General features: G+C 43.1%; 3 protein-coding genes across 4 annotated transcripts; 1 reads left to right on the forward strand and 2 right to left on the reverse strand.

Annotated features, from left to right (window-relative positions):
* Nucleotides 1-591: 591 nt before the first annotated feature.
* On the forward strand, nucleotides 592-147,722 carry LOC137284627 (speract receptor-like). 2 transcript variants are annotated; one of them, XM_067816518.1, is made up of 21 exons: nucleotides 592-1,023; nucleotides 77,116-77,298; nucleotides 85,334-85,454; nucleotides 87,635-87,781; nucleotides 88,398-88,579; nucleotides 90,965-91,100; nucleotides 98,117-98,271; nucleotides 98,480-98,585; nucleotides 109,213-109,291; nucleotides 111,842-111,950; nucleotides 119,451-119,624; nucleotides 120,076-120,180; nucleotides 120,879-120,950; nucleotides 122,013-122,175; nucleotides 124,179-124,328; nucleotides 125,472-125,652; nucleotides 126,632-126,772; nucleotides 133,028-133,151; nucleotides 137,678-138,014; nucleotides 138,996-139,087; nucleotides 145,343-147,722. In XM_067816518.1, exons 1-21 carry the CDS (start codon nucleotides 592-594, stop codon nucleotides 145,817-145,819), a joined length of 3,666 nt encoding a protein of 1,221 aa, XP_067672619.1. In that variant the 3' UTR covers nucleotides 145,820-147,722. The 2 variants fall into 2 exon arrangements, with proteins under 2 accessions (XP_067672619.1, XP_067672620.1); XM_067816519.1 differs by lacking the exon at nucleotides 124,179-124,328.
* A 6,691-nt stretch (nucleotides 147,723-154,413) lies between these two features.
* Nucleotides 154,414-155,703, reverse strand: LOC137283262 (uro-adherence factor A-like). The gene has a single exon (XM_067814691.1). It carries the CDS (start codon nucleotides 155,701-155,703, stop codon nucleotides 154,414-154,416), a length of 1,290 nt encoding a protein of 429 aa, XP_067670792.1.
* A 41,490-nt stretch (nucleotides 155,704-197,193) lies between these two features.
* On the reverse strand, nucleotides 197,194-230,235 carry LOC137284144 (transmembrane protein 180-like). Its single transcript, XM_067815831.1, has 5 exons — nucleotides 230,124-230,235; nucleotides 224,822-225,714; nucleotides 222,446-222,600; nucleotides 198,310-198,393; nucleotides 197,194-197,909 (listed from the first exon to the last, which is right to left on the reverse strand). Exons 2-5 carry the CDS (start codon nucleotides 225,701-225,703, stop codon nucleotides 197,627-197,629), a joined length of 1,404 nt encoding a protein of 467 aa, XP_067671932.1. The 5' UTR covers nucleotides 225,704-225,714; nucleotides 230,124-230,235; the 3' UTR covers nucleotides 197,194-197,626.
* Nucleotides 230,236-288,358: the final 58,123 nt, after the last annotated feature.

Raw genomic sequence — 288,358 nt, forward strand, 5'->3', positions numbered from 1 at the left:
CCATTTCAACAATTAGGCACCAGGGATCCGAGAAAGCAAGCGTAGGTAACTTAATTCAGCATTCACAGTCATCAATGACCTCAGCAGTACTTGCCCATGCTGATTAGTGGGAAACAGGACCCGATCAAGAAAATACTACATATTGCTAGCACGTGACTCCAGAGTGTACAACACAATGATGAGTAAGGTACACTAAGGAGAAGAGTTGACGAGCATCAACTGGTTGTTAGTAAATATCTCACGGTTAATTTCACACGATCTATCCCACAAGCCTGAAGATGTACACCCTTCCTGCTTCTCTCTCTTTTCTATTGTCAAAGGGTAGGAAGATCCGTTATTACCAGTTATTACTTATGCTATATAAATGTCAACAAGAGCACACAACATGGGTATCCCACTTACCAGTTACAGAGAGGGCGTCTCTCTCCCTCCCTACCAGACTGAACTGAAGGAAGCGTGCATTGCCAGCAGTCAGCACAGAGCACTGGCTGTACCATCGATCGGCGTCGAAGGCCGTACTAGCGGAGAGCGCCTGGGTAGACACTCGCTCAGTTGGCTGACTCCCTCTCAACAGTCCTTGCACTCCCAGGAATGCTGGTACACCAACGGACCAGGTTGGTCTGCAGGGCTTGGAGGTTCGGCCTCCACCACGTGGCCCCGTTCCTATTGTGTGTCAACTTCATCGTTGGAATACTACCTGTGAACGCCAAAAATATCATAAAGATTGGCTACCTGACTGGGTCGGAACCCCCACAGGATTCTTTCGTGTTGTACAAGCGGCCTGGCAGCTTCATATCGGGAGCCTTAACTTATGCCATTGAGGAAGTGAACAACGACTCATCAATTCTTCCCAACTATACACTGGATTATGTTATTGCCGAAACACATGGGAATGAGAGAAAGAGCATCGAGGAAACTGTTTTATTACGGGAGAAGAATATTTCTGTGTATCTCGGCCCTCAGGAAACGTGTGTCCACGAGGGCAGAATAGCGGCGGCTTTCAATTTACCCATGATATCTTACGTGAGTATACTAGTTACTACTTCATTTTCCCTTCTTACTGATAGCTGTGACTACGCTGTGCTCACATCATGTGTACGTTAATACACATTACTGACTAACCTGGATTCATATCCTCTGAAAGTTTATGCACATTGCTGTTATCATACAGGCGCTAGTTATGTTTGTTATTGTCTGATATATAACACGAGATTTGAGCCTGCAGGAGCCTAGTCATGTTTGACTTTGTTACACGAGATTTGAGCCTGCAGGAGCCTAGTCATGTTTGATTTTGTTACACGAGATTTGAGCCTGTAGGTGGCTAGTCATGTTTGACATTGTGACGCGAGACTGAGCATACAGGAGACTAGCCGCTTCCGAATGCAAGATTCCAGTCCAGAGGACGCATATTTGCAGTTTTACCCACTTACATAAAGGCTGTCTGGGTATATAAGTGTCCTCGAGGGAACAATAAGCGTCCGTAAAACTGAATTTCAAAAGAAAACTTGCTGCCCTAAACATTCTTCTGCTGGCAACGTCAGTGCACTAGCTCAAGGATGAATAATTATGTTTCAAACACGAGAGCGTTATATTGCCCATTCACTTTTCTTCAAGGCATGACCACATTGCATTTCATCAAATCAGTTGCACTGTCTGCAAACAAGGCTGACTCTTACTAACTTACTCTCTTTGTACACGAGCTCTAACTTTATTTCCAGTAACTGTCAGTGATCCAGTTGAACAGAGCCCCGCCATTATTCTAGTTAAACTTCTAAATGCCAACAGCTGAGGATAATATGGAGAGCCTGACTGGAGAGAAAGTTCAGTCGAATTAAGCGTAATGCGCTATACTATCACAGCCACTAATAGTTGTGTATGACAAATTGTGACCACCAGCCTCCTATCGACTACAGCGACGGAGACATGCCTGACATTTCACGGTGCCATATTTACCACTTGTACGTCTATATAAAACTCCCACTTAATTCAAGTTGAATATTAAACTAGTTGACATGTGGTTGAAGAGAGCAGTCATGGACCCCGTGAATATATATCTCACGCCGTCCCCTGCTGCAAGATGTTGATATTGAACTGATCGTCATGTGATGATAAGATTCCAATATACTATTGTGCTGCACAACACACAAATCTGATATTGTCGGTGTTACCATCGATCCTGATCCTTGTGTGTTTATATGGTCACTTAGGCCACACCAGCTGTCGCGTCTCTAAACCCAGCCACAATAAGGGTTCTTCACAGCGACTAACTGCACCTCGGAGCTGGTATGTGATTATCGTCTGTGACAAACCATATCAGTACTGTGACGTCCGTGGATGACACGACTCATTAGAAGTGTAAACTTAGTCGACTCATTAGGAGTGTAAAGCCAGCTGACTCATTAGAACTGTGAATATACTTTTGGCTCATTAGAACTGTAAATATGGTTGACTCATTACAACTGCAAATATTTGTTTATCTTTGTTTGTATTTACGTTTCCATTTCCCTATTGATGTTTACATGTACACATATAAGAATGCGTACAAAATATTGAACATAGTGTATATGAATTGAAGCTGTTGCAGGTTTGACTGTGTCTTTTGACATGCAAGGCATAAATCATTTTATATCACATATGTATTGTCTGAAATTTACAATACTTACAATATTTAAATATTTAGTCCATAGTAAGTCTAAAAATAATGTGTGGACCAAAATGCACAGAATTTGGGCGGATCATTATTTGTAAAATCAATACTTTTTCAAATCTGATGATATCTTAACATTTCTTTTTGAATACATATATTTTCCCCTTTTCTGTTCATAATGTAGATATTTTATTTCACCATTAAAAGCTGGTATTTATGGAGATTATTACACCAGCAAGAGAGTCATACACCTTATACGAAACGAGTTGAACATTTGCGCGAGTTTCGGAGAAGTCATCTTACATACTTGCTCGAGCATAATAATGTCTTTACTGTCACTTTTTTAAATGTACATTTGTGCAGTAAAATACGGCAAGCATATGTGGTGGCCTGCTTCATTCACGTCACGTTCACATGTTCAAAGACGTAGCATACGACGAAATATCACTGGTTGATAGGCAAAAGGCATTAGAAACAAGGGTTGATTGGCAAATGGCACTAGAAACAATGGTTGATAGGCAAAAGGCATTAGAAACAATGGTTGATAGGCAGAGTCATTAGAAACAATGGTTGATATGCAAATGCCACTAGAAATAATGGTTGACAGGCTAAAGGCACTAGAAACAATTGTTGATAGGCAAATGGCTCTAGAAACAGTGGTTGATAGGCACTGATTTTATTTCACCATATTAGTGACAAAATGGGTTATTATTCTTTCCCTTGAGTCCAAAAATATTACTTCCTAGGGGTAAATTAATGTATCATTCAGCTTTTATAGCCATTTAGCCATCTAGCTACACTTTGCTTGAATGTGTAAAATCACAACACAATGTATAACAGTGTCAGGCGCCTGTTTACAACAGCTACACAGAGGTGAGTCAATGCATCCAATCTTTAGCAAATAGTTAGAACAGTAAATATTGTTGATTCATTACAACCGTATATATTTTTGGCTTATAACACCTGTGAATATTACAGAATCATTACAACTGTAAATATTGTTAGCTCATAGCAACTGTAAATGGTATTAACAAACGCAAACAATCTTACTTCATGAGAAGTGTAGATGAAGTTGCCTCATGAGAACTGTAGATGATGTTGCCTCATGAGAAATGTAGATGATGTTGCCTCATGAGAACTGTAGATGATGTTGCCTCATGAGAACTGTAGATGATGTTGTCTCATGAGAACTGTAGATGATGTTGTCTCATGAGAACTGTAGATGATGTTGCCTCATCAGAACTGTAGATGATGTTGTCTCATGAGAACTGTAGATAATGTTGCCTCATGAGAACTGTAGATAATGTTGCCTCATCAGAACTGTAAATAATGTTGTCTCAAGAGCACTGTTGATGATGTTGTCTCATGAGAACTGTAGATGATGTTGCCTCATGAGAACTATAGATACTGTTGTCTCATGAGAACTGTAGATGATGTTGCCTCATGAGAACTTTAGATGATGTTGCCTCATGAGAACTGTAGATGATGTCTCATGAGAACTGTAGATGATGTTGTCTCATGAGAACTGTAGATGATGTTGTCTCATGAGCACTGTTGATGATGTTGCCTCATGAGAACTGTAGATAATGTTGTCTCATGAGAACTGTCAATAACGTTGCCTCATGAGAACTGTAGATAATATTGTCTCATGAGAACTGTCAATAACGTTGCCTCGTGAGAACTGTAGATGATGTTGTCTCATGAGAACTGTAGATGATGTTGCCTCATGAGAACTGTAGATAATGTTGCCTCATGAGAACTGTAGATGATGTTGTCTCATAAGAACTGTAGATAATGTTGTCTCATGAGCACTGTTGATGATGTTGCCTCATGAGAACTGTAGATAATGTTGTCTCAAGAGCACTGTTGATGATGTTGTCTCATGAGAACTGTAGATGATGTTGCCTCATGAGAACTGTAGATGATGTTGTCTCATGAGAACTGTAGATGATGTTGTCTCATGAGAACTGTAGATAATATTGTCTCATGAGAACTGTCAATAACGTTGCCTTGTGAGAACTGTAGATAATGTTGTCTCATGAGAACTGTCAATAACGTTGCCTCGTGAGAACTGTAGATAATGTTGCCTCATTACAATTCTCAATGATGTTGTCTGTAAATATTTTCGTCAAGGTGAATAATTAGGAACCTCAAATGATTTTTGACTTTGAAATCTAGCGGCCAGTTATATGAATTGTGTTATGTGAACTGAACGTGTTTGGATGCAGGGGGCTTCTCAGTAAGTCGTTACTATGTGATAGTGTTGTGAGAACAACTCTCAACATGGTCAAACACGTGATTGTTGAATGTGATGTACCGTAGGCCAGTTCATGTTGATTGAGATGTACTATATGTTTGTTCTAATGAAATGAGTTGTATTGAAGGTCTGTTCTCGTTGAATGAGGTGTGGTGTGGGTCTGTTCGTGTTGACTGAGCTTTATTATATATCTACTCTAGTTGAATGAGATGTACTGTAGGTCTGTTCGCGTTGATTGAGATATACTACATGTCTCTAGTTGAATGAGATGTACTGTAGGTCTGTTCGCGTTGATTGAGATATACTACATGTCTCTAGTTGAATGAGATGTACTGTAGGTCTGTTCGCGTTGATTGAGATATACTACATGTCTCTAGTTGAATGAGATGTACTGTGGCTCCGTTCATGTTGAATAAGATGCACTGTGGGTCTGCTGTTGTTGAATGAGATGTACTGTAGGTGTGTACATGTTGACTGAGATGTACTGAACGTCCGATCTTATTGAATGAAAATGGCAAGACGAGCTAACCTCTTCACTACCTCTGGAGGAGGTCACAGTATATATATTTAGCTGATGGTTGTCACGTTGTTACATTTGCCTTGCGGGTGTCACACTGTACAAGTAAAGTGCGTTTGACTCAAAAGCGGACCGATGAATCGCAATCTAACTCGAAAACTGATAAACAGAAAATACTCAATGAAACGCTGGTCAGAACTAAAACACAATACCAACTATGTGAGTATTTTGCAGAATTTTTATCTTAAACATAAAAAAGTGCACAAATGCAGACAAAGTTTTTGATTCATTGCTGTGCTGTCTCCGTGCTGTGCTGACCTGTGCTGACTGACCCTTTCTCTGCACTCCTCCCTCGTAACAAATAGTGAACTGGGTCAATATTTTTTGATAGTTTGTTAAACAACATTTTTTATTTTTGGGACAAAAATTCTGCATAAAACTCACAGAGTTACAACACAAAACATTATAAATATAACACACGATACAAACAACACAGGATGAATCACACGATACAACACAATACAGGGTATAACAGAACAGAACATGCACAAAACGCGAAAACAAGATACAACACAGCACAAGACAGGGACACAAGATGCAACATAATGCAAGACACGGAAATAAGACACAACACAATACAAGAAACAAGACACAGTACAACACAATGTACAGACACAAGATACAACAAAACAAAAGACATGTATGTTCCGACTGTGATGCATGCTGAAGCGCCTCCAGTAGTAAAGTGACGCTAGTGCATGCTACACGTCCAGTGCTGACGCTGACGCATGCACCACTCTATGAATGGGTGATTTACGACTTGCAGTAAAGAAAAGTTTTTGATCGTTGTGTTCACATCCAGCCCAGCCCAGATTTCAATTACGCACTGTAATGCAGCCAACTGAAAGCGATCTTTCGACCGATGGCAGATTGGAAATGGAATGTGGTATCGTTCAGGTGACGGACAGATGGTGTCAGTTGATATAAGAACGTTTGACGACACAGTTGATGCGCCACAATGAACAGTTAACACAGTTGATAAACTCAAAACAGCGATATTCCGGAAGAGACATTGTAGTGCCCCCGTACTAAAGCACAGAAGTGATATAGTCACTCCTTCCTACCTTGTGACGTGGCAGTGGACAGTATTTAAAACAGAAACTATGGCTGCAGCAATAAAATCACGTGTTTTCAACTAGCAGCAAAACTGGTGAAGACTCCGAAGCAGGCCGAGGAGGGAAATCCGGGTGAAAACATTGTTCTTTTCACAATCGTTAGGTTTAGCATGAGAGTGAAATACCCCGACAAGGTTCTCCCCCAAAATAGTAGCATACATTACCCAGTATTACATTCCTGACAACAAATCGCAGTTACGATACTATGTTAATCTGGTTACAAACAATGTCATCGCATATACCATTATAATACATTCAGTTTCGAAACATTATAGTTCCATAGTGGAATTATTGTGATAGATTCACTCTCATGGCGTGGCAGTTCTATTGCATTACAGCGGTATCCAACTACTTCTACATTACGGGGATAAGTTCGTTCATTCTTTCCAGGACCGGTACGTTACTGGGAGAAAATCCATGTGTGTCCAAGTACCGATGCAGTATAGTGATAATAAAAAAAACCCAAAGGTTGTTATATTTTCAAAAGTATATTGTAAGAAGAAATACTTTCACGTTAATTGGTACATTTTTGACATCTGTGTCTGTATATCTGCAATTATTGAATATCCGTATCTTGGTGTACTTTTCACAGGTAATGGTAGGTTTGTTGGGACAATCAAACACCCTTCTGTACAAGCTAATAAGGCAATGCTTGTTATCTTCAAAAGCATTCGTCAACTTGATTTCGCCAATTGAAACTGTTTGATAATCTTGTTAAACCAATCCTGCACTTTGGCACCTAAGTGTTGGGGTTTGAAAATGTTGCCAACATCGAACATGTCCATCTTAAATTTTGTAAATATATTTTGAAAGTGAAACAGTCAACTCCAGATTTTATGATATACGTTGAATTAGGTAGATACCCCGTCAGTACATCCGTTAAAGTCAGAATAATATCAAACTCGGCCAAAATGTTAATTTTAATGACAAATTAAATACTATCTTTTATCATGTCATGTACAATCTATAGTCTTCAAGTGCTGATTATAAATTTCCGTTGTTGTCAAGTGTCACGCGTGTCATCCACGATACGGGATTGTAATATATTTGGTTCAGCCAGTCTGTACCTAGCATTGTTTGGGCTAAAAATAATGTACAGTTGACTCTAATTGACCAGTTTAAGCAGTTACGGTGGCGCTTCGACTCATCGAAGGGTTATTACTATGTAATGAATAAGGATTCTTTATTTTTAGAACCTTATTTGTCACAACTACCTGATTACCATAGACACTGGTTAACTAAATTTAGAACTTCAAACCACAGATTGCCCAGTGAAACAGGACGTTGGTACGTCATCGAACGATGCCATAAAACGTGCCACCTGTGTGATAAGTTCACTCCTATTGCGCGCGAGTACTGTGATAAGTTCATTCCTACTGCGTGCGAGTACTGTGATAAGCCCACTCCTGCTGCGGGCCAGTACTGTGATTATTCCACTCCTATGACGTGCCAGTACTGTGATTGGTTGATTTCTATGCAGTGTTATTAACGCTGATATAACTGTATGATGCATGTAGATGGTAGGGTTAACCCTAACCCTAACCCTGATATAACTGTATGATGCATGTAGATGGCGGGTTAACCCTAACCCTAACGCTGATATAACTGTATGATGCATGTAGAGGGTTAACCCTAACCCTAACGCTGATATAACTGTATGATGCATGTAGATGGTAGGGTTGACCCTAACCCTAACGCTGATATAACTGTATGATGCATGTAGATGGTAGGGTTAACCCTAATCCTAACGCTGATATAACTGTATGATGCATGTAGATGGTAGGGTTAACCCTAATCCTAACGCTGATATAACTGTATGATGCATGTAGATGGTAGGGTTAACCCTAACCCTAACCCTGATATAACTGTATGATGCATGTAGATGGTAGGGTTAACACTAACCCTAACGCTGATATAACTGTATGATGCATGTAGATGGTAGGGTTAACCCTAACCCTAACCCTATTTGTCTGCAGACTAATGACCTGTACGTATATGCACATAACGCTGCCGACTGACTACGGATGTCGATGGAACACTGATAAGTTGGGACGTCCAACAGATTGCACATGCGTGCAGATAGTTTCAAAATTGTCGTGTACTGCACTGTTACAGTAGTGGAGATAATTCTTATCATATGAATGTCTGCAACATTTCGTCTGCAACACCGAGGCGTGTCATGCCACTGGGCTCCACACCCCGATAACGACATCGTCTACATTATATTGTAGAGCAGTCACGGCATGTAATCCCATGTCACAAAGATCACATATACCATGAGTCCATAAAAATGAATGTCCAGCTTGTCTCAGATACTGTTATGCTACTTCTGTTTAATACCTATCACGCGTTCCACTCGTATGAACGGAATTAGATAATGCTTAAATTTCGCAAGTAGTTAATCATGAGGTGGAATCATGTTTAGATGCAACCTGAATGACGTCCATGTTGCCGTGTAACTGACTGTCCGGAATCAGGTGTTACAAACACAGATGCACTAACTGACAGTCACAGTCATAAAATCACAGATGATTGGTTAACGCGACTGGTACATGCCATGCTACCGGAGTAGCACTCTGGTCTCTGTCTAGACCCTGACTGTAAGTGGCATGCGTCCGTGTCAATTACTCACCTCAAAGATCTGCTAGAGCAAAGGTGATGTACACGTATATCATAATATAATAGACCTGGAACGTGCAGATCAAAGCTGATTTGTACCACAATTTAATAGACCTGTGACATGCAGATCAAAATTGATTTATGTTTGCAATATACAACCGCCTGGCACCTTGTAAGACCTCAAGGGTGATATCACCGCAGCTTAAACAGTACACCTTACCTTCACCTACATCCTCCTACATATCACGTCGGTGTGCCATTATATCTTTGTCGTGACACGTCGGAGGAAATTACTTTCCTGAGGGGAATGACAAAACGTCAAAAGTCGGATGGAAGAAATTGAAAAAGGAAAAACATCTAAATGATCCTTAATTCCTTCAAGGCAAACTTAGAGATTTAGACAGAAAGGAATGATAGTGAGGCAAGAAAGATAAATTAATGAAACAATAAATTTACAAGCGAGTGCACCCAATGGCTCTCACGAGAACGAACCCAGCAAAGAAAAATGAAAAGATTTTGAAACTGTTGTGGTCTACACTCGTCAGCTGGAACCCCGAGGAACCGTGTACATGATAGAACAGTGTCACCAGTGTTTCATGACGTCATACTTCAAACTGTAATTAGAAACTCCAAACCTAACACATAACAAGAGAGTGATGTTATTCGAAACCTGCAATGGAAACTTTCCGTTTGTGTCAAAACACACACTATCACTTCTGTTTCATTTCTGTCATGGACACAACGGATGGTCTGGTTTGGTTGAGTAATACCTCTCGAATAGATAAGTGAGTTGACAGATCCTAAAAACTTTGGCCCTGTAACGTGTCAGTATACACATATCTACTGGATGTTTTACAGAGCTGTATAACCATACTGCTCTTCTGATGACACTGCTTATATAGAACAGAAAGGGATGTAGGGATTGCAAGGTCAGTTGTTGGTTAAACGTTACACCTTCAGACTTAGTACCGTTACCTTTAAGTGTTTACGTAGACGAAAGGAAAGCTGATGATTGTTCCACATGGAACAGTGTTGAGGTCATTGGAAAGTGTTGGCCTCTCCGAGTGACTACCACTTGTATTCAAGGTACTGACTTCAGGTCCCATTGCTGTTAGAAGAGGAACATTTCTGAACGATTTAGCCTAACCTTTTGCTTTTGTCTTCAGCCCAATGCAAAGAAGACGGTTCTCACACAGGGCCTCCTCAGCACAGATCCCATGCATATCTTTTCACCTAATATATATGGCTGATATTTAACGTATTGCCATGAGAGATGCCACGTTTAAAATCTCCTTGTCGTGTTGTTTTCCAACGACATTGACGTGTCCTTTGGGCTCAACAAATGCTGCACTCCTGAGCTACAAAGTGGAAAGATAGAGGAAAGAGGATCAGTCAGTGTACTTGGGGAGGGGTTATTGACTAGCTTGTATAAGGACAAACCTGTGTGTATTAAAGGATGCACGTTAGAGACAAATCCCAGAATGACATCTAAACATAGGACAGAATACAAATGAAGAGAATGTGGGGTTCAGAACAGAACGCAATAAGTCAAACCGGCCCTCCCGCTTCCTGTTGGTCTTGGTGAGTCAATGAAAGAGGAAACTGCGGGTACTGGTACCATCGCAACGAAGGCTCATATATGCACGAACCCTCGACCTTCTTCCAGTCCTCTATATTTATCAGTTACGACGGAATGCCACTGGTCAGACGTCAAAGTTGTTCAGGACAGAAATTCATTGTGCCCTTGTTGCAGTCATATACTGTTGCGATCTGGGATTTACCCTCTACGATAATAAGAATAAAAGGCTGCGGGCATGAGGTGAACTCGTTTATTCCCCGGCCGGTAGATATCTGTTGATATCACTGGACATCCCTGTGGTTGACAGGGGAGTGTTGTAACAGGCAATCCACCCGTCGATAGTACAGGATTATTGATACATTGTAAGTAGAGTGTTCAGTATCTGGTTTTGCTGTGGACAACAGAAAGAAAGAATAACTTGCTTGCCCTATGACCCTGTAATGGAATGATCCCAAACAATCAGAGCATTAAACACATAACATACTACTTGCTGACAAATACTCATTGTGAACACAATGAACGTCTGTTGACCCAAAACAACGCAGATGTATTATACATTTTGATAAAAATAACGCAACACATGAAGTTAGTATAAATGCCTTTATTTCAACCTATTACAATGTTTTTCTAATCTAATGATGCATGATGAAAAAAAGTCAGTCTATAGTTTTTCGAAAAGAGCCGAGGACGTAGTCCACAATCGGTGTCAGTGATATTGATGCTATTGATGATAGTTCGGTACTGATAGACACAAATAAATGTCAACCAAGCATACAGCAACGGCTCGGTACTTCAAAGGAATGTTTTCGGAAAACTGCTGCCAAAACGTGTAAATGTGCATCACAGTGTAAATATATAGTTATTGTAATGAATTTAACGTGACTGGCACAGACAATAATCAAGCGACATGGTGGCGTAGTTCTTTCATTTTGTTAGCCAAGCTTGCGTGGCCATACACAGCTGCAGACGTATTCAGCAAACCTACATCTGTGGCTACAATAAAATTGTTTATATCCTTGAATTTCCTATCCATGTGAAATTGTCCGGCACAAACTGGTGTCAGGGGTTTGGTGAGAAACCAATCTGCTGACAATCTGTGGACAGTCGCGGAGCTGCAGCGTTAGGGAGTGTACGTATACGCATCCTTCGAACAAGGTGCTGTGGATTGGAACAGGCAGCGCTTAATGGGAGATGTCCCATTCCCTGTCGGGGCCGTGTGTAACAAGGACAAAAGTAGGGAGCTGTAAATTAGACTGCACATGCACCATCATTTGCTATCGTTATTATTTTTAATCGGTAAAACTGACATGCGTGGGAACCGCATATATAAGCCAACAAAGTGCTCCTTGCGCTCATTAGCGTAATAATCCGAGCAATAGGAAAAACAAAAAAATAAAAAGAGGATTGAAAGACACTGTAGTGGATAATTCATATAATCCCACATATCGACCGGTGTGTATGCAAGCGACACAGTTTATGAAAGCCAGAAGACACAATCGCTGGCACCCAGTTATTGTCTCTCATAAACTCTGAGTGAAACATCACTGACATAGCTGTGACGATTTGCAGTATTTGATCAATAGGTCGAGCTAAATTGTTTGTAATATCTGGGTGAGGATTTCTGACGAAGACTTTTATTTTTCACATATGATTGAGACACGTGGCAAAGCTTCTAATAAAGTGTTTTTCCTTAAACATACACAATCAGACAGATATTCAGAAATACTATTCATTCATATTTGCATTGAATTACAGAAGATCTAACAACGATGTATTTTAGTTTTGTGAAATTTCAGGTCAAATTACCCCTTTGGTGATATATCGGGGAATAAATTCCTGTGCTGAGTTAAGAGAAAATCAATCAGCTAGAACCAGTTTAATGCTTGCCATGATTTATGAATAGTGTATCTGAACAGATCACAGTCTGACATGGATGCGTCAGTAAACCTTCCAGAGATCATATCAGAACAAATCAGGTTCTGCTGTAGAATACCCTCAATATCAGTCATACGTCAGGTGTGGCTGTAGAATACCCTCAATATCAGTCATACGTCAGGTGTGGCTGTAGAATACCCTTAGTGTCAGTCTTCCATGAGGTGTGGCTTTAGAATACCGTCAGTATCAGTCTTCCATGAGGTGTGGCTTTAGAATACCGTCAGTATCAGTCTTCCATCAGGTATTTTTGTAGAATACCCTCAGTATCAGTCTTCCATCATCTACTGTGGAATATCCATATTTCAGGTTGGTGTGTATGTATAAAGTGGTATATATAAAAGGTTGTTGTCACCTGCTCAGGATCTGGAGTTGCCTTACAACGCTGGCCATGATGCGTTGTATCGGAAACTGAGCTCTCCAGTTTTGTTATTTCTTTGGGAGTAACTTAAGTGCACAGTGTTTCAAGCTACACCCTCACTCAATCACTGCACACAACCCGGTAAATGAATTAATTTGCCGTGTGTGATCATTCCTTGGGACAGTAAATAGGTCTCCACCGACTAGGTCTCCACCGACTAGGTCTCCACTGACTAGGTCTCCACCGACTAGGCACCGACTAGGTCTCCACTGACTAGGTCTCCACCGACTATAACAAACCAGTGTGCATTTTTTGTGAGAATCTGTGTCGCGTGTGTGTGGCGTAGGTCATGAAGAGAAACTAGACCTACACACCTGCATGACTAGCGGCGCTCAGACCTCTGTCCCCACCCAGGGTCCCAACTTTACCCACCCAACCATTCAGGTTGTGTACCAGGCTACAGGCTTGCCAGAATGTTACAGCTACATGCACTGTACATAGAATGTTCCGTCGATCAATATAGTTATTTCATCATAGATGTTTAATGAAGTCGTGTAGTATTCATACAAGTAGCAGCTAATCAGGCCACCACGTGTCCCCCGGGAGCAGTCAGGTCATACAACATGCACAGATCGGAAACTGGGTTACTGGTTAAATGTACGAACGCCCAGCGCATTAACTGAACGGGTGAATAAAACCAGTTTCCCACCATTAAAGCTAACTCGGTTGTAGAAATACACCGTATCCCTTTCTCCCACTAAACACTAAAATGATTTGTATCTAAATTTGAAGACAAATCTACCCTTTTACATGTAAGGCCTGGAGAGAGTTGTGTCGTGACGAGTGTCCCTCTCAAGAGACCGGCCCTGCAGCTAATGGGTTCAGAGGGAATTTGACTGTAATTTGACTGGTCTAATGATGATGGGATAACACTTCATAAAGGTAGAACATCTCTGCCATGACATATATCCATCAAAAGCGACTACTGATCAAATTTACCTAAGAGGTTTTTTGAAGATGGATTCATGAGGCTAGCCATAATTGAATACCTGACGCTTATGTGAGATCAGCGAAGGTCTAGGCAGGGGATATATTGCCTGCACTTCGTCTCCATCCCTCTGACATAACTAGATCTAGGCAGGGGATATATTGCCTGCACTTCGTCTCCATCCCTCTGACATAACTAGATCTAGGCAGGGGATATACTGCCTGCACTTCGTCTCCATCCCTCTGACATAACTAGATCTAGGCAGGGGATATACTGATTGTACTTTGTCTCCATCCCTCTGACATAACTAGATCTAGGCAGGGGATATACTGATTGTACTTAGTCTCCATCCCTCTGACATAACTAGATCTAGGCAGGGGATTTATTGCCTGCACTTCGTCTCCATCCCTCTGACATAACTAGATCTAGGCAGGGGATATATTGCCTGCACTTCGTCTCCATCCCTCTGACATAACTAGATCTAGGCAGGGGATATACTGCCTGCACTTCGTCTCCATCCCTCTGACATAACTAGATCTAGGCAGGGGATATACTGATTGTACTTTGTCTCCATCCCTCTGACATAACTAGATCTAGGCAGGGGATATACTGATTGTACTTTGTCTCCATCCCTCTGACATAACTAGATCTAGGCAGGGGATATACTGATTGTACTTCGTCTCCATCCCTCTGACATAACTAGATCTAGGCAGGGGATATATTGCCTGCACTTCGTCTCCATCCCTCTGACATAACTAGATCTAGGCAGGGGATATATTGCCTGCACTTCGTCTCCATCCCTTTGACATAACTAGATCTAGGCAGGGGATATATTGCCTTCACTTCGTCTCCATCCCTCTGACATAACTAGATCTAGGCAGGGGATATACTGATTGTACTTTGTCTCCATCCCTCTGACATAACTAGATCTAGGCAGGGGATATACTGATTGTACTTTGTCTCCATCCCTCTGACATAACTAGATCTAGGCAGGGGATATATTGCCTGCACTTCGTCTCCATCCCTCTGACATAACTAGATCTAGGCAGGGGATATATTGCCTGCACTTCGTCTCCATCCCTCTGACATAACTAGATCTAGGCAGGGGATATATTGCCTGCACTTCGTCTCCATCCCTCTGACATAACTAGATCTAGGCAGGGGATATACTGCCTGCACCTCGTCTCCATCCCTCTGACATAACTAGATCTAGGCAGGGGATATACTGATTGTACTTTGTCTCCATCCCTCTGACATAACTAGATCTAGGCAGGGGATATACTGATTGTACTTTGTCTCCATCCCTCTGACATAACTAGATCTAGGCAGGGGATATATTGCCTGCACTTCGTCTCCATCCCTCTGACATAACTAGATCTAGGCAGGGGATATATTGCCTTCACTTCGTCTCCATCCCTCTGACATAACTAGATCTAGGCAGGGGATATACTGATTGTACTTTGTCTCCATCCCTCTGACATAACTAGATCTAGGCAGGGGATATATTGCCTGCACTTCGTCTCCATCCCTCTGACATAACTAGATCTAGGCAGGGGATATACTGATTGTACTTCGTCTCCATCCCTCTGACATAACTAGATCTAGGCAGGGGATATACTGATTGTACTTTGTCTCCATCTCTCTGACACAACTAGATCTAGGCAAGACATATGCATTATCTGTGCTTCTTGCCTCTGAACCTCAGTTGGTCGATGGAACTGCCAACTGGCCAACAACCTACCATCATAACATTTCCCCTCCCTCAAAGCCAGCATCGCCATGATTTCCTGGAGAAGATATCACTAACGATGTCATAGGCGATTTTCTGCGACACTTTCGAGATGCCTTCTTCCGCAGCCCCGTGTACTCGGCGTTATTGAGAGCTCTCTCAGCCTGTTGCGAGCAGATCTGTCGGTAGCTGTTACCCTCTCTGGAAAAGGAGGAAAAGGTGCTTGTTTATGCTTCACAATTGATAGACTCGAGACTAGTTGCGCCTTACGGGGTTATATGAAAGTGGGCAGAAAACGGTGAACGGCGCGACTCGGGCTTCTGGCGGTGTCCTTCTTATACCAAAGCGGAAGAGCTGTAAGGGCATTCAACACCAAGGTAAAATAATTGTCCCCGTTAGATTGCCCTCGTGCCCCAGATTAGCATTGCAGCTGTTTGCTTTCTTAACAAAGTATCTGTGAAAGAGACTGTGATGACTCACGGAGTTGGCATGTATCTGGCCAAATCAGGAATCTTCCTGCTACAAGAACGTGGCACCAGGGAGTGCATGTTAAAGTGTACCCAGTCGCTCTACAATTTCCTCATGATCAAACCAATCGTTTAACCACAGGTGCTTCTAAGGAATTACCACTGTTCTCATATATAAATGACTCCATGTCTTACTGATTGACAGCATGCATCTTGTCCACACGGAACTGATGCAACATGTCCCGCCGGTCGTCAGGAGTTGGCGGGAGCAATGGATACACGGGACTTGTAGAAGGGATGGGTACAGGGGGTGGGCACAGTTTCATAACCTCATTAGATGGACTGTATCGATGGAGTTGGTTGCTAGATGTCTTCAACATTCACACCTCCGAGGGTTTTATATATTCTCTTCTACCCCAGACAATGGAGGACCTTGATCCATTAGGGTCAGCAACTCTCCCGCGGTAGAAATGACGGTATCATTTGTATAATGTTTCTCTTCTAATGAATGTGCGAAGAACTCTGACTGTGCCAAATCTGATGAATATAGTATGGATATGGTGAATATGCCTAGTAAACGACAGTTGTACATAGAGAGAGGACGGCAATGACCCAGACGCTGTGTGCATGCGACGTATAACCTTCACCTGCTGTTACATAAGCATATTCTTGGCCATTAGTGCAACCTTCAGGGAGGACGTCCACCAGTATATCTTGCCATCTGATGAAACAGACTGTGCCTTCATAGGAGGGTAATACTTTGACGGCGTTGTTTAGAATCGTGATCATGAACACTCATCCCCGGTTGCAAATCGCTCTACAAGTTCCGAAGGGTCTGCTTACAAACGACGCCAATACCCACGGGAGACGATGAACCTCTAGTGCCCAGCGCGCTGAAACATTCGCCATGCACAGTTCATTACTCAGGATGTTCACAACTCTCAACAGAGAATATTAAGTTCCTTTCATACCAACAGTTGCTGGCTGGTTGTGTATTTGGTACCAGTGTACATGCCCAGTGTTGTCGTGTGCAACGTAAAACAATCACCCCTCGTAACGCAGATGAAACGGGTTGCTATCGGCGTGGTCTGCATCCTGCGGAGATTGCGTTCTGCGTGTGTTAGTTATAAATGTGCTTTAATGTTCAAGATCACATCAATACCTAATGAAGATATGAGGAGAGAGGAAATCCTTTACGGAAATCATCTCGGAATTCAGGTAATTACAGTCGGCGATGGTCAGATGAACTGCCCCAATTGAAGCCCAACAATGCTCTTTAATCAGCTCGATGCAATAACTTCCTTATTACTTCACTAGGAATACGCTGCCGCCCACAGTCCGTGCATTGCACGGTTGTTTAACGTACGGCCAGCTGAGACTGGAAATGTGACAAATGCTCTGGCATTTTCTATGTTGTATCAGACAATTGCGACGGTGTCCACAGCGCCGATGATGATTGGTACATGTGTAACAAATGACCATAAAGGTTGCATAATATCGTCCTGATATACTGGTCATCTAATACGAGTGTTGTCAACCGTGACAATATCTACATACTTTGGAGTCGAATGACACCACTGACAGTGATGGTATCTACATACCTTGGTGTCACCACTGACACTACTGTGTCGTACGTTACGGTATAGAACAACTCAGTACATCTCAGTATGAAAACAACTATGTACTAGATGGAAGCTGTACTGATGTTTGGGTTGCGGGACTGTAGCCAAGATGGAAGCTGTACTGATAGTTGCGTTGTGTGAATGAGAACAAGATGGAAGCTATACTAATAGTCTTGTTGCGGGACCTTAGCCACGATGGAAACTATACTGATGTTTGGGTTGCGGGACTGTAGCCAAGATGGAAGCTGTACTGATGGTTGGGTTGCGTGATTGAAGCCAAGATGGAAGTTGTACTAATGGTCTTGTTGCGGGACTGTAGCCAAGATGGAAGTTGTACTGATGGTTGGGTTGCGTGATTGAAGCCAAGATGGAAGTTGTACTAATGGTCTTGTTGCGGGACTGTAGCCAAGATGGAAGTTGTACTGATGGTTGGGTTGCGTGATTGAAGCCAAGATGGAAGTTGTACTAATGGTCTTGTTGCGGGACTGTAGCCACGATGGAAACTATACTGATGTTTCGGTTGCGGGCCTGTAGCCAAGATGGAAGCTGTACTGATGGTCTTGTTGCGTGATTGAAGCCAAGATGGAAGTTGTACTAATGGTCTTGTTGCGGGACTGTAGCCAAGATGGAAGCTGTACTGATAGTTGGGTTGCGTGATTGAAGCCAAGATGGAAGTTGTACTAATGGTTGGGTTGCGGGACTGTAGCCAAGATGGAAACTATACTGATGTTTGGGTTGCGGGACTGAAGCCAAGATGGAAGCTGTACTGATAGTTGGGTTGCGTGATTGAAGCCAAGATGGAAGCTGTACTAATGGTCTTGTTGCGGGACTGTAGCCAAGATGGAAGCTGTACTGATGGTTGGGTTGCGGGACTGAAGCCAAGATGGAAGCTGTACTGATAGTTGGGTTCCGTGATTGAAGCCAAGATGGAAGTTGTACTAATGGTCTTGTTGCGGGACCTTAGCCACGATGGAAACTATACTGATGTTTGGGTTGCGGGACTGAAGCCAAGATGGAAGTTGTACTAATGGTTGGGTTGCGGGACTGTAGCCAAGATGGAAGCTGTACTGATAGTTGGGTTGCGTGATTGAAGCCAAGATGGAAGTTGTACTAATGGTCTTGTTGCGGGACTGTAGCCAAGATGGAAGCTGTACTGATGGTTGGGTTGCGGGATGGAAGCCAAGATGGAAGCTGTACTGATGGTTGGGTTGCGGGACTGAAGCCAAGATGGAAGCTGTACTGATAGTTGGGTTGCGTGATTGAAGCCAAGATGGAAGTTGTACTAATGGTTGGGTTGCGGGACTGTAGCCAAGATGGAAGCTGCACTGACGGTTGCGTTGCGTGATTGAAGCCAAGATGGAAGTTGTACTAATGGTTGGGTTGCGGGACTGTAGCCAAGATGGAAGCTGTACTGATAGTTGGGTTCCGTGATTGAAGCCAAGATGGAAGTTGCACTAATGGTTGGGTTGCGGGACTGTAGCCAAGATGGAAACTACACTGATGTTTGGGTTGCGGGACTGAAGCCAAGATGGAAGCTGTACTGATGGTTGGGTTGCGCGATTGAAGCCAAGATGGAAGTTGTACTAATGGTCTTGTTGCGGGACTGTAGCCAAGATGGAAGTTGTACTGATGGTTGGGTTGCGTGAATGAAGCCAAGATGGAAGTTGTACTAATGGTCTTGTTGCGGGACTGTAGCCAAGATGGAAACTATACTGATGTTTGGGTTGCGGGCCTGTAGCCAAGATGGAAGCTGTACTGATGGTCTTGTTGCGTGATTGAAGCCAAGATGGAAGTTGTACTAATGGTCTTGTTGCGGGACTGTAGCCAAGATGGAAGCTGTACTGATAGTTGGGTTCCGTGATTGAAGCCAAGATGGAAGTTGTACTAATGGTTGGGTTGCGGGACTGTAGCCAAGATGGAAAGTATACTGATGTTTGGGTTGCGGGACTGAAGCCAAGATGGAAGCTGTACTGATAGTTGGGTTGCGTGATTGAAGCCAAGATGGAAGTTGTACTAATGGTCTTGTTGCGGGACTGTAGCCAAGATGGAAGCTGTACTGATGGTTGGGTTGCGTGATTGAAGCCAAGATGGAAGTTGTACTAATGGTCTTGTTGCGGGACTGTAGCCAAGATGGAAGCTGTACTGATGGTTGGGTTGCGTGATTGAAGCCAAGATGGAAGTTGTACTTATGGTCTTGTTGCGGGACTATAGCCAAGATGGAAACTACAATGATGTTTGGGTTCCGGGACTGAAGCCAAGATGGAAGCTGTACTGACAGTTGGGTTGCGTGATTGAAGCCAAGATGGAAGTTGTAGAAATGGTCTTGTTGCGGGACTGTAGCCAAGATGGAAGCTGTACTGATGGTCTTGTTGCGGGACTGTAGCCAAGATGGAAGTTGTACTGATGGTTGGGTTGCGTGATTGAAGCCAAGATGGAAGTTGTACTAATGGTCTTGTTGCGGGACTGTAGCCAAGATGGAAGTTGTACTGATGGTTGGGTTGCGTGAATGAAGCCAAGATGGAAGTTGTACTAATGGTCTTGTTGCGGGACTGTAGCCAAGATGGAAACTATACTGATGTTTGGGTTGCGGGCCTGTAGCCAAGATGGAAACTGTACTGATGGTCTTGTTGCGTGATTGAAGCCAAGATGGAAGTTGTACTAATGGTCTTGTTGCGGGACTGTAGCCAAGATGGAAGCTGTACTGATAGTTGGGTTCCGTGATTGAAGCCAAGATGGAAGTTGTACTAATGGTTGGGTTGCGGGACTGTAGCCAAGATGGAAAGTATACTGATGTTTGGGTTGCGGGACTGAAGCCAAGATGGAAGCTGTACTGATAGTTGGGTTGCGTGATTGAAGCCAAGATGGAAGTTGTACTAATGGTCTTGTTGCGGGACTGTAGCCAAGATGGAAGCTCTACTGATGGTTGGGTTGCGTGATTGAAGCCAAGATGGAAGTTGTACTAATGGTCTTGTTGCGGGACTGTAGCCAAGATGGAAGCTGTACTGATGGTTGGGTTGCGTGATTGAAGCCAAGATGGAAGTTGTACTTATGGTCTTGTTGCGGGACTATAGCCAAGATGGAAACTACAATGATGTTTGGGTTCCGGGACTGAAGCCAAGATGGAAGCTGTACTGACAGTTGGGTTGCGTGATTGAAGCCAAGATGGAAGTTGTAGAAATGGTCTTGTTGCGGGACTGTAGCCAAGATGGAAGCTGTACTGATGGTCTTGTTGCGGGACTGTAGCCAAGATGGAAGTTGTACTGATGGTTGGGTTGCGTGATTGAAGCCAAGATGGAACTTGTACTAATAGTTGGGTTGCGGGACTGTAGCCAAGATGGAAGCTGTACTGATAGTTGGGTTGCGTGATTGAAGCCAAGATGGAAGTTGTACTAATGGTCTTGTTGCGGGACTGTAGCCAAGATGGAAGCTGTACTGATGGTTGGGTTGCGTGATTGAAGCCAAGATGGAAGTTGTACTAGTGGTCTTGTTGCGGGACTATAGCCAAGATGGAAACTATACTGATGTTTGGGTTGCGGGACTGAAGCCAAGATGGAAGCTGTACTGATAGTTGGGTTGCGTGATTGAAGCCAAGATTGAAGTTGTACTAATGGTTGGGTTGCGGGACTGTAGCCAAGATGGAAGCTGTACTGATGGTCTTGTTGCGGGACTGTAGCCAAGATGGAAGGTGTACTGATAGTTGGGTTGCGTGATTGAAGCCAAGATGGAAGTTGTACTAATGGTTGGGTTGCGTGATTGAAGCCAAGATGGAAGTTGTACTGATAGTTGAGTTGCGTGATTGAAGCCAAGATGGAAGTTGTACTGATAGTTGGGTTGCGTGATTGAAGCCAAGATGGAAGTTGTACTAATGGTTGGGTTGCGGGACTGTAGCCAAGATGGAAACTATAGTGATGTTTGGGTTGCGGGACTGAAGCCAAGATGGACGTTGTACTGATAGTTGGGTTGCGTGATTGAAGCCAAGATTGAAGTTGTACTAATGGTTGGGTTGCGGGACTGTAGCCAAGATGGAAGTTGTACTGATGGTTGGGTTGCGTGATTGAAGCCAAGATGGAAGTTGTACTAATGGTTGGGTTGCGGGACTGTAGCCAAGATGGAAGCTGTACTGATGGTCTTGTTGCGGGACTGTAGCCAAGATGGAAGGTGTACTGATAGTTGGGTTGCGTGATTGAAGCCAAGATGGAAGTTGTACTGATGGTTGGGTTGCGTGATTGAAGCCAAGATGGAAGTTGTACTAATGGTTGGGTTGCGTGATTGAAGCCAAGATGGAAGTTGTACTGATAGTTGAGTTGCGTGATTGAAGCCAAGATGGAAGTTGTACTGATAGTTGGGTTGCGTGATTGAAGCCAAGATGGAAGTTGTACTAATGGTTGGGTTGCGGGACTGTAGCCAAAATGGAAACTATAGTGATGTTTGGGTTGCGGGACTGAAGCCAAGATGGAAGTTGTACTGATAGTTGAGTTGCGTGATTGAAGCCAAGATGGAAGTTGTACTGATAGTTGGGTTGCGTGATTGAAGCCAAGATGGAAGCTGTACTAATGGTTGGGTTGCGGGACTGTAGCCAAGATGGAAGTTGTACTGATGGTTGGGTTGCGTGATTGAAGCCAAGATGGAAGTTGTACTAATGGTTGGGTTGCGGGACTGTAGCCAAGATGGAAGCTGTACTGATAGTTGGGTTGCGTGATTGAAGCCAAGATGGAAGTTGTACTAATGGTTGGGTTGCGGGACTGTAGCCAAGATGGAAGCTGTACTGATGTTTGGGTTGCGGGACTGAAGCCAAGATGGAAGCTGTACTGATAGTTTGGTTGCGTGATTGAAGCCAAGATGGAAGTTGTACTAATGGTCTTGTTGCGGAACTGTAGCCAAGATGAAAACTATACTGATGTTTGGGTTGCGGGACTGAAGCCAAGATGGAAGCTGTACTGATAGTTGGGTTGCGTGATTGAAGCCAAGATGGAAGTTGTACTAATGGTCTTGTTGCGGGACTGTAGCCAAAATGGAAGCTGTACTGATGGTTGGGTTGCGTGATTGAAGCCAAGATGGAAGCTGTACTGATGGTCTTGTTGCGGGACCGTAGCCAAGATGGAATTTGTACTAATGGTTGGGTTGCGTGATTGAAGCTAAGATGGAAGTTGTACTAATGGTTGGGTTGCGGGACTGTAGCTAAGATGGAAGCTGTACTGATAGTTGGGTTGCGTGATTGAAGCCAAGATGGAAGTTGTACTAATGGTTGGGTTGCGGGACTGTAGCCAAGGTGGAAGCTGTACTAATAGTTGGGTTCCGTGATTGAAGCCAAGATGGAAGTTGCACTCATGGTTGGGTTGCGGGACTGTAGCCAAGATGGAAACTATACTGATGTTTGGGTTGCGGGACTGAAGCCAAGATGGAAGCTGTACTGATAGTTGGGTTGCGTGATTAAAGCCAAGATGAAAGTTGTACTAATGGTCTTGTTGCGGGACTGTAGCCAAGATGGAAGCTGTACTGATGTTTGGGTTGCGTGATTGAAGCCAAGATGGAAGCTGTACTGATGGTTGGGTTGCGTGATTGAAGCCAAGATGGAGTTGTACTAATGGTCTTGTTGAGGGACTATAGCCAAGATGGAAACTACACTGATGTTTGGGTTCCGGGACTGAAGCCAAGATGGAAGCTGTACTGATAGTTGGGTTGCGTGATTGAAGCCAAGATGGAAGCTGTACAAATGGTCTTGTTGCACGACTGTAGCCAAGATGGAAGCTGTACTGATGGTCTTGTTGCGGGACTGTAGCCAAGATGGCAGTTGTACTGATGGTTGGGTTGCGTGATTGAAGCCAAGATGGAAGTTGTACTAATGGTTGGGTTGCGTGATTGAAGCCAAGATGGAAGTTGTACTGATAGTTGAGTTGCGTGATTGAAGCCAAGATGGAAGTTGTACTGATAGTTGGGTTGCGTGATTGAAGCCAAGATGGAAGCTGTACTGATGGTTGGGTTGCGTGATTGAAGCCAAGATGGAGTTGTACTAATGGTCTTGTTGAGGGACTATAGCCAAGATGGAAACTACACTGATGTTTGGGTTCCGGGACTGAAGCCAAGATGGAAGCTGTACTGATAGTTGGGTTGCGTGATTGAAGCCAAGATGGAAGATGTACAAATGGTCTTGTTGCAGGACTGTAGCCAAGATGGAAGCTGTACTGATGGTCTTGTTGCGGGACTGTAGCCAAGATGGCAGTTGTACTGATGGTTGGGTTGCGTGATTGAAGCCAAGATGGAAGTTGTACTAATGGTTGGGTTGCGTGATTGAAGCCAAGATGGAAGTTGTACTGATAGTTGAGTTGCGTGATTGAAGCCAAGATGGAAGTTGTACTGATAGTTGGGTTGCGTGATTGAAGCCAAGATGGAATTTGTACTAATGGTTGGGTTGCGGGACTGTAGCCAAGATGGAAGCTGTACTGATAGTTGGGTTGCGTGATTGAAGCCAAGATGGAAGTTGTACTAACGGTTGGGTTGCGGGACTGTAGCCAAGATGGAAGCTGTACTGATGTTTGGGTTGCGGGACTGAAGCCAAGATGGAAGCTGTACTGATAGTTTGGTTGCGTGATTGAAGCCAAGATGGAAGTTGTACTAATGGTCTTGTTGCGGAACTGTAGCCAAGATGGAAACTATACTGATGTTTGGGTTGCGGGACTGAAGCCAAGATGGAAGCTGTACTGATAGTTGGGTTGCGTGATTGAAGCCAAGATGGAAGTTGTACTAATGGTCTTGTTGCGGGACTGTAGCCAAAATGGAAGCTGTACTGATGGTTGGGTTGCGTGATTGAAGCCAAGATGGAAGCTGTACTGATGGTCTTGTTGCTTGACCGTAGCCAAGATGGAATTTGTACTAATGGTTGGGTTGCGTGATTGAAGCTAAGATGGAAGTTGTACTAATGGTTGGGTTGCGGGACTGTAGCTAAGATGGAAGCTGTACTGATAGTTGGGTTGCGTGATTGAAGCCAAGATGGAAGTTGTACTAATGGTTGGGTTGCGGGACTGTAGCCAAGGTGGAAGCTGTACTAATAGTTGGGTTCCGTGATTGAAGCCAAGATGGAAGTTGCACTCATGGTTGGGTTGCGGGACTGTAGCCAAGATGGAAACTATACTGATGTTTGGGTTGCGGGACTGAAGCCAAGATGGAAGCTGTACTGATAGTTGGGTTGCGTGATTATAGCCAAGATGAAAGTTGTACTAATGGTCTTGTTGCGGGACTGTAGCCAAGATGGAAGCTGTACTGATGTTTGGGTTGCGTGATTGAAGCCAAGATGGAAGTTGTACTAATGGTCTTGTTGCGGGATTGAAGCCAAGATGGAAGCTGTACTGATGGTTGTGTTGCGTGATTGAAGCCAAGATGGAGTTGTACTAATGGTCTTGTTGAGGGACTATAGCCAAGATGGAAACTACACTGATGTTTGGGTTCCGGGACTGAAGCCAAGATGGAAGCTGTACTGATAGTTGGGTTGCGTGATTGAAGCCAAGATGGAAGCTGTACAAATGGTCTTGTTGCAGGACTGTAGCCAAGATGGAAGCTGTACTGATGGTCTTGTTGCGGGACTGTAGCCAAGATGGCAGTTGTACTGATGGTTGGTTTGCGTGATTGAAGCCAAGATGGAAGTTGTACTAATAGTTGGGTTGCGGGATTCTAGCCAAGATGGAAGCTGTATTGATGGTTGGGTTGCGTGATTGAAGCCAAGATGGAAGTTGTACTAATGGTCTTGTTGCGGGACTGTAGCCAAGATGGAAGCTGTACTGATGGTTGGGTTGCGTGATTGAAGCCAAGATGGAAGCTGTACTAATGGTCTTGTTGCGGGACTATAGCCAAGATGGAAACTATACTGATGTTTGGGTTGCGGGACTGAAGCCAAGATGGAAGCTGTACTGATAGTTGGGTTGCGTGATTGAAGCCAAGATGGAAGTTGTACTAATGGTTGGGTTGCGTGATTAAAGCCAAGATGAAAGTTGTACTAATGGTCTTGTTGCGGGACTGTAGCCAAGATGGAAGCTGTACTGATGTTTGGGTTGCGTGATTGAAGCCAAGATGGAAGTTGTACTAATGGTCTTGTTGCGGGATTGAAGCCAAGATGGAAGCTGTACTGATGGTTGGGTTGCGTGATTGAAGCCAAGATGGAGTTGTACTAATGGTCTTGTTGAGGGACTATAGCCAAGATGGAAACTACACTGATGTTTGGGTTCCGGGACTGAAGCCAAGATGGAAGCTGTACTGATAGTTGGGTTGCGTGATTGAAGCCAAGATGGAAGCTGTACAAATGGTCTTGTTGCAGGACTGTAGCCAAGATGGAAGCTGTACTGATGGTCTTGTTGCGGGACTGTAGCCAAGATGGCAGTTGTACTGATGGTTGGGTTGCGTGATTGAAGCCAAGATGGAAGTTGTACTAATAGTTGGGTTGCGGGATTCTAGCCAAGATGGAAGCTGTATTGATGGTTGGGTTGCGTGATTGAAGCCAAGATGGAAGTTGTACTAATGGTCTTGTTGCGGGACTGTAGCCAAGATGGAAGCTGTACTGATGGTTGGGTTGCGTGATTGAAGCCAAGATGGAAGCTGTACTAATGGTCTTGTTGCGGGACTATAGCCAAGATGGAAACTATACTGATGTTTGGGTTGCGGGACTGAAGCCAAGATGGAAGCTGTACTGATAGTTGGGTTGCGTGATTGAAGCCAAGATGGAAGTTGTACTAATGGTTGGGTTGCGTGACTGTAGCCAAGATGGAAGCTGTACTGATGGTCTTGTTGCGGGACTGTAGCCAAGATGGAAGCTGTACTGATAGTTGGGTTGCGTGATTGAAGCCAAGATGGAAGTTGTACTGATGGTTGGGTTGCGTGATTGAAGCTAAGATGGAAGTTGTACTAATGGTTGGGTTGCGTGATTGAAGCCAAGATGGAAGTTGTACAGATAGTTGGGTTGCGTGATTGAAGCCAAGATGGAAGTTGTACTGATAGTTGGGTTGCGTGATTGAAGCCAAGATGGAAGTTGTACTAATGGTCTTGTTGCGTGACTATAGCCAAGATGGAAACTATACTGATGTTTGGGTTGCGGGACTGAAGCCAAGATGGAAGGTGAACTGATAGTTGGGTTGCGTGATTGAAGCCAAGATTGAAGTTGTACTAATGGTCTTGTTGCGGGACTGTAGCCAAGATGGAAGCTGTAGTGATGGTCTTGTTGCGGGACTGTAGCCAAGATGGAAGGTGTACTGATAGTTGGGTTGCGTGATTGAAGCCAAGATGGAAGTTGTACTGATGGTTGGGTTGCGTGATTGAAGCCAAGATGGAAGTTGTACTAATGGTTGGGTTGCGTGATTGAAGCCAAGATGGAAGTTGTACTAATGGTTGGGTTGCGGGACTGTAGCCAAGGTGGAAGCTGTACTAATCGTTGGGTTCCGTGATTGAAGCCAAGATGGAAGTTGCACTCATGGTTGGGTTGCGGGACTGTAGCCAAGATGGAAACTATACTGATGTTTGGGTTGCGGGACTGAAGCCAAGATGGAAGCTGTACTGATAGTTGGGTTGCGTGATTGAAGCCAAGATGAAAGTTGTACTAATGGTCTTGTTGCGGGACTGTAGCCAAGATGGAAGCTGTACTGATGTTTGGGTTGCGTGATTGAAGCCAAGATGGAAGTTGTACTAATGGTCTTGTTGCGGGATTGAAGCCAAGATGGAAGCTGTACTGATGGTTGGGTTGCGTGATTGAAGCCAAGATGGAGTTATACTAATGGTCTTGTTGAGGGACTATAGCCAAGATGGAAACTACACTGATGTTTGGGTTGCGGGACTGAAGCCAAGATGGAAGCTGTACTGATAGTTGGGTTGCGTGATTGAAGCCAAGATGGAAGTTGTACTAATGGTTGGGTTGCGGGACTGTAGCCAAGATGGAAGCTGTACTGATGGTCTTGTTGCGGGACTGTAGCCAAGATGGAAGCTGTACTGATAGTTGGGTTGCGTGATTGAAGCCAAGATGGAAGTTGTACTGATAGTTGGGTTGCGTGATTGAAGCTAAGATGGAAGTTGTACTAATGGTTGGGTTGCGTGATTGAAGCCAAGATGGAAGTTGTACAGATAGTTGGGTTGCGTGATTGAAGCCAAGATGGAAGTTGTACTGATAGTTGGGTTGCGTGATTGAAGCCAAGATGGAAGTTGTACTAATGGTCTTGTTGCGTGACTATAGCCAAGATGGAAACTATACTGATGTTTGGGTTGCGGGACTGAAGCCAAGATGGAAGGTGAACTGATAGTTGGGTTGCGTGATTGAAGCCAAGATTGAAGTTGTACTAATGGTCTTGTTGCGGGACTGTAGCCAAGATGGAAGCTGTAGTGATGGTCTTGTTGCGGGACTGTAGCCAAGATGGAAGGTGTACTGATAGTTGGGTTGCGTGATTGAAGCCAAGATGGAAGTTGTACTGATGGTTGGGTTGCGTGATTGAAGCCAAGATGGAAGTTGTACTAATGGTTGGGTTGCGTGATTGAAGCCAAGATGGAAGTTGTACTAATGGTTGGGTTGCGGGACTGTAGCCAAGGTGGAAGCTGTACTAATCGTTGGGTTCCGTGATTGAAGCCAAGATGGAAGTTGCACTCATGGTTGGGTTGCGGGACTGTAGCCAAGATGGAAACTATACTGATGTTTGGGTTGCGGGACTGAAGCCAAGATGGAAGCTGTACTGATAGTTGGGTTGCGTGATTGAAGCCAAGATGAAAGTTGTACTAATGGTCTTGTTGCGGGACTGTAGCCAAGATGGAAGCTGTACTGATGTTTGGGTTGCGTGATTGAAGCCAAGATGGAAGTTGTACTAATGGTCTTGTTGCGGGATTGAAGCCAAGATGGAAGCTGTACTGATGGTTGGGTTGCGTGATTGAAGCCAAGATGGAGTTATACTAATGGTCTTGTTGAGGGACTATAGCCAAGATGGAAACTACACTGATGTTTGGGTTCCGGGACTGAAGCCAAGATGGAAGCTGTACTGATAGTTGGGTTGCGTGATTGAAGCCAAGATGGAAGCTGTACAAATGGTCTTGTTGCAGGACTGTAGCCAAGATGGAAGCTGTACTGATGGTCTTGTTGCGGGACTGTAGCCAAGATGGCAGTTGTACTGATGGTTGGGTTGCGTGATTGAAGCCAAGATGGAAGTTGTACTAATAGTTGGGTTGCGGCATTCTAGCCAAGATGGAAGCTGTATTGATGGTTGGGTTGCGTGATTGAAGCCAAGATGGAAGTTGTACTAATGGTCTTGTTGCGGGACTGTAGCCAAGATGGAAGCTGTACTGATGGTTGGGTTGCGTGATTGAAGCCAAGATGGAAGCTGTACTAATGGTCTTGTTGCGGGACTATAGCCAAGATGGAAACTATACTGATGTTTGGGTTGCGGGACTGAAGCCAAGATGGAAGCTGTACTGATAGTTGGGTTGCGTGATTGAAGCCAAGATGGAAGTTGTACTAATGGTCTTGTTGCGGGACTGTAGCCAAGATGGCAGTTGTACTGATGGTTGGGTTGCGTGATTGAAGCCAAGATGGAAGTTGTACTAATGGTTGGGTTGCGTGATTGAAGCCAAGATGGAAGTTGTACTGATAGTTGAGTTGCGTGATTGAAGCCAAGATGGAAGTTGTACTGATAGTTGGGTTGCGTGATTGAAGCCAAGATGGAATTTGTACTAATGGTTGGGTTGCGGGACTGTAGCCAAGATGGAAGCTGTACTGATAGTTGGGTTGCGTGATTGAAGCCAAGATGGAAGTTGTACTAACGGTTGGGTTGCGGGACTGTAGCCAAGATGGAAGCTGTACTGATGTTTGGGTTGCGGGACTGAAGCCAAGATGGAAGCTGTACTGATAGTTTGGTTGCGTGATTGAAGCCAAGATGGAAGTTGTACTAATGGTCTTGTTGCGGAACTGTAGCCAAGATGGAAACTATACTGATGTTTGGGTTGCGGGACTGAAGCCAAGATGGAAGCTGTACTGATAGTTGGGTTGCGTGATTGAAGCCAAGATGGAAGTTGTACTAATGGTCTTGTTGCGGGACTGTAGCCAAAATGGAAGCTGTACTGATGGTTGGGTTGCGTGATTGAAGCCAAGATGGAAGCTGTACTGATGGTCTTGTTGCGGGACCGTAGCCAAGATGGAATTTGTACTAATGGTTGGGTTGCGTGATTGAAGCTAAGATGGAAGTTGTACTAATGGTTGGGTTGCGGGACTGTAGCTAAGATGGAAGCTGTACTGATAGTTGGGTTGCGTGATTGAAGCCAAGATGGAAGTTGTACTAATGGTTGGGTTGCGGGACTGTAGCCAAGGTGGAAGCTGTACTAATAGTTGGGTTCCGTGATTGAAGCCAAGATGGAAGTTGCACTCATGGTTGGGTTGCGGGACTGTAGCCAAGATGGAAACTATACTGATGTTTGGGTTGCGGGACTGAAGCCAAGATGGAAGCTGTACTGATAGTTGGGTTGCGTGATTATAGCCAAGATGAAAGTTGTACTAATGGTCTTGTTGCGGGACAGTAGCCAAGATGGAAGCTGTACTGATGTTTGGGTTGCGTGATTGAAGCCAAGATGGAAGTTGTACTAATGGTCTTGTTGCGGGATTGAAGCCAAGATGGAAGCTGTACTGATGGTTGTGTTGCGTGATTGAAGCCAAGATGGAGTTGTACTAATGGTCTTGTTGAGGGACTATAGCCAAGATGGAAACTACACTGATGTTTGGGTTCCGGGACTGAAGCCAAGATGGAAGCTGTACTGATAGTTGGGTTGCGTGATTGAAGCCAAGATGGAAGCTGTACAAATGGTCTTGTTGCAGGACTGTAGCCAAGATGGAAGCTGTACTGATGGTCTTGTTGCGGGACTGTAGCCAAGATGGCAGTTGTACTGATGGTTGGTTTGCGTGATTGAAGCCAAGATGGAAGTTGTACTAATAGTTGGGTTGCGGGATTCTAGCCAAGATGGAAGCTGTATTGATGGTTGGGTTGCGTGATTGAAGCCAAGATGGAAGTTGTACTAATGGTCTTGTTGCGGGACTGTAGCCAAGATGGAAGCTGTACTGATGGTTGGGTTGCGTGATTGAAGCCAAGATGGAAGCTGTACTAATGGTCTTGTTGCGGGACTATAGCCAAGATGGAAACTATACTGATGTTTGGGTTGCGGGACTGAAGCCAAGATGGAAGCTGTACTGATAGTTGGGTTGCGTGATTGAAGCCAAGATGGAAGTTGTACTAATGGTTGGGTTGCGTGATTAAAGCCAAGATGAAAGTTGTACTAATGGTCTTGTTGCGGGACTGTAGCCAAGATGGAAGCTGTACTGATGTTTGGGTTGCGTGATTGAAGCCAAGATGGAAGTTGTACTAATGGTCTTGTTGCGGGATTGAAGCCAAGATGGAAGCTGTACTGATGGTTGGGTTGCGTGATTGAAGCCAAGATGGAGTTGTACTAATGGTCTTGTTGAGGGACTATAGCCAAGATGGAAACTACACTGATGTTTGGGTTCCGGGACTGAAGCCAAGATGGAAGCTGTACTGATAGTTGGGTTGCGTGATTGAAGCCAAGATGGAAGCTGTACAAATGGTCTTGTTGCAGGACTGTAGCCAAGATGGAAGCTGTACTGATGGTCTTGTTGCGGGACTGTAGCCAAGATGGCAGTTGTACTGATGGTTGGGTTGCGTGATTGAAGCCAAGATGGAAGTTGTACTAATAGTTGGGTTGCGGGATTCTAGCCAAGATGGAAGCTGTATTGATGGTTGGGTTGCGTGATTGAAGCCAAGATGGAAGTTGTACTAATGGTCTTGTTGCGGGACTGTAGCCAAGATGGAAGCTGTACTGATGGTTGGGTTGCGTGATTGAAGCCAAGATGGAAGCTGTACTAATGGTCTTGTTGCGGGACTATAGCCAAGATGGAAACTATACTGATGTTTGGGTTGCGGGACTGAAGCCAAGATGGAAGCTGTACTGATAGTTGGGTTGCGTGATTGAAGCCAAGATGGAAGTTGTACTAATGGTTGGGTTGCGTGACTGTAGCCAAGATGGAAGCTGTACTGATGGTCTTGTTGCGGGACTGTAGCCAAGATGGAAGCTGTACTGATAGTTGGGTTGCGTGATTGAAGCCAAGATGGAAGTTGTACTGATGGTTGGGTTGCGTGATTGAAGCTAAGATGGAAGTTGTACTAATGGTTGGGTTGCGTGATTGAAGCCAAGATGGAAGTTGTACAGATAGTTGGGTTGCGTGATTGAAGCCAAGATGGAAGTTGTACTGATAGTTGGGTTGCGTGATTGAAGCCAAGATGGAAGTTGTACTAATGGTCTTGTTGCGTGACTATAGCCAAGATGGAAACTATACTGATGTTTGGGTTGCGGGACTGAAGCCAAGATGGAAGGTGAACTGATAGTTGGGTTGCGTGATTGAAGCCAAGATTGAAGTTGTACTAATGGTCTTGTTGCGGGACTGTAGCCAAGATGGAAGCTGTAGTGATGGTCTTGTTGCGGGACTGTAGCCAAGATGGAAGGTGTACTGATAGTTGGGTTGCGTGATTGAAGCCAAGATGGAAGTTGTACTGATGGTTGGGTTGCGTGATTGAAGCCAAGATGGAAGTTGTACTAATGGTTGGGTTGCGTGATTGAAGCCAAGATGGAAGTTGTACTAATGGTTGGGTTGCGGGACTGTAGCCAAGGTGGAAGCTGTACTAATCGTTGGGTTCCGTGATTGAAGCCAAGATGGAAGTTGCACTCATGGTTGGGTTGCGGGACTGTAGCCAAGATGGAAACTATACTGATGTTTGGGTTGCGGGACTGAAGCCAAGATGGAAGCTGTACTGATAGTTGGGTTGCGTGATTGAAGCCAAGATGAAAGTTGTACTAATGGTCTTGTTGCGGGACTGTAGCCAAGATGGAAGCTGTACTGATGTTTGGGTTGCGTGATTGAAGCCAAGATGGAAGTTGTACTAATGGTCTTGTTGCGGGATTGAAGCCAAGATGGAAGCTGTACTGATGGTTGGGTTGCGTGATTGAAGCCAAGATGGAGTTATACTAATGGTCTTGTTGAGGGACTATAGCCAAGATGGAAACTACACTGATGTTTGGGTTGCGGGACTGAAGCCAAGATGGAAGCTGTACTGATAGTTGGGTTGCGTGATTGAAGCCAAGATGGAAGTTGTACTAATGGTTGGGTTGCGGGACTGTAGCCAAGATGGAAGCTGTACTGATGGTCTTGTTGCGGGACTGTAGCCAAGATGGAAGCTGTACTGATAGTTGGGTTGCGTGATTGAAGCCAAGATGGAAGTTGTACTGATAGTTGGGTTGCGTGATTGAAGCTAAGATGGAAGTTGTACTAATGGTTGGGTTGCGTGATTGAAGCCAAGATGGAAGTTGTACAGATAGTTGGGTTGCGTGATTGAAGCCAAGATGGAAGTTGTACTGATAGTTGGGTTGCGTGATTGAAGCCAAGATGGAAGTTGTACTAATGGTCTTGTTGCGTGACTATAGCCAAGATGGAAACTATACTGATGTTTGGGTTGCGGGACTGAAGCCAAGATGGAAGGTGAACTGATAGTTGGGTTGCGTGATTGAAGCCAAGATTGAAGTTGTACTAATGGTCTTGTTGCGGGACTGTAGCCAAGATGGAAGCTGTAGTGATGGTCTTGTTGCGGGACTGTAGCCAAGATGGAAGGTGTACTGATAGTTGGGTTGCGTGATTGAAGCCAAGATGGAAGTTGTACTGATGGTTGGGTTGCGTGATTGAAGCCAAGATGGAAGTTGTACTAATGGTTGGGTTGCGTGATTGAAGCCAAGATGGAAGTTGTACTAATGGTTGGGTTGCGGGACTGTAGCCAAGGTGGAAGCTGTACTAATCGTTGGGTTCCGTGATTGAAGCCAAGATGGAAGTTGCACTCATGGTTGGGTTGCGGGACTGTAGCCAAGATGGAAACTATACTGATGTTTGGGTTGCGGGACTGAAGCCAAGATGGAAGCTGTACTGATAGTTGGGTTGCGTGATTGAAGCCAAGATGAAAGTTGTACTAATGGTCTTGTTGCGGGACTGTAGCCAAGATGGAAGCTGTACTGATGTTTGGGTTGCGTGATTGAAGCCAAGATGGAAGTTGTACTAATGGTCTTGTTGCGGGATTGAAGCCAAGATGGAAGCTGTACTGATGGTTGGGTTGCGTGATTGAAGCCAAGATGGAGTTATACTAATGGTCTTGTTGAGGGACTATAGCCAAGATGGAAACTACACTGATGTTTGGGTTCCGGGACTGAAGCCAAGATGGAAGCTGTACTGATAGTTGGGTTGCGTGATTGAAGCCAAGATGGAAGCTGTACAAATGGTCTTGTTGCAGGACTGTAGCCAAGATGGAAGCTGTACTGATGGTCTTGTTGCGGGACTGTAGCCAAGATGGCAGTTGTACTGATGGTTGGGTTGCGTGATTGAAGCCAAGATGGAAGTTGTACTAATAGTTGGGTTGCGGCATTCTAGCCAAGATGGAAGCTGTATTGATGGTTGGGTTGCGTGATTGAAGCCAAGATGGAAGTTGTACTAATGGTCTTGTTGCGGGACTGTAGCCAAGATGGAAGCTGTACTGATGGTTGGGTTGCGTGATTGAAGCCAAGATGGAAGCTGTACTAATGGTCTTGTTGCGGGACTATAGCCAAGATGGAAACTATACTGATGTTTGGGTTGCGGGACTGAAGCCAAGATGGAAGCTGTACTGATAGTTGGGTTGCGTGATTGAAGCCAAGATGGAAGTTGTACTAATGGTTGGGTTGCGGGACTGTAGCCAAGATGGAAGCTGTACTGATGGTCTTGTTGCGGGACTGTAGCCAAGATGGAAGCTGTACTGATAGTTGGGTTGCGTGATTGAAGCCAAGATGAAAGTTGTACTAATGGTCTTGTTGCGGGACTGTAGCCAAGATGGAAGCTGTACTGATGTTTGGGTTGCGTGATTGAAGCCAAGATGGAAGTTGTACTAATGGTCTTGTTGCGGGATTGAAGCCAAGATGGAAGCTGTACTGATGGTTGGGTTGCGTGATTGAAGCCAAGATGGAGTTATACTAATGGTCTTGTTGAGGGACTATAGCCAAGATGGAAACTACACTGATGTTTGGGTTCCGGGACTGAAGCCAAGATGGAAGCTGTACTGATAGTTGGGTTGCGTGATTGAAGCCAAGATGGAAGCTGTACAAATGGTCTTGTTGCAGGACTGTAGCCAAGATGGAAGCTGTACTGATGGTCTTGTTGCGGGACTGTAGCCAAGATGGCAGTTGTACTGATGGTTGGGTTGCGTGATTGAAGCCAAGATGGAAGTTGTACTAATAGTTGGGTTGCGGCATTCTAGCCAAGATGGAAGCTGTATTGATGGTTGGGTTGCGTGATTGAAGCCAAGATGGAAGTTGTACTAATGGTCTTGTTGCGGGACTGTAGCCAAGATGGAAGCTGTACTGATGGTTGGGTTGCGTGATTGAAGCCAAGATGGAAGCTGTACTAATGGTCTTGTTGCGGGACTATAGCCAAGATGGAAACTATACTGATGTTTGGGTTGCGGGACTGAAGCCAAGATGGAAGCTGTACTGATAGTTGGGTTGCGTGATTGAAGCCAAGATGGAAGTTGTACTAATGGTTGGGTTGCGGGACTGTAGCCAAGATGGAAGCTGTACTGATGGTCTTGTTGCGGGACTGTAGCCAAGATGGAAGCTGTACTGATAGTTGGGTTGCGTGATTGAAGCCAAGATGGAAGTTGTACTGATGGTTGGGTTGCGTGATTGAAGCTAAGATGGAAGTTGTACTAATGGTTGGGTTGCGTGATTGAAGCCAAGATGGAAGTTGTACAGATAGTTGGGTTGCGTGATTGAAGCCAAGATGGAAGTTGTACTGATAGTTGGGTTGCGTGATTGAAGCCAAGATGGAAGTTGTACTAATGGTCTTGTTGCGTGACTATAGCCAAGATGGAAACTATACTGATGTTTGGGTTGCGGGACTGAAGCCAAGATGGAAGGTGAACTGATAGTTGGGTTGCGTGATTGAAGCCAAGATTGAAGTTGTACTAATGGTCTTGTTGCGGGACTGTAGCCAAGATGGAAGCTGTAGTGATGGTCTTGTTGCGGGACTGTAGCCAAGATGGAAGGTGTACTGATAGTTGGGTTGCGTGATTGAAGCCAAGATGGAAGTTGTACTGATGGTTGGGTTGCGTGATTGAAGCCAAGATGGAAGTTGTACTAATGGTTGGGTTGCGTGATTGAAGCCAAGATGGAAGTTGTACTGATAGTTGGGTTGCGTGATTGAAGCCAAGATGGAAGTTGTACTAATGGTTGGGTTGCGGGACTGTAGCCAAGATGGAAACTATAGTGATGTTTGGGTTGCGGGACTGAAGCCAAGATGGACGTTGTACTGATAGTTGGGTTGCGTGATTGAAGCCAAGATGGAAGCTGTACTAATGGTTGGGTTGCGGGACTGTAGCCAAGATGGAAGTTGTACTGATGGTTGGGTTGCGTGATTGAAGCCAAGATGGAAGTTGTACTAATGGTTGGGTTGCGGGACTGTAGCCAAGATGGAAGCTGTACTGATAGTTGGGTTGCGTGATTGAAGCCAAGATGGAAGTTGTACTAATGGTTGGGTTGCGGGACTGTAGCCAAGATGGAAGCTGTACTGATGTTTGGGTTGCGGGACTGAAGCCAAGATGGAAGCTGTACTGATAGTTTGGTTGCGTGATTGAAGCCAAGATGGAAGTTGTACTAATGGTCTTGTTGCGGAAGTGTAGCCAAGATGGAAACTATACTGATGTTTGGGTTGCGGGACTGAAGCCAAGATGGAAGCTGTACTGATAGTTGGGTTGCGTGATTAAAGCCAAGATGGAAGTTGTACTAATGGTCTTGTTGCGGAACTGTAGCCAAAATGGAAGCTGTACTGATGGTTGGGTTGCGTGATTGAAGCCAAGATTTAAGCTGTACTGATGGTCTTGTTGCGGGACCGTAGCCAAGATGGAATTTGTACTGATGGTTGGGTTGCGTGATTGAAGCTAAGATGGAAGTTGTACTAATGGTTGGGTTGCGGGACTGTAGCCAAGATGGAAGCTGTACTGATGGTCTTGTTGCGGGACTGTAGCCAAGATGGAAGGTGAACTGATAGTTGGGTTGCGGGACTGAAGCCAAGATGGAAGTTGTACTGATGGTTGGGTTGCGTGATTGAAGCTAAGATGGAAGTTGTACTAATGGTTGGGTTGCGGGACTGTAGCCAAGGTGGAAGCTGTACTAATCGTTGGGTTCCGTGATTGAAGCCAAGATGGAAGTTGCACTCATGGTTGGGTTGCGGGACTGTAGCCAAGATGGAAACTATACTGATGTTTGGGTTGCGGGACTGAAGCCAAGATGGAAGCTGTACTGATAGTTGGGTTGCGTGATTGAAGCCAAGATGAAAGTTGTACTAATGGTCTTGTTGCGGGACTGTAGCCAAGATGGAAGCTGTACTGATGTTTGGGTTGCGTGATTGAAGCCAAGATGGAAGTTGTACTAATGGTCTTGTTGCGGGATTGAAGCCAAGATGGAAGCTGTACTGATGGTTGGGTTGCGTGATTGAAGCCAAGATGGAGTTATACTAATGGTCTTGTTGAGGGACTATAGCCAAGATGGAAACTACACTGATGTTTGGGTTCCGGGACTGAAGCCAAGATGGAAGCTGTACTGATAGTTGGGTTGCGTGATTGAAGCCAAGATGAAAGCTGTACAAATGGTCTTGTTGCAGGACTGTAGCCAAGATGGAAGCTGTACTGATGGTCTTGTTGCGGGACTGTAGCCAAGATGGCAGTTGTACTGATGGTTGGGTTGCGTGATTGAAGCCAAGATGGAAGTTGTACTAATAGTTGGGTTGCGGCATTCTAGCCAAGATGGAAGCTGTATTGATGGTTGGGTTGCGTGATTGAAGCCAAGATGGAAGTTGTACTAATGGTCTTGTTGCGGGACTGTAGCCAAGATGGAAGCTGTGCTGATGGTTGGGTTGCGTGATTGAAGCCAAGATGGAAGCTGTACTAATGGTCTTGTTGCGGGACTATAGCCAAGATGGAAACTATACTGATGTTTGGGTTGCGGGACTGAAGCCAAGATGGAAGCTGTACTGATAGTTGGGTTGCGTGATTGAAGCCAAGATGGAAGTTGTACTAATGGTTGGGTTGCGGGACTGTAGCCAAGATGGAAGCTGTACTGATGGTCTTGTTGCGGGACTGTAGCCAAGATGGAAACTGTACTGATAGTTGGGTTGCGTGATTGAAGCCAAGATGGAAGTTGTACTGATGGTTGGGTTGCGTGATTGAAGCTAAGATGGAAGTTGTACTAATGGTTGGGTTGCGTGATTGAAGCCAAGATGGAAGTTGTACAGATAGTTGGGTTGCGTGATTGAAGCCAAGATGGAAGTTGTACTGATAGTTGGGTTGCGTGATTGAAGCCAAGATGGAAGTTGTACTAATGGTCTTGTTGCGTGACTATAGCCAAGATGGAAACTATACTGATGTTTGGGTTGCGGGACTGAAGCCAAGATGGAAGGTGAACTGATAGTTGGGTTGCGTGATTGAAGCCAAGATTGAAGTTGTACTAATGGTCTTGTTGCGGGACTGTAGCCAAGATGGAAGCTATAGTGATGGTCTTGTTGCGGGACTGTAGCCAAGATGGAAGGTGTACTGATAGTTGGGTTGCGTGATTGAAGCCAAGATGGAAGTTGTACTGATGGTTGGGTTGCGTGATTGAAGCCAAGATGGAAGTTGTACTAATGGTTGGGTTGCGTGATTGAAGCCAAGATGGAAGTTGTACTGATAGTTGGGTTGCGTGATTGAAGCCAAGATGGAAGTTGTACTAATGGTTGGGTTGCGGGACTGTAGCCAAGATGGAAACTATAGTGATGTTTGGGTTGCGGGACTGAAGCCAAGATGGACGTTGTACTGATAGTTGGGTTGCGTGATTGAAGCCAAGATGGAAGCTGTACTAATGGTTGGGTTGCGGGACTGTAGCCAAGATGGAAGTTGTACTGATGGTTGGGTTGCGTGATTGAAGCCAAGATGGAAGTTGTACTAATGGTTGGGTTGCGGGACTGTAGCCAAGATGGAAGCTGTACTGATAGTTGGGTTGCGTGATTGAAGCCAAGATGGAAGTTGTACTAATGGTTGGGTTGCGGGACTGTAGCCAAGATGGAAGCTGTACTGATGTTTGGGTTGCGGGACTGAAGCCAAGATGGAAGCTGTACTGATAGTTTGGTTGCGTGATTGAAGCCAAGATGGAAGTTGTACTAATGGTCTTGTTGCGGAAGTGTAGCCAAGATGGAAACTATACTGATGTTTGGGTTGCGGGACTGAAGCCAAGATGGAAGCTGTACTGATAGTTGGGTTGCGTGATTAAAGCCAAGATGGAAGTTGTACTAATGGTCTTGTTGCGGGACTGTAGCCAAAATGGAAGCTGTACTGATGGTTGGGTTGCGTGATTGAAGCCAAGATTTAAGCTGTACTGATGGTCTTGTTGCGGGACCGTAGCCAAGATGGAATTTGTACTGATGGTTGGGTTGCGTGATTGAAGCTAAGATGGAAGTTGTACTAATGGTTGGGTTGCGGGACTGTAGCCAAGATGGAAGCTGTACTGATGGTCTTGTTGCGGGACTGTAGCTAAGGTGGAAGGTGAACTGATAGTTGGGTTGCGGGACTGAAGCCAAGATGGAAGTTGTACTGATGGTTGGGTTGCGTGATTGAAGCTAAGATGGAAGTTGTACTAATGGTTGGGTTGCGTGATTGAAGCCAAGATGGAAGTTGTACAGATAGTTGGGTTGCGTGATTGAAGCCAAGATGGAAGTTGTACTGATAGTTGGGTTGCGTGATTGAAGCCAAGATGGAAGTTGTACTAATGGTCTTGTTGCGGGACTATAGCCAAGATGGAAGCTATACTGATGTTTGGGTTGCGGGACTGAAGCCAAGATGGAAGCTGTACTGATAGTTGGGTTGCGTGATTGAAGCCAAGATTGAAGTTGTACTAATGGTCTTGTTGCGGGACAGTAGCCAAGATGGAAGCTGTAGTGATGGTCTTGTTGCGGGACTGTAGCCAAGATGGAAGGTGTACTGATAGTTGGGTTGCGTGATTGAAGCCAAGATGGAAGTTGTACTGATGGTTGGGTTGCGTGATTGAAGCCAAGATGGAAGTTGTACTAATGGTTGGGTTGCGTGATTGAAGCCAAGATGGAAGTTGTACTGATAGTTGGGTTGCGTGATTGAAGCCAAGATGGAAGTTGTACTAATGGTTGGGTTGCGGGACTGTAGCCAAGATGGAAACTATAGTGATGTTTGGGTTGCGGGACTGAAGCCAAGATGGACGTTGTACTGATAGTTGGGTTGCGTGATTGAAGCCAAGATGGAAGCTGTACTAATGGTTGGGTTGCGGGACTGTAGCCAAGATGGAAGTTGTACTGATGGTTGGGTTGCGTGATTGAAGCCAAGATGGAAGTTGTACTAATGGTTGGGTTGCGGGACTGTAGCCAAGATGGAGGCTGTACTGATAGTTGGGTTGCGTGATTGAAGCCAAGATGGAAGTTGTACTAATGGTTGGGTTGCGGGACTGTAGCCAAGATGGAAGCTGTACTGATGTTTGGGTTGCGGGACTGAAGCCAAGATGGATGCTGTACTGATAGTTTGGTTGCGTGATTGAAGCCAAGATGGAAGTTGTACTAATGGTCTTGTTGCGGAACTGTAGCCAAGATGGAAACTATACTGATGTTTGGGTTGCGGGACTGAAGCCAAGATGGAAGCTGTACTGATAGTTGGGTTGCGTGATTGAAGCCAAGATGGAAGTTGTACTAATGGTCTTGTTGCTGGACTGTAGCCAAAATGGAAGCTGTACTGATGGTTGGGTTGCGTGATTGAAGCCAAGATGGAAGCTGTACTGATGGTCTTGTTGCGGGACCGTAGCCAAGATGGAATTTGTACTGATGGTTGGGTTGCGTGATTGAAGCTAAGATGGAAGTTGTACTAATGGTTGGGTTGCGGGACTGTAGCCAAGATGGAAGCTGTACTGATAGTTGGGTTGCGTGATTGAAGCCAAGATGGAAGTTGTACTGATGGTCTTGTTGTGGGACTGTAGCCAAGATGGAAGCTGTACTGATGGTTGGGTTGCGTGATTGAAGTCAAGATGGAAGTTGTACTAATGGTTGGGTTGCGGGACTGTAGCCAAGATGGAAGCTGTACTGATAGTTGGGTTGCGTGATTGAAGCCAAGATGGAAGTTGTACTAATGGTTGGGTTGCGGGACTATAGCCAAGATGGAAGCTGTACTGATAGTTGGGTTGCGTGATTGAAGCCAAGATGGAAGTTGTACTAATGGTTGGGTTGCGGGACTATAGCCAAGATGGAAACTATACTGATGTTTGGGTTGCGGGACTGAAGCCAAGATGGAAGCTGTACTGATAGTTGGGTTGCGTGATTGAAGCCAAGATGGAAGTTGTACTAATGGTTGGGTTGCGGGACTGTAGCCAAGATGGAAGCTGTACTGATGGTCTTGTTGCGGGACTGTAGCCAAGATGGAAGCTGTACTGATAGTTGGGTTGCGTGATTGAAGCCAAGATGGAAGTTGTACTGATGGTTGGGTTGCGTGATTGAAGCTAAGATGGAAGTTGTACTAATGGTTGGGTTGCGTGATTGAAGCCAAGATGGAAGTTGTACAGATAGTAGGGTTGCGTGACTGAAGCCAAGATGGAAGTTGTACTGATAGTTGGGTTGCGTGATTGAAGCCAAGATGGAAGTTGTACTAATGGTCTTGTTGCGTGACTATAGCCAAGATGGAAACTATACTGATGTTTGGGTTGCGGGACTGAAGCCAAGATGGAAGGTGAACTGATAGTTGGGTTGCGTGATTGAAGCCAAGATTGAAGTTGTACTAATGGTCTTGTTGCGGGACTGTAGCCAAGATGGAAGCTGTAGTGATGGTCTTGTTGCGGGACTGTAGCCAAGATGGAAGGTGTACTGATAGTTGGGTTGCGTGATTGAAGCCAAGATGGAAGTTGTACTGATGGTTGGGTTGCGTGATTGAAGCCAAAATGGAAGTTGTACTAATGGTTGGGTTGCGTGATTGAAGCCAAGATGGAAGTTGTACTGATAGTTGGGTTGCGTGATTGAAGCCAAGATGGAAGTTGTACTAATGGTTGGGTTGCGGGACTGTAGCCAAGATGGAAACTATAGTGATGTTTGGGTTGCGGGACTGAAGCCAAGATGGACGTTGTACTGATAGTTGGGTTGCGTGATTGAAGCCAAGATGGAAGCTGTACTAATGGTTGGGTTGCGGGACTGTAGGCAAGATGGAAGTTGTACTGATGGTTGGGTTGCGTGATTGAAGCCAAGATGGAAGTTGTACTAATGGTTGGGTTGCGGGACTGTAGCCAAGATGGAAGCTGTACTGATAGTTGGGTTGCGTGATTGAAGCCAAGATGGAAGTTGTACTAATGGTTGGGTTGCGGGACTGTAGCCAAGATGGAAGCTGTACTGATGTTTGGGTTGCGGGACTGAAACCAAGATGGAAGCTGTACTGATAGTTTGGTTGCATGATTGAAGCCAAGATGGAAGTTGTACTAATGGTCTTGTTGCGGAAGTGTAGCCAAGATGGAAACTATACTGATGTTTGGGTTGCGGGACTGAAGCCAAGATGGAAGCTGTACTGATAGTTGGGTTGCGTGATTGAAGCCAAGATGGAAGTTGTACTAATGGTCTTGTTGCTGGACTGTAGCCAAAATGGAAGCTGTACTGATGGTTGGGTTGCGTGATTGAAGCCAAGATGGAAGCTGTACTGATGGTCTTGTTGCGGGACCGTAGCCAAGATGGAATTTGTACTGATGGTTGGGTTGCGTGATTGAAGCTAAGATGGAAGTTGTACTAATGGTTGGGTTGCGGGACTGTAGCCAAGATGGAAGCTGTACTGATGGTCTTGTTGCGGGACTGTAGCCAAGATGGAAGGTGAACTGATAGTTGGGTTGCGGGACTGAAGCCAAGATGGAAGTTGTACTGATGGTTGGGTTGCGTGATTGAAGCTAAGATGGAAGTTGTACTAATGGTTGGGTTGCGTGATTGAAGCCAAGATGGAAGTTGTACAGATAGTTGGGTTGCGTGATTGAAGCCAAGATGGAAGTTGTACTGATAGTTGGGTTGCGTGATTGAAGCCAAGATGGAAGTTGTACTAATGGTCTTGTTGCGGGACTATAGCCAAGATGGAAGCTATACTGATGTTTGGGTTGCGGGACTGAAGCCAAGATGGAAGCTGTACTGATAGTTGGGTTGCGTGATTGAAGCCAAGATGGAAGTTGTACTAATGGTCTTGTTGCGGGACTGTAGCCAAGATGGAAGCTGTACTGATGGTCTTGTTGCGGGACTGTAGCCAAGATGGAAGGTGTACTGATAGTTGGGTTGCGTGATTGAAGCCAAGATGGAAGTTGTACTGATGGTTGGGTTGCGTGATTGAAGCCAAAATGGAAGTTGTACTAATGGTTGGGTTGCGTGATTGAAGCCAAGATGGAAGTTGTACTGATAGTTGGGTTGCGTGATTGAAGCCAAGATGGAAGTTGTACTAATGGTTGGGTTGCGGGACTGTAGCCAAGATGGAAACTATAGTGATGTTTGGGTTGCGGGACTGAAGCCAAGATGGACGTTGTACTGATAGTTGGGTTGCGTGATTGAAGCCAAGATGGAAGCTGTACTAATGGTTGGGTTGCGGGACTGTAGGCAAGATGGAAGTTGTACTGATGGTTGGGTTGCGTGATTGAAGCCAAGATGGAAGTTGTACTAATGGTTGGGTTGCGGGACTGTAGCCAAGATGGAAGCTGTACTGATAGTTGGGTTGCGTGATTGAAGCCAAGATGGAAGTTGTACTAATGGTTGGGTTGCGGGACTGTAGCCAAGATGGAAGCTGTACTGATGTTTGGGTTGCGGGACTGAAACCAAGATGGAAGCTGTACTGATAGTTTGGTTGCATGATTGAAGCCAAGATGGAAGTTGTACTAATGGTCTTGTTGCGGAAGTGTAGCCAAGATGGAAACTATACTGATGTTTGGGTTGCGGGACTGAAGCCAAGATGGAAGCTGTACTGATAGTTGGGTTGCGTGATTGAAGCCAAGATGGAAGTTGTACTAATGGTCTTGTTGCTGGACTGTAGCCAAAATGGAAGCTGTACTGATGGTTGGGTTGCGTGATTGAAGCCAAGATGGAAGCTGTACTGATGGTCTTGTTGCGGGACCGTAGCCAAGATGGAATTTGTACTGATGGTTGGGTTGCGTGATTGAAGCTAAGATGGAAGTTGTACTAATGGTTGGGTTGCGGGACTGTAGCCAAGATGGAAGCTGTACTGATGGTCTTGTTGCGGGACTGTAGCCAAGATGGAAGGTGAACTGATAGTTGGGTTGCGGGACTGAAGCCAAGATGGAAGTTGTACTGATGGTTGGGTTGCGTGATTGAAGCTAAGATGGAAGTTGTACTAATGGTTGGGTTGCGTGATTGAAGCCAAGATGGAAGTTGTACAGATAGTTGGGTTGCGTGATTGAAGCCAAGATGGAAGTTGTACTGATAGTTGGGTTGCGTGATTGAAGCCAAGATGGAAGTTGTACTAATGGTCTTGTTGCGGGACTATAGCCAAGATGGAAGCTATACTGATGTTTGGGTTGCGGGACTGAAGCCAAGATGGAAGCTGTACTGATAGTTGGGTTGCGTGATTGAAGCCAAGATGGAAGTTGTACTAATGGTCTTGTTGCGGGACTGTAGCCAAGATGGAAGCTGTACTGATGGTCTTGTTGCGGGACTGTAGCCAAGATGGAAGGTGTACTGATAGTTGGGTTGCGTGATTGAAGCCAAGATGGAAGTTGTACTGATGGTTGGGTTGCGTGATTGAAGCCAAGATGGAAGTTGTACTAATGGTTGGGTTGCGTGATTGAAGCCAAGATGGAAGTTGTACTGATAGTTGGGTTGCGTGATTGAAGCCAAGATGGAAGTTGTACTAATGGTTGGGTTGCGGGACTGTAGCCAAGATGGAAACTATAGTGATGTTTGGGTTGCGGGACTGAAGCCAAGATGGACGTTGTACTGATAGTTGGGTTGCGTGATTGAAGCCAAGATGGAAGCTGTACTAATGGTTGGGTTGCGGGACTGTAGCCAAGATGGAAGTTGTACTGATGGTTGGGTTGCGTGATTGAAGCCAAGATGGAAGTTGTACTAATGGTTGGGTTGCGGGACTGTAGCCAAGATGGAAGCTGTACTGATAGTTGGGTTGCGTGATTGAAGCCAAGATGGAAGTTGTACTAATGGTTGGGTTGCGGGACTGTAGCCAAGATGGAAGCTGTACTGATGTTTGGGTTGCGGGACTGAAGCCAAGATGGAAGCTGTACTGATAGTTTGGTTGCATGATTGAAGCCAAGATGGAAGTTGTACTAATGGTCTTGTTGCGGAAGTGTAGCCAAGATGGAAACTATACTGATGTTTGGGTTGCGGGACTGAAGCCAAGATGGAAGCTGTACTGATAGTTGGGTTGCGTGATTGAAGCCAAGATGGAAGTTGTACTAATGGTCTTGTTGCTGGACTGTAGCCAAAATGGAAGCTGTACTGATGGTTGGGTTGCGTGATTGAAGCCAAGATGGAAGCTGTACTGATGGTCTTGTTGCGGGACCGTAGCCAAGATGGAATTTGTACTGATGGTTGGGTTGCGTGATTGAAGCTAAGATGGAAGTTGTACTAATGGTTGGGTTGCGGGACTGTAGCCAAGATGGAAGCTGTACTGATGGTCTTGTTGCGGGACTGTAGCCAAGATGGAAGGTGAACTGATAGTTGGGTTGCGGGACTGAAGCCAAGATGGAAGTTGTACTGATGGTTGGGTTGCGTGATTGAAGCTAAGATGGAAGTTGTACTAATGGTTGGGTTGCGTGATTGAAGCCAAGATGGAAGTTGTACAGATAGTTGGGTTGCGTGATTGAAGCCAAGATGGAAGTTGTACTGATAGTTGGGTTGCGTGATTGAAGCCAAGATGGAAGTTGTACTAATGGTCTTGTTGCGGGACTATAGCCAAGATGGAAGCTATACTGATGTTTGGGTTGCGGGACTGAAGCCAAGATGGAAGCTGTACTGATAGTTGGGTTGCGTGATTGAAGCCAAGATGGAAGTTGTACTAATGGTCTTGTTGCGGGACTGTAGCCAAGATGGAAGCTGTACTGATGGTCTTGTTGCGGGACTGTAGCCAAGATGGAAGGTGTACTGATAGTTGGGTTGCGTGATTGAAGCCAAGATGGAAGTTGTACTGATGGTTGGGTTGCGTGATTGAAGCCAAGATGGAAGTTGTACTAATGGTTGGGTTGCGTGATTGAAGCCAAGATGGAAGTTGTACTGATAGTTGGGTTGCGTGATTGAAGCCAAGATGGAAGTTGTACTAATGGTTGGGTTGCGGGACTGTAGCCAAGATGGAAACTATAGTGATGTTTGGGTTGCGGGACTGAAGCCAAGATGGACGTTGTACTGATAGTTGGGTTGCGTGATTGAAGCCAAGATGGAAGCTGTACTAATGGTTGGGTTGCGGGACTGTAGCCAAGATGGAAGTTGTACTGATGGTTGGGTTGCGTGATTGAAGCCAAGATGGAAGCTGTACTAATGGTTGGGTTGCGGGACTGTAGCCAAGATGGAAGTTGTACTGATGGTTGGGTTGCGTGATTGAAGCCAAGATGGAAGTTGTACTAATGGTTGGGTTGCGGGACTATAGCCAAGATGGAAACTATACTGATGTTTGGGTTGCGGGACTGAAGCCAAGATGGAAGCTGTACTGATAGTTGGGTTGCGTGATTGAAGCCAAGATGGAAGTTGTACTAATGGTTGGGTTGCGGGACTGTAGCCAAGATGGAAGCTGTACTGATGGTCTTGTTGCGGGACTGTAGCCAAGATGGAAGCTGTACTGATAGTTGGGTTGCGTGATTGAAGCCAAGATGGAAGTTGTACTGATGGTTGGGTTGCGTGATTGAAGCTAAGATGGAAGTTGTACTAATGGTTGGGTTGCGTGATTGAAGCCAAGATGGAAGTTGTACAGATAGTAGGGTTGCGTGACTGAAGCCAAGATGGAAGTTGTACTGATAGTTGGGTTGCGTGATTGAAGCCAAGATGGAAGTTGTACTAATGGTCTTGTTGCGTGACTATAGCCAAGATGGAAACTATACTGATGTTTGGGTTGCGGGACTGAAGCCAAGATGGAAGGTGAACTGATAGTTGGGTTGCGTGATTGAAGCCAAGATTGAAGTTGTACTAATGGTCTTGTTGCGGGACTGTAGCCAAGATGGAAGCTGTAGTGATGGTCTTGTTGCGGGACTGTAGCCAAGATGGAAGGTGTACTGATAGTTGGGTTGCGTGATTGAAGCCAAGATGGAAGTTGTACTGATGGTTGGGTTGCGTGATTGAAGCCAAGATGGAAGTTGTACTAATGGTTGGGTTGCGTGATTGAAGCCAAGATGGAAGTTGTACTGATAGTTGGGTTGCGTGATTGAAGCCAAGATGGAAGTTGTACTAATGGTTGGGTTGCGGGACTGTAGCCAAGATGGAAACTATAGTGATGTTTGGGTTGCGGGACTGAAGCCAAGATGGACGTTGTACTGATAGTTGGGTTGCGTGATTGAAGCCAAGATGGAAGCTGTACTAATGGTTGGGTTGCGGGACTGTAGCCAAGATGGAAGTTGTACTGATGGTTGGGTTGCGTGATTGAAGCCAAGATGGAAGTTGTACTAATGGTTGGGTTGCGGGACTGTAGCCAAGATGGAAGCTGTACTGATAGTTGGGTTGCGTGATTGAAGCCAAGATGGAAGTTGTACTAATGGTTGGGTTGCGGGACTGTAGCCAAGATGGAAGCTGTACTGATGTTTGGGTTGCGGGACTGAAACCAAGATGGAAGCTGTACTGATAGTTTGGTTGCATGATTGAAGCCAAGATGGAAGTTGTACTAATGGTCTTGTTGCGGAAGTGTAGCCAAGATGGAAACTATACTGATGTTTGGGTTGCGGGACTGAAGCCAAGATGGAAGCTGTACTGATAGTTGGGTTGCGTGATTGAAGCCAAGATGGAAGTTGTACTAATGGTCTTGTTGCTGGACTGTAGCCAAAATGGAAGCTGTACTGATGGTTGGGTTGCGTGATTGAAGCCAAGATGGAAGCTGTACTGATGGTCTTGTTGCGGGACCGTAGCCAAGATGGAATTTGTACTGATGGTTGGGTTGCGTGATTGAAGCTAAGATGGAAGTTGTACTAATGGTTGGGTTGCGGGACTGTAGCCAAGATGGAAGCTGTACTGATGGTCTTGTTGCGGGACTGTAGCCAAGATGGAAGGTGAACTGATAGTTGGGTTGCGGGACTGAAGCCAAGATGGAAGTTGTACTGATGGTTGGGTTGCGTGATTGAAGCTAAGATGGAAGTTGTACTAATGGTTGGGTTGCGTGATTGAAGCCAAGATGGAAGTTGTACAGATAGTTGGGTTGCGTGATTGAAGCCAAGATGGAAGTTGTACTGATAGTTGGGTTGCGTGATTGAAGCCAAGATGGAAGTTGTACTAATGGTCTTGTTGCGGGACTATAGCCAAGATGGAAGCTATACTGATGTTTGGGTTGCGGGACTGAAGCCAAGATGGAAGCTGTACTGATAGTTGGGTTGCGTGATTGAAGCCAAGATGGAAGTTGTACTAATGGTCTTGTTGCGGGACTGTAGCCAAGATGGAAGCTGTACTGATGGTCTTGTTGCGGGACTGTAGCCAAGATGGAAGGTGTACTGATAGTTGGGTTGCGTGATTGAAGCCAAGATGGAAGTTGTACTGATGGTTGGGTTGCGTGATTGAAGCCAAGATGGAAGTTGTACTAATGGTTGGGTTGCGTGATTGAAGCCAAGATGGAAGTTGTACTGATAGTTGGGTTGCGTGATTGAAGCCAAGATGGAAGTTGTACTAATGGTTGGGTTGCGGGACTGTAGCCAAGATGGAAACTATAGTGATGTTTGGGTTGCGGGACTGAAGCCAAGATGGACGTTGTACTGATAGTTGGGTTGCGTGATTGAAGCCAAGATGGAAGCTGTACTAATGGTTGGGTTGCGGGACTGTAGCCAAGATGGAAGTTGTACTGATGGTTGGGTTGCGTGATTGAAGCCAAGATGGAAGTTGTACTAATGGTTGGGTTGCGGGACTGTAGCCAAGATGGAAGCTGTACTGATAGTTGGGTTGCGTGATTGAAGCCAAGATGGAAGTTGTACTAATGGTTGGGTTGCGGGACTGTAGCCAAGATGGAAGCTGTACTGATGTTTGGGTTGCGGGACTGAAGCCAAGATGGAAGCTGTACTGATAGTTTGGTTGCATGATTGAAGCCAAGATGGAAGTTGTACTAATGGTCTTGTTGCGGAAGTGTAGCCAAGATGGAAACTATACTGATGTTTGGGTTGCGGGACTGAAGCCAAGATGGAAGCTGTACTGATAGTTGGGTTGCGTGATTGAAGCCAAGATGGAAGTTGTACTAATGGTCTTGTTGCTGGACTGTAGCCAAAATGGAAGCTGTACTGATGGTTGGGTTGCGTGATTGAAGCCAAGATGGAAGCTGTACTGATGGTCTTGTTGCGGGACCGTAGCCAAGATGGAATTTGTACTGATGGTTGGGTTGCGTGATTGAAGCTAAGATGGAAGTTGTACTAATGGTTGGGTTGCGGGACTGTAGCCAAGATGGAAGCTGTACTGATGGTCTTGTTGCGGGACTGTAGCCAAGATGGAAGGTGAACTGATAGTTGGGTTGCGGGACTGAAGCCAAGATGGAAGTTGTACTGATGGTTGGGTTGCGTGATTGAAGCTAAGATGGAAGTTGTACTAATGGTTGGGTTGCGTGATTGAAGCCAAGATGGAAGTTGTACAGATAGTTGGGTTGCGTGATTGAAGCCAAGATGGAAGTTGTACTGATAGTTGGGTTGCGTGATTGAAGCCAAGATGGAAGTTGTACTAATGGTCTTGTTGCGGGACTATAGCCAAGATGGAAGCTATACTGATGTTTGGGTTGCGGGACTGAAGCCAAGATGGAAGCTGTACTGATAGTTGGGTTGCGTGATTGAAGCCAAGATGGAAGTTGTACTAATGGTCTTGTTGCGGGACTGTAGCCAAGATGGAAGCTGTACTGATGGTCTTGTTGCGGGACTGTAGCCAAGATGGAAGGTGTACTGATAGTTGGGTTGCGTGATTGAAGCCAAGATGGAAGTTGTACTGATGGTTGGGTTGCGTGATTGAAGCCAAGATGGAAGTTGTACTAATGGTTGGGTTGCGTGATTGAAGCCAAGATGGAAGTTGTACTGATAGTTGGGTTGCGTGATTGAAGCCAAGATGGAAGTTGTACTAATGGTTGGGTTGCGGGACTGTAGCCAAGATGGAAACTATAGTGATGTTTGGGTTGCGGGACTGAAGCCAAGATGGACGTTGTACTGATAGTTGGGTTGCGTGATTGAAGCCAAGATGGAAGCTGTACTAATGGTTGGGTTGCGGGACTGTAGCCAAGATGGAAGTTGTACTGATGGTTGGGTTGCGTGATTGAAGCCAAGATGGAAGTTGTACTAATGGTTGGGTTGCGGGACTGTAGCCAAGATGGAGGCTGTACTGATAGTTGGGTTGCGTGATTGAAGCCAAGATGGAAGTTGTACTAATGGTTGGGTTGCGGGACTGTAGCCAAGATGGAAGCTGTACTGATGTTTGGGTTGCGGGACTGAAGCCAAGATGGAAGCTGTACTGATAGTTTGGTTGCGTGATTGAAGCCAAGATGGAAGTTGTACTAATGGTCTTGTTGCGGAACTGTAGCCAAGATGGAAACTATACTGATGTTTGGGTTGCGGGACTGAAGCCAAGATGGAAGCTGTACTGATAGTTGGGTTGCGTGATTGAAGCCAAGATGGAAGTTGTACTAATGGTCTTGTTGCGGGACTGTAGCCAAAATGGAGGCTGTACTGATGGTTGGGTTGCGTGATTGAAGCCAAGATGGAAGCTGTACTGATGGTCTTGTTGCGGGACCGTAGCCAAGATGGAATTTGTACTGATGGTTGGGTTGCGTGATTGAAGCTAAGATGGAAGTTGTACTAATGGTTGGGTTGCGGGACTGTAGCCAAGATGGAAGCTGTACTGATAGTTGGGTTGCGTGATTGAAGCCAAGATGGAAGTTGTACTGATGGTCTTGTTGTGGGACTGTAGCCAAGATGGAAGCTGTTCTGATGGTTGGGTTGCGGGACTGTAGCCAACATGTAAGTTGTACTAATGGTCTTGTTGCGGGACTGAACCCAAGATGGAAGCTGTACTGATAGTTGGGTTGCGTGATTGAAGCCAAGATGGAAGTTGTACTAATGGTCTTGTTGCGGGACTGTAGCCAAGATGGAAGCTGTACTGATAGTTGGGTTGCGTGATTGAAGTCAAGATGGAAGTTGTACTAATGGTTGGGTTGCGGGACTGTAGCCAAGATGGAAGCTGCACTGATAGTTTGGTTGCGTGATTGAAGTCAAGATGGAAGTTGTACTAATGGTCTTGTTGCGGGACTGTAGCCAAGATGGAAGCTGTACTGATGTTTGGGTTGCGGGACTGTAGCCAAGATTTAAGCTGTACTGATGGTTGGGTTGCGTGATTGAAGCCAAGATGGAAGTTGTACTGATGGTTTTGTTACGGGACTGTAGCCAAGATGGAAGCTGTACTGATAGTTGGGTTGCGGGACCGTAGCCAAGATGGAATTTGTACTGATGGTTGGGTTGCGTGATTGAAGCCAAGATGGAAGTTGTACTAATGGTCTTGTTGCGGGACTGTAGCCAAGATGGAAGCTGTACTGATGTTTGGGTCGCGGGACTGTAGCCAAGATGGAAGCTGTACTGATAGTTGGGTTGCGTGATTGAAGCCAAGATGGAAGTTGTACTGATAGTTGGGTTGCGTGATTGAAGCCAAGATGCAAGTTGTACTAATGGTCTTGTTGCGGGACTGTAGCCAAGATGGAAGCTGTACTGATAGTTGGGTTGCGTGATTGAAGCCAAGATGGAAGTTGTACTAATGGTTGGGTTGCGGGACTGTAGCCAAGATGGAAGCTGTACTGATGTTTGGGTTGCGGGACTGTAGCCAAGATGGAAGCTGTACTGATGTTTGGGTTGCGGGACTGTAGCCAAGATGGAAGCTGTACTGATAGTTGGGTTGCGTGATTGAAGCCAAGATGGAAGTTGTACTGATAGTTGGGTTGCGTGATTGAAGCCAAGATGGAAGTTGCACTAATGTTTGGGTTGCGGGACTGTAGCCAAGATGGAAGCTGTACTGATAGTTGGGTTGCGTGATTGAAGCCAACATGGAAGTTGTACTAATGGTCTTGTTGCGGGACTGTAGCCAAGATGGAAGCTTTACTGATGTTTGGGTTGCGGGACTGTAGCCAAGATGGAAGCTGTACTGATAGTTGGGTTGCGTGATTGAAGCCAAGATGGAAGTTGTACTAATGGTCTTGTTGCGGGACTGTAGCCAAGATGGAAGCTGTACTGATAGTTGGGTTGCGTGATTGAAGCCAAGATGGAAGTTGTACTGATGGTTGGGTTGCGTGATTGAAGCCAAGATGGAAGTTGTACTGATGGTCTTGTTGCGGGACTGTAGCCACTATGGAAGCTGTACTGATAGTAGGGTTGCGTGATTGAAGCCAAGATGGAAGTTGTACTAATGGTTGGGTTGCGGGACTGTAGCCAAGATGGAAGCTGTACTGATAGTTGGGTTGCGTGATTGAAGCCAAGATGGAAGTTGTACTAATGGTCTTGTTGCGGGACTGTAGCCAGGATGGAAGCTGTACTGATGTTTGGGTTGTGGGACTGTAGCCAAGATGGAAGTTGTACTGATAGTTGTGTTGCGGGACTGTAGCCAAGATGGAAGCTGTACTGATGGTTGGGTTGCGTGATTGAAGCCAAGATGGAAGTTGTACTAATGGTTGGGTTGCGGGACTGTAGCCAAGATGGAAGCTGTACTGATAGTTGGGTTGCGTGATTGAAGCCAAGATGGAAGTTGTACTAATGGTCTTGTTGCGGGACTGTAGCCAAGATGGATGCTGTACTGATGGTTGGGTTGCGTGATTGAAGCCAAGATGGAAGTTGTACTATTGGTCTTGTTGCGGGACTGTAGCCAAGATGGAAGCTGTACTGATGGTTGGGTTGCGTGATTGAAGCCAAGATGGAAGTTGTACTGATAGTTGGGTTGCGGGACTGTAGCCAAGATTTAAGCTGTACTGATGGTTGGGTTGCGTGATTGAAGCCAAGATGGAAGCTGTACTGATGTTTGGGTTGCGGGACTGTTGCCAAGATGGAAGCTGTACCGATGTTTGGGTTGCGGGACTGTAGCCAAGATGGAAGCTGTACTGATGGTTGGGTTGCGTGATTGAAGCCAAGATGGAAATTGTACTGATGGTCTTGTTGCGGGACTGTAGCCAAGATGGAAGCTGTACTGATGGTTCAGTTTAAGTAAACTTATCCTCAATACGTTTCGGTACACTCTAGTATTGAGTTTAACAAAACCTAGTAGAAGGTCGCGTCAGGAGCGACCAATGACAGTCCAATTAAACACAAGACGGTTAAATAGATTTAACCAATCGCACAACGGCTACTATTTAGGGATCGGAGGGATTTACAAAATGTTCAGGTCACAGACACAGATCACTCCACAAACAAAACTCTGCATATAACACAGTTGTTTGATCTGCAGTATATACGCTTTGGGGTTTCTGTTGACATGGGTACCATTACCTAATATTTCCGCAAGACAACATCCTTGAATATGTGCGAATTTGGTAAGCTGTGTTCTGATTGGTCAGTCTCAAAGGTTACCTGACGCGACCTCCTGTAAGGTTTTGTTAGACTCAGTAGTTGAGTGTAACGAAAAGTACTGAGGATAAGTTTACTTAGACTGACAGATAGTTGTGTTGTGGGACTGTAGCTTAGATGGAAGCTGTACTGATAGTTGGGTTGCGTGACTGAAGCCAAGATGGAAGCTTCGTGATGGCTGTGTTGGGTGACTGTAGCCAAGATGGAAACTGTGCCTGTACTAATGGTTCGATTGCGAAGCGGAATCAAGATGGAAACTGTACTGATAGTTGTGTTGCGGGACTGTAGCCAAGAAGTTGAACTGATGGTTGTGTTGCGAGTCTCCAGCACACTGCAGCTGCCACCCGACTGTCGCCTAAGATCGATGCATCTTTCTCAGCTGCAGCAAAAACTGGAGTTATGTAATCTCCAGGGAGGTGGTGAATCACAAATGCTTGTTCCATGACAGATACCCCATCACAAAATGATGCAAGCTCTTTGATTAAATTTGCATGTATTGTTTCCTTCAGCTCTCTATATTGCCCCAGATGATGAGGAATTATAGTTGAGGAGAATATTCTTCCACAGCAATTTGTCATGGCCGTCTTTCGAGATGGCATGTGGTAATCATTATTAATATAATGGTAATTATTCCTACTTCGTTAAATATTCCATTGATCAGATTTACTTCATCCGTCTTCCGTGTCCTCGGTCATTCACACTCTTATGTCTCCATGAGTGTTGACTCACACCATTGTCCCCCATTATATACCACTTGTACCTTCTCGACAGTTAATGTGCCTTCCGTTAGACACCTCTTGTATCTTCTCCATGGTTAATGTGTCCTCCGTCATACACCACACGTATCATGGTTAATGTGTCCTCCGTTATACAAGACTTGTATCTTCTACACACTTAATATGTCCTCAGTTACACACCACTTGTATCATGGTTAATGTGTCCTCCGTTACACACCACTTGTATCTTCTACAGAGTTCATGTGTCCTCCGTTATACACCACTTGTATCTTCTATAGAGTTCATGTGTCCTCCGTTACACACCACTTATCTTCTACAGAGTTCATGTGTCCTCCGTTACACACTTGGATCTTCTACAGAGTTCATGCGTCCTCCGTTATACACCACTTGTATCTTCTACAGAGTTCATGTGTCCTGCGTTAGACATCACTTGTATCTTCTACACAGTTATTGTGTCCTCCGTTATACACCACTTGTATCTTCTACACAGTTATTGTGTCCTCCGTTATACACCACTTTTATCATTGGTAATGTGCCTGCCATGGTTAATGTGTCCTCCAATATATACCACTTGTATCTTCTCCATGGTTAATGTGTCCTCCAATATATACCACTTGTATCTTCTCCATGGTTAATGTGTCCTCCAATATATACCACGTGTATCTTCTCCATGGTTAATGTGTCCACAGCTATATACCACTTGTACATTTTCCATGGTTAATGTGTCCTCCGTGCGACTCCTCGTTGACGCAACGTCAAGTTTGTCCTCAAATTACGTGTCAAATGTGTCCCCAGTTTACGTGTTTCCACGGCAATATTGGATGCCAGATTATATATTTACGCAGAGTAAATTGAATTTGTGTTAGGTAGGGATAAAGACTGTGCTCTTTACACATCGTTGTGCGGAGACGGTCCACTTCGATCTTTTGCAGATTTGTGAGGAAATTACAGCTGGCACTCTCGATGATATTGTGGAATCGGTATTATTCCTGGAAAGGTTTATGTCATCAATACTCTAATACCATCGGACGGACTCTGTCCGTTAATCCTAAGCTAGTGACAAAAGAAGCGCGTATCTTGAGTAGATGATTCAGCAGCTCTGGACAGGTAATGACCCATCACCCATACAGACACATAGTCTGCCTACCGAAAACACTAGTACATCTATATATTTTCTTTTGAAACCGGATATACTATTAATGTGAAATATAGTTGCGTGGGTCTTTGGGGTTTCACTCGATCTGGTCTATCTTTTCATTTTTCAGGGCAACAGATCACTGTATTATCGGTTTTCTAGCGATTGGAGGAAACACACAAGTCCTTGGGTAAATCCTGGGAAATCCTTTAAGAACTTGGTGTTAACAGCATCGACCGTATCGTTTCTCTTGAAAACAGTATGTGAATATCTGAGCATAGTATTCAGATTAATGTCAGTACGAAGATAGCAGCTGTAGTTCTCATAATGCATGAAAAAGAAATGTTTAATATTCAATATATTGTGCCTGTAGTTCCAGTACATCATCAAAGTCTCGTTACAGAGAAAGGACTGCAATCTGTGAGGAACCACGAGAGTATAGCTAGCCAACGGATAACACATGCATGCATCATTTCCTGTCCAAAATCTAACTGGTAAACATTTCGTCACATGTTTACAGTATCATTGAAGCATTAAAACTGTGAAAAAAACTTTGTTGTCGGGAAAACCTTGTGGCATCGTTTATTCTATGCCTGTCTGAAAAACGGCTTGATTTTCAATACATGCTCCCCAAAATACTCAAACGTTGTTATTCGGGGTGTTTTTCGTTCCCGTCGCGAAACCAGAGAGTCACTGTGGAGATAGCACCTACAGACCGACCACGCCAGGAACCGACAGGAACGAGGATCCATGGGTTTATCAGAAAACTTGAACAACCTGTGACCAAAATAGTTCAATGTTGGTTCGGGACCTGCTTTTCCGATTTTAGAGATCATGTGGGTCCATATTCAACTTGGGTAGGTGATCTGAGGTAACAGAAGCAGAGGAGCTCTGAACATGCCTCGAGCTAACACTGGCAAACTTGGGGGAGTGTATTAGTCGAGTATTGTTGGCAGATCGAGAAGTACAATAGTGGCTCCTGTCTTCTGGAACGTTTCTTGTCCTTGAAGTGCTCCTTTGTGACAGACACTAGTCCAGTTTGACTCAGTTTCCTTCTCCACACAGATGGCGTATACAGTTAAATGTACAATGCGTCAATCACGTGGGTAGTATATACAATGTAGTAATGTCCTTCAAGTGGGTAGTATATGCAGTGTACTATATGTCCTTCAAGTGGGTAGTATATACAATGTACTATATGTCCTTCAAGTGGGTAGTATATACAATGTACTATATGTCCTTCAAGCAGGTAGTATACACGATGTACTCTATGTCCTTCAATTGGGTAGTGTATACGATGTATTATATGTACCTCAAGTAGGTAGTATATACGATGTACTATATGTTCTTCAAGTAGGTAGTATATACGATGTATTATATGTCCTTCAAGTAGGTAGTATATACAATGCAGTATATGTCCTTCAAGTGGACAGTATATACAGTGTACTATATGTTCTTCAAGTGGGTAGTATATACAATGAACTATATGTCCTTCAAGTGGGTAGTATATACGATGTACTATATGTTCTTCAAGTAGGTAGTATATACGATGTACTATATGTTCTTCAAGCACGTAGTATATACGATGTACTATGAGTCCTTCAAGTGGGTAGTATATACGATGTATTATATGGCCTTCAAGTAGATAGTATATACAATGTACTATATGTTCTTCAAGTAGGTAGTATATACGATGTACTATATGTTCTTCAAGTGGCTAGTATATACGATGGACTATATGTTCTTCAAGCGGGTAGTATATAAGATGTATTATATGTCCTTCAAGTAGGTAGTATATACAATGCAGTATATGTCCTTCAAGTGGACAGTATATACAGTGTACTATACGTTCTTTAAGTGGGTAGTATATGCAATGTACTATATGTTCTTCAAGTAGGTAGTATATACAATGTACTATATGTACTTCAAGCACGTAGTATATACGATGTACTATGTGTCCTTCAAGTGGGTAGTATATACGATGTATTATAAGACCTTCAAGTAGATAGTATATACAATGTACTCTATGTCCTTCAAGTAGGTAGTATGCACGATGTATTCTATGTCCTTCAAGTGGGTAGTGTATACGATGGACTATATGTACCTCAAGTAGGTAGTATATACAATGTACTATATGTACTTCAAGTTGGTAGTATGTGCAGTGTACTACATATTTGCTGATGGCCTCATTCCTTGTCTTTTCGTTTGGATTGATGTGCGTCAGACAGTGGAGAATATGTACATCGGGTGACTCGCGTCAAGTGAGTGTTTTCCATCAGGCTGCTGTTATATATGTGATATGATCACATATATGGGAATGTCTGTACCGGAAGTATTATCTAAGTTACAGCATGTACTGACAGCCAGCTCTATTTATCAGTTCTAACAGCCGTTCAATGTTAGATCATACATAGATTAGTCTGGTAGTGAAGTGTTTTTGTTACAGTTTTGGATTTCTGAATGAAATATTTTCGCATGTACATGGCAAGAAGCTTTACTTAGACTGAAGTTGATGGTAGTGCCCCTTCCCGGAGAATTCGGCATTACTGTCCACTTTGAGTGTATCCAAGAATTTCATGACATAAATGAACAGTACCAGCATGTCTCCAGTATCAGCATCAGTGAGGTACATCAAACCGTACATTTGACAAAGTCATAACCACTTGACATATTCATGAAAAGTACTTTACCATTCTAGCCGATATTCATGACTTTGTCTACTTGTTGCAATTTGTATATTCCTTAGAATGACTGTATTCATATTTCCCTAGACAGTTTCGTCATTGGAAACAGGAAACCCTTTCTCTTCGAGTGTATGTCATTATTATCTGAATTGTGACCAGGGCATTCATCTTACAGTGTTTCTCTATGGTAAATACAGGCATTAAGGAGAAGGCGTGTCAGCTGGCCCACGCTACTGAAGCCTACAGTCTGCCAGACATGTAGATCTCCTGCCTCCTCCTGGATCAGCCAAACTCCCAGTAACTGCTAGTTGGAGACAGCAAGGAGAGCGGAATCCTCGCATGTCATACAAGGAAAAGGCACCTCTTCATATCCTGCCTTGCACTCGGCAGTACAGGATCTAACAGTGACTGACGGACAAGGAGCCAGTATACAGTGTCTGAAAGGAGTTTTCTGATCAAACTGTAGTGGACTACGATCTTACAGCGGCATTAAGCACCACTAGAAGCAGCATCAACACGCGCATATTATATCGGGGCAGTAAGGGCAGTCGTTAATACCCGCTGTCACCTTGGTGCCACCCGACATGACTCGACAGTACCGGGTGCATATCGCTCCATTTGTCGATTACAGTGTTTTCGCACAAGGATCATGTCAGGGATGACACTTTCTTCTCCAGTGATCAGAATCTCAGAGCTGACACCGTCGTTACGAAGGACGTCACGTTGTATTTAAGTGTAAGCGAAAGGCATCTGAATGTGTGTTGTCCCTGGAGGCAGTGCGGCTGGCGGTACACGACTAATTCCATCATGCTCGATGGCGCTTGTCCCTGCCGATAGCGTGCACTTCATTCATTATCTGTACAGGGGAGGGACAACGTGGCCAACGCAAGGGCAGTAATCGAATGTCGGACACACGCCTCGGATCCTCATCATGTTACCAACACTTTGTCACATAAATGGTCATCCGGTAACAACATAACTAGAACTGCTCCATAGCACAACCAGAGCCCGGTAATAACAGAACTGGAACTACTCTACAACACAACCAGAGCCCGGTAATAACAGAACTGGAACTACTCTACAACACAACCAGAGCCCGGTAATAACAGAACTGGAACTACTCTACAACACAACCAGAGCCCGGTAATAACAGAACTGGAACTACTCTACAACACAACCAGAGCCCGGTAATAACAGAACTGGAACTACTCTACAACTCAACTAGAGCCCGGTAATAACACAAGTATAAATGCTCCATAGCACAACCAGAGCCTAGATGTAACACCACTAGAACTGCACAACAACACTTGCCAAAACATGAAACATGAGAAAACTTGATGTGAATTACGCACAGTAACATTCTGAACGTGAATGGAGAGGATAATGGAATCAGAGACTAGCTCTTTCCAAACGCTTTTGCATCATAATTGCTGTGGTTCTTTCCACGTTATATTAGAAACCAAAACACTAAACCAAAAGTTAGAAGTTCGCCATGAATATATTACAATGTTTGTTCTCGAAGCATACCGTTTTTGTTACTAGCCTATGTTTTAAAATGGAAACTCTCGCTCCGTTATCAAATGGCTGCGTTATAACCCGGCTCACTGCGTGCAGGCACAGCCTTGGAGACATGAATGCTAGCGCTGAGAGGCAGAGGTTGATATAACCAGTCACCCCAACCTTCCGATAACGTGATGAGCATACTGTTTCCGTCTGAAGGCGGATATAAACGACCGATATCGAAGATATGCTATCATCTACTTGTGCATTACACAGGTTTACATCTATAAAGAGACTATTTATCAATGCCTTCACATGCAACATAAGCTCAGTTAGTGCTGCGTACTCTGTATTGTAGATAATGCTGCACGTGCAGATAGACGCTATAAGGCTCACATTAAAACATATTGTGTAACAATGTTCCCGGTTTATTGCATTGTGCAGTGAGGGTAATGCTGTGCTATATTTAGACCTTTGCTATATTTAGACAGAGCTCTGGAAGACACTGCAGTGTACTACAATCCAATGTGCCTTTCAGTTTGGTCGACGAAGACGTTGTTGTTTCTTTTTAGTAACCAAAGACGGTCGGATTCCTGTTTAGCCGACAAAGACGGTGTTGTTTCTGTTGAGCCGACAAACACGATGTTGTGCTATTCCTGTTTGGCCGAATAAGACGATCGGATTCCTGGTTGATCGGCACAGACGGTATGGTTCTCTCATTTGTCCTGTAAGGACTCTTTGTGCTCGTTTGGCCGGCAAGGGAGTCTGGTTACTGTATTGTCGATAATGACAGTACATAGGTCTACTGACCTGTGACTGTATGTTTGGTTTGATAGCAGCGACAAACCGATAAGTTACTCGCATACCGACAGCCAGTAAGTTGTCATCGATTCTCCCCCAAGGCCGTGAGGTCGGGGGAGAAATCTATACTATTAGCCACGACTAAATTGGTGCCCCTTTATCCTACTTAGAAATGTACACGAGAATAATCGTGTAACTATCATCCCTCTCACAATTTGATTGAGTGTTAGGAGAACTGTTATTTTCTCCTCACAAACTAGTAGTGTATTTTCATTGAGCGGATTTATCGGGTTTAGAGGGCGATCTTCCTGTATGATATTACGTTCATCCTTGAACCCGAGTTGCCGGTGTGGGGATGGAGCAATTTCTCAGTTGAAAGTAAAAAGTGTTATTATGTAATTTATCACATTCAACTCACACCCTTGGGACAAGGTGCTGGACTGTGGTCTTACACGGAGGGGGAGCGAGTATTGATTGAATAAAGAATAGTATATAGGACGCTTTACGTGTTGAAGCCACCTGCTACAGTGGCATAAATACTGTGATTATAACGTCCATCTCTCTCCACCGCGCCACTTTAACGGTAGGTCGCTTCCCCCAATCCATCTACTGATTTGTAGTGTTTTCAATCATGTACTGGTATCTGTCTGTATATTTTTGTCATCTAACACGATACATGGAATAAGTATGTTATATCAAGTACCGGTGTATGCACAAATCTATAACATGCCACGTAAAATAGGAGTGATAGGACACGAACTGCTTTATCATACATCTGCACATTATGCAATGGTGTATTGTATACGTATCTTACCTCACACATAAATGTCCCTGGCTGAACGCTCTTTTATTCTTTTCAGTGTCTCCCATGTACAAGCGAGGTGCATTTCACGTACACCGCGCTGCCAATAACATTTCATTCGGTGCTTCGTGGTAGTTACGTTTTTATCTCGAATAACATTAAATGACACATGATACACGGAAATTACCGATGTTTTCCGAAGGGAAATCGATTGAAGGGAGATAATCTCCTGTGTCGTCCGCAAAATCTATCGATGGTTACGAAAACATTTGACTCTCTTTCCAATAAATTAATTTCGAAAAACTGTTCAGATGTAGTGCGTGAGTGTTAAGAAGGGGAATTACATCGCGTCGACTTTACTAGACCTACGGGAAAAAGCAGCAAGATGCAAGATTCGAATCTTGTACACTGTTCTACAGCTTGGTAAACAAGGTATCACCATTCCCAAGCTAACACTGCCTCAGCTGGGAAGCACTAAACTATTCCCTAAACCCAGTGAATGACAGAGCAGAGGCTAGTTGGTGTACCTGTTGCTCTACGGCATTACATCACCGACCTACCCAGACGTACAGCTGTATATCACCGACCTACCCAGACGTACAGCTGTATACCACCGCCTTACCCAGACGTACAGCTGTATATCACCGCCTTACCCAGACGTACAGCTGTATATCACTGCCTTACCCAGACGTACAGCTGTATATCACCGCCTTACCCAGACGTACAGCTGTATATCACCGCCTTACCCAGACGTACAGCTGTATATCACCGACCTACTCAGACGTACAGCTGTATATCACTGCCTTACCCAGACCTACAGCTGTATATCACCGACTTACCCAGACGTACAGCTGTATATCACCGCCTTACCCAGACGTACAGCTGTACATCACCGACCTACTCAGACCTACAGCTGTATATCACTGCCTTACCCAGACCTACAGCTGTATATCACCGACTTACCCAGACGTACAGCTGTATATCACCGCCTTACCCAGACGTACAGCTGTACATCACCGACCCACTCAGACCTACAGCTGTATATCACTGCCTTACCCAGACCTACAGCTGTATATCACCGCCTTACCCAGACGTACAGCTGTATATCACTGCCTTACCCAGACGTACAGCTGTATATCACCGACCTACCCAGACGTACAGCTGTATATCACCACCTTACCCAGACGTACAGCTGTATATCACCGCCTTAACCAGACGTACAGCTGTATATCACTGCCTTACCCAGACGTACAGCTGTATATCACTGCCTTACCCAGACGTACAGCTGTATATCACTGCCTTACCCAGACCTACAGCTGTATATATTACCGCCTTACCCAGACGTACAGCTGTATATCACTGCCTTACCCAGACCTACAGCTGTATATCACCGACCTACCCAGACGTACGGCTGTATATCACTGCCTTACCCAGACGTACAGCTGTATATCACCGACCTACCCAGACGTACAGCTGTATATCACCGCCTTACCCAGACCTACAACTGTATATCACCGACCTACCCAGACGTACAGCTGTATATCACTGCCTTACCCAGACGTACAGCTGTATATCACCGACCTACCCAGACGTACAGCTGTATATCACCGCCTTACCCAGACGTACAGCTGTAGATCACCGACCTACCCAGACGTACAGCTGTATATCACCGACCTACCCAGACGTACAGCTGTAGATCACCGCCTTACCCAGACGTACAGCTGTATATCACTGCCTTACCCAGACGTACAGCTGTATATCACCGACCTACCCAGACGTACAGCTGTACATCACCGACCTACCCAGACGTACAGCTGTATATCACCGCCTTACCCAGACGTACAGCTGTATATCACTGCCTTACCCAGACGTACAGCTGTATATCACCGACCTACCCAGACGTACAGCTGTACATCACCGACCTACCCAGACGTACAGCTGTATATCACCGACCTACCCAGACGTACAGCTGTATATCACCGCCTTACCCAGACCTACAACTGTATATCACCGCCTTACCCAGACGTACAGCTGTATATCACTGCCTTACCCAGACCTACAGCTGTATATCACCGACCTACCCAGACGTACAGCTGTATATCACCGCCTTACCCAGACGTACAGCTGTAGATCACCGACCTACCCAGACGTACAGCTGTATATCACTGCCTTACCCAGACGTACAGCTGTATATCACCGACCTACCCAGACGTACAGCTGTAGATCACCGCCTTACCCAGACGTACAGCTGTATATCACTGCCTTACCCAGACGTACAGCTGTATATCACCGACCTACCCAGACGTACAGCTGTACATCACCGACCTACCCAGACGTACAGCTGTATATCACCGCCTTACCCAGACGTACAGCTGTATATCACTGCCTTACCCAGACGTACAGCTGTATATCACCGACCTACCCAGACGTACAGCTGTACATCACCGACCTACCCAGACGTACAGCTGTATATCACCGACCTACCCAGACGTACAGCTGTAGATCACCGCCTTACCCGGACCTTCAACTGTACATCACCGACTTAACCAGACCTACAGCTGTACATCACCGCCTTAATCAGACCTACAGCTGTAGATCACCGCCTTACCCAGACCTACAGCTGTATATCACAGCTTTACCCAGACCTACAGCTGTACATCACCGACCTACGCAGACCTACAGCTGTACATCACCGCCTTACCCACGTACAGCTGTAGATCACTGCCTTACCCAGACCTACAGATGTACATCACCGCCTTAACCAGACCTACAGCTGTACATCACCGCCTTAACCAGACCTACAGCTGTACATCACTGCCCTACCCAGACATTCAAATGTACATCACCGCCCTACCCAGACCTGTAGTTTTACGTCACTGCCCTATGGCCTTCAGCTGCAAGATGTTAACGAATGTAACTGAAGGCCACTTTCCACAATATTTCCAGGTGAATGTAAGATTGTCACACGTCAACCCTGGTAGGCTTGGAACACAGACTTGACGGGAGGAGGTGCTTGTATACACCATATAGCTGCCTCTGCAGTAATGTTGACCCGAGGATGCAAGTGACCATCATCAAGCAGCATTAATGTCTCGCCAGGGATATTCCAACAAGGATACATGTATGTTAGTACCGGTCACATGGTACAAGTATGGTAATGGGGAGGGAGTCACGGACCTCTGTTATCTGTCTCAGTCACACTTTTCAGTTCTGTACCAACATGGGGAGGGCCGGGCGGTACGTGGAACAGTCTGTCCCACTGGTAATTACACAAAGCCTTCTCTCATCGGGAAGGATGTCAATGGTCGTCCTCAGGAATATTTTCACATTGCTGATAACGATGTAATTAACGCGGTCGTTCACAGGCTAGCGACTGTCGGAATAAAATACTTGTTCTCTATAACTAATTATTACCCGTGAAGGTTCCGTTTCAATTTACTGCTTCGGATAAATGGCACATTTTCACGATTGCCTGTACAGGACATATAAAGAATTCCTCAAATCGCGTACACAGTGCAAGGTTTTAGTTTCTTATATTCCAAGAGACCCGACATTCGTGATGTAATGCGTGTTTCTTTTTCAGCTGAGCATAAATCTATCGTTACCGGCCATATCAGAAATGATTTAATTTAATTTTTACCATTCACTGAATATGTTTCTAAAGACTAGGTAATACCTTAAATTCAGCAGTAGATGAGTGTGCGTTATATGTGTTGTCTACCTGAACTCGTAGTTCAGTTTATATAAATGACAACACTAGGACACAGTGGACACTCAAAATCCCATCCGTATCTCCCAATGAACAATAGCCTACGTCTCACAGACCACAATGCTTATCTCCACACAATGCTTATCTCCCCGTGAACAGCATGTCCCACAGAACACAATGTTTATCTCCACACAATGCTTATCTCCCAATGAAACAGCACGTCCCACAGAACACAATGCTTATCTCCCAATGAAACAGCACGTCCCACAGAACACAATGCTTATCTCCTCGTGAAACAGCACGTCCCACAGGACACGGCATTCAGTACGTGTTACTTGTCTCCCGTTGATGAGCAGAAGGTGGAGTTGGCCTTCAGGATCCTTACTTGTCTCCCAATGAGGAACAGATGTGTGATTTCGTCAGGTGAATACACAGTGTGTGTCCATATTATCACTTTGCCCGTCTGCATGATCTGGCATTGGGGTGATCTTGTGATTACACCTGCGTTATCTCACTGCACCAAATGACTACATTGTGTCAATGCATTTTGTAGCTTGTGTAGTTAAGGCAGTGTGGTGGACTCCGCCAGTCTGCCTGAGTTGATAATTTTGCTGTACTGAGATATATCTGCATGACCCGCACTGCATTCCCCTGGTGGGACAAGTGTACATGTGAAGGACCACACGTCGTGTACTATAAGGAACTACCCCGACAAGAACTGACAGAAAAAGAAAATTGTAGGGAGAGTGAAAAAAGAGTTTCATCGACAGCATTAAGTTGAAAAATCTTAGGTTTTTTTCTATGTGAGTGAATACAGGAAAAAAACAAACTGGTATAAATTATATATTTGACGTCTGTTTATTGTGATCGATTTCTCGCGGAGCCCTGTGTCCCTGGTGTACAAAGATGGCCATCTTGATCCGTGTGGGAAGCCTTCTAGGAGACGTACACAAAGAAAATCCAACTCAGTGATAGAGGCAACGTGTTGAGATGTGCAACGATGTGGTTTAATTCAGCTAAACAATAGCTTCTGGTTTCATGAACGTAACGCAGGTCAGTTGCCAAGTGAATATACCTTTTGGGGTTCTCGCGTCTGTTTTGTAATTCCTTCTGAGTGAATGGAGGGTGTATTCTTCAGGGATCCATCGCCTCATGACTGCTGACTGGTCCCAGTATATTATTGATACAATACGGACCTTATACGCCGAACGGCATAAAACTATAGCCACACATAATTAGAGAAGGCCGCGTGAACACCCCTACTTTGGTAAAGTGAAAGCCTTCCCGCACCTCTTGGTGGTGTGCTTGAACATAACTCCAAGCTTCTGCAGCTACTCGCTTACTCAATCTCAGGACACCATGCCGTCACTTGATATATTGATTAAGCGTGTATCAGACAAGTTTACAAAGTTAATGAAATGTAATATGAAATAGTATTTCGCCATCTAAATGACGAGCGGGTGATTTGAGAGATCCCAGCGGGTCCTACCTTCTGACTGAACTAGCCATATCATATCTACTTTTGCCAATCTTGGATCGTCAGTTATATATGAAAGTAGCATAGAAAATAAAAGTTTTTAGAACAGGAAATAGCTGCCATTACTGCTACTGAAGTAGACCGTGTTGTCGTACCTGCTGCTGGCGGGACTAAGGGACGCTGTCATTACAGCTGGTTACAACGCTGTTCTATATTCAGTGCTTCTTCAAGGGAATCATGTCCAAATTGCCCGCTCGGACCATCCGGAGGCCAATAAACAGAACATTGTCTGGAGGCTGACTTACGTCCGTCAGTTTCATTGGCTGGTGTCTTACAATAAAACACGGCAAGCTTTGCCACATGGACTGAACGTGGCGGAGGGCTAGCGGTAAAAGCGCTCGCTCGTCACGCCGAAGGCCTGGTTTCGAGTTCCCTGGTTTCCCTACGGTGGTAGAAATAGCGGGGTGTAAACACTACATTCGCAGTCCTGCCTGGAACTCAGGAACACAACGCGACCTACACCTATTGATATATACCTGTGAGATATCACTGAGTGTTGAGATGACATATACCTGTTGATGTAAGATATCCTGAGTGTTGAGATGACATATACCTGTTGATGTAATATATCACTGAGTGTTGAGATGACATATACCTGTTGATGTAAGATATCCTGAGTGTTGAGATGACATATACCTGTTGATGTAAGATATCCTGAGTGTTGAGATGACATATACCTGTTGATGTAAGATATCCTGAGTGTTGAGATGACATATACCTGTTGATGTAAGATATCACTGAGTGTTGAGATGACATATACCTGTTGATGTAAGATATCCTGAGTGTTGAGATGACATATACCTGTTGATGTAAGATATCACTGAGTGTTGAGATGACATATACCTGTTGATGTAAGATATCACTGAGTGTTGAGATGACATATACCTGTTGATGTAAGATATCACTGAGTGTTGAGATGACATATACCTGTTGATGTAAGATATCACTGAGTGTTGAGATGACATATACCTGTTGATGTAAGATATCCTGAGTGTTGAGATGACACATACCTGTTGATGTAAGATATCACTGAGTGTTGAGATGACATATACCTGTTGATGTAAGATATCACTGAGTGTTGAGATGACATATACCTGTTGATGTAAGATATCACTGAGTGTTGAGATGACATATACCTGTTGATGTAAGATATCACTGAGTGTTGAGATGACATATACCTGTTGATGTAAGATATCTTGAGTGTTGAGATGACATATACCTGTTGATGTAAGATATCACTGAGTGTTGAGATGACATATACCTGTTGATGTAAGATATCACTGAGTGTTGAGATGACATATACCTGTTGATGTAAGATATCCTGAGTGTTGAGATGACACATACCTGTTGATGTAAGATATCACTGAGTGTTGAGATGACACATACCTGTTGATGTAAGATATCCTGAGTGTTGAGATGACACATACCTGTTGATGTAAGATATCACTGAGTGTCGAGATGACCTGTTGATGTTACTGTTGATGTACCCCTCAAAACGTGTTCACTACCAAGCTTAGACCAGATGTAAAGTTGAGATGAGGTATCCTTGATGTATTGACGTGTCTACTCATATATGCGTCCACTACGAAGCCGAGACTAAATATAAATGGGGTATCCTTGATGTGGAGACTAAATATAAATTTGAGATGGGGTATCCTTGATGTGGAGACTAAATATATATTTGAGATGGGGTATCCTTGATGTGGAGACTAAACATAAATTTGAGATGGGGTATCTTTGATGTGGAGACTAAACATAAATTTGAGATGGGGTATCCTTGATGTGGAGACTAAATATATATTTGAGATGGGGTATCCTTGATGTGGAGACTAAATATATATTTGAGATGGGGTATCCTTGATGTGGAGACTAAATATATATTTGAGATGGGGTATCCTTGATGTGGAGACTGTCAAGATCACAGATGATTTCGTTTATATAATTAGTTTATGGTACTGTAAATAGATGTAGTATGGTATTGTTAGAGTGTGTTATATATTGTTGGGAGTTGTTGTTAGATTATGTTCGGTAATACTATGGGAACAGGGTTATGTTCAGGGAAGCGTGACCAGGTATGGCCAGAGAGCTGGGGTGTTAATTTGTAAACAATAGAGAGGTGTTGAGTAGCTTGGGTATGGGAGGTCAATATAAATAGTGAGGAAGGGTAGTAATCTGCACAGTCAGCCAGAATCACCACTGTGTTCACTTGTATGGGTTCAACTTTTGTATGGGATTGCATCTCACGCTGGCTGGCGTAAGTTTTTATTATCATTATTACTTTTGTATTTATTGATTGAGTAGATGTAGCAAGAAATTGTTTTACTGATGTAGTATTTCTAGATATATGTGCATATTGTAACACTATATAGCCACAAAGCCATTCAAAATTTGAATGTTATCGTTCCACAAAAACTGTTCCACTTTCAAATATGTAAATCGGAGTAAAGTACATGCATAAAGTATAAGACATTGACACATGTCTTACTGAGTAACTGTAGTTACTTATATTGTATTGTAGTGTCCCGGAACTGGCCGGTTATCCTTAAAGTAAGGAGAGGGGTATTATCTCCGCCTGTAAGGAGACAGACAAGAGTCTTCCCTGTTGTACAAGGAGCATGTATCTCCTAGTAATGTGAGATGTGGATGGCACAGCCATCAACCATTACACAGGCCCCTTAAACTCCGTGAGGGAAACCATCGCCTGGGTGTGAGGGATACCACACAAATACCATGACGTCACCAAGTGGAACCACAGTGCACTGACATTCTGATTACATTGTAAAGAGAAAGTGTTCTCTCTGAGTGGCTAATTCCTTTATTGTTATTTAGTTCAATTGTTTAGTTTCTGATTGGGATTATATGTAATCATTATCTATATTAGTGAGGGTATTAGGATTTTAGTGTAGTTAGTAGTAGTAGTAGTAGTATTAGAACTTTAGCAATATAAGTGGTAGACAGAACTGTATATGTAGCTAGGTTAGGTAATTAGATTAGTTAGTTGTATTTGCACCTGTAGAATTAGTTTAGTATAGGTATTGGGGTTACTTATATCTTAAGGGGAGGAATAAAGTTTTGCAAAACAAACTATTCTTCTGTTGTGGTTACTTTGGTATGTGACATTTTGGTGGCAGCGGTGGGATAATTAGATTATTTGTCACTATCAAAGGGAACCCTAGTTGTGTTCTGTAGCGCATTTGATGTAGCGTTGTTGATTGTATATCGCTGCAGAATCTTTGTGTCCATAAAGAAGGGTTAGAACATACGGCACCACTTCTGCGTCCTTGAATGTATGATTTGGAATTCAAGGGTGGAGGGTGTATTGTGGTTATTGGTCAGTTAAGGCCATTGGTTCGTCGTGAACATTTTGAACATTGGGATATATGGGAAATCACCTCCGGTTTTATTCTTGGTAGGATCCCTATTTATTCCAGACAGTTTGACTTTTTGTGTACCCTGCTTTGCCCTCATACAGACAATTATGGACATTGACAAACTTATCAAACTGGGTCAGAGTTTAGGGTATGAGAAAGATGATTTGAGAGTGTTTGTGAAAGAGCAAATGGAGTTGGAGAATGAGAAAGAAAAGGACAGGCTCGAACGGGAGGAAAGAGCTAGGGAGCGGGAGATTAAAAAGTTAGAACTGGAGGAAAGAAAGGAGAAAGAAAGGTTAGAATGGGAACGAGAGAGAGAACGATTAGAATTGGAGAAAGAAAAGTGTAAAATACAGTCAAATGAAAGAATAGAACTAGCCAAGTTAGAAAAGAGTGCGGCAGGAAATCAAGAAGGGCAGGTAGGAGAGAATAGATCGGCAGCCATTCCCAAGATGCCTAAAATGCCTCCATTTGACGACCACAATGACAATATTGATGCATATCTGCAAAGGTTTGAACGTGTAGCTACAGCGCAAGGCTGGGACCCGTCCCATTGGGCAGCTTACCTGTGTACTCTGCTGAAAGGTAAGGCTTTAGAAGTATACTCCCGGTTAAATGCCTTTGAGGCTGAAAATTACAATGCAGTTAAAACTGCATTACTTAAACGCTATGAAATGACTGAGGATGGATTCCATCAGAAATTTAGGACTGCTAAAACTGAAACAGGTGAGATTTTCACACAATTTGTAGTTAGAATTGAGAACTATTTCAACAGATGGATTGAACTAAGTGGTACACAAAAGACGTTCGAAGGTGTGAGAGATTTGCTGCTGCGTGAACAGATTTTGAATGTGACTGGAAGGGATCTGGGTATATTCTTGAGAGAGAGAAAGCCAAAAGACGCGATGGAAATGGCTAGACTAGCAGAGCAATTTATAGAAGCTAGAGGTACGAGTCATGGAAGATACAATAGACCAGTTATTCCAGGTCAAACTGACAAGCAGGTTTCCAAAGGGAAAATAGTCGAGGGTAGCGCATCAGGTAAACATGGTACTTGTTCCAAACAATTTGTTCCTATTAAGGAAAGGACATGTTACAACTGCAATCAAACTGGGCATTTGGCAGCACAGTGCAAGAAACCCAAGTTTAAAGTGGCAAGTATCCAGGTGAGTGAAGACAACACAAACATGTCTCTAATACATCCAGATAACACAAAAGTAGAGCCCTGCATACATGAAGTTCTAGATGGTGATGCAGCAACTTCAGAGGAGGTTACTAAAGCAGATGTAGCCTCAGGGAGTGTGCTTACCAAAGATCACCGCATGCCATTTTATCAGGGAAAGGTAAACGACACTCCAGTAGATGTGCTTAGAGACACGGGATGTAACGGTGTAATAGTGAGGAGGTCAATGGTAAAAGATGCATGTTTGACTTCAGAAACACAATCTTGTAAATTAGCAGATAGCAGGATCTTGACACTTCCGGTAGCATGGATTACTGTAAATACGCCCTTTTACACGGGTATGGTGAGAGCAGCATGTATGGACACACCAATCTGTGACTTAATATTAGGCAATATTCCCGGAGTTAGAGAGCCAGGAGATCCAGACTTGATGTGGGATAAGCAGGACATTAAAACAGTAGGTGCTGTAGAGACAAGGAGCCAGAGAAGAGTACGCCAAGTAGGCATGGAACCCTTGAAGACATTGGAACCTGTTGGGTTGAGACTGAGTCGAGGTGAGTTCGTATCCCTACAACATCAGGATTCAAGTCTGAACAAAATAAGAAAATTAGTGGAAGAAGGTAAGATTAGGGAGACCCGACATAGTACTTCCTCTTACTTTGTGGAGAATGATATGCTGTATAGGAAGCATACTTCCAATAAAATGGACAATGGTAAACAAGTTGTACAGGCAGTAGTACCGGTTGGATTGCGCACACAGGTAATGAAGGTATGTCATGAAGCACTGATGGGTGGACATCTTGGAATCAAGAAGACTCTAGATAGGGTAATCTCACAGTTTTATTGGCCAGGAGTAATTGGTGATGTCAGAAGACATGTTCAGTCTTGTGATATTTGTCAACGTACCATGCCGAAGGGAAAGGTAAGGAAAATACCACTGGGACAAATGCCATTAATTGAAGTGCCATTTGAGAGGGTAGCTGTTGATTTGATTGGTCCATTGTATCCTGTCACAGACAAGGGTAATAGGTATATACTGACGGTGGTTGATTATGCAACACGATACCCAGAAGCAGTAGCTTTACCCAGAGTAGAGACGGAATATGTTGCCGAAGCTCTGTTCGAGATATTCAGTAGGGTTGGTATCCCCAAGGAGATATTAACAGACATGGGAGCCCAGTTCACGTCAGGCGTGATGAAGGAGGTAAGTAGACTATTGTCCATACATCAGCTTACTACTTCCCCTTATCATCCAATGTGCAATGGCCTAGTGGAGAAGTTCAATGGAACCTTGAAGACGATGCTGAAACGGATGTGTGCAGAACGACCAAATGACTGGGACAGGTATGTACCTGCTTTGTTATTTGCTTACCGAGAGGTACCTCAAGAGAGTTTGGGTTTTGCCCCATTTGAACTCTTATATGGACGCACTGTGAGAGGACCAGTACAGATTCTGAGGGAAATCTGGACAAGAGATATACCAAATCCAGAGGTAAGAACCACATATGAGTATGTGCTAGATCTTCAAAACCGTCTTGAGGAGACTATTCACGTAGCACAGCAAGAACTTCAAAAGAAAGCATGTAAATACAAAAAGTTCTTTGATGTGAAGTCCAAGCCAAGAAAAATGAAGGTTGGTGATAAAGTATTAATTCTGTTGCCCACTGATTCAAACAAACTGTTGCTGCAGTGGAAAGGGCCATATGAAATACTGGATACCTTTGGCATTGGCAATTACAGAATACAGGTTGGTAACAAGATTAAAACCTATCATGCCAATCTACTGAAAAGGTACATTGAGAGAGAGGAGGTCAAGGACACAGCTGTATGTGACGTCAGCATAGCTCAACTTGTGCATGTCAGTGCTGGTCTGGTGGATGTCAAGGCTGAAGAGGTGAGTATGTTAGACATAGCTTCACCTTCTTTAGTTTCTAAGGAAACGTATCAGGATGTAGACATTTCTGAAGATTTGACAGAGGAGCAACAAAATGATGTGAAGGAGCTCATAAGTGAATTCAAAGATGTACTGAGTGATTTACCAGGGAAGGTAGATTGTATGGAATATAAGATCAAGCTGACATGTAATGAGCCTATACGATCCAAGCCCTATCCACTTCCTCATCATATGAGAGATGTTGTAGCTAAGGAGATACAGCTAATGTTAGACATGGGGGTGATAGAACCTTCTCAGTCACCATATGCATCCCCCATTGTACTTGTGAAGAAGCCTGACTCGACTTACAGATTTTGTACCGATTTTCGCAAACTGAATCAGGTGACCGTATTTGATGCCGAACCAATTCCATTAGCTGATTCCATCTTTGCACGGTTACGGAACTGTAAATATCTTACCAAAATTGATGTAAGCAAAGCATATTGGCAGATTCCAATGGAAGAGAGTAGCAAAGAACTGACAGCATTTATAACTCCTGATGGATTATACCAATGGAAGGTGATGCCATTTGGAGTAGTTAATGCACCTGCAGTATTTTCCCGACTGATGAGACAAGTATTGCACAACATACCAAATACAGACAACTTCATAGACGACATCATAGAAGGAACTGAGAACTGGTCACACCACATGGTAAGTCTGAGAGCAATATTTACGAAGTTAAGACAATTCCATCTTACAGCTCGACCTTCAAAGGTAAAAGTGGGATATAAACATCTGGACTTTTTAGGGCACAAGGTGGGTAGTGGTCTAATTCGACCAGAAGGTAAGAATGTAGAAAAGATCCTAAATGTGGAGCGACCTCAAACCAAGAAACAAGTGAGAGCGTTGTTGGGACTGACCGGGTACTACCGGAAATTTATCCCAAACTATGCAGCCATAGCAGTTCCGCTAACTGATCTCACAAAGAAAGGAAAGCCAAACAAGGTAATATGGACAGAAAGCCAGGAATTAGCTTTCACTACGTTAAGAACCCATATGTCAAGTTTTCCTATCTTGAAACTACCCGACTTGAAGAAACCATTCTTGGTAAGAACAGACGCTTCTGACGTTGGAATCGGAGCTGTACTGCTACAAGAACAGGAAGGTGAGCGATTTCCAATATTGTTTGTGAGTCGGAAGTTAGTAGATCGTGAGAGAGCGTATTCTACAATAGAAAAAGAGTGTTTGGCTATTGTGTGGGCAATACAGAAGTTAGAAAGATATCTGTATGGGAGAGAATTTATTTTGGAGACTGACCATCAGCCCTTAATATGGATGACCAAGGCAAAAATGACCAATGGACGAGTGATGAGGTGGGCCCTGACTTTGCAACCCTACAGATTTCTAATTCGTGCAATCAAAGGAAGTGAGAATGTTGGGGCTGATTTCTTGAGCCGGTGTTCACCCTAGTCATACTATGTGTATGGCAGTGTGTAAATAATGTACTCTCTGCATATCCAGATTATTTGTCAGCAGTTATTTCTTATGTATTACTGTGCTATTGTACATTTAGACAATTGTGTTTTATGATATTTATGCATTAAAACAAACTTAAATGTGATCTTGAGTGTAATATATAATTGTACTTGTGTACAATTACTTGAAGAGGGGAGTGATGTCAAGATCACAGATGATTTCGTTTATATAATTAGTTTATGGTACTGTAAATAGATGTAGTATGGTATTGTTAGAGTGTGTTATATATTGTTGGGAGTTGTTGTTAGATTATGTTCGGTAATACTATGGGAACAGGGTTATGTTCAGGGAAGCGTGACCAGGTATGGCCAGAGAGCTGGGGTGTTAATTTGTAAACAATAGAGAGGTGTTGAGTAGCTTGGGTATGGGAGGTCAATATAAATAGTGAGGAAGGGTAGTAATCTGCACAGTCAGCCAGAATCACCACTGTGTTCACTTGTATGGGTTCAACTTTTGTATGGGATTGCATCTCACGCTGGCTGGCGTAAGTTTTTATTATCATTATTACTTTTGTATTTATTGATTGAGTAGATGTAGCAAGAAATTGTTTTACTGATGTAGTATTTCTAGATATATGTGCATATTGTAACACTATATAGCCACAAAGCCATTCAAAATTTGAATGTTATCGTTCCACAAAAACTGTTCCACTTTCAAATATGTAAATCGGAGTAAAGTACATGCATAAAGTATAAGACATTGACACATGTCTTACTGAGTAACTGTAGTTACTTATATTGTATTGTAGTGTCCCGGAACTGGCCGGTTATCCTTAAAGTAAGGAGAGGGGTATTATCTCCGCCTGTAAGGAGACAGACAAGAGTCTTCCCTGTTGTACAAGGAGCATGTATCTCCTAGTAATGTGAGATGTGGATGGCACAGCCATCAACCATTACACAGGCCCCTTAAACTCCGTGAGGGAAACCATCGCCTGGGTGTGAGGGATACCACACAAATACCATGACGTCACCAAGTGGAACCACAGTGCACTGACATTCTGATTACATTGTAAAGAGAAAGTGTTCTCTCTGAGTGGCTAATTCCTTTATTGTTATTTAGTTCAATTGTTTAGTTTCTGATTGGGATTATATGTAATCATTATCTATATTAGTGAGGGTATTAGGATTTTAGTGTAGTTAGTAGTAGTAGTAGTATTATTAGAACTTTAGCAATATAAGTGGTAGACAGAACTGTATATGTAGCTAGGTTAGGTAATTAGATTAGTTAGTTGTATTTGCACCTGTAGAATTAGTTTAGTATAGGTATTGGGGTTACTTATATCTTAAGGGGAGGAATAAAGTTTTGCAAAACAAACTATTCTTCTGTTGTGGTTACTTTGGTATGTGACAGAGACTAAATATATATTTGAGATGTGGTATCCTTGATGTGGAGACTAAATATATATTTGAGATGTGGTATCTTTGATGTGGAGACTAAATATATATTTGAGATGTGGTATCCTTGATGTAATGATGATTCCACTAACATGTACTAGTATACGAGGGGATATCAAAAAACAGTGAGTCTAACTATCTTTTCGATGTCCAATGCTCGTAAACTTTCCATTGATTGTGAAGGGATCTTCAGCACAGCCTCATCCAGCATTTCTCATATGTGGGTAATGTGCACGGTTCGCGAGATATGAGTCATCACAACATATTGAGGTATAATATTTCTAAATAATTTCAGAAAATGAAAACTATATGTCATTTGGTACCTCTTGGATAATGGAATGTCCTCAAATAGTATCATCTAATATATGTCCAGAATAAAACTGAATGTATTCCCGTCATAATTACCAGCCAAAGATTTGGATTGCTTACACTAGATTTAGACAGGGTCTGTTTTAAGGACACCTCCACTTTGATCTTTCACAAACATTGTGTCCAGATAATCAAGCTGGCACTGTTTACAGTATATTGGGAGCTGACACTTGTGTGGCTATTCAGTATTTAGCTTAAACCCTTGGCATCATGTAGAAATAGTGAAAACATTAGAATCAGTTATGTCCTTATGATGAAGTCATCTGGAAGTGGGTAGGTAGTGTCTCCAAAACAAACGCCTTCAGTAAACACGAAGGGGGTGGTGGTGTGGAAAGGAGGAGTCACTTTGGCAAGCGATTGTACTTTCAAATTGCTTTTTTATGCACTTCTACCTACCTCAAACACACCAAATCTTCCTTGCATTATTCTCTCGAATGTATTCACTTCCAAACTGAGACCAGAAGTTGAGATGAGGTATGATGCGTCTACTAATATGTGTCCACTACCATATTGAGACCTGAAAAGAAAGTGAAAATGGGTATCCTTGATGTACCTTGCTGTGTCTACTAACATGTATGTCCACTACTAAGCTGAGGCCAGATATATAACTGAGATGTATCAACGAACATACGTGTCAGTGTCACTGCACTACTCCCCACCCTAAACACACAAACATTCATGTGTGTTTCATTGCTCAAACTGGTCTTGTAATTTCCTTTCGCCATGTTCTCACCTCAGCTGTTTGCTCTGTTCCAGTACTGTGCGCAGACAGAGGTGAGCAACAAGCTGGAGTACCCAACCTTTGCCAGGACCAAGCCTACAGATTCCCAGATTTCCAAGAGTCTTGTGTCTATCCTGAAGCTATTCAACTGGAACAAAGTGACCTTTCTCCACAGTAATAGGACGTCCTACGTCGATACGGCGGATACCATATGCAAGGTAGCAGTTCATGGTGAACATACTTCGAGTAGTACATTCAGTATGCACCAACATGGGATCGACAACAACTGGAGCGGATGGTCGATGTAGAGCAATTTGATGGTGTGGAGCGGATGAAGAATAGATGGATGGTGTTGATGGGATTGGTCCAGTGGAGTGGATGTGAAGTGAATGGTGGTGAGAGGCGTATGTACAGAGGATGGGTTGTGCTGAATTGACGGTAGGTGTGGTGTGGATGAGTGGTGTGGAGTGGATTGGTTGGGTGGTGCTGAATGTGCAACTGATTGGTGGTGTGAAGCGGATGGGTGGCCTCAAAGTGGATGGATAGGAGTGTTGAAGGGAATGGATAGGTGGTGATGAATGTGCAAATGATTGGTGGTATGGAGCGGATGGATGGTGTCAAAATGAAGGGTGATGTGGAATGGATGAATGGATGGTGCTGAGTGGAGATGATTGATGGGTTATGTTCAGTGGAGAGGATGAATGGGTGGTGTTGAGTGGAGACGATGGATGGGTGGTGTTGAGTGGAGACGATGGATGGGTGATGTTGAGTTGAGAGAATAGATGGGTGATGTTAAGTGGAGAGGATGGAGGGCCGGTGTTGAGTGGATGGGTTCTGCGGAGAGGACAGATGGTGGCGTTGAGTGGGACGGATGGTTGTGTAGAGTAGATGGATGGTTGGTGTTGATTGGAGTAGATGATAATGCTTGTTATGAGTGTAGAAGAGTCAGGGTAAAAGAGTATCTGTTCAGCAAAATCAAAGACATCATCTTTTGGGAAATTATCAATATATATCAAATAATGTCCCGTTTTGGTTTCCTGTTAATGCGCCCAAGAAAGAGTGGTTCTGTTGGCAGAATGTGGGTTTAGAGATAGGGCTGCGAGATCCTATGTCTGTTTGCCGTGCGCGGGCCTCCAGATCGTGTCTTAACATAGCTGTGATGAAGCGACACTATTAGGCCTAATGCGAAAGGTTCATGTTTGGACGGCAAAAACAACAGATACCTTGGTATAGAAATAATTTGATTTAGTCACTGGGGGCCCATCTCGCTCATACTTGACTAACAGTCACTCATACCGTTCTCCACGGTAAATGACACTGTAATTGTCCATTAGAGCAAGATATTGTTGGAAGTGTGTTGTATCGACGTCTAACCTCTTTGTCACGACGAAGGAAGTCGCAGCAGAAGGCGTTCTGCCCAGAAGCAGCCCCCACCCACCCGGGATAATGGCGTTAGTGATATATAGAGAGAGAAAGAATGAGAGGGAGGGGTAATAACGCGGCCCCTTATACCATTCGTTAAGGCTATTGGCGTATAACGTGGCGGAGTGTGATCCACGAACCTCTGCATGTTAACGAGCTGCATCTGGCGCTATTACAGACACATTATCGACACTGGCAGTTGGGGAATAATCTATTTCTGATTATAAATTCCGTATTATTCAGTTTAGGTGACGGAGACAACTATTTTTTGTGATAGGATATTAATGTTGTTTCGCTCCTCTGTTCTGACATGGGGAAATATTTCGCAGCGCAAACTCCGCATCCCGTCGTTATACAGAGCTGTAGTGCTGGTGTAGTCACGTGACAGTCCTCACGCAATACAAGGCACACAAAGACTTACTTTTCCTTGTGAAATACGATTGAGGACATTAATTTACAAGCACATTACATGACATGGTATTGTTCAGTCTCTGTAGGGTCTCACGGAGCGCAAACAGCTCACGTCCCCATTACAAATCCATCTTCATACATGTGAGGGACAGATAGACACAGAACAACCTCCAGCGTAATAACTATACATCTCGGGTAATACCTGTACATTTCGGGTAATAACTGTATATCTCGCGTAATACCTGTACATTTCGGATAATAACTGTATATCACGCGTAATACCTGTACATTTCGGGTAATAACTGTATATCTCGCGTAATACCTGTACATTTCGGGTAATAACTATACATCTCGGGTAATACCTGTACATCTCGGGTAATAACTGTATATCCCGCGTAATACCTGTACATTTCGGGTAATAACTGTATATCTCGCGTAATACCTGTACATTTCGGGTAATAACTGTATATCCCGCGTAATACCTGTACATTTCGGGTAATAACTGTATATCTCGCGTAATACCTGTACATTTCGGGTAATAACTATACATCTCGGGTAATACCTGCACATCTCGGGTAATAGCTGTATATCCCGCGTAATACCTGTACATTTCGGGTAATAACTGTATATCTCGCGTAATACCTGTACATTTCGGGTAATAACTGTATATCTCGCGTAATACCTGTACATTTCGGGTAATAACTATACATCTCGGGTAATACCTGTACATTTCGGGTAATAACTGTATATCCCGCGTAATACCTGTACATTTCGGGTAATAACTGTATATCTCGCGTGATAACCGTACATCTCGAGTAATAGCTGTACATCTCGCGTAATAACTGAACGTCTCGCGTAATAGCTGTACATCTCGGGTAATAGCTGTACATCTCGCGTAATAACTGTACATTTCGGGTAATAACTGTATATCTCGGGTATTAGCTGTATATCGGGTAATAACTGTACATCTCGGATAATAACTGTACATTTCAAATAGTAACTGTACGTCTCGCGTGTCGGTCTCGTGCAATAGCTGTATGACCTGCCAGGTAATCACCTGCCATGTCAATGTTAAAGTGCCTGGTCACTGGAGGCATCTGACCTCTCAGACCGCCAGTCACCTGCCCCTGATCCTCCGACCCCGCGACGTAGCATTAACCAATACCTTGGTTAAAAAAAACAGTGCATAGTTGTCTGTTGAGGCTAGAGAAATGCTAAATTATTCAATACATGTTGCAATTCATTGTCATATCGATTAAATTCCAAACTTGCGGCAGTAATTTATGATCATGTGAGAGACGGTAGTCTGATACCCTCACCGAGACCAGTAAGTCCGTGTTACAGTATAGGAGGTACGGCAGTTGTAGCGTTACAATCGATTGCTGAAACGGGGCCCGGGGGTAAATCGTGGATATAGACTGGATGAGAAGGAAAGGGGGTAGGGATAGGGGGTGAATGGAGAGTGGAGACGGTACTTCAGGTGTGGTACCCAGAGTTTGGGTTGCGAAGATAAAAATAAGGCAACTAGGCACTGAAGAAAGTTGTCTTGGTCCACAGTGTGTCCGTGTTCCACGTCCCCCCGACCGATCACACACAATAATATAAGCGCCATTATCAGTGTCTCGTAGTAATGACCGGTACTTTCGACCCCACGTACTGGCCGTACACGGTATAATCACAGGGCACTCTCGCGATCATTAACTCTCGTGTCTTAATTACAAGTGTTGTCTTCATTATAAACTATAACAAACATCTCAGTGACCTAACTCGCGCGGCAGTATAGTAGTACAGTTAGCTGTTTACCTGCCTGTCATAAACTGGCTCCCCCTATCTAGTAGACAGTCATCTACTGGCTCCCCCTATCTAGTAGGGAGTCATCTACTGGCTCCCCTGTCTAGAAGGTAGTCATCTACTGGGTCTCCCTATCTAGTAGGCAGTCATCTACTGGCTCCGCCTATCTAGTAGACAGTCATCTACTGGCTCCCCCCGTCTTGTAAGCAGTCATCTACTGGCTCCCCCTGTCTAGTAGACAGTCATCTACTGGCTCCCCCTGTCGTGTAAGCAGTCATCTACTGGCTCCCCCTATCTAGTAGGCAGTCATCTACTGGCTCCCCCTATCTAGTAGGCAGTCATCTACTGGCTCCCCCTATCTAGTAGGCAGTCAACTACTGCCCCCCCCCCTGTCTAGTAGACAGTCATCTACTGCTTCCCGCTGTCGTGTAAGTAATAATCTACTGGCTCCCCCTATCTAGTAGACAGTCATCTACTGGCTCCCCCTATCTAGTAGGCAGTCATCTACTGGTCCCCCCGTCTTGTAAGCAGTCATCTACTGGCTACCCCTATCTAGTAGGCAGTCATCCACTTGCTCCCCCTATCTAGTAGACAGTCATCTACTGGTTCCCCCTGTCTAGTAGACAGTCATCTACTGGCTCCCCCTATCATGTAAGCAATAATCTACTGGTTCTCCCGGTCTAGGAAGCATTCATCTACTGACTCCCCTATCTAGTAGGCAGTCATCTACTGGGTCCCCCTATCTAGTAGGCATTCATCTACTGGGTCCCCCAATCTAGTATTCAGTCATCCACTTGCTCCCCCTATCTAGTAGACAGTCATCTACTGGCTCCCCCTATCTAGTAGGCAGTCATCTACTGGCTCCCCCTGTCTAGTAGACAGTCATCTACTGCCTCCCCCTGTCGTGGAAGTAATAATCTACTGGCTCCCCCTGTCGTGGAAGTAATAATCTACTGGTTCCCCCGGTCTAGTAAGCATTCATCTACTGGCTCCCTTATCTAGTAGGCAGTCATCTACTGGTTCCCCCTGTCTAGTAGGCAGTCATCTACTGGTTCCCCCTGTGTAGTAGACAGTCATCTACTGGCTCCCCCTGTCTAGTAGACAGTCATCTACTGGCTCCCACCGTCTTGTAAGCAGTCATCTACTGGCTCCCCCAGTCGTGTAAGCAGTAATCTACTGGCTCCCCCTATCTAGTAGGCAGTCATCTACTGGCTCCCCCTGTCTAGTAGACAGTAATCTACTGGCTCCCCCTGTCGTGTAAGCAGTCATCTACTGGTTCCCCCTGTCTAGTAGGCAGTCATCTACTGGCTCCCCCTGTGTAGTAGACAGTCATCTACTGGCTCCCCCTGTCTAGTAGACAGTCATCTACTGGCTCCCCCTGTCGTGTAAGCAGTCATCTACTGGTTCCCCCTGTCTAGTAGGCAGTCATCTACTGGTTCCCCCTGTGTAGTAGACAGTCATCTACTGGCTCCCCCTGTCTAGTAGACAGTCATCTACTGGCTCCCACCGTCTTGTAAGCAGTCATCTACTGGCTCCCCCAGTCGTGTAAGCAGTAATCTACTGGTTCCCCCTATCTACTAGGCAGTCATCTACTGGCTCCCCCTATCTAGTAGGCAGTCAACTACTGCCCCCCCCCCCTGTCTAGTAGACAGTCATCTACTGCTTCCCGCTGTCGTGTAAGTAATAATCTACTGGCTCCCCCTATCTAGTAGACAGTCATCTACTGGCTCCCCCTATCTAGTAGGCAGTCATCTACTGGTCCCCCCGTCTTGTAAACAGTCATCTACTGGCTCCCCCCGTCGTGTAAGCAGTCATCTACTGGCTACCCCTATCTAGTAGGCAGTCATCCACTTGCTCCCCCTATCTAGTAGACAGTCATCTACTGGTTCCCCCTGTCTAGTAGACAGTCATCTACTGGCTCCCCCTATCATGTAAGCAATAATCTACTGGTTCTCCCGGTCTAGGAAGCATTCATCTACTGACTCCCCTATCTAGTAGGCAGTCATCTACTGGGTCCCCCTATCTAGTAGGCATTCATCTACTGGGTCCCCCAATCTAGTATTCAGTCATCCACTTGCTCCCCCTATCTAGTAGACAGTCATCTACTGGCTCCCCCTATCTAGTAGGCAGTCATCTACTGCCTCCCCCTGTCTAGTAGACAGTCATCTACTGGCTCCCCCTGTCGTGGAAGTAATAATCTACTGGTTCCCCCGGTCTAGTAAGCATTCATCTACTGGCTCCCTTATCTAGTAGGCAGTCATCTACTGTAGTTGCCCCTTCCAGTAGTTGCCCCTAGCGGTTACCTGTCCCTTTCAGCCAGCAGTTACCCCTTCCACTCAGTTATTAGCTACCACTCCCAGACATCTAGTGGTTACCCCTCCCTTTCATACGGGTGTTTCTTACCTTGTCCGACATCCTACTTTTGTCAAGGGTATTTGGACATCGCCCAAATCACCCAGTCGTTAATTACTAGTACATTTCATTATGGACTGCTGATTGACACCCTGGGGACTGACATTGTGCAAGTAGCGCCGCTCATTGAGATATAGCTAATACGAAACAGGAGTTCTCTTCGTGTTACTATACTGAATAAAGGCTGACAGATGCCAATTTTCTCCCTTTGCCTATCTGTATATCTGTGTAAATCTATCTGTGCGTCTCTCTATGCCTATGTCTCCCAATGTACATAAGTTGGTCTCTCTATGCCTATCTGTACGTCTCCCTACGTCTATCTGTATGTCTCCCAATGTATATATGTTTGTCTCTCTACACCTATCTGTATATCTCTCTTTGTCTATCGGTATGTATCTCTATGCCTATCTGTATGTCTCCCAATGTACTATCTGTATGTCTCCCAATGTACATATGTTTGTCTCTCTATACCTATCTGTACGTCTCCCTACGTCTATCTGTATGTCTCCCAATGTACATATGTTTGTCTCTCTACACCTATCTGTACGTCTCCCTATATCTATCTGTATGTCTCCCAATGTACATATGTTTGTCTCTCTGCACCTATCTGTACATCTCCCTATATCTATCTGTATGTCTCCCAATGTACATATGTTTGCCTCTCTGCACCTGTCTGTACGTCTCCCTATATCTATCTGTATGTCTCCCAATGTACATATGTTTGTCTCTCTGCACCTGTCTGTACGTCTCCCTATATCTATCTGTATGTCTCCCAATGTACATATGTTTGTCTCTCTGCACCTGTCTGTACATCTCCCTATATCTATCTGTATGTCTCCCAATGTACATATGTTTGCCTCTCTGCACCTGTCTGTACATCTCCCTATATCTATCTGTATGTCTCCCAATGTACATATGTTTGCCTCTCTACACCTGTCTGTACGTCTCCCTATATCTATCTGTATGTCTCCCAATGTACATATGTTTGTCTCTCGATGCCTATCAACATAATGATCAGCTATCTACACAAATGGTAAAGGATGACATGTGTGAACCTAGTCAGTGTGTCTGACCAACCGATCCCGTTCCACACCTAATGCGTCAAGCATGGATTGGTGAAGACCAATTGATCCCGTTCCACACCTAATGCGACAAGCATGGATTGGTGAAGACCAACCGATCCCGTTCCACACTTAATGCGACAAGCATGGATTGGTGAAGACCAATTGATCCCGTTCCACACCTAATGCGACAAGCATGGATTGGTGAAGACCAACCGATCCCGAGCTGTAACATGGGTATCATATATAGGGAGATATTTCACCGGTTTTTACTATGCAGTATATATATTGCGCACACATCCACGTAGCTTGTACATGCTCAAGGTTTCATACATGTTTCTGTATTGCATTTCTTACATCTAATGTCCATTTCCTGACGTAGCGAGCTATTTAAGTAAAAGAGTCATATGTCTCATGTTCCTATATCATTCATTTTCTAACAAACGTTATGATTTTTGGAATGTCAGTGTAACTTTCATGAAACAAATTTACGGAGGCATTCATAGCTGTAAAAACAAACCAATGAATATGTCAGTCTGCATACAAACAATAGCCACTCTTTGCAGCGCAGTTCGATAATCTTCCCCGAATCCATCCGACTCCTCCTAATACGTGCTGTGGTCGACACCCACCGCCTCATCCCATAACTTACTCACACTTTTAAATGTTCACGCCCTGTTTGGACACTAACTGGTCTGAAAAAGTTCAAATTTTCTGATCAAATGGTTAATTCGAAACGAATTTATTGCGACTGTCGAAAATCTGAAACTTTATATGTGCTTGTATTTGTGTGGCGTGATAAATGATAATTTAATTCCTCCTCGAGACTAGTGCACATGTTTGTCATATAATTCTATTTACGGCAGCCCCTGGCAAGTGTTATGCTGACTGCCAAGTGTTATGTGACACACAGACTGTCATGTGTTATCCGACACACTGACTGCCAAGTGTTATCCGACACACAGACTGCCAAGTGTTATCCGACACACTGACTGCCATGTGTTATCCGACATACTCTCTGCCATGTGTTATCTGACACACTGACTGCCATGTGTTATGCGACACACTGACTGCCATGTGTTATCCGACACACTGACTGCCATGTGTTATCCGACACACTGCCGGCCATGTGTTAATTTACCAATCACCTTTTCAGTTGCTGAAGGAGTATGGAATCAACGTGACGTTTCGCAGAGAATACATCAGCCCCTACTTCCACAAGCACATGGAGAACCCTTTCGTCAAGATCGTGGCGGAGACCAAGACTGACACAAGAAGTAGGTGTCACGATGTAGGAAGTCATGTGTCATAGACAATAGCAGGAATATCGAGCACAGGCGTAACATAGACTGTGATATGAATATAGTGGACAGGAGTCATTGTAGAAAAGTGAACAGTGAAGGTCATGTGTATAAGATAATGTATTAGGGAGGTGAAGGTCATAAGATAATATATTAGGGTGGTGAAGGTCATGAATATGAGATAATGTAGTAGGAAGGTGAAGGCCATGTATATAAGAATACGTAGTAGGAAGGTGAAGGTCATGTATATAGGATAACGTAGTAGGAAGGTGAAGGTCATGTATATGAGATAACGTAGTAGGAAAGTGAAGGTCATGTATATAAGAATACGTAGTAGGAAGGTGAAGGTCATGTATATGAGATAACGTAGTGGGGAGGTGAAGGTCATGTATATACGATACCTACCGTAATAGGGAGGTAAAGGTCATGTATGTAAGATCATGGAGTAGGGAGGTGAAGGTCATGTGTACTAGAACCTATATAAATACATATTAGATTTCGAGAACATGTATGTAGGTGTCAGGATATGTAGGATAGTGAACAAATTGTTCACCAGTTACAACTTCTTTAGGAGTGCCTGGTAGTAGGGTTTAGTTCCGGATGTCTGGGTCTGCTGTTGGAGATGCTGTTTGTCAATCACGCAAGTCAGACTTTAAGTACCGTTTATATCTATCAGCTAGAACAAACGTATAAACATCCAGTGTACTTAGTGTACCATATGGAAGTTGATGACGGACCTATGAAATCACTTGTGTATTCAAATGATCGTGTGCAGTGTGCCTGATGTTATATTTGCGTGTCTGTCTGAGAGGAAAATTGATTTGATTATTTAGTTCAATAATCTTCTCTCAATGTCTGCCAGTGAGAGTTGGGAGGTGTGTTGCTGCGTCGCCTCACTGAAGCTGGGGCTTATCGCTCTTGACGCTGATGTTTGTCTCCCCGCTCCCCTTCTCCGATGCGTCGACCCACATATAATGCTCATGTGCATCCTCTACGAACTGATTACACTGCCCGTATCAGAGGCAGCACCAACATCTTCATGGCGAGGCGTACCTCGTGCCTTTCAGGACTTGGCACTCATCTGCAGTGCATGACGCCTATTTTTTTCAGTGTATCTTATTTGCAGACGAATCGTAATGACATACGTTTTGACCACTTTACTCATTTTTGTTCTGAAATCATGTACTGGCCAGTCACGCGGGATCAATTCATAATCAATTATCAGTGCGAAGAGCTGCAACTCCTCTAATGCGGCATTAAACAATACTCACTCACTTGTTATGGACGAATTGACCCATTCGACTGCTATCTCTCAAGTCATAAATATGTTGTGTGTCACGAGTTTGTCAGGTGAGGGTTGTGCAGTAGAAACGTCGGATAAGCACAGATTGGATTAATTACACATACCACAATGATACAGCTGCAAGACTGCTGATTTCCTCCTTAAAATAACAAACACACTTGGATGCATCACAGCATTATGGGTAATCTGCTGAAGAAGGCAATATCTGGGCAATACTTAGAAAAGGCCACTTGAAGGTCAAGGCTTCTTGAAGGTCAGTGACAGCATCTGATCGGACAACAGATACGGAGTTTCTTGCGAGGGCTGGTCAAAAAGTTCTATGCCTACATATGTATACCCCAGTATGCTTCAAGGACCTGTTGTTTTTACCTGAGCAAAATAACTGGAAATGCTGATGAAGATCGGACACTGTCCAACAACACTCCTAAGATTAGTTGGTGTCACCAGTCTAGATGTTATGTAGGCTGAGAACATTTTGATTAGCCCTCGTATTTGTTTATTACGACCTACGGGTGACAACATAAGACTTGTGACTCGTGGACATAGGTCACGTGGCATATGGAATCAGCTGGTGCATGGTTTTAGGGGACAATGTTGAAGCTTTTCGTCTTATAACCCACATAGAGCATAACACCGTTGTAATATCTTGATGGGTTAGGCTCAGTATTGTTCAATACCCTAGCATTGTTCAGAGGTGAGATCGGCAGTCAGATCTACATACTGCTGTGATTAATATCATGAGCACGACTATCGTTTATTAGGAGCCATTGCTTATGCAGTACATTAACTTGCCAAGAGTTCTCACATTGACGCTGTGTTGTAAAACCCACCTGAAGCCATCATGTTCTTCCAGTCTACGTCATGTTGGGCCTCTACTACGAGTTTATGGGACTCATGGACCACCTGTATGAAGCTGGACTCCTCGACAGCGCAGACTACTTCGTGGTGGGCGTGGAGGTCAACCAGTTCGACTCCATGAATCCCCAGAAATTCATGCAAGGTAAATTCATGCAATACCATACACACTTTCACACTTGACTGACAATCGTGCGTTTCCGAAATGGAACAGCGGAGTCCAGGACATGAGTTTCAATATTGAGTCAGTGTTATGTCAGTGACGTGTCAGTGTAGAGTCACTGTCGTGTCAGTGCCATGTCAGTCTCGTGTCAGTGTAGAGTCACTGTCGTGTCAGTGCCATGTCAGTCTCGTGTCAGTGTAGTATCACTGTCGTGTCAGTTCCATGTCAGTGTCGGAGTCAGTGCCATGTCAGTCTCGTGTCAGTGTAGAGTCACTGTCGTGTCAGTACTATGTCAATGTTGTGCCAGTGTCATGTCAGTGTCGTGTCAGTGTCACGTCAGTCTCGTGTCAGTGTAGTATCACTGTCGTGTCAGTGCCATGTCAGTGTCGGAGTCAGTGGTGTGTCAGTGTCGTGTCAGTGCAGTGTCATGTCAATGTCATGTAGGTGTAGTATCTAGGCAGTGTCGCGTAAATGCCATGTCATTGTCATTTCAGTGTTATATTAGTGAGTCAGTGCGGTCAAGTAATGTTTGCTGTGAAGACACTGAGGTCACTCGTGTGGTTTGTTCGACACTAACATCACTCTCGTTGTATTGCAGGTTTGTTCGACACTAATGTAACAAGACGCAGTGCAGCAGCCTTCCGACACTTCTTAAGTGTTGTCACCTCTCCCCCAATCATGCCCGATTTCGACATCTTCAGCAGTGTCGTCAATCACTATCTGGAGGCCCCACCATTCAACTACTCCAACCCGTTCAAGGACATGGGAGGGAAAAAGGCAGTAAGTGTTCTATATGTTCACCTGGTGTGGATGAGGAGGGTATCCACAGTACAACTCCAACTTAAAACAATCTCGTGCTTATGGATCTGTATATCAAGTATGAATGATAACAAACCTCGATAACATTAGCAGTAAAGAAACAATCAAGTTCATAAGCAAGTATAGCGCGATTGATATAAAAAGCACAAAGTACAAACTGAAAATTAATACATTCCCTCGGCCTTTGGCATTCTGTTCCTGAGCCAGGTGCGGGCCCCCGAACCACCGCGATCTTACATTTTCTGCTAGTACAAGAGGCAGGTGGTCAATCTTCAAAGTAGTTTTTACATGTCTGTATCAACATGTGCAAGAGAGAAACGACAGTTGTTGTGTAAATACGTCCCTCGTAGTAACTCCAGAGCACTGAATGCTCCTGAGCAGCAGAGTACATCTTTACAGAAGCAATCAGTGAAACGATTATTTGAGAAATTCATGTTCAGATCCACTTAGGAGTCTCGTGATAATTTTCGTCTGAGTTTATATCAGGCTGAGTGCGGGCGTTCGTTCATATGAGGTCGACTTTGTTTTACTTAATTCTTTACACATAACAACACGTGGTTTCTAACACTGATTTCATTGAAATATCTGTTTATTTGTTCCGGCGTCAGTAACTTCATTAAATTGTGTTAAATAAATTGCAGTGTTTGATTTCATGAAACTACTTTCAAATTATTTTCATTTGCAAATATTCAGTGCGTGTAATTTCATGAAACTGTTTGGTTGAAACCCATATCTAGTATACAATTAAACTAGTAAGCGTATTAAACTGATTCAACGAATCCCAATGTGTGTGGTTAGGTTGAACGATATCCTCTTAAAGGTGGTTCAGCGTGTTTCGTATCCTATAACTTTAGATTCCTTCAAATGTATTTCAAAATGCACTAAGAAATGGACTCTAGACAATCCTAAGGGTGTAATGTCATTGAAAATATTTATTTGCACACATTTCAGTGTGAGTTATGTCGTTAAAGTAGTGCATTTTGAAAGTTTGTTCCTGCATGTTGAAACAATGACAAAAAGAATGTTGGCGCAAGTGATTTGATGCTGTTTGATATCTGTAGCCAGTGACCATGCCTGTCTGTACCTTGACAGTTGCATTGTTCGACTTAAGGGGAAAGTACTGGAAGTTGAAGTCTTGTCTCTAGTGATACAGCCTTGTCGAGGTTGTTGCTCACCATGAATCTTTACCTTTTGATATAAATATGAAAAGTATGCGCCAGTTAAACTGTATTCTGTTTCTCCCGCTAATTTGTCAAACGTTGTTCACCTAAAACAATCTAGGAACGTATGGTACAAATGGTATGGTACAAAATAGAGAAATGAATCGGTATAGTTATGTCACTGTAACGTCAAATTTAGAAATTGCCCTAGAGTTTGTACCATAAAACTACCGGAAATCTTTACTTAGGTTTTCGACGTTGTAGTCTTAAGCAGCTACTGAGCTGGAAGAAGTCCTGTGTGTGTATTCTGTCAAGCTAACTGACTTCAAACATATACCAGGTTTGTATTTAGTCAGCGGAATCTCTATAAACTGTACTGAAATGGTTGCCCATGGTGGCGATACTCATGGGTGCAGTGATGTCTGTGTCGGTGTAGGTGTCGGGTGCAGATGTAGTGTGGCCTCAGCAATGAATACATGGTCAGAAAATGGCGAATATACTCAAGGTCAAATTGTGTATTGAAAACATTGCGTGGTTGCAATACTGGTGTTGTTACTCACCTTCGTGACTTCGAAAATCATTGTGAGTGACGCTAATGTACTTACAGGGTACATTTTGATTTAATTATTAAAACATCCAAATCTAAAAGAAACAACTGAATAAAACTGAGTGATACTTCTCTTGATCAAGTTACAATTCATGCGACGGAGATCTAATCATATAGAGCTTCTTTGTGAAACTGTTGCCATGTTCGTGATTTCTATGTAGAAGATAAACGCTGTTCTGAAAGACATACCGTGTCATATTAGATCATGTTGGCAACAAACAACACCACAATCAGGTTAACTCCACGGACAAACAGTGGCATGATCAGCATCAAGCTTAAGCATTCCTCATTTAAGGGCGACGGTCGGTAATCAATAGATAATGATAGATCTTTGTGGCTGTATAGGCCTCCTTCGTGGACTGTTGCAGATTTCCGATGTTACTGTGACTTGTCCAATCACAATAAAACATGGGAATGAACCCAGCATAGAACCACTAGGGACTGAAGTACATGCATGTGGAAATAATAGCTATTGCCTTCCCTTTTTCCCCTACCTGTTTGTGTGGAAGTGAGTTTTTTCATCCCCACGTACATAAACATACAAGTGGCCTTGACTACCATGCGACTGCTCCCTTGCAGATTCGACCGGAAGCTGCGTATCTGTACGACGCCGTGTGGTTGTATGCTCGTGCAACTCAAGAAGTACTTGAGAAGGGAGGCGACATTAACGATGGACAAGCCATTATTAACCAGATCATGGGAATGACATACAAAAGTAAGTAGGGTCAGGTCAGTGATGTTTGAGTGAGTGAGTGAGTGAGTGAGTGTGATTGATCAGGTGAGTGAGTGGGTGGGTTAAACGTTGCTGTTTGAGAGGAGGGCGTGTACTCGACAAAGAAACCTGAGGTGATGGAGATATCAGACGTTGTACACACTGATACAGTTCAGAAGCATGCAGATGGTGCAAGCAAAGCAAGAAACCAATCAAGTGAATGTTGGATTAGAAGCACCGATCACAGGTGTTTGAAACGCCTCAAGTTAGCATTATTGCACAAAGAATCGCTGCGCCATCCTCGGCACGCCAACCCTTCCGTCCCGGCATTCCAACGCCAACCCTTCCGTCCCGGCATTCCAACGCCAACCCTTCCGTCCCGGGACGCCAACGCCAACCCTTCCGTCCCGGCTCGGTACTGATAGAATTAAAAATGACATATGCATTCGGGAGCGTGCACCTTCTTTGTTCGGGTATGGATTTCAATTAAAGCTCTTCACTCACCAAGAGATCAAGCAATTGGACACCCTTGCGTGTCTTTGCTTTTGAAAAAAGTTGTTTTTCTCGAGTACAGCTTTTAGAGACGACCTGTATTTGTTAGGAGATCCATTGCCTTGAAAGACGTGATTCTGTGACGTCTTACTTCACAATGTCTAGCTGTCATGGCACTGGAAGTTCTTTTTTGAATTTCAGTTCATTCAATTAAATGGCTGACAGAAAACGTACACAAAGAAAGAATATTATTAATAGGAGAATGGCGTCTCATATGCGTCATTCATAAGTGTACTGCGTGTATGTATGAACATATGAACTTTCATTCTAGGCTGTGTGTGCATGCTGAGTTTGGGATGTATGTATGCTGTGTTTGGGATGTGTGTGTATAATGTGTCTGGGATGTGTCTATGCTGTGTCTTTGGGGGGGTGTATGCTGTTTTGGGGATGTGTGTATGCTGTGTCTGGGATGTGTACGTGTGTATGCTGTGACTGGGACGTGTGTGTATGCTGTGTTGTGGGGTGTGTGTATGCTATGTATGGGATGTGTGTATGCTGTGTCTGGGATGTGTGAGTATACTGTGTCTGGGATGTGTGTATATGCTGTGTTTGGGATGCGTGTGTATACTGTTTGGGATGTGTGTGTATATACTGTGTTTGGAATGTGCCTATGCTGTGTCTGGGATGTGTGCATGCTGTTTGGGATTTCTGTATGCTGTGTCTTGGATGTGTGCGCATATCGTGTCTGGGATGTGTGTGTATGCAGTGTTTGGGATGTGTGTGCATGCTGTGTCTGGGATGTGTGTATGCTGTGCTTGGGATGTGTATATGCTGTGTCTGGGATGTGTGTGTATGCTGTGTCTTTGGGGCGTGCGTATGCTGCGTTTGGGATGTGCGTATGCTGTGTCTGGGATGTGTGTGTATACTGTGTTTAGGATGTTTGTGTATACTGTGTCTTGGATGTGCGTATGCTGCGTTTGGGATGTGCGTATGCTGTCACTGGGATGTGTGTGTATGCTGTGTTTAGGGTGTTTGTGTATACTGTGTCTTGGATGTGTGTGTATGCTGTGTTTAGGATGTTTGTGTATACTGTGTCTGGGATGTGTGTATGATGTGTGTATATTGTGACTGGGATGTGTGTGTATGCTGTGTTTAGGATGTTTGTGTATACCGTGTCTGGGATGTGTGTATGATGTGTGTATATTGTGACTGGGATGTGTGTATATACTGTGTTTAGGATGTTTGTGTATAATGTGTCTGGGATGTGTGTTTGATGTGTGTATATTGTGACTGGGATGTGTGTGTATGCTGTTTGGGACGTGTGTATATGCTGTGTTTAGGATGTTTGTGTATACCGTGTCTGGGATGTGTGTATGATGTGTGTATATTGTGACTGGGATGTGTGTGTATACTGTGTTTAGGATGTTTGTGTATACTGTGTCTGGGATGTGTGTATGATGTGTGTATATTGTGACTGGGATGTGTGTGTATGCTGTGTTTAGGATGTTTGTGTATACCTTGTCTGGGATGTGTGTATGACGTGTGTATATTGTGACTGGGATGTGTGTGTATACTGTGTTTAGGATGTTTGTGTATACCGTGTCTGCGATGTGTGTTTGATGTGTGTATATTGTGACTGGGATGTGTGTGTATGCTGTTTGGGATGTGTATGTATGCTGTATCTAGGACGTGTGTGTATGCTGTGTGCGAGGTTTGTGTGTATACTGTGTCACAGGGTGTACGTGTATTTTGTATCTGGGGTCTAGTTATTCCGTGTCTGATGAGTTGAGATGCTGCTACCTTCTGAAGACCACATACACAGCTACAGAATCTCATTTTCGATGAGTTCTCAACAAAATATCCAGATATAGCTATGTTCGCTGTTTGCTCAAATGTAATAAATGGCGGTATTGATGGATGTGTTGGTTTAATTTCCACATTATATTCCGTTTTGTTTACGACACCTACTGAACTATGACGTCATTTGTTGGGGCAGTCGGGCAGCTGATGAAGTAGATTTTTATCTCATTCAGTGAGGCATTAAACATGCTGGCACCCCACCACCACCACCCCCTAGCTATCCGTACAGCTTCACGGTAGTGTGATCAATACACACACACCCTCCTACACTAAAGCTCACAATTATCTACTCTTATCAGCGGTACACACTGACATTTCATCCAAGTTAAAAGGCAAGTCCACTGTGATCGGCAGTACTGGATTAATCAGCTATTCATTAGCCTGGAAGCCCACTTAATGGCCGGTTAGTGGGACAGCCCATTATACATTGTGATCAATATGCATTTGAGCCCCATGGCCTCGAGATATCCGGCACACACTGCTTCACAATCGGCTATTTTCTCACAACTGGGTGAGGCTATCTCGGCTGCACCATTGTGGAAATACTTTCCTACCTCTATAGAAATACTTTGGTACCTCTATTTAAATACTTCGGCACCCCTGTCGAAAGAAGAAATACGTTTGCGAAAAAAAACGTATCGCACAGCTTTGGTTTATCTTTGGTTCCGACAAAGAGGTGCAGTTACTTGTGAGAGGCAGTGTGCACACATGGTGTTCCACAAAGAGTGACGGCAGTTTAGAATCTTTGAAACCCTACATATCACTTGTCACTGATGGCTTACCGCCGTATGTGTTCACCTCAGCACAGGATAATAGCCTGTGTTCAGTGTGTGTTTACAGACCGCTGTCTCCGATCAGATTAGAACACATTCAATGAAGTGGTATTTTAAAGTGATTCAGTTGTATAACACATTCCGTTTGACCTTGTATGTGACTCTGTGATTGATGGTCACATGAAATACATCTCTGCGTCTCAATCACTGCACCAGCAGGCTATAGAACCACACGGCATCTTAACATGAGAGGATGTTCTTAAGACGTTAATATTTCTGTTAATATTCGCCATGCATAATTCCCGTACACAGGACGTAGACAGACAAATAAATCTACTCGGTATGTAAGTCCTCGCCCACTACGCCAAGTCGCGGCCTGACTGCAGAAACAAGATTATCAGCTGATGGTGGAAGTTTGCCTGACAATTGTTGAGGATGAATAATACAGAGCCAGCCGGATAATTGATTAAGTCGATATGTCGCCTAACACCATGACATCTCATACAAGTTACAACCAGAGTCCACTCTGATCAGCTATACTGGATTAATTCATCATTCATTAGCCTCGGTGTCCTCTTAATGGTCAGTTAACGTCCGAGGTCCGAGCTCTATACACTGACGAGTTGCAGGCGCATACAAGGACTATGGATTCTGTCCGGTGTAGGACTAATGTGGAAGCGTTAGCTATGGGCAAAGTCACCAATTACTGATCAATGATGCATGTGGCCTTGGCGGCCACCATTATAACGTCCTTCGAACAAACATTACAAGAATGCGATTGACAATATGTACACTTCACCGTAGACTCCTCCTCATCATCATCATCATCATCATCGTCGTCGTCGTTATCGTCATCATCATCATCCACGTGTCATGTTCTCGGAAACGATGGACAAGCAACTTTTTGGGCCCATTGCCAATGAAGTACTTATGTAAATCAATATAGGCATACATGTGGAAGTATGTACTTATTCCCAACATATAACCCCCATTATCACTAATCACATATCTAAATGCATCAATATTATTATTGTCTATGCTGGTGTTGTGTGGCTGCACGCTGAGGCAGTAAGTCCAAGAGGGTTTAATGAATGATGTCCCCCTGTCAAAGCCCTGACACATGTATGTCTTCTGACAATGCGCGGTCACAGACGAGCTACAACTGTCTGGTGTTATATGTCTTGCGTGGTCTGTGCAGTTAATCAAGTGGGAAGTCTCCAGCTTCTGGTCACAGCCGTCCAGCTCGGCTTTGAGAGAGCCAGCGAACACATCGGTTTGTTGGCTTCATTATCGTAGGATGTGTACCTCTACCAACACATCTGATATAAACAGTTGTGTGTAACTTGTAAGTTTGAAAGATCTGACATTACGTTTCGGAAAAGTGCATTATGACTGCCAGATCTTTGTATCCTGTTTCGCCCACGGAGGCGAAAACCAAGAGAACTGTCGTTTTGTAAAAGTATAATTCGTGATACATGCACCAGTGACACATTTGTCAATAGATATATATGTCAAGCAGATCGCTTAGTTCGTTAAGTTTTGAAATCCCACCATTCCCTCGTAGCAACAATGTTGACATAAATACAGTCTTAAAAAGGGAGAAGCATACAAATCATTATTCCATTCTAAAAGTCGACATTTGGGGGAACAGATGATTCAAACTCTTACAATCCATCTTGCATGAGCAGTAGCAGAGGTGTGTTCACTGAAGGTGTGTGAGCGGTGTGTTCATTGAAGGTGTGTGAGAGAGGTATGTTCATTGAAGGTGTGTGAGAGAGGTATGTTCATTGAAGATGTGTGCGAGGTGTGTTCAGTAAAGATGTGTCACAGACGTGTGTTCACTGAAGATATGTGAGAGAGGTGTGTTCACTGAAGATGTGTGAGCGGTGTGTTCAGTAAAGGTGTGTGAGAGAGGTGTGTTCACTGAAGGTGTGTGAGAGAGGTGTGTTCACCGAAGGTTTATGAGAGGTGTGTTCAGTTAAAGTGTGTGACAGAAGTGTGTTCATTGAAGATGTGTAGCAGAGGTGTGTTCACTGAAGGTGTGTGGCAGAGATGTGTTCACTGAAGGTGTGTGGCAGAGATGTGTTCACTGAAGGTGTGTGGCAGAGATGTGTTCACTGAAGGTGTGTGCATCACGACTGCGACGGCACAGTCCTAAATGTTATATCTTACACGCTGACGTTTCTCTCTATTGATGATAATCGCTATGACAATAATGACAGCTGGACATTGTCCAGGTGGGTAGTTTGCCTTGCTCCCAGGCTGCGCTGAATGCTAAACCCATGGGGTTTAGTAAATCTATCATTTAAAGAGGCAAGTCTAGATAGGCGGACAATATAAGGACGCCGGTCTTGTATAGCTATAATTTGTCCTATTTTTGTACAGTATTTTTTTTATTTCCGGATATTTCATTGAAGCAAATAGTTACTGATTTAGAGACCTCAGCAAGTGTAATATTTAGTAAGCCCTGATATGTTTTAGACAGCCAGTACTCCATATGAAACCTTCTCTGGCTGACATATCCTGTCCCTCCGGCAAGCCTTGTGTGCCATATATAAACATAATCACATTGGGTGTCAAAGGTTAGCTGTCATGAAGTCCGGTTAGGTCAAGGCAATAGAACAGATACACAGTATGGGCGAGAACACAGCGACGGCTCTGTGCATTTAGAGGTGTCATCAGTCTCAACACATTGCCCATGAATGAATTAGGGCAAATATACATGAAAAATATCTACTGTGGCTTAACTGGATACAGACGACTGGCACACACAAGCCGATTCCCAACTGTGAATTATATCTATATGATATCTGGTTAGTAGTCATAGTGAAATCTCCATACATTTACAGTATTGCATTATTGCTGCATTTAGAACATCTTCCCAAAGGTTTACAACAAGTATTCGCATTAAGGACACCTTATAAAGGGGTTACAAAAGGTGTTCGCATTAAGGACACCTTTCTAATGGTTTATAAGTATAAACATTAAAGACACCTTATAAAGGGTTTACGACAAGTATTCTTATTAAAGATACCTTATAAAGGGCTTATAACAAGCATTCGCATTAAGGACACCTTATAAAAGTACAACAAGTATTCTCATTAAGGATACCTTTAAAAGGCTTACAAGTGTCGCAATTAAGGACAGCCTTTTCATAACAGTTATTCGCATCATAAAAGTTTACAAAAGGTGTTAGGGACACTTTATACAGGGTTTTCAACAAGTATTTGCAGTAGGGACACCTTTCAAAGGATTTATGACAAGTTCATTATTGAGACTATGTATCACAACTTCGAATGTTTTCCATTACTTTATAACAAACGTGCCATGTCAAGACATTATTCAAACTCAATACCACACAACAGATATTTAAACTGAAATATTTTGAGACAATGTACATTATTACTGTCACTTCCAATGGTCCTCTTGTGACAGATGCGCACTGCCTTCTTCATCGTATTTCCGTGAGGCAGTCTGAATCACATAGTTTAGCCACATAAAATGTCAATGTTAAAACCTAAAGCAAATCGGTTGTTTGAAAAACACCCTCTATTGCGCGTTATTATGTGAAATATATATAGTTAGGAAAACAGTGGTCTTACGTGGTCAGGACCTACTGTAAATTGAAGGATTACAAAGTGTAATCACATCATCATCATCATCATCATCATCATCGTCGTCGTCGTCGTCGTCGTCGTCCTTGCAAGGTCTATCACCATCTGGGGCGAAAATGAAAGATTCATTACAGACACACAGGTGTCTAGGGCTTTTGGAATTCCTACGATATCCTGGGTCAAAGATAACCTAGGCCAAGCTAGATTTCTGGCAATCTTCACAGCAAGAATTTTACAGAAATATAGATCCTGGTAGATAATTCCAATCTCCTTCTCACAGGTGCGCTCGGCTACATCAACCGCATCAACTCCAGAGGGGATGCAGAGGGCAACTTTTCCTTAGTTGCACGTAGACCAATACCGGAAAACCCCGACGAGTGGGGATTGCTGCCTGTTGGTGTGTTCCGATTGAATGACAACATCTCAGAACTGCCGGTATGTCGTAACCCAAGTCGTACATCTGTTCACATTTGTCATATAGACAGATGGACACGCAGCAAATATATAATTACCTTTATTCTTCTTTTAATTATGTGTATTTGTGTCATTAATGAACGTGATTGAGTCTTTATGAGAAATACAACACACTGCGCCACAGGCATAAACCAATGAAATAACAAACAAATGTACATATTTTCTTCAGACTTTTCATTTCTATGATGGCGAGAAGATACACTGGATCTCTGGCGCACCCCCACGGGACGAGCCTGAGTGTGGATTCAGACACGAGAAATGTATCCCCCCAAAAAGTATGTTTAGTTTTATCTAAAAGTTCACATAGTCGCACAAAAAGTGTAACACACTAAACATAGATGTTGTATTTTCTGACAAAGGAAATGCGGTCCCTTAAAGGACGGTTTGTTTAACAGTTACAAGAAGTTTATATACTTAAGAATGAAATATTTCAGCGTGAGTCACTGGAAGTATATCTGTCTTAAAGTAGGCGTCTCTGTGCAAGATACATGAGAAGTATATCAATCTTAAAGTAGGCGTCTCTGTGCAAGATACATGAGAGGTATATCCATCTTAAAGTAGGCGTCTCTGTGCAAGATACATGAGAGGTATATCCATCTTAAAGTAGGCGTCTCTGTGTAAGATACATGAGAGGTATATGCATCTTAAAGTAGGCGTCTCTGTGCAAGATACATGAGAAGTATATCCATCTTAAAGTAGGCGTCTCTGTGTAAGATACATGAGAGTATATCCATCTTAAAGTAGGCGTCTCTGTGCAAGATACATGAGAGGTATATCCATCTTAAAGTAGGCGTCTCTGTGCAAGATACATGAGAGGTATATCCATCTTAAAGTAGGCGTCTCTGTGTAAGATACATGAGAGGTATATGCATCTTAAAGTAGGCGTCTCTGTGCAAGATACATGAGAAGTATATCCATCTTAAAGTAGGCGTCTCTGTGCAAGATACATGAGAGGTATATCCATCTTAAAGTAGGCGTCTCTGTGTAAGATACATGAGAGGTATATGCATCTTAAAGTAGGCGTCTCTGTGCAAGATACATGAGAAGTATATCCATCTTAAAGTAGGCGTCTCTGTGCAAGATACATGAGAGGTATATGCATCTTAAAGTAGGCGTCTCTGTGCAAGATACATGAGAAGTATATCCATCTTAAAGTAGGCGTCTCTGTGCAAGATACATGAGAGGTATATCCATCTTAAAGTAGGCGTCTCTGTGCAAGATACATGAGAGGTATATCCATCTTAAAGTAGGCGTCTCTGTGTAAGATACATGAGAGGTATATGCATCTTAAAGTAGGCGTCTCTGTGCAAGATACATGAGAAGTATATCCATCTTAAAGTAGGCGTCTCTGTGTAAGATACATGAGAAGTATATCCATCTTAAAGTAGGCGTCTCTGTGTAAGATACATGAGAGTATATCCATCTTAAAGTAGGCGTCTCTGTGCAAGATACATGAGAGGTATATCCATCTTAAAGTAGGCGTCTCTGTGCAAGATACATGAGAGGTATATCCATCTTAATGTAGGCGTCTCTGTGCAAGATACATGAGAAGTATATCCATCTTAAAGTAGGCGCCTCTGTGTAAGATACATGAGAGTATATCAAAGTAAGCGTTTGTGTATGACATTCACGGGAAGTAGATCCATATTAAAGTAAGTCAGACCTTGTGTGACAATCGCTCTGAGTGTATCCCCTAGGGGTAGGTGTTTGCCTGTTAGTCAGTGACCCAGGTTCTGTACGGAGCTCGACTGGGGCATCCAGTGTGGCCATACGTGTGCTAGCTATGTGTAGTTCTTGCAGTGAAGTGAATATGACGTCAGAATATGTGATGTTCAAATTATATAAAAATACTTTTAGAACTTAGTTTAGAGTGTGACACTTAAACCGCATTCAACTGGCGTCTCTGTGATTGCTTATGTTGAAGGATTGATTGCAACAAGAGTATTTTCTCTTGTTATATTGACGTATATCCACATATATCATATCTATTGCTCACATGTGTCTAGGGGCGGTGGGGTAACCTAGTGCTTAAAGCTTTTGCTCGTCATGTGGCAGACCCAGGGTCGATTCCCCACATGGGGACAGTGTGTGAAGTCCTGGTGTCCCCCGCCGTGATATTGCTGAGATATTGCAAAAGGCAAAACCAAAATTATTCACTCACCCACATATAGCTTTTTTAAAAAAATATCGAATCGTGGAATCTATGTAGATTGTTTGCCGAATCAAGGAAAGTAGTACGATATTTTACAGTGGTATTAGAGCACTATACAACTATATGAGTAGTTGTGAGCAGTAGCGAGTGTATGTGTGTGAGATATAAAGCTGTAACTGCGACAAGAACCCCAACCAAATGTACCACAATCATCAGACAGGTGGCCGTCAATGATCCAGCATATCCTATGTGGCGAGTAGATATATTTAACCCAATCTGTATTTGACACACTTGTGTCGTATCCCTTCATATAGAAACCTCGTTGTTTTCCATTCCAGTTGTAAGGGTGAATGGAAAAGGTAGTATTACTTGTCGAACCACTTGTTGTCTTCTCGGTCAAATTTAATGCATTTTTTCTTTTTCCTTCATGAGATACAGTTTTGTTCATATGTATTTTTCTCACTCTTGAAAGGAATGTTCATTGTTTTGTTTACCATATTCACATAGAATCGTATCACACACGGTGTTTCGGTCCCCTGGCCGCCATGAAGGGGTGCATCCCTCCAAGCTTGTTGCTGATCAACGCACATGTTGCTTCCAGGGCAGCCCAAGTGACCCCGCACACGCCACACACACCGTCATCACACACGGACACACGTCTTGTTTGGATGTGCCACTTCTTTCTCACGTTAATCCTGTGGTTTTGTTCTACTAACTGATATTTAATTATGCATTATTGATAATGCTGTTTGCTGTCAGTGCTTCAGATATATTGAATGAGTTGGATGTATTCGACTTGTAGATAGATGCGGGGGATAGACAGCTGTAAGTAACACACGAAAACACGAACACTAACGTACCACGTCTATTTCGAATTACGCATAACTCATGATGTCCTCGTAGATGAACTGAAACAACTCCCAGGGTCACGTAACTGATGAGCAATTTATTGTCCCGTAAAATATAATACTGTCGCGCTTTGAAATGTGTTCTGCACAACTCCCTGAGTGTGAAGACAGTGAAATGTGTTCAGTAATCAGCTCCCTTATTGTCAAGAGTATGAAGTCTGTTCAGTATGTTGGCTCCTGACAGTCAGGACAGTGAAATGTGTTCAGTATGCAACTCCCTGATTGTGTCAAAACAGTGAAATGTGTTCTGTATGCAACTCCCTGGTTGTGTCAAAACCGTGAAATGTGTTCAGTATTCAGGTCCTTTACTGTAAAATGTGTTCAGTATGCGCTACCGGGGAAAGGAATGAAGCCGAGTATTAGCTAGACGTGTTTTGATCGGAGCACCACTTCCATGTGACAAATCAGCGTCCATTTTATTCGTGATATTGTAGATATCCAGTCATTCCTACAATGACACGTATTACCTAATGCCCTCATGTCACTAGCGCCAAGCCGATGGAGAAGGTGCCCCGCCCGCAACAATGCCATGACCCTCTTAGGCGCCTGACGTCTTTACCAACTGTCTCAGAGTAATGCATCTCGCTCCTTGTACATTTAAGAGGCCGCATGTTTTCACACAAGATGTCCGCTCAACTGCCCTCCAAACATGACATGTTTTTTATTGGTCCAGCTCACAAGAACGTCCCTCTTCTTACAGTAATTCAATTCACTGGACTATAGTCTTCTGTGTTTTCGTGCTGTTTGGTTTATTCACACTTTGCCTTTTTCAATTATATCACGCACACATCTTGTAGATGGAATTAGATTGTCTATGGGGTAATAGATTTCCTAGAATCATGTCGCCTGCTCATTTGGTAGCGGAAGGGGACGGAAGGTGTAGTAACGGATGCTGCAGCTGAGAAGCTACCCTGCGTCCAACCAATTTCAGAAGCAATTAGTTATCTGCCTCTCTGGCACAATACATGCAGAGGAGACGCCCCATTCCCCGATCTAACTATTTCCGCATGTCACGTCTGGGAGAAAGCAGCAGTCACACATATCATCGAAGCATACTTTCTTCACATCCTTAATGCATGGGTTCCAATATTACACAGACAAATCATCACGTTTATTCGTCAACAATACCAGAGAATGTGTACAGACATGCAGAGGTGTGTGGAGGCTAGTAACACAAAATATCATTATTGTAAACATATTTTTTTTTGTAAACATATTGTTATTCATAAACATAAATAACATGAATATGGATTGGCACAACAAGCCAAAGGCTTATGTAAGTGCCTCTCCATTAACTATAATATAATGCAATCAAAAATTTACACAGTACAGATGCAATGAATTATTTCAGAAAAGAAGCAAAAGAAACAGTTATTTCCACAAAGGCATTAGATCATTAACATTCGGGAAATACGTCTACACAAGTTGCATTAAAAGGGTTCATAGTAATTGTAGTCTAGAAGAATTTGAATCTATTTGAAAGCAGTATGTATTTATGAACAGAGTCAAGAATAAGTTGATTAATTCTGTTGCTTGAAGTTTGATTACCTTGAAGAACTGAATTTAAGTCAAAGCCATTAGTGTAGAAAAATTGATCTGATCTTATTGAGTCATAATAAGGGCAGGAAAAGAAGTAGTGGAGAGAGTCTTCCCATGGATACCCACTACACCCCAATCTGAAACGAGCATGAATTATTTGACAAAATCTAGATCCAAAGCTTTGGTCAAAGAGAACATGTCTTTCTTTGGTCTGTCGTTTATTGAATGAATTTATTGATTCTGAGTTAATTATTTCAAGTGGTAAATTGTTCCATAAGAGTATGGTGTTTGGTAAAAAGGACCGAGCATACGACTCTGTGTGGCAAAGATCGCGAATTGTGCGAATACTATCAGTATTTCTCAGATTGTAGGAACTTAAAACTGAAACATGTTCTGGAATTAAATCTGATAAGTAGGCTGGAGTAAGACTATTATTCATTTTGTAGAATAAGGTAAGTTTCTTGATTTCTCTGCACTTAACTAATGGTACGAAGTTTGTCTCATTGTAGATTTTTTCATGACTGGTTCCTCTCACGGCTCCGCAAATCGTTCTTGTAGCGTCTAATTGTAAATTTTCTAAAATAATAGATTGTTCTGTCATACAGTTGTCCCATATGTGGCAACAATAATCGAAGTGTGGAGGTATATAATAAGTAAAAATATCATTATGACATGGAGGCTTTGGACACAATATACCCGTATATCACGTGACATGAAGGCTGGTGACACAATATAAACCTATATCACGGAGGCTAGTGACACATTTCGTTTTCATGCTCCAACTATCTGACCCTTCTCTGATGTCACGTTTTAGAGTGTGTTATCTGGTGGACGGAGCATGTGTGACTCTACATGGCCAAACTGACAGACATTGCTTTACCTTACTCCGCCTTGCAGCACCTGTACCTGGGTGTTACACCTATATCGCACAGATCAAACGCATGTATGTACTTTGTTTAGCTGACACCCCTATATCTACCGTGCTCACCTGTAACAATTCATCCCAATCATCGCCTAAGTGACACGTCCTTCCTTACCCTGTTGTGTCCTCACCCCGGACACAAATACATTGTGTCAGATATGTCCCACAATGCTACTGTTTAAAGAATGGATAATGTAGAGCCTATATAGATCGTTGTATTTTTTCGGTGTACGACAGTAACTTCACTAAACCTTACATATACCACCTCAAGGATGGCCGGCTCTTTCTTTCCACCTTCAGCGCTAGTAATAAGCTGTTGTCTGGGTACGATGTTGTTGGAGAGACAGACACTGGAATTTGGCTGTGTCGCTGCTCCCTGAGACACATTCAGCATGTGGTACACTAAGAGATGTGTCAGTTAAGAAACATGAAGCAATAACAGTTTGCCAGACAATTTTTAGTGTTACATCTGTAGAGGGGTAGGTGACAATGGCGCCTTCTGTCCAGTAGGTCATGATAAAGAATGTATCGTAGTCCCCGGCACTACTGTCCCTTACTCTAGCCACCGAACTGTATCTCAGTCCTTCCTGGTAAAACCCACAAAGACACTGTGCTATACGCCAAAGTTTGAATAAAGAATACGTATCAGTGTTGATTATGTTGGAAACATCAATTTCAGACAGCAAAATCTCATCAGCTTCGCTGTCTGTGCGTTCATAAAAGTCGTATTGGCAAGGACCCACTTTGATTGACGCCATTTCCTAAGTTCGCCCCACAACCAGTGGGAGCCTGATGGTCTGCCAACCGTAGCCTGCATTAAACCTGCTGCGATCTCCCTGAACATTATTCGCCGTATCAAGGCGGTGTTTAGCTTCACTACAGCTCGACTACCGTCCCGACCAGCATATCGTACCGTTACAGATCTTCACTACAAACTGACGCACCCATATCAGATCTTGGTTACAAATCAAAATACTATCTAACTACTGACCCTATGTTCTGGTTCAGGCACTAGAGAATTTTATGTCACAACAGAGTAATGTACTATTCAGTCAATAGCGTATGTCACAACAGACTTCACGATGTACTGATTCAGACAAGAGAGTACGTGAAACAGAATTCACGATGTAATGGTTCAGTCAGTAGAGTATGTCACAAGAGAATTCACGATGTAATGGTTCAATCTATAGAGTATGTCACAAGATAATTCTTGTTCAGTCAATAGAGTATGTCACATCAGACTTCACGATGTACAGGTTCAGTCAGTAGAGTATGTCAGCTCAGACCTCGCGATGTAATGGTTCAGTGTGTAGAGTATGTCACATCAGACTTCACGATGTACAGGTTCAGTCAGTAGAGTATGTCAGCTCAGACCTCGCGATGTACAGGTTCAGTGTGTAGAGTATGTCACATCAGACTTCACGATGTACTGGTTCAGGCAAGAGAGTATGTGACATCAGACTTCACGATGTAATGGTTCAATCTATAGAGTATGTCACAAGAGAATTCTTGCTCAGTCAATAGAGTATGTCACATCAGACTTCACGATGTACAGGTTCAGTCAGTAGAGTATGTCAGCTCAGACCTCGCGATGTAATGGTTCAGTGTGTAGAGTATGTCACATCAGACTTCACGATGTACAGGTTCAGTCAGTAGAGTATGTCACATCAGACTTCACGGTGTACTGGCTCAGTCAGTAGAGTATGTCACATCATACTTCACGATGTACAGGTTCAGTCAGTAGAGTATGTCACATCAGACTTCACGATGTACTGGCTCAGTCAGTAGAGTATGTCACATCAGACTTCACGGTGTACTGGCTCAGTCAGTAGAGTATGTCAGCTCAGACCTCGCGATGTACAGGTTCAGTCAGTAGAGTATGTCACATCAGACTTTACGATGTACTGGCTCAGTCAGTAGAGTATGTCACATCAGACTTCACGATGTACAGGTTCAGTCAGTAGAGTATGTCACATCAGACTTCACGATGTTCTGCTTCAGTCAGTAGAGTATGTCACATCAGACTTCACGATGTTCTGCTTCAGTCAGTAGAGTATGTCACATCAGACTTCACGATGTACTGGCTCAGTCAGTAGAGTATGTCACATCAGACTTCACGATGTTCTGCTTCAGTCAGTAGAGTATGTCACATCAGACTTCACGATGTACTGGCTCAGTCAGTAGAGTATGTCACATCAGACTTCACGGTGTACTGGCTCAGTCAGTAGAGTATGTCAGCTCAGACCTCGCGATGTAATGGCTCAGTCAGTAGAGTATGTCACATCAGACTTTACGATGTTCTGCTTCAGTCAGTAGAGTATGTCGCATCAGACTTCACGATGTAATGGCTCAGTCAGTAGAGTATGTCACATCAGACTTCACGGTGTACTGGCTCAGTCAGTAGAGTATGTCAGCTCAGACCTCGCGATGTAATGGCTCAGTCAGTACAGTATGTCACATCAGACTTCACGATGTTCTGCTTCAGTCAGTAGAGTATGTCACATCAGACTTCACGATGTACTCGCTCAGTCAGTAGAGTATGTCACATCAGACTTCACGATGTAATGGCTCAGTCAGTAGAGTATGTCAGCTCAGACCTCGCGATGTAATGGTTCAGTCAGTAGAGTATGTCAGCTCAGACCTCGCGATGTAATGGCTCAGTCAGTAGAGTATGTCACATCAGACTTCACGATGTACTGGCTCAGTCAGTAGAGTATGTCGTATCAGACTTCACGGTGTACTGGCTCAGTCAGTAGAGTATGTCAGCTCAGACTTCGCGATGTAATGGCTCAGTCAGTAGAGTATGTCACATCAGACTTCACGATGTACAGGTTCAGTCAGTAGAGTATGTCACATCATACTTCACGATGTACAGGTTCAGTCAGTAGAGTATGTCGCATCAGACTTCACGATGTACTGGCTCAGTCAGTAGAGTATGTCACATCATACTTCACGGTGTACTGGCTCAGTCAGTAGAGTATGTCAGCTCAGACCTCGCGATGTACAGGTTCAGTCAGTAGAGTATGTCAGCTCAGACCTCGCGATGTAATGGCTCAGTCAGTAGAGTATGTCACATCAGACTTCACGATGTACTGGCTCAGTCAGTAGAGTATGTCAGCTCAGACCTCGCGATGTAATGGCTCAGTCAGTAGAGTATGTCGCATCAGACTTCACGATGTACTGGCTCAGTCAGTAGAGTATGTCAGCTCAGACCTCGCGATGTAATGGTTCAGTCAGTAGAGTATGTCACATCAGACTTCACGATGTTCTGCTTCAGTCAGTAGAGTATGTCAGCTCAGACCTCGCAATGTACTGGCTCAGTCAGTAGAGTATGTCACATCAGACTTCACGATGTACTGGCTCAGTCAGTAGAGTATGTCGCATCAGACTTCACGGTGTACTGGCTCAGTCAGTAGAGTATGTCAGCTCAGACCTCGCGATGTAATGGTTCAGTCAGTAGAGTATGTCAGCTCAGACCTCGCGATGTAATGGTTCAGTCAGTAGAGTATGTCACATCAGACTTCACGATGTACTGGCTCAGTCAGTAGAGTATGTCGCATCAGACTTCACGGTGTACTGGCTCAGTCAGTAGAGTATGTCAGCTCAGACCTCGCGATGTAATGGCTCAGTCAGTAGAGTATGTCACATCAGACTTCACGATGTACAGGTTCAGTCAGTAGAGTATGTCGCATCAGACTTCACGGTGTACTGGCTCAGTCAGTAGAGTATGTCACATCAGACTTCACGATGATCTTGTTCAGTTTATAGACTTGGGGAAAGGATCAAGTTAACTTAGGCGCCGCTATTAAGTAGGTATATTTATGTTTCCTGAATCAAAACATAGGGAGATAGACTCTCAGATTAGACAGACTATGGTTATCAGCGCTGTCCCCGCACTCAAACGTCTCACGGACATGGTAGACGACTAGGATTTCGCCCACGTACTATTCCCCATGTATGCAAATATGTTGCTCAAATACTGTTAATAGCGGTCATGATTAAAGCACTCACTCGACCTTGCTTCCATGTCTTCAGCACCACATGCTTTCCCTGCATGTATAACAACGCACGTGGCTCCACATAGGTCGGCACTCAATGTCAATAGACTGTGGGGATATGTTATTTCTTTTGTGCATGATGTAGATTTTAGGTTTTACCGTTCTTGGTGAAAGTGGTTTTTTTTGTTAGCATCAATGACTATTGAATTTGAAAGTTAACGGAAAAGTCTTGTGTTTGCATGTGTTTGTGACCCGTACCACAGATGTGGCAGGATCCGCTCAGTAGTTGGTATCATTGTGATCGGGTGGTTAAGCTCGCTATCTAGGGTGATGATTTAACAGGCATTTGTTGGCTTTCCAAAGATGCGATGTTGGTTCCCATTGCAGTGTAATCACTACCCGAAAACACACAGTTTACGTGGGAAATACGTGACGTCCGCGGATAATGTCTATATGCCAGACACTTTCCTCTTGACCACACTCAAGTGTACACATAAGTTCGAAGCTTATCGCCAGCATTAAACATACGAAAGATATACACACTGATTAGTAAATGCTTATACATTGGACATATGAGCGCCCATGTTGACGTGTGACTGTCGGGTTCGTGGCTGAAGTCAGTACATAGTTGTGTGAGACCTGAAGACCTGACAAGTCAGTACTTAATAGGACATCGAAAAAGTCATCGGTGTAACCCCGGGAATCATGATCAATTTTATTATCGGTCAGTGTGGAGTTCACTGGGCTTCGTCTACAAGCCCTCCAATTGTACAGTGAAGGGATGGTAGACTAAGGAATACACCACCATCCAGCTCACCTCCACCCAGCTCACCTCCATCCGGCTCACCTCCACCCGGCTCACTTCCACCCGTCTCACCTCCATCCGGCTCACCTCCACCCAGCTCACCTCCACCCAGCTCACCTCCACTCGGCATCCATCCCCCTCCAGCCGACTTCACAAACACCCCCTCACCTGTACCCATCAACCGGACTCTACCAACATCAACCCGACTCCGCTCACCTAAATCCATCCTCCGGACTCCATCCACATCCACCCGACTTCATTAACATCCACCCTACTCCACCCACATCCACCCTATTCCACTCACATACACCCTACTCCACCCACCTCCATCAATCCACCCGACTCTGCCTACATCTGCCCGTCCTTGATAAAACCAAGGACGTTTGCCACAATTTAGCGGCGTTGTATGTTCCAGCTGAACGCTCGCCTTTTTTTCTTCCATCAGATGGGACAGAATTAGTAATCAGGTTGGTTTGCTCAGTTCACCGTCAATGCAGGTCCTTATATAGTCATGTATTACATAGCCTATCTGCTAACACAAATATTTGGACTTGTTTGAGTTTTTCTTTCTATCCTAGCTTACACACGGGAGATTCTGAGTGGAGTGGCCGGGGGCATCCTGCTGGTTGGATCCTTGGTCGGCTATCTCATATACCGGTAAGTTACAGCCTCATATACCGGTACGTTACAGCCTCATATACCGGAAATTACATCCTCTTATACTGGTGGGTTACAACCTCATATACAAGTGGGTTACAGTCTCACATTCAAGTAAGTTTCAGTCTCGTAGACTGGTAGGTGACGGAACAAATTTTATGGATGATCAACTTCTTTATTTTCTCAATAGCGACGTTTCGGTATGGATTCTTATACCGTTTTCAAGCATATGGGAGGACAAGAGGTAACAGTTTATATGCAGGTACATGAGATATTGCTGAGGAGATTAACAATAACAACAACATAATTGAGGAGATAACAAAAACATCAAAGGATATAGAGAAAATTGGCAGAAGCTATTCAAATCTGCAGACACAACCCTTCTATAAACAGGGATCAGGATATATTTCTACCTAACCAGTTCGACACTTTAATCAAGAAATATTAATCTCTGGCTTCCGTCACTAATCCTCTATTAATTGGTCTCCTCAACGCTGTAATCCCCCATCCCCATCCCTGGCTTCACACTAATTACTGGTTATATCAACAACTCAAGTTATATCCTTTGATGTTTTTGTTATCTCATCTCCTCAATTATGTTGTTGTTATTGTTAATCTCCTCAGCAATATCTCATGTACCTGTATATAAACTGTTACCTCTTGTCCTCCCATATGCTTGAAAACGGTATAAGAATCCATACCGAAACGTCGCTATTGTGACAATAAAGAAGTTGATAATTCATAAAATTTGTTTCGTCACCTTCAGCTCAGCAACTTCTAAAATGCCTCTAAAACAGTTCATAGACTGGTATGTTTCAATGTCATATACCGATAGGTTACAGCCTCACATACCGGTAGGTTACAGCCTTATATACCGGTATGTTACAACCACATATACTAGTAGGTTACAGCCTCATTTACGTGTATGTTACAACCTCATATACGGTAGGTTACAGCCTCATAGAGCAGGAAGTTACGGCCTCATAAACTGGTAGTTTACAGCCTCATATACCGGTAAATTACAGCCTCTTATAGCCGTATGTTTCAGTCTCATGTTTGTGTAGGTTAGAGCTCTATATGCCGTTAAAGTATAGCCTGACATAGCCTCAAAAACCGGTATTTCATAGTATAGCCCCATTTATTTTGCGTTACAGCCTCATATACCGGGAATTTATAGCATATATATATGGCGTGTTACAGCTTCATACCGGTAAGGTATAGCCTCACATACGTGTGGGTTACAACCCACTATACAATAAACATTGTAGCATCATGGTCTATAAATGACAGCCTCATTTACGATTTCTCCTAAAAGACATGATCAGTAGTGTATTTGAGTGTCGCAATTCAAGACAAGTCGGATCGAGTCGAATCTAACAGAGCGAGTTATAGCGACTTGAATGTGGACACCGAGGAACCGTGATCCGCGGTATTGTCCATTATTATCACGACCATGGGTTATAGAATAACTTATATGCGAGGCTATATTCACCGTACATCTCTGGCTCCAAAACGCCTAATGCTTCTCAAATGAAGAGATTAGTATGTCGTTCCCCCTCATGTCATTTTTTTCTTATCTTTCAATGTGGAACGGTCATATCTTTTTAAATATCGCCTTTCTCATTTAATCGCGTCTTTACAGGTCTTAAGATCTTTTGTGGCATAGTATAGCAAGTACTTCGCAATAATACAGTCCTAATTATCTCTAACTCATGTGGATCTAAGGCTGTTTCGATTATAAAGGTCTCTCAGTTTCGGCAGACTTGGCGGCATGTGTGAAAATTGATTGTACCGTAACCTCCGTCCAGCATGAACACACGCTCCTCACTATCAAGCAGTCATGTAGTGCAGCTTAAACTCTCAACAGAAACCCTATCAGGAAGGTGTTATCCCCCGCGTAGCGTGGTGAAGAAAATGAAAATGATGTAGAGCTGATCCCGTGGGGTCTTCACTTTCTTCTAAAGACGGTGTGCCGCACTAGTGATACCATTAGGGTTGTAAGCGGGCCATTGGAGAGATTAATGGGATTCATTGGCAGCACTTGTCTAAAACTCTCTGGAGTAAACAGTTCACCCTGTTCACTTACTAGATGTAAAGGTGTATCAGCGCTGGTGTTTTTCAATCCCAATGCCAAACCCCAAACACTCAAAACAACAAATATGTGACCTTATCTGAGGCAACCAGCATGCCTATCATGTGCCTATGTTGACGTCATAACAAGACACAACCCGAGCAATTAGCATGTCAGTCGTGTGTCTGTGTTGCTATACCAGAATTTAAACATGCAGCTGTAATTATATCTGCAAACTACCGACTTGTTTTCTATTAAGCAAGTTGAAAATGTCCCTCCGCCATGAAAGCGACTGTAATGCTTTGCTATTGGGTCTTTCATAGGTTAGTATTATAATGAAGTAATACCCTGATTAAAGGTAAGTTTAGACAGCTTCTTAAAGTACACCTCTTAATGTTTCGTGGCATCATTTAACATTTAACGTTTCTAATATCATTGAGATGGCAATGCATTTGACAACTATCCCCATGTGTCTACAGTAACTGGTCCTATGAACAAGAACTTGCCAGTCTGCTGTGGAAGATTGACTTCAAGGATCTACAGTTTAGTGACAACATGTACCCATCCCATGGTGGCCAACGGGGCAAGGTAGGTGGTCTACACAATACTGCAGGACAGAGTAGGTGGTCTGTACAATACTGCGGCTCAGGGTAGGTGGTCTACACAATACTGTAGGGCAGGGTAGGTGGTCTATACAACACTGCTGGCCAGGGTAAGTGGTCTGTACAGTGCTTCAGAGCTGTGCAGGTGGACTTTACAAAACTGCCTGGCACGGAAGGTGATCTGCACAATACTGCATGGCAGGGTAGGTGGTCTGTGCAATACCGCAGAGCAGCGTAGGTGGTATGTATAATACAGCGGGGTGGGTAGATGATCTACGTATTACTGTGGGCCAGGGTAGGTGGTCTAGTCGTAAAGACAGTGATGGTTTTAGACCACGTCCTTCTCCAAAACCATCACTCTCTACACTCGTCCTTCATCTTGCCAAGCACTTTTTGTTGAGTTGGCTGTGCAAAGGGTGATCTTTTGGTAGTCACTGTGCAAATTTCCACCAGCAGAGGATCCAAGTCCACGTACAGCACATCGCACCCGTCGCCGTACTGCTTTTTTCAACACATTGTAGTAGAACTCGTATCAGGGTGCTCTTCCCCACATAAACAGGCCAATTGACTTTTATGTGGGTTTTGTTCTTATGCAATGCTGCCAAGTCGTCATCGAATATCTTGCTTCAGTTGAACCCCGGGCTGGCAATCAGTTTCAGGACTTTTTCTTCCTCGCACAATCTCACGAGCTTCACACTGGCACATTTTCTCAAATTCTCCATGGTCTTGCTGAAGACTGAGTTGTTCATGAGCTTTCGTAAGTCTGTGTTCATCCATATGTATGGCTCCATCCAAGGACTTTGATCGAATTTGAGAGTTCGATGGATTTTCTTGAGTTTCATGCCGGGCAACAGGTACAGCTGCACGTGGCGATAGTGAATGATGTATTTTGTTAGGCACAAGTTTTCCGGCTTATTGTTTCCCAGAAAAGTTTCATTGGTAGTCGGAAAACAGGTTCGGGTTCACTGTCAGTTGTTCAGGAGCCAAGGGATAACCTTTCTGCGAGTCAGGCAATGCCGCTGGATGCCCACTTAGAACAATCAGTCTTTGTTCGAACCCAGCGAGAGACTTGCAACATCGATCGTTTGGGCGAGGAGACCCATTCGAAACCCCTGATGGGGAGATACTGACTCATTGCCTCTGCTGTACAGGTTGTTAGTGTCGAGGTATAGGTGTTTGGTCGGTTAGCTGGCGTTGTGGTCTTTCACATGCTTGTTGTTGGCTTTGGTGTAGCGTTTGGAGGTCATGGAAATACCGCATCGCAAACCTTCCCCGATCAACAGGTGCCTGTCGTAATCCTTCATCAGGTTCAGCTCCACACCAGTCTTTTCCAAATGGCATCCCAAGAGAGACCAGGGAAGGAGAAATACCATGTGGGGTCCAGGCTGTACTGTTTCGAGCATGTTTTTCTGTATATCTTGAACACATCGGCCAATAGCAGCACATGCGTTTTCAAGTACAGGGTAGTCACCCAGAGTCTTGCGGACCAGTTTGTTCCACACATCGATCGCATGCGCGTAATCATCCGGTGTAATGAGCTCATCGACCAGCCATCCATGTTTTCGTAAGGGTAGATGACCTTCCTCGGCAGCAGAGGTCACTTCTCGGCACCGGTGAATCAAGTGGTGATGCGTAGGTCGTTTCGGTCATTGGCTTTCACAAGACCGTCTAGGATGACATCAGGAGCTGAAAGCTGTTTATGAATTTCAGACATTCCAACGAGAAAGAGATGTATTTGTCCACGTTGTTGCGGATGCACGTTATTTTCCTGTAGACCTTCGCGATAACCTGCATGATCAAGTGAGAGCTGTACCCGCAAAGGCTGTGAAACACAACAGAGATTTGTATGCTTTTGGGAGATGGGTTTGTCTATGCCGTCCCAGTCGAGACCCTCTCTCTTGGGATAGCTGGGAAGTCTGTTCAAATGTGTCTTGGCCGGAAATAGCGTGGATCGAACTACCACTCTTGTGCAATCATCATCCTTTGTTTTGACGTTGATTATGGCGTGCTTGTTCTTGTAATAAGGTGACAGGTCCAGGTACGGCCCGCCTTTGAAAGTTTTGTACGTGTCTACGTTCAGGTAGACCATGTCGGTCATGTCCACGGCCCAGCCAGAGCCCATGTGCGTGTAGCGCTCCAGAGTCTCTTGTACTTTCGTAAATGAGGTATCAATGGAGGCTTCGATGGACTTTGCTGGGTTAAGTTATGATTTCTTGTTTGTCTCTGAAGTAAGGCTGGACATACGAAGTGGTGCCGTCTGTCTTTTCTTTGTCCACCGACATTTTCACTGTGAGTTGAAATTTGAGGCTTCTCAGTTCATCGCCAGCTTTGGTGGCGATCAGGGGTTTTAGGTCATCTAATTCAATGTTTTTGTCACCGACTATCCTCCATCCTCTCAGATACTAACCTACAGTGCGCCTGGTCGGCAGAAATTCCAGTGGTTTGTGTTCCTCCAGCAGTTCAAGTAGCTCGACTTTCCTCGAATAACCTATCAGCCCAAGCTCCTTCAATTGGAGCTTGATTTGTTTCACCGTCGGAGGTGGTTCATCAGTAGAAGGAATGTCCAACAACCTCAACAGCTGGACTTTCCTCAAATGGGAGTAATCGATCACTCCCCATTCTTTGGCAAGCTTTTTCATTTCTCAAACGGTTGGCATTGTTGCTATGTTCGGCTGTGATGTGAAATCTCTAATAGGTTTGACTTTTGCTATGTTCAGATGCGAAGTCGAATCTCTAATAGGTTTGATTTTTGCTATGTTCAGATGCGAAGTCAAATCTCTAATAGGGTTTTGAGTTTTTCACATGTGAAGTTAAATGTGTAATAGGATCATTGGTGTGTGAAGTATGTCTCGCTTGTGAAGTAGGTCTCACTATTGAGTATTAGCAATCCCGCCAATATGTTGGATAGTTAAACTTTCAAACCGCTAAAACATTAATAACTTTTTGCATGTGCTTTTTTCAGCAATCCATTGCGTTCGTTGAGGTAGTTTCATTTCATCAAGTAGAGGAGACAGGTTCAGACCGAGTCCGCTCCATTGGCCTTGCAAAGGTGATAATGATACTTCACAACAATCCAGCACACTTCACACATGTAGTCATATGTATGCCAGAATATTCGGAGATGTATTTCTTGCTGCAGGTCTAAGCTGTGCCGAGACGCATGTACTTGCAATTATTCCAAGGTCGCCCCATGGTTATACACCCAGAAAAATGTTCTGGTCTAATTGTTTAGCAATGAACGCAGTTGCAGCTAAACCCATCGTCATAGACATCAGCTCCCGGTCTTGCTGTGACTTGGAAGGCATGCAGTACTCAGATAGGGTGGTTGCGTCGTCGACAGGTTGGAGTCGTTAAGTAGTATTCTCGCATGGCGTTGTCGTCGTTCTCGAACGTTTTCGTGGCGTGATTTTCGTGTGCAAGTCAGACGTTGATGAAACTGATTCTCGGAATGCATATTTAGGTATACTTGGCTTGCGTGGCCTGCAGTTTCTCCACGGCCTCGTCATAACGTATCCGTTCGGCTTCCACTTCGGCTGCGTTCAACGTTCGCAATTGGGGAAAAAGGTAATTGCTGCTGGAAAAAAAATCACAACGTTGACTAATGCCCCACTAACCATCATCGCGATCATGGCCATAGTGTTGTATTTAAGTGTACGATGTTTTTACTTTAATATGTTTTCTGGAATGATGCCTTCCTGAACGAGCATGTCTTTGGTGGCCGTGTTGGGTTTTTTTTCCGTTGGACACTTTTTCTATAACATGACGTAAGGTTCTAGTTGATTTTTCATAGGCGGCGGCAGCGGCGGTGGAGTCAGTGGTGACGTCCATTTCAAATTGTGCACATGATGATGACGATGATGATGACGGTTGCTGCAGCTGTCGCTGATCCATTGCTGATAAGTTTTATCATTTTTTTCTGTTTAACTGACCAGCCTTTGTAACCAACGGCTACTCTCTTCGGATTCTTCTTTTTTCGGGTCATGGTATCAACCGCTTCTTCCTCCTCCAGAGGAGGCTGTTCTGGGATGGAAGCATTCTTGTCCTCCTCCTCCGACATCTTGCATGACAGTGTTATCATCCTTATTGTTGTGTTCTTTAAATCAGCAATGCTTCGCCGTGATGATCACTGCCATCACCAAAGTCAAAAGCATGCCGTATCTGTGGTACAGGGCACAGCTGACGGTGCTCAGAGCATGTTCGATTATTGGATCTTTCTCGAGAATTTCCCACAAGCAAAGACAAGGTTCCAGTGGAATGGGAAGGAAGTACAAAGCCAGGCCAGAGTACACCTTGGTCAGGACTGAACCTGTGTCATTTCGACATCTAGTCTTAAGCTTAAGCTAGCAGACTCTGTATGGTGGGGGTTGGTCGGTTTTCAACAGGAGTTTGGGGTGTTTTGTTTCGGTGATCTTCTTCTTTATGCATTCTTGATCTTGGTCTTGTTTGCTCAGAATGCAAGCATTCCTTGAACGATTCCCTGTCCTTGCAGTGAAACAGGGCGACCCATCACATTTGTTCCCTCAGGTCTTTTAGCGGAGGGTTAAAGTTTTGCGTCAGCACCCAAATGCTGTGTTTCATGTGTTGGCCAGTGGGTACGACAGTGGGTCTGTCTTTTTCATGCTCTCCCTGTTGGTCCTGCAGTCGTCCAGGGGGAACAGCATTGATTCCGTTTGTCATGGTAAGCGTGCAGCCAGTCTTGCAGACTCATTCCCGCATTCCCTATGTGCGTCTTGTTTAAGCTCCAAGTCGGGCAGATGATGATGATGTAGTCAAATGCGTCTCTAACCACACACAATCACGCAGTGATGATCGCGAGGCAGATCAGTAGATGGCTTGCACGAATCTTCCATTGTCAATATTGAGCTGGGTGTCCATGATCACGTGCAACTAAAAATTTAACTTGCCCTCGTCTTGAGCCTTCATGGTGATTTGGACGGTGACCCCCTCGCTGCCGTTGTCGATACGACGTCTGCTGCATGTCCAACCACAGCACCCCTGAGGAACACGGACTGCATGTCCAACCACAGCACCCCTGAGGAACACTGCAACGAGATCGACCTCCTTGGTCACTGTGTAGGTTTCCTGAGCATGTTTGATCTCCGGCAGTCTTTTTATCTCGCCCCACTGCTGATGAGCCCTCATACCTTGGCTGAATAACTGGTTGGGCACGTCCTCAACGGTCACTTCCACGTTCGTGTTCTCGGGGTTGAAAAACTTTTCACTGTCTCTTTCGAACAGTTCGTAGTCTTCCACGGGAACGATCAAGATGTCGATGTCGAGCAGACATTTCTTATTGTTATAACATATCACGTGAGGGTTTGTTGATCTTGCCATTGACATATTAATATTGATTTAACCTGTAGAATATAATGAGGATTTGCATTTACCACACAATGACACGTACTGTGTATATGTAATGACACAAACCTCTCCCTCAGGAAGGACACATACATCTGCGTCACCAATGACACATAGTTCTCCCTCTTCAATGACCGATACTTCTCTCTCACAAATGACACATACTTCTCCCTCTGCAATGACTGATACTTCTCCCTCACCAATGACACATACTTCTCCCTCAGCAATGACTGATACTTCTCCCTCTGCAATGACTGATACTTCTCCCTCACCAATGACACATACTTCTCCCTCTGCAATGCGTGAAACCTCTTTCACTGTAATGCCAAATACTTCTCCCTCTGCAATGACTGATACTTCTCTCACTGTTATGACACATACGTCTCTTTCTGTTATGACACATACGTCTCCCCAGCAATGAATGATACTTCTTTGACTTTAATTTACCACACAATGACACGTACTGTGTATATGTAATGGCACAAACCTCTCCCTCAGGAAGGACACATACATCTGCGTCACCAATGACACATAGTTCTCCCTCTTCAATGACCGATACTTCTCTCTCACTGTAATGACACATACTTCTCCCTCAGCAATGACTGCTACTTCTCTCTGTGTAATGACACATACTTCTCCCCCGAAAATGAATGATACTTCTCTCACTTTAATGACGCATATTTCTCTCTCTGTGATGAATGTTACTTCTCTGACTTTAATGACACATACTTCTCCCCTAGCAATGACTGCTACTTCTCTCACTGTAATGACACATCCTTCTCTCTCTGTTATGACACATACCTCTCCCCAGTAATGAATGATAATTCTTCTCTCACATTAATGAAACATACCCCCCCCCCACACACACACACACCCCAAGCATTGAACGACACTTCTCTCACTTTAATGACGCATATTTCTTCCTCTGCAATGAATGATACTTATCTCACTTTAATGACACATACTTCTCCCTCAGCAATGACTGCTACTTCTCTCTGTGTAATGACACATACTTCTCCCCCGAAAATGAATGATACTTCTCTCACTTTAATGACGCATATTTCTCTCTCTGTGATGAATGTTACTTCTCTGACTTTAATGACACATACTTCTCCCCTAGCAATGACTGCTACTTCTCTCACTGTAATGACACATCCTTCTCTCTCTGTTATGACACATACCTCTCCCCAGTAATGAATGATAATTCTTCTCTCACATTAATGAAACATACCCCCCCCCCCCCCACACACACACCCCAAGCATTGAACGACACTTCTCTCACTTTAATGACGCATATTTCTTCCTCTGCAATGAATGATACTTATCTCACTTTAATGACACATACTTCTCCCTCAGCAATGACTGCTACTTCTCTCTGTGTAATGACACATACTTCTCCCCCGAAAATGAATGATACTTCTCTCACTTTAATGACGCATATTTCTCTCTCTGTGATGAATGTTACTTCTCTGACTTTAATGACACATACTTCTCCCCTAGCAATGACTGCTACTTCTCTCACTGTAATGACACATCCTTCTCTCTCTGTTATGACACATACCTCTCCCCAGTAATGAATGATAATTCTTCTCTCACATTAATGAAACATACCCCCCCCCCACACACACACACCCCAAGCATTGAACGACACTTCTCTCACTTTAATGACGCATATTTCTTCCTCTGCAATGAATGATACTTATCTCACTTTAATGACACATACTTCTCCACCAGCAATGAATGATACTTCTCTCACTGTAATGACACATACCTCCCTCCCTCTGAAATAGCGACTCGTGAAGATGCGGGTGGAATACATCTTCAGCAACCCATGCATGCCGAAAAAGGCAACTATACTTGTTGTCAGAGGCGACTAACAGAATCGGGTGGTTGACACATATCATTAGTTCCCAACAGCGGAGATCGTTCATGCCTCTGATCACTGGATTGTCTGGTCTAGACCTGATTATTTTGCAGATATTATAACTGGAGTATTGCTGTGTATGGCGCAAAACTAAACCCACTTACTCACTCACTCACTCACTCTGCAATGACACATACTTCTTCCTCTACATTGACACATACTTTTCCCTCAGCATTGACACATACGTGTACGTTTCTGTTTCAGTGCAACCCCTTATGTAAGAGTGGCAGTCAAATATCGCTTACGTCCCAGGCTGACTTCGACACCCGGCAGCTGTTTACACACGTGGGCACATATCGCGGCACCATCGTCGCCATCAGGAAGATCAACAAAAAACACGTGGAGTTAACAAGGAACATACGTAAAGAATTAAAACTTGTGAGTAAAACGACGTGTGGGACGGTGTGCTGCAGGAGACATCTCTGTCTTATACAGGGACGTATCTTACAGTCCTTTAAACTAGCCCTGCCAGTCCCTGTGTCGGCAGATTGATGTGGTAACCAGTAATGTGTGTATGGTGCCCTCCCTCCTCAGTGCTGCTGCGGCAACTGACGTGTAGACACTATCAAACAATAGGTCATGTCTCGCCACTTTGCCCCTCAAGCCAAGATATATATTTAACACACGGACATCATTTGGCAGCCTACATATGTCAGCTTACCATTACCCTCTAGAGTGTACTAGCAACAGATCTGTATGTGATCCATCAGCGAATCCCCGACACTCATGATTGTGACACATTATGATGGCTGGGAAGAAACCGATCTTTGGAAGAATCACTACAAACCATAGAAAACCTTTTCATCTGATGTTTTGATTTCGTTTATAGATTCGGGAGCTGCGGCACGACAACTTGAACCCTTTCATCGGGGCCTGCATCGACTCCCCTCACATCCTCGTCATCACGGCGTATTGCGCCAGGGGGAGTTTACAAGTGAGTCTCACATGACAGAAGTGTCTCTCATCCTCAGTTTGTGTTCTTCCAGCCTGGTGTCTTCCATGGCTTGGGTGTTATCTCATAGATTGATTCTCATTTCCTTCAATATTAAACCGGTACGAACATCGCCGTCAGGTGAATGCGGAAAAACCCGCTCATATCAACTGAAACTCATCGTGGGATCAAGTATTTGCTGCAGTGAACATTGTTTGTTTTTTTCATTTCGTAAAACTTATACAGTTATATTTAACAGAAATGCGTTCCAGTAGTTTTTGTGTCAGCTCCAATGGGGTTACTACCAGATTTCAACCACTACCATCACTGCTAATACACTGACAACCCGGTACGTGACGGAACACCTGGTGTTTTGCAATCTCTTCTCAGCAGTTTCTCTCGCGAATCTGTTCAGGCAAAAGAGCTAGCCTGTCATTCTAAGCAATGCCAGTATTTCTGAATGTTTGATAACTGGAAGATATAGGTACATGTGCAGTAAGCCAAACAGGTGGTCGCTTCAACAATGGCACGTGGACCTTGCTTCAGGGCACTAAGGCCTTACCAGAATCCGTTGGCCTCAAGTTGAATTTCAGATTCAACCTGAAAATAGCTATTTGTTCCGTGTTAGTGCCGAACTGCAGACAAGCGTCCTATTCCACTATGATACATCTATATTGCACAGTTCATTTTTGTTACTATAGGACATCCTGGAGAATGACGATATGCAGCTGGACTCTATGTTTATCGCCTCCCTCGTATTTGATGTCGTCAGGGTGAGTATCCCCTACATGTGTCACCTAAATATCCCTTCCAATACCTGCTCTTTGGTGTCAGGGTTAGGGTTAGGGTTAGCCCCACCTTCCATACCTGCTCTTTGTTGTCAGGGTTAGGGTTAGGGTTAACCCTAACCTTCCAATACCTGCTCTTTGTTGTCGACTGGTTGAGTAGCTTCTCATTCCACACATTCACAACTCCACACACCACACCTCACCACTGTAGATTCCACACATTCACAACTCCACACACCACACCTCACCACTGTAGATTCCACACATTCACAACTCCATACACCACACCTCACCACTGTAGATTCCACACATTCACAACTCCACACATCACACCTCACCACTGTAGATTCCACACATTCACAACTCCACACATCACACCTCACCACTGTGGATTCCACACATTCACAACTCCACACACCACACCTCACCACTGTAGATTCCACACATTCACAACTCCATACACCACATCTCACCACTGTAGATTCCACACATTCACAACTCCACACATCACACCTCACCACTGTAGATTCCACACATTCACAACTCCACACACCACACCTCACCACTGTAGATTCCACACATTCACAACTCCACACACCACACCTCACCACTGTAGATTCCACACATTCACAACTCCATACACCACACCTCACCACTGTAGATTCCACATATTCACAACTCCACACATCACACCTCACCACTGTAGATTCCACACATTCACAACTCCATACACCACACCTCACCACTGTAGATTCCACATATTCACAACTCCACACACCACACCTCACCACTGTAGATTCCACATATTCACAACTCCACACATCACACCTCACCACTGTAGATTCCACATATTCACAACTCCACACATCACACCTCACCACTGTAGATTCCACACATTCACAACTCCACACACCACACCTCACCACTGTAGATTCCACCTGCATGACAGTGTGTTATATGTTGCAGGGTATGATCTACCTGCACGGCAGTTTTTTCATATGTTGCAGGGTATGATCTACTTGTACGACAGTGTTATATATGTTGCAGGGTATGATATACCTGCATGACAGTGAGATGAAGAGTCACGGCAAGCTCAAATCGTCCAACTGTGTAGTGGACAGCCGATGGGTGCTGAAGATCACAGACTTTGGTCTGCATGAGTTTGTGTCGGGGGCTGAGGACGACATCGGGGACTACGCCATCTACAGAAGTAAGTCCATAAGAATAGCACGTATTATTTGAAGCGGTTTCTTGGTGTACAAGGTGTGCTGTAACCGATTGTTACAGAATGACCTTGGGGCATTGTTTCGCAAGACGTTGACAAAGTTGTGGTCAGTTCCATGTTTGTGATTCCACGAAAGGAGAGAAGAACAACAGATCGATGTCTTGACAATTTATCATTGAAGGTTTCCTCGTGGTATTATCATGTGAAAACGAGCGGAGAATGATGCACGACACAGTTAGCGACTAAACACACCATGGTGGTTAACAAGCAGGGTGAAGAGTACGTCACACGGGCGATAATCTGTCCGGTTATTGACAGTTAATTCCCCCGGCCGTTGTATTTTCACTATTTCAAGATTCCTGACACGTGCAAGCCAGGCTCAGGCAAGAAGGAATATGAGGTAACCACACTCGGCAGAAATGTGTATTGATTTCTCTGTAAATACAAAATTCGATAGCAACCTCGAATAAAATGGTTATACAATATTTGTTGAAGTGATCTGCAGTAAATGTTTGCATGGTATTGTTATAATTCTGAACTATGATAACAGTAAATTTTGACATTCTCCGACCGGTGCCAACCTTGTCTTTATAACAGGATAACAGGGACCAGAATACGCTGTGTATACAAATAACTGTGGAATACAGACACCGCCAGCGTGTATCACATATCTAACTTTAAATGACTGTGGAATACAGTCACCACCAACACAATTCACTCATCCAAGTATAAATGAGTTTGGTATACAGTCACTGCCAACACATATCACTCATCCAACTATAAATGATTGTGGAATGCAGTCACAGCCAACACAATTCACTCACCCAACTATGAATGACTTTGGTATACAGTCACTGCCAACACATATCACATTCTGTCACAACTGTTAAATAGGTATAACGCGAGAGGAAATCCCATATTCTACAACTGATAAATTAATATATCACACATCTTACCACAACTGTCAATGAAAGACGCCTCGAAATCACACCACTCTTTCTACTACAAGTGTCAAATAAAGACATCGCTTGTGAAATAAACCATGAAAGATTCATGTGATTGGCGATTAACAGCTGCAGACAAATGATCCAATAACAAGATTTTAGTTTGCCATCCCATGAGATATGTATTAGGACAAGTGTCCCTCGCAAGTGATTTGCTCGGCTGGTGATTCAAAGATTGCAGATTGAATGACGAGGGGAGATTCTATAGTATTCAGATAAGCTGTTGATGCATAGATCCCGTGGTTATATAACACGCTGTCTGGAGACTCGAGTCCATTACGCTATGCGGCAATAGCCTTTCACTGGTTCACAGAATGCTGACGCATGTTCAATCTTCTGAGGAGGTTGTAAAATAATGCATATTGCCACGTGCCCACTGATGAATTAGATTTTCTTTTTAGATATACGATCCACTTTGAAAGTCCTACAGTATGTAGTATAATGTCGTGGAAAATGTAAACTCAGTATATTCTGAGTGAGGCGTGATGTGGCGCGGGTGCGGTGCGGTGCGGTGCGGTGCGGTGCGGTGCGGTGCGGTGCGGTGCGGTGCGGTGCGTATCCGTGTACATATGCCCAAAAGTGCATATACGCTGCAAACCTCATGTGTGCGCCCAGTTGTAAATCTGTGCCATGTTAGTGTACCCACACCGTACCCGCTTGCCTTCTGTGTGTGACATCTGTGCCACAGTCGTGGCCTACACTACATCCACCATGTCGTGATTTTCGTGTAACACTCAGTTGTATGAGGTGCGGGCGATCCACACATCATCCCCTAAAAGCCCACGGTGCAGGAGCTGATCAATGTGGCTTTGCTTTGCTCAGTGTGCTTTCCGTTAGACGCGAGATTTCAATTTGGTATTTTTATATTACTCAAAGAGGTGAGTCAATGGCGTTCTGAACATATATTCCGTTTACACAACATCTGCATTTATCGTGAGATAAAGATGACATGCAACTTTCCTGACAGTGATCTTTGTCCTGCAGATCAGCTGTGGCGAGCGCCTGAACTCCTGCGGAACAAGCGCACCCCCTGTAGGGGGTCACAAGAAGGAGACGTGTACTCTTTTGCCATAATAATGTTTGAGATTTTCGGTCGGAAGGGACCCTTCGGAAACACAGACCTCTCCCCTCAAGGTACAGTCCTGCATTCTGTAGATTAGTCTTCACTTGCGTAGTGGGTTTCAGGTATTTCCGTCCAACACTTATTGCAATGGATGTTATTCTTCATAGATACAGTTATCTTTCATTTCGGGGGAGGGGGGGGGCGTCTGTGAGAGCCTTCTATCAGCTAATGTGGCCATCATGTTACATAAACTCCACACCTCCACACAAATACACACTCAACGCAGATAGCAGCCAGTGTTCTAGAATACTATATTGGGGATTATGGTGGCACATCATTGTATCCCGCTTCATAACAACAACCGAGAACAATCAGACAGCCTGATGAACGTGTCATCTATATACAGTTTTATTCTTCCATCGGAGAGTATATGGAAATGCGAAAATTGGATAAATTAGTGTTCATTAAAACTGATAACCAGAGTTATGCACAGAGGGAGAATAGTCCTTTCACAACAGTCTCTATGTACAACCATAGATCGTTATCTGACAGGGTCACACAAAACAGATAACAGATAGTATTCTAAAATAATGGATTGGGGATTATGGCGGCATATCATTGTATCCTGCTTGATAAGAACAACCAAGAACAATCAGACCGCCTGACGAACGTGTCATAATGTCACGGCGATGTCACGGCGAATGTCGCATATAGTGTTTATGCAGTACCACGGCCACCAGCTGAGTGTGATGTATTGTTTGGCATGTTACTATAAGATGATAGTTACCACACTAAGATGTCATGGTATCAGACGTATCCGAGCTGTTCCACACAGAGCTGGAATGACAACTTCCATTACGCTTCCCCTCCCACCAGGGTCGATGTGCAATCGATACAACGCTTCGGAAGTCGTTTAACTATGTATTAAATGGTTTGTTCATCCAACTAATCCAGGTGATATGAGATGGCTTCTAAACGCACTTCACTGGACAGTCACACAATGAAACACAATTATAGACAACAATCTAACCTTGTAGAGATGGCTCTTTAAAGAATTGAAAGAAAAATAAAAATTCGTTGTCCTTGGTGATTGCACCGAGTAAACAAGTCGATCTCTCGTTGTCGGCGGTTTTCATGTAATTATTGCTTCCTATGCGATCCCTGCCCTCTTCACAGAAAACTAAGGTGTTTTGATGTTTATTTACTCTTTGCAGAAATTGTTGAGAGGATTAAGTTTACTTACAACGGGGTTCCTTTCCGACCCCATCTCTCCCAGCTCGGCCACACCCACAAGTTCATAACAGACCTGATCAAGGAGTGCTGGGACGAAGACCCCTTCAAACGCCCAGACTTCAAGGAGATCCGCTCCAAGCTTAAGCCCATGCAGAAAGGGATGTAAGTATTAGTATTAAGGGTCCATCATATCAGTATCTTTTATGGGTCCCATTGCAGGTGTATATCTCTTTGAGGGGCAGATTGAATTGATTGCAGGGATATTTTGTCTATGCAGATTTCAGGGGACATGCTAGCGTACATATGTGTGTTGTATCTGTCTCTGTATGTGTATGTCTGTGTACAAGCGCCAGTGTCTCTGCGGGGATATATGTGTGTGAGACGCTGGCACATGTGTCTGTCTGTGGAATGTGTTTGTGTGTGTCTCTCTGCTGTATCTGTATCTCTTTCTGTGCGTGTATGTGTGTGGCTGTATCTCTAACGGTGTGTGTGTGTGCTGTGTGTGACCTACTATGTCATGTACTAGTTTTTCCATGTTGGCCACATCACATTACACCCCTGCACCTCCCAAACCAATAAAACTTTGTAAGTGTCATATTTACTTTACACATGCTGGACCAAATCCTATAGTGCTCGCTGTGGTTCGTCCATGTTTGGAAGTGTGTAGGGTGTATGGTGTGAAGTCGTCACCTAGCTATGCTGTCTGTAGCTGCTAATGTAATGCAATTTGACACAGCAAATACCTTTCAGCTAAACACAAAGAACAATCATTACTTTCACTCAACTCGCTCAATGGGTATTGTACACTGTAAACCTGTCGAAGAATTCATGTCATTAGAACTGATCGATTCTGTTCTTCGTTTTGGCATTTAATAGTGTGACTTCCCATTAGGCCTTTCCACATGCTGCTGAATCTACAGGGACAACTGCGTCGGTTTCCTACGTGCACATGTCCACAACTCAGTTAGTTTCAAAAATATAATACGGCAGAAATCAGATTGTAATGACGTCATGTGGTGCCATGTTGCCCTGTTGGGAGCACCTGCTTCAAGTAATTTCCTGATGTCTCAAATGAGAGGGTTCATGAAACACGAGCGTCAAATTGTTGGTTTCACATCTAATTGCTTTGTGTAAATTTCAGGAAATCCAATATCTTCGACAACATGCTTGCAATTATGGAGAAATATGCCGATAATCTGGAAGCTCTTGTAGAGGAGCGGACTGACCAGTTGATAGAAGAGAAGAAGAAAACAGAAGAGCTGCTTCATCAGATGCTGCCAAGGTATATGTCATCATATATACTTGTCAAGGTAGACTTGTGCATCATCATGATCTGTATAGATGTCCAACACTCCATCTTGATATAGCCGTCCTTCATCTTGATGTAGCCATCCTCCATCTTGATGCAGCCACGCTCCTTCTTGATGTAGCCACCCTCCTTCTTGATGTAGCCATCCTCCATATTGATGTAGCCATCCTCCATCTTGATATAGCCGTCTTTCATCTTGATATAGCCGTCCTCCATCTTCAGATACTCGTCCTCTGTCCGGGCGTTGCCGTACTTTACGTGATGGCTGCCTTAAGCTTGTCAAAAACTGCAACTATCTTATTACCGCGAGATACTTACAGCTTCAGTTGAAAGTATATTTTCACCTTTCTAGAAATGTCTTTTGAGAAACAGTGGATATGGGAGTATTAGCTCCCGAGTGAAGTGGTAAACAGAGTATTAGTGAGCCTACTGGAAGGCCTAGGATTGGTGTTAAGTAGCCAGGTTCAAAGCTATTGAATGTACAGCCTGTAATCCCCCCATGCATACGTTAAGAGGCAGGCGGACCAGTCGTTGTTTGAGGAAGGAAGGAGCGACGCTGGCCGGAAGAAAGTAATACATTGTGCTAGCACCATGCACTTACCATACATCATCTTGCTGTGCTAATAATAAAGGTATCATCCTTGTACAAGATGTCAGCAGTCATCTTGTAAGATGATGTCATTCTACAGTCACTAGACCTGGTCACTTTATGGAGGGGTCAAGTAAGATTGTGCTTTGGTAGTTACTATTCCTGCACATCGTTCCCGTCACATTAAGGAAGGATATTAAGGGGTCAAAGTCATGGGGTGAGGTACATTTCACACAGTCTAAAGAGTGTTTCAGTTATATAACGGTGTGTCACTGTTTGTCTCACGTTTGTCTCAGGCGTCGACCACCTCGGTGAAACCCACCAGTGGGTGGACAGACACGGGTGATTGACGTTTGTCTCAGGCGTCGACCACCTCGGTGAAACCCACCAGTGGGTGGACAGACACGGGTGATTGACGTTTGTCTCAGGCGTCGACCACCTCGGTGAAACCCACCAGTGGGTGGACAGACACGGGTGATTGACGTTTGTCTCAGGCGTCGACCACCTCGGTGAAACCCACCAGCGGGTGGACAGATACGGGTGATTGTCTGACGTTTGTCTGAGACGTCGACCACCCTAGTGAAAGCTACTAGAAAGACGCTAGTGACCCCATAAACATGGTCAAACCGCACGTTGCACAAAATGCCCACCATCTGCTAGCCATCATCCTTCCCACTACTACCGTCCCGCCCAACTCTCGCATACACTGGCGGATAATTAGCCCAATCTGAGTGTTCTTGTCGTAATTGGATTCCTTATCAATATTTGTCAGTCAAGGAAGAGAACATTAAAGTGTAATTTTGTTCTCCTTGTTTATGTATTGTTCATTAGAGCCACATAATAGGCAGCTAAAGTATCTACCGCGTTGCTGGCCGCCATTCTTGTTGTGATCGGAATGCATGCCTGTGTGTATGCCAATACTCCGACTGGCTGAGTGTTCTTCCTCTCGAGGCCGTAATTGGCTACAAAAACAATGTGAACATTACCAGGATGGATTACTTCATTATTCGTGCATTGAGGATCCTTCACCAGCACAGTTTAGCCTCACTTAATGGACTGCAGAGATATACTACTCGTTGTGATTAGGAGTCGAATGTCTTATCCCTATCAATACCTGAGCAGAATATACAATGTACATATATACCCACTGGATTGGAACTAAAGCTTTGTTCAGTGTAAACACGACACATGCTCGCGGTGTAGGTTTCCATGTACATCATCGTTTTCGTTTTATTGTACAAACATGGGTGGGGGTTTCACAGTCACATATCACACAGTGCGTCAGTCTGGAACATGTGTTCTTTAACTACTGGTGCAAAATTACCATCAGCTTCATCACTGAAATGTACCGAGCACAACAACACTTACCATCGACATCAACACTGAAATGTACCGAGCACAACAACACTTACCATCGACATCAACACTGAAATGTACCGAGCACAACAACACTTACCATCGACATCAACACTGAAATGTACCGAGCACAACAACACTTAGCATCGACATCAACACTGAAATGTACCGAGCACAACAACACTTACCATCGACATCAACACTGAAATGTACCGAGCACAACAACACTTACCTTCGACATCAACACTGAAATGTACCGAGCACAACAACACTTACCATCGACATCAACACTGAAATGTACCGAGCACAACAACACTTACCATCGACATCAACACTGAAATGTACCGAGCACAACAACACTTGCCATCGACATCAACACTGAAATGTACCGAGCACAACAACACTTGCCATCGACATCAACACTGAAATGTACCGAGCACAACAACACTTACCATCGACATCAACACTGAAATGTACCGAGCACAACACTTACCATCGACATCAACACTGAAATGTACCGAGCACAACAACATTTACCATCGAGATCATCACAGAAATTACACATTAAGAAGTGGAAATTATTTGTCACGTTTGCGTTGAAGAACTCCAGTAGGCTGAACTGACTTAATTACCGGTCTATTAAAGCGAGTCTGTTTCAATATGGAAAGGTATGTCTATGAATAGGCAAAAGTTACCCAATATGAGCTGGTTACAATGGCCGGTACAAATGGTTGACTGTTCGGGGAAAGAGCTCATGATGTGATATGGTTGAAGGGACAAGTGATTAAAGTCTCTCAGTGTCGACATCAACTACGACATCTCCTGCTACGGTCTGGGTTACGCCGTCGGAGACTGCAGTCGACAAGCCTTACATAGAAGTTTTATATTGATTTCATCTAAAAGCAGAATGAAAGACTTTTACGTTGTTTGCGTGTTATTATGGACGAAGAAGTACATTGAATTAACTTATTGACTAATAGCCCTTTTAAGAATAAAGCGGCGAGTATAAAGCTTCGAGAGCTGAGCTCCGACTGCCTGCTGGAAATCGCTATCTTCATGACTGACAAAGTTCAAGTTTATAACCTTTGATTCCCTGGAAATCGATCATCTGTAGTTATCAAAGGATTTCTGAAGAAGTGGCGAACATGGCTATCTGGTGCACCATATGACATGCCGCATTACTCGGAATCCTATTGTCCGTCATAGCCACTGGCATGTGCTGTCACGTAAGTAGAGTTGATATAATACGATAGCAAACATTCGTGACAATGCACAATTATATGACGTGACATTCATTAGGATCTGTTTAACATCCGTGACAGTCCCATCACAAGACGACCTGGGCTACCTGATCCCCACCTCCTCATCAATCAAGGAGATTTACAGACTATGTGGATGCACGACGGGGGCAAGATCCAGGACTCAGTATACATGGAATTGTTTTGTCATAAACAGTTGCCAACTGTATATTGAATCTGTGGGTTCCGTTTTTTTTCTGAACATTTATTTAGCGACATAACAATGACGAACATTGGATAACCAGACTAGTTTCCAGGATGCCGCCAAACAATATTGAAACTGTAATTCCAAATTATTGCTATTCATGCATCCTTATCGAAACCATGATTGTGTCTGTGTGCAGAAATGATGATTGCATTAATATACACATACAAAGCTAGAACAATAACTTGAGGACAATTAAACGTCGGGTACGTGAGTGAGTTTAGTTTTACGCCGCACTCAACCATATTCCAGCTGTATGGCGGCGGTCTGCAAACAGTCCTTCTGGACCAGACAATCCAGTGATCAACAACATGAACATAAATCTGTGCAATTGGGAACCGATGACATGTGTCATCCAAGTCAGCAAGCCTGAACACCCGATCCCGTTAGTCGCCTCTTTCGACAAGCACAGTCGCCTTTTATGGCAAGCATGGGTTTGCTGAAGGCCTATTCTACCCCGGGACCTTCACGGGCAAGACCGCCACCTGAAGGACTTAGTGCATTCTCTTTCTCAAAAAAGTGATCGGGCCAAGCTGACATTTTCTGTTAATTTCTTAAAACAATCTTTTCAAATCAAATGGTAAAACTGCTTCTTACATCATCATCGCTATGAACCCAGTTAGATCTCGGCCTATCAGTATGAGATGGGTGGAAAACCCGAAATGATGAAGACATTAAAACTTTCCTCAAACTATGAATATGGTGCTGCCAAAGCTGGAAACCCAGGTCAGTGCATAGCGTGGTTGGACCCAGGCCTTGGTCTCGAGCGTACTTCGGGGACATTCTGGTGTACACTGGAGATATTCTGGTGTACCACGGGAACATTCTGGTGTATACTGGAGATATTCTGGTGTACCCCGGGGACATTCTGATGTACACTGGAGATATTCTGGTGTACCACGGGAGCATTCTGGTTTCCCTACAGACTCGTCACCTTCTACAGCAGGAAAATGGATTACTTCTGTCCAAGACTCCACGTGTGCTCAGCCAGTGGGTTGTGATGTATATCTCGATGTCTTCCATGGGTCGTTGTCAGACCTGCAGATCGGTCAAGACGATCATTTATCACGTGGAGAAAACGTGGGTGTGGATCACCGCCTCCTGTACGTCGACGTGTAGAGAAACTGTTCAAACTTAGTTTCATCAGAGACCATATAATAGTACAAACCACAGCGCTGGTGTTTTCTGACATTGGCTTGAGGGCCGTCCCTCTATTATATGGTCTCTGGGTTCATCACCTTCAAGTACGTGTTGTGAAGGCGCCATGGTACTGCATAGCTCCCAACTAAAGAAATACTAGTATTACATGATATTACAAAACGTCCCATTACATAACAGAACGTTACATTTACTTAACGGAACGTTAAATTTACATTAGAGAACGTTACATTTATATTACAGAACGTTAAAGGTCACATGCAACCAAAACAATCAAGCATAATTAAAGCACAATTATCACTTATTCGTGACATATAATATACATTGCTGCTTGTAAAAAAAAACAAAACAAAAACAAAGAAACAAAATTATAAGCGTACAATCGCGATTCAAAAGTGCAATATTATATATTGGACTTGGGCTTACTTTCCTCGAAACAAAGTCCGCGGGACGAACCCAGTCGTAGCGAGTGGATGTGCACTCAGGTGTAACGACGGCTTCCGATTGACTGGTTCATTTGCTGATGATCTGTTTGATGCGCATTTTAGAAGTATGGCGAGTCACAAGAAAGTAAGATCTTGCCTGGATAACAACTTTTATTGTACTTGATGCGTCGTTTCAGTATGGATTCATATACCGCTGTCAAACATCATCATTTACACTAGAAAAAGCTGTTATCCATAAAAAATGTATATAGAGATGCTGGGCTTTGTAAATACATTGTTCTCTGAATTTGCGTTCGATCCAATAAAACATCATCCTCAGTAGAGATGGTGAGCTACTGCGTGGCTGGGAACTGTCATTCGCCCCAAGTACAATGCAGGACTTGAAACTGACAAGATTTTACACCAGTTTCCGTCAGATCCAGTCATCAGAGAAAAAATGAATGTAGTTTGTTTGCAACCCATAGACATAAAAACGTGTCATGTGTACAAGTATCACACCTGCCTAATTACATAAGGTGGCAGAGACAGGACTCGAGTGCAGGAGTCGTAAATCAATTTATTTTGTTTATGGTGTATAGCCTCTGTTAAGTTTAAATTGCATATGGTCAATGACTGAAGCTGTGTAATGCACATTGTCTCTAGCAGACAGGCAGGCAGACATATGGGTGCCAATAAACAAGACATTGAGCTTTCTCTGTGACAGAGGCTGCTTACTACAATCAACAGGGTTTTTTTTATGTAACGAATAGATTATTTACGTGTTTTGTGTACACAACCAAGATAGGTCTACTGCTCACGACCACATACTTCGGGCAGGCATACTGTTTCAAGCTCCGCGAGTCTATTCACTGCACATGCGTATGGGCGTAGCGCAGTATAACTGTTGAAACCACCTTTTCCCCTAGCGCTGGGGGAAATTCAGTGAATCGTTTGAACTTCGATTTCGCGGGGCTTTTCTCTCATCGCGTTTTATTCAACTTTATAGGCTGAATTGGCATTTTTTGATCATTTGTTTCGGTAAGTGCATACCGAAAGGTATCAGAATCCGCAAAGTGGTGTTTTACGTTGCATGTGACCTTTTAATTTACATTACAGAACGTAACATTTACTTTACGGAATGATGAATGTACTACAGCATGTAACTTGTGTTTACTAAAAGAAACACGTGTGTTTCAGAATGGTGGCTGACCAGCTCATGAGGGGCAAGCAGGTTGAGGCAGAGGCCTTTGACAACGTCACCATCTACTTCAGTGACATCTGCGGCTTTACACAGCTGTCATCTGAGAGTACACCTTTGCAGGTAAAACCCATGTGTTGCTTTACACACAACTGTCACCTGAGAGTACACCTTTGCAGGAGATACCTATGTGTGACTTTACACACAACTGTTACCTGAGAGTACACCTTTGCAGGTAAAACCCATGTGTGACCTTACACAGCTGTCATCGGATAGAAGAGTTGTTTCGGTAAGCAAGGCCCATGTTTACGTATGAAGCAGGTGTCATATGTTTATTCATGCGTAGCTTAATGCTGTCTTATGATCCTCACACTGGCTTGACTTGACCTGAAGATATTGAAATGTTTATCCCCTCCACTACCATACAATTTTGCCATCGACGATCGAGGTCCATGGAAGTCATTCTCCATAAACAGCTGTCGTCACCCTCGAGCAGGGAGTTTGAAGGAGTCTAGTTCATTTTGGTAGTAAGGTAAGTATTCAGGGACCATGGAGCCACTGTCCTGGTAGAGGAGCCACCACAAAATGAGGGGAAATACATTGCTGTTGGTACAGTAGGAATTCTCGTTTTCAACTTTCTTCAGGGGACTTGTCCAGCAGCTGAACTAGTGTCCTTGGTTATGCTGTCTGTCTACCTACATATCTTTACTGCTTACGTGTGGAACAGCTTCAGACTCTGTAAGACTCTGCTTCGTTTCCTACACTTTATTCTCAAACAAGTTACCCTCAAACAAATCAATAATTTTCAAAAGTACCGTTTCTTGCCCGCCGGAATACTACAGTTAATGAATGCTTCTGCATCAAGTCATTGGAAACTGCTAATTGTTTTCTGACTAGCAATAACGTGTATAGCAGCAATTTTGAATAAGATCTACAGGATGAGATGTCAGAAGCTGTGGAAGAAGAACGAGTTGCTGTCTTTGCATCGCAGAGATTTCGGTGCTACTGGAATGAACGATTCTTGGAGTATCCCAGCCAGTCAAGACCTTGATGTGCACATCATCGACAGCTCCCTCCATGGCGGGGTCATCTTCAAGGCTGTCCCTGCTACGCTTTCTTGTCATCCTTTATCGGTGCCATAGGAATGTCCCCAGTGTTATGAATGGCCGCAATTAACGGATGTTATGTTCACTTGGCTACACCTCTTTAATGTCCACAACAAACGTTTCTCTATGACCCTCTTTTTTTGTTTTAGGAAGACGTCACGCAGTCATTGAACATCACGTGGTTGCCTCCACGGGCTTAGTGCGTGAGTGAGTCACGATTTATTGTCACAATGGCAATATTTCAGCCATGCCGTGATAGGACAGTAAAATAAGTAGATTATCACTGATAGAGAAATATAACTAGCATCTATCTGTAAAATTAAACCACTATTCTGGACAATACGATACATAGCCACTGGCCAAGGTTGAAGCCGGGTTATAGCAGTAACTCACTGAGACAGCTGACCCACGCTGTCCTATCTGACCAATACACTGTATACTATCTGTGTGTTACCGTATGTTGTAGATAACATTCACTCCATCCTGACCAGGGGTTTTAGGGGGATTGAACCACGGACCTCCAATCCCCCAGTGAGACTATTCTATTCATAGCACCAGGGCGGCGTTAGAAGTTGGGTAGTACATACACAGACTTTGGGGATATATCTAGTATATCATCTGCTATATCATGTGGCAGTGAACCGGCATGTGCCCCTGCTTCCATTGTCTGTCTGGGGACGCTACATCTCTCTGATGTGGCCGTAACGAGCTCCCATAAACGGCCTCTCGGGAAACCTACAAGGGATTTTATATTCATCTGGCATATTCAAAGTGACAAACATCTTGACACTGAAATATGCGATTTGGAAATAATTGTGAAGTTTTCAGAAAACACGCCATCTGCGCTGAGCATTTGTGCTGATTGATCACAGCTTTTTTCTGTCAGCCAGGGTTTCTTCAAATTGCTTCCTATTCTTTATACAGGAACTACTTGTAAGGTCTTCCTGTGCTGCAATTAAACATGAACTGACAGACACGACCATTCGTGTGTTGATACAGAAAGTTGCTCTGAGTTGACTACTTGCAGTTAGTGACTATATGTGTGTACATAAAACAGCTGATTCAATGTGTGTGAGTACTGAAATGGTTGACTGCCTGTGTGATTTACGAACACAGTTGACCATCTGTGTAATTACTGACAGTTAACCATCTGTGTGATTACTGACACAGTTGACTAACTGTGATTACTGACATAGCTCACTACTTTTTCTATTACTGACACGTTGGACTATCTATATGATTACTGACAAAGTTGAGTATCTGTGCAGTTACTGGCACACTTGACTACTGGTGGGTACACAATGTTGTTTGTTACCAGTACAGTGAGTAGTATAGTATCGGTATGTTACGAGTATATTAAGTGGACAGTATATTGAGTATACCTACTTACTTACAGTATACTTACAACATAGTTAGGTTTGTTACAGATACAATGGGTAGACAGCACATTGTGTTGCCTCTTTGTTCACAGGTACGTTAAGGAATACGTGTTTTCCGTGTTCTGTGACAAGAACTGTAAGAACTTAACTTGCCGCTTACTGATCGAATTGTACCACAGACCATTTATTGGCATAAAAAGTAGGAAATAAGTATAGCAAGTTCATTATTTGTCATTTCCAACTACACGGATTGACGTAGGTCCCCATCACTGAGCTGACAGTGATTTGATATAAGTCAGCTGTGCGATGGTGCGTCACGTCACGAAGTTAAGCTCTTTGTTCCCCCAGAAGTCGATCAAGCTCCAAGATGCAATCAAATTAGCAATGAAATTATCAATTTCACTTCATGAATCACGTTGCACCAAGGCACCATCTGCACCTTCACAAAGTACCCGTGTTGCCGAGATTAGACACATGGTGCTCCATGAACTGTGCACGGGTCGACCGACACTCACCGTTACTGCCGCATCAAGCATCTGCGTGACTGCTGGTCACCAAGCTACAGATGTCGTGCTGTGCAGAGTGCCCTATCATGGCGTTTCGGATGTCGTGTTAGGTACAAAGCGAACGTCAAACACACACAGGCATCAGGGTGATGTAGGCTGAACTTGATGGTACAAAGTGGTTAGTGCACGTAAACAACGTATTTATCAATGCAGGCACACACTTGTAAATAAGCCCATTTAAACGCTTTGATGTTGGATCAGGTGGCATAGGGGAATTGTTCACTACAAATTGATTGGATTAATTGCGATAGCTTTGACCCGTCTTTGTTCCAGGGGTAATTAAAACATTGCCATCGATTGCTCGTAATTGGCCGATATCACACATCGATATATACCCTAGACGTGAACTCCTAATACCATGCATCCTAGATTTGTCTTACCTCAGACATAAAGGTCATTTTCTGACTAGCTGAGCCCCACCTACATGCGAGTAATATTTTCTATTGTACCCGCTGGAAATGCCGAGCTGTGGGAATTCCACTGGTACTTCGTTCAGAAGTGTTTGCGCTGTTGCTAACTCCAGTATTCCTTATTATGATCCGACATCCACTACTGCTTCAAACAGTTCAAAAATTACATTGTGGTTTTCGGTAAGATAAATACGTTGTTCACTGGTCCCTCGGGCCCCATGGGTTGATGTAGCCTCGATGATATGTTTATGTCCACCAATGCACAGCTTGTAATGTGCCGGGACTCCTGATACAATACATATTTCTACACACAGTATGTCAGAAGTATCTACAGAACCACAAGATGTCTCCCAGATATTTACTGTGACAGTTTACAGAATGTTCACCTGCGTGACATAACTTGTCTGTAAGTAGTTCGCTTCAGTTGGAACATTCTTGGTTTTCATCATTCTAGCGAACGTCCAAACATTCCTGGTATTATTTCCAGCTTCCGATAATTCCGACTCCGAATTCACAGAGTTGGAAAAAAAATGTAGCTCATAATTTGGCGGCGTGTTCGCCATCTTAATGGAATTATTTCCCACAGGAGGCCGGCGAGGAGGAGTTTAACAGGACGCACGTCATGCTGTTTTTCTACACATCAGCTCCCAACATTGTAGCTCAGTGTTTTTCATCTGAGTTCAGCTATATAGTTTCCGACACGACTCTTAACACAGATATACGTAACCACAGGCCAACTGTTTGGAATGACGACATAGTGATTCACATCAGCGTTCGGTCGCTCGAAGAGTGGGGTACAGCGATTCATTTCTGGCACCCGAGCCATGAAATAGATAGAATATTGCTGACATTTCCAACCTCACTCACTCACTCACTCACTCACACAGTCTGCCATGCTACTCTGTTCCTCAAAGGGTGCCTTTTCTCCAAACGTCATACTTTCTTGATAGTTGAACATCTTCGAAGTCATTATCATGTTATTTCTTGATGGTCCAGCATGAGGATGTGCCAGGTGGTCGTAGCAGACTGTGTCGAGTCCAGGTGTCTTACCAAAGCACTGAACATACGTATGTGACGGGAATATGATAATTTCATTTTTGTTTTATGCGATACGATGCACATAATCCACACATTTATGATATGACACAGTTCCAACATAGCGACATTCTGTATGTCTCATCTCTCCAGGTTATCGACCTCCTGAACGACCTGTACACGTTGTTTGACGCCACCATTGAATACTACGACGTGTACAAAGTGGAGACTATCGGGGACGCCTATATGGTGGTGAGTGGCCTGCCGAACAGGAACGACAGTCACGCCGGGGAGATTGCCTCCATGTCGCTCCATCTTCTCGAGGCCATTAAGAAGTTCCGAATGAAGCACCGGCCGGACACCCTGAAGTTGAGGATAGGACTTCACTCCGGCCCGTGTGTGGCGGGGGTGGTGGGCCTCAAGATGCCACGCTACTGTCTGTTTGGCGACACTGTCAACACTGCCTCCAGAATGGAGTCCAGCGGAGAACGTGAGTATTTGCCATTAATTAGTTCATCTTCATCTCCTCCCCGCTAATCAATAAACGTATTGGTAGAGATGAACATATCTGCATGTGAATTTCGCTTAGATTGGGTTAAAGGGGCGGATGTTTAAAGTTCTGTGTACTGTTAATCAGATAAATATTGATGTCACCTTGTCTTTATCCCCGTGTCTCATAGTTAGTTAGAATCCAGCACACCCTTGTGTGTCACCAGACTTTGGATGTTCACTGACGGAACATTGACTTATGTACTGCTATACCTTGTGTGGGATACATTAAAGAAATTATGGAGAGAAGGTTTTCCATCCCCCTCCTCCTATCTCTCTTACTATCCATCTCTCCTCCCTAACTACCGGTCTCCTCCTTCCTCTCTGACTATCCGTCTCCTCCTTCCTCTCTTATTATCCGTCTCCCTCCTCCTTCCCCTGTGACTATCCGTCTCCACCTTCCTCCCTGACTACCCGTCTCCTCCTTCCTCTCTGACTACCCATCTCCTCCTTCCTCTCTGACTATCCGTCTCCTCCTTCCTCTCTGACTACCCATCTCCTCCTTCCTCTCTGTCTACCCGTCTCCTCCTTCCTCTCTGACTATCCGTCTCCTCCTTCCTCTCTGACTACCCGTCTCCTCCTTCCTCTCTGACTACCCATCTCCTCCTTCCTCTCTGACTATCCGTCTCCTCCTTCTTCTCTGACTACCCATCTCCTCCTTCCTCTCTGACTACCCATCTCCTCCTTCCTCTCTGACTATCCGTCTCCTCCTTCCTCTCTGACTATCCGTCTCCTCCTTCCTCCCTGACTATCCACCTCCTCCTTCCTCTCTTGCAACCCGTCTCCTCCTTACTCTAGTGATGGCTGGTTGAGCGAAACTTTAGATCGGGGCATGTGCTTGTCTAACCGCGTGATAGCTCACAGATATCGCATTTACATACTGGAAATGATGCCCTGGCCCTATGTTTACTTTATGTTCCAGCACTAAAGATCCACTGCTCACGGCAGTGCGCTGAGCTGCTGCACAAAATAGGTGGCTATATCATCGAGGACAGAGGCTTTATCACGCTGAAGGTGACTACTTTACATCAAGTCATTATTTGATTCAAGAACTACCAAGCTGACATAATATTTATCCTCCAGTTCCAGAGCAGTAAAACGACTCAGCAGCGGAATAATTCCTGCGCCTTGTCAAGGATGTATAACGTTCTCGTCAACCCCCCAACACACCGCGTTATTCAGGTGACATTTCTGTGGCTCTGCCGTCACTGGTTGTATTTTTTTTTATTTTGGGTTTTTTTCTTCGATTTTTCCATGGAATGCCTGTAGATACACTTCAGCTGGTTAACTTACGGCTCGTGTAACTAGTTCAAGATATGCCACGAACAGATATTTTCAATGTTTCATTTAAGAAAATTGTATTTAAATGTTCCCGACGTGGATAATCTAAACATTGGACGACATCTTACTATCCTTAAGTCTCTCTGTCATAGAGGATGATCTGCCCACAATGAATACTTCTTTGCACTGTTTACGTTGATTTCTGGGGAAGTTTGTCTCCCACTGAAATACCTACATATATCCACTTCCTATCGTCAGAAATCTCAGGCAGACTACAGGGATGGTCAAAGACTAGTCAGACCAATACTGTTTGTTCACCGTGAGCTTCATGGACGTAAAACCTTACGGCATCGAGTATTTGAACTTTGTACCATCACTGGCACGGATGTACTATGCGTACCTCGCCGGTAGTATCTCCGTCTACACCATCAGTCGAAGTGGTGACCTACATGACAAGGAAGTTGTGATGTTGCTGGTACATTGCATGACTTACATGGCAAGGAAGCTGTGATGTTGCTGGCACATAGCATGTCTTACATGACCAGGAAGTTGTGATGTTGCTGGCACATGCTGGGACATTCCATGACCGACATGACAAGGAAACTGTGATGCTTGCTGGCACACAGCATAACTTACATGCCAAGGAAATTATGATGTGTCTGGGGCATAACATAACTTACATGACATAGAAGCTGTGCTGCTGGTGATACACAGCATGACTTACATGGCAGGGAAGTTGTGATGTTGGTGGCACATTCCACGACCTACATGACAAGGAGGTTGTGATGTTGCTGACACATTCCATGACCTACATGACAAGGAAGTTGTGATGTTACTGACACATTCCACGACCTACATGACAAGGAAGTTGTGATGTTACTGGCACATTCCATGACCTACATGACAAGGAAGTTGTGATGTTACTGACACATTCCACGACCTACATGACATGGAAGTTGTGATGTTACTGGCACATTCCATGACCTACATGACAAGGAAGTTGTGATGTTACTGACACATTCCATGACCTACATGACAAGGAAGTTGTGATGTTACTGACACATTCCATGACCTACATGACAAGGAAGTTGTGATGTTACTGGCACATTCCACGACCTACATGACAAGGAAGTTGTGATGTTACTGGCACATTCCACGACCTACATGACAAGGAAGTTGTGATGTTACTGACACATTCCATGACCTACATGACAAGGAAGTTGTGATGTTACTGGCACATTCCACGACCTACATGACAAGGAAGTTGTGATGTTACTGACACATTCCACGACCTACATGACAAGGAAGTTGTGATGTTACTGACACATTCCACGACCTACATGACAAGGAAGTTGTGATGTTACTGGCACATTCCACGACCTACATGACAAGGAAGTTGTGATGTTACTGACACATTCCATGACCTACATGACAAGGAAGTTGTGATGTTACTGACACATTCCACGACCTACATGACAAGGAAGTTGTGATGTTACTGGCACATTCCACGACCTACATGACAAGGAAGTTGTGATGTTACTGGCACATTCCACGACCTACATGACAAGGAAGTTGTGATGTTACTGACACATTCCATGACCTACATGACAAGGAAGTTGTGATGTTACTGACACATTCCACGACCTACATGACAAGGAAGTTGTGATGTTACTGGCACATTCCACGACCTACATGACAAGGAAGTTGTGATGTTACTGGCACATTCCATGACCTACATGACAAGGAAGTTGTGATGTTACTGACACATTCCACGACCTACATGACAAGGAAGTTGTGATGTTACTGGCACATTCCACGACCTACATGACAAGGAAGTTGTGATGTTACTGGCACATTCCACGACCTACATGACAAGGAAGTTGTGATGTTACTGACACATTCCACGACCTACATGACAAGGAAGTTGTGATGTTACTGGCACATTCCACGACCTACATGACAAGGAAGTTGTGATGTTACTGGCACATTCCACGACCTACATGACAAGGAAGTTGTGATGTTACTGGCACATTCCATGACCTACATGACAAGGAAGTTGTGATGTTACTGGCACATTCCATGACCTACATGACATGGAAGTTGTGATGTTACTGGCACATTCCACGACCTACATGACAAGGAAGTTGTGATGTTACTGGCACATTCCACGACCTACATGACAAGGAAGTTGTGATGTTACTGGCACATTCCACGACCTACATGACAAGGAAGTTGTGATGTTACTGGCACATTCCATGACCTACATGACAAGGAAGTTGTGATGTTACTGGCACATTCCATGACCTACATGACATGGAAGTTGTGATGTTACTGGCACATTCCACGACCTACATGACAAGGAAGTTGTGATGTTACTGGCACATTCCATGACCTACATGACAAGGAAGTTGTGATGTTACTGGCACATTCCATGACCTACATGACAAGGAAGTTGTGATGTTACTGACACATTCCACGACCTACATGACAAGGAAGTTGTGATGTTGCTGACACATTCCATGACCTACATGACAAGGAAGTTGTGATGTTACTGGCACATTCCACGACCTACATGACAAGGAAGTTGTGATGTTACTGGCACATTCCATGACCTACATGACAAGGAAGTTGTGATGTTACTGACACATTCCATGACCTACATGACAAGGAAGTTGTGATGTTACTGACACATTCCATGACCTACATGACAAGGAAGTTGTGATGTTACTGACACATTCCATGACCTACATGACAAGGAAGTTGTGATGTTACTGACACATTCCATGACCTACATGACAAGGAAGTTGTGATGTTACTGGCACATTCCATGACCTACATGACAAGGAAGTTGTGATGTTACTGACACATTCCACGACCTACATGACAAGGAAGTTGTGATGTTGCTGACACATTCCATGACCTACATGACAAGGAAGTTGTGATGTTACTGACACATTCCACGACCTACATGAGAAGGAAGTTGTGATGTTACTGACACATTCCACGACCTACATGACAAGGAAGTTGTGATGTTACTGGCACATTCCATGACCTACATGACAAGGAAGTTGTGATGTTACTGACACATTCCATGACCTACATGACAAGGAAGTTGTGATGTTACTGACACATTCCATGACCTACATGACAAGGAAGTTGTGATGTTACTGGCACATTCCATGACCTACATGACAAGGAAGTTGTGATGTTACTGACACATTCCATGACCTACATGACAAGGAAGTTGTGATGTTACTGACACATTCCATGACCTACATGACAAGGAAGTTGTGATGTTACTGGCACATTCCACGACCTACATGACAAGGAAGTTGTGATGTGTCTGGGGCATAGCCTAACTTACATGACAAGGAAGTTGTGATGTTACTGACACATTCCATGACCTACATGACAAGGAAGTTGTGATGTTACTGACACATTCCATGACCTACATGACAAGGAAGTTGTGATGTTACTGGCACATTCCACGACCTACATGACAAGGAAGTTGTGATGTGTCTGGGGCATAGCCTAACTTACATGACAAGGAAGTTGTGATGTTACTGGCACATTCCACGACCTACATGACATGGAAGTTGTGATGTGTCTGGGGCATAGCCTAACTTACATGACAAGGAAGTTGTGATGTTACTGGCACATTCCACGACCTACATGACATGGAAGTTGTGATGTGTCTGGGGCATAGCCTAACTTACATGACAAGGAAGTTGTGATGTTACTGGCACATTCCACGACCTACATGACATGGAAGTTGTGATGTGTCTGGGGCATAGCCTAACTTACATGACAAGGAAGTTGTGATGTTACTGGCACATTCCACGACCTACATGACAAATAATTTGTGATGTTGCTGGTCCATTCCATAACATGACAAGGAACTGTGATCAGGAACTGTCCTGTAATGGATGGTACTATCATCCAGGTCACCTACAATCTTGGATGAAACCCACTAGGCACCTCACGGCAGAGATCACGTTACAATCCTAAGGCCAGATATACGATCTCTGCAACAAAGCCCCATCACGATCATCAAGATTAAATGCTAAATAGATTGATATAGGCTTAGCGTAATTGAATCACAATGCCAGGTGACAGATGCGGCGTTTTCCATCAATGATTCAAACATAACAACTTGTGTATTGCGGTGAAGGAATCGGCCGTACAGGATTGCCTCCCTCTGGCGTGTCAGGAACATGTTGTCTTAGTTGGAAACCTGGGTTCTCCTGTTCACGTTACTGAACTTGCCAAAGCCACAAAACCAATCCGACTACTCCTGCCACAAACGTCAAAGTGAAAGTGATGAAACCCTTCTCATTGTCGTAACAACTTCTTGCTAAAAGCACAGTCCAGTTACAATTCTGACTTTATAAATATGTGTTCGTGAGTTTACGTTCAAGAGAAAGTAACTATACCGCGCCATAGTTACAGCATTGAACTGCCGCATTCCATGTCTTCTGTTCTTGCCATTGGGCAAGGTCATTTCCTTTGATCAAATTACAAGGTGGTATTCGTAATATGTTCCAGTGTTTGAATATTTAACAAAATGCACAGTTGTAATATTCAAACAAGCTGACGTAGGAGGAAAATATTACAAGAGTCATCAGAAGATGACATATCCCCCCGGCCACTACATGTTTGAAAGGACAAATGATCTGACAGTTACTCATTGTTTTTTTTTAGGTTAAGTTTGAATTGTTTCCATCTAATTGATGAAAATTATAAATGCCATATATCTGTAATCAGCAAAGTCACAATGTCAAGATCTGTCTCATATATCTGCCAAGATTTGTTGAAAGATATGAAATGGTTTTCGAGTTGAACTCTGGGAACGAAGCCCATCCCTCCATTTTCAGACTAAGTCCGAAACGTTTCCATTTAAACCAAGAAAATGATGCATCACAAAAACCTTTAAAAATCTAAAGGCACCACTTTGGGGTCTGCCACACATATCTGCCAAGTTTTACCAACAGATATTAAGATTTTTTTGGGTTCTGCTCCGGAAACGAAACACACCTTTCACTTTTGAGACTATGTCTGAAACATTTCCATGGAAACCGTGAAAATGATAAATCACGAAAACCTGTAAATACCAAAAAGGCACCACTATAGGTTCAGATGGATATATCTACCAAGTATTGCAGAAAAATATTGAACGGCTTTTGAGTTCTGCTCCGGAAACGAAACACACCTTTCACTTTTGAGACTATGTCCGAAACGTTTCCATGGAAACCGGGAAAATAGTGAATCACAAAAACCTGTACATAGCAAAAGGCACCACTTTAGGTTCTGACTGATATATCTACCACGTTTTGCTGAAAAATATTGAATGGTTTTGAGTTTTGCTCCGGAAACGAAGTCCACCCCACCATAGACTAACACCAAACAGTTCCAAGGAAAAACAAAACAAATATAATGCCAAAAATCTGTAACCAGCAAAAGGCACAACCATAGACTGAGATTACTGTATCTATCAAGTTTGGTCTAAAAATATTAAACGGTTTCTGAGTTCTGCTCCGGAAACAAAGTGATTACGGATGGGCGGACGGACGGTGGACGGACTGACGGACAGACAGACGAGGAGTCGACGTCGACTATACCCCCCCAACCCCACCCCCCCCCCCCCCACCCCACCCCACCCCCATCCCCGCATTACATGCCGGGGGATAAAAATGAAAGGCAGATAGCTATATGTCGAATCTGTTTAAAGGTCGTTTATGTGCTTCCACAAACCTTAAGTGATGTCAATCAAAAGTGCCGTTACTGTCATGACATAGCAGCTGGTCATATGACTCTTTCTGTAATATGTACTGCAGGCATATTGGCCAGGCATCACTGATGACTATGTATATCCACTATGAGTTCATGATACTTGTTCCTGGTGGAAAGCTTTCAGACAGTGAAGTGGTTTGGGGTTGTATGTAATGAACACCTACTTACTCGCCCAGTTGTCCATGGTGATTGTTTCAGGGCAAGGGCGAGATGAGGACGTTCTGGTTGACGGGGGAGGATGAAGAGAAGCGCATAAACCGGTTCAAGCAGCTTGTCCCGCAGGACACGACACCACTGTCATCAGCTGGGTCGTACCGGCGTCTAGTGGGTGTGCACTACAAGGAGCCCAACAGTCCTTTCCGGGAACAGGGCTCCCCGGGAGCACCAGAAAAGGCAACACTGCCAAATGGCACCACTGTAAATAATCAGGTTCCATCCTTTCTCCACCCACATGGATTGTTCTCAGGGCCCAGCAGTGCAGAGTTGCTGCGCAGATCGTCGTCCCGGCGACGGAGGCTCAAGTTTACCGTGGGCTCCGAAGATGAGGAAATGAAAGAAAATCCCATGGAGTACCAAAAGTCAAATGCAACAGTTGAAACAACACCTCTCATACTGAGAAAAACTGAAACTGGTGAGGAAAATATGTTGTTTTCTAGATGCACAAGTAGACTGTAGCAGCAATCTGAAGTGAAGAAAATACTGTGTTGGTGTATATCTTGATACTGAGGGCCTACTATTTTAATGTATTTCTGGAACTGGGGGGGTGGGGAGGGGGGGGGGGGACTGTGTAGGCGTATTTCTGGAAATGTGGGTGGACTGTGCTGGTGTATTCCTTGGATCTGCGGGTGAACGACGTTGGCATATTCCTGTAAAATGTGGATCGACTGTGCTGGTGTTTTCCTGGGATCTGTGGGTGAACCGCGTTGGCATATTCCTGGAAAATGTGGGTTAACTGTGCTGGCGTATTCCTTAAGGCTGTGGGTGAGATTCTTTGGCGTATTCTTTGAAAATATGGGTGAACTGCGCTGGCATATTCCTGGAAAATGTGGGGGAACTGCGTTGACGTATTCCTTTAAAATGTGGGTGAGCTGCGTTGGCGTATTCCTGGAAATTAAGGGTAAACTGTGATGGCATTCTGTAACCTGTTACGTATGGAGCTGTGATGGCGTACTCCGGGAAAGTGTGTTGAAGTTTGTTAATGTATTCCTCGAAACTGGAGCAAGTCTGTTGGAGTGCTCTTGGAAAGCGTCATTGACAAACGTCGGTATCTTGTTGTGGTGTGTGCCGTATGTTAAAAGTCAACACAGTGTGGAACTTCAGATCTTGCATGTGGTCCCTGTGGTACCTGGTATTTGTCGAGTCAGTTAATAACCCATCAGATGGAAGCCATTAGTGGGTGCGTCAATGACAGGAATATGGAGATAAGTCCTCAGGGATGAAGTCTGGGCTCATGACTCAGGCTCAGATATACATTTTTCATTTGTTGTGGATACATTCATCAGGAATGCAATGTTTAAAAACATCTTGACGAATGTGAGAGACGCGAGGAGCGTAAGTTGCACCAATAGCTCCTCAAAATACATACTACGGGCCTCATACGTAAGTGAAGCTGTGTTTCACCTGTGAATACCACAGCACAGGTGGCGGGATACCATGTCCGCCTGTGTGTGGATTACAACAGAGTGATGTGCAATGATATTTTTGGATGCGTGGACTACAACACAGAAAGTGAGACCTGCAACACAGGTGGTGGAAAGACATGTTTGCCAGTGTGGACAACAGCACAGACTGTGAGACCTGCAACACAGGTAGTAGAAAGACGTGTTTGGGTGTGTGGACTACAGCACGGCTGTGAGACCAGAAACACGGGTGGTGGAAAGACGTGTGTGCCTGTGTATAAACTGAAAACTGGTTGAATGCTTAAAGCATTTACAACAATCAACCTTACCAAAACCTTTTACGCCTCTAAGCAACAATGTGTTTTTCATTATGACTACGATGGTACTGCAAACTCTAGGGCGGGGTCCACATAACTTAGCATTACTGATACTGTACTCATATTATTAGATATCACTAGGACACTGTGCAGCAGGTCGCCATCACTAGGATTGTCTGCACACAGTTATCATATAAATGGTTGCCATCTCTATGACTGTGTAAGCAGGCCCCATGCAGATGGTTGCGGTCTCTAGGACTGTCTGCATACATTCACCATTCAGATGGTTGCGGTCTCTAGGACTGTCTGCATACATTCACCATTCAGATGGTTGCGGTCTCTAGGACTGTCTGCATACATTCACCATACAGATGGTTGCGGTCTCTAGGACTGTCTGCATACATTCACCATACAGATGGTTGCGGTCTCTAGGATTGTCTGCATACATTCACCATACAGATGGTTACTATCACTGACATTATATACATATGGTTATTATAATTAAACGTGTTCATATATAGACGGGAACAATATTATCTGTATCTTCGAACTGTACACTTGGATGCATTGTACCGATATATTTACATACTAATCTGTATATATGGCAGCAAACAAGGGCTGTATAAATATACACTGTAAATATGAAGCGTGTTGGCAGTGTTGCACTGTGTTTTAGTGATGTATTTCAACATTGTGTCTCGACGTGTCATCTGTGCCGTATATCACGTGGCTCCCAACACACAGCTGTCATAGACAAATTACTGTCTCCGTCTTCCGACTTTAATGAACAACAAGAAGAAGTTACTGACTTTTCAGGATTCAGGTTTTTCTCGAACCTCCGTCTCTGCCGGTGACTACTGCAGCTGTGGGGCTATCAGTTTCCCATCTCCTTCTATATGACCACAGGTCATTCGGCAACCAGGTGTCCTGGTAAGTTAGTTCTCAGGGCAATGTGACGTTTCCTCGACATTTAGTTTTCTATTTCTGATGAGAAAATATCTTTACGAACAGGTTTATATGGCTGGTGTACCTGATTATCAGCCACTCACATTACACTTAATGTCAATTACATTTGAGTCAAATGTCAGGGTCACATCGTGCATAGTCGCTGTGTCGTACAATCCCTCGGACATGACACAGATATACTTACCAGCAGAGGGCATCCTACAACGGAGGACACGACAAAGATATTAATACCCGTAGAGGACACACTACAACGGGCATTGGTACATGTCATGATCGGGTCGAAACGATTCACACTAAATCTTTGTAAATTCCACTCTTGAAGAATAATAGCGATCGAATGCTGATCCTCGCCAGGTATTGGTCGAGCCTAGTGAGAATCAGCATTCAAGTTATTTTAACACATGATTGCCCATGGTCAGCTCAACATATGTATTCTTGTAACACCTAGTCCCATGATTGTTCGTGGTCAGCTCAACATTTATATTCTTGTAACAGATAGTTCCGTGATTGTCCGTGGTCAGCTCTACATTCAGTTTCTTGTAACAGATAGTTCCGTGATTGTCCGTGGTCAGCTCTACATTCAGGTTCTTGTAACATATAGTTCTGTGATTGTTCGTGGTCAGCTCTACATTTATATTCTTGGAACACCTAGTCCCATGATTGTTCGTGGTCAGCTCAACATTTATATACTTGTAACACCTAGTCCCATGATTGTTCGTGGTCAGCTCAACATTTATATTCTTGTAACACATAGTTCCATGGTTGTTCGTGGTCAGCTCAACATTTATATTCTTGTAACACCTAGTCCCATGATTGTTCGTGGTCAGCTCAACATTTATATTCTTGTAACACATAGTTCCATGGTTGTTCGTGGTCAGCTCAACATTTATATTCTTGGAACACCTAGTCCCATGATTGTTCGTGGGTCAGCTCAACATTTATATACTTGTAACACCTAGTCCCATGATTGTTCGTGGTCAGCTCTACATTTATATACTTGTAACACCTAGTCCCATGATTGTTCGTGGTCAGCTCTACATTTATATACTTGTAACACATACTTCCATGGTTGTTCGTGGTCAGTTCAACATTTATATACTTGTAACACCTAGTCCCATGATTGTTCGTGGTCAGCTCTACATTTATATACTTGTAACACATAGTTCCATGGTTGTTCGTGGTCAGCTCTACATTTATATACTTGTAACACATAGTTCCATGGTTGTTCGTGGTCAGCTCTACATTTATATTCTTGTAACACCTAGTCCCATGATTGTTCGTGGTCAGCTCTACATTTATATACTTGTAACACATAGTTCCATGGTTGTTCGTGGTCAGCTCTACATTCAGGTTCTTGTAACATATAGTTCTGTGATTGTTCGTGGTCAGCTCTACATTCAGGTTCTTCTAACACATAATTCTGTGATTGTCCGTGGTCAACTCTGCATTCAGGTTCTTGTAACTCATATTTCTGTGATTGTCCGTGGTCAGCTCTACATTCAGGTTCTTCTAACACATAATTCTGTGATTGTCCGTGGTCAGCTCTACATCCAGGTGCTTGTAACACATAGTTCTGTGATTGTCCGTGGTCAGCTCTACATTCAGGTTCTTGTAGCTCATAGTTCTGTGATTGTCCGTGGTCAGCTCTACATTCAAGTTCTTGTAACTCATAGTTCTGTGATTGTCCGTGGTCAGCTCTACATTCAGGTTCTTGTAACTCATAGTTCTGTGATTGTCCGTGGTCAACTCTACAACGATGAAGCCTGCTATTACATTGTGATTTATGGCGGTCAAAGTTCAAAGTGATCTGTGGACTCGTAGTAAAACGCCATGATTTGATACATTGCAACTTTTGATTTATCGTACAGTGTTGATATATGGTTACAGTTGTACCATAAGAAGTTAGCATCATGGATACTTGTGTTCATACCGACAGTGCCTGGAGGTATAAAAGGAACTTGTGTTTTTGTACACATGCAACTCGTCAAAGGTATCTCAGCACCAGTTTTGTAGATAATCCTAAAAGCGATTGGAATGTTGATGTTGAAAAGCGAAACAAAAGCAATCAAACGTGTTTTGTAAATCTCAATAAAATGGTTATTGAGAGAAGAATTGGACAAATGAGAAATAGTAAAGACGGGAAGACAATTTGGTTCTTGTCTACTTGAACTTGGATACATAGAGACAGTGAACGCTCGCGTCTGTACAGGACTCAGATCCGCAAGACGTCTTTTCTTGTCATCAGACAACTGGGAATGTGTTGCCATCCGTCTTGCAATGCGTGGAACAGATCTTGGAGAATCTGTCCTACAGGGTGCCAGGCTACCTTATGTCCAAACAGGGTACATTTTCCATCGGATTAAGATCTTTACTTCGAGAAAGCCAACGCAGTTTCACGAGCGTTGTTCTGGAACCGGTCAGTTCCAGTTCGTGGCATCGGACATCGGCGTCCATTAGGAAAGAACGCGTGACTATTAAGAGAAAACCGATAACGTGGTATCCTGGTACCTGTTTCCGCCCCCAAGAACAATGGCTAAAATTAACAGCAGTAAAGACGCATGAACTTTATGTCATCTAACATAAACCTCTGCATACAGACCCCCATAGTTCGCGACAAAAAGCACCCTCATGACGAGGCACCTGAGACGGCTACCTTTGTACAAATACAAGTTTTAACACATTTGAAAACCTTTACACTGCATATGAGCTGCCACGTTGAAATTTGGCTGTGGCATACAAAACCAAACAACAATATCACACCCAGACATTCACGAACAGAATCAAAACCAGTTCAACTAACAGCAGACGGCTGAATGACGGACATGCCAGTTGCATGACTTTGGGAGGAGGCCCTCTTCTGTACTCAATGACGAAGATAACTTACTCTTTGTGGGCGATAGGGTGTGAGTGAGTATGGTTTTAAGCCACTTTTAGCAATATTCCACCAATATCACTGCAGGGGACACCAGAAATGGGCGACGGGGCGTTGATGGAAGAGATATAGATGATCTGTGTTTTGGTCATTTATTTTGGTTTGTTGTGTTTTATGCTTATAGTTATGCTAGATGTGCAGCTGATCTACTGGAGACTGGTTTCGGCATTATGGGCTAAATCAAACGAATAATCTCATCAACTGGTTTAGCCGGCACTGACAGCACTGACAATCAGCCTCTATGAACGGAGTAATGACGTGTAGGCTTTGTTGGTCTGTTTACAGATGCATGTGTCAGATCTGAACACGTCAAATGTGAGATTGTACCTTTATAGATACAAACAAATAATTTCGTAAAAACTGAATTGACAAAAAAAAAAAGAAATTTAGGAAAATCCAATTTAGTCAGTAATAGGTACGTTTCCTCCCCGAGAACTAGCCCAGAAACACCCTGGAGTTATCAAACCGGAGCTCTTCCTCACACAAAAACAAGCAAAGCCCTTTGGCAATCTAACAGCAATTACTTCCATAAAAAGGGGCAGATCTCTGAACTCACGAAGTGAACCATGAAAAACGATTACCTCCCCTGAAACCAGCAATTACTGCGTGGAGCTGCTTGTCAGTGTATTTCAGTGAGCCGATAGAGGGAGCCAGCGCCACTGTCATAAGGAGGAGGAAATGCAACGTTTAAATACAGTTTGGAACAGCGAAGGTGGGAACTGACATCTAAAGTAGAGAAGAGAAAATGAATAGTCATAAACGAACTGTGTGACGTGCCAATCTCCTAGCACTGAAGCCAATCTCAGTCTGCTGGATTTCTTTTAAAAAACAACATACTTGTCGCCATATTTTCTCGTACATGACATGAATGTCCTTACAGGTGTTACAGATTTTACAGGTGTGTGTTTACCTATGTGGTCGTATGATGTCTGGTCGTATGATAATGTAGAACACAGACGTGATTAATAAATATAACCGTCAGTGTATCTTGATGGGACGCTGGTTTGCTTGGTCCAGATTCGTCCATGCTGTATATTGGTTAGGGACTGCATGTGAACGTCTCTATATCATTATTAATCCATGAGATTACGTCACAAGACCGGACAGTTGGTAGTCATGTGTTCAGTGTCGTACACAGTCACACACGCAGCCTCTGAGTTTTACCCATGGCTCCCTCACTACCCCTAGTACAGGAAGAGAGCTACCTAGTCTTACTTCGGGTGACAACCTTCCTTACTGACAAGGACTTCGTGGAGATCGGGGTTAAGGTTGGTCTTCAGCAACCCAAACTTGTCCTAAAAGGCGACTAACGGAATCGGGTGGACACATTCGACGCATGTCCTCGCATCCCAACTGCGTGAATCAATGATCATTATGCTGACGGCTGGATTGTTTGGCCCAGACTCAATGTTTTACCGACCGACACCTATATCGCTAGAATATTGCCGAGTGCTGTGTTGAACAAGAAACAAACCGCACGACCGACACGGCGATATTGCAATACTCCGTTTCGCAACGTTATCCTTGCACTAAGGTGATCGTACTTCTCATACTTGTACATGAAGTAATTGCGCCACGATCACTTGGCTGAAGGAGCTCTTGGATAGTTTATCATAATACCTCTTTTTGATAATATGGGTCATCCGAGGATCGAACAGTTCTATCTGACCTCAATAAATGATGGCCTAACGTTTGAGACGAGGTCAATAGCCTTCATTAACACGCAGGCCTTACGTACGTCCGAGTGAAATCCCGGGATTCACTTTCATCATACTTGCCCGCGGACTCGTGTGAAACATGGAGCTAGCCACGGGCATGAGTCTCACAATAGCTTAAGGGTGTGATGCTCGGCATACCGGGGGGATCACATACGGAGATCCCCCTTAACTCGGCTCCTCATCAACTGTCCTGCTTGCAGTCTACAGTGACAGGAGCCCATCGCACCTTTATCTGACAATAATTGGACAAGTCCCACCATGCAACTGTGGTATCAGCCAAGTGTTTGTCAAGGTACCTTATTATAACCGAATTACTTTAGTTCTCACAGCTACAACAAAGCTGGAGGTATGAAAACATCCGATAATGGGGTCTGTTTCACGAGGTAATTCCATCTTGTATATCCGGGCTACTGAGGCCATGGGGTATTGATTTAGGGGATGCTGTAGAGGTGATATGACACGATCATTAACGTCTGCCATCGTCCTTCCCACCAAGCCCCACATCATGAGGTGATCAACGCGGACAATCACTACACAGTGATGTTAACAACCGGGCATACAAGTAGCTGTAGGCAGTGTTCACATCTGTACTTATAATAACCATTAGCTACTGTTCTCAATTCTACATACAATAAACACTGTCCAGTGTTTACAACTCTACATGAAATAACCACTGGCCAGTGTTCACATCTCTACATACAATAACTACTGGCCAATGTTCACATCTCTACATACAACAACCACTGGTCAGTGTTCACAACTATACATACAATAACCACTGGCCGGTGTTCACATCTCTACATACAATAACCAATGGCCAGTGTTCACATCTCTATATACAATAGTCACTGGCCAATAACAGAGGACAGTGTTCACATTTCTACATACGATAACAGAGAGCAGTGTTCACATATCTACATGCAGTAACAGAGAGCAGTGTTCACATTTCTACATACAGTAACAGAGAGCAGTATTCACATCTCTACATGCAGTAACAGAGATCAGTGTTCACATTTCTACATACAGTAACAGAGAGCAGTGTTCACATCTCTACATACAGTAACAGAAAGTAGTGTTCACATCTCTACATACAGTAACAGAGAGCAGTGTTCACATCTCTACATACAGTAACAGAGAGCAGTGTTCACATCTCTACATACAATAACAGAGAGCAGTGTTCACATCTCTACATGCAGTAACAGAGAGCAGTATTCACATCTCTACAGACATTAACTGAGAGCAGTGTTCTTATCTCCACATACAATAACAGAGAGCAGTGTTCACATCTGTACACATCAATGACCATGCACGGAGGGTTGTTAATCATCAATATTCCTGTCTGACTTCCAACTTCTGAGATTGCTTGATCTGATGATAATACGATCACTGGTTAAAAGTGGTTTTACAACGATGCAGTTACATGAGCAGTAATTAAACTCCACCTGAATCCAAGTTTAACTCTAATCTAGCAGTAATACCTTTTCTGTGGATTTCAAGTCACGTGCTGCGATGGTGACAAGCATGGGGACGTGGAAGTATAAACTCCATAATCGCAGTATATGCACTACGGTTTTCTGAACTGACATACAAGAGGCCTATCTTTTAGAAAGTACGCAGTGTGGCGTTATCGACTTTCATGATAAACGGATGATTTTTCTTTTGTTATACTAACTTGAACATTTAATGAGAATATTTACGAAAACAAAGGTTTTCACGGTTAGAAGCCGACTTGCGAGGAAGCAGGTGGCCACCGGTGACATCGTCGAGGACCGAGGAAGGCCGGTGTCCATGATGACCAAAAAATTATTCGTCTACTCTGGCCGCTCAGACCACTCAGACCGTTTAAGTCGCTGAGGCCGCTCAGACCACTCGGGCCGCGGAGATCGCTCAGACTGCTCAGGCCGCTAAGACTGCTCATGCCGCTGGGGCCGCTTAGACTCATCAGGCCAGTCAGACCGCTCAGGCCACTGAGACCGCTCAGACTGCTCAGACCACTCAGACTGCTCATGCCACAGAGACCACTCTGACCGTTTAGGCCGCTGGGGCCGCTCATACTGCTCAGGCCACTCATACTGCTCAGGCCACTCATACTGCTCAGGCCACACATACTGCTCAGGCCGCTCATACTGCTCAGGCCACACATACTGCTCAGGCCACTCATACTGCTCAGGCCACACATACTGCTCAGGCCGCTCATACTGCTCAGGCCACTCATACTGCTCAGGTCGCTCAGACTGCTCAGGTCGCTCAGACTGCTCAGGTCGCTCAGACTGCTCAGGCCACACATACTGCTCAGGCCGCTCAGACTGCTCAGGCCACACATACTGCTCAGGCCGCTCAGACTGCTCAGGCCACTCATACTGCTCAGGCCACACATACTGCTCAGGCCGCTCATACTGCTCAGGCCACTCATACTGCTCAGGTCGCTCAGACTGCTCAGGTCGCTCAGACTGCTCAGGCCACACATACTGCTCAGGCCGCTCAGACTGCTCAGGCCACACATACTGCTCAGGCCGTTCAGACTGCTCAGGCCACTCATACTGCTCAGGCCACACATACTGCTCAGGCCGCTCATACTGCTCAGGCCACTCATACTGCTCAGGTCGCTCAGACTGCTCAGGTCGCTCAGACTGCTCAGGCCACACATACTGCTCAGGCCGCTCATACTGCTCAGGCCACACATACTGCTCAGGTCGCTCAGACTGCTCAGGCCACACATACTGCTCAGGCCACACATACTGCTCAGGCCGCTCATACTGCTCAGGCCACTCATACTGCTCAGGTCGCTCAGACTGCTCAGGTCGCTCAGACTGCTCAGGTCGCTCAGACTGCTCAGGCCACACATACTGCTCAGGCCGCTCATACTGCTCAGGCCACTCATACTGCTCAGGTCGCTCAGACTGCTCAGGCCGCACATACTGCTCAGGCCGCTCATACTGCTCAGGTCGCTCAGACTGCTCAGGCCGCTCATACTGCTCAGGTCGCTCAGACTGCTCAGGCCACTCATACTGCTCAGGTCGCTCAGGTCACTCAGTACGTTTAGAACGCTGAGGCTGCTCAGACCACTCAGACCGTTCAGGCCACTGAGACTGCTCAGCCGTTCAGGACGCCTATGTCACTTAGGTCGCACAAATAAGAACATCTGGCGTAACGCAAGCTGAGGATATTGCCTAGGGTTCATTCGTGTGATGAAAATCAACATCGGCTCCACGTCACAGTCGGAATTTTTCGGGTATGAGACGGGGCATATTACCAGGATCCACACAGTTGAACTACTGGGGGTGCATCTCAGTGAAGAGCCAGTTGGGACACCAAGAGGAAGTATTGGATACCGCCATAGTGCCACATTTCCATAACCTTCCCCTTTCCGGCTAACCTATATTTATGGCTATTCACGCCTCATCGTTCTGGACCTGTCACTGTTCATCAGTAGAACAACGCTACAGAGAGCTCACCATGCCAAACACAAGGAGCTCGTATACGAACCCCATTTACCATCTTTGGGACTATCTTGGACACCAATTAGAGACCTTTCAGTTCTGAAGGAATTTACGCTGGTACTCAATGAAGAATGGCAGATGATTCATGTATACGTAGCAACATGTAGTATACATAACAACATGTATACGTAGCAACATGTAGTATACATAACAACATGTATACGTAGCAACATGTAGTATACATAACAACATGTATACGTAACAACATGTAGTATACATAACATGTAGTATACGTAGCAACATGTATACGTAGCAACATGTAGTATACATAACATGTAGTATACGTAGCAACATGTAGTATACATAACATGTAGTATACGTAGCAACATGTAGTATACATAACAACATGTAGTATACATAACATGTAGTATACATAACAACATGTATACGTAGCAACATGTAGTATACGGAACAACATGTAGTATACATAACATGTAGTATACATAACAACATGTAGTATACATAACATGTAGTATACATAGCAACATGTATACGTAGCAACATGTAGTATACCTAACATGTAGTATACATAACAACATGTATACGTAGCAACATGTAGTATACATAACATGTAGTATACATAACAACATGTATACGTAACAACATGTAGTATACATAACATGTAGTATACATAAGAACATGTATACGTAACAACATGTAGTATACATAACAACATGTATACGTAGCAACATGTAGTATACCTAACATGTAGTATACGGAACAACATGTAGTATACATAACATGTAGTATACGGAACAACATGTAGTATACATAACATGTAGTATACGGAACAACATGTAGTATACATAACATGTAGTATACATAACATGTAGTATACATAACAACATGTATACGTAGCAACATGTAGTATACCTAACATGTAGTATACATAAGAACATGTATACGTAGCAACATGTAGTATACATAACAACATGTATACGTAGCAACATGTAGTATACATAACAACATGTATACGTAGCAACATGTAGTATACATAACAACATGTATACGTAACAACATGTAGTATACATAACATGTAGTATACATAACAACATGTATACGTAGCAACATGTAGTATACATAACATGTAGTATACGTAGCAACATGTAGTATACATAACATGTAGTATACATAACATGTAGTATACGTAGCAACATGTAGTATACATAACATGTAGTATACGTAGCAACATGTAGTATACATAACATGTAGTATACGTAGCAACATGTAGTATACATAACAACATGTAGTATACATAACATGTAGTATACATAACAACATGTAGTATACATAACAACATGTAGTATACATAACATGTAGTATACATAACAACATGTATACGTAGCAACATGTAGTATACGGAACAACATGTAGTATACATAACAACATGTAGTATACATAACATGTAGTATACATAACAACATGTAGTATACATAACAACATGTAGTATACATAACATGTAGTATACATAACAACATGTATACGTAGCAACATGTAGTATACGGAACAACATGTAGTATACATAACATGTAGTATACGGAACAACATGTAGTATACATAACATGTAGTATACATAACAACATGTAGTATACATAACAACATGTAGTATACATAACATGTAGTATACATAACAACATGTATACGTAGCAACATGTAGTATACGGAACAACATGTAGTATACATAACATGTAGTATACGGAATAACATGTAGTATACATAACATGTAGTATACGGAACAACATGTAGTATACATAACATGTAGTATACGGAACAACATGTAGTATACATAACATGTAGTGTACATAAGAACATGTATACGTAGCAACATGTAGTATGCATAAGAACATGTATACGTAGCAACATGTAGTATACATAACAACATGTATACGTAGCAACATGTAGTATACATAACATGTAGTATACATAACATGTAGTATACGTAACAACATGTAGTATACATAACATGTAGTGTACATAAGAACATGTATACGTAGCAACATGTAGTATACATAAGAACATGTATACGTAGCAACATGTAGTATACATAACAACATGTATACGTAACAACATGTAGTATACATAACATGTAGTATACATAACAACATGTATACGTAACAACATGTAGTATACATAACATGTAGTATACATAAGAACATGTATACGTAACAACATGTAGTATACATAACAACATGTAGTATACATAACATGTAGTATACGTAGCAACATGTAGTATACATAACAACATGTATACTTAGCAACATGTAGTATACATAACAACATGTATACGTAGCAACATGTAGTATACATAACATGTAGTATACATAACATGTAGTATACAAAACAACATGTAGTATACATAACATGTAGTATACGGAACAAAATGTAGTATACATAACAACATGTATACTTAGCAACATGTAGTATACATAAGAACATGTATACGTAGCAACATGTAGTATACATAACATGTAGTATACGTAGCAACATGTAGTATACATAAGAACATGTATACGTAACAACATGTAGTATACATAACATGTAGTATACATAAGAACATGTATACGTAACAACATGTAGTATACATAACATGTAGTATACATAAGAACATGTATACGTAACAACATGTAGTATACATAACATGTAGTATACATAAGAACATGTATACGTAACAACATGTAGTTTACATAATAACAGGTAGTATACGTAACAACATGTAGTATACATAACAACATGTAGTATACGTAACAACATGTAGTATACATCACATGTAGTATACATAAGAACATATATACGTAACAACATGTAGTTTACATAATAACAGGTAGTATACGTAACAACATGTAGTATACATAACAACGTGTATATGTAACAACATGTAGTATACATAACATGTAGTGTACATAACAACGTGTATACGTAGCAACATGTAGTATACATAACAACATGTATACGTAACAAATTGTAGTATACATAACAACGTGTAGTGTTTTCGTACTTACATATGCAGATCTGACGCTTGATTGATGCTCATGTGTATGACACGTACAGTATGGTTCAAAATTATTGAGAATAGCTAAAGCATTTCATATTATTAAACGAGAACAAATCAGATAAAATTGAATGTATTGTGAAAGTGAACTGACCTTTTCATGTTGTGTAGGTAACAATTTAATATTTTATCAAGTCTCCTTGAGCTTCACGGCACAGTCTAAGACGGGTAGGCATACTTCCTATCAGAGAGGTTAGTGTCTCGTGAGTTATGCTGTCCCAGTATCGGACCACTTCTCTCTTCATGTCTTCAATTTTTGTCAACCCCTTTTGATTCACACATTCCTTCATCATCCCCCAAATGTTCTCAATGGGATTAAGTCAGGACTATATGCAGGAAATGGTAATGCAGTCACATTTTTCTCCTGAAAGCACTGCTTGGCATGTTTTGCGATGTGTTTAGGAGCATTATCTTGCTGCAAAATCCAGTCATTTCCATAAAACACATGTGCACTTGGAAGGAGAAAATTATCTAATATGTTAGTGTAGCGTTGACTTGTCAGATTTCCCTCAAACACACACAGCGGGGTCGTTCCTAATAAGGATATCCCTCCCCATACATGAAACTTTGGGCTGTATTTAGGTCGTCGATACAACGGTCCTGACGCAGACTTTGTCCATATTTTCACATTATTGGGACATACCCATATTGAGCTTTCATCAGTAAAAATCACATTTTCCCAGTCAAAGTTTTCATGTGCCAAACACCACTCAACACGCCTGTCTTTATGTTCTTGTTTCATGAGAGGAGAAGGAATTCCAGTCTTTTTCTCCCATCCAAGATCAATCAAATTTCTTCTAACTGTAGATTTTGATACAACTGTTGATCCCCTTTCTATCATTTCATACCTGATGTTGGAGATGCTTGCCCTTTGCTTTTTAGACGCTAAAATTCCCAGCCGGACGCGATCTGAGAAGTCCAATTTTCTGGGTCTCCCTGCTCCTTTCTGGTGCCCAAAATCCTTTCCCTCTTTAAAATTCTTCCTAATCCTATACACAGTAGAAAGAGGAGTTCCTGTTCTCTCTGCCAATGTATTTACATACTTTATTCCTTGATTACACAACTCAAAAATCAACCTTCTTTTATCTTCAGCAGACATTGTTGACAGTGCTGAGGAAAATGACGTCTGCTACAAATTCAGGGGAGGTAACTCTAATTGTACTATACTCAGTAGGCCAAGATGAGTTACCTCCCTTATACCATTACTTAGTTTTAAGTATCAGTGAATCAGTTGAGGTGTTAGGATAGCTCAAAGTAAGAAGAAAAATTCTCAATAATTATGAACCAGACTATATGCTCGTGGTATCCGTGTACACATACTATATTCGGTTATCGGTAACACAAACGTCGTCAAGACGGTCACAACTGTCTCAGTGTGCTTCGTCATATGTAAATGCCAATATAAGGATCTAGTAGGGTTATAGCTGGGCATCACATGATTCAATGTGGGACAATATGGTAGGGTTACAACTAGGCAGGAAGTGATTCTGGTGAACATTTTGGCATGACATGGGCTATTGGAGATCGTACACACTGTTCTCAAGCTCTGCGCCAATTCCAGACGTTGTTCACTTTTGTGGTGCCCAGGCAGTGTACGGTCCTGTGTAGATATACAACGATTGTCTGTATTGGATAAATACTGCTTAAGCCGAATGGCTAAGTTCATGTCTGAACGTCTAATGTATTTTGACAAAGAACAGTCGCACCGTAGATCCACTATGGCCGACGACCAGATATATACATGAGTGGTTTGGGCCTGAAGAAATAATTTAGTTTGATGTCAGTACCATCATCTGTTGATCGACGAACTCATTCACTGAGCACATATTTGTCTTCGGGCAGTCGTACAATCAAAACGATTGTATGTATCATCATTACAAAGAATGTCTGATGATAAACTCTTGGCCAAAAGAAACGCCAACAAGATGAAAACGACTGCAAAATGTCAAAATAATTGTCAGTCTGTTTGAAAATAGCGAAAAACACATCTCTCGAACACAACATGCATTTTCCCAGAGAAAATTGCACTTGCACTTCGTATTTTGTGAAAACAAAATTTACACAAATAAAACGGAACTGTGCACAAAGTTACCCGTATCAAATTAGGGCATAAAAACTAACAAAGTTTATTCTCTTACATCATTTGAATCGATTGACAACCAGGAACATGCCTCGTTTGACACCAGAGCAGAGGGAGAGAGCCATCGGTATGTTACAGATGGAACAGACACAAGAACATGTGGCCTGGACCATGGGATGCTGCAGATCCATGGGAAGATTTGTCATGCGTGTGCGACAGACTGGCAGTACTGTAGACAGGCCAAAGAGTGGTATACTGATGGTCACTACCCAACAAGACCGTCATTTACGGGTGTTGTGCTTGATGAACCGATACGTCACTGTGACGTCATCAAAGCCAACAGCATTGGGCACCCAGTCAGGAGACAGACTGTGGCCAGACGACTCCGCATTCATGGTCTCCGCGACAGTCGACCTTTCAGTGGTATGACGTGGACGTGCCACCGCCGACGAGCCAGACTGAGATGAACCAGTACTGTCACACACTGGCAGCAGCGAAACTGGCGAAGAGAGAACTTTACTGACGCACGCAAGTTCCCGCTCTTCAAGATCTATCCCCAACTGTGCACCTTTGGGAATAACTGGGACGTCATATACGGAAAAGCCAAAATCAGCCATTGACGACGAACACTTTGGTAGCTGCCCTGAAAATGGAATAGTGTCGGATCAATAATCAAAACGTCAGAAGACCCGCCTACTCAGTTCGACGCCGAGTTCGGGCCTGCATCACTTCTAGGGTTGGCCACACCCGTTATTGAACAGCATGTGTTGCTCAGAAAGTTACCAAAGCTCCCAACCGATTCTGCAGTGGTGATCGAATACTGGATAATGCTCCCCAGTGTCATTCATGTGATATTAGATCACGAGCAACGTCCTCTTTCTTCTTGTTATCCATTAAATACTGTAACTGAATGCTTGCTTTTTATAATAAAACATTTAATGTTACCATATTTTGCTTAAGTTTTGTTTTAGACCAAAATAATATTTGGTAGCGTTTCTTTAGGACGCTAGTTTATGTTTTATGGAGATAATGTTTTCCAACGGTTCCACCACTCCCCTGAAAGTGAGGGTTGTCGACATACTTAGGGCATCAGCGTGTTATCACCTCGCCGCGGGACACACGTGGTGTTGGATGCCCTCGGTTTCAGTATCGATTTGATGTAACTGGAGACAAAGAGAGTTTCGGGCGAGAGAGAGAAACTGAGCGAGAGAGTGTGTGAGTGAATTCGTGAGAAAGAGACAGCGAGAGAGAGAGAGGGAGGGAGGGAGGGAGCGGGAGATGGTGAGAGTATGTGAACGAGAGAGGGTAAGAGAATGTGAGAGCGAGATTGGGAGAAAGAATGTGCGAGCGTGTGAGATTGAGTGTGTGTGTGAGCAAGAGATTGGGAGAGAGAATTATGAGCGAGACGGAGAGTGAGAGAGAATGAGTGTTCGAGAGAGATTGAAAGACAGCGAAAGAGAGAGAGTGTGTGTGTGTGTGTGAGTGGAAGAGGGTTTGAGACAGACAAGAGGACAGGGACATGGAGAAATTTGAGGTGTGAAATAAATTAAGTGATGTAATAGTTTCATGTATATACACATCATGCTTTGGCATTTAGTTCTGACTCAAATATAACGTAACGCGGCTCTCACCGCATCACACCGGATCACACCGGGCATACATGTTCAATGCTGCCACGTTTGGTTTTTTGGTATATTATAAACTTGGCAAATAGAAAATAGCCCGGTCCGGAGTCATTTTGATTGGTTCGTGTTCTAGCATGCTAGAGACAACTGAATCCCAGCAAGCAGTTGGTTCATTCATCCAGTCGATGATACCACTCTCTGTCTGACTTCTGTAATTTTCTGGTCTGGCAAGCAACCTATGTCCAAAACTGACACCGATGGCAGGTAATTTCTGTGCCTGTCACCACTTTCAAACCTCGATAAATCCTTGCAGCCACAGATGACCTCATTCCATAACTGATACCGCACAAGGTCCAACAATCACTGAATCAGTCTGCATTCTCGACAGACACTGTCCACACAAACAGATGGGAACCGACCCCATCTGTGGAGTTGTTGTATCAGGTACGAGCAAATCTAAAACGCCCTCCACAAATATCGTGTAACAAACATGACCTTTGACAGAGTAACCTGAAACAGACTGCTTCTCGTCACTGTGACAATAAGCGCTCATATAACACTTAAAGTCACAACATGAAAGTGCTAGTGTCAGCTGATTCTAAATCAATCCGAATATAACTGAAGGTTAAGCCAAAGAGTTATGACTGAAGGTTGGTTGGCAGTGTTCTAGCTACGTTAATAGGGTCTAGAACACACATTCCTGTGATTGACATCATAAGCATCGATCTGGGTAATCGGGATACGTTACCGAGTATGACAATCCGATCCCTTGAGGTGCCTGTTACGTCAAGCATGGGTTGTTGGCACCCAACCCCAACCACGGTCGGCAAAGTATGATGACGTAATTAAAACGATGTCGTGTCAACTTTGATCGACACCGTCGGCGCAAAGTCATCACAGTGGCTCGAACTGGACGACCGTCTAATATGTTTTACAAGATACATATACATCATGTCCCTAAACAGGCTAACATATATGTCCCTAAATAGTCTAGCATATATGCCCCTAATCAGCTAACATACATGTCCCTGAAACGTCTAATGCTGCCGTAATTATCATTCACACCTAACCCGGAAAATGGCTCTCTTAACCACCATGAATGTTTGAAAAATACATTGTAATTGTTGCCCACTGATGAAGGTCTTGACAAACATGGTTCTATGATTTTGTGTTTGCTGTATAAAACCCACGTTCAGCCACATTTGACCAATGTGAAGACATGTTAATAATCTGTTAATAATCAAGTCTGAAGCAGGCAACCTTGTCCTTGCTGATGATGCGTGGCAAGGATACACATGTTGGTATACTAGATGTAGATTCTGAAATGAGCACATTGTACAGAAAAAAAACAGTTTATAATTAAAAGTATTACATTATGAAAACTGTGAAAATCTAGACTTGCCTCATATTCTAGACTTGCAAGGGCTTTCTTATACATATTTGTTTTAGGGCTGTATGAGGGGCGGTAGGGTAGCTTAGTGGTTAAAGTGTTCGCTCGTCACGCCGAAGACCGGGGTTCGATTGCCTACATGGGTACAATGTGTGAAGCCCATTTTCTGGTGTCCCCCGTCGTGACTCTGCTGGAATATTGCTAAAGGGGACGTAAAACTTAACTAGCTTACTCACTCACTCACTGTATGACAGACTAAATTGGATCCAACATGACCTGGTCAGCGCTATCGTGGACCTCCCTTGGGGCAGCTGCCAGCTGTCTGTGAGGTGAATGAGACTGACATCTAGTGTAAGGATAAATGTTGATGTCTTAATGCCGGTGAGTTAAAACACGCCCCTGTCGCAGTTGTGGTCGTGCACAGCATTTGGCGGTAGCCACAGTAGAAGACGTTCCAGTTTGTTGTATGGCTTCCCTGGGAAAATACAGAATCAATACAGCACACAGATCCCTAAGGTGACGCTGTTGCGGCGATCGGCGCCGCCTACAGCTCTTGCGGGGGTGTGGAGGCTACCGTGAGGTTCGCTACAGTTTTTATTGGGTGAATGTCTTGGTGCCTAGGGGGAAGACGGCTATAGTTACCTAAAAAAATCAAGAAAAATGACGAACAACATCTCATCCATTCAAAGGACACATCTCTGTGTTATGCTCAGGTTCGTATGAGGTGAAACTAAAGCAAAACAATTCCACTTAAATAGTAAGTTATTTCCGCAACATCTATGAACAGCTGGCAAGGCAGGGACACAAGCCTGGTTTCTCGCCTGGATTCCTGTGGAAGGTGTCCACTACTAAGAGGACAGGTGTAGTGGACGCCGATGGGAGATTCCAACTGGCGCCCGATAACGAGCATGTAGAACACTGACGAGGATTTCACGCTCTTTATCAAATACGTTAGCTTTTCTCCGTCATGAAAATCCTTTTCCTAAACACTAGCTAACCTGACACAGTGCCTCCGTGTGGGAATATTGCTCCCCATGACAAACACCACTGAAATTCGAACTTCCGATTAAAACAGCATTATCTCCATTTAGCGGCAATGTTCCCCCGCTGTAAAACCTACCGGATCCAAATACCATCTCTCATTCATTGCCATCTATCGTGTCGTGTTTCAATGAAAAAATACAAGTGGAGTTCGTAATTATACGCTTATGAGGCATCTGTAGGACAATACAAGCGATACGTTACACCCACTGCCTGCCAGTATATGCCTTTGTTGCAAGATGTTTTGTGTGATATATTTTCTGTATCGTCTAAGACCCTGTGACGCGGTGATTCACATCCCACGACCAAGGGCGCTGTTATCATTCCTCAGTGTCAGGGTAAGGGTGTCATCTTACATGTGATATTAGCACCGTTATTGCCGACGTCTGTAGGTTCACAACAGGTTTCTGTGAACAACAAATTATTCTTATTGTGTGGTCAGAAAGTAAAATTGACCGTTCGAATTATTTTCCAAGGAACAATCTCCAGCTCTCTTCATTGACATGACTGCCTCATGACATCATTATACGTGTCACGTAATATCCAGTGGAGAAATGATGATGAATGTACAGATGACACGAAAGACATTGACTATACCAGATCACGGGCCACTATTATCTCCTTTGCTCAAACAGGAGTCTCCCGGCTCCTGGCTGCCGGCCAATCGTATGTCTCCATATCGTGTTTGTCTCCAGATCGTAGTGAAGGGAAGATGGGACTCAGCCAAGTGACAACATGAACAATGTGATATCGTGTTTGTCTCAAGATCGCAGTGAAGGGAAGATGGGACTCAGCCAAGTGACAACATAGGCAATGTGATATCGTGTTTGTCTCCAGATCGTAGTGAAGGGAAGATGAGACTCAGCCAAGTGACAACATGAACAATGTGATATCGTGTTTGTCTCAAGATCGTAGTGAAGGGAAGATGAGACTCAGCCAAGTGACAACATGGACAGTGAGATCCCGTGTTTGTCTCCAGATCGTAGTGAAGGGAAGATGGGACTCAGCCAAGTGACAACATGGACAGTGAGATCTCGTGTTTGTCTCCAGATCGTAGTGAAGGGAAGATGAGACTCAGCCAAGTGACAACATGGACAATGTGATATCGTGTTTGTCTTCAGATCGTAGTGAAGGGAAGATGAGACTCAGCCAAGTGACAACATGGACAGTGAGATCCCGTGTTTGTCTCCAGATCGTAGTGAAGGGAAGATTTAGCTAAGCGTACAATGGCACATGGGATGTCAGTACAGTGTACAGTGTCACATGAGACAGGTATACAATGAGTGTACAATGTTACATATGATGTCAGTCAAGTATACAGACAGCGTACAATGGTTCATGGGATCTCAGTCAGATATGCAGACAGTGTACACTGTTTCATGTGATGTCAGTCAGATATGCAGACAGTGAACAATGCTACATGGAATGTCTGTGAAGTATACAGAAAGTGTACAGTGTTACATGGAATGTCTGTCAAGTATACAGAAAGTGTACAATGTTGCATGGAATGTCTGTCAAGTATACAGACAGTGTACAATGCTACATGGGATGTCAGTTGAGCATATAGGCATTATACACTGTGCTTTAGTCAAGCATGTCGGTTGTGAATGGGAAGCTCGTAGAAATCGTTTCATTGCTGTGTAAGAAGTAAGGAGATTTCACCCAGCATCGCTGCCTCAGATGGATGCAAATCCTCAAATCAGGTTAGAGATAATTCAATCCAGCGTCGATGTGCACAGTACCGAAAGAAGGAGATCCTGTCATGAGATGGCTCTTGGCGACTGCACTAGGGAAGTTATTAGCCGTGTGAGGAGCTGATGCATTGCTACTTGTGCTCTCTACATCAACAGCCCCTTACATCGCCGAAGCGAGATGAACGTGGAAATGCACATATTGCAGGACACCGACATCTGAATTTCTAACAGTACATTTGCGTATTTATTTTAATATAAAGATTACACACATACATCCAGTGCGTTTTATGCGTGGGTTTTGTAATTGTGTGTAACGTCTTGCCTGTATTGAAATTGTAAATCAACTGTTGTATCTTAAGCGGGAATACGATATTTGTCCCTGGTGTTACATAACGGTTACCTCTAAAACATTGTGCAGACAAACCGCAAGTTTGTCCATGTTGTCACTACGGTTGCGTCAAATCTTCCCTTCACTACGATCTAGAGACAAACAGGAGATCACATTGTCCATGTTGTCAGTTGGCAGTGTCATATCTTCCCTTCACTACGATCTAGAGACAAACAGGAGATCACATTGTCCATGTTGTCAGTTGGCAGTGTCATATCTTCGCTTCATTACGATCTAGAGACAAACAGGAGATCACATTGTCCATGTTGTCAGTTGGCAGCGTCATATCTTCCCTTCACTACGATCTAGAGACAATGAGGAGATCAGATTTTCAGTGTTGTCTTTTGGCTGCGTCACATCTTCAGTGTACTCCTACCTGTGTTCGATCCACATTCCCCAACCTGTGTGAGTCATCTTCCCCTACCTGTGTGTCAGTTTCCCCTACCTGTGTGTGTCACCTTTTCTCTATCCGTGTGTGGGTCACCTTCCTCTACGTGTGTGCGAACCATCTTCCTCCGTGTGAGTCACCTTCCTCAACCTGCGCCACAGTTCAATAGTTTACTACACAGGTATAGCATACTCTCAATAGGAACACGATGTTGATATAAATATTAGCGCTGTCAACAAACACTTCCGGTGTTCTCCTTATGTCTGCACCTGAACTCACGGACAGCATATGTTCAATGCTTGATCATTAGATCCGACACACATTATTCAATGGCCAAACATAGCAGCGCGATACAATACAAAATGATCATTATTTTTACCTCTTGGAGGCTTGCCAAACAGCATCAACGTCCAGTACAGCCCTTTCTTCATCAGTTGACACAGTTCACCAATTGTTGATGTCGGGAGTTAAATGCCTCGTGCTACGTGTGTGTCAGCTTAACGCCCTTATATCATCTGTTCAATCTATCCCGGGCTTTTGTTGACATAATATTCTGTTTTACGACACTTTGTATTAAAACTCGTCATGCGACGACAGCAACAGGATGCGTTATGGTGTTTACAGCAAATATGGGGCAAACGGTTCATGGCTTTAAAAAATGTGTTAATGAAAAGTTAAACTGACCTAGCTTTTAAAATGCACTGATAGTGCGCGTTGTGAACTTTGTTGAAACAATTGGTATTTGACTTGACTGAACTGATGGCACTTTGATCAGCTACTCCCGGACCTGCCTTTTGAAGTGCGGTTGTTAACTCTTCTACATCGACTTGCTCGTTGCCATCAGTTTGCGAGCGAGTTTGGGAATCCAGGCGCAGACAATGCTCAGATTCATTCCCTTCTCCATTACAACACTAATGAGTTCTGAGGCTTATTCTCAGTTTCCAAATATCAACATCTAACAGTAAAATGTCAATTATGAAGCTGAATGAGATGCTGCATAACCCGTTTTGAATCGATTCTGGAAGCATTGAGGGTTGGTTGGACCTCTAGAAAATACTGAAGGTTGGGGATATAGACCTCCAAGAACTACTGAAGGTTGGGAATATATATTTCTAGGAAATACTGAAAGTTTGGGATATATATTTCTAGGAAATACTGAAGGTTGGGGATATAGATTTCTAGGAAATACTGAAAGTTGGGGATTTAGACGTCTAGGAAATACTGAAGGTTGGTTATACAGACTTCTAGAAAATATTGAGGATTGGGGATATAGACTTCTAGGAAATACTGAGGGTTGGCATAAAGACCCATGTTAGACAGTGCAGTGTTCAATCCTTCAGTCCTACCGGGTGTCTCTCTTCTGTCTCTACATTGTTGGAAAAGGCTCACTACACCGTAGCAACATTTACCCCATCATCAATTACATTTATCAATAAACTACAACCACGTTCACATCAGTGAATGTGTGTATAGGCCAAGCTACAGTGGAACGCTGCACGGTGAAGCTGGTTGGAGATTGATGGCCCGCTTCAAACACTGTCAGTGACAGTGCTCTTTATTGAGCGGAGCATGACAGCTGCTGCGAACAGTGTCGTTGGATAGACCCTGACCGCCAGACTAGCAGCGGTAATACCAATTGACAATGAGTAATGACGATAGATAAAGAGAAGCCACAGAAAGTGAAGGGTCCCCAACAGTGACATATATCTAATTCAACACAGGCCACTATCATGATAAAGTGCTCGCCAGTATTCAGCGGCAGGCAGTTGTTCAATGCACATAAAACACACAGCTCAAATACAGACATACGGCCCACACGGTACACTCGATACACACGACACACAGCACAGTCTTCATGAAACACACGCCACACTGTGGACACACGACACACAGCACAGTCTTCACGGAACACAGGCCACACTGTGGACACACGACACACAGCACAGTCTTCATGAAACACACGCCACACTGGACACACGACACACAGCACAGTTTTCATGAAACACACGCCACACCGTGGACACACGACACACAGCACAGTCTTCATGAAACACACGCCACACTGTGGACACAACACACAGCACAGTCTTCATGAAACACACGCCACATTGTGGACACACGACACACAGCACAGTCTTTATGGAACACACGCCACATTGTGGGCACATAGAACACACGCCACACAGTGTGACAAACGGCGCAAGGCACAGGGTGCACACTGAACACATTACAAATAGAACACACACTGCACACGAAACACAGGGCACAGGTAGTCACGTCAATGTGTTTATTGCATTTTAAGGCCTCCGGCCCACATTCAAGGGGAATACATGTCATACATATACAAAGACACACAATAATACAAGGATGAAAGAAATATAGTTAATCAATGCTTAACATGTCATTTCTTAGAGACAAAACATGTTTTACACATTGGGCAAGTTGTAGGATAACGTTTTCATTTATTTGAGGGTAAAAATTGTCACAAAGGTAGTTTCGGAATATTTTGACTGATATTGCACTGGTATATATTTGGTTGTTTGATCAGCATAAAATGGACAGCAAAATGTAAGTGGACTTCATTTTCAGTGGCTGATTGACATTAAGGACAAAATCTAAAACACTCCTCTATTGACAATCTTCTACCTTTTCTTATGAATATGTCTGAGAGAACAAGTCCACATTGAATACACTTGCTTCTGAGATGTTTGGATGTTAACAGATTGATCTATATAGATCATAACGTGTACCTTGAAGGTTCTATATAGATCGTAACTTAAACCTTCAAGGATCTATATACATCATACCGTGAACCTTCAAGGATCTATATAGATCATAACGTAAACCTTCAAGATCCATATACATCATACCGTAAACCTTCAAGGATCTATACATCATACCGTGAACCTTGAAGGATCTATATACATCATATTGTTAACCTTGAGGAATCCATATACATCATAACGTGAATCTTGAAGGCTCTATATAGATCGTAACGTGAACCTTGAAGGATCTATACACATCATAACGTGAACCTTGGAGGATCTATAGAGATCATAACGTGAACCTTGAGGAACCCATATACATCATAATGTAAACCTTGAAGGATCTATATAGATCTTAACGTCAACCCTGAAGGATCTATATAGATCTGTACGTCAACCCTGAAGGATCTATATAGATCATAACGTGAACTTGTTTTAGTGTGAAATGCCATTCTTGGTGATACATGTATATTGATTACCAACTGTTTGATTTAACCAAACCCCAAATCGTGAGAAAATAAAAGGTATCTTATATGTGACCCCCAAGTAGCTTTACCAGTAAGATAATTTTGGAATTAGTTGTTTGTGCATTCCGAGAAACTTTAATCAAAACTTTAACCATCATATTTGTGAGTTGATAAAAAGAGGGTATCTACCACGCTCGCCTCATACCATGCAATTTGGCGCTGATTTACCAACTGATAAAAATCTTTAACGGGCTAAAAGATGCAATTTCTCAATGCAGTCAAGGTTTTGGAACCCCCAATTTTCTGAGTCTGAGGCATATAACATTATGGGTTGAATTTGAGAATCAAACAATTTAAAGTACGTACACGTTAACACGTCTAAGGTCTGAGATATAGCCATGAGACAGATTAATGTTTTCTTGACTAGTGATGTCAAATCAGTAACACCTTTCTTGAAATTCACAGTGCAATTAACAGCACAGCCAGATAAGTATAGTGTTAAGCAATAGTAATAAGCCTGCCATTTAAGAACCATTTCTCATATTTTGCAACAAGGTCTCCTCTTCTAATAATGATAACATTTCTTTTGTCAAAATTAACTGACAGTTTCCAGTCATGAGTATAACGTTCTAAGATGTTAATTGGAATTTGCAATCCACCAATAGTATTTGATATTAGGATAACATCATCGGCAAATAGCAACAACAATATTTCAATCATGTCGGGAAACATTTGAATTCCATGGTTACCACAATTAATAATATTCTCTTTTCACTTATAAAGAAAGAGAACAGGACGGGACTTAAAATACAGCCTTGTCGAAGTCCAACTGGATAATCAAAATAGTCCCCACAATGTGCACATGATTGTATATTAGAATACAGAGATTTTAGAATATTACACATTTTGCCTTTAAACCAGCCTTTCGTAAACATACCATAATTCATGATGATTAACAGAATCAAACGCCTTTTTAAAATCAACAAAAGCCATATACAGTTTTTGCTAATGGGGCGTAATGGTATTTTAGAGGAAAGGTATAAGCTCTTCAAGTATTTTATCACTTCAATTATAAATTGATCTGGACCTGGCGATTGCCCAATCGTTTTGATATTACATCTCTTTATTTCGATTTCTGAAATAGTGATGTCTAAGATACACATTATCTAAATCATTATCGGGGTTAAGCAAAGCCTCCATAGAATCAGACTGTGTATCGTCGTTAAAAAACTGCTTTCATTCGAGAAAACATTCTTGAAATGGGAAAGCCATTCTGTTTTAGAAAGTTTGATCTTGGACTTGATTTTTTTAAAAGGAGGGTGTATGGAATCAGTAAGTGTTTGCACGTTTTACATATAAATATATCATAAATATTTTTTGAGGCACGTTTTATACTGATTTCTCATTTTACAAAATGTTTTCTGTTGTGGTCTGAAACGCTCAAGGCAGTTTTACATTCCTTACTTAATTGTATTTTATTTGGCTATTGAGATTACCTGAATTGTTTCTTCATACAATCTGCAGAGTTCAATAACACATGAACAAAACCATCAATAGCCCAATTAACCTCAAACTCAACGTTCACGATGAGGTGTTCACAACACGGAGTTATCCATTTCTTTAAGTTACTAAAAATGTTGCTGAAGATGAATCGTTTCGAAAAGGTTTTTCTTTTCCAAAGGAAAACGATCAGAATCTCCTACCATTTAACACGTTTAAAAGTTAAAGTCTGGTGAACAAATAAGGTTATTATTCACAATGAACCCTTGTTGGCCACAATATGCAAATTCACCATTAGTATCACCGTATTCTCCATCATTAACTATACTATCCTAAAAAGAAACGCATAGACGAGAAATCAGCTGCGAAACTATTTTATTTTCAAACATGTATAACTTGTTCACAACCAGACATTAGTGCATGAAATTTTATACCAGTTTAGAAGAAGGTAATGTCTATACAACCAAGTGGATACTTTTACATAACGGAGACGATGGGCGCGATGGCGACGACGTAGCACGACCCCGGTGTTGGGATTACTCGCTCTCGGACCAATCTCTTTCAGGCTGTACCCGTACAGTTTGACTGGATATCCTCTGAAGTCCAGGCACCCAGCTGCTGTCCTCTCACACGTGACAGTACAGTCACGCAACTGTAGTACCCGGATGAACCGATCTTGGGCTGCAGTGGCACCTCGAGGTCTGCTTGCACGGGGACGATCATTTGTTATAATATATCTGTTAGGTTGCAGTGAGCTGCAAGTCATGATATCTTGCTCAGACTAACATTCAGGCGCCTGGCGACAGAAGATTGGTAATCTTCAGCATGCATTCTTTCAATGGCGATGTTACGTGTCGCAGATGGCGATGTCCCGTGTTAAGAAGTGATGCAGTGATTTGAACTTAAAGCTCTTTCAAACCAAATGCCAATTTCTGAGAGTAACCTGGATTTTTGTTGCCATACAGTGGATGCTCTTTGCTGCACAATTTCAACTGGAAGTTGATTTCTGTTTCGTTGTGACTATGCCGTTCTAATCCTAGTAAGAAAAATTTTCAAAATCAACAGTTTCAGGTAAAATCGATTTCTACTTATGCAGTTGAGTAAAATCACGTCAACACTTTCGTTGCATATTTTGCCTATTGTTTGAACATGACAGGTAATTAGGAAATTTGTTAAAAATACACATGACCCATGCGTTTCATTTATGGGGAAAGTATATATACAACTGAAGTGGAGAACGCACATCTAATAGCATTTGACCAAAGCTGTTAACAGCAGTGTAATGAGATTTCCGATCATCAACAGGATAATATTAATCAACATCAATACAATGCATTTTATTGTTTGTGTTATCACCATCATCAACTGTGACAGGTACATTGTTCAACTCACCTGTACATGCATTCATATTGCCATGCCATACGTTACATGAATAAGATAGTTCTAGTATATTGTCTAAAAAGAACCATTCAAGCTGTTCAGTACTACATTTGGAAGTTTTGTTCTTAAAATACGTTGGACCTGTTGGTGGGATATAAGTGCAAAATATATTGACATGTTTGTTAGTGGAAAACAATTGTTTTAATAAGTTAAGCCAAATAAGATTATCTATATCGCATGTCATTGGTTTGTATATGTTTCTAGAACGTTCATGAATACATACACACACGCCACCTGAATGACTTCCTTATGTACACAATTTGATTGCAGTGATAAAAAACATACCACAACCATCTAACAGTTAACATATCCTATACAAATGTCACCACGAGACAAATAACATGAAATTTGCGAAGATATGAAATGAATCATCGTTATCGATTTTATCAGACAATCCATTAATATTCCAACACAAAAACGTGAAGTTTGAATCGTTAAAACCATTCAGTGTTACCGGTGTTCGCGTTCGGTGAGCCCTGAGATAAATTATCCGAGCCCTGGCCGCAATCAAATTGAGTCCCGTTCATGTTAGTGCCATTTTATTTTTGGGGTGGACGTTGTGTTGTTTAAAGTGGAGGACGAACCGAAACCATGGTTATTGACACTTTGAACTGTTACAACCTTTCCATTCTTAAAATAGCCGAATTGTCCTGTCTCCTTCAGGGCTTTAAGTTGCTCACTGTGGCGAGTTGTCAGGTCGCTTGGTACACTGTATCCAGTCTCCCTTAGCAACGGCCTGGCTTTGAAAGCTCGAACCTTGTCCTCAGAAACTTGCAGCTTAACAATAATAGGGCGTGGCTTAGTCTCACCATGACGCATGATTCCAAGGCGGTGGGGTCTAATGACGTCTGCCAGGTTTTAAAGGTCAAGCACTTAGTAAATAAGGGCATAATTATATCCTTACACGCCATCGACTTTCCACCTTCTGCTTCATGGGCGCCATGTATTACAATGATGTGACGACGATTAAAGGATTCGAGTTTATGACCTTCGTCACCCATCTTGAACAGACGTTCCTGAAAGCTCTCAACTCTTTCCGAGACGGCATCGATATCATCGTGCATAAAGCCGTAGTCATGTTTGCTTTCGTCAGCAGCTGGTTTTAGTTCTTTGACAGAATCCTTCAATCTGATACATCTCGATCCTATAGTTTTCATAGGATTCAAACATCCAATTCTGGCCAGATAGACATCAATAGACACCATTTATCCTCAGTTTCAGACTTCATAGATCATACATTAGAATACATTTTTCATAAATTGTCCTCAGCTTTGAAATCGTGTTGTCGTTACCAAGAGACGTAACATTCGAATATATAGGACATAGGGCATAGGGCACATACACCACACGCATTACACGGAGAACACAGCACACAGGGCATATAGGACACACAGGAGAGACGACACAGGGCACACACAGTACACGCATTACGCAGAGAGCACAGCACACACAGGACACAGGGCACAGGATACTCACATCACACACTGGGCACAGCATGCACATACAGTACACAGGGAACACAGCACACACTGGGCACAGCATGCACATAGAGTACACAGAGAACACAGCACACACATGGCACAGCATACACACACAGTACACATGAGGCAATCTCTGGCATGGATCATCAGCTGATATGTGAAATCAAAAGATCCTTATGCGCCTTATTTGTGCATTTGGGACTTCACATGCCGGTTCTGAGGCTGATGATGGATACTTTAATGTTAATCAACTTCAGCTACATCTGTTAGAAAGAACGTCATTAATCATGGTCAAATGAATCATTGTAATTGTGAAGCCTGGTATTAGTCTTCTTAACATATACGACCGCTAAGCTGCGTCCAGGAGGATATTGTCCCACACAACCACTGATGAAATATCGGCCATCACACGCACACATCTGGAGGTGATCACTCAAAACCTCTTTAAATCCGCATCAACGCTGCTCGTATATTTTGACGTAAGACCTTATATTTGATGAGGGTGATCAGGTAGTCATGCGCCTGAAACGTTTGCTCGTCACGCAGAGGCCCTGGCTCCACAGCGTGGGAAGACCCCACAGTGATGTTAGCCAATTACCTCACCCATTGATGAACACCCCATACCCTCCACAAGCGCACGTATACACACATCCCACAAAACCTAGTAAGAAACAAGGTCTCAATCCCTGCATTTTGACACGTTTATTGTCATATGGTAAGAAAACAGAAAACTAAATTTAAACACTGTCTCAAACATTTGTGGACAATACATACTACAGAAATTAGGTCATTGCTTTATTGATACATCTATTAAAAATATTCTTCGTTTGGGATTTACATACATCCCTACCATCAAGAAATCATAAATATTTTATTCTCAGATCATTATAATCTAGGCACTGTAGTGTTGCGGTGAATAATTTGCCCACAAAAGGTACAAGAAATCCCCTCAGAATCAGTAAAACATGACACTGAGAATTCTGAAATTTTCAATAATCTGTATTGAACGAACAAGACCAAGATACAAAGATTCATGATTCAAGTTTCAAGTACAATGCAACTGAGTCAAGTTTAAAGTAATAGGTCACAAATATAATATCAACACAAGTCTTTGTTTAAAAGTGAGAAACAGCCATACTGAATGTAACGCGGCGAACGGTCAAGCAGGAGTTATGAAGATCAAGCAGCGACGGAGAGGCAGTTTGATGTTAGCCGAATGATGTACTCCAGTTAATCGGTTTGGGTGTCGCGTCGTCAACACAATAACAAGCCTTCATACACAAAATCACTGATTTCTGAATATTCGAGCACATGTGCCACCATCGCCTTTAACATAGGGAGCTAACCCTAAATCACTACCTTAAGGTGTGCTGCCAAAGTACTAATAGCGATGAAAATTTATGATACGAAATGTAATCCATAATAACAGTCACTCAAAACACTAAACGTTGTGACCCAAGAACAATTATTACTTGTGTTACGGGGGTATATTTTCTGTATAATTTGTTATTAATTAAGTAATAATTATTATTGGGTCACAATGTTTAGTGTTTTGAATAATAATTATAATGGGTCACATTCCGTTTTAATAGATGGCCAACACTTTTAGGATTCTGGTTTTCTGGAATTTATCTGCTACTAGTTTTCTATGTGTTTACTTCCTGGAGACTTATTTGAGGATAATTCTACAGTGGTGACGATATTCTTAAGTGCCCGAACTTTCAGGAAATGACTTAGTATATATATGAAGGCTGATTACCGTGTTGAGGGCGACAAACATTGACATATCTGGAGGATATACATCACCGCCAACGCTTGATCATCAAAATCCGTCAACGCCTGAATCTACATTATCTGCTGTCAGACCGATGTGTTTACATTCTGCATAGTTGATTCTCTCTCACACTAAGACTTTGGTGAGTTTACTATATTATATTTTGAGACCCATTGCCATAGATTTTGCCTCACTTGTATTAAATTTGCAACCGATATTGTGACTATTGAATTGTGACTTTGTATACCTTGCTCTCGTTGCATAATAATAATACAGAATTTGAACGTTGACTTGTCTTTGTTCTGTTTTGCTGGTTCACAGGGGATTTCTTACATCGTTTGTCACGGTAAATTCTTAACCATTACAAAATTGGGGGCTCCCCCGGGAGAGAATTTATTTAACATTTGAGACCATTTTTGAAATTTATTAAAAATGTTTGCAATTTTGCAACAAGTTAATTGTGGAACCAGCAAAATGGTGTTTGAACTTGAGAAGTTTGTATTGTCCCCTGATTCTGAGAATCAGTTGAGGAAATCAGATTTATTGCAAATTTCTTCACATCTCAAACTTGATGCCAAACCTGCTATGAGGAAATTTCAGATTTTGAAAATTGTGTTCAATCATTATATTGATGAGGGAGATTTGAAGATGATGTTTTGGAAATGGTGCCAGAGGAATGTTCGGACCAATTGGAAATAATGAAACTTGAAAGTCAGTTACAAATTCAAAAAGAAGAAAATAGAAAACAGGAAGAACGGAAAGGGTGGAAATAGAAAAAGAAAAAGAGAAAGGAAAGAGAAAGAGACAGAAAGGAATTAGAATTGAAGAAATTGGAAATTGACAAAGGCATTGCTCTGAAAAAAACTTGAAAACCCTCCTCAGAGATCAGATTCTGCCTCATTTGACATTGCAAAGCATGCTAGGCTTGTACTGCCTTTTAATGAGAAGGAAGTAGACAAATATTTTCTACATTTTGAGAAGGTTGCAGAAAATCTCAAGTGGCCTAGGGAATCATGGACTGTGTTACTGCAAACCTTTGAAGGGTAAAGCTCAGAATGCTTATTCAGCCTTGTCAGTACAACAAAGCTCAGATTATGATCTTGTCAAGAGTACACGTTTGAAAGCTTATGAGTTATTGTCAGAAATTCAGAAATGCTCACAAAAGGGAGAATGCGACTTTTGTAGAGTTTGCTACAGGAAAGGAAACACTGTTTGAAAGGTGGTTATGGGTCTAAGGAGGTCACAGATTTCGATGGTTTCGAGGCAGTAAGTGTTGATGGAAGATTTCAAGCAGAGCGTTCATGCTAACCATAAGACTTATTTGGATGAACAAAAGGTTGATGACTTACATAAGGCAGCAATGTTGGCAGATGATTATTGTTTGACTCACAAGAGTTCCTATAAGTCTCCGGGTAATACAAAGTTTTCTGGCCAAAAGGGCTTTTCCCCAGTTAAGACTTCAGGACACACAGGTTACAGTGGTGTTAGAACAGGTCCAAATCCTACTGGCAAGCAGTCACATACTTTTCAGTCTACGCCTAAAACTACCCGTGCTTCTGATCCTGTTTGTGCATATTATAAACTCCAGTTTAGAAATGAGGCTACAGGTTCCTAAAATGCTTTTGTGCCCATCGCTCCTAAGCCTTTCTTTCCAGGTGGTTCTAAGGAGAGTTTTGCTTGTGAGAGTAAGTCTCCAAATTCTGTTATTCGGAAGGAGTTTTTGCAGTTTGTTTATATGAGTTCTGTGTCACTTATGGAGATAATTCTACCCCACGGCCCGTTATTATCATGAGGGATACTGGAGCTCCTCAGTCTCTGATTTTGAAGGATATTTTGTCTTTTTCTGATGAGTCTTTAGCTAACTCAGATGTTTTGCTTCAGGGTATAGGTGACAATTCTTCTGCTCCTCTCCATTTTGTCAATTTTGACTTCAGATCTGATTTCAGGTGAGGAGAAAGTTGGTGTTCTTGACTCTCTCCCAGTTCCGGGTGTCGATTTGTTGATCGGTAATGATCTTATGGGGGCTGATCCAATACAGGTTACAATTGTCACTGTTTCACCGGAAAGTTCAGTTAGTACAGAAAAGTTGGAGGATGAATTTCCGGATATTTTTCCTTCTTGTGCAGTGACTCGTTCAATGTCGAAAGGCATTTCTTCCAGGTTTCTTTGCAGAGTGATACCATTTATGATTTGTCAGGTACATTCATGGATCATTCTTTGTGTGAGGAGGAGATGGATGACTTAGCTTTAACTCTTCAGGACTTCTTATTGATAAGTCACATAGTTTGTCAGGTGGTGAACACATTCTTTCCAGGGAGCAGCTTATTAGTGCACAGGGTGAGGATGTTGAAGTGCAGAAGTTGGCTAGTAAGGCTGTTTCCTTTGAGGAGGTGAGCAAGGTTCCAATTTGTTATTACCACAAGGATGGTGTTCTGATGAGGAAATATAGGTCGGCAGATGTTCCTGCGGAGGATGAATGGAAATTTTACCATCAAATTGTGGTACCAAAACTATTTCGAAAACATGTACTTTCATTGGCACATGAAAGTCCAATGGCAGTTCATTTGGGTGTAAAACTTGTGAGAAAATTTTGGTACATTTCTTTTGGCCCAGTTTGAGACAAGATGTGACTGAATTTTGCAAAACCTGTCATGCAGGCCAGATTGTTGGAAAACCAAATCAGAAAATTCCCTTGAAACCTATACCGGCTTTTAAGGAACCTTCCAGTAGAGTTATTATTGATTGTGTTGGTCCACTACCTAAGACTAAGTCTGGTAATCAGTATTTGCTCACTGCTATGTGTGCTTCAACCAGATTTCCTGAAGCAATTCCACTTCGTAGGATTGTTGCTCCTGTGATTGTCAAGGCTTTGATCAAGTTTTTCAACTTAGTTGGTTTGCCAGATGTTGTTCAGTCTGATCAGGGCTCAAATTGTATGTCTAAGGTGTTTCAACAAGCTATTTACCCCTTAGGTATTAAGCAAGTTAAGTCTAAAGCTTATCATCCAGAGTCACAGGGAGCTTTGTTTGCTGTTAGAGAGTCAGTTCAGGAAAGTTTAGGGTTTAGCACCTTTGAACTTGTATTTGGTCACAGTGTGCGTGGGCCGCTAAAACACTTAAAAGAACAATGGCTCAATGACAGACCTGAGATCAATCTCTTAGACTATGCGTCTACATTTAGGGACAGACTATGAAAAGAAAGTGAGTTGGCCAGACAGAACTTGAAAGTTTCACAAGAAAAAATAAAGCTAAACTATGACAAAAAGTCAAACTAGAGAAATTTCACTTTTGATGAGAAAGTGTTAGTTTTGCTTCCCATTCCTGGTCAGCCACTGAGAGCAAGATATCAAGGTCCATATGTTGTTGACAAAAAGGTTTGCGACACATGCTGTGTCGTCTTGACACCTGGTCATCATAAACAAAAGACATTGTGTCATGTCAACATAATTAAGAAATATCATGACAGGTTAGAAACCAAACATGTCAATTGTATTGCCACACTCTCCCCAGTTACTGATTGTACTAAAGACAATTGTGAAAATGTTGACAACATTGATGATTGTGTTAGTGATGTGAAGTTTGATGATCTGAGTGATGTTTCACCAAAGTTGAGAAATTATGATGTGCTAGCTCAGCTTGATGAGAAACTAGCACATTTATCCCTTGAGCAGAAAGTTCAAATGTCAGATTTGATTCATGAGTTCTCTCACTTATTTCCTGATGTGCCTGGTTGAACTGATGTTATTAGCCATGATATAGATGTAGGTGATGCTGTGCCTGTAAAACAACACCCTTATCGGATGAATCCAGTGAAGCATGAAATTCTGTGGAAAGAGGTGAAATACATGCTGGACAATGACATTATTGAACCCAGTGATAGTCCGTGGAGTTCACCATGTGTTCTTGTGCCGAAGAATGGAGGTGGTTGGCGCTGCCGTGCTGACATGAAAGCTGTCAATGCACTCTCATGAACTGACTCCTATTCCGAAGTGGACGATTAGCATTGATCGCATTGGTCAAGCTAAGTATATAAGTAAGTTTGACTTACTGAGGGCTTCTGGCAGGTTCCACTCACAGACCGTGCAAAGAAAATATCGTCATTCGCTACTCCAGATGGACTGTATCAATACAAGGTGATGCCGTTTGGTCTATAGAACGCTCCAGCGACATTGCCGACATTGAGACTCAACATTGTAACATCAGGCCTTGAATGTGTCGAAGCTTACATGGATGATGTCATCGATTACGACATGGTGTGGGATGACCATCTGAAAAGGACTCATGCTTTCTTCGAAAGACTGTCTGAGGCAAAGTTAACTGTGAATCTCGCCAAGTGTGAATTCGGGAAGGCACAAGTGGAATTTATTTTTAGGGCGTGTTGTAGGGCACGGCCAGGTACAACCAGTTCACTTGAAGCAATTGTCCATTTTCCAGTACCTCAATCTAAGAGAGAACACATAAACTTCTTGGGTATGGCTGGCTATTACAGAAAGTTTTGTCTTCTCAGATGTTCCCTTGAATGTACAGCATGTGTTGGAATAAGAGTGAATCCTGTCCCCTGCCTGTGACACTGAAGACGCTGTCGTACTGAAACACCAGTTATTGAAGACCTGTAGGATACCACTATGTCACTAGCGTTCTAGAAATACAAGTCATTCACAGAAACTGAACGTTTGCATGCTGCAATCACTGACGCACGGATCTCAGGCAGTGTATGTTTGTGAATTCATAACTGCGATTATACCTTCTTCCATGACGTCATCTTCATCATTATCACAGCTAGTTGTCTGCAATGTCAGGTCATCTTGACCTGTGTACTGGAATCGGACACTTCTTGTCCATGGTAACTGCTCCCTAGCAATGTTTGATCCTTGTCTGAAAATTCAAACGCATTTGGCGCCAAAATAATAGTGAATCCTAAACGTGTTTGATATTGTCTGGACTGAAAATGTTTTAGACATATGACAGACAGACAGTCGTGGGGTCGACAGACAGGCAGGCAGGCAGGCAGGCAGGCAGAAGTGTATTCGCAATATCGGCTCATGGCCTATAATACAACCACAGACTTTGGCAATTTCATGAAACGTATCAAAGCAAAATGATGCAGTATTCTTACACCATATGTCAATATTTGTTACGCAATTTGATCATTAAGATGATTTATTGAATAAGAGTACGTGATTGATCACTTAAACTCTATAATGCAATGATCCACATTTCTCTCCAGGGTTCTGCTTGGCTGCATTCCTCAGTGATAGCATTCCCACAAGACTATGCAGGAGTTCAAGTTTAATGTAACGATTGATACAAACGATTGCCACGTACTGACTATCGTAAGGGATGGGAGATGTTGTTAACTGATTTCTTCGGTTTTCACAAACAATATGTTTAAAACTTGTTGAGATTTTGTGTTGTTGAGTAGTTCCTTTATGTGGCAACATTATTATATACTGAACATCATTGAAAACGCACCACCTGTAAATTTTGAAATAAGGCAATAGAATCTTTTGGAAATGGAAAATTAATGGTGGGAATTTTGATAATAACACACTAGATCGTAAATAACACTCTACAGTAAAAAACGGATCGTTCGAACACATCATCGAACACATCACATGAAAACAACAAAATTCATGCACATCACACACGAAGGGCACAAATTGCATGCAGAAAGCATGCTGTTCAGGGGTATAAATGACCTTCGGCACAAAACCGTTCTCATTTTCGCAGTACTTTCGTAAGTAAAGTTTTTTCGCCATGCCAAGATTGTCACCAGAGGAACGAGAACAGGCCTTGGGTATGTTGCAGGTCGGCGCTTCAAGCAGAAACATTGCACGACGATTTGGGTGTCATCATTCGACCATTCTGAGGCTTGCTAACAGATACCAACAAACAGGAACCAGCAGGGACCGGCAACGCCCAGGTCAGGCACGTGTTACCACCCCTCGTCAAGATCGAGACATTGTACGGCGCCATATTCGGGATCGATCCTTGCCCGCTGCCAGAACCGCCAACGCTGTCCAGGGTCGACGTGGTTTGATCAGCGCTTCCACCGTCCGACGCCGTCTCCGTGCGGCAGGGTTACGTTGTCGACGCCCTTACGTTGGACCCATCCTGACTGACAGGCATCGCCGTGAACGCCGACAATGGGCTGAACAGCATCGTGTGTGGTTGTTACGACGTTGGCATGGTGTGGTGTTCTCCGACGAGTCGCGTTTTCACTTGCGAAATGCTGACGGGCGTCTACGGGTATGGCGTCGACGGGGTGAACGTTATCATCAGGATTGTGTTGTGCAAACCGATCGGTGGGGTGAAGGCAGCATTATGGTGTGGGGGGGGATAAGTTATCACCACAGAACCGCTCTGATTGTTTGTCGTGGCAGAGTGAATGCCGTTTACTACCGTGACAACATTCTTCAGAACAACGTCGTTCCCTTCTTTCACCAGCATCAAGATCTGCACACATTTCAACATGACAATGCACGAGCCCACACTGCACGTGTTTCGATACAGTATCTGGCTAACAACAACATTCCTCTACTTCATTGGCCTGCATTGTCACCAGATTTGTCACCCATCGAACACTTGTGGGATTACATCGGCCAACGCCTCGCACGTCGTCCGCAGATCAACAACCTTGGGGAACTCGACAATGCCTTGCAGCAAGAGTGGAATGCAGTGCCTCAGGACTTTATTCAGAGACTTATCCGTTCAATGAGGAGACGTTGCACAGCTTGTGTTGCTGCTAACGGGGGTCATACACGCTACTGACTTTCCATTTTGACCCCATCTTTATTTCATTGTCAGCTGCATTAAATCTTCACTGTTTTGCTTGATTGTTTTTTGCTTCTTTTCTTTATCAAACATTGGTCTACACAAATATGTAAAATTTACATAGATTGCTCACTTCTGCTCTTAGAAATCCACAATTTTAGGGGTGGTGCGTTTTCAATGATGTTCAGTATATGAAGCTGTACTCGGCCGTTAGTCTTTTGGGAATTTACAAACATCCCAATGATGCAAGACTTTATCGCTTTAACGCATTTTCACAAAGTCTAAATGTAGCTGTCTTTTGTTAAAAAAGATCGTTATCAATTCAGTATGACAGGAAATGTTGGCGCTGAGTATATTACAGTCTTATAACGTAATGCTCTTGCTGAAGGTAGCAAGAATGTGGAAATTGAAGTCCACTGTTTTCAATAGTTCTTACCTGGGTGTTTGCACGCCGTTATGCGTGAGTAATTGCAGTAAGATCACGGTGTATGCATGCTGTTTCTATTATAAGTGAATCATACAACCATCTGCCTGGTGATTATGGAAGTTATGGCAAGCCGAAGACAGCATTCTTGAACAAAATCTATCTTCCAAATAACTGGCAGTGCTGATAGTGCGTTAGTCTAAATATCAGCATTGTTCCACTAGCCATTAGAACGTCCCCAGCTGTTATAAGCACAGTGTTAGCTCGAGACAGAACCCTTGTTTGTGCAGATCTATTTAACAAGTGTGTTTCATTATAATAACGCACTTGGATGACGCGTCATGTACGACAGAACAGGTGTACTGGGGCAGTGAAGAACCGATTCCAGCTGGCAGATTCACATGACGCCTGATCGTGATACATCTCTTAATCTGTGCCCATGCCACACACACACGGAGAACGTATACTCATATGTTAAGAATATTACATGGATTTTACCGTGCAGAGTGTTCGAGTTTACCTTTCTCCAGGAATACTGAAGCAGTATACGAACATTCCATCTTTTCTCTCATCAATAAGATCACTTATTCATATTTTCCACAAACACCTGTTACCATAGCTGTTTCACAGACATCAATTTGTCTTCACAGTTTTCACATTGACGTGTAGATTTTGAAAGACAGGCTAACTGCAGAAAACATGGTATGGCATCATAACATATTTTATGTTAGTATTGCTCATATAACTGAAGAGTGACTGAGATCGAGCTAGTGTTTGTATCCCGTGGTCTTGTAAATGCTTCTCTTAACTGATGAAACGTCACCCACCTAAATCCGTACCACACTACCACTTCACATTGTTACAATTATATGTTGTTTGGACTGAAAGCGGATGTGTTTATGATAATGATTCCTTGTATGGGATGTGAAAAGGCAACCCTAATGTTTAACTTCCGTGTCCATTGTAAAATGTAACTGTCTGACCTACCTGTGTGATATCCTTGTGTGACGGTCTTGTGTGATGTGCTTGTGCCATTCCCTTGTGTGATCTCTTTGTGTGACGTCCTTGTGTGGTGGGTTTGTGTAAACCACTTCGGCGATCTTCTTGTGCGATGTGCTTGTTTAATCCCCTTGAGTGACGTCCTTGTGTGATGTGATTGTGTAATCGCCTTGTGTGATGTGCATGTGCAATCCCCTTGCGTGATCTCCTTGTGTGAAGTGATTGTGTGATGTGTTCGTCTAATCCTCTCGTGTGATTTTCTCGCCTGATGTACTTGTGGGATGTGACAGTGTAATCCTCTTGTGTGATCTCCTTGTGTGATGTTCATGTGTAACGTCCTTGCGTGGTTTCCTTTTGTGATCCCCTTGTGTCATCTCTCTTTTGTGATGTCCTTGTGTCATGTCCTTATGTGACGTTCTTCTTTGATCTTTTTGTGATCTAGTGTGATGTCCTTGTAGGGTCTCCTTGTCTGACGCCCTTGAGTAATGTCCTTGTGTGACGTCTTTGAGTGATCTTGTGTGATCTCTGAGTGAGTGAGTGAGTTTAGTTTTACGCCGCACTCAGCAATATTCCAGCTATATGGCGGCGGTCTGTAAATAATCGAGTCTGGACCAGACAATCCAGTGATCAACAACATGAGCATCGATCTGCGCAATTGGGAACCGTAGACATGCGTCAACCAAGTCAGCGAGCCTGACCACCCGATCCCGTTAGTCGCCTCTTACGACAAGCTGAGTCGCCTTTTATGGCAAGCATGGGTTGCTGAGGGCCTATTCTACCCCGGGACCTTCACGGGTGTGTGTGATCTCTCCTTGTGTCACCACCGCTTGTGCTATGTCCTTGTAGAACGTCTTGGAGTGATCTCCTAGTGTGAACTCCTTGAGTGATCTCTTTGTGTGATCTCCTTGTGTCACGCCCTCGCTTTTTTGTGATCTACTTGGGTGGAGTCCTTGTGAGATGCCTATGTCATTTATGTACTACATACTGCCATATGCTACAAGTAAAGTAGAATGGAACGTGTTGTATTGTTGCCAACTTATGTTGTCCTGTGCCTGTCTTAAGTATAACACACTGTCAAAGACGTGACTTGTACATGTCCCCCACTTAAAGGTCACATACAACGTAAAACACAACGTTGCAGATTCCGATACCTTTCGGTATGCACTTACCGAAACAAATCATCACAAATGCCAATTCAAACTATAAAGTTGGAAAAAATGAAAAAAAGCCCGCGAAATCGGAGTTCAAACGATTCACTAAATTTTCTCCAGCGCTGACCACATGCAATTTGAACTTAACATACAATTTGAACTTAACACCTATCAGACTATACGCTATTAAAACAAAATAAATTGATTTATGACTCGTGCACCCAAGTCCTGTCTCTGCCACATTATGTATATATGCAGGTGTGACACTTGTACACGTGGCATGTTTTTATGTCTGTGGGTTGCAAACAAAATACATCCATTTTTCTCGAATGACTGGATTTGACGGAAACTGGTGCAAACTCTTGTCAGTTTCAAGTCCTGCTTTTTAGAATGACAGTTTCCGGCCACGCAGTAGTTCACCATCTCTAATGAGATGATTTTAGATTGGATCGAACGCAAATTCAGAGAACATGTATTTACAAAACCCAACAACTCTCTCTATATTTTAATGGGTAACAACTTCTTCTAGGCTGCATAGTTTTGTTTGACAACGGTATATGAATCCATACTGAAACGACGCATCAAGTACAATAAAAGAAGGTGTTATCCTCAAAGAATCTTACTTTCTTGTGACTCGCCATAGTTCTAAAATGCCCATCAAACAGATCATCTTTTTATACACACAATGAGCCCTCAGCGTATCAGCAAATGAACCAGCCAATCGGAAGCCGTCGTTCCACTTGAGTGCACCCCCACCCGCTATGACTGGGTTCGGTCTTAGGGGGAAGTAAGCCCAAGTACAAAATATTGCACTTTTGAATCGCGATTGTACGCTTATAATTTTGTTTATTTGTCTTTTACAAGCAGCAATGTATATTATATGTCATGATTAATTGATAATTGTATATTAAATAGATTTGCTTTTTTGGTTGCATGTGACCTTTAATTAACGTCAACCCACGGCCATATAGCGTACTTAAGTCCATGATATCATCTGTCCCGCTTAAGGTAGACGCGCCCCAACATCCCCCACTAAGTACACCAACCTGATAACTGTAAAACAGTTTCTCCCTGTAGCGCATTAGTCTCTACAATGAATGAAGACTTCATCTAACATTCAGCAGCCACCGAGTGTTCTCAGTGTTCTCCGACCGCATAACCACTTTAGCCTTTACACGATCAATTCAGACATACAATATTGAGCACTGTATTCCCGGGGGCTCAATCCCAGAAAGATTTGTGTCTGCCGAGCACATGATCCAGTGAACCTGAACGTCACATCACACACATCCGTACTCACAATACCCCCGCAACTACAGCTTTATGACAATCAACAAAACATGAATTACTTCAGTTTGTGCAGTGGCCCCATCATTGTGTCATTAGTTCCTTCTATAGTAGACACAGAGCTTTGTCTCCAGCACTCATCAAAGCATTCCTTACACTACACTGCTCTTGAAGTAACAGGTTTTTCTTGTATTAGGCTGTTTTCCCACACATTACACACTGCCGGGATAAACATTTCTCCCCTGGTGAAGCCCATCAAATCTAGGGTGGCTTTACTCTCGGCTTGAGCTCTGATCAAAGAAAATGCAAAGTCATGTAATCACATAGATGTGATAATTTCTCCGGATGAAAAAAAAAACAGAGAGCAAAAGTCGTTCACAGATTCGATCATTGAGAATTTCGATTCCCGAGACTCACATGTAATGGGTGCCATATACCAGCACCCTGCCCAACCAATCATGGTCTTTCAGGCATTAAGGAACCACACGTCAGTGTCACGTACACATTAGTAAAACGATGATACAGAAACCTAAATCTTGCAGCAAAGTCCTAATATTTCGCTAATTCTGAGTGTTGCCAAGAACAGTAGTACGAAAACTAAGACTTCTGATATCATACTCTAATATCAACAGTCACTACTAACCCATGTTTTGTCTTGTATGTCATGTTGAATGACATTGCATTTGATTCCAATGTATGCGAAACGTTATCATAAAGAACCTAAGCAAACTCTCACCACTTCGCTATCCCAGGGAACCCCTTACTCTCACCACTACACTATGCCAGGGAATCCTAACTATAGTCAAAGTGGCATCCCTTACTCTCACCACTACACTATGCTAGGGAATCCTAACTATAGTCAAAGTGGAGTCTCTTACTCTCACCATTACGCTATGTCAGGGAATCCTAACTATAGTCAAAGTGGCATCCCTTACTCTCACCACTACACTATGCTAGGGAATCCTATCTATAGCCAAAGTGGAGTCTCTTACTCTCACCATTACGCTATGTCAGGGAATCTTAACCATAGTCAAAGTGGAATCTCTTACTCTCACATTACGCTAATTCAGAGATTACTAACTCGTCAAAAAGGATTTGTTTTCTCTCAACACTGCACTATGCCAGGGAATCCTAACTAGAGCCAAAGTGGATTCCCTCGTTCCCAATATTATCACTGTGTGCAGGACATTGCAATGAATTCATGATATTCTTTGTCCAAACTACCCAAAAACCTGAAACAGCAAATGTAAAGCAGTGCACATCAGTACATCCATTGTGTACGTCTGTACATCCAGTGTTTGTGTACATCGATATATCCCATATTTCTGTACATCAGCACATTTATTGTTTGTGTACATCAGTACATCCAATGTTTCTGGTCATCAGTACATCCGAAATTTCTGTACATCAGTACATCCAATGTTTGTGTACATCAGTACATCCAGTGTTTGTGCAGATGAGTACATCCAGGGTTTGCGAGTGTCACGTCAAAAACGAAACTCCTTGCTTGCCTTCTCGCATGACTCATGGCCTCCCTGGCATCCCCTTTCCTCATGGTTAACCCATAGGACTCCCCTCACATCTGGAGGTCCAACCAGCAGGTGGTACAATAAAGTAACGATTGTTTGTTAAGTAGCATTATTACTTGGCTGTTCAAAATTATGAGACAAATCATCACATATGGTCAGACAATTTCATGTGACTGAACCAAATTTGGTTTCATTGCAATTATTAGATTTGTGTTGTGAGCAATTCATTGGTCTTAATTAAAGATCACATACACTCTACGGGGTGAAAATGCACGAATCACTCACTGGGATCGTCATAAATGAAACTCCGTCATTAAAACTACTCATTTCAATCTTTAATTACCTTAAATCGACCTTTTAGCCAACAGTGCACAATTCTCAGCCGCGAACGAAATTTCAACCAATCAGAGCGGCGCGTCTCCGTGACGTAACATGAGGGCCTACGCAGATTTGATCTACATTTCAGGGGGTAAACTTTTCCGCTTACAAGGTTTGTACAAACCTGAAATCGCGAAAGCTATTGTGAAAAATGAAAGCTATATGTTCTCACAATCCACTATCATTTAGTTTTGTCTCCTGCTTTGCCTAGTTGTCGAGTTACAGCCCTTGTTTAGGTAGACGATTCTGTCAAAATCACCTGGGCCCACTTGCACAAAGCGATCTTAGCACTACAATGATTGTAACTCCCATTCACCAGTATAGGCTTAAGATAGTTGTAGCGCTAAGATCGCTTTGTGCAAGTGGGCCCTGGTGTCGCTAAGTTGTAATCCGTGTTAGTGGCATAAACCTACACGTTATTCGTCATCATTTACTTGAGGCTCAGTTAATGAATTTATAACAGGTATAATTAGTGGTAACGACAAAGGTCCCCATTTGGCATTTGTGTCTGGATCGATCAAAGGATTAACCGATAACACGCTGATTGATTAATTAATTTTATGTGGATTTAAATGCGGATTTGTCAAAACGTAGTGTTTATGTATGTACATTTACTAATCTATACTGAATACACCCTGTCGTGTCTGTGTCTGTGTCTGTGTCTGTGTAAAAACAACACCCCTTTTTCAAAGGATTATCCGCTAATATACTGATTGACTGCTCATTATTGGCTAACTAAATTACTTTTTGCAAAGAATGGCGGACATTATGAAGTGAAGAAGTTTAGAAATTGAAGTGAAGACATTTTTCGTGCAGTATTTTCACTACGACTCCCACCTCTCTTCCGTGAAAGAAGTCGTTATTTTACAAGCTGTGTCATGCAAAATCATTTTGGTCATGATTCAAATACATATTTAACTGCAAGCAGAAAGTAGTTTTGATTTTAGAACTTGAGATGGATACAATCCCTAATCTCCTTAATTCAAACGGACTTTAGCCTCTGACTTCGCCCGGTCTGAGGATTAATGCTATTTAAGTTTGTTTTCACCGACTTATAAAATCAAAATTACTTTCTTCTGATAGTAACATATGTACGTGACTGATGGACAATATGACTTTGCTTGTAACATAAGAAGTTCACTCTTGGAATCAAGGCGGAGGTAAATCTACTATTACTTACAATAACATTGTCACATCAACCACAACTTTGCTTCCGAGGAAGAAATCGTTATGTTCATGTAAAATCCTTTTGGTCAGCAATGTGTAGTAAGTAGTCTTTATTCTATATCTCGATGAAAACAAATCTCAGTAACATTTTCTATCGTGGGAGCAAGGTAGGGGGCGAACCATCCGATTTAGTATATACCACAGGCTTCTACAACGCTCCCTTCGCACACACAAACAACCCATTTAGCACAAACTGCGGGGTCCGGTGGAATTCTGTGCATAGTGACACTGTCATCCGACCCCAGGGAAGAATTGACGACAACACAACAATTCGGCATGTCTTTGTAAACATCAGCAAAAATGACGAGCTTCCTACACACTTTCTATACAACTGGCTGAAAATCGTTCCTCCCATGACGTCACTGCAGGGCTCTGGCGACAGAGTTAAGTAACCTGTCTGTGGTTTTGTTGGCGGGCGAGAGTGAAGCTTATTGGCAACTTTCAACAAGTTTTCAAAGAATGAGTATGGTGTTTCGCTTATGACTAAGCACAAATCTTTCATATGTAATGGTTAAAAGAGAGCCAGAAATTTGAGTTTATTTGTTCTTTAAATGAAATCAAACAGACTGTAGTTGAGTAACATGTCACGCTACATAGGTTAGAAACAAGTCATGCTACTCAGCTAAGTAAGTAAGTTAAAATGATAACAATATAGAGATCAGAACACTGAAAACAATCACAATAACAAATCATAATCATAGTGGATATGCCCTAAACAAATCATTGTAATAGAAGATCTGCCTTTCATTTAGACATGTGTCCAAATGGAGCAATGGTGGAATGTTTCAACTCCCTTGACCTCCCTTACTGCTGATAATAGGTGCTGAGAATGGTAACAATCAATCAGACAGTAAGTACAGATACACCACACCAGGACTCTCAGTCAGGCGAGTAAAATGCAAAACTAATTGTAATAGGTACAGACAAATCATAATAAATACATCCAAACTTTGTGAAGGCACTTTATAAATATACTGTAACATATATTGAAAATGGCAACAACAGTGGGACAAGGTGGTGGTGCTTCCATAATATCAACACAAACACTCTGCCACAACATAAGAACGCCCACAGCCTTGACATCATCTAACGTGTCAACATGCAAATCACCTCCATCCCATACCACTCCATCGTAACCAATAAACGACCCTCAGACGAGAATACATGACACTGATGACATGACACAATGATGCCTTGGACATGACAATGATGACATGACACAATGATGGCTTGGACATGACACGAAAAGTGAATGTTACCACCAACAGAGACTTTTAAATCATATTTGAAAAAACCTACCGACATGGCACCATCAAATTTATTACAGGTATCCTCCGCAAAGGAAAATATGTTTAAATCACATGACACAAATGATGCCTTTTAACATAACACAATGATACCCTGCACATTGAAACATGGACATGACACAATGGTGGTGAGACACCCATAACACAGCACTATAATGAGAACCAAGGACACTATGATATGCCCAGGACATGACATATGATGGCTGCCCAGGCCATGAAGCCATGATGCACAGCACAATACACACAGGACACTACCATGACCACAACAACATGATTCAGCAACATTCCAGCTATATGGCGGTGGTCTGTCATAATCAAGTCTAACCAGACAATCCAGTGATGAACATCATGAGCATGACTCGATGCAACTGTGACACCATGACATTTGTCAACCAAGTCTGGGAGCCTGATCTCTGTTGATCCCGTTAGTCAACTCTTACAACAAGCATGGGTTACTAAAGATCAATTCTAACCCGAACCTTCAAGGGTTAGGAACAAGGACAAACATGATCCCCATACATACCATGATACTATGAAGCTCAAACCATATCCCAATGATGTCTAATGCATGGCACTTAGTGACATGATGCCCATGACTTGACACGATGACATCACAGCCCAATCATCCAAGCAGCACAGACAATAGCAGTACGGGACCAGATCCTTCTAAACTACTAGAGAGTTGCGAGCTATTCCATAGGCAATGGGACTGTGTCGCAAGGCACGATCATCAGCTCCTCCCTGACGAACGCTCTCGGCGTTCCGTCATTAAAGTAGTACAATTTCCGTTTGCCGTCTTTGATGCCGACCAGGTCTACGTTGTACGTTTTCATGGACCATACATTAAAAAGGCTTGGCGACCTCGTTTGAATCTTTGGTCGTCAGCAGTTTGGCTTCCCTGTAGCTTCCTTGCGAGAGAAACAGGAGGTCTGCTTGGTGAACCCAATTCGGGGTCGAAACGTCGAAAAGTTTCTTCTCGGGATGTACTGAGACGGCAGCAGGTAGACTTGCCACAAAGCTTCTTTTTCAAGCTCTAACTTCCTCTTCTGAGACTCAAGCGGCTCTGGCATAGGCTGTAGTAAATTTTCTCCATCAACGTATGCATGCATGTGTACATGTGCGTTCAATTAATTTGTGTCTGTGGTGACCCGTTGATGGCAATCCATTGTTTGTCTTCCTTGGAGACAGTGAAGTCTTGTTGATCATCAGACCATGTATCCTGTATCCGCGGCTTCTTAGCATGTTCATGCAGTGTTTGATGGTTTTGCTCTTGAAAAGGGTGTCCTTGAATCTGGCGTGCTTCATGCTCTTTTTCACCACGTGTTTCTTCACACCCTTTGCTTTCCTGATTTCTGCGGCAGTGGCTTTCTTGATGGAATGGATCTTGGGTCTCAAGCCGACATACTCAGCGATCGCTGTGTTGGTGCACCCGTCCTTCATCTCGCCAAGCACTTTTTATGTTGGTGGCGTCATGCAACGGGTGGTCTTTGGGATAGCTGTTGATGTCGTACAGATGCCAAGTCGTCGTCGAATATGGTGCTCTGACTGAAAACAGGACTGGCGATGAGTTTTATGAGTTTGACTTCCTTGGTGGATCTCACAAGCTTCACGTCGATGGGTTTTCTCAAATTCTCCATGGTCTTGCCGAACACTGAGTTGTTCATGAGCTTGTACAGGTTTTTCTTGAAACCGCTGGTGACAAGCTTTCACAAGTCCATGCTCATCCCTTTGTTTAACTCTACCCAAGGACTTTGATTGAACACGAGCGCTTGGTGGACTTTCGTCAGTTTCATGCCCAACGGCAGGTACAGGTTGCAATAGTGAACGATGTAATTCCACTTCGAACAAGTTGCCTTTCTTTGAATCCGGCATGAGGCTTTTCACATTGATCAAGACCCATTCGAATCCCCTGGTGGGGAGATAATGGCTCATGGCCCAGCCGAGCTGGTTGTTGGCATTGAGGTAGAGCATCTGTTTGGTCGGCCGTGGCCTTTCACATACTTGTTACGTCTTTGGTGTAGCATTTGGAGGCCATGGAAATACCATCTTGCAAACCTTTCTTGATGAACTGGTACATGTCATAAAAGCTGTTTTTTCTGTGTATCTCAAACACGTTTTTCTGTATATCTTGAACACGTCTGCTAACATTGGCATGTCTGTTTTCAAGAACAAGTCATGGTACACAGTCACCCAGATTCTTCCACAAGTCGATCATGTGCACGTAATCATTCAGGGTGATGGACAACTCCGTCATGGTGCTGCGAAAGCAATCGATGAGAAGCAATCACATCTCATTGAACCTGCAATCTGAAGACCATCCGTTCATGTATTTGTCAGGCTAGATGCCCTTCCTCAGCAGCAGCAGCGGTCGCGTCTCACTATCAGTGAATCGATTGGTGATGCGTAAGTTGTTTGAGTCATTGGCTTTCATGAGACTGTCTAGAGACGACATCAGGAACTGAAAACTTCCTATGAATTTCAGACCTCCCAAAGAGAAGGAGATGTATTTTTCCATGTTGTTGGGGATGCACATTATTTTGCTGTAGACCTTCATGATGACCTGCATGATCAAGTGAGAATCATACCAGCAGAGGTTGTGAAACATGACAGGGATTTGTATGGCTTTGTGATTGATTTAAAGCTTCGGATTGCAGGTGTTGTGAGCGGCACCTCTGTACTTGCTGGTAATATGACAGTGATCTCTCATAACATCACTGTTCAGGGGCTCGTCGCTCATGTGGCATTTCTTGGCCTTCTCATAAGCAAGTTTCTCCTCTGATGGCATGCGCATGGGGATGACGGTGTGCAGATATTTTCCACTCCAGCGATAATGGCATTTCACGCCAATCCCGCACATGTAGCTGATGAAACCGTTTCACAGGGATGTTCTCGCTGGGAAACCAAATCAGCAGCATTTGGTTTTGATTGATCAAGCTCAGATTGTTAATGACGATCACCGACTGGCGCACAGCTTTGTTCTCCAAGGTGCCCTCAGTTTTCGCAAAGGATCGAGCTCTTGTGACATCATTATGTTATGCTACACACCAAACGTATTTGTTTAACACAAAAGTGGACAAGATTCCGGTGGACCATTTCGACGTGCAGCCTCTGGTTGACGAGGAGAAGGCAGACACCTCGTTCATGGGAGACATCATAAGCGCTGAGCTTCTGAAGATGACACTGGGTGATTATTACAAAGTGATAAACATTACACTGAACCCACATATCGCGAGGACTCCAAGTTCATGATCAACGACATAGGGAAGCTGCTGCTGAAATCCTCACCTCACGTTTCTCTCAGATCTCAGATCAGATCAGGAAAACCCATCACTTTGTCATTGACGGCCAGACATCATGGCATGGGGTTCGACCAAGACGAACTGAATTTGCAACATTACAACCAACAAGGTCTATCCACAAAGACCACCAATACCCTTCAAAACGTGCGGAACGAACTCAGAGCTGTGTTGGATCGAGACAATTTGAGGGACGTGCCACAATGTGTCAAGGAAGCATCAGATGGAATGACATATTGTCAACAATGAATGATACCACCCCTTAGAACCTTTGCGAACTGTGAGAGTTGGACAAGGCCATGCAAACCATGTGCACATCACTGGTTAACAACATCGCCTAACTGTATGTCTCAACAACCGCATCACATATGAGAAAACAAAGCTCAAACAAGCGGACGATGACAATGACGAGATTAACAGACATTATTTCGAGAAGTTGCATGACTGCTATGGAATCAATCCCAGGACTTCATTGTAATCATCCCATCACAGTTTGACAACGTTTATGTCATCACGGGATCAGACCACGACATCTCGCCATATGACTTATCGTGAATGCTGAAATCATGTCTGCAGACGCTTGTTTTGGTTTGAAATGTTTTTACAGATAAGTCCTGGTTTAGTGATATCAACATGCCAACAGACACACAGGAGAACGTTATGTACAGGCCTTGGCAAGGAATCGCTATAATGGTGGTTCCGTAAAGATTTGGGGTGCAATAAAAGCATGCCAAAAAGCTCCTTTGGTGATTCTTCAGGGCAGCATAACTAGTGTGGGCTACAGGGATCAGATTCTCTGATCTGTGGCAATTCCTTTTCTGCAACTTATACGGCAATGGTTGCTATGGATTTATTTGCAACATCACAACGTTGACTTATTGCCTTGGCCTGCAAATTCACCTGATCTCTCCCCAATAGAGCATGTTTGGGACGAGATGAATCAACGTCTATGGCAGATAACGTCCTTCACCTTACAACAGAACTTGAGAGAATATGGCGTGACATACCACCAACCTTCCTTGTACATTCAATGGGCTCTATGCATCATCGATGCACTGCTGTCCTCTATGCCGATATAGGACATACCCGTTATTGAGCTTGTGACATGGTCGTTTGACCCGTCCCACTTAAGGACTCATGGCGTCATTGTGATTGACTTTTCAGTTGAAATTGTCCTGACTTGTTATGGTGTCATGATCCCTCCCTTAAAGTTTCTATGTACCTTTGACACTGTTATCTTACTTTGGTATTATCGTACTTATCAACTGGGATAACATTTTGACAATGCACAGTTTCTTTATGTAGCTTGTATATGTTACATTCAACCACTTTTCTAAATGGCATTGTGTAATCATAGCTTTCGGCCCAAGGAGCCATGCCAATTAACACTCATCAGAGGGGTACGCAAAGCATGCAGTGTAGACTACCAGTTGTTCGGCTTTCATTTTAGTGAAAGTCATGGTGACTATGTGTGCTGGCGATTAGGTGCCTGTCTTTGAGGGCATTGATTCGAATCTGCAATGGGATTCAACTCAAAACAGTGCTAGAGTTTGTACTTTACTAAGAAAGTGTAATCCCAAATATAATATATGTAACAAAATGTTAGTTTAACATAAATACTTCAGTCAGCTTTAATGACTTTCCCCCTTGCAGGTCAGTATATATGTTCTGTCTCCAGTAGTCCCTCTTGGTCAAATCCTGGTCTCCATGAACTCCTGGTTTTCAGCAGGAGGCATTGAGCTCTCATCACCTCACACTGCATCATAGTGAAGGACTGTGAAGTTGCCATTTGAGACATACTGAGTGAGGCAATGGCTAAAAAGGAAAAGTGATGAGGCTTCAGTGACCTGGCACAGTAGTGAAGGGAGTGATCATCACCCGTAATTATATTTATGGTGAATTCCTGAGTGTGGCTGGGTGAGTGGTGTCCTTGGATGGTGAAGGAGGACGGTGGAGCGGCCAGTCATCCACTTGTGTTTATGCGGTGACATCAATCGTGTGGCTGGGTGCATGTCGTAGCCGAATGCTGAAGAAGGACCAAGACAGAAACTGCAAGCATCCCATGACAACAGGCAGACAGCAAGCCAGACGGAACATGACCTCCTTCAGTTGGGAGGTCTCAAATGAGGTAAGTGTCCCAGCTTTCAGGTGTTGGTACCCATACATGTTAAGAACTGCCACAATGAACATTGGACACAGAGACTGTGCTGGTTTTACCACCAGGGCATTTGTCCCAAAGATCATTGAGGACATCGGATGGCTGAAACAGACACAATCAACCTACACAAATTTGTCAACAGTAAACTATCATTCAATAACTAATGACAAGATCATGAATCGATTGCAAACATCTTTACATTATTGTAGCTGTGCTATGACTATATTTCTGTTTCCATTGTATTTTCATTCAATATCAGTGTCGAGAAATTAGCAGGGGTGACCAGTAATTTTCTTTAAAGAACAACAGTGCCTGTTCATGACAACATTCCTAAACTGACAAAAAACAAAAACAAAATCAGACCTTACTGAATGCTGCAGGACCCTGTCATGTACATGTGCAGTACATAAACTCAGACCCTCTACTTTCTGTCCTACCTATAGACCAATCTGTGCAGCACATAAACTCAGACCATCTACTTCTTGGCATGTGAAAAACTTACTTCCTGTTGAAGCGCTGCATGTTAGCATCAGCAATGTAGGAGAGAGGTAGGTTGAAGAAAGAGAAGGCCATGTTGGTATATGCACTGCAAAAAATATTCCACTTTGGGTTAGGAAATTCTTTCTAGGAGTGTTGGTCATTAAAATTTGAACTTGAAACAAAAGTTACTTTGTCAATCAACTTCAACCTGTAAATTAAGTCTGGACCAGTAATCCAGTGATCAATACTGTGTGTTATAAGCTGACATGCTGTCAACCAAATCCACAAGTCCCTGTAGATGCCTCTTACAACATCCACAAGTCCATGTAGATGCCTCTTACAACATCCTCAAGTCCCTGTAGATGCCTCTTACAATAACCACAAGTCCATGTAGATGAGATTCAACAAAGGCATTTAGAAGTTGGTGTAGTGATACAAGACAAATCTTATGAATAACAACTTCTTGGTTTATTTCTCACAACATTTCTGAGCTAGTATTTGTCGCTTTGTCAGGTGGATAATAATATAGTGAATAGTACAGTGTGCGTGCGTGTGTGCATGCATGTGCGGAAAGCCAGATATGTAAATTAAGTATATACAATCACAAGGAAATTAGGAGAAATAATAACATATGTACAAACAATGCGGTGTGATGAAAGACAAGAATACAATGATGATGTATGTTTTTACAATAAGGACAAGGGTAGGTTTACATAGCGGAGTGCTTTGAGAGTCTGATTTTGATGCGGAGGAGGTAAACTCCTTGATTCCAGTTGATCTTGGGCACTAACTTCTGTAACAGGAAGATCCTGTTTTGGATCCTCAAGTCTGCAGGATTCAGAGATTTAAAATCACAATGACAACCAAACTCAAGATTTTGCAAACAAAATAAATTCATTTCAAACTCCAAAAAGAAAATCATAATGTTAAACAAGAGAACAGAATACTGCCTCCAAAGATCTTTCATAATAATAAAAAATAAAAACTCTACTGCAAATGCCCCATATCCTGACTTAATGTTCCCTGCAACAGAAAAAAAAGTTACCTACTTTACATTATCTAACCAAACTCTATTTCTGCATAGTACTAAACTGCTAAAACTGAAAGAAACCTATAAATTTTGGTTAGTCTACAGATAAATTAGTGAATTCCTCACCTTTATAGTCTCTGTAGACCCCAGAGTCCAGAATATAAAATTATCAAACCTTTAATACCCCAAGCCTTTAACTCCTACCAAAACGAAACCATGCTTTGAAAATTTCCCAATATATGCCTACTAAAGAAAAGTTCAGTGGACTGATACCTCTCCTCATGAGAAACTCATGCACTATCCATTGCATAACTATGGAGAAGTAGCATACCAGGCACATGCCTCTTGGGTCTCACCCCTCAGAAGCTAAATGGACCAGCCCACTGAATCCTAAACCTGGTATATCATGTTGAACTTAGCATATCCCATTTCAACCCTTAAACAAGTCTAATTTCTGAATAAAACAAATAAAAATAACCCTACCATTACACTTCTTATGTTGATTGCCCCAAGAAGTTGCTCTAGTGCCCTTTACTGATAATGGAAGCCATGATTTGAGTGTGTTGCCAGTTGATAGAGTGATTTGGAGAGTGCACATTTGAGATCAGATTTTTCAGCTGAAGTTTTGTGGGTTTTTTTCAGTCCTATAGCTGCTTCCACAATCACAACAAATTCTGTAGATGCATCCTCTGCAACTCAGTGTGGTCTGGTTGCTGCCACCTCTCAGGATGTTTTTCAAGCATGCCTGAGTCTGACACTACCAGTCCTGGGAACAATGCCCAAGTCTCCTAGCCCTCTGGGGAAAATGTTTGAGTCTACCAGTCCTGAGAACAATGCCAGTCTCCCATCCCTCTGGGGAAAATGTTTGAGTCTACCAGTCCTGAGAACAATGCCAGTCTCCCATCCCTCTGGGGAAAATGTTTGAGTCTACCAGTCCTGAGAACAATGCCAGTCTCCCATCCCTCTGGGGAAAATGTTTGAGTCTACCAGTCCTGAGAACAATGCCAGTCTCCCATCCCTCTGGGGAAAATGTTTGAGTCTACCAGCCCTGAGAACAATGCCAGTCTCCCATCCCTCTGGGGAAAATGTTTGAGTCTACCAGTCCTGAGAACAATGCCAGTCTCCCATCCCTCTGGGGAAAATGTTTGAGTCTACCAGTCCTGAGAACAATGCCAGTCTCCCATCCCTCTGGGCAAAATGTTTGAGTCTACCAGTCCTGAGAACAATGCCAGTCTCCCATCCCTCTGGGCAAAATGTTTGAGTCTACCAGTCCTGAGAACAATGCCAGTCTCCCATCCCTCTGGGGAAAATGTTTGAGTCTACCAGTCCTGAGAACAATGCCAGTCTCCCATCCCTCTGGGGAAAATGTTTGAGTCTACCAGTCCTGAGAACAATGCCAGTCTCCCATCCCTCTGGGGAAAATGTTTGAGTCTACCAGTCTTGAGAACAATGCCAGTCTCCCATCCCTCTGGGGAAAATGTTTGAGTCTACCAGTCCTGAGAACAATGCCAGTCTCCCATCCCTCTGGGGAAAATGTTTGAGTCTACCAGCCCTGAGAACAATGCCAGTCTCCCATCCCTCTGGGGAAAATGTTTGAGTCTACCAGCCCTGAGAACAATGCCAGTCTCCCATCCCTCTGGGGAAAATGTTTGAGTCTACCAGCCCTGAGAACAATGCCAGTCTCCCATCCCTCTGGGGAAAATGTTTGAGTCTACCAGTCCTGAGAACAATGCCAGTCTCCCATCCCTCTGGGGAAAATGTTTGAGTCTACCAGCCCTGAGAACAATGCCAGTCTCCCATCCCTCTGGGGAAAATGTTTGAGTCTACCAGTCCTGAGAACAATGCCAGTCTCCCATCCCTCTGGGGAAAATGTTTGAGTCTACCAGTCCTGAGAACAATGCCAGTCTCCCATCCCTCTGGGGAAAATGTTTGAGTCTACCAGTCCTGAGAACAATGCCAGTCTCCCATCCCTCTGGGGAAAATGTTTGAGTCTACCAGCCCTGAGAACAATGCCAGTCTCCCATCCCTCTGGGGAAAATGTTTGAGTCTACCAGCCCTGAGAACAATGCCAGTCTCCCATCCCTCTGGGGAAAATGTTTGAGTCTACCAGCCCTGAGAACAATGCCAGTCTCCCATCCCTCTGGGGAAAATGTTTGAGTCTACCAGTAGTAGTATATACAATGACAGTTCTGGACCACTTTCAAGAAATGTCTCTACAAAGCCTTATTTAGTAAATAAGGCTTTGGTTGGGACCTTAGATCTTGCTACTATTACCCCTACTACAAAAAGGTTGGGTGTCTATGAAACAGTTTACCGTGTATTGGTTGGAGGTAACACTGTGCCGTACGGTACGATTAATAATTCTTCTCTTACAAACCCCCTACCCGGCCCACCCCTCAAGTAGTACAAGTTAGGTTCGTCGGCTTTCATATCCACTTTATCTATGTTGTAAGTTTTGACTGACCATATAGGATCGGTGGCCCGCTTACGGCTATCACCCTCGTGTTCCCCTACTACTTAACGTCTGTGCCTATGTTATGTTTATATCGATGAAACAGTTTAACGTGAACCGCCTACGATCTCTTTGGTGTTCATAATAAAGGCTTGCTGGGCTTTTTGTATCCCCTGTTCTATGTACTTTTTTTTCTCGTCCTCGCTGATAGCAGACTTACGAGACTTGGATCGAATATCTTGTTTCATTCCGTTATATTTTTTGAGTTCAGAGAGGATTGAACGAAACTCCTCTTCTGAGATCTTACTATCAGAGAGTGCCGTGGAAATACGCTCACTCACTGTGTTCAGCTTTGCTTCGGCCAGAACCCTGATCTCGTCGTGTTTCAATGCCTTACGATGCAGTCTGCGTGATACCAACTTAAGCGCCAACCCTAACACCCCCGCTATCCCAGCTGTTATTTCAAAACCTAGCACTATAGGTGCAGCCACGATGGTGGTTAACAACCCAACGCCTGCCGCCCCTAGTCCCATGCTGGTTGCCATAAGGGTAGTGTCAGCCCCGTCCACGATATTGAAAGCTCTATTGTACTTCTTACATAGTGCTTTCCGCGTGTCACGGTCTTGTTCTAGTTGACGTTTCACATCACATAACTGCCTCAAGCGGAACCCATCTACGGTTTCCAACGTCTTCGCTACTTCCTCTACGACTGGGTACAGACCCATCCTATAATATATATTATGAAAGATATTTTAATTGGGTTTCAGTTAATAATTCACGAATGAATTTGAAGCCTACAAGTTCTAGATTACCCAGGGTAATAGGTGAGAGGCTAATAGATTTTCCTGTTGTAATAAAAACCCCACTGAGGTTTATTAAGTGGTTTATAGGACCCGTGGAGGTATCCTGTTGTATAACAATACGACAATATTGGTCTTGGTGTTCGTCAAACCAGTGTATTGACACCCCGGGTAAAAATTGGTGTACTCTTGAGGTGTTTTCATAAAAGAAGACTTCTATGATGAGTGTGTAGGGGGGGAATATTTTATCAAGATGCCACTGGGATAAAAACTTACTGCTAAATGTTAATTTATTTTTTATTCCAGAACTTAACCTATTTTTTCCTTCACGAAGACTTATCGAGGATGTTGCTTTATCCTCAAAAATGAAATCCCCGGCCCAGATACCGTTATTCCTAATCTTAGAGATGGCCCCCCACTCGTCTTTTAATGTGATATAAGGTGAGGTGAGTGTTAAGTTGATCAACCATTTAGGCTCTTTAAAATCTGATAACGACACCCGTCTGTACACGTTGTCTTTGAAGTGCAGGATATATAAGGTGTCTTCCTCACCAGGCTGATCGAATCCCTCCGTATCTCCTAGGTCGTTAAGCGTAGTGTTGGGATGATGACTGGTCATTATTATACTATTACGATATAATTTCCAACTGGTTTTCTGATAATAATTCAGGGGTTAACTTCATACCCATGAAGTGTATGTTGTTAGGCAGGAAGATATTGATTAGTGATATCTTGTTTTCCACGATCACGTTGACCCCCTGCAGACTGGTCTTGGAGTCGACACCCACCCGCACGTAAGCATTGCAAACTTGATACTGATGTTGTTTGCCCCACCCGAGTTTGATCCCCTTCACGATCTCGACATCATTCCCCGATGGTTCCCCTAGGTAGACTTTGATGATCAGTGTTGAGTTTGCCGGTAGATCCTCTAGTATAGTGACCACACCTTCGAATTCAGACACCAACTGCAATTTCACGTTTTGTATGGCTGGTTTACTCGATAGCATGTGGGCTGCTATAGTGTTGACTGGGCTGACGACTATGCTACGTCTCTGAGTTGGGACGTAAGCCACGAGCAGGGTTCCATTGTTCACGACTTTGTTTAGGTGGTTGTCTTTGTTATCAGTGAACACGTAGGGGGAGACGAGTCTAATATTGAGAAACCAGTCGTTATCGGGTAACAACACCCACTTGTCATCTTCGGTGAAGACGAGCATATATGGTTTGTTTTGGACGACGGTAGTGCTCTCAACATCGTCTAAGTCGAACAGTTTACCACCGAACGATGGGTATATTATCCAATTATTATCACCGGTGTTGACAAGGGCGTACTTAGTGTTGACTGTTGCTCTTGTGGTATCTATCATATCACTTAGGGTTCCACCGGAGGGGATTTCAACCCGTTTGTAAATGTTGTTTTTCAGTTGCAAGGCGTACGATTTACCATCTACTCCGGGAGCGTCGAAACCGCGCGTGTCTCCGAGGTCGGAGAGCCCGATATTGACGCATTTTTTCACTCCGGGCCCTTGTGCGCTGGTCATTTTACATGAAGCGTTAAGCTGAGGTATCCTATATTTACAGGATTATGATTTATATCTAACACCGATATTGTCAGCTCAGGTATGTTGCCCTGGGTTAATCTCTTATACTGCCGTGGTGAAAACGACTCGGTTCTACCGTCGTTGTATTTCTCAGTTTTCACCGGCACTGCTCTTAGTATAGTGGAAGGGTGACCTCCTTGAATGTTATACGTTGTGCTCACCTGATTGAGATGAATGTACAGCTCTCGGTACGGTACTAGGTCGGGTAACTTCGTGCCTGTGACGGTTGTTGTTGGTTTTATCTCGTCAGGAGACATACCGAGTATCCTCGCTAATGGTCGGCCGAGCCTCAAGGGGTTTCTTCCGTTGTTGATTAACACCACTGTACCGTTTGAGTCGTTCATCTTGAGTTCGGCTCCATGGGGTTTGAAGACCTCGTCGTTTAGAGAGCACACACTGTAGTAGCCGTCAGTTATCTGGCTGCGAGTTCCACTGACGAACAGCTTATTGTTGCTGATGTTGATGTTAGTCCATTGCGGTAGGTAGGTGATATCGCAGAGTGCGACTTCGAGTTGACCTGACGTGTTATCGATCGCGTGCGTCAGCTGAACGGCCTCACCGCTCGTTATTCCTGGAAGTGTTATGTACATATTACATATATACTTATTATATAATAGTTTTAAAATGTATTCCCCTGGTGTGTTTTACCCTAAACTGGACGTAGATTTCTCCACCATGAAGATCGTGGTTGCTCCTGGGTTGTATTTCAATGCCAAGTTTATAGATATGCCTGATAAGTATAAGCTTTCGGTGACTAACGTCAAGGCAGTCCACGCTTGGTTCAACAACCCTATGCAGTTCTGGCAGAATCAATTCAACTTTGCCGTGTGGTGCGCTACAACAGGGTGTGGTGTGACATTGACCGACACTCGGCGTGGACCGCTGAGTCAGTCTGTGTTCAAGTTCCACGTGTACTACCAGGTCAGACGTATCCTTAAAGAGATCAGCGCCCCCCTCCCACAGGACAAAGCGTGGGACGCAACAAACAACCCGTACGATAGACGGGCCTACGAACGTATTTGCAACGAATTCGAAATAAACCCGAAGACGGATTGGCGTTTGCCGGGGCCGAACCACGGGTTGGGTATTCCTTACAGTGATGGGTTCGCGGCAAAAGCATTTAACCAATATATACTATCACACTTTATGAAACGAAAAATGTTTAGTTCGGATAGTTTTTTCCATATACTACAGGATCTTGTTCATAAACCTGCCAAATATGGGCCACAACCAGTGAAAGATGCTAGTGATGATTTAGTGAGACGAGGTATACTTAAGCAGGGCTATGCTTTGTCAAGTAATGAATGGAGGGATGATCGTATGGACTTTAAAGGTGGTGTTGCTTTCAAAATCCAGAAAGTGGAGCAGTCAACCACAGACGGGTGGAAAATGTTCATGCTGGACACGTCGTCATGCCGGGGTAGTCAGGTTGAACGACTCGATTCGAACGTACGTGGAGGGCGCTGTTGGGCGCGCAGTCGCAAACGCGTTCCAACATCATCGGTAAGGGAACTGCTTACGACGCTCAGAAACAATTCGTTGTCAACGTTGAGGATGCTATCAATTCTCCAGTTGATCTCCCGCGGGCTATCGAACGCTACCAAAACGTGTTAGAATACGCCAGGTCGAAAGTCGACTACGTGTTCGCCGTGGGGCTGTACATGGCTCCGAATGATATGCAACTGAGAGTAAAAAAAGTGGTGGGTTATAACAACGAAATAGTCATAGCCACGAAGGATCAAAAGTTGGGTATCAACCCCGATATTAACACCACCTATATCCCACACATCCCACCACGTGAAACGGGTATAGTTGCGCCACCCCCGGAGCCTAAAGTTCATGTGGAGGCACCCCCCACACACTCTCATATTCAGGCTCAGCAGCATATTGATAGTAAAACGGCCCTAGTGGTTGGTGGGGTAGCTTTGGGACTTATTTGGTTAAAGATTTCTTAGCCGCTACGTACACCAGACCCGCCACGGCGACGATGGCTGCCCACAGGTTTTGACTGAGCCACATGGCAGTTTTAGACAGAGCGCTTAACAACCACGAGACGATGCTACCCAGGATGCCGGGAAGGGCTTCGGCGGCTTTACCAGCCAGTTTAGCTAGGCCTTCCCCGAGTTTTTTTATCCAGTCTTTAACACCCCCACCGCCACTTGGAGTTCCCCCGCCGCCGGCAGGCCCCACAGGGGTTCCTCCCACCAGTGACACCACCAGGGTTGATATGATGAAACCCAATGCAGTCAGAATACTGGCGATGGTGATCCCTTGCTCCCGGAATAATATCCGAATCCTGTCTGCTAACGTGGTGTCTCGGTGGAGGACTTGATTGATGGTTTCCCGCACACGGCTGACCTGGGATCTAAGCTTTTCTTTGTAGCCGGACGCTGTCTCCAACCATGTCTGCCTTTCATCTTCCAAATTACGTATTCGTTCCTCGATGGTGGCTTTCATAGACTCGTCCTCAGTTTCACCGAGTTTTTTCTTTTCATAGGCGATGTGGTCGTCTATCTCACTCATTTTGGCCGTGCTTTTCCAGAGCTGACCACGAATGGTTTGCATCAACAGGTCCAACCCCCGCAGTTCCCGAAAGGTAATTTCGAGACCCGGGAAGGGTTTGTTCTCGTAGTCGGTCAACACTTTTTTAATATCATAAGTCATGTTTTGATCCGATGGGGCGTCCCTGATGCCTTCCAGACCTTGAACTAACTTCGGAGGAATCTTAGGTCGCGCGCCACCGTAATATTCTAAGCCTAGTTCATCGCGGATAAAGTCAATCCCATATTTACCGGCCAATGTTGATAAAGCAAGCGGTTCTCTAGTGCGTTTATTCATGAGATCGATCTCCGGGTGAGACTTCAAACGCAGCGTGCCATTGCTGAGGGTAAAATCAGAATAGTTCCTTCCCAACGGCTTGAGTTTGGATTTATTTTCAACTGCGTTGTAATAATCGTCGACGGTGCCTTTAAGGAGCTCATCACTTTGCGAGAATGAGGTCTCCTGGTCATCATTGAATGCCTGGGCACTATCGTCCCACATATCATCCATAGGTATGTCTTCATCCATTAGTATTAAAAATATATTTCATTTATATAACAATGTACGGTAGAAAATTAGATCCTTTCAGAAGATTGAGAGAGCCATTAGGCGCCAGAGCCGTGCGACAGTCGGTGACCATCACCAACAATCCCAGCAAGATAGACCAGAATCAAACTCTGCTGGTTAGATTTCCAAACCTTGGTGAGAATGACCTCATTGTACCAGGCACTGTTCGACTGGCGTTCAATATCACGTTGACCTCCGACAACGACAAACGCGAGCTAGTGCGGAACGTGGGTCGAGCTATCATCAAGAAAACGACCGTCAAGATCAGCGGTAACGAGGTGCTGAGCATCGACGACAGCGACGTGTTTCACTGCTACAAGGATCTCTGGAAAAGCGAGAGAGAACGAGTCAATGATGTGTACCAGGGCATCAGTAAATCAACCCGTGCGCATAGGGTATGTCTTCACGCAAGACCAGCAAGACAAGCTATCGGACGGTGAAAAGGCCATCGCTCAAGCATACAGGAATCGATTCTGCGTGCCACTCGACTTCGAGTTGCTCACGGGACACGCGCCGTTTTACCAGGCCGCGCTGGGTGATAGGCTCGAATACGAGCTCACGTTTAACGACTATAGCAAAGTAGTGCGTACGCCGAACGGTGATGAGGCCAGTTATGCCATAGACAACATCTCTCTGGAGTTCGACATGGTCACTAGCCCGGAGCTGGCCAGGCAGGTTTGAAGCCAGTACTCTGGGAAGATGGCTATCCTGTACGATCGCGTACTGAGACATAGATCAGTCGTGCGAGATGAGAGCGACACTGTGTGGAATATCAACCTGAACGTGCCGGCGCGATCGATGAAAGGTATCCTGGTCGTCCCCGTGGAGTATTACGATCCATTCCGGAGGGACAGCGAGAAGTTTTTCAACCCCGAGATTGAAAAGGTGGAAGTGACCATCGAGGGCGTGCCCAACCAGCTGTTCAGTCATGGCATGAGACCACACCAGCAGTGGGATGAGATAAAAAAGCTACCAGTGGGGGACTACATAACAAAGGACCTGGACCTCGGCTCCGTGCAGATCGGTGAATACCTGACCATCAAGTACGCCCTATGGTTGGACATGCGATCCACGGATGATGATAAACTGCACGGTAGCGGGCGTCGTATAGATAACGGCAGCGAAGGGATAACCATCCAGATTACTAAGAAGGCTCAACCCGCTGGTAAGTTGAAATTATATCTGTACGTTATTATGGACGCGCAACTTAATATAGACAATGGGAGATTCGTGCAAGCCATCTACTGATGGGGGGTACCCCCACACCCCCCAGGGGTACCCACAACTACCCACTGACCCACACTGCGCCATAGTGTGCGGGCAGACTGGCTGTGGGAAGACCGTTTTCGTGTTGGATATGTTGGAGGGTTACTACAAGGATGTGTTCGATAACATCGTTATCATGTGCCCTACTCTGAGCATGAATAAAACGTACGTGCGACCTTGGGTGATGACGGACCCGGACGTACACAAAATCGACCCTGGAACACGCCTGCAGGACTGGTTGAAAGCTCTTCACGAGAAATTTAAAGGGGAACCGACGCTGTTCATACTGGACGACTGCAGCGCTAATCGCGAGATAACAAAAAAGAGAGACATGCTATCATACCTGGCCTTCTCCGGCCGGCATGCAAATCACAGCGTCTGGGTGCTAACGCAGAAGTTCAACTCGGTGTTGAAAGACCTCAGGGAGCAGACGCGATGGGTGGCCTTATTTCACTGCAAGGACAGGGATTCGTTCGAGGAGTGTTTGAGAGAGAACGATGTGATGAGCAAATTAGAACGGGAACGGGTGAAGAAACAGCTCGCTGAAACTAAACACGCTAAGCTCGTGCTCAAGACCGACCAACCAGTAGCATATATAGTATGCTAAGCAAAGCTAAGCTAAAGCTAAGCAAAGCTAAGCTAAAGCTAAGCAAAGCTAAGCAAAGCTAAGCAAAGCTAAGCAAAGCTAAGTATATAGCTATGATATTTGAAGTGTTTGTCGTGTGCAACTTAACCTTCATTTCTCTGTGTTTTGTCTGCATCGGGTATTATATAGTTAAAACTAAATCTTACTTGTTATATTATAAGATGGAGTGTGAGGAATTGCTCGAACAATTGTCGTTGGAGGGTTCCCCCACGCCGCCGGCAGGCCCCACTGATGACAAGCGAGAGAAACTGGTGGCGTTGGCTGTTGGCGGCAAAGCCAAACATTACTTTGGAGACTACACTCCGGATAAAATTCACAAAATGTCAGCCGAAGAAATCGATAAGCTGTACGCTAGATACGAGTCCCGGCTCGGAGCAGAAATGACAAAAACAATAGGATCGGCTATGACCCAGATATACACCGGTATTGTGTCATACTTCTTTCCCATTCCACCAGAGCGCCGACTTTACCTGTGGGAGGACCTCGAGAAAGACCCTTTTATCGAACACGCCGTGAGCTCTATCAGCTGCGGGCTGTACCACAAATATGGTATGTTGTTGGCTCCAGTGACGGCGGCGATTATCACGGCAAAACATTGTCAATTTGAGAGAAAGAATAATAATAATAGTATAGATGGATGCTGCTCCCGAGGTGACGGAAGTGACACAGGAACCAGTGAGGGAAACCCCTCCCGAGGTGACGGTGGAGACCCCTTCACAGGAACCAGTGAGGGAAGTGACCCCAGTGGGGGTACCCCCAACAGTAACCAGACAGAAGAATCCTAAGAGAGTAGCTGCCGGTAAAAAACGGTGGTGTAACCAACATAAAGTGACCAACCCCCGACTGTTGTTGGTTGTAGGCGTAACTGCTGCCTTGGCTATCTCGTGGTTATACGTGGGGGTACCCTCCCACAGTGAGCCCCCACCCAACAGTGAGCCCCCCACCCCCACTATTGACCCGCATATCATGTTATAATTTTAATATTTTATATCATATACATAATGTCTGAGGGGAAAGCGTTCGTCAACGACGCATACCACGCCACAGTGGTCGCCAGTCTAGCAGTAGGGTACGCTCGGTTGACTAAAATGGTGCTTAAACAACCAACTATCAAGCTAGATTTCAACCTGCAGGATATGGGTATGCTCATAATGAACCTTGGTATGGCGATGGCCACAAAAGACATCCTAGTAAAACAAGGGATCATACCTGAAAATATAATGAAATAAATATAGGGATGGCCACGATAGCTATGATGGTCGGTGGGGCGTTAGTGAATGCCCTGGCATTTTCCGGGAGTAATTTCCTCTTCTCGAAACTACGAGATGGGGCTGAAATACAGGAAGAAAGGAAGCGACACGATCTCGCTATTGAGAACTTACAAAAGGCACAGGCCGAGTACGCTAAAAAACGCCTCCAGAGGATCGATTTCATTAACGAACAACTCAAGCGTGAAAACCATGCCGTTCAAACATTCAACGATGTTGATGAAGCAATGAAAGAATACTACCTACTAACTGGTAAACAATTGGAACCGCTCAATAAACCCACACTCGCTCAGTACTACACACCATCCAAGGGACAAATGAATCGTGAACTGGGCTTCATAGTGTTGGGTATAGCAGCTACTGCGTTGGTTGCGAAGCAATTAAATTAAAATACCTATATAAGTAAACATGAGACCCGCTCCATACCGATGCGAATACATACTTATGGGGAAGACCGAGGCCTGTGGTAGGAAATGCAGGAATCAGGGGTTCTGTTGTTTCCATATTTGAAGTCCTAACTACACGTGTTCTGTGTGTGGTATCGGGGTTAAAGGACACTACTGTCTACGTAAAGCTCACGGAGCGAACGTAGTCAGACATCAACTCATCTACGAGAATAAAAAAGGCTACATAAAAGAACGTAGGCGACTGCTCAAGATAGACTCCAGTGCGTGAAAGGGTTATCTCCCTTTACTGTGAACCAATTAGACATTGGTTCTCTTAGGTGTAAACATGTCTACTGTACGCGGGCTGAAGAGGGTCGCAAAACAGAGAGGTGTGATCGGGTATTCTCGAATGCGGAAGTCAGCATTGTTGAGATTACTAGGTTTAGAAGCCCCTCCTACAGTAAAACAATTAAAAGCTCAAGCAAAACAGCTTGGATACACGGGTTATTCAAACCTGGGGAGAGCCGGGTTAACCGCATTGTTATCACATGCCCCCGTAGCACGTCCCACTGTAAAACAACTGAAAGCCGAGGCACACGATTTGGGTTTAGGCGGGTATTCCCGTATGAGAAAACCACAGCTTGTAGAATTATTACGACAGAATAGAGCTATTGACCTACAGTTCGTGCGCACTGAGCGCGCTGTAGGCAACTATTTGAGAGGTTGGCGCATGCACGTTGATAGAAACATAGACATTACAGATATCAAGCCTCTGATAGCTGATAAGGTCAACCAGGAACTAAATAATCTAGGAAGTATCAAGTTTCAGATCACAGTGAAAATGTCGCTCGATAAGCAGGTTGGGAGTACCACTGAGTATGTTCAGCCTTACTTCCGAGGTCAACAAGAGGTCGCCACACATACAGAGACCATTGACGCATCAATCGATACCAGTTTTCAGCAGATACGAGAATACCTAGAACGCTACACACACTTGGGGTCCGGGTGGGCTGTAGATAAAATCGATAATATCTATCTAGACATAGCTAACTACGTGCCGTTCAGAGGCGGGTCATACCTAGCCTTGCCTCCCTACTATAGGAACAAACACGCCATAGTAAACATTAAGAATAGAGGAAACGATTGCCTGAGGTTAGCTATCAGGTCAGCCTTATTTCCAGCTGGCACTCATTCAGATAGGCTTTCTAGCCATCCCCAAGACGATGGGCTCAACTGGGATGGTATAGATGAACCCACCCCCATATCCCAGATCACTAAAGTAGAAAAACAGAATAATCTGGCTATAAATGTCTTTGGGCACGAAGGTAACACAACAATAGTACACAGGGTCAGCCCGGTGAAGGATCGCCAAGTTATCAATATATTCATGATCCAACGAGGTGAAAAGTATCACTACACGTGGATAAAACATCTCAGCCGGTTGTTGCACGACCAGTCGAAACACGATGGGGAAAAACACTTTTGTGTACGATGCCTACACGGTTTCAGTCGAGCTGATTTATTAGAATCCCACCGGGAGGATTGCCAAGGTGTGGGGCAGACGACCATACGAGTCGACATGCCTAAGGAAGGTGACAATATCCTAAAATTCAGTAACCACAAGAACCAAATGTCTGTGCCTTATATCATATACGCCGACTTCGAAGCCTTGGTTGTGGGTGGGGATTCCCCCAGTGGTGCCACCGGCGAGGCTCCCTTCACCCACAAGACACAAGAGCATAAAGCCTGTTCGTTTGGATACATTGTCGTCCGTTGTGACGGGGAAACGAAAGCTCCTGTAGTGTATAGGGGCCCTGACGCGGCTGAAAGGTTTCTAAAGTGTTTGCAGGAGGAAGAAAAAATTATTAGGAATGCATTGTATAAAATCGCTCCCATGCGTCTGACCCAAGACGACAAGTTAGCTCACAAGCGTAGCACTAAATGTCACGTGTGTGACTCACCACTTAACGGTGATTCGGTGAGAGATCACTGCCACATAACTGGTAAGTATAGAGGCGCCGCTCACAGCGCGTGCAACCTCAAGCTTAAAATCAACCCTAAGACAATAAACATCCCCGTTGTCTTTCACAACTTGAGAGGGTACGACTCACACTTGATCATGCAGGCCATCGCGAAAATCGATGGTAATATAACGTGCATCCCCAACAACATGGAGAGATACATCTCCTTCAGCTTAAACGGACTTAGGTTCATTGACTCGTTTCAGTTCCTCCTGTCGTCACTCGACAGTCTGGTCAAGGCCAACAATACCTTCCCTATCACCGATCGATACACAGACGCCGAGACTAGACCCCTACTTATGAGGAAGGGTGTGTACCCCTATGAGTACATGGATAGTTGGGTCAAGTTCACCGAGACCAGACTACCCCCTATTGACTGCTTTTATAGCAAGCTGAATGAGGCGTCCGTCTCACGAGATGATTACTCGCACGCGACTAACGTATGGAATAAACTGGGTTGTAAGAACCTGGGTGATTATCACGACCTGTACTTGAGGACAGATGTACTGCTGTTAGCCGACGTGTTTGAGACGTTTAGGCGGACGTGTTTCAAGCAGTATAAACTCGACCCCGCATGGTATTACACCAGCCCAGGTCTGTCGTGGGACGCCTTGCTTAAAAAGACCGGAGTTAATTTGGAATTGCTCACAGATTACGACATGCACCTATTCATTGAGAAAGGCTTGCGAGGTGGGATTTCCATGGCATCCAAACGATACGCTAAAGCAAATAATCAATACGTGAAAGGTTACGATCCTAACAAACCAACCAATCACATTCTCTACCTCGACGCAAACAACCTGTACGGCTGGGCCATGAGTCAGTATCTACCTACAGGGGGATTCGAATGGGTACCCCACGTTGATGTTATGGGGGTTGCACCAGATTCGAACAAAGGGTATATCCTCGAGGTTGATTTAGAGTATACCAAGGAATTACACACATCACACAACAGCTACCCCCTGGCCCCCGAACGTATGAGGGTTAACCCAGACTGGATGTCTGAGTACCAACATAACTTGTCAGGTGGTCGTGTGACAGACGTTGAAAAACTCGTGCCTAACTTAATGAATAAGACCAAGTACATCGTTCACTATCGCAACCTACAGCTGTACCTGTCGTTGGGTATGAGGCTGACCAAAATACACAGGGTGCTCATGTTCGACCAGAGCCCATGGATGGAGCCCTACATCAGAATGAACACAGACCTACGAAAAAAAGCCACCAGTGATTTTGAGAAAAATCTCTACAAGCTCATGAACAACTCGGTGTTTGGTAAGAGGAACCTGAGGAAACGCGTGACCGTGAAGTTGGTTCGGTCGAGTGAGGAAGACAAGCTCAGGAGATTGATAGCCAGTCCGGCATTCAACCGTAGTAAGATATTCACAGACAACCTGGTTGCCCTACACATGAAGAAAAGCCACATAAAATTCAACCGGCCTGTTTACGTGGGGATGAGCATCCTCGATTTATCCAAACACCTGATGTACGACTTTTACTACAACGAGCTCAAGAAACAGTACGGCGACAGGTGTGAAGTGCTGTACACTGACACGGATTCCCTGCTGATGGAGATTCGAACCGAGGACGTGTACGAGGACATGAAAAAACACCTCGATTTATACGACACCAGCGACTACCCTAAGACCCATGCCCTACACAGTACGGTAAATAAAAAGGTCCTAGGTAAGATGAAGGACGAGTGTACTGGCACGCCCATAGCCGAGTACATAGGTTTGAGACCTAAGATGTACTCCATACTGAAAGCCGACAATAGTGAGATCCGGAAGGCTAAGGGGGTTAAGAAGTATGTGGTGAAACAACACATCAAACACGCCAGATTCAAGGAAGCCCTGTTCAAGACCCGTACCTTTAGGCATAAAATGAACACACTTAGAAGTGATGGACATAAGATATACGGACTGACTATAAACAAGACGTCCCTGTCGCCTATGGACACGAAACGTTGGATAGCTATTGATGGGATAAACACATACGCGTATGGACATGAAAAAATTTGAGGCTATTTACTACAGCCCGTGTGGGTACTGGAAAGGAGCTAGCGCAGTAGATAAGCTAGCTAAAATAGCGCGAGTACCCCCGGAGGAAGCCAAAGCGTGGCTTGAAAAACAAGCCCTGTGGCAGATCTATTTGCCGGCACCACGCTACGTGCCTAGAAGGAGGTTCGGTATTAACATACCTAATAGCGTTCACCAGGCAGACCTACTGTTCCTACCCCACGACAAGAGGTACAAGTATGCCTTAACCGTAGTGGACGTAGCCAGTCGTTACAAGGAAGCCGAACCCTTGACCACGAAAGATTCGGCCCAGGTAGCCAGAGGATTCGAACGCATATACAAACGCAGTCCGCTGACGTGGCCAACAGAGCTGCAAGTTGACCCCGGACGGGAGTTCATGGGTGCCGTGTCACAACTGCTAGCCAAACACGATACAAAGGTCAGGCGTGGTACGGCCGGAGCCCATCGCAGCCAAGCCATAGTTGAGAGATTTAATAGGACTTTGGCTGAGCGCTTGTTCGGCTATCAGTATGCTAGGGAGATGGCCACCCCTGGAAAACGATCGACTGAATGGGTCACGAGGTTACCCAAGGTGGTGTCGGCAATCAACCATGAAGTCACCCGTCTCACCGGTAAGAAACCGGCAGACGCTATCAAACTAAAATCAATAGTTGCAGAGTCGGCCGCTCCATTGCGTGGGAAGGAGAAACAGATACACGAGGGTGATAGCCGTAAGCGGGCCACCGATCCTATATGGTCAGTCAAAACTTACAACATAGATAAAGTGGATATGAAAGCCGACGAACCTAACTTGTACTACTTGAGGGGTGGGCCGGGTAGGGGGTTTGTAAGAGAAGAATTATTAATCGTACCGTACGGCACAGTGTTACCTCCAACCAATACACGGTAAACTGTTTCATAGACACCCAACCTTTTTGTAGTAGGGGTAATAGTAGCAAGATCTAAGGTCCCAACCAAAGCCTTATTTACTAAATAAGGCTTTGTAGAGACATTTCTTGAAAGTGGTCCAGAACTGTCATTGTATATACTACTCCAGTCCTGAGAACAATGCCAGTCTCCCATCCCTCTGGGGAAAATGTTTGAGTCTACCAGTCCTGAGAACAATGCCAGTCTCCCATCCCTCTGGGGAAAATGTTTGAGTCTACCAGTCCTGAGAACAATGCCAGTCTCCCATCCCTCTGGGGAAAATGTTTGAGTCTACCAGTCCTGAGAACAATGCCAGTCTCCCATCCCTCTGGGGAAAATGTTTGAGTCTACCAGTCCTGAGAACAATGCCAGTCTCCCATCCCTCTGGGGAAAATGTTTGAGTCTACCAGCCCTGAGAACAATGCCAGTCTCCCATCCCTCTGGGGAAAATGTTTGAGTCTACCAGTCCTGAGAACAATGCCAGTCTCCCATCCCTCTGGGGAAAATGTTTGAGTCTACCAGCCCTGAGAACAATGCCAGTCTCCCATCCCTCTGGGGAAAATGTTTGAGTCTACCAGTCCTGAGAACAATGCCCATAACTACCAGCCTTGGGGAAAACCTTAACTTGCATGTGTTTACCAGCCCTGAGAACAAGGAAAGTGTTTACCAGCCCTGAGAACAAGGAAAGTGTTTACCAGCCCTGGGAACAAACAAAGTGTTTACCAGCCCTGAGAACAAGGAAAGTGTTTACCAGCCCTGAGAACAAGGAAAGTGTTTACCAGCCCTGAGAACAAGGAAAGTGTTTACCAGCCCTGGGAACAAACAAAGTGTTTACCAGCCCTGAGAACAAGGAAAGTGTTTACCAGCCCTGAGAACAAGGAACGTGTTTACCAGCCCTGAGAACAAGGAAAGTGTTTACCAGCCCTGGGAACAAACAAAGTGTTTACCAGCCCTGAGAACAAGGAAAGTGTTTACCAGCCCTGGGAACAAACAAAGTGTTTACCAGCCCTGGGAACAATGCCTGAGACTACCTGCCCTGGGAACATTGTCCAAGTGTACCAAGTGATCTGTCCCTGCTCTTCCCATGACACTTAGTGACACCTTCATGTTGTGTCTAATACTGTCACCTTCTCAAACATTTCCTGAATAATTTATGACATCAGACATATCAAAGTGACATGCCATTAGTGAAACACACATTTTTTCAGCATATTGTAGATAATATTTCTCCACTGTTCACTGAAACCCCACTATCTGCTTTGATTTATACATATAATCCACATGTAGGACATTCTGTGCAATGAATACAATAAAATTCTGAACAAAACAGCTAATTTTTCATCCACGTCTGCTCATCATGATATGATATTTTTACCACATGTGACATAAACCTACAACTGCATTGTGCAGTCGTTTAGTTTATTTATTTCAATACTGAAAGGCCTCAGGCCTATAGTATAAAACACACATCATACTACTCATGATATAAAGTAGTATAATATCATGGAGTCATATCATACCATATAATGCTGTATCACGTCATATTAGATCATATGATATCAGATGGTACCATGTCATGTCATGTCGTATCATATATGTTCTCACATCGGAAATAGTATCATACCATATCATAATACATCATATCATCGTCTCACGTCATATCCTATATATCATATGTCAGAGATCAGCTTGTACATCATATATAATGGCATATCAAATCATATACATGACATTTTAGCAAATGTAATATAGTATCATGCTAAATCACTCACTTCTCGATATCACACATATCTTTATATCATTTGTAGGGCGCACTCCATATACATATCATTTATAGAAGAATTGTCTGGATAGCATAGCTTTGTGAATAAAAATTGCAATATTTTGGATTACCTTTTCATTTGAACACGTCAACAGTGAAGAGAATTTGGCAATCGATGGATGTACAAAATAGTATTCTTTCATATATTTTCTGCGTAGTGTATCAAATGCTGGACAGACAAGAAGGAAATGATATTCGTCTTCTATTGCATTGTTAGTGCAACATTTACATAGTCTATCTTCTCTTTTTATATTCATAAATCTCCCCTTTTCAATCAATAAATCATGGGATGAGCAACGAAAACGTGATAATGCTGTTCTGAATTTCTTAACATTTACACATGATAGATAACCTTCAGTATAAATGTGGGTTTTTAGTGTTGAGTAATACTTACACTTTGTTGATAATGAAACAATTCCCAACCACTTTTGTTGATATATGTCTTTTAATCTTTGTGTGAATGTATTTAAAAACAGTGATGGGGCGAACACTTTTTGATCATACCATAGGTTATGGAATCCAGTTGAGAAGAGTAGGTTTTTTACTTCTGATACCCAGTTCTGCTTACCGTTTTCATGCAACAATAACATCATTTCATAACATTTTTTGGGTAAACGGTGTGATGACATGTTTAATAACTTTATCCAATATTTGATCACTCTAGTTTGCTGGAATATGTGGAGGGGAAACCTGCCACATTCTCCATATACCATAACGTCTGGTGTGCTCATCTTTACTCCGAGAAATGTTTTACAAGCAAATAGGTGAACTTTTTCTATACAATCAAAGTATTTCAAGCCCCAAATTTCGGCACCATAAAGTAAAATCGGACTGATTTTGGTGTCAAATATTCTAAAAAAGGATGCTAGATTTATATCTCCTAATACTCTCAGGTTTCTTAATATACCGATTAGAGCCTTACGTGCTTGCACAGATGCGTATTTTGTGTGTGTCGACCATGACAGAATGTTTGTAAAATATACTCCAAGGTATTTGTATGATGTAGTTCTTTCTACGACATTACCCTTATAATACCATATTTCCTTTTTCGATAGTTTACCTCCTTTCTTGAATGCAATTATTTTTGTTTTATTCATGTTTACACTTAGACAATAATTTTGGCAATAGGTTTCTAATTCGTTTATCTGCTTCTGTAGGCCGTTTATAGTGCTAGAAATGAGAACAATGTCATCTGCAAATAATAAGAGGAAAAGATAGAACATATCGGGATGCAACTGGATACCATGTGAGCAATTTCGCTCAATCTGTACCGCTAGCTCGTTTATGAAAAAAGAGAACAGGAACGGGCTGAGTACGCAGCCTTGCCTAACTCCAATGTTTACATCGAATGTTGCAGACACCTCGGTGTTGTTTCTAACACAGGCTTTCACATTTTGATATATATCACTTAATAACTTACTCATTTTGGGGCTAAGTCCATTCATGTTAAATAATGACCAAAGTTTATGTCTTTGGACAGAATCAAATGCCTTAGAAAAATCAACAAACATTGCATATAGCTTACCACTCTGTGTATTCAAATATCTCTGGATCACACTCTGTAGTATAAACATGTTATCGGTTGTTGTGTAACCCTTTCTAAATCCTGCCTGGGCTTCATTTATTTTGTCCATTGATTCACCCCAAAAAATTAGTCTTTGGTTAACAATCGATGTGAACACTTTACTGAATATGCTCAGCAATGTGATTCCTCTGTAGTTATCTACTTTATTTAAATTTCCTTGCTTATGTATAGGCACTATTATCCCAACCGACCAGGCTGTAGGAAAGGTCCCTTTTTCTAATATCAGATTAAAAATCAATTCTAAATACGGTAGAAGAAGATCAGCAGAGTGTTTAAAGAATTCTGGAATTACATCATCTATTCCCGGGGATTTGTTAACTTTAAGGTTATTGATACTTTCTAGAATCTCTTGTCTCGATATAGGAGAGTCAAGTATATCTTTTGAAACGTCACTGGTTGGGTTAGAGTCTTCTGGCCCACCTTCATTACTTTTTGTGTCTTCCTCGCTACCCGTATTTTGACATGCAAATAAGTCTCTAAAGTGGTGGAACCATTCCTGGGTTTGGATATCATTATAAGAATCCTTTTTCTTATTTAGGGATTTAAGTTCCTGCCAAAATCGTTTTGAGTCATTTATATTTTCTTCTATTATTTTTTGCTTATTGTTATAAAATGAAGTACGTTTATATTTGCAGAGGGCATTATATTTATTTCTTAACAGGTTATACTGTATCAATGAGCATTTATCTTTATCTTTCCTGAACCTATTCAAAGATTTACAGCGTTCAGATTTGAGTTTTCTGCATTCATCGTCATACCATTCGTTCAGATCATTTCTCGTACTTCTACACTTTCTTTTCATATCTGACGCTGCCAGGCAAAGGGCATCTACTATAAGATTAACGCTAGTGTCTATACATGTGAATGCACTGTCCACAGATTTATCTAAAATATCTTGCACAGGGTCCGAGAGAATGTTCTCTCTGAAGGAGTCAAGCTTGTTATGATCCCAAACAAATCTATAAGTATTCTTACAACCAGATTTCGTACGCGACGATTTCACATGAAGCGTACGTAACTTCATAGAGAGCGGAAGATGCGTTGACTCGGGTCGAGACGTGATGCCAGCAGCAAAGGATGCAAAGGATGCAGGTTGACATTTGAGAGTGAGTTTAGTTTTATTCTACATATGCACTCAGTAATATTCCAGCTGCATGGCGGATGTATGTTAACAATCAAATCTTGACCAAACAATCCAGTGATCAAAAGTTTGGGCATCAATCTATGCAATTTGGATATGATGACATGTGTCAACCGAGTCAGAAAGTCTGGCCATCTGATTGGTCGCCTCTTTTGATCAGTTCTATCCCTGATCTTCACTAATAGGTTTGACACACACTCATATACATGTATATACTAGAAACAAAAAGTATGGGAACACCCTAAAATTAGATAGTCATATATAATCTTAAAGGTAGTGAGGTCATTTATAATCTATGGCAATTGAGACTTTTTGTGTGATTAATGGGCACTTTAAACGACATGTTAGAACATGCTGTGAAGGAACTGAATTAATATTCATTGAGTCTGAAAGAAATGGAATATTGTCAAATACAGCGGAAAACAAGGGTTCTCAAACACATCAGCACCACTGCGCAAGCCATTAAAGGTCACATGCAACGTAAAATACAACTTTACAGATTCTGATGCCTTTCGGTATGCACTTACCGAAACAAATCATCAAAACTGCCAAGTCAACCTATAAAGTTGAAAGAAATGCAATGGAAAAAAAGCCTGTGAGTTCAAACGATTCACTACTTTTCCCCCAGCACTGGGGGAAATAGTAATGTCAACAGCTGTGCTGCGTCCATGACGCATGCGCAGTGAATAGATTCGCGGAGCTTGAAACAGTGTGCCTGCCCAGTGTATGAGGTCGTGAGCAGTAGTCTAATCTTGGTTGTGTACACAAACAAGTAAATAATCTACCTGTTACATCAAAAACTTGTTGATTGTGGTAAGCAGCCTCTGTCAGAGAGAAAGCTCAATGTCTATTTTATTGACACCTATATGTCTCTCTGCCTGTATGCTAACGACAATATGCAATACACAGCTTCAATCATTGACCACACGCAATTTGAACTTGACACCTATCAGGCTGTACGCCATAAACAAAATAAATTGATTCATGACTCGTGCACTCGAGTCCTGTCTCTGCCACATTCAGAGTAATTAGACAGGTGTGATACTTGTACACGAGATGTTTTTATGTCTGTGGGTTGCAAACAAACTACAGCCATTTCACCCGGATGACTGGATCTGACAGAAACTGGTGCAAACTCTTGTCAGTTTCAAGTCCTGCTTTGTACTTTGACGAATGACAGTTTCCAGCCACGCAGTAGTTCACCATCTCTACGGAGATGATTTTTGACTGGATCGAACACAAATTCAGACAACACGTATCTACAAAACCCAACATATCTATATACATTCTTTATGGATAACTTCTTCTAGTGCATATGATTTTGTTTGACAATGATATATAAATCCATACTGAAACGACGCATCAAATACAATAAAAGAAGGTGTTATCCATGAAGAATTTTACTTTCTTGTGACTCGCCATACTTCTTAAATGCTCATCAAACAGATCATCTTTCTGTACACACAATCAGCCCTCAGCGTGTCAGCAAATGAACCAGCCAATCGGAAGCCATCGTTACATCTGAGTGCATCCTCACCCGCTATGACTGGGTATGGTCTCCCGAAGGCTTCATTTCGAGGGAAGTAAGCCCAAGTACAAAATGTTGCACTTTTGAATCGTGATTGTACGCTTAAAATTTTGTTTATTTATTTTTTTACAAGCAGCAATGTATAGTATATGTCATGAATAATTGATAATTGTATTTTAATTATGTTTGATTTTTTGGTTGCATGTGACCATTAAGCACTCATGATAGAAGCAGGGCCATTGCATGGTTACAGGATGGTAATTACATAAGAAGTATTTTTGGCCACCGTTAGGTATCTTGCTCGGTCAATCACTGACTGGTCACTGGTCAGTTTCCAGGTCACTGGACAGACTTCACTCTGGAAGACCCAGAAAAACATCAAAGGCAGATGATACCTTCAAGCATAAATAACCTCACCATGTGTATGTTTATATAAGACTATCAAATTTTAGGGTGTTCCCATACTCTTTGTTTGAACATGATGGAAGAGCAAGATGAAGTGTGCGATGAAGTGTAAGAGAACTGCGATATTAAGTGTGAGATGAAGATCAAGACTGACCTGTCTGCTAGAAGGAACATGATCAGCAGCCATGGATGACCTTGACCTAGGAACACCATCGTCAATCCAGATAATATTTTCCAAACAAAGTTTCCACGAATGACACTGAAGTATCCCAACTTGTCCACCAGTGGGGCACCAAATATGACGAGTAACTGAAAACAGAGGATGAGATATCTGTCATATTTCACAGCCACCACATCCACCATGATCAGAGTTACTTACCTTGGGCCGAGAGTGTGCTCAGTCGCTATCACGGAGGTCCACAGCAACAACATATGGTTGGCATGGTCATCATGTGTTTCCTCAATTTCCATACAAGTTATTGGTGTCATATTACTGTATGCTCAAACCCCTTTCATTATTACCACACATGTATATGTCAGATTGAAGAAAATCACTTTCTTCTCAGGATAAGTGGTAAGTTATGTAATATGCAGTCTACAAATTTTAATGTTTAACAATTTTTTGTGGTGAAATTTACATTCTTGGTTCTGACAAATCTAGATTGTAAGGAGGTCCAAGCTTACATGACATGACAATGCTGTGTACATGATACAGTAGGTCCTATTGGAATCTAGCTTTAACCATGGCACACGACTATACTGTAGCATGTAAGATTTATCTGACAATTCTTTACTAACAAGCAACACAATCAACAAAGATCAGAAGACTCACAGTTCAGTCAGTACACTCCCCATGTTCTTCAATGTATCAAGATGATCTGTGTCTATGTGGAGGTAACTGTATATCAAGATGATCTGTGTCTAAGAGCAGGTAACTGTGTATATCAAGATAATCTGTGTCTCAGTGCGGGTTAACTCTGTATAACAAGATGATCTGTGTCTAAGTGCAGGTAATTGTGTATTAAAAAGATCAGTGTCTAAGTGCAGGTAATTGTGTATTTTAGATGATCTGTGTCTAAGAGCAGGTAACTGTGATAAAGATAATCTGTGTCTCAGTGCAGGTTAACTCTGTATAACAAGATGATCTGTGTCTAAGTGCAGGTAATTGTGTCTTTTAGATAATCTGTGTCTAAGAGCAGGTAACTGTGTATATCAAGATAATCTGTGTCTCAGTGGGGGTTAACTCTGTATATCAGGATGATCTGTGTCTATGTGCAGGTAATTGTGTATTTTAGATGATCTGTGTCTAAGAGGAGGTAACTGTGTATATCAAGATAATCTGTGTCTCAGTGGGGGTTAACTCTGTATAACAAGATGATCTGTGTCTAAGTGCAGGTAATTGTGTCTTTTAGATAATCTGTGTCTAAGAGCAGGTAACTGTGTATATCAAGATAATCTGTGTCTCAGTGGGGGTTAACTCTGTATATCAAGATGATCTGTGTCTAAGTGCATGTAATTGTGTATTTTAGATGATCTGTGTCTAAGAGCAGGTAACTGTGTATATCAAGATAATCTGTGTCTCAGTGGGGGTTAACTCTGTATAACAAGATGATCTGTGTCTAAGTGCAGGTAATTGTGTCTTTTAGATAATCTGTGTCTAAGAGCAGGTAACTGTGTATATCAAGATAATCTGTGTCTCAGTGGGGGTTAACTCTGTATATCAAGATGATATGTGTCTAAGTGCAGGTAATTGTGTATTTTAGATGATCTGTGTCTAAGAGGAGGTAACTGTGTATATCAAGATAATCTGTGTCTCAGTGGGGGTTAACTCTGTATAACAAGATGATCTGTGTCTAAGTGCAGGTAATTGTGTCTTTTAGATAATCTGTGTCTAAGAGCAGGTAACTGTGTATATCAAGATAATCTGTGTCTCAGTGGGGGTTAACTCTGTATAACAAGATGATCTGTGTCTAAGTGCAGGTAATTGTGTATTTTAGATGATCTGTGTCTAAGAGGAGGTAACTGTGTATATCAAGATAATCTGTGTCTCAGTGGGGGTTAACTCTGTATATCAAGATGATCTGTGTCTATGTGCAGGTAATTGTGTATTTTAGATAATCTGTGTCTAAGAGCAGGTAACTGTGTATATCAAGATAATCTGTGTCTCAGTGGGGGTTAACTCTGTATAACAAGATGATCTGTGTCTATGTGCAGGTAACTAACTATATCAAGATGAGTCTCAGTGCTGGTAACTCTGTATCAAGATGATCTGTTGCTAAGTGCAGGGGTCTGTGTGTCCCTCTGGGCAAGACTCGCTGCTTGAACCCCAATAAAGTATTACTTATCAACAATCAGACAAGAAGCAAATCAACAGATATGTATCCATAAAGATAAGTACAGAACTGATAGGAAATTGGAGTCAAATTTTCCCCAAGTGTAGGACTAGTGGATATTTTTCAAGCTATTTTCACATTTTCAAGATATCTACACAACTGTTGAGGTTTTCTAGAGGTGAAAGAAACCTACTTACTGAGTGTATTGCAGGTATGCTGCCATAGAAAATACTCCTGACGTACGGATGAACATCATCCTCACTAATGAGCTGGTCACAAATTATTACAGTAAAACTCATTATAAAAGATCGATGAAATTCCTGGAAAAAGTTAGTGATAACAAATGAGAGGAAATTTCTGTCTGAAAGTATCTGCCATGTGAGTCTCCAGTACGAAGTTCTGTCTGTAGACTGTGTGCAACCGTCCTCATTCTCCCCTTCATTTGTCGCCATCATCTTCCGCACATCATAGTAAGTGTGAGCATGTTTCCCAGCATACACCATGAAAACGGCACTCAAAACAGCCAGGAGGACTGTCGTAGCTTGGAACTTAGAGAAATCCTTCAAACTGTGTGATGAAAACTCACAAAGTGTCACCGAGAAAGAACCAATAAACCCTACTACCTGTGACATCTGAGTGAGGCGAATACGTTCACTTTCTGTAACAGTAATCTCAGTGTACAAACAGCACAGTGCCAGCCCTATGAAGGTAAACATGGTGTCATACAGGCATAAGGCCACAATGAGGTGAAGGCCGGTCACCCAGCTGGAGTAGGCCCATGGGAACCAGGCCGTCAAATATGCCATACCAAACAGAGGTCCCGTGTAGAGTATGAGTTCTCGACGAGTTGTTGGCATCCAAGATGCGCTGGTGTCCTGGCAATACGCAAACAGTGGGTCATTTACAGCATTCCATATTAGGTAGAGGATCTGTGCAAGATGAAACCATTTCTCATCAATGTGGTAGAAGGTGAGAAACACTTTCACATAGTAGAAGGAGAACGTTGAAGACAGCAGAGTGAAGCCGAATGATGCTGCACAGTATGCCCACATGCGAGTCCGCAGACTTGTCTTCGACATGACGTCACTACCTGTAACACAACCATCCAACAGTCAGGGACAGGACATGGCGTCACTACCTGTAACACAACCATCCAACAGTCAGGGACAGGACATGGCGTCACTACCTGTAACACAACCACCCAACAGTCAGTGACAGGACATGGCGTCACTACCTGTAACACAACCACCCAACAGTCAGTGACAGGACATGGCATCACTACCTGTAACACAACCACCCAACAGTCAGTGACAGGACATGGCGTCACTACCTGTAACACAACCACCCAACAGTCAGGGACAGGACACAGCGTCACTACCTGTAACACAACCATCCAGCTGTCAGGGACAGGACACAACGTCACTACCTGTAACACAACCATCCAGCTGTCAGGGACAGGACACAACGTCACTACCTGTAACACAACCACCCAACAGTCAGTGACAGGACATGGCGTCACTACCTGTAACACAACCATCCAGCTGTCAGGGACAGGACACAACGTCACTACCTGTAACACAACCATCCAGCTGTCAGGGACAGGACACAGCGTCACTACCTGTAACACAACCATCCAGCTGTCAGGGACAGGACACAGCGTCACTACCTGTAACACAACCACCCAGCTGTCAGTGACAGGACACAACGTCACTACCTGTAACACAACCACCCAACAGTCAGGGACAGGACATAACGTCACTACCTGTAACACAACCACCCAACAGTCAGGGACAGGACACAACGTCACTACCTGTAACACAACCACCCAGCTGTCAAGGACAGGACACAGCGTCACTACCTGTAACACAACCATCCAGCTGATAGGGACAGGACACAGCGTCACTACCTGTAACACAACCATCCAGCTGTCAGTGACAGGACATGGCGTCACTACCTGTAACACAACCATCCAGCTGTCAGGGACAGGACACAGCGTCACTACCTGTAACACAACCATCCAGCTGTCAGGGACAGGACACAGCGTCACTACCTGTAACACAACCATCCAACAGTCAGGGACAGGACACAGCGTCACTACCTGTAACACAACCATCCAACAGTCAGGGACAGGACACAGCGTCACTACCTGTAACACAACCACCCAACAGTCAGTGACAGGACATTGTGTCACTACCTGTAACACAACCATCCAACAGTCAGTGACAGGACATTGTGTCACTACCTGTAACACAACCATCCAACAGTCAGTGACAGGACATTGTGTCACTACCTGTAACACAACCATCCAACAGTCAGTGACAGGACATGTTCAGAGTTCCTCCCGTTCCCCTACCCCAAATAATATTTATAAATTAATGTGTACAAACATTGTTAACAAAACGTAACACAACCATTACTACAGAATTCGACAAAAAGAATTAAAGGTCCAAAAATCAAATACAATATAAGGTCAGACCACTTAGCGTTAAGTCTGTTACTCTGCGGATGAAAGACTATGGGGGAAATGGAAGGAACTCTTTCCCAAGACATATACTCATCTTTGGTCAATAGGCCATTTCCTCAGTGTTTGTTGTGTACATTTGTCAGTCATCTCTTTCATAAATGTTTATAAAATTCACATTTTTTTATCTGTGAATCATTTAATTTCAGCAGAGACCATATAATAGATTATATGGTCTCTGATTTCAGAGCATATTTGCTCTGGGTGCAAAGTATTTTTTTTCAGAATTATTAAAAATATTTCAGCATTTATTTCAGAATAACTGCAAATTACTTTCAGGAAGGTAGAATATATTTCCCATGAAACTTTTATATATAATTTTAAAACTTCAGCTGCAGGGTGAGACAGTGATACATATTCCATTACTAAGTGAACTTTACATCAGCTTAACATACCTACCTGCCCTACATTCATCATGATATTGTGACAGAGTTGTATATATATTTTACATATTTGTATATACTGAATGTTGTAATGAAATAATGCATTAACTGTTACTGTGAGCTACAGAATAAATTAAACTTGCTTTCTATGTAGCTCCTGGTTGACTTGTTTTTATTTCAACTCTAATATTATTTAACTGCCTTTGGGTAGCTGTGGGGTAAAACTGCTTAGCTGGGGTCACTCTTTTGTTCACTAAAGCTTACGCCTGATTGGCCTTGTGTAAAACACTGAGGTTTAGCACATCACCAGCACAACACACAGCCCACTAACACTGACCAGACATTGTTACAGGTAAGTTATGTATTTTTGTATTTTACAATTATGTACTTGTACATAGTGACTAAATCATGTTTTAAGGTTATCTTTATTATCAATACAGTTATAACCCAAAATTTACCTAAGCATCAGCTTTTCACTTTCCTATTTCTGTCCCTGTGGATGCATTGAATGAGAGAGCATGCGCTATTTATCATTTTTATGTTTGTCTGTAACTAAGTAAGATGTTTTGTTTTTAGTGTTCATAAAATTATGTATGTTATGGGTCATATATAGCATGTTACCCATTCTCACAATTTTATTTATATGTGTATATTTATTGACATTTAGATGCAGTTGCTCAACTAGTGCAGTCAGTTCACGCCCCAGTACCACCCACAGGGTATATTTGTAAGTATTCTTGTGGATTCATGAAAACCTTGTCACATGCTTATCACATGTATTCAGTGTATTTTATCATTGAAAGAATTTGATAAATGTACTAGTTAACTACATTACACCCTGTCATCCGTTTGATTACATGTGTAAATATACATGGATATGAATTGTGATTACTTGATTATCATTAATGATATTGTGATGTACACTTGCATACATGTGTGTGTGTACAAGCATACATATGCATATATTTATTGTTATGTATATGTTTCAGGGCATTTTGTTCTGATTAACTCACTAATGGATTGATTACACCCACGAAACCCAACCCTGACCTGTGTGTCCTTACTGAACACCCCTGGTTACAATATTTCCTGTATTATAGCTTCTCGATCTGTTCCTGTGCATGAAACAAACTGTCACTGCTTGCATTACCATTGTCACAGCTGGAATACATCTGCTGTTAATGATCACTGTGAGTCGTGCATGACTGCTTCAAGTATTAGGAGTGTGCTAATTTTCACAATGAACAGAGCATCTATCAGCTTCATCTCACTGCCTGCCATGAGCAACAGCTTTATTTCTTGTTTAATATCACTCTCAGCAGTGTTCATAACCTATTGTGGCATCTGCTCATAGATGAATGGCCCAGATAATCCAGTCATTGTTGTAGAAGGCCTGACTATCCTGAAACATTCTGGTGACAAGTCATATATTGGTATTACTATTTGCCTATCCCGCAAACGTGGACAAGTACTGTATAGATATCCCAGCATGATGTTAATTCAAGGACATCTATTTTCGCGCACCTATCACTTCCAGATCTACGAGGTCGCTACAGATTAATTTGTGGCGTAAGATTTAATGTTTGTAAACAAAAAGTCATCTTCGTTTTCCTGCAGTCATGATTCGGAAGTCACAAACTTGAAAGTTGAGTTTTTTATCCAAAGTCTTCCAGCAAATATACTTTTATGCTTCTGCACTGACGCAAAAACATCAAGATGAAAAAAAAACACTAAAAAAAGTTTTCATTCATGACATCACCGATCTGACGTTTGTCTGATTTGGTTTGTGGTAATGTTAAAAGGTAATGACCCCTGAGGTTGGGGTGTTGTTCGGGAAAAATAACAGTGGAAGCCCATTTCAGACACAACCCTTATACCTTGAAAAGTTACAAAGCAAAAGCAACTAATATGACTTTTTCTGATTAAATCAAATCGTTTTAATTAATGAATTATGAACATATGCTTGTGTTTATTCAGTATAAATCGCCAAAGGGGTGTAGAAGACTATTTAAAATTTCATTCAAGACTACTGGAACTGTTGTCCTTGTTTAAATGAGTCTTTCTGATGAAAAACAGACAAAAGTAGATCTAGACAAATTCTGAACATTTGGTGACAAAAAGCCTCTTAGCAGCTTTGTGAGACACGAATTTCGATGTTACTTCGGTATCAACTGTTGGCGCTGTTGACCATACTGTTTGTCCGGGTTTTAGCTAGATCACGAACACTGACATGATTGATGTCGTTGCGAGCAACTGACCTTGCTACTGTCGTGTGGATGATGGCTTCGTCACGCTACGATGGCAATGCGTCAAATCCTTAAAACTATGTCTTTATAAACATTATATATAGATGAATTTTCGTACATTTTTTTTATTTTCATGTGCTTTGTCAATTCTGAATACCGTGCCGAAACGTGTTATGTGCGCGAATATTGAATCGATTACGCGAGGCCTGGATACACATGGTGATTGAAAACAGGACAATTCAAACTCCACAACGCGAAAAGCCTCCTCATTGAATTCAGTAAGTTCTGGTGTGATGCTTAACGATATATTCTGCTCATATCGCGTACGTCAGCCTGCCTCCCGACTTACCTGTTGTATGTGACCCGTCTATTCCTGCAAGACGATAGGAAGTCAAGCAGGAGACATATTTACATGTTTACGTACTTCAACGTGACAATCCGACAAACAATCGGAACGGTTCGGATTTCTCCGAGAGTCGAAAGTTCCGATTGAGAACGTCTGCGTGGATATCTCGGGGTGGACCAGTTTATATGCTCATCTATATGAGTTACTGAAACAGCTTTTGAAAAATATATGGAAACAAATACACCGTGGCCTCTTGAAATCGCAGCCACCAGAAAACCTGTGTGAATACAAAAGTGAGTGAATCACGCATCACACTTACACTTGCCAGCAGCGGTGAGCGAGACATGGGCGCTCGACTCTGATATATTTATAAGTATGACCTAAATACATAATATATAAGAAACGCTTACAAGCTATATATTCAGGTCATTTTTATAAATACGAGTATATCAGAGTCGACAGCCTATGCGGTCAGAATACCAACAATCGACCAATTAATTAATGACATGGCTTAATATTAATAATGTAAAGTAATAAATCTTATGGGTGTATTAGAAAATCGATTTTGCTTATGGGTATAAATACACAGATCGATATTATTGAAGACAACTACCTATAATTATGTGTAACTGTTACGGAGAAGGCACTTGGACGCCTCCAGCTGAGACCACGCCCACTCAAACTGTCTCCTGTACCCAGGCCCCCCTAAGTAACTGAAGGAATTACAGCAAATTTGAAGGAATTGCATCTCAAATGTAAACAAACGCAGCCCACTCGCGAAACAATTGCAGCGATATCGGTAATTTAGCGGTAATAACAGAAACACATCGGCCCTATCGGAAGCAATGTCGGTAATACTGGAAACACGATCGGCCATCTTCGGAGATTTTTCGGTCGCGAACGGAAACTCACGCAGCAAAACATGGCGTCGTTGGAAAAAGCACCTCCTCGGTGAGATTTGTTTTTAGTTCCTACTATTACATTTTTATACTTATCCATCTTTGACCACCCGTGTTGAATGCGTTTAGGTATGAGGTGTTGTCGGGGCAATAGCTTATGTTTTTAGGAAAAGATAGTCACTCTAGGAGAGCGTCACAAGTCATGCCCCTGTAGTTTGTTTACATCTGAACATCGAAGTCGTGCCGATGATTACGAACGTGCGCCAGATATAACATCATTTTTTTGTAAAATGTGTTTAAATTTGTCAATTGCACTTCGTAGCAAGAAAAATTATGGCTCATAAACTTCTTCATGGCGCGCGTTCATGATGTTCGTAATCATCGGCACGACTTCGATGTTCAGATGTAAACAATCTCCAGCCCAGGGGCATGACTTGTGACACTCTTCTGCAGTGACAATCCTTTCCTAAAAACATAAGCTAATGCCCCGACAACACCTCATACCTAAACGCATTCAACACGGGTGGTCAAAGATGGATAAGTATGAAAATGTAATAGTAGGAACTAAAAACAAATCTCACCGAGACGGGTGCTTCTTCCAACGACGCCATGTTTTGCTGCGTGAGTTTCCGCTAGCGACCGAAAAATCTCCGAAGATGGCCGATCGTGTTTCCAGTATTACCGACATTGCTTCCGATAGGGCCGATGTGTTTCTGTTATTACCGCTAAACTACCGATATCGCTGCAATTGTTTCGCGAGTGGGCTGCGTTTGTTTACATTTGAGATGCAATTCCTTCAAATTTGCTGTAATTCCTTCAATTACTTAGGGGGGCCTGGTACCTGAACAACTTCTTTCAGTCACAATATTTTGGCTTTCGCTCTCTTAAAGCTTTTATCACATTGTGATTTCTAATAAGCATTTTTCTCTGAAAATACTATACCAAAATGTTGAAATTTCTGCTGTCACGCTGTTATAAATTATTTTGATAAATCTCGTATGAGCCTCATCGATATTTACATGGTGGACATGGGGGCTTAAAGACCTGGGTGCACTTTAACAAACCCACCGTCTACCCCTCTGCAGCGGAGATGTTATATGTCCATGAGTGACAGGACTGTAACGGCTATCACTGGTAGGTAACTAGCTTACAATCAGAGTCGAGTCTTTGTCATTTTAGCAACTGCAAGGCGAGGAAAAGGTGCAATGAATGTCCTTTTGACGTCTAAAATCAACATCATATAGGAATTAATTTCACGTTTACCTCAATGATATTTTCATCCAGGAACGAATATAGTCATGTTACTGTGAAATCCCTTGATAATCATGTAAAGTCATAAATTGTTAAGATTTTCATACTTTGTTATAATGAATTATAAAATTAAGAAAATATTTTTAAAAATACAACAAAAACTGATTGAACAAATTATTGTAGCGTGCAAAGTTAGAATTCTGAGTGGGTTTATCGCCCACTATATAGAAGCATGTGCTGTTTCAGCGAAATGTCACACGTCTCAAACACTATATAATTATTGTTCTAATGTGACAGAAAATTTGTGATTATGAAATTGATGTAACAGAAAATTCATTTATGGTCACAACCAATTCACAATTCACAAAAATGGGATAGAGGTTACACGGTTTCTAATATGTTGTTCATGTAAGGGAATTAGATGTTTCTAGTGATGCACATGTGACCAAACATCATCTGTATGTTTAAAGCTGTGATTTCAGGTGATTTAAACTCAATATAAAAATGTTGATATTTTGCCTCTCAGCTGTTCCATGTGAGGACAATGAACATCATAAGGGGTCAAATATAATGTGGTGGTATTTGTCCCATACTTTCCACCGTGAAGCGTATGAAACTTGGCCTGAATTACCTATATAATAGAACTGTGCAAAATCGGTTCATTTTGGTTTAAAGTCTTGTGGTATAAAATAGTGCTATATGGCGGACCTGTCATATATTTCCTTTTTGGCATTGTTTTCTCTTTGGTTAGATTTACTTCAAAATACGTAGTTCAAGGTCACATGCAACCAAAAAATCAAACATAATTAAAATACAATTATCAATTATTCATGACATCTAATATACATTGTTGCTTGTCAAAAAAAAATAAACAAAATTATAAGCGAACAATCGCGATTCAAAAGTGCAATATTTTGTACTTGGGCTTACTTCCCTCGAAACGAAGCCTTCGGGAGACCGAACCCAGTCATAGCGGGTGGGGGGTGCACTGGGAGGGGCACTGATGCGGAGCGAATAACGTTTTTCACCAACGGTCTAATTACGAAACCAAGCAGCAAATTGGTCAGCACCCGCTCCCTCGACCGTGACGGGCTCCTGTCCACATTAGCGATTTCTTCACCCTAAAAAGTGAGGAGGTCGGATGCCCCATGCCGTTATTTAAAAATATCCATGGTATTCCTTATCTGATTGTAACAAAATATCCCAGCAGTGTAGGGTTTTTTTCTGATGCCTGGACGGTATAGTGACTGATCCAATTTGATCCTATTTCTGTGTTTTTTACCTCGATATTTAATCATGTCATGTGAAAATATGATGTCTACATACTACGTGTATGTCAAGCCATTTGTTTCATATAAATCCGAAAGATTGCAAAGCTTTATATTTACATAGTTTAGTTTGAGGGTTGGCCCAACAATCATAACAAACATCATACGTAAAATTTGGTAGATACGACCCTGGTTTATTATGTATGATAATAAAAACACACACAGTTGATTTATCTGAATTCGTAAACTAACAACAACGACTTTGCCATTGGTAGAGAAATCTGAAAATTTTCTTACTTAAAAAAACTGATTGTGCCCATTTACCCAGCACCCAGCACACAGCAAATACCAAGTTCCGTTGGTATCCTCAAAATAGTTTTGGCCCATAAGTATTTTCAGGCCGCATGCGACACAGAGATTACACCTTCCTTGCTGTAACTCGCGTTTGATGGTGTAAACCTACATGTGTTATTTGTCATCATTCAGTTAATGAATTTATAACGGGTATAAATAATGGTAACACCACTAAAATTACTCGACAAAGGTTCCCATTTGGCATTTCTCCTGTCTGGAGTAAATACTCAACATTAAGGTCTGTAGTGGCAAATATATTGCATGTTATGTAATATGTGCATGTAAGTGATGCAAGAAGGTTTGTCAAACATCGGTCAAAGGATTAACCGATAACACACTGACTGATTAATTACTTCCACAGTGGATTTGTCAAAAAGGCAGCGTTTATAAGTGTAGATTTACGTAATCTATACTGAATACACCCTGTCGTAAAGTACGAGTGTAAAAACAACATCCTTCCTACTGGGATACTCAACATAGGCTCCCTGTTTCTACAAAGAATTAACTGCCACTGCCTTGATTGATTGTTGCTCATTACTGGCTAACTAATGGTGGACATCATACAGTTAGTTGCCAGGTGTGCTGTCCTGGGTGACCAATGAGATTATGTATACACCAGTGTGAAGAATTCTCAAACGATGTGTCACTTTTTCGCATATGACACTGTTTAAAGACACAAGACATAGAGCAGGATTATTTACCAGCTGCAGACAAATGGAATATCGTTCTTGTGACTATTGATATTCCCGAACGAGGTAACGGCCTGACAAGTTTCGTCTGTCTTAAATTCAATATTTGCATTTTGTTTTAATTTATTTCTTGTAGCATTCAGCAGAACCTGTATTACAGAAAACATGCACTAGGTAGCGAATAGTGTGTGTGTGTGTGTGTGTGTGTGTTTGTGAAATCGTGTTAGAAATTCACTGTAAGTATGAGCAGACCGTGCGGGGTTTTATTAACTTTCAAAATGAATACAAATATAACAAGGAACTAATTAGGTTTAAAAGACAAAATATAAAGACGTACACTGACTTAGTTATTTTTCAGTCCTAACATTTTTATACCTCTTGCAGATGAGTAAACTTCAAGGTTTAATTTGTTTTCATAATAACGAAATAAAATGACTTCATCTACACTGATCAACTACAAACTATCAATTGCGCATATTGGAGGCGCAGCAGGGATCACGACCCGTCACGAATTCTGGGATATAATCCGGGTACTCACGGGAGAAAAACAATAACAAACGAAACCACCAGTCCACGGAAACTGCTCCGCATCAGTGCCCCTTGAAGTCTAACGACGGCTTCCGATTGGCTGGTTCATTTGCTGATACGCTGAGGGCTCATTGTGTGTATTCGTTGGTTTCACATTAATTTCAGACTCGCTGTGCGCATGCGCAGAGCAGGTAAAAATATCTACTGTCAAGTTCCGCTTTGGTCGCACGCTTACTGATAGTGTAAATACACTCAAAACAAAATGAGTAAATATTAATAATTATTTACTAAAGACAACTGTTCATCGCTGACTAAATATATCGATTTGCATATGCTTTTCAGGTATTGATGTCCTATTTCGGTTGCAGCTGCATCAGAAATGTGTGCTTTGTTAGTTGTGAGAAGGGGATGTGAGGGAAGAACGGTGGTGGTGTTTAAACAAGAACTTATTGACATAAATGAAGCTATTTATTTCACTATTCCCGGTCTTTTGTACGTACAGGTATAACAATAATAGACATAAAACTATGTATTTCGTTTGACTTTTCGTTTTCTTTAGAGTGTGTTTACACTATCGGTACACGAACGACCAAAGCGGAAATTGACCAGTAGATATTTTAACACGCTCTGCGCATGCGTACAGCGATTCAGAAATTAATGTGAAACCAACGAATAGAAAGATGATCTGTTTGATGCGCACTTTAGAAGTATGGCGAGTCACAAGAAAGTAAGATTCTTTATTCTTTTATTGTACTTGATGCGTCGTTTCAGTATGTATTCATATATATCGTTGTCAAACAAAAGGTTGTTATCCAGAAAGAATGTATATAGAGATGTTGGGCTTGTGAGATACATGTGTTCGATCCAATCAAAATCATCTCAGTAGAGATGGTGAACTACTGCGTGGCTGGAAACTGTCATTCGCCCAAGTACAATGGAGGACTTGAAACTGACAAGAGTTTGCACCAGTTTCTGTCAGATCCAGTCATCCGAGAAAAATGGATGTAGTTTGTTTGCAACCCACAGACATAAAAACATGTCATGTGTACAAGTTTCACAACTGCCTAATTACGTAATGTGGCAGAGACAGGACTCGAGTGCACGAGTCATAAATCAATTTATTTTGTTTATGGCGTATTGCATGTGGTGAATGATTGAAGTTGTGTATTGCATATTGTCTTGTACAGCAGACAGGTAGGTTGACATATAGGTGTCAATAAACCAAACATTCAGTTTTCTCTGTGACAGAGGCTGCTTACCACAATCAACATTTTTTTTTTTATGCAACGAGTAGATTATTTACTTGTTTGTGTACACAACCAAGATTAAACTACTGCTCACGACCTCATACTCCGGACATGTATACTGTTTCAAGCTCCGCGAACCTATTCACTGCGCATGGGCGCACGCAGCACAGCTGTTGAAACCACTTTTTCCTTCAGCGCTGGGGGAAATTTAGTGAATCGTTTGAACTCCGATTTCGCGGGCTTGTTTTTCATCGCGTTTTTTCAAGTTAATAGGTTGAACTGGCAGTTTTGATGATTTGATTTATGATTTGTTTCGGTAAGTGTATACCAAAAGGTATCAGAATCTGCAAAGTTGTGTTTTACGTTGCATGTGACCTTTTTTGACCACACGCTTTTTTAAGAATGAGTTTGTTATTCAGCTTAAGACTAGTCACAAACAAGTCTTTCATATGTAATGGTTGAAAGAGTACCAAGAATGTCAGTTTATTCGTTCTGCAAGACATACGTAATAAACAAATGCAGTTCACAGAAAAGGGTTATAAAGATTTAATGAGGATAACAACTCGTCTCTAACGTCTCTAAAATGAGGATATTTTACAGAAAAATAAGGTCATAGTTAAAAAAGTATAATACAATGATACGATGTGTGTGTGTGTGTGTGTGTGCGTGTAAAGTCGATATGGTTGGTTTAATGCGCAAAGATAGTAATGAATTGATGAACTGTATTGACAAAGCCAAGAGCGTTGGTGGAGTGTGTTGTTAATCTACATGTTTAATACCCCCTGCAGTCACCTAATGAAGGAGCAATAATTAGCTCTGAAACGTCGTGTAAAGTATAGAAAAGTTGTTATCGATAAAGCATGTTATCTATTGAGTTATAACGGAAGTTATACATTAAATGTGCCTAACGTGAAACTTAAATGTAATTATTCCACCACACAACGTCTTATCTCGAGAGTCCATGAAAACGTATACATTCCACCTAAAAACAATGTACATTAAACTTATACTATATCCCCGTGCTTTTGTGATTAAATTAACTGATTAACCAACAATTAAGCATAGGGTTAAATATACTAGTAAGTGTTTATCTAAAATGTATCTCCAATACACATTGTCCGATCCGCATACCAATGCGGCTTGTTTCATAGCGCTGTATTCATGAGTGGTAATTAACTGATACAGTTAACTGATACATAGACCGTTAGTCATGTTCTGATTTCACTCAGATTGTGTCACTGTATTTCGGCAGGAGAACTCGCTCATTTGGTCATCATACCAAAACTTTGCTCAAATAAGCATACATAAATGTGTTTTGAATGCGTACATAAAGCTTATAATCGCTAGTCCATAACTATATAAACACGTAACCGACAGTGTGTAACGTGATTAATATAGCATTTGCTCACTCATACCAAAGAAGGCATATGAGGGGAGGTACTTGTTAATCACTTGGATTCTCCTTCTTTGTTCACATCGGTTTGTCAGGAGAGTTGTGTTCAAGATCTGTGATCAAATCTCATGTAGAATAAAGTTTATCATTCAAATTCATGTTATTTTTATATTTCACTGTTTAAACCGTTCAATGTATATTTTGTTAAACTAGGATCAACATTCACAAAATGAAACTTGAAATACATAAACTTGTTCGGCTGCACAATAGAATGGACATTTTAATTGTTTCACGACTAACTGTATCAAGTGTCGGCATCAAGAAATGTGTGCATTAACAGGGACCTAACAGTCAATACGGCTTTCCCTTATTGTCAATACACGAGCTTTAGCCCAACAGAATAACAAACGCATAAACTGCCATGTGAAAACAACGTTAATTGTCAGTTGTACAACTAACACTTGTCTAATATCAGTCATCCAGCAACAGATATACTCAGTATGGTAACAAACAAGAAAGATATAAGATATTATTAGCTTTGTGTTAATAATCAGACATTGTAATAGGAGCACTCCCAAGTATGCTTACATGCACTACAGAAATGACTTGGTTTCTGAAACCTGGAAACTATCTGTATTGTGAGTAATTAGGGAATCCAGTTGGTTTCCAGTCACTGAAACTGACAAACTGAGTTTCAAACGAGATTCTATTTTGGATTATGTGATTTTGGTGTTTCTGTAACTGGAGACCAACAAGAAACTAAGAGCAGGGGTTTCTTGTTGGCTTCCATACCTGGAATTTGCAAATAAAGATTCCATTAAATGGAAACCAACATAAAACCGGAAAATGTCGTTTCATGTCAGTTGCCTTTGCGCTGTTTTGAACTAAGTCACAAAGTTGCAGTTGGTATCCATTCAGTGAAACTGGAAGATCCAGTTTCCAAATAAAATCCATAATGGATACTCCGGAGACGGAAACCAACAAGAAAGTATGGTCACGTGTATACTGTTGGTTTCCATTCCTGACAGAAACTTAGAATAACCATGAGGTCTCATAATTCAGTCTGAATATGCTCGGAGAAGGAGTGGCAGGTATTGGAATTGCTTAGATGAACAAGAGAAAAGTAAGTTGTTGACGCATCATTTACAATTTCATATTGTGTCTTCAGACTGATGATACAAGAACAAACGACACATTTTAATTTGTTTCTTCACATTCTTGTTTATTCACTATCAGCTCATACATGTCATGAAGCATAATCGTATTTCAACTACCACAAACACAAACTTCACAGTAACCATCCTAAACATACAAATGTTGAGACAAAGGAACAATGACTATAAATGGCCTTTGTCCAGCATTGTGCGCGAGGCACACTAAGTCGGCTTTATCTAGATTGGGTTGAATGAGGCAGTTCCAGATTTCAGTTGTATGCTTTGTCAAATTGAGGATGAGACGCTTTCTTTATCTGAAATGAACTAATAAAAAAGTGATACCTATATACAAGAACAACAGATGAATATAAATATATATAAATATAAAATATGCATAGCATAGGTACATTGGTCAAACTTGTAGTGTTTTGTACATACAAAGTTGACATGTTTTCTGTATAGTTTATATCATGTACAGGTTTAGAATACTTAGAATAAAACACAAGACGACCGATGTAAATTCAAATAAAACCTTATTTGAAAAAAAAGTCTTTACTCAACAACGAAAAACTGTCCATTTGTGGCCATTTGCTTATTTTTCTTATTACGCCAATGGAGACCATTGAGATATGCGTTAATGGCACTGGGTCAGTTTGTGTCATTTTGAAGACATGTGACAAAAGTGGTGTCCCAAAAGTTGACAGACTATAACGTCAAAAACGAAGACGAGAGTTTGTGGGCGTGGCTAAATTGACTGGGGTTGAGACACTTGCATTCAGTGCCGCTGGTCGTTATTTCACATTAACCTAGTCCGTTAATGAGATCAACTGGACAGAGAACGGCCTTTCGAATCAGACCTCTCTAGAATAACGGCTGGGGTTGTACTGGCAAATAAGGACAGGTTGGATCGGAGCAGAGAATTCGTTTACCAGAGGCAGCCGGTTCACGGCAAATAGCAAGACCATTTGTTTGGGAAAGGTAGAGCAGATGCAAGCTAGTGCACATGCATTGCATGACAATGAAAGTGATTCCACGCGTAACCCTTGCTCATAAGACTCTCACTCTGTCGCGGACAAGCTAAGGCTCAAAATGGCTAGAGCCAGCGGGCCACACTCATACATGCTAATGCAGGTCAAATGTCAGGACTGTGCTCAACTTATCTTGTCTGCCAGTAATTATATAACATCCAGAATCAGAATAATTACAAGAGAACCATGTCGCTGTGAGTGATGATACTTGCCACTTGTTAATGGGGAAGAAAGTTGAAACATGAAAGGACCAATAATTTTGTTTAGTCCCTGAACTGGAAAGAATTACCGATGTATTTGCTAAATTTTATGTTGAGATAAAACAATAATGAGGCAAGGGAATATCCTGCTTTTCTGACTGAACTGAAGAAAGGAAATGAAGATGACGCTTGACAAATACATGTTTACATTTATATCAGGCACTGGACAGGGAAGCTGTGTCAAGTTCAAATGTTTATTCTGTGAACAGAATATAAATCGGATCATTTTGTAATTTGCAGTGTACATATATAGCAAGTATTTAGAACAGCTTCTGACATAAGTCGAGAATATAAAATGTCTATTGTCCAAGATGCCGTAGTCTGATTAATAAGTGCCACACATCCTGATAGTCGGTGCGTTGATACTTTTCGTGTCCCTTCCAAAAAAACTGTAAGTGGCATAAGAGGCATGGGTTTGAATGTGAATGTTATATTTCAGGATAGTGTAATATGACACATTGACAATAATTAACGAAACAATGGGGCGAGGCAGCTCTCTAGAAATATAGGCAGATAATGAGGAGGCGTTAGTAAAATAAACAAATGTATGCTGTAACTGAAATCATTGATGGTATCACATACATGGTGTTTTGTGTATCACTCATGTCTTTCATTCTCTCACGTGGTATTTGTGCTGGACTGACCAGGCCTCTGCTCATGCCGTGCATTGCGGTGAAAGCGTGCGCTCGTTTGATTGAGTGAGTTTAGTTTTACGCCACACTCAGCAATATTCCAGCCATATGGCGACGGTCTGTAAATAATCGAGTCTGAACCAGACAATCCAGCGATCCGCAGCATGGCCATCAGTCGACGGAGCCGTTGACATGTTTCAACCAAGTCAGCGAGCCTGACCACCCGATCCCGTTAGTCGCCTCATACGACAAGTATAGTCGCCTTTGTGGCAAGTATAGTCGCCTCATACGACAAGTATAGTCGCCTTTGTGGCAAGCATGGGTTGCTGAAGGCAACCCTTCAAGGGTCTTATCTGTGTGTAAATTTACAAGGATATTCTGAGTAAATGGGCTGTGCTAAACTTGCACTGTGTACTTGTAAACTTCAGAAACGTATTGATGATTTTTTAAGCATAACGTTATAATAGTGCATAATTTAGTACACACGCTTATATATTCCTTCAAAACGTGCTGCTGAAATATACACCTTAGATGAAGAGTAAACACCAAAATGTTATATATAGGATAGGATATTTCAACCCTTTCACCTGCTAAAGTTATATACACTGAGACATCTGAGAGCAACATGTTCACAATCGTCCTAATGGATAGTCTGTCTTAGGTTACATTGAAAGATCAATTTCCTTTAACAATACTGCATCTTTTGTCTGGTGATCCCACAGATATTACAGGATCGCTAAAAGATTATGTGCATGGTGAATATGTAAGAAGAAACAAAAATGAGCAGAAAATGCCTTTAAGGAATAATTTATCTTTCCATTTTTTCAAAAATTCCAACTTAATTTCTGGCTCGGCGTTTAATGTTTCTTTTGAATATTTTGTCTCAGACTAAGAAGAGGACGTTGATATAGTATCCCCTTTGGCGATAGTCTTTCCTTTTTTAATTGTTTTAATTCTCCCTCGGTATATCTGGTATGTTGTCAGACTTAGCTCCTGAACAATACAACAAATGAAGAAGGGAACATTAGAATAATTATTCCCGGCGGGGATATGTTATCTGGTCAGTGTTTAAAAACTGCAACAGAATTCCATTTTAACTTAAATGAGTGAGTTAAGATTTAAAGTCATATCGGCAATATTTCTGCCACATCGTGACTAAAACTAGTTCAAAATTCATTATACATAAACAAATTTATAAAGTTTTAGTTAAAAACAAAACCATAATGGAAATGATCTTTTGTTTTAAACAGGATTCACGCGCTTTTGGAAAATATGCATTCTGTTTTCCTTAAAAAGATTACAATCTTTTGAATAGTAAAAATCAGAAATGATTGTTATGGTCACATGTTTGTCACTTTTAACAAGTGAAATCCAAATTTAGTAGTCTTGTAGAAGTACAGCAGGAATAGTTATTTTGATTTAAAGACATTGTCATCATATCTGTAACAACATTTCCTTTAACTGTAAATACAACTGATTGTGATATCCCTAAAATAGTTACCAGATGAACCTTCTCTAAATGTGGACTGGTCTTCCCAATTAGTTCAGCCTAACATTTCCACAGCTTCACATCTTAGTTTTGAAATAGGCTGGCGCTTAACTTCTTATTCGCGATATGTATAAAATACATAAATCTCTATCAAGGAAGGACAGCAAAATTATTAGATTATAGCAAAATTAGTTAAAACTAGCTAGCATATATCTTTTTAGGTACAAAGTAATGTTTAGACAATACAGTATGAAAATGGGCTATATCTTGCCAGAATGAAGATCACCATACTAGAGGCCATGGAAATTTACAGTACTTTTGAGAACTGCATGGACACCCGTTGGATTTATATCACCCCTTCAGTCGCTAGCGATTTATGTTCCTTGTGATATATGCAGTTTCATGATGTTACAGTATATGGTTGCTAGTTTGTGAACAAATGTGCCTTAGACCAGCCAGCACTCGCCGTCCATGTATCTTGAAATTGATGTCTTCAGCCCATTCTTACACTAGGAATGTATTCAATTGTGATAATGTGCCATCTGGGCAGATAGCCACAGTAGGTGTAACCCATATATATATACTGAGTAAAAAAAGAAACTTCATATTCTTTCTTCAGGGCACTATAAAAGAACAAGAGATGGTAAGATGGTTAAATTGGTATTATTTCATTGATGAGGTCTATGTGATGTACTCGATACACCGACAGTGCCACAATCAGTTCCATTATGTTACACAGAAGTTCCAAAACATGGGTATGGAGAATGTCTATACCAATGAGAAGAATACTCATACTCGAAATGTCTCAGTTCAATATTGTGCATGACCGCCCCACGCATTCACCACTTCCAAATACCGTCTCCTCACAGACTGCCTGATACTTGTGAACGCGTGGTTGGGGATTCTGCGCCATTGCTCTTGTAAGGCAGTGCCAGGTTCCACCAAATTCTGAGATTGGTTCTTAAGACCACGAAGCCTTCTCCCAAGTGCATCCCAAACGTGCTCTATTGGATTAAGGTCAGGGGACCTCGATGGCCAGTCCATGACGTTGATTCCAGCGTTTTGAAGGAAATTTCGTGTGAACATCGCGGTATGCAGCCGAGCATTATCATACTGGAACTGTAGACCTGGGCCATGAGCCACCATGAATGGAACGAGTTCAGGGGTGAGCACCTGGTCTCGGTAAGCAGCAGCTGTGAGGTTTCCACGGATGACCAGAAATCCTGAACGATTGTTCCCACAGAAAACACCTTCTTCCGCAACTTCCGCCCCCGTATCTGTAGATTTCCTGTACACAACAGTGGGCATACCGTTCGTTTCCAGACCTATGCCTGTCGTCCGCGAATCTCTCTGGGTCCACCGGAGGTGACGTCGGGCCCACAGCAGACGTTTACGTTGATGAAACGGCGTCAATATTGGCCCACAATATGGACGTCGAGAATGGAGATTGGCAGCCCGCAACCGATTTCGAATGGTCTGTGAGGACAGTCGACCTCTAAACATCTCAGCCCTGGTTCGTGTAGCCGGCAGAAATCTGTCACGTAGGTGACGCAGGACCATTTGCCGGTCTTCTGCACGTGACGTCACACGTGGACGACCCGACCTTGGGCGATCAGAGGTGCCAGTTTGTTGTAGACGACCTCACAAGTCATACACAGTACGACGGCTGCTCTTGCAATGGGATAACTGATCTTCCCGCTTGCAATATGCCAACGGCACGTTCACGTTGCACATTTGACAATCGTGGCATTTAGAACTGTGGTTTAAAAGTGTTTTCCTTGAGGCCAATGCAAACAAACAAGTGAAATTTCGATGCGAAGAACACGTGATCGACTGCACGGCACTAACGTTATTTGCACGACGGGTTTGAGTGAGTTTTGCTCACGTTTTCCTTGTGTCAAAAGATAGGGATCCTATTTCGGATACATGGATATATCATCAGAGAAAAATTATTCATTATTTTTAAAAATTACATTTTGTGAAGTTTCTTTTTTGAAACTGTATACTAGTATTTTGTGAACTTACAATCGCACATGGTCTCTCTTCCTCCTCCTATTCCGGTTCTTTCTTCATTCTCACTGTCTCATGTCTTCATCATAAGCTCGCATCAAGTTTCACTCAAGATAATATTTGTACAATTTTGAAAACACTTCATGATACATATTTTTCGTGTCTTGTACATACTTGTTTCAGGTTTTCTTGTGTCTTTGAACCCACTGCACATGATACAGATGAGGAATAACTCCTACATAAGTCTCTTTGAAAGTGATCTATGTTCATTTCTTCGGTTTGCCTTCTATCATTTCGTCTGTTAAACCTAATTTCACATACAGATGTCATTTCCCATCCAAAAAGTCTTCATTCAACTCACGTGTCCGTGTTCGTAAATACACCTGTCTTATACCTTGCTTCCGTTTATACCTTATTTCTGTGTTTCATGTCATTGTGACATCGCATATCGATTGATCATCATCATCCATTTCAGGAAATTATTTTGTGTAAATGTCTTGGCAGTCCACCAGAGGACGTGGTGCCTTCACGGCGGACAAAGTTGTCTTACCCCATTTCCTTTTCAATCCTACTGTCAGTGGACTGCCGAGGACTTTTCGGGACACCAGTTTCTTCTGTATTTTGCAAATTGTGCATATCTTGAAATAAAAGTTCAGTCACCACAAGATGGCATTGTTGAAGGTTTTCTTCACACGTCTACTCACTCTGAAGGTCTGATTTGGACTGAATTGTCCTGCCTTTTAAACTGAATGCATTGTTGGAACAAAGTCCCAAATGAGGAGGCGTTTGTGGTTTTAGACCTTCCAACAAATGTACATGTTTCTGTGTAGCCCTTTGAAACTGGCCCATGAAATATACATACTTTCTTTATACCTTCGGTCTTTTTCGTTATGTTACTTTGTAAATCTATACCAGATCCCCGACCCTTTTCCCATGAGCAAGTCGAAGAGTTTCTGTGTAGCAAGAGAATTACTGAATCAAAACGCACTGAGTGTAGTGTTCACAACGTTCGCAGTTGTAAGGCTGATCTCGCCAAATCGTCAGTACTGATTCACCTTTATTGGCAAGCAGTACTGATTCACCTTTATCGACAAGCAGTACTGATTCACCTTTATCGACAAGCAGTACTGATTCACCTTTATCGGCAAGCAGTACTGATTCACCATTATCGACAAGCAGTACTCATTCACCTTTATCGATAAGCAGTACTGTTTCGATTGATCACCTTCTTGCTCTACACTGACATGCATGTTCACCTTTATTCCGGCCATTTCAATTTTCAGTGCTATAATATAACATTTTCGACCGGTGGCACAAACCTCATCACATATCTTGGGGCAAAACCGACCCCCACCCCCTCTCCCTCCCCCCACTCATTCATTAACAATCTGTTATTTGTTTCGGTCCAGAGATATCTCTGCTGAGTGACAAGGGCGAGAAGATGAAATAGGACCCATTTTGGCAAGCTCTGACAAGGAATGGAGGCCACACCCAATATGTGTACAGATTTTAACCCAGGCAGATACCGCGATCTAGAAACTATCAACTGCTTCTTCTTGTTTATGTTAACACGTTTATGATTAGTCTAGGATAGTATGGTGGTTTTGTGAAAGAAAATAAGGCTTGTTCAAATTCAACTCCACTTCGTCCGCTCATTAACTGCAAAGACCAGCATGTTGACATGATGATCAGACACATCAGCACTGCGTCCCATGTTACAATACAATAGTTTGGTTTCCAACCTTCGTCAATCATGAGTTATTTACGTTAAATCTGGGACTATGACAATCACTACTGTAATCAATTGAAATACGTCCTCCCTAGGTATTGTGTGGCGATTGTATTCATGATACATTCTTCAAACACTTCATCTTTGACAAATGTCACTCAGTGGAGGCAAATGGCGTTAGGTCCCGTTCATGTGTGTGCCAATTATTGATAGCATGGTCTTACAAAATGTCCTGATGATTACCATACTAGAAACCCGCCCAATACGTAGATGGATCATTGTGATAGAACACCTCGACATTCGAAACTGACAACAATACAACGCATGACATAAAATGACCATCAGTGTCACACGCCAAAAACATTAGTATGCATGTTAGACACAGGAAACGGCACTGGTGACATATTTCACGCTGTCGTTAATGGAAGCAATGCCATACACGACAAAAGCGCAGTGACATTGTTTGACAAACTGTTATTTGAGGTTGCTAGATTCATAGCACCAATGTGGAAAACATACCCGTTGCAAATATCTTGAAGTCGAAATGTTTTGCATAGGCACACTTGTATAGACAATGGAATAGTGCAATTATTGTTTTACCGTTAATTGTATTAGAAAGGTCAAACTATCAACTCTACTGTGTAAAGCAGGTTGGTACGCGGAATGTCCTCCGCTGGCACTTTGTGGACCGGGCAGTAGCTCGTCTTACATGTCACGGAGTGCATGTAACCTTGTTCAAAAGCTGAAGTGTTACCTCACGTCAGTAACATCCCGGCTTGGTGTGTGCCAGGAAACCCACTGTTATGTAACACCGGGTTATGGACAATATTCACACTAATAGGACACAACACACAGTACCCTATTATTCATTTTTATAGTGAGCTCAGCACCATCTTTGCTGGCCGTGCAACTGTTGGCGATTTAACGATTAACCTTGTCTTGCTTCAAAGAACACCTGATACACGAAAGTGACCGTGTCATAGCCTAAAGTGTACACTTGCTCCCTCTGACGTTACACAAGGAGATTGGTTCGATTAACTATAGTTTTGTCATTACACGAGAGGTATATTCAAACACATCAACATGAATCAATAAAGTTGTAGACAACGGCTTACGCCATGCAGTTTAAGACACGACCCATCATGTGATCATATTTGATTTTATCGTATACTTTCAGGAATATATTTCTGCAGCTCTCCGTTCCCAAGGCAACGTCTTGTCTTTGCTTCACACAGCCAAACGTACCACTAGCGAAATGTACCGTTTTGTTTAAACAATTTCGGTGTATTTGTATTCTAAATGGGGAAAGCTTTTTGTTGGAAATGTCCAAGCGACTTTGCGTGTTCTGTTTTATAAGGAAAACGTCAACCTCGTCCCGTTAGTTGGTTCTACTTCTCTAAAGTCTCGTCAAATACCGATTACCCGAGACCTGGTCGATAAGTACCATATTAAAACAGTCCCACGATCTTTATGACTCCCCTGCAGACTTTCTGTAAGGGCAATGCTTTACCCGCTGGAGTGAAACAGGCAACAGTGAAGATGAGCTATGAATTGAAAGATGATATTTTTAAGAATTATATACATGTAGCCGCAACTACCATGACAACCAGGCCAGCGTCACCAGCATGTCCAACCCGATCCATTACGTCCTCGCCTACGATGGAGCCAGGCATCTGGGATTTTGACCTCAGTAGCGCCCTCTTGCGTGTTCCAATAACAATGCTGGTATTTAAACGGAATCTCAGGGGAATTCCTTCAGTAATTTACTTATCTCGGTTACTTTGACCAAAACAAGATGATTCATCACGAGCGGTTGTTTTGTTAATACTGGAAACAGCGACAGAGTCTTAGGCAATCGATCTTTGCCTATTGCAACAACGAGAAGGGTTGATAGTCCCGCATCCCAAGACAAGTGGTAAAATATATCATGTTTCACCTTCACGGTCCTCAGTCTGGAACAAAGGCTATCTCTACCTCCCACCAGTAATATCACATGGAATGTCTTTCGTTTGAGGGTGTGATAGCTTATTGAGGCATTCTCTGTTACCAGGGATGAGTCAAAGTATTCATGCTGACCACAGTGTCTGTGAACACCAATCTAGAGATTCATCCATAGAGTACCAGGTGTCATAGAAGTGTGTTAAAATCAAGTCTGGACCAAATAACCCAGTGGTTGCCAATATGAATCAATCTGCTGGACTGTTGTGACATGCAATTAATATGCTTGACCACCCGATATACGTAGTCTCCCCTGACGACAAGCATGATTTGCTGGGGACCTCTACCCTGATGCCAAGACTGACTGACTGGATTGTTTGCACTGTGAGTGTATGGTCACATTCTATGTCGCTCCAGTGACTAGGACTCGGGTAAGTCATGGATTCACTAACGTAGCAGCGCCACGACTGTCGTGAATATGGGCAAACAAAAGGTGTCTTTCCGTAACTGTTTGCTGATAGTACTGACAGACGATGTCTGCTGTGAAAAGACGGAAGTACATTGCCCCACTGCCTGCGCCCGTCAAAAACACATGCAAAGGAAAGTATGATAAAACATGGGGAAAATCGTCGCATATCAGAGAGCACTTCCTGGGAGCTTTAGTTTCGTTTTACCACTAATACCATCGTAAGTTATTGATGAAGTGTAATTTTTGTCCTTATTTATTCGTCTTAGCCCTCAAATTGTATACACCGGGCCCCGTCACCTCCACAAACCATGTTGTAGAGATTCAGTACACAGTAGTTTATTGAAATCGTTCAACTGTATCACAGTAAACAGAATATCTACATGTTCACAAGACGACGGACGGAGGAGGTTTAATGCGTATGTTCATGTAATTTGCTGCGTTAATGTATACCCTCTGATAGCCATGTCCACATTCAGATCACATTCACAAGTTTGTACATACAAACCGTTCTCCAATACATGTCCTTATCACACACAGTCTCCAAAACAACCGTACATTCATAGAGACTGGTCAGACTGAGACTTGCCCATCAATACACTTCTGTGATGAGTCGGCCATACACTGATGCTGCTCACAGAAAACATATCAACATGAGGCTAATTAACAACCTGGACCTTTCTAAAGCTCTCGGGTCTCGTTTGTATTCCTCATATCTGTACGGAGTTCTCTTATCTAGAGCGCCAAAGCCGTGATCCCTGTTTTGTGAAGGTTGTGCTCATGGTTAATGTGTCCTGATATTCATCTTGATTAAAACCTCTATCCCAGGGATGAATTATGTGACTCACCTGCTCATTCAGCATCTTAGTCGGACACCATTTGTGTACTGATCCAGAAACATTAGGAATCATAAATATTTGGGGAGAGGTATGTTCACGAAAATGTGTGCACTGTGTACACTACAAAATATTTTACTCCAAATATTCATGTCCTTTTCAGTTCAGCATACATGTGGGCATGACAGGATAGGGAGAGGACATGACAGGGTGGAGAGAGAAGATGACTGGGTGAGGACAGAACATGACAAGGTGGGGAGAGGACATGATAAGGTGGGCATGGACATGACAAGGTGGGGAGAGAACATGTCAAGGTGGAGAGAGAAGATGACTGGGTGAGGAGAGAACATGACTGAGTGGGAAGAGGACACGCCAGGGTGGAGAGAAGACATGACAGGGTGGAGAGAGAAGATGACTGTGTGGGGAGAGGACATGATAAGGCGGGCATGGACATGACAGGGTGGGGAGAGGACATGACAGGGCGGAGAGACTACATGGCAGTGTGGAGACAGAACATGACAGGGTGGGCATGGACATGACAGGATGGGAACAGGAGATGACAGGGTGGAGAGAGGACATGACAGGGAGGAGAGAGAAGATAACTGGGTGAGGAGAGAACATGACTGGGTGGGGAGAGGACATGATGAGGTGGGCATGGACATGACAGGGTGGGGAGAGGACATGACAGGGTGGAGAGAGGACATGACAGGATGGAGAGAGGACATGACAGGGTGAGGAGAGAACATGACTGGGTGGGAAGAGGACGTGATAAGGTGGGCATGGACATGACAGGGTGGGGAGAGGACATGGCAGGGTGGGGACATAACAGTGTGGAGATGATATTGTGATGTGTAGGCATCATATGTAGATGTTTTGAGATCATGCTTGCATATGCACATGTTAAAATAATCTGATTATTATGATAGACATGAAGGAATAAAGAGCAGAAATGTCTGGAATATGAAGACGTATCTGGAATGTGCAGACGTGTTGGGAATGTGCAGACACGGTGAGATCATGCGTTGACGTTATTAGCTCAATAGCGGAGCAGTTGCTGCCAATTATTCCCAATACAATTTCCGACAATGCACTGAAGAACTGTGCTACATTGCTGTGAGATAGTGCCATCAGATGTAAATTGCTCGGTGGTAAACGTGTTTATAACGACGTCTCGTTATCCGGAAGTGATTTGGCGTGTGAAGGACGACGGGCGAGACACGGACTTATCAAGACATCACCGATCCCATTGCCGACACGAGGCGAGGCCAGCCGCTTGCAGCATACACAGAGTTCATCAACAAGTCAGCATCAAATTTGATTTAATAGCCTTATCCCATGGTGTTAAAGTCCCATACCTTGATCTTATAAGATAGACAACCAACTGGTGCTCGTTCTTGTCAAGTCGTTGATGTTATTGCCCTTTCATCGTAAACACTGCCAAAAGTGGATATCTTCCGCTGCCCCCCCCCCCCCCCCCCCCCTCTCTCTCTCTCTCTCACTCTCTCTACCAGCGGTGAGTCTCCATTAGTAATAAAAAGTTAATCCAAACTACAACCAGCAATGTCACGACTATATCATGTTTGAAAGTGGTAATCTTGTTTCACTACAAGATGATATATAGGCTGTGTTTGTGCATGTGTAGATATATACAGTCGAACCCCGCATATCTCAGGAATCGTCAAGACAGCGATGCTGTATCAAACAAGCAAAGCGTATTGACGATGTAAGCTGAAAGTTGATCCATGTATGTTCCTCCGAGCACACTGTTGCACGTTATACATTGTTCATCTAACAGGACTTGATATCTGGCTTGATGAACATGTAGTCAACTTTACAGCCTAACATGAAAAAAAGAACAGCATATGCCTTAACCTCGTGTGCACATTCATATTCATCCCATGATTAAGTTTGATTGTAGGATTATTTTTATCATCCGGCCGTATCGTGCATTGGATTTAGATCTGCACAAAGACCAAAGATGCAAGTTTCCGTATGCAGAATGTTGGCAGGTCATTGAGGACTCTTGAACAAATAAGCAAAGTGACGACATTAATGAGTGACAGTGATCGGCCACGGTCCCTCCTGGGAGGACACAACAGATCTCAGAGGCTCAGAACTTCACCCGTGTATGTCAGGATAAACACAGAGCGACACCCATGGTTGTTTGTCCAACAAGTGTATGTCACTCAGTATCTTCAAAGCATTGCAATGTACACCGAAGTAAAATGCGTCTTTCGAGAACGTTGCATTGAGTGGAGGTAGGCTGAAGTTATATGTTCACTAGTGCATGCGAACATGTTGCATTGAGAGGTGGTAATAATAACAATAAATAATGATAATAAGTACATTTGTATAGCGCCCAACATCCAGTCACCAAGTAGTTGCTCATGAAGCTGACATATATACATACTGACAGCAGGAGTTCAGTTAGAGGTCATAGTACTTCTTGAGCAGGTAAGGTTTTAAGTTAAACTGGAAGCTGGCTATTGTGGGGGATTCACATTCACATTCCAGGGGATAGCTGAGAACTAGGAAATGTCCATATGTGTTGAGACATGCATTTGGGACGATGTACAGTGACTGACTGACAGATTTCAGAGTCCTTGTTGGTAGATTGAAGATATATGCACATTTAACAATTATAGTGCATACGAACATGTTGTATTCAGCGCCAGTTGTCCACAGAGAGAGGTTGGGTTAACTGTATGTGGAGAGAAATGTTGGGTCAGTTGGTAGTAGCGTTAAGGGAAATGTTGGGTCAGTTGGCAGTAGCGTTAAGAGACATGTTGGGTCAGTTGGTAGTAGCGTTAGGAGAAATGTTGGGTCAGTTGGTAGTAGCGTTAGGAGAAATGTTGGGTCAGTTGGTAGTAGCGTTAGGAGAAATGTTGGGTCAGTTGGCAGTAGCGTTAAGAGACATGTTGGGTCAGTTGGCAGTAGCGTTAAGGGAAATGTTGGGTCAGTTGGCAGTAGCGTTAAGAGACATGTTGGGTCAGTTGGTAGTAGCGTTAGGAGAAATGTTGGGTCAGTTGGTAGTAGCGTTAGGAGAAATGTTGGGTCAGTTGGTAGTAGCGTTAGGAGAAATGTTGGGTCAGTTGGCAGTAGCGTTAAGAGAAATGTTGGGTCAGTTGGCAGTAGCGTTAAGGAAAATGTTTGGTCAGTTGGTAGTAGCGTTAAGGGAAATGTTGGGTCAGTTGGCAGTAGCGTTAAGAGACATGTTGGGTCAGTTGGTAGTAGCGTTAGGAGAAATGTTGGGTCAGTTGGTAGTAGCGTTAGGAGAAATGTTGGGTCAGTTGGTAGTAGCGTTAGGAGAAATGTTGGGTCAGTTGGCAGTAGCGTTAAGAGAAATGTTGGGTCAGTTGGTAGTAGCGTTAAGGAAAATGTTTGGTCAGTTGGTAGTAGCGTTAGGAGAAATGTTGGGTCAGTTGGTAGTAGCGTTAAGAGAAATGTTGGGTCAGTTGGCAGTAGCGTTAAGAGAAATGTTTGGTCAGCTGGTAGTAGCGTTAAGAGAAATGTTGGGTCAATTGGTCGTAGCGTTAAGAGAAGTGTTGGGTCAGTTGGTAGTAGCGTTAAGAGAAATGTTGGGTCAGTTGGTAGTAGCGTTAAGAGAAATGTTGGATCAGTTGGTAGTAGCGTTAAGAGAAATGTTTGGTAAGTTGGTAGTAGCATTAAGAGATATGTTGTACTAAGTACAAAATTATAGTGTTACAGAGGGTTTATGTATCGGATGTAGAGTAGAAGAACTGGGATGTCAGGTGTGAATGGAAAGAGGTTGTGATGGATTGTCTGCGTGTGTAGGAATGGTTGTGCAACCCCAACACACGACCCTGACGCTACCAAACAGCAGTGTAGAACATTTCTGTCAACACAGCAGCCCTGTGGCACCTGAGCTGTTGGGTTTCATCAACATCTCGCCAGACAAGCCCTTTGAAGTGCTGAGTTACGATAATTTAACGAGCAGGTTTGTGAGATCCAAGAGCAGACACTGTTAGTTTCCATTCCGACATCCCCTACAAGACTAATGAGTTTGTAAGGCTCATTCACTCTTTAAAAATATCAACATTTAACAGTAAAATATCAATTACGGAGCTGTTATGAAGGACTTGGTTAGCAGAGGAGCAGAGCAGAGCGATATGCAGAAAATGAGGTGTTAGCTAGCTGTCAGGAAGACAAGTGTCACCCTCTATCATAAAACACCATAATTACCAATGAAACATTTCAAGCCACACTACTCGCCACAAATAACTGCCACTTGTAGTAGACATATCCATCCCTTACCTGCACCCACGCCTACGTTCTGCAGACTACAATGGTGTTGTATTAGTCTCAACTATAGTAAATTATTACCAGGACAGCTTTGACTTCGCTTTATGTATGTTCTCCATTGGAAAACCTCAGCTGTTAGTCACTGTCGGTCGTTACAGTTCTGACAGCCACTGCCCAGTCTGCAGCATGAAGTTACTCATACCCGTAATCTGTTATAGCTGTTGCATGGTATTACACAGCTGTAGTCACACTCTGCATGGTATTACACAGCTGTAGTCACACTCTGCATGGCATTACACTGCTGTAGTCACACTCTGCATGGTATTACACAGCTGTAGTCACACTCTGCGTGGCATTACACAGCTATAGTCACACTCTGCATGGTATTACACAGCTGTAGTCACACTCTGCATGGTAATACACTGCTGTAGTCACACTCTGCATGGCATTACAGAGCTGTAGTCACACTCTGCATGTCATTACAGAGCTGCAGTCACACTCTGCATGGTATTACACCGCTGTAGTCACACTCTGTATGGTATTACACTGCTGTAGTCACACTCTGCATGGTATTACACTATTGTAGTCACACTCTGCATGTCATTACAGAGCTGTAGTCACACTCTGCATGTCATTACAGAGCTGTAGTCACACTCTGCTTGGTATTACACTGCTATAGTCACGCTCTGCATGGTATTACACAGCTGTAGTCACACTCTGCATGGTATTACACAGCTGTAGTCACGCTCTGCATGATATTACTCTGCTGTAGTCACGCTCTGCATGGTATTACACTGCTGTAGTCACACTCTGCATGGTATTACACAGCTGTAGTCACGCTCTGCATGGCATTACAGAGCTGTAGTCACACTCTGCGTGGTATTACACTGCTGTAGTCACACTCTGCATGGCATTACACTGCTGTAGTCACACTCTGCATGGCATTACAGAGCTGTAGTCACACTCTGCATGTCATTACACAGCTGTAGTCACACTCTGCATGGTATTACACCGCTGTAGTCACGCTCTGCATGGTATTACACAGCTGTAGTCACACTCTGCATGGTATTACACTATTGTAGTCACACTCTGCATGTCATTACAGAGCTGTAGTCACACTCTGCATGTCATTACAGAGCTGTAGTCACACTCTGCATGGTATCACACTGCTATAGTCACGCTCTGCATGGTATTACACAGCTGTAGGCACACTCTGCATGGTATTACACTGCTGTAGTCACGCTCTGCATGATATTACTCTGCTGTAGTCACGCTTTGCATGGTATTACACTGCTGTAGTCACACTCTGCATGGTATTACACAGCTGTAGTCACGCTCTGCATGCCATTACAGAGCTGTAGTCACACTCTGCGTGGTATTACACTGCTGTAGTCACACTCTGCATGGCATTACACTGCTGTAGTCACACTCTGCATGGTATTACACAGCTGTAGTCACGCTCTGCATGGCATTACACAGCTGTAGTCACACTCTGCATGGTATTACACTGCTGTAGTCACACTCTGCATGGTATTACATAGCTGTAGTCACACTCTGCATGGTATTACACTGCTGTAGTCACACTCTGCATGGTATTACACAGCTGTAGTCACACTCTGCATGGTATTACACTATTGTAGTCACACTCTGCATGTCATTACAGAGCTGTAGTCACACTCTGCATGGTATTACACTGCTGTAGTCACGCTCTGCATGATATTACACTGCTGTAGTCACGCTCTGCATGATATTACTCTGCTGTAGTCACACTCTGCATGGTATTACACTGCTGTAGTCACACTCTGCATGGCATTACACAGCTGTAGTCACACTCTGCATGGTATTACACTGCTGTAGTCACGCTCTGCATGATATTACACTGCTGTAGTCACGCTCTGCATGATATTACTCTGCTGTAGTCACACTCTGCATGGTATTACACTGCTGTAGTCACACTCTGCATGGCATTACACAGCTGTAGTCACACTCTGCATGGTATTACACTGCTGTAGTCACACTCTGCATGGTATTACACTAATGTGGTCACAGTCTGCATGGTATTACACTGTTGTAGTCACATCCTGCATGGTATTACACAGCTGTAGTCACACTCTGCATGGTATTACACCACTGTAGTCACACTCTGCATGGTATTACACTAATGTGGTCACAGTCTGCATGGTATTACACTGCTGTAGTCACATCCTGCATGGTATTACACAGCTGTAGTTACATCCTGCATGGTATTACACTGCTTACACATCCTTACACTGCTGCAGTCACATCCTGCATGGTATTGCACTGCTGCAGTCACATCGTGCATGGTATTGCACTGTTGCAGTCACATCGTGCATGGTATTACACTGCTGCAGTTACATCCTGCACGGTATTACACTGCTGCAGTCACATCGTGCATGGTATTCCACTGCTGCAGTCACATCGTGCATGGTATTACACTGCTGCAGTCACATCCTGCATGGTATTACACTGCTGCAGTCACATCGTGCATGGTATTACACTGCTGCAGTTACATCCTGCATGGTATTACACTGCTGCAGTTACATCCTGCATGGTATTACACTGCTGCAGTCACATCCTGCATGGTATTCCACTGCTGCAGTCACATCCTGCATGGTATTACACTGCTGCAGTTACATCCTGCATGGTATTACACTGCTGCAGTTACATCCTGCATGGTATTACACTGCTGCAGTCACATCCTGCATGGTATTACACTGCTGCAGTTACATCCTGCATGGTATTACACTGCTGCAGTCACATCCTGCATGGTATTACACTGCTGCAGTTACATCCTGCATGGTATTACACTGCTGCAGTTACATCCTGCATGGTATTGCACTGCTGCAGTTACATCCTGCATGGTATTACACTGCTGCAGTTACATCCTGCATGGTATTACACTGCTGCAGTTACATCCTGCATGGTATTACACTGCTGCAGTCACATCGTGCATGGTATTACACTGCTGCAGTCACATCGTGCATGGTATTACACTGCTGCAGTTACATCCTGCATGGTATTACACTGCTGCAGTCACATCGTGCATGGTATTACACTGCTGCAGTTACATCCTGCATGGTATTACACTGCTGCAGTCACATCGTGCATGGTATTACACTGCTGCAGTTACATCCTGCGTGATAATACATTGTTGTCGCCTGATCCTGTTCGGCATTACTATATATAGTCACTGTTGTAGCCAGGTCCTGTTCGGCATTACTATATATAGTCACTGTTGTAGCCAGGTCCTGTTCGGCATTACTATATATAGTCACTGTTGTAGCCAGGTCCTGTTCGGCATTACTATATATAGGCACTGTCGTAGCCAAGTGTTGCACAATGGTGTATTTTGTTTGTAAAAAGTAGTTCAACAGTAGCGTTTTCTGATGTGGCAAGCATTTGCTCATTAAAGTAGTCTAATAAAACTAATTGCTGCACTGTGACGTACTCTGATGCAGTAAATGGTTACACAGTGACGTATTCTTGCTTAGTAAACTGCACAAACTGGCATGTAATATATTTCTGTATTTATGAGTGAAATAGGCTCCATCGTAGTTATTTCTAAGTGTAATATTCGATTGTTGATATCTGATTTGGGAAAACCATCAGCATGATTGAAGACATCTACTAGTATATAACGAATAGATTCTCCAGGACAGATTTGCCGAACCATTGGAACAGACACTGAGACAAACCGACAGACTGACAGGCAGCTCCTTGTTGACCTGCCTGATCATTGGAGAGTCTGACGAGGGGGCAGAACTATGAACAATATGTCAGATTTTATGGCAAAACTTACCGACTGACAAATCCACTCTGTCATTCTACATTTTATGTGAAGCTCACTTCTGGTAAGCCCCGTTGTGACGTTGCTAAAAGCGGTGAAAAACCATATTCACTCACTCCCCCTCCCTAAACTAACCTGAACCCCCCAAACTAGTTCACTAAGTATATTACTGGCCTATATCATAAGTACACATATGTTGATCGAGTGTTCCAAGTTCTCAAACTGAACTCCTGATCGATACTGCGTGAAAAAGAGGATGTGCGGAGGATAAAAGAATGCAAATCACCATACTGGAGCATCTGGAGGAGGTATGTGCTGGGGTCAGACGCCTCTTAGAGTCCGGTCGGTGAATGGCCAGTTAGGAACTGATTACATTGGGGTTCATTAAAGCTATTTATGCGGGAGAAGAGACGAATGTTCCTGGCCAGATCGGGGGACGGAGAATGGTAGGGGCAGAGAGTGATTTAGTGTTTGGCCAGTTCTCAATGACCTAAGAAATACCACCATCACACGATTCTACAAGTTAATGTACAGGTGTATGTATGACTGCACCATATTTCATTTCTGTTATGATAAAGATCTTGAACCAGCAATCTCCGAGTTGAGACGCGTGCGGAAGATGCGGCGCCACGGTCGTCCTTTTCTGATGCCAGCCAAGCGACATTCTTCCTGTGCCAGAGACGCGTGTCATCGCAGTTTATCTTACCTCACACTCGAATGATGTATTCCTGATTAACTGACACCCAGTCTGTTATTCGTAAAGCTACTAACATGCTAGACAGACGTATTCACTTAGTATTCGGACTGAATCACGCATGTGTAAGACGTACCAGTAATTCCTTCCCCGACAATCCTTAAGGAGACATGCATTGATGTACCCGTTATTGTAATAAAAGGTTACAATTTTTTCTCGATATGAGCTGTCCCAAGTCGAGAAGGTCTGGCACTTGGATCAGTTCCGACCGACACGACCTTGTTGTACTGGAACAAGTTGATGCACACTGCAACACTAGCCCTGAGTCCTTGAGAACTGTCGGTGATGAATGTCGTTCAGAGTCCCTATATTATTAGACGCGGTTCTGTTGCCATGGATTCCTCTGCAACCAAACAGTGAGACAAACAACAGATGATACGTGTAAGGTTACATCAGTGTTGTCAAAGATCAATCGTGTTCAGGGTACATTGATCGGACTACTACATACGATCAAGGAAATGCTACGTATACACAGTTAGATAATGTCTTAGGTGAATTGCCTATTGTCAAAGAACAATAACATAGTTTCTAATTTTCTAATATCAAATGAACACTGTTCAGTATCAACTACTTAGTGCCAAAGATTAATGTCATACTGTATGTGGTCAACTGCACTCTCTCAAAGAGTGAAATTCAATAAATTTTAACATTAACTGAAAACAGCTTGTTTAGCATCAACTGAATACAGCCTATCATCAACTGAATACAGTCTATCATCACCAGAGCACAGTCTAACATCAACTGAAAACAGCCTGTTTAACATCAAGTGAATACAGTCTAATATCAACTGAAAACAGTCTAACATCAACTGAAAACAGCCTGTTTAACTATATAATGTCTGTTATCAACTGTAAATCGTCAAAGATCAAATGGTTACTGTTTAGGCTGCGATCAGCAGAAGGACACACACTGCTATACATTATGAATCTAGTCTGGCATGTTAGAATAGTCTTTTCCTTCACTGTGTTCTTCACTGTGTCGAACTGAAATTGCTATAGACAATATCAACGGAGGGATTTCAGTTAAAGCCGGTGGCAGTCCTTGGCTGCAATGGCCACTGAGGGAGCGAGCGAATACAGGGAAACGATGCCACTGCCTCCAGGCATCTGGCGGGCAACCTCATAAAACAACCCTCTGATGTCTCGTTTCAAACTCTATTGACAATATCAATAAAAACTGTTCAGAGATAATTCCGTGTTTAAGTGCTTATGAGCGGACTTTCAGATATCCAAACTGTGGGTATTCATTTTGCTACCGTTTTGTCAACAGTAATAGTTTGTCAGTCTAGCTTGTCCTAGTGAATATATTTACACCCTTGTTATAGTAACTTGTCCCTCTTTTATTATATTCCGGATTGGTATGCTTTCGCTACACAGAATGGTACAATGTTTCAAACGTTTCATTTCAATTGTGTAGGTAATTCCCTGTCATAGTTATGCTCACGGCCAATGGCCCAATGCACTCGGCTGTGATAATGTCTAAACACCATTTTTTACACAAATGGAACCGCTGACGTTACTTGGTCTTCCTTGCATGTTGGAGGTTCCAGGCGAAGTATTACCCTGAATGGGAGTGAACTGAAGGAGAAACGCGGTATTGCCCATCTCTGCCCATCTGCTGCAGTCGGATGTGTCTCGGGCTGGATGCGCGCGAATCAGCAGATGTGGTTCTGGTTTGCTGGACAATGATATAAACAGATAACTAGAACAGACTGACACATGTCCTTCGCCTTCAACGCGTGGCATGTGCACATGTAAACACATTTTTACACACGGACCCAACCAAGCAGCACGACTTCATTTACTGAGTTTACTTGGTTCAGGACAAGTCAACCTTCAGCATCTTCATGCTTCATGCTTGTTTACCTCGCACAATGCGCTACATGACCAAACCAGCAGTGAACCCGTTGCTCTCAAACAAGCCTTTGTAGCCTCTGTGTTCAACGGCAATCCCAATCTGGACGAGGTTGTACGGCTGCGCCACAGGAGCACGACAGGATGTCCTTTATTGTTTGACACATACATCAAAGTCATATCTCATGCTTGTTAGTCCAGCTCAAGGACGAAGATAATACGTCTTCCCTATGGAGTAATGTTTTACGAGTAAAAATGCTCCAGCTGCTGAGAAAACGATAACGATGTTTCTCCCCTACTCCATCGGACAAAACTAAGGACCGCCAAGGAGTCTCACCAAGAGCTGCCTGGTGCTTGTGGGGAGAGATATTTGAACGCGTTCACGTAGACATGCACGTAGCCCGCCTGTTTCATGTGAGTCCGAGTTGTTGAAGCAGGAGACCTTGAAAATGGTCACAGCGTGGTATGCAGTCTATCTTCTGACATGGAGTGTCTCCCCACAGTGTTAACAAAAGTGTGTCGCAACCCGCAGCTGTGTCTGTAGAGTCGTATTTGGTTTTTCGGGCCGTCTTTATTTCACAGACGTTTTTGTCGCAAAGGTTGTTTTTTGTACAATCTATATCAAAGGATATGACATCAAAGAGGCAATTAAATAAGCAGTAATGCCTCACACTCGCCTTTGTAAACCCAGACATTGCTCAAGATTTGCTGAAATAACCCTTGTGATAAATCAATGAGTTAGGAAGACAGAAAGGAGTAGGGAGAACAAGTGGAAACAAACTCGATTGCTGGTTATAATCCGTCACTCAGTTGTTAAAAACCTAGTGTAAGAGTTTGAACATAAAGTCAGCGATGTTCCAACAACAGCCGTGCTGGGGAAATACAGTGATGTTCGGTGGTGGCTGACACTGACGTGAGTAAGATGGTATGTAATTCTAGTGATGTGTATGACTCAGGTATCATAGTCTGGGTTTCCACCTGATAGTCTACAGTGTTTGGGCCACCGTTTGTGTCATAGTAACGTACACTATAAATTATATCAGTTGTAATGTCGGATACAGTTTTCCGTTATCCTGCCGTTTCGTCAAATGTACTTCACTTTACAGCTGGATGTCGGCAATGATTTTCACACATTGTATTTGTGTGGGGAATCGATCCTTGTTCTAAGACGACGAGATAAAGCTTCAACCACAAAGCTGCCTCAGCGCACCCTTTGATGTCAGAACTTGACACACCTGTTATTCAAAATATCACTTTTGAAATGACGCACGGACCCAATATAGGTAGTGATCCATGTATTGTGCACCCCCTGACTAGCTCAGTCCTCGACAGTCAAGATATACTGTGACAGGCGTGACGGGAAGCACTAGGATATTGACGTAATCCACTGGCATTGATCTCCTTCCGTCTGACAACGTGACCGTGACATTTACTTGCAAGTCCAGCATGATTCCTCCTGAATACGTTAACGTAATAAATCTCTTTATTGTCTGCGCTTAATTAATTTCGCGGTGAGTATTCCTTTTCAGAATGTATCTGATGCCATACCATTACTTGATGATTGGTTGATTATCGTTCATCATCAGACGCAGCTGAAGCAGTCTTGTGATTAGCTTGTTACATAATGTGGAATACAACATATGTCATATTTGGGATTTCACTTTCTTAGTAAAGTACAAATTCTTGTACTTTTTGGGTTGAGTCCCATCCGGGATTTGAACCCGCGCCCTCAGAGTCGGGCACCTAATCGCCAGCACACGAAGTCAGCCGCCTAGCCTGCTCAGCCACCACGACTTCCACAAAAATGACAGTCGGACAACTGGTAGTCTAGACTACATACTTTGTGTACCCCTCTGATAAGTGCAAATTGGCACAGCTCCCATGGCCGAAAGCTGTGATTACACGATGCCATTTAGAAAGTGGTCAAATGCAAAATGTGTCATATCTGGGATTTCACTTTCTTGCTGTACCCGAGAAGGTCTACTAGGGGTAGAATATGCCTTCAGCAACCCATGCTGCCATAAAAAGCGACTTTGCTTGTCGTAAGAGGTGAATATCGGGATCGGGTGGTCAGGTTTGCTGGCTTGGTTGACACATGTCATCGGTTCCCAATTGCGCAGATCGATGCTCATGTTGTTGATCACTGGATTGTCTGCTCCAGACTCGATTATTTACAGACCGTCGCCATATAGCTGTAATATTGCTGAGTGTGGCGTAAAACTAAACTCACTCACTCACTTTCTTGCTGACTTTGTGTGCTGGCGATTAGGTGCCTGACTCTGAGGGTGCGGGTTCGAATCACGGATGGGACTCAACCAAAAACGTACTAGAATTTGTACTTTACGAAGAAAGTGAAATCCCAAATATCACATATGTTGCATTTGACCATTTTCTAAATGGCATCGTGTAATCATCATTTGGAATAAGCGGACGTTTGGTACAAAACTAATTAATGTCGGCGTCGATCAGGACGTGCAGACTTTGTTTATACTAAACAATAGCACACACACAAGTCATTGTTGTTAGACTAGTTCTATTTGTAGATGGTTTGTATACAGGATCATGGTACATTGAGTAGCTGGGTGCTTGTGTACACAGGTACATCATGCAATGTCTAGATGGATGCTTGATAGTATATGGGAGTGGTTGTGTGTAGAGGCGAGCAATTGTGTGCACAGGTGAGTAGTTGTATGTACGGGTGAAAGGATGTGTGTGCAGATGGGAGTTTGTACAAGTGATCGCTGATGTAAAAGGCTGCTGCTCTGTAGGGTTGCTGCTGTATGTGGTTGCTGCTGTGTGTGGTTGCTGCTGTAATGGAGAGTGCTGTGCTAGTCAGGATCCCGGTCTTCAGTTATTATACTCCTCACAAATAATTAAGCAACAAGTATTTTCATTGTAATATCTTTATCAATCTCGATCGCAGTTTTTGCCGGCATGCTACAGAGAGGTAAATATTCATAGAATACATGACCTTTAGTGACTTTCAAATTGATTTATCACCCGAACATAACCAGCCTGAGAAACATCACGCAAAATGTGTGCCATGAATGTGCTCCACATTTCACAAATTCAGTCTGATCGGTTAGACTCTATCTATAATCATTACTCTGGTACAAGCTTGCCCAAACTTGGGACATTATCAAAAGTGGTGTTTACGGTCTCCGTGTCCATGTCATTGACTATTTAGAATGGGAATTTATCGAACAAGTGTTTGATGCAATTAATTATGGTCCTTTCGTTAGAGAATGGGCTCGGCATTTAACTCAGAAGAGTCTCTGTGATATGACAAACTCTGGAAATATTTCCATCTTTTTTCTGTCTGGATCAGGAATGTCGACAGTGAGCCCCCCTTTACCGCTTTACCTGTTCATAATATGTGCAGAAGTGCTTCCTGTTTTTAATCAAACATAACGGAATTATCACGGGGATTAGTGTAAGAGGAGTAGAACATTCTACATTCCAAAATGAAGATGATACAAATTTCTCGCTCGACGGATCAGAACAAAATCGACCAGAAGCCATGACTACTCTCAAAGAATTCGCTATTTGCACAGGGTTAAAGGTTCATTATGACAAAGTTCAAGGGCGGTGTGACAATGGACAATGAGGTACGTGTCTCTGAAGACTACTGTGTGGAGTTTTTGTCAGGGTTTCCAGGCATGTAACTGTGGCCCTATCAGGTGTAAACCGAGACGAAACTGTTTTAAAGAAGAAGTGAAGTGAAGAAGACTGAAGTGTACATAGCAGTCAGTGTCATAACATCTTGTCCCAAAAAAATATTTTTTTCTGCAGTAACCTTGAACTCACATTATGCATTTGGTGTTCTCTATTTCGATAAATTCACGAAAACCCTGTTTCACGAAATCACTGATTCTTTTAGTGATTTCACATTCCCTGTAACATGTATGTTTTACCTTTCCATTGCACCATTCCATGATTTGCATGTTTAATAAATGAAAATGTGATGAGGCATTTAAATTAAACATTTACGCTGCTTAACTTTTCGTGACGAGTATATATACAGCGTAGACGACTCCGTGGGTCGACATGTGTGACCAGTGATCCGGTCAGACAGGAGGAAGACGAACAGATGCGTGCATAATGCACTGACAGACTGATACGTCCATCGTGGCTCTAACACCGATAGCGAGCGGTTCAAGTTTATTTCCGTTCATGGGTGTTGTATTACCCGATGGTGTGAAGGACGAGGAGTCTGACCCCATGTATCGGGCCCACACATCGGATTGTATCAGAAATCAGTAGGCCACATCAATCCTCCAATACGGTACAACTGGGATGTGCTTGCACCATCGATCACTGCAGACTTCAGGTCTCCACATGAATTCTCCACTGCAAAACACCGGTTGTCAGTTTCATAAACAAGTGACGTATAAGGGGGTCACCAAAACCAGGGTGTGCATCCCTCCAAACACTCTACCACCCCTAACCCCACGTGTAGTGTCTGTTCTGTGTCACGGTCGCCCTCACGGGAAACGTGGAGCGGCACGTATGATTGGCCAGCCGCTTCCCCAGCTAGCAGGTCTGTTAGATGGACGTGTTATAGTTGAACCTGCTCAATGCAGTTGTAACTGGTAGAAATACTAGATGACAAATACACCAGTTCATTTGCCGGGAAACGACCAATGATGTGATCTGCAAGTTTGGTAATAAATGCTGTTACTCACAGGGTAGTAGAATAAGCTGCCAGTGGGTCACAGTGAAACTAAACTAATCTTCCTACATTTTGACTTACTATGCAGTGAATCAAACATAATTTTAAAATGTTCAGTGTCAAAGTGCAATGTTCGAAACAGGAAATCTCAAGCTCTTGTTCATGTTTATGTCTCTCATATAAACAAGATATTTCTATTTGATCTAACAAAGAGGTGTTTAAAATCCAAGATGAAGATCAGCTCAGAGAATAACTGCCGTAAAGCATGGCAAGGCATAAAGCTATGACAGGGAGTCAAGGGAAGGAACATATCAACAGAGGACGACACACTGGAGCTGAACTCATGTCATGCGAGATTCGATGTTTTACACAGTACGTTTCGGAGTAGAGATAAAGGCTTCGACACTATCTGGTATGTGAGCATAAAGACGTGCTATCTTCGTAGACAGCGTGAAGAACTCTTTCCTGAAAATTAATATTGGGGAAACCCGCAGTTTTGATCATTTTTCAGGCGTTGCTCCAAAACACTGACCTGTTCAGCTAGGCCACGTGTTCCGTCGCCTGTTCCAGATGCCATTACACTGTCACGTCATTCACAAGATTTAGAATTCTTCATAAATCATCCCTTTTGCTAAAAGCAAAACACCCACCGCCCTTTATGACTTTCTCATTTGAGGATGAAACATTTCGGCAAGACGTGGTGATCCCCGTGGGCAAGGGTGGAAGCGCTGTCCACACGAAATGTGGAGTTGCCCCAAAAGCAACTCCATTTCCTTGGTGGACAGTGACAGAAGAACATGTATCACAAGAGTTAAGGTAATGTTTCCTTCACATTTTCATTATTTTGCAAGTATATCATCTGACTTTGACATTCGGCAGAAATCTACAGATCTTACTGGTTATTGTGCTAAGTTGCGCAATAGGACGAAACCCAGTCTGTTTTTGTTTCTTCTATGTTTTTGGTGTGCTTGACAACAAAAGACTGTTACTTCTCATGAATTTCAAAATTCATTTCCTGACACCACAAACATATCAAACTATAGCATATATACTGATGGTAAAAAGTTAAGCATGTATGTACCTTATAATATCTTCGTAGCTAGTTAGATTTGTACATGTGTTTGCACATGTAAAGATACACGAAAACTTCACTCAGACACGTTCAACAGAATGAGACCTGATGTCATGCTGCACCTGGATAGTGATATCCACGAAGGTACTTGCGACTTGCACAGTGCTAGTTTGCACGTCATTACACTGCCTTGGCGAAAGAGGCAACTAACGGATCGGGTGGTCAGACTCACTGACTTTGTTGGCACAAGTCATCGGTTCCCAGTTGCTTAGATCGATGCTCATACTGTTGATCACTGGATTTTGTCGGGTCCAGACTCGATTATTTACAGATTGCCGACAAATAGCTGGAATATTGCTGAATGCGACATAGAGGTAAACTCTTGTAATGATAATAATTAATAACGCCATAAAGCACTGAGAATGAAGATCTAAAATACCTATATCTAAGAATTGACAGCTAAAATAAGGCACTTCTACTGATGAGGATGTCATATTTCGTGCTGAAACGATAATTTTCCGCGATCTTGTTTCGACACTCAGGAGGGTGCCCTCGCTTAACGCATAATTGCAATAAATGTAGAGGGTGTCAAGCTATTACAGAAAGATCTGCAAATTTCTAGACCCGTCTGCCGAATAGTCAGATATACTTGCAAAATAATGAAACTGTGAAGGAAACATTACCTTTAACCTCGTAGGACGTGTTCTTCTTTCACTGTCTATCGAAAAAGCGAGTTGCTTTTGAGGCAATTTTGGTTCCACCCTGTGCCCATGGGCACCTTACATGCTTTGCGAATCTACTTCTTTATACGTACCAGCTCCGTCAGAATTTCTGCTCGGATTGACATAATAACATCAAGGTTCAAAAAGTTAAACCATGGGTATATTGATAGTCTTTCACAGCTCCTTGAAAAAAACCCAATCAATTACCTTTCACTGATTTCCCTACCTTGACTTGACATAAAGAAGGCCATATTAAAATAGCGAGGCTGCCTGGTGTGTTTTTTAACAGCGTGAACAAGAAGCGCACGTACAATCGGTAGTTTCTACTGCTGGACACGTGATACAGCTGTAAACCCCCTTTCAAAGTTACAGGTTAACGAACCGATAGCATATGAGGAACATAAAACGGCAATGCGTAGATGGTCCCTCCTATCAGTTCAGGAGACAGCATAAAGACAGCTGAAGGAAGAGAACCGTGCCACAGATCACCGTGTCGTGGTGGAAAACCAGGCATGGGGGACACTTGTCACAGATAGTGGAGACGACATCAGTGACTACAATAACAAATAAGCATCCTCTGGGCATGTATTTACAGGATCTCATTCTTCATATAAAACGTTCAAGTTTGTTTGCACATGTAATAATGTATGTTCCAAGTTACTGGAGAGTACTGAAGAGTCAAGATATTTAGTCAGAGCTTGCGAGTACACATTGACTCGGGACTAGATAGTTTTGGCATGCAGTTCAAAAGATATCATATCAAAGATATACTCATTACTCTTTCAGATTTAGGAATAATTTTTAGTTTCTGTGTATCGCCAGCCAGATGGACTGCATTGGCCACAGACCAAATGTTGAAAAATACTTTTTGCTTCCGCTGACTCGAACTCGGGCCCGCAAACTGTTCATTCAATTGCTTCCTTACTGTGTCAGTGTTAGGGTGTAGACTGTAATAGACGACACGTGTAAACCTACAAGAAGGCTGAGCGGTTTCTGTTAACATTCCTCTTTCTTACGTTTCATGTATTAATACACTTTCATGTACTGAAGAATAATATACTTTCATGTACTGAGGAATAATACGCTTTCATGTACTGAGGAATAATACACTTTCATGTACTGAAGAATAATACACTTTCATGTACTGAGGAATAATACGCTTTCATGTACTGAGGAATAATACACTTTCATGTACTGAAGAATAATACGCTTTCATGTACTGAGGAATAATACGCTTTCATGTACTGAGGAATAATACACTTTCATGTACTGAGGAATAATACACTTTCATGTACTGAGGAATAATACACTTTCATGTACCTAGGAATAATACACTTTCATGTACTGAGGAATAACACACTTTCATGTACTGAGGAATAACACACTTTGCAATGTGACTACAATATCTAAATCTGTTCTCTGTTGGTTTTGTTTGCAGTTCAAAGTGTGTATTCAAAATCTGCGAATTTGACACCAAATAATCGTGCTGTATATATATGTATGTCGCATTTCTTGAATACCAAAGAAAACCTCAAAAGGTAGTTTGTTAAGACAGGCTTTTTGTTTATCCTTCCATGCGCAAGAGTTCCCTGAGCCTTTCATTAATAGGCAAAACACAGCAGAATCAATGCTCCAGATGTTTTACCACCAAGCCTGATGCAGATATGAAGAAATCTAAATGTGTAAATAGTATTTTGTAAACCGACCGAAAGACCCAACTTCAGATCACGATAAAAATGATGCTGCCCCTGTGTAAGATGCATTTTGATAAGATCGTAATCTTCAGTGCCGCCTGATTCATCTGTAAATCTGGCTATAACAGATGCCATTTGCTATTTAAAACTGGTTGCTGGCTAGCCACCTCATAAATATGGCACCAGCGAAATACCAAACTGGAAAAAGGAACAAACAAGTAACGTGGGCAGATATTGCTGAAAACGTAAACAGGTAGACATTCCCAACAATGAAGAAAATAGTTAGTTGGCCCTTACTTGGCACCTTGAGCTTGGACATGCGCACTGCAGACTTCCTATTCGCTTTCTTCTTAGTTTTACTCTGTACTTTGCACCAGGTGTCTACCGGGTGTCTGATACGGAAACACCCATGTACTGTGCATATTTTTTTTTTTAAAAATATGTCAGTGGGACCGGACCGTGGGTAATGACAACAGCCACACAGTCCTGTGGGAATGTGTGGCTTCTGTTACCGCTGTGCAGTTTACACCAGAACAATGCTGTAATGGGTTATTGTTATTGAATTGCTTTTGATTCGGTGCAATCCTGTTACAATTACTTGTGGGAGGACACTTTTTTAATAATGTTATCAGTGGTGTAGGAATTACTTTTGTGTTTTAACTGGAATGCGGAATGCAGGAAGTTGGATGTAAACACTCATAAAGTATACACACAATGCCATGTAGAAAGTGGTCTAACGTAATATCACTTATGGCATATTTGGTATTGCACTTTCTCAGTTAAGTACAGATTCTCGTACTTATGTTGTTGTAAGTCTCATCCAGAACTCCAACCCACATCCTCAGAGTCAGGCAAGAACGTAAGAACGAATATATGTGGTTGTTAAGGATTACTTAAAGATTCATTTACCATTGATTGAGAGTGCATCTCAGACTGAGCGCTGTACAAGCATGTACTCTGTCGTCATGTTTTCTCTACGATAAAGATGAAAATCACACTGCAGGAGTTGGGAAGTTAAGCCAAACAATGACAAAATGTGTAAACTATGTAATGAGAATGAAGATAAACTTCACCGTTTTTCTTGTCTGCATTAGACTGCAGTGTATCTAACATATTTTAACTTACATGACCCCATCTTGCTTATGGCTTCTGAAACTAACGAGTGCACGTGGAAATAGGTCATGTATATCAGCACTGCATAACGTCCCCAAATGTCACAATTTTTCAGTAAACTTCTGGAAGTTGGATGTTGTATGAAGCGCATGTAAAATATGACCCTGGTGTTTGTGTAGGACATTCCCCAAATTCACTTGAGAATGATTGTACTAACTTATACTGCCATCAATTATTTGATGGTGGGTTGATTGGAACTCGTGTGTCGGTTTTCAAATACACTTACCTTGACGTGACAATCTGACACGTCGGTCATCCCTCGTGTCTGAAGTCTGCATGATGAGGCAACATGAAGTTAGAAACGGATTGGAATCCCGAATCTGAACCATCTATTTTTGCATGATGATAGGTCCTTTAACAGATCAGGATTGACAAACCAATCCAGCTGTAATCACGACATATTTCATATTACTGTTGCATAGTAAACTACAGATTCTAAGGCTTGTTTTGGTTTGAGTGATCCAGGATTTGATCTCACTTGAGTTTGTGCCTGTCAACAAGGTGCATATCAGCGATGTTGTCACCACCATCTGTCACGCCACCCACCATCTGACTGACACCGACTACAGAACATGTGAAGTACGTCATCGCGGCTGACACAACAGAATATTGATATAAGTATCTACAAATATCTACTGCAACTTGATAAGTGGTACGTTTCTGTTCAACTGGTCACGTGAGCGCCAGATTGCGGGTCAACTAACAGTGTTTAAGTCACTGCTAAGTCCTAAGGCTAAGTCCTACCACCCGATACTTCACAAGTCTCGCCGTTTGACGTGTTACTAGTCCTACAGCCCGATACTTCACAAGAATTGCTGTTTTAAGTGTTACTAGTCCTGTTGTTGTTACTAGTTATGGTACCTTTAGTTCAGAGCAGCTCGACACCCTTTCTACCACGACATGTACTTGTTGAACCCTTATTGACAACACTTCTAATAATTATGCTTCCGATGCAGTATAGAAAACACATACACGGCTCTGTTTTCAGTCATTTTATTTGTCAAAATTATATACAAATTGATATGTCAGCATGTACAAAATAAAAGACACGAAGTCTCTAGTCTCAAAACTATAACCTCACTCACACGGATAGACTGTACTCTATGTCAGGCTAGTCACGCATCTATACTGGATGCTTTGAGACAGCTAGCCTGTATTGACGGAGCTAAGATTCAGCACTGAATACAGGGCTAACTGTATTGATACGACTAGCCTTAAGCATTGGTTGTATTCAAAACTAGCCTCCATCACGGGGTGCATTGATACAACTAACATCCAGAACGGGTTGTATTAATACAACTAACCTCCAGCACTTGCATTAATACAACTAACCTGCTGCACGGGTTGTACTGGTACAACAAACCTCCAGCACGGGCTGTATTGATACAAATGTTGTGTGATATGAAGAGCCCGCCACTGAATGTATGACTGGCTCTCGGCATCACTGCCTCATGATAATCTAGTACGGCAACCAGACGTGTAATTAGGCGGACATTGAACAATTATTACGTTAATTTCGGCTGGCTGATCGCAGAGACATTTTCGACTGACTCTATATTGTGATGTATCAGAATAGGATGGTACACGTATTTCTCTGTGTCTTTACTATGTCATAACATATTCTATATAACACTCTTTCCAACTAGTGTATAACAAGCATATGCAATTCGTATAACACGTTATATAACGTTCTTTTCGCTCTACTTGACACCAAGTATATACAAGGTTTATAACAAATGTTATATAACACAGTCTCGGTTCTAATGTATATCATGGATTAAGTTTTAAAATAACTAGTGTATGTTTGAACGACCCGGCAATTCCTTTCAACATTAGATAGAAATATCCCATGTAAGCTAAAGAAACCAACTGAACAACCATTCATATCACAATTTTCCTTGTTTATAGAGACATATTTATACCACCCTCTTCCTTGGGTGTATCAAGGATATGCACATTTTGTAGTGCCATATTGATACCACACTCTTCCCTCTCATTTATATCAATTATTAACAACGTTTTCACAATATACATCTTAGTGTTTCGTGTATATATACTGATTTGCAACATGTTCAGTAATAAAGTGTTTTGTCTAATATATAGAACGTATATGCTGCAACATATCACAATCTTCTTTTTGTATATATCAAAGATGACCAATATTCACTGCAACCTATTTCTGATCAACATTCAGTAGAAAAGTAATGTTTCTCACGATCCCAGTTAACAACGATTTGAAACAGCAAAACAGCAACAACGAATGAGCATGGATGCAGTGTGATATGCATGGATTAACTAGATACAATGTGACATGCACGAATTAACTAGATACAATGTGATATGCATGGATCAACTAGATACAATGCGATAAACATGAAACAGCAGGATAAACTATGGTATGCATGAAAGAACTGGACATAATGCAATATGTATGAAATGACTAGATATAATGTGGATGGCTTGAAACAACTGGATTCAACGTGGTATCCATTGAACAACAAGACATAATGAGGTACGTGTGAAATAACTATATATATATATATATATATATATATATATATATATATATATATATATATATATATATATATATATATATATATACATATATATATATTATTATTATTATTATTATTAGTAGTAGTATTTGTGATATGTAGGCCACTACAGGACAAAATGTGGTATGCATGCATTAACCAGATAAAATGTGGTATGCATGAATCAACTGGATAAAAGGCGGTAGATACATTGAGGTACGCATTGAACAACTAGATATATCATGAAATAACTTGATGCACAGTAACAATAAGATGAGGTATGGCGATGGTGGACGTTGCGTCAGGCAGCTGGACGAGAACTATATGGATGACATGCTGGTGAACAAGGAGGTATAACATGTATAGACATTTAACGAGGGCAGACTGTGATATGCTGCGTTGTAACAAGAACACTGAGATCGTGGTGAACAATCGTGGCCATAAGGGCGGATATGAAAGAGCGAATGTGGACATGATATATAACTAATGTATGATAAACTCGGGCATGAATTAAACGTGAAAGAAGTCGTGAATATGAACGTGACTTTATGTTCAATTGGTAAGGTCTTGTCGGACAGTGTTATGTTTGATGCGTGTCCACCATCGAGGACAAGCGTCAGTGGATCTACCACCAGAGGGTTGTGTCCACCTTCTGTAGTCGAATGACCTAAAGTGAAGCAATCTCCACTCTGTGCTGCGTTGAACACTGGCCTATATCTCTTGACCTCTGACCTGTCGGTTTCTCCCACTGTTATAAGCTGACCTCTGACCTGAAGGTATATTTCTTCTTTGGAGTGTTGACTTCAGAACTAATAGTTATACTTCTTGACCTATGAGCTTTAGGACACACACGAGGTGTGTTGTCCCAAGACCTGAATATATGCCCATGAGGTTTGATGACCACTGAAATGCAGTTCTCCACGCGAGGTATGTGGACCTCTGACATGGATGACCATTATTATCAATGGCTAGTCAATCTATTGTTAGTACGTCAGTATCCTGGATAACTAGAATATTTGGCACTTTTCTGATGGGTTCATTGGAGAGTCTGGTCGGCACTTGAAGGCAGCAGAGAATGGACGGAAGTTCATCAGTGTCCCATGGACCCTGAAACATGAAACATATAGCATTGGGCTGGTGTGGTTATCTTACTACAAGGACAGACAAAGGAGTGTGCAGGAGAACATGGCTAGATACAGGAATGTATATTTCTTGTTAAAGATTAGATAGGAGTTGCGGTAAGCGAGAAGAGGAGGGAAAAGGCAACGAGATGGATAGCGATAGCTCTGATGGTGAGCTCAGGCCAAAGCGATGGGGATAGTGAGGTATGCGGTATCCAGGAGAAAAAGGGAAATGACGGAAGGGTACTCACCTGAACCTCCCAGGAGGTGTCACCTCGGAATCGTCGTTGATGTAGTGTGCTATCAACCCTCGTCGGCTGACTTTCTCACACATAGTCTGAAATAAAACGTCAGGATGTCCATAAGAAATGTCACCAATCATTACTGCAATAACGTGCTAACTGTAAAATCAAGTTCAAGTTATGCATGGAAAGAAACATAACTGTTTTAAAAGTAATTTCAGAGTAGGTAATTCCCTTCACGTCTACACGACTGTGTCCTACCGGTATCTACAACCGTTTGCCGGACCTACTGACGTCACATCTACACGACTGAGCCCTACCGGTATCTCCTACTGACGTCACATCTACACGACTGAGCCCTACCGGTATCTACAACCGTTTGCCGGACCTACTGACGTCACGTCTACACGACTGAGCCCTACCGGTATCTACAACCGTTTGTCGGACCTACTGACGTCACATCTACACGACTGAGCCCTACCGGTATCTCCTACTGATGTCACATCTACAGGACTGAGCCCTACCGGTATCTACAACCGTTTGTCGGACCTACTGACGTCACATCTACACGACTGAGCCCTACCGGTATCTACAACCGTTTGCCGGACCTACTGACGTCACATCTACACGACTGAGCCCTACCGGTATCTCCTACTGACGTCACATCTACACGACTGAGCCCTACCGGTATCTACAACCGTTTGCCGGACCTACTGACGTCACATCTACACGACTGAGTCCTACCGGTATCTCCTACTGACGTCACATCTACACGACTGAGCCCTACCGGTATCTACAACCGTTTGCCGGACCTACTGACGTCACATCTACACGACTGAGCCCTACCGGTATCTCCTACTGACGTCACATCTACACGACTGAGCCCCACCGGTATCAACAACCGTTTACCGGACCTACTGACGTCACATCTACACGACTAAGCCCTACCGGTGTCTCCTACTGACGTCACATCTACACGACTGAGCCCTTCCGGTATCTACAACCGTTTACCGGACCTACTGACGTCACGTCTACACGACTGAGCCCTACCGGTATCTACAACCGTTTGCCGGACCTACTGACGTCACATCTACACGACTGAGCCCTACCGGTATCTACAACCGTTTGCCGGACCTACTGACGTCACGTCTACACGACTGTGTCCTACCGGTATCTACAACCGTTTGCCGGACCAACTGACGTCACGTCTACACGACTGAGCCCTACCGGTATCAACAACCGTTTGCCGGACCTACTGACGTCACGTCTACACGACTGAGTCCTACCGGTATCTACAACCGTTTGCCGGACCTACTGTCGTCACGTCTACACGACTGAGCCCTACCGGTATCTACAACCGTTTGCCGGACCTACTGACGTCACGTCTACACGACTGAGCCCTACCGGTATCTACAACCGTTTGCCGGACCTACTGACGTCACATCTACACGACTGAGTCCTACCGGTATCTACAACCGTTTGCCGGACCTACTGACGTCACATCTACACGACTGAGTCCTACGAGTAACCAAGACCGTTTGACAGCTGTATTTGACTTGCGACACACCAGTCAATGTTCAAACAGTTCGACCTGCAGACGACTTAACGTGGACGTCAAAGTTTCAGTCAACGTTATGATTGTATATGGAAGATAGAAACACAAGGTCCACACAAAGTAATTTCAAAGGTCGTTGACTCTTCGACATGGAACATCGCCACTGAAAGAATGAGTGCTGGTGTTGCCACCAATCATCTGTTGCCAGGCGCCTGAATGTTCGTCCGAGGCAAGATATCATGGCTTGCAGCTCGTTGCACCCAAACAGGTATAACAAATGACAGTCCGCGTACAGACAGGCCTTGAGTTACCACTGCAACCTAAGACAGGTACATCTGGGTACTACAGTTGCGTGGTTGTACTGCCACGGGTGAGAGCACAGCAGCCAGGGTGCCTGGACTTCAGAGGATATCCTGTCAAACTGCACGGAACAGGTTGATAGAGGTTGGTCTGAGAGCCAGGAAACCCGACGTCGTGCTAAAAGTATTCACTTGGTTGTATAGACTTTACCTTCTTCTAAACTGTTGTAAAATGTCATGACTAAAATTATTTGTGGACGGGTTATACATGTTTGAAATTACATAATTATCACAACAGATCTCTCGTATATACGTTTGTTTTTATTTTTGGTATAGTATACATGAAAGTCTCACCTGTGCATAGAGTATAAAGAAGGTTTGTTCCTCGCTGTACTTGAGACCTGGAATAATCACTTCTTTCGTCTGACTGGACTTGTCATATCTCCAGTTCTGTGAACAATCAGATAAGAATAAGCACCCATCTATCACCAATGACTGGGGGATACTGGCAGGTCCGTCATCTGTGACTGGGAGAATATTGCCTCGTCTATCATCTGTGACAGAGGAATACTAGCACGTCCATGATATGTGACTAAACATATATACTAGCACCCCTCTCATCAGTGACTGGGGGAATACTAGCATCCCTGTCATCAGTGACTGGGGGAATACTAGCACCCCTGTCATCAGTGACTGGGGGAATACTATAGCTAGCACCCCTGTCATCAGTGACTGGGGGAATACTAGCACCTATGTCATCAGTGACTAGGGGAATACTAGCACCTTGTCATCAGTGACTGGGGGAATACCAGAACCCCTGTCATCAGTGACCGGGATAAAGATCCACACGTCAGTTATTGTATTTCTGTAATTAATGCCATGGAGCATGTGTCGGGCGAATATCCGAGAACAAACCCACCTCGTAAGCAACTTTCAGTGACAGGTGATCCTTCCAATTCTCGTTTTTGGCAACAGCTCCTCTCACCTGTAACAGTCAGGGATGTACATCACCACAGGTCCGTCATAACACAGAAACACGGGTATATGATGACACAGTAACACATGTATATGATGACACAGAAACACAGTTATATGATGGCACTTACAGCAACACAGGTATATGATGACACAGCAACACAGATATATGGTGACACAGAAACAGGTATATGATGACACTGTCAGCAACACAGTTATATGATGACACAGTAACACAGGTATATGATGACACAGTAACACAGGTATATGATGACACAGTAACACAGGTATATGATGACACAGTAACAGGTATATGATGACACAGTAACACAGGTATATGGTGACACAGTAACACAGGTATATGATGACACAGTAACACAGGTATATGATGACACAGCAACACAGAGACATGGTGACACAGTAACACTGGTATATGATGACACAGTAATACATGTATATGATGACACAGTAACACAGGGATATGATTACACAGTAACACAGGTATATGATGCCATCGTAACACAGGTATATGGTGACACAGCAACACAGGGATATGGTGACACAGTAACACAGGTATATGACACAGTAACACAGGTATATGATGACACTTACATCAACACAGGTACATAATGACACAGTAACACATGTATATGATGACACAGTATCAAAGGTGAGATGTACTTGGGTTTGATTGATTTATTAACAAAGGAGAGTGGCTTTAATCATCCATAAACGTTGTGATTCTTTAGACAGTGATACATATCCACCTTGAGATACCATGTCAACCGTTTACAAAGGTTCGTGTGTGCGAATGGAGACACGCGTCCTATCGAATGCAGACACAGTATACACAAGTCACTTCTTAAAATAGTTCTCCGACGATAATACGTAAATTCATGCACCTGCTGTCATATCTTATCCCAGCAACACTGTCCCATCAGTAACTTCCCAAGTACCACTTTGAGGCTCGAGAAAACAAGAATCCCCGCCAACAGTCTACAAAGCCTCAGCAGCCTCACGTCCAAGCACTGAGGTAACTCACTGTATTAAGTATTTCGCACTCGATGTTACTGTCTTCAAACTCATTGAGAGACCCTAGCAAACGCCCTGGAAAATTACAATGACGTCACACCTTCAATTATTGTAAACTTGCAAAAGAGAAAATGATCATCGTTTTGGAGTGTTTAATTAAGGTTTTTGATATGATCTATCGCTTTGATGCAGTACCCAAGTGCCTCAAATGTTGTGGAGGGGCAAGGGTGGGGGTGGATGAGTAGATGGACAGGAAGCCAGCCGAGTGAAAGTCACTCAGTCATAAACACTGTGTTGTATGTTATTGCGCCCCTACGATAAGAAACTCTTCAGTTGAATAAAGTCGAGTGGTGTGATTTTATGATGTGTAGGAAACAGATTACAGATTAGTGTAGTCACGTAAGATAAATGCAATATGGCAGACACTCGTGCAGAAATGTATATTTTTCAGGGTCTACATTTTCGAAGCTCTCTCAGCGCTAGCATAGTAGTAAGTGCCATACATTAACATAAACTTACAACTATATGTATCTTAGCTCTAAGAGAGCTTCACAACTCTAGGCCCAGAAGCGTTGCCCTGTCCGATAACTACACCTTCTCAACTCACCTTGAATACAACGTTGCCTTGTCCGATACACCCTCCTGCCCAACTCATCCTAAATACAGTGTTGCCCTAGCCTATGCACCCTCCTGCCCAACTCACCTTGAATACAGTGTTGCCCTGTCCGATACATCCTCCTGCCCAACTTACCTTGAATATAGCGTTGCCCTGTCCAGTACATCCTCCTGCCCAGCTAAATACAGTGTTGCCCTGTCCAATACACCCTCCTACCCAGCTCACCTTGAATACAGTGTTGCCCTGTCCAGTACATCCTCCTGCCCAGCTCACCTTGAATACGGTGTTGCCCTGTCGAAGGATTTCGAAATGGTTGTAGAGATCAACAAGACACTGAAGTCTAATGGCGAGATACAACACTGCGCTGTCGTTTAGGATGTCGTCGGCGTAGTGGTCCAGCAACACTGAAGATACAAGAAAGGTGCTGTCACTGTCGTTGCACGTTAATACAAGGAACATGTTTTAATCAGCTTGTCAAGATAGACTTACCCTGGATGTCGAGCTGGTCGGAGATATCGCGAGCGAGGTAGGTGCCGAGGGAGGCATAGTGGATGTAGGAGGGGTTGGGGGCGGGGAACCACACGCCGCCATATGGAAACCCAAACTCTGAAACATGCACAAAACATACCTGCATGTCTAGAAACATAATACACATGCATGCTTTGCAAAGCTGGTATAGCCTATTGGTGTATCGTTGACTCCGTGGGGAATGATTTGATGCGCTACTGCCACTGTTATTGCTACTGCCACGGCTACTGCTACTGCTACGGCTACTGCTACGGCTGCTGCTACTGCTACTGCTACTGCTACTGCTACCGCTACTGCCACTGTTATTGCTACTGCTACGGCTACTGTTGCTGTTGCTGCTACTGCTACTGCTACTGCTACTGCATTGACTTCATATGCGGTGTCGTTTCTGAAGCTTCAGCAAAATAGATTACCAGCCATGTTCGTGCCAGTGCCTCACTTGACATGGTCATTTGGCCACATACGGAGTCAAATTATCTGTCACACATTTGCTATATTCCTTATTTGAATTTAGAGAGAGAAGTGACAGTTAAAATTGGTTCTGTCGAGAAATACAAAATCTTAATGAACCCACGGACTGGAATTCAGCCTGTCAGATGTTTAGTGTGACTGTCTGATGACTGTAGCGCCATCACTCTCGCAGATACTTTCACGCGACAGACTGCAAGACGCATTCTGTGTCTTTCGTGCCGGAGGGCCACACTCCATACATCCAGCTGGTGTCAGTCAAACAGTAGATGTCCTTCCCTCACACTAGGTATCATGTGTCTAACACGTGTCCCTCTCTCACGCTGGGCTCCAAATGTGCAGCTTGCGTTGGTCAAACAGCAGGTGTCCCTCTCCAAAACTGGGGTCCCTTTCGAAAGCGGGTGTTTCTCCCAAACGACTGTTACCATGTGTCTAGCAGGTACCCCTCCACACAGCGGACTGTATGTGTCTACCAGGTGTCCCGCCTACACGCCAGACTCCATGTGTCTAGTAGGTATCCCTCCAGCACGCCTAGCTCCATGTGTCTGGTCCCTCCCATACGACAGGTTCCATGCGTCAAGCAGGTGCCCCATTCACACGCTTGGATCTATGTGTCTAGCACGTGTCCTACACGCCAGGCTCCATGTGTCCACGTGTGCTACATGGCAAAGGCTGTCCACAATTCTCTTGTCAGGAGACATTGTTTCCCTATTTCGAGGCATTTGCCATAAAATGAACTACCAACATCCTACACATATGACGTCATCATACTACTGACCTAAGTACTATGTCAGTACAGAAATAGAGAACTTAGTACGATAGCAAAGAGAATCTGTGACAACAATGGAGAGATTCACCCTGTGGTAAGGAACACTGTATACCTAGCGTCGTACAAACTACTCGTCTGCAGAGACGACATGATAAATATATCTTGATCCATCACAGCACAGTTCCGGTAAAGTCAACACATGAGAAAACCCTCAAAATGTACTTTTATACAAAGACATTCTAATTACCAAAACGTATTAAAAGTGCTTTAACTGTTCTAAAAGTGCTTAAACTGTTCTAAAAGCATCCATGACAAAAATACTGAATAGCTGGGTAAATTGATTATTTTTGCTAAAATACAATTAAACTACTTTGGGGAATGTTTTAACAAGGTTTTAAGACCGAAAAAAACATTCTCGGTTTAACTAATGATCCGAACACAGATCGCCAAGGAACAAAGTAACGCCTATTTTGCATATCGACGCGGGCCAGGTGCAGGTCACGTGATCGGTGATTGGAGGCTGCGATTGTGGGTGTCTGGCTCGAACCGGTTGAGATACAGTGACGTAAGGAGAACTGAAGAACTACATGTCAAACACATTTCATGATGTCAATATTTAAATACATGACAAGAACTTAATGGGCGAGCTCTGGCAGCGATTTGGAACCATTAACCATAAAACTGAAGTGCGTTGTCTATCATTATAGAACTCAGCAAGGATGGTCTTGTTCAGTAACCTTACGTTGATAATTGCCATGCAATTCCCACAGAACTGAATGCACGGACAAGGCAATGAGAGTATTCCGAGTGGTGTAACCAAATTAATATGTTTGTCGTGACGACGTTGGAGTGTAATATCTGATACGTAGTTTTCCTATCGGCTCCAGGCCGTGAAGTGATCCTCGTAGAGGCGGGGCATTGATCCGGCGGCCCAACACCGCTTGCCTCCACAAACCCCAGTCAGATAAATAGCTTAAGAAGTCAGCGCTAATCTTCAGTCACATGCCCGACATCACTTCACAAACATATCAACCTCATACTCGCCTTAGAACACACACTCGCTAAATGTTAAGTCTAAATTTGTCCCGGGTTTCGCTCCAGCGCTAAAATACATGTTATCTTATTTAGTTATGTTTGAATTAGCGCTTTCCGCGACCGAACCAAAGCAACATTAGTGCGATAAGTTGTCAGGGAAATACCCGCAAGAAAAGAAAGAGAGGCTTTTTATCGGTTGAAGAATGACAAAGTAGCGTTTGTTGGACAGCGACAATCGATGCGTATTGCCAGAAAGTTTGCACAATTTATTGGTAGATTTTCTTGAGTTCGACAACACATATGGGTTTCAAGAAACGTGCCTTTACCAAAGAACATTGACAGTCACCGAAAACAGCCTCAAATCACATTTCTAAATGCCAATAGACGTTAACCTCAAGTTTTCTTTTAATATCACCATAAACTACACAAAGTGCCAGTTGAACGTGACACTGGGAGGGCAAGAGGCTCATACCCAGGAGCAGGCCTCGCACACAACCATGTTTTCCTCACGAACGACAAAACCATGAACTCTTGGAATGTCCTACTAGGTCACTTACTGTTGAAACTTTAGTGAGGAACATTAACCACAATGAAAAGACTTATGAGCGCGTGAACACGTTGTGTATTGCTGCAGTACAGTGATGCTAGCGAGCTGTAGAAACGAGGAAAAGGGCCCTTGCCATGCATCCGTCACCAAGGAACGTGTTTCCCAGCAACACTGTACGACCTGTACAAACCTGTACGGGTGGTAAATACTATGAATACACAGATTAGGCTGATAATGTGTACAAGTAATATTTGGCATTGTTCTGTACTTGAGAATGATCTACGTCAGGTTTGCCCAACTGTTGATGATACAACTCCAGGAACTGTTTTCCCCTTTAATCTTAGTGTGTGTGCAATACCTTGTATCCTATCCAAATAGAATACTCGACGGGACAAGAGTCTGCGTGTGTTTCCAAATGCTCTCCATACAGATAGACATCTTACTACGCCGTATGTGCAGTCTAGCCAGCGACCATGCGATATAGGAACTTATGTGCCAGACAGTGTTATCGATAAGTCATATAGAATAAAACAACTCGAGCAATGATTAACGTCGTCATTTGACGTCGAGCGTAAATTGAGCACCTGTTTGCATCTTGTTGACGTAAAGCCGTACATGTTCCGTAAATCTGAATGTGAGCCGCTACATGAGATGGACTACAGAGGTTGAGAAAGTCATGGATAGGTCACGTGATGCTTGCGGAAGTGATGGATGGGTCACATGATACATGTTGAACTGATGTATGGTCACATGTGGAATAAGTGCACTACGTTAGATTGATACACCACTGCAGTGAAATTAATGTTTGGTGCCGTTGTGGCTAGATTTAGATTTGGTGACGTGGTGAGGTTTATGTTTGGTGATGTCATATGTTGACAACTAAATTATTGATCTGGTAACTATGCACGGACATGTAGCGACGGAAATAGTAGCCACACATAAATGAGATATTACTGTTATTACTGTGCACGTCGGATTTATCACGTATTCTGTTTACAACGGACTGATTCAACCCTTAAACATCTCTTACTACCGAGCACATATACAAAATGCAAGGCAGCAACAAGCACCATCTTTCAACGATGCATGCCATGACAGAGAGCTGAGTGCTCTGAACACAACACAACAGAAACCTTGTAACTTTCAAAGTCATACCAATCAAGCTGAACGCATTCAAACGATCCAACATCAATGGGTACGTAATGTTGTACTGACAAATTAACTGAACTCTTGTTGAAAAGAAATCCAGTAAGCACACATTCAAGTAAGCTAGGAATAAGCTCCGAAGATTCGCCAATATTCGCGCGGCTGGTTGAGTCCTAGGCCGTCAGGCCGAGGACCAACCCAGGCGCGCGAATATTGGCGAGTCTGAGGAGTTTATTGCGCTTAAACCTAAAATCATGCATACTGGCGCCCTAGCTTCGTAACCCTTGCACCCGAACACAGCAATAGCAATATTGGCGTCCTATATATGGGTAGCACGGTATGCACGATACACGCGTCAAGAACATGTTCTACTGTGCACGAGGCAGCGTATTGGGGAGATACAAAACAAAGCATGTCAGGCGAATAGGGTTGCTTGTGTCACTCAACATACATTTTCCGAAGCTTTTGAATGGAAGCATTTCGAGTGACAGTTTTTATGTCAGTCTACAAAGGGGCAAAAACTGTGTAGATGAGGATTTTCTGTGCGAGTCGCAAAACCTAGAACGGGAATTTGACCACATGAATAGTTGAGCAGATTATGATGAACCGATGCTTACTTCTTAACAGGCAGAATAAGAAAGTGTACCAAACGGTTTGGCAAGCCTCTCAGTTTCTGAATATCAAAGCTTGGAAACTCTGGCAAAAAAGAACAGTACAAAAAAAGGCAATGAGCAGTGCGGATTTTAGATTCCTGGCAATATGAAAGGGATGGAATGAATCCCTGTCAGGCAGTAAAATATTAAGTATATCTGATGATCTGAATAGGACGCTGAGTCTGTCACAGAGGTAAGGATGAATGAGGTTAGTTTTACAGTTTTACATTCAACAATGTTCCAGCTATATGGCGGCGGTCTGTAAATAATCGAATCTCGAAAAGACAATCTAGTGAACGACAGCATGAGCATCGATCTGCGCAATTGGGAATCGATGACATGTGTCATCCAGGTCAGAAATTCTTGCGCCAAACTGGTCGATGTAAACCTAACCACCGATGTCGCTTTTAGGAGTTTAAAAAACATGTAATCACTGGCACAGGCCAAGTAACGTCACCACACCACAGGAGAAGAATGCATTGTGGGAGTTGTGTTCGCGTGTTGGTTAAAACCGCTTTTTATTTAAATGGGCCCGTTGTCCATACAGACTTGACCAAAAGTATATGTCGCTGAGGTGAGGAAATAATGTGGTGATTGCTTAAAAATCTTAAATTTGAAAAAAATGAAATTCCTATCGTTTTTTTTCATCAACACCCCCCCACCCCCCACCAAAAAGAAAACAAAAAAAAAAACCCAAAAAAACAAAAAACCAGCAAACCATGACGACAGTGCTACTTTTATGTACAACTTGACTGCAGATGAGTGGGTTGCTATCCCCGTTATACTACTGCTAAATCTGTACACTTTGTTCTGGAACGTGACGGTGCTAGAGTGACATTTTACGTGTAATTAATGGATGAAAACATTGCGTTTTTGTTTCTGTATTTCAATAACAGGGGTATTACTGTTCTGATTTCTGCGTTAGGACAGGGTCAGTAATAGGGCGCCGTCCTTATTGGAGAGATATGTTGTGTAATGGTGGCAGTTTTAGGTTTAACTATTAAACGGGATCCGACATTTTATATCAAGGTATAAGAACTTTTGGTCAAATTTGGAAAACAAGTTGTTACTGTGTTAATTCTGTACTAGCATTCACCTCAACCCGCGCCATGTGTCTATGAACGAAGATGTGTCTGTGTTCATTCTTGTTGTAAGTCATTAGGTCAACCTACACGATTGGCCAGACTCTAGACAATGATTATGTATCATTAAGTGACGAGACAACCTTAAATGGAATTGACCTCGAGAATATTACCCAATGTCATCGTGTTCACACCTTCACCGGGAGCCGTTCACGGAATGAGCCATACATCACAAATTATGTCATGGAACATTACCGTGTTTGTCCGTTAGTATGTCTTGCATGGGGGGCACACGGCCCCAACAGACACAGGAGAATAATATCTCTCTCTACACAAACTAGTTACTTCGACCTACGACCAGGTTTGCATCTATTTCCAGCCCCCTCCAGTCTCTTTCCCCACCTTGACGTTGTGGGGAGCTCCCGTGGCTACAGCTTTCGTGACTTTCTCCTATAAAAACTCAGCCTCAATCAATGCACATCTGAGGCCACATTCTTCATATTGTTGGTATTGCAACCATTTTTGCCTCATCACAAACGTTATTTCAAACTTGGACAGATAATCCATAATTCCTTGTACCACTTGTGTTTTTCGACTCGGCTGCTACAAATGGCGGACATGCGAGTGAGCTCTAACGTTGGCCGAACAGAGCGGACTAATGGACACGGTCATGTGAAGTATCTATGTCATATAATAGCATATATCATGTATGGCTGACGCTGCAGACAGCAGTATATCATGTATAATAGCGCCGTTGTTATGTGCAGACAGCTTAACAAGATGTTAAGGTGGTGGTCAAACGTAGATATGGATTACCAGGTGCATCGCGGTGGTTGCCAAACGAAGACAGCAGTATATTAAATGTTTTGAAGTGGCTGTGAGGTGCAGGTAGCTGCATATCAGGTGCACCACGTTGGTTGTGAGGTGCAGACAGCAGTATATCAAGTGTACCGTGGTGGCTGTGAGGTGCAGACAGCAGTATATCAGGTGTACCGTGGTGGTTGTGGGGTGCAGACAGCAGTATATCAGGTGTACCGCGGTGGTTGTGAGGTGCAGACAGCAGTATATCAGGTGTACCGTGGTGGTTGTGAGGTGCAGACAGCAGTATATCAGGTGTACCGTGGTGGCTGTGAGGTGCAGACAGCAGTATATCAGGTGTACCGCGGTGGTTGTGGGGTGCAGACAGCAGTGTATCAGGTGTACCGTGGTGGTTGTGAGCTGCAGACAGCAGTATATCAGGTGCACCGTGGTGGTTGTGAGGTGGAGACAGCAGTATATCAGGTGCACCGTGGTGGTTGTGAGCTGCAGACAGCAGTATATCAGGTGCACCGTGGTGGTTGTGAGGTGGAGACAGCAGTGTATCAGGTGTACCGTGGTGGTTGTGAGGTGCAGACAGCAGTATATCAGGTGTACCGCGGTGGTTGTGGGGTGCAGACAGCAGTATATCAGGTGTACCGTGGTGGTTGTGAGGTGGAGACAGCAGTGTATCAGGTGTACCGCGGTGCTTGTGAGGTGGAGACAGCAGTGTATCAGGTGCACCGTGGTGGTTGTGAGGTGGAGACAACAGTGTATCAGGTGCACCGTGGTGGTTGTGAGGTGGAGACAGCAGTGTATCAGGTGTACCGTGGTGGTTGTGTAGTTCAGACAGCAGTATATCAAGGGCACCGAGGTGGTTGTGAGGTTCAGACAGCAGTGTATCAGGTGTACCGTGGTGGTTGTGAGGTACAGACACCGGTATATCAGGTGTACCGCGGTGGTTGTGAGGTTCAGACAGCAGTATATCAGGTGCACCGCGGTGGATGTGAGGTACAGATAGCAGTGTATCAGGTGCACCGCGGTAGTTGTGGGGTGCAGGCAGCAGTGTATCAGGTGTACCGTGGTAGTTGTGAGGTGGAGACAGCAGTGCATCAGGTGTACCGTGGTGTTTGTGAGCTGCAGACAGCAGTGTATCAGGTGTACCGTGGTGGTTGTGAGCTGCAGACAGCAGTATATCAAGTGTACCGTGGTGGTTGTGAGGTGGAGACAGCAGTATATCAGGTGTACCGCGGTGGTTGTGAGCTGTAGACAGCAGTATATCAAGTGTACCGTGGTGGTTGTGAGGTGGAGACAGCAGTATATCAGGTGTACCGCGGTGGTTGTGAGCTGTAGACAGCAGTATATCAAGTGTACCGTCGTGGTTGTGAGGTACAGATAGCAGTGTATCAGGTGTACCACGGTAGTTGTGGGGTGCAGGCAGCAGTGTATCAAGGGCACAGAGGTGGTTGTGAGGTGCAGACAACAGCGTATCAGGTGTACCGTGGTGGTTGAGAGCTGCAGACAGCAGTGTATCAGGTGTACCGTGGTGGTTGTGAGGTTCAGACAGCAGTATATCAGTTGTAAACTTTTAATTTAGATACTTCAATAATGTTCGATGTTAGAAATCATTGCTTGCTTTCGAAAGTACGGCGTTTTAAAGTGATAACATCTTCTAAAATGTAGTTATTTAGGTCAGCATGGCTCCGTCAGGTAAAGCCTTAACGGTGGGAAGAGTCGGTGGACGCGTGACACTCGGATGCTTGATCGTCGGAGATGACGCTGGTCACAGCTGTAGCAGGGCAAGACGCCGACCCTAATGTCTTGTTAAGGAGACGGTACGAACAGCAAAATGATTTTTGAACAGCTTTTCGTTTTCCCTTAATGGGATTTCATAGTTTTGAAGTAGAACCAATTCTGATCGTTGAGGCAAACCTCCCCCTTTCAATGTCCAGTCTGTCGTCCTCCACGAGGGCAGGAAGACCATCAAGTCGCGACATATTCCTACCACTTGTGTTTCCATTCATTCATAACAGGGACAGGCAGCCGTCTTTTCATGCTTGGGAAATACACATAGTTAATATATATACCACCAAAACAAACTGATTGTAAACAGTATGCTATGAGTTAAAAAGTGTAGATCTCCAATCTATGTCTCCTACAGATAACAAGAAATGTACACGGGGCATTTCAGCGACAACTTAACCTTATGTGACGACAAGCGTGATGTCAACACGACGTGCTCTATATCTGAAGAGTGAGACAGACTGACCTCACACATGACGACAATACAGCAGTCGAACCACATACCTGTTTTAAACACTTGATTACTCAATCTCCTATAAACAGCAAGTTCAATTTCTTTTCCAAATTTCCACATTTGAATTGATGCAATGATGATTTTTTACATCCACCTAACAGACATATGTGCACATCTTATGTCTGTGTCGAGTGCTTGTAGAACAATGTACACCATCTGAAACGACCGACAGTGCTATGTAGGTATGCTATCATATGCTAGATCACTGCAAATGAAATTTGTACATGTATGAGGCGGTCCGGTTATGACACCCGTGTCCAGTCATTCTTGATCTAAGTTCATCATCAGGGTGTTCATGTCTACACAGGAAGGAATACAGAAACAAGGTAGGGGCAGATACCAACATGCCGTGACATGTAGAGACATGTTAGAACACACAGGGAGCGATAAATAGAGGTAGGGACATACAGGAACAGATAGCAACAAACAGGGACATGTAGGAAGAGATAAACCAGCATGAACATGTAGAAACATGTAGGAACAGATGTAATGCAGTAGGGGCCGGCAGGGACAACTATTAGCATACACACACACGTTGGGACATGTACAGGCATAAGAACATGTAGGGACACATAGGAAAGGTAGGAAAACACAGAAACAGGTATCAACACGTACTTACATGCAGGGACATAAATGAATATGTGGAACTAGGTTGAAATAAGTACAACTCGCCAACACACACTCATAAAGATGGGCGAGGGTTGTCGCCTCCAGCAGAAAGAAGCCGTTGTAAAAGTGACCTACCCTTGCATCCCGCCAATACACCCAGGACGCTGGGAATGACGGGGTTGTACGGCCGATGCGCCTCCCCCTGCATGTAGCGCAGTGTCCTCAGCTTGATCAGCCCAATGAAGTTGGAGAGGTACGACTGATGCTGCTGCTGATTTTGGTCGAGGCGGACATCACTCTCCTGCAACGGCAGCACGCTCAGCCACTCGCGCGACACACTAGACACAGTCTCGTTGGCAATCTTATATGTCTCATCTGATGTTATTCCAAACAAGATGGATAATGTCTCGGACAAGGATCTTTTCAGATTGAAAAACACAGTCTCCATTGTGTACTGGGCGTGGCTAAACCGTGAGGGAGTCGTCTCACACAGCAAGGAGTTGGGGAGAAGCTGCGTGATTGTGTGAACACACTGTTCTTCTATTGTTCCTGTGTCTTGACCATAACGCCCGAACACCATCAGCTGCCGCCGTAACGAGGTGGACTTGGGGAGAAGAGAGAACACCTTGGTGTTGAGAAGAGTGTGGATGAGTATGTAGCGCTTGAGGACGTAGGATGGGGTGTTGGCGAGCAGTTCCTGCACAGCCGCACTCAGGTGGATGTGGCACAC

This window comes from Haliotis asinina, chromosome 5 (genome assembly GCF_037392515.1).
Source record: "Haliotis asinina isolate JCU_RB_2024 chromosome 5, JCU_Hal_asi_v2, whole genome shotgun sequence".
In the NCBI taxonomy this organism is placed as follows: Eukaryota; Metazoa; Mollusca; class Gastropoda; order Lepetellida; family Haliotidae; genus Haliotis; species Haliotis asinina.

Coding starts and splice junctions, on each gene's coding strand:
- LOC137283262 (XM_067814691.1), bottom strand. CDS start 155,703: ATGAGTGGCCTGAGCAGTCTGAGCGACCTGAGCAGTATGAGCGGCCTG.
- LOC137284627 (XM_067816518.1), top strand. CDS start 592: ATGCTGGTACACCAACGGACCAGGTTGGTCTGCAGGGCTTGGAGGTTC. Junction 1,024..77,115: donor ATTTACCCATGATATCTTAC/GTGAGTATACTA, acceptor GCTCTGTTCCAG/TACTGTGCGCAGACAGAGGT. Junction 139,088..145,342: donor GAGGCTTTATCACGCTGAAG/GTGACTACTTTA, acceptor TGATTGTTTCAG/GGCAAGGGCGAGATGAGGAC.
- LOC137284144 (XM_067815831.1), bottom strand. CDS start 225,703: ATGTCGAAGACAAGTCTGCGGACTCGCATGTGGGCATACTGTGCAGCA. Junction 222,601..224,821: donor GCATACCTGCAATACACTCA/GTAAGTAGGTTT, acceptor CTCTGTTTTCAG/TTACTCGTCATATTTGGTGC. Junction 198,394..222,445: donor ATGTTCCTTCTAGCAGACAG/GTCAGTCTTGAT, acceptor TATTTTTTGCAG/TGCATATACCAACATGGCCT.